Below are 266,188 nucleotides of genomic sequence, written 5' to 3'. Positions count from 1 at the left end.
GAGAATTTGTGCTCCAACAATATTCTATTGCTGGATTCATTATCAGTCCAATGTACATAATAATGTTAAAAAAATTACAAACTTCACAATTAGTTTAACACTTCATCTGTACAATTTTACATACATATTTCCTATTTATTTCAAAACTCTACACCACATCTATTGGTCTCAGTCACAATCAAGTTAACTACTTTCTCATCAAAACATGAGTTGAAAACTTGGCATAGTTTCAAACGATTCCTACCTATAGAATAAGAACATAAGAAGATAAATCTGCAAAAAACAAAATTAAAAGCATTCATCAAGATACTGTTTTTTATTTCCTGTACACAGGCATCAACTCAGTGACAAACTACAAATTAATGAAAGTACAATAAGACACATGCTGCAAACACCACTATAAGAAGCCACAGCTGCGACCAAGGATAAACTGCTAATACATATATGCATATGCTTATGCATATGGAGACCAGTTTTGTTTTAGTGTATATGTTTCATCAACTCACCTTCAGGCTGTAGGACAACTTTTTGGTAGAAACTGTACTGAAAATAAGCTCTCTCTCTATACTGTGCCTATATTCTCTACATTTAAAAAAAAAGAAAAAAAATTGTACGTATATACATTTCACAACAATTGGATCGATTTCTATCAAGCTTGGTAGACATATCACTTACTCTCTGGAAAGAAAAACAGTGGTGGGGAGGGGAGGGGACTCAGAAATGTGACATAACTCAGGAACAGGTCGAGCAATTTTGACAATTGCCCGTCACAGTTAGTTCCGGGCATTCCGTATGTGGACAGCTCCAACTAGAAGAATCCTAAGACCTTCTGTCTTTGGTCCAGTGCTCCAGATTGCGATCTGGGGTTTTGTTCTCAGTACATGGAGCTGGCAGTCTGTCTGGGGTTCGCTCCCCATGTCGTGCCCACATTCTCAATTCTTCCTTATGTTGAGGTCTGCTGCAGCTCTTCCCCCCACTCCCCACTGAGTTGGTACCCAAAGTCAAAATTCAAGAGATTTTCCACCACCTTTATCTCCATTGACTCTCTTATAACATTGTCCAATATCTGGGGGTCTGTGCCAGAACCCTCGATTCTTCACAGTTCACATCTCGATTAAGATACTGACAATGCTCGGCAATGGCTGATTAAGTTGACTGTCTCAGCCGGGTGTGCCACTGATGTTCTGGTATCTGATGTCCACTGTCCTAATTATTTGGCCAACATATAACCTGCCAAAATGGCAAGATATATCAAAAATTCATGGTTTTCCTAAGCCCACACTGTCTTTCCCATTTTGCAGTATTGCTCTAATGGTCAGTTTTGATATTGTCTCCCTGTCTACCAAGGTACCACTCAAAGACTCACAGGAACTGATTACAGACAAATGTGATGATATGATGGATTTTTTCAGGCATATACTGATTCACCATATATTCTGCATTCGCCCGATATTACGAGCACACGAAGAGTGGCTGTGGGCCACCCCTTGTCTCCAGTTGCTGCCATCTGGGAGAAATTTGAGGAGCAAGTATCAGAGAAGGCTAGACACAAACTTACATATTTCTTCACGTATGTGGTTGATATATTTGTGATCTGGCCTCATGGCAGTGAGAGGCTGAAGGAGGTTTTGGAATATTTTAACTCACACCACCTAAAAACAAATTTATCAACGGGACTGGAGAAAGATGGTCAGTTTCATTTGTAGATGTACATGTCACAAGCAGAGCACATGGGTCTTTTGGTGATACTGTGTATTGCTAACCAGTGCACACTGATTTATACCTGCAAGCTAGCAGCTGTCATCACACAGCACAGGAGAATGGAGTACTGAAGACATTGTTCCACGGGGCACACACCTTATCACACCAAGATCGTTTCACGTCAGAAATATGTATTTATGCTGTCTTCTGTAAAAATGGATACAGAGGCAAACAGACTCAGAAGGCCTTCCAGCCAGCTACTCTTTCACACGTCAGAGAAAAGAGCAACATCAGCATAACATCGAGTGTGTTCTGTCCACCTACCAAAATAACAGTACTACTGGGACAAGTTAAAGATGACCTGGGCTTATGAAAACCAGGAATGTATGATATACTTTGCCAATGTGGCATGTTGTACATCAGCCAAACAACTGAGACACTGAGCATTAGAGGCACATTCATCTGGGGCAGAAAACTAAACTGGCCATCACTGAGCACTATCCGGAACTTAATTGTGTGGCAGTATATGATAAAACATGGGTTCTAGCACAGGTTCCCAGTTAGTGTTACAGTGTTTCAAGAAAGCTGAGAGATAAAGGTGGCAGGAAACCTCACGAATTGAGACACTCAGCAGAACCGGGGATCCTGCACTGCAGTTGCTAGAAAGGCAATGGCAGTGGGAGCGGCATTAGAACTTGACAAAAATAAGAACTGAGACTGTGTATGTGGGGAACAAACCCCAGACAGTGCATGTGCCTATATCAGAACCCCAGATTGCTGTCAAGCACACTGAACTGAAAACAGAATGCCAATTTGTGGCGAGGTGCACCAGACTGAGGATGGAATGTCTCAACACATTTGTGAGAGTGCCCCACAGACAGAGTGGGAGGCAACAGGCACCAACACTTGATCCATTCCACTCAAGTAGCAGTCTCAGATAGCACCCGGTGAAGACAATGAATGAGATTGTCAAATACTGTGCACAGATGCGGTGATATCTGGCTAAATGCCAGACATGTTAACATGCCTTCATGAAAACTACTTACAAGGAATCAGGGAGCATGCCATCATATTGCAGGCTGGTGAATCTGAGGTACGGCATGAATGTTTCCAGGAGAGCTCCTGTCAAGTTTGGAAGGTAGGAGACGAGGTACTGGCAGAAGTAAAACTGTGAGGACAGGGCGTGAGTCGTGCTTGGGTAGATCAGTTGGTAGAACATTTGCCCGCGAAAGGCAAAGGTCCTGAGTTCGAGTCTCGGTCCGGCACACAGTTTTAATCTCCCACGAAGGTTTGGCATGAATGTTACTTACAAGGAATAAGGAAATGAATTATGAAATGAGGATCATTATAACACTTTTATCCATTATGGATAGGGAGCACTGCAATTGTGCCAAATAAAAGTTTCTTGAAATTATTGCAACCAGTTACCTGGATCATTATGATCCAAGCACATATTACAGCAAAAATAAAAGAAGAGTGACAGGTGAAGTGGATCAAGTATGTAAGCGCTGTCTATTAAGGTGAGGTTTTGGTTGTGTGGAGGAAGAGGAGGATGAAGGGGAGATTAGTGTTTAACGTCCCGTCGACAATGAAGCCGTTAGAGACGGAGCGTGAGCTCGGATTACGGAAACATTGGGAAGGAAATCGGCCGTGCCCTTTCAAAGGGACCATTCCAACATTTGCCTGAAACGATTTAGGGGAATCACGGAAAACCTAAATTGGGATGGCTGGAGACGGGTATGAACTGTCGTCCTCCCGAATGAGAGTCCAGAGTGCTAACGACTGCGCCACCTCGCTCATTCGGCTGTGTGCTACTCCCCTGTGGACACCAGTCTGCCACCACTCTCAACACCTTCAGGGCCATTAGTCTCTCATTTGTACATGGTTTCCTCAGTATCAAAGCATTTTCTCAACAATGTTCAAAGCTCATAACAACTGTAAAATGTGTATCTTCCATTTTGACACATAAACCTTTATCTAAAACTTTTTGTACACTTCTTACCCAGGAAGAATTAGAAGTTTCGTCATGGTTGAGATGGAACTGCAGGGCTAAATTTGCTACAAATACATACACTATATATATGGCTGAAAAGGTAGTGTTAGTTAAATGTAGCCTAGTAAACTAGAAGCACAGCTACTATTTTTCAAAATACTGCTACATCCTGAATAATAGTAAATAACTGTTGTTTGTCTCTGTTGGTAGCTTAACATTTACTTTGTTATTTTTCATATAGAATAGTCACCCGTACTGCAATGGCAGGGAGCTGCTTACAGCATGACACTACTAGTCGTTCCGCTTCACATTGCCCACTACTACTTGCCACACTCTTAATCGTTAAATCCAGATTTTTAGGGGTGGCTATTGAGGTACATCTTTATTTCAAATGGGGATAAACTGTGCGAAGTATTTGCAGAATGTAGTGGCCAGATGCTATATCCAGGTTACCTACCATTAGGTGTGAATTTAATGACCTGAATTGAAAGTCCCAGGGTTAGATTCACAATTAATTTTCTGTCAATAGTCACCCTAGCAGGAAAAATTAAAGAAAGAATGAAGACAGATAATTAATTTCAAACATATTTACCTCATGTGAACAAGATACATTATCTGAGAAGGAAAGAACAAATTGAAACTTCCTGGCAGATTAAAACTGTGTGCCTTAAGGCAAAGGTCCCGAGTTCGAGTCTTGGTCTGGCACACAGTTTTAATGTGCCAGGAAGTTCCATTTCAGTGCACACTCCGCTGCAGAGTGAAAATCTCATTCTAAAGAACAAATTGTTAATATATATTAAGGTGTCTTGTTATGATGACTGAGATCTGGATTTACAGTATTGAAAACTACAAGGGCATACTGAAAAGCAAATTGTTATTGTAAGAAATTTTGAAGATTTTTAACTAAAACAGACTTCATTAACATTCTACATCTTTGTTTTTCATGTCTATATATTCATTTCTCAACATTGTCACCCACACAGTTCTCCCAATGGAGGCATGGAGGCCAGTTTGTTGATATTGTCACTGTAGAAATGACCACAACCTCACCTCTGCTTGCACCATTTCATCAGTATCAAAGTGAGGTCCTCGACAGTGTTTTTTAAGATTTGGAAACAAATGAAAGCTGGATGGGGCCTAGTCGGGACTGTGTGGAGGATCATCACTCACAGTCAACCCGAGGCATCAGATTGTTGCAGGTGTGCAGTGCTTTTGTGTGGTCAGAAGGAGAGGGTGTTCTATGTACAAACAAACTCTGTTGCACTTAGAAACTTGAATATGGGATGCTGTTGCACATTCATCAACACAGTTATGCTACACACCACCATGTTACATGCTACAATCCAGAGCCCTCTAGTGGCAGAGAGTTGCAGCTTTTATCAGCAAAGTGAGAAAGTTGACTGAGTAATACGCATGAAATGTAACACATCAACTGATATTGGGAAGAGAATAAAAATTTGGGAGGAATTACTTTTCAGCACACCCTCAGATGCATTCCACAGACTGTTGTGGAAGACCTAATCTGGATCCTACATAAGAGGTATGGATACTCCTATATACAGAAGTGCATTAAAGACATTATTAAGGCTTATTACTGGTGGCTGTAAAGCTGTAAGGAAGGGTCACAAGCTGTGCTCGGGTAGCTCAATCGGTAAAGGGATTGCCCACAGAAGGCAAATGCCCTGAGTCTCAGTCTTGGTCTGGCACAAACTTTTAATCTGCCAAGAAGTTTCATATCAGCACACACTCTGTTGCAAAGTGAAAATTTCAGTCTGGGATCATTAAAACATTATTTGAAAAGCTTAGGTTTTGTTGGTAAGAAAATTTTGCTAACATATGGCTTGCCAGAAAGACACAATAGCCATTTAACATGTATGTTGCACCCTGTTATACCTAAAGCACTGCACGATTTAATAGCTGCAGAATGTTATGGCCATCTGCCAAAAGATAGAGCTGGTGTTATCTGTAATCTGGAGTTATTAGAATGCTGGTTAAAAAATGTATATTTTATTGAATAAAGTCAGTAACCACTTAAATCATCATCTGTTACTTAAAAGAATATTTTGAGGCTGTGGGAAAAACAAATTGGTTACTTACTGACAAAGGATCACAAATTATAAGAAATGACTTTCAAGAATTTTTAACATGTAGGTTGGAAAACCAAATTGGTTACTTACTGACAATGGGGTCTCAATTTAGAAGTCATAACTTTAAAGAATTTTTAACGTGGCAAGGTGTAACGTGTGTCACTATTTGAAAATATCACTCACACTCCAGCCCCTCCGATATGGTAATGGAAGAGATTGATAGGTTATGTAGAACATATAGTTCTAGCAGACATACCACCAGTGCTCATTTAATGCCAAAATTTCAAGTTATATTAAATGAATTACCACATGGAAGTATTAGTTAAAAAGTTTATTGGTGAACCCTTGTTAAAATTTTCCCATTGTCTGGTAGGAGAAAGAGTAGATGTGGGCAATGTGAAGCAGTATGTCAACAAACAATTGAGAAAGCAAGCCACATGCAGAGTGCAAGAACATAATGAAAAAGGAACAGCATTGAATTTTCACCTAGAGGAATGAGCATACCATCTACATTCAGATATAAAAGCCAAAGACTAGTAAATTCTTTCATTGATGTGAGGGACTGTATAAAATAGCTAGTATACCACATCTGAAAGTAGTCTTTCTGATGGACCCAGTTGATGGAAAAGAAAAGGGACTGAAAATGTAGAGCTCATAAGATAATGTGATAAATGAACAAATTTTTTTTGTAAAGTCTGCTCTCTTTTTTCCAGCCAGATGAATAAACAACAGTAAAAATCCGATTTATTGGTTAAGTTTCTCATAAGTTATGCATACCTAGAGCACATTAATTTGCAGAGACCAATCCATTGTCTTAAGTGAGGACCTGAAACTTAGGGACAATTATTTTTTACAAATGTAAGTTTAGTGCCTATAGTGTGGGGATTACGGTAGAGGCAGCAGTATGCACACAAGATAGTATATTCCAAGTGTATGAATAATATAGATTTAAGTCCAGTGAAGGCAGAGGAGAAAAATAACTATTATTATATTAGCAATATTATGAGAAGGAAAGTTGCTACTCACCGTGTCGTGGAGATGCTGAGTCGCAGATAGGCACAACAAAAAGATTTTCACACTTAAAGCTTTTGGCGAATGGCCTTTGTCAACAATAGACACACACATGCACACACACACTCTCACATAAACACAACTCTCACACACGACTGCAGTCTCAGGCAACCACGGAGACCGCAGTCGTGTGTGTGAGTTGTGTTTGTGTGAGGGTGTGTGTGTGTGCGTATGTGTGCCTATTGTTGACAAAGGCCATTGGCCAAAAGCTTTACGTGTGAAAATCTTTTTGTTGTGGCGATCTGTGACTCAGCATCTCCACTATATGGTGAGTAGCAACTTTCCTTCTCATAATATTGTTACATTCCATCCTGGATTTTCCATTGTTTTATTATTATATTAGCATATACAATAAAGCTACCGAACAAAAGAAGATAGAGAAAGACAGATGAGATAGATAGAGGGGGGGAGGGGTGTTACTGTTGAACCTGACTTATTACTGATATGAATGCTTCCTCACTACTGAATTTTATGAACAAAATATACAAATAAAATTCTAACCACAACCTGCTTAGAATAGGAAACACACTAAAAAAAAGATTTACAATTGGAGACATTAACTTTTCTTGTTTCACTAGCCAAAAGTAGGGGATACATTGTCACGTTTGATGGGGGAAGATATTGTCGGAAACCCAAATTCAGGGTGATTCCTCGATGATGTTACAAACTTTCTGGGATGATAAAAAAGGGTAAATGTGTTAATCTGAGATCAGGGACTCTGGTCTGGAAATGACAGAGTCGAAAGTTATATGGGGAAATTGTTCTGATACTTCTGACAATGGAATACATGCACTGCTACCATTATTTGCTAAGACTGTAGGGTAGGCAACTTTCAGAGTTGGTAGTACAGACCAAAACAAGTGAAAAAAAATCTGGTAAACATGGGCTCTAAAATGCAATGTCATAAGAGGTATGGGCATGTCTTCAGTAGCAGGGATGTGTTTCACAGTAGTAAAGATGAATAAGTGCTCATAGCTCTTAAGCTATGCAATTTAGAACCCATATTTACTGGGTAATTTTTTTTATTTTGGTCTGTATTACTGCCTCTAAAAGCTGCCTGTCCTACAATCTTAGCAACACCGTAACTGGTGAATGTATTCCACTATCAGTGATATGAGAATGTTTTACGTGTATAACTTTCAACTCAAGACATTTCCGGATCAGGATATTTACCCTTCCCCATCAACCGTGAAAGTTTTTAACTCATCATCGAATCACCCACTACAGATATGAGCAATGACACACTAACATGCAGCCTACATCTGGTGCTACGATATATAGGGACATTTGCAGCAAACACATTGTATGTAAACTAATAATAGTCAGAATTCAGGTACAGTTTTAAGTATTAAAAAGAGTGAACCGCCTCACAAAAGTAGGTGTTTGGAAGAAGAACATAAAAACATGCCTCATCTTGACCAAGATTCATAACTCATATAAAGGGTGAATCCCATAAAACATGCTCCACAAATATTGCAGAAATGGAAACTGCTATTGATGTGTGGTTCCACAGAATAAATTGGTAGTCAGGAGATCATATTGTTAGCTGGTAAACAGATTGTAATAATACTTAGAAAAATTAAAAATAGGATAAATTAGAATGTCAGCAGTGTTTGTTTTCTGTTGCAAGTCATTTGCAAGATATCGTATTTTGAGAAGTTTCCACACTGACACTGGTTTGTGCCATTCAACCTGTGTAGTTTCCAGATATGATGTTCTTATGTTTGCTTAGAGTGTGCTTGTGTGTTCCTTGAGTGTATTGCAACTTGCAGTGTGTGACAGTCCAAGTAGTAATTTGTGAGTGGACAATGGGATCTACTAATGCAGAAAAGCCAAAATGCTCATGGTGTACAGAGAGTGTAAGAAGAATGCCGTTCATTCTTGTACAGTGTATGCGGCAAGATATCCCGATAGATGACAACCGTCTTGGCAATTATTTATCAATCTCTTCAACCAGTTATGTGAAAGTGGCAGTATAACACCTGGACAATATAACAGAAGGAAACAAAAGAGATGACAGAAGAAGGAGAAATTAATATTCTTGTTGCTGTTGCAGTTGATCCGCATGTTAGCTCTTGCGCAATTGCATGAGGAATAAATGAATTGGGCAAGATTCGTACACATTCTACAACAACATAGATTCCATCCCTTTCACATCTCACTCTATCAAGAGCTGCCTGGAAACAATTATGAGAATCATGTTACCTTCTGTACATGGACATTAGGACAGGATACTCCAGAGGCTTGTTTAGTAATGAAGCACATTTATCGATCATGGCCAGATAAACTGCCAGAATATGCACTATTGCTCTGTTGAAAATACCTGTTGGCATTGTCAGGTAAAATGTCAGCATCCTTGGAGTGTATATGTATGGTGTGATATACTGAAGCATCAGCTCATAGACTCCTTTTGCACAGATGGAACACAGAATTTGCACAAGTATCGCGGCCTCCTAACAGACCGTCTTCCACAGATGCTGGAAGTCATTCCTCTGCAGGCTAGGAGGGACCTGTGGTATCAACATGATGGCTGTCAAACCCATAATGCACGAAGAACTATAGGACAACTTTGTGGATTGATGTATCACTGCAGCTTGCTCGGACATCTAAACTGAAATGCTAGTACCTGTGCAGCGGTCGTTCCACACCAGACCGGACGCGTGTACTGCCACTGCTGGTGGTCATTTTGAACACAACCTGTGATGGTCAATTGTTTTGTTACTGGTCAGAATCCACATTACTAGTATATGCACAGATTAGGTTAGATTAGATTTACTTTCATTCCAATTGATTCGTCCTCCAGGATGTAGAACATGTCAGAAAAACAACAATACATGACAAATATTTACAACTAAAAACAAATAAGCTAACGTACCATTCCACAGGTCCCAAGTGGAATGATCATTTCTTAATGAACACTATATGAAAGAGTCATTTTGCAAATACTAATGCACTGAATTAAAATAAAAAAGTGTTTTATTTATTTATAAGGTAATAAATGTGTAATACAACTACTATAATGCTTATTTACAATGAACACATTACTGCACTCTAATGGTGCAGAAGTTAGATTGTACTTACACACACACACACACACACACACACACACACACATTTTTGTTCATTAGTGTGTGATGCCAGAGCTATTGTAGAAGTGTCAGTGTGTGTACTTCTCAAAATACATCGTAAACCACTTGCACTAGAATCCTGCAGCAAACTTCACTGTCATTTAAATTTACCCTACTTCTGCGCATCAATAGCACTTTTCATTTCTGCAATATCTGCAATGCAAATTTTTAGTGATTCACACTGTGTGTGTGTGTGTGTGTGTGTGTGTGTGTGTATTGGAAGGATACCATTGAATTTGAGGCTTACTCCCAAGTTGTAAGACATGTCATGTCTTAAAGAGTATAGAGGATAGACAGGGAGTTTGAAGTCAGCCTGCAATTTCCAAGCAGTGAGGAGCAAATGGAGAAAGACAAATTCCCAGTGAAGGCAGATTGATGACCTGGATCAGTGCCACAGGGCACATACGAGAGGTGCAGATTTTGTGACTCGACAGGATTTTTGTAGCAGGAGACTCTTGGAATTCAGGAGTCTGATTTACTAGTGATTAGACTAACCACTACACTAAGGCTAATTCTCAACATTAGAAAAAGCAAAGGAGGCAACTGGTTGCACAAAAGAAGTCAGTATATGAATCCAAGGGGGTGGGCACTAACAGAAGTAGTGGACACTAGCAGCATGTTAAGCCAAACTTGAGAGCAGCACTCCAAGTGGGAAAAACAGACATTTTAGAGCTTACCAAGGCTGGACACGAGTGACACTGAATCGGTGTCCCATCGATCTGACTAAGAACTGTCTCTGGATACACAGACACTGTATCTCCCTTCATAGAGTTGACATAACAATCTGCCAGCACTTAACAACCTTTAGCCAATCTGACAAGGCGCTCTGCACCTCCAGCGCACCTCTGGCCGAGCAGATTTAGATTCCTCCCCTTCTCCTACTTGGTAGGTAGGTAGGGATGCTTCTGGACTTTACATTAATGGACTCCATGTTAATGTCCAGCTGGAAGCTAAACGCCACTGCCCCTCCTGTTATTGGCAGCAACAACTGCACTTGGCCCTGCCCTTAGTCTTTTTCTGAGCTGTAGTAGTACTGTAATCTGTGTAAACCCACTGAGGTTGCAGCTCTCTGAAGCAAGTATCAAACATGCTATCGCTACTGAGATGTGCATTTTCATGGCCATCTTCTACTGTGACACCTCACAACAGGTCTAGATGGTGGATGGCGTTACCAGTTAATTCTCCAAAGCAAAACTTCTTCCCTGGGACCTCTGCCCATAGCGTCTCAATTCGCAGGGCTCTCTTGTTACTATTTAGCTCAGATAACCTAAGCGCTACAACTTTTGCCAGATCTCTGCACTATATCTCTGATCTTGTAGTGTCCTCGATGGCTCCCAACAGCATAACATCGTACAAGTGATTATGTTGTCAATATATGACAGGTAGAGAAAACTTGCCTGAATTTGTAGATAATTTTGATGATTGAATACTAAGGTCAAGTATCTGTGAGCTGTAAGAAAACCATGGTGCAAGTAATGTTAGATAAATAATGAAAAGTCTTTCATCAACAAAACCACTGCAAGTTGTGCCCAGCATGAGACTCCTCTAGATAATGGCTAGATAATGGCTTCGTGGTAAAGTGCAAGACTAAAAACCCAAAGGTCTTTGGTTTGATCCCCAGTCATTCCTTGCCTTCTTGACTGTATTTCCTGATAACTAGCTGAAAAATTTGGGTTCCATGACCAGACAGTAACCAGTTCTTTGAGCTTGGCTGTGGAAGGTTCTTTCACTATTTTGTAGAGAGTGCAATGAATAAGAAGTCTATTTGTTAAGTGTTTGATACAGGAAAAGTTTGTATCTTCTGTGGATACGTGGAAGTACGTTGTTGGATTTATAAGTATTTTAGGGGCCATTTGGCTGATTTAGTCTATTTAACTGTTTTCGTTTTAATTGTTTAGTTTACCAATAAAATGGGCAATACTGTGTCATGTTACTACCATCACCACTAGGCACTGATAGTAGACGTTTGAACCACTTTTCGGTGCCAGGTGAAGGGGAGTTGATTGAGTTCATTTTGTAGAATCAGTGGACATCTTCATTCTCAGATCCATTGGTGACGAACCTCCCAGCAGCAATCTGTGTGGTGGCAGGTGCAACAGGTATCTTCTTTCTTGGTTTCCTAGGCTCTTACGTTCCTACTCCATCTTTTCCTTTCTTTCTTCTCCACCAAGACTGCCATCCCTATCCTTCCACTTTCTGTAATCAATATTTTCTATCAAGGAAGCACTTCTCCTAAGATGTATATCGAAGCCTCTGTTCACAGGATTGCCAGAGGTGTAGCGGATGCTCCTATAATTACCAAAGGAGGTTGACATAACATGAATGTTAATGACACACCAATGATGCTGGAAAAGCAACTGGTTTGCACATTTTCTGTATACTTAGTTCAAACATATATCAAAATATATAAATGGTATACAACTGATGCATGCTGAAATCATTGTTACAACTATAATTGAAGTAAAAAATTGAAATAATAAAAACCTAATATAAACGGCTGACACAGTTACTGATACTGATTGTGACCAAAGTGTTCAATGAGAATTGTACAGCAACTTTTAATGAATACAGTGTATAAACAATATAATTAGACTCGGTTAACCTTAAATGTTAGCATTTGCTGTCTGAAATACCAGGAAAATATTTATAATGAACTTACCTGAATGATTACATCATACAGATGGCTAATGTTGATGATTTAAAGTTTACAGAAATGTATATTGAGTAGAAATAAGGGATTAATGTTTAACTTGTGATTTTATGAAGAGCTTTGGGCAAGTGTATTTGTATTCTGTTGTGAACTTTACATTTTAGAGCTACATATTATCTAAGGAGAGGGACATGAGGTGCAACATACCCTTCCAGTAACATGATGTGCTGCACAATGTTTATTGCCTCAACAATGTGCAATTAGTTTTTATTAGTTTGTTCAGTAAGTTTGGACACATACAAAGTGTGGAGATTTTGTATTATCTGTACGTGTAACAGAGTGCACAAGGATGCAGAGTTCTTTTCAGACGAGATGACACTGGACGTTTGGTCACACTTTGTGGCAACTGCCGGATTGGTGAATACTCTGTGCAACTGTACCCCAGCTTCAGAGATGTGCTGCCCTCCGTGGAATGATAATGGACTATGTTGTGAAAGGAACATAAGAGAATTAGTCTGCTCAGAAGTTTGATAGAGAGTTGGCACTGAATGGTCTATCAGTTTGCATTAATTGATGTAATGATCAAATCATAATGGCAGACATTTATTGTACAGGATGTTGTGTGAGCTGGAAGAATATATGTAAGTCTTCAAAGAGTGATTTCTGGTATTTAGTAGCTTATAAAGAGGGAAAATATACTTGAGATAATTAAATCAGTAATTTCATATCAGTACTCATCAGCATCAGAAGTAATACACAAAATTCCCCTCCGAGCACCTGTCTAATGCAGCAGGGATCATCCCAGCAGATGAATTATCAGTTGATGGGACTACACTTATTTTAGTTGGTGGCGCATTAGGGATATTGCTCAAGAGGAGAGGGAGAAATCAAGTGTGCACACTGCGTGGATATCAGGGGAGTCATCTCAAATGTGGAATAGGGTCTTCCAGGCACCATGAAGAGCACAGGGCGCAGTCCAGTGCAGGTGGTATCTCATGTTGTTACTAATGATGTGTGTTGCTCTGAAACAGAAGGCAAACTCTCTGGTTTTGGGTGGCTATCTGAAGTGGTAAAGACTACCCCTCTTGATTGCAAGATGAAGCCTGAGCTCACCACCTGTACCATCATTGACAGTAACGATTGTGGACCTGTGGTACAGAGCTGAATGAAAGGTCTGAGTCAGAGGCTCAGTTGGTTCTGCAGCCATATAGTCTGCAGATTCCTGACTTGAACAATAGAGTGGTGGCATAAGGGAAAAGAAATAAAAACTTTGATTTTGTCAATGACATTGTAATTCTCTCAGACATAGCAAAGGTCTTGGAAGAGCAGTTGAACAGAATAGACAGCATCTTGAAAGGTAGATACAAGATGAATGTGAACAAAAGCAAAAAAAGAACAGTGTAATGTAGTTGAATTAAATTAGGTAATGTTGAGGGAATTAGATTAGGAAATGAGATACTCAAAGTAGCAGACAAGTTTTGCTGTATGGGCAGCAAAATAACTGATGGTGGTCAAAATAGAGAGGATATAAAGTGTATACTGGCAATGGGAATTAAAGTGTTTCTGAAGAGGGGAAATCTGTTAACCTAAAATATAGATCTAAGTGTCTGGACGTATTTTCTGAAGGTATTTGTCTGGTGAGTAATCGTGTATGGAAATGAAACATGGATGATAAGCAGTTTAGACAAGGAGAGAATAGAAGCTTTTGAAAAGTGGTCACACAGGAGAATGCTGAAGATTAGACGGGTAGATCCTGTAACTAATGAGTAGCTGAATAGAACTGGTGAGACAAGAAATTTGTGACACAACTTGACTAAGTGAAGGGACTGGTTGATAGGACACTTTCTGAGAGATTAGGAAATCACCAATTTAGTATTGGAGGGAAGTAGGGAGAGTAAAAATTGTAGAGGGGGACAAAAAAAAAAAAAAAAAAAAAAAAAAAAAAAAAGGCTCTAAGCACTATGGGACTTAACAACTGATGTCATCAGTCCTCTAGACTTAGAATTACTTAAACCTAACTTACCTAAGGAGACCACACACATCCATGCCCGAGGCAGCATTCGAACCTGTGACTGTAGCAGCAACACGGTTCTGGACTGAAGTGCCTAGAACTGCTCGGTGACAGCTGCTGGTAATACTGCAAGCAAATTCAGAAGTATGTAGATTACAATAGCTATTCAGAAATAAAGCAGCTTGCACAGGATGCAGTAGCATGGAGAGATGCATCAAACTAATCTTCAGAATGAAGACCACAACAACAGCATCTGTATGGTACAAAAAGTCATCTAGGGATAACAATTATGAACACTTTAATCTGGAACAATCACACAGATAATGTTGTGGGAAAGGCAAAGCAAAGACTGCATTTTATTGGCACTATAGAGATTGCTTGCACTATACTTGTCCATCCTCTGCTAGAGCACTGAGAACAGCTGAGCAGTTTGGGATCCTTACCAGATAGGATTCACGGAGACCATCAAAAAATTCAGGGAAGTGCAGCTCATTATGTACTACTGAAAAATAGATGAGAGAGTGTCACAGATATTATATGTGAGTTGAGATGGCAAAGATTTAAACAAATGAAATGTGCTTTTGAACATGGTAAGATATTTTCACAAAATTTTAGTCTCAATTTTTCCGCTCTGAATACAAAAATATTTTGTTGATATGACAGGAAAAATGATTAGAGCTCACACAAAGTGATTTCATTTTTCCCGCACACTGTTTGAGGGTGGAACAGCAGAGATATATTGAAAAAGTGGTTGTTAAACCCTCTGCCTAGTGATGTAGATGTAGATATAGGTGAATGGAAGGGACTGCATTCATCTGTAGAAAAAAGTAGGCTGCAGTTGAATATTAATACTAATTTAAAGAGATAAATTGGAAACTGAGTTGAGCAGAAAAGTGACATGGAAAAAATAGGTGCAGACAACATTACACACAAGTGGGGCTTTATCGAGATTCTGCAGCAGCAAGATTGACACTGGACGAACAAAGCAGTCAGGTGAGTTAACTAGGAACTGAGCACCAGTGTTCTATGCCAGCTGCTGAAATCGAGAGATGGGAATGTGCAAGACATGGCCTATACTATAATAGGAAGGGGTAAGAATTTTTTCAGCTTTCACATGAGCTAACCTATGATTAGAGAGGGGGAACTGTCACCAATGGTAAAATTCTTGTGACTACACATGCGACAGGTTAGCTGTTTTTAGATTCAATACCTCACTCAGACCGCTTTAAAAAGAAGTCCCGATAAATGAAGTATTACACATTAAAAACAAACATATTTGCACTAGCTTACCATTATGCATCAGAATATCAGAGGGCTAAAAAGCAATGGTAATTAACTACTGAGCACCGGCCAGGGTGGCCGAGTGGTTCTAGGTGCTACAGTCTGGAACCGCATGACCGCTATGGTCGCAGGTTCGAATCCTGCCTCGGGCATGGATGTGTGTGATATCCTTAGGTTAGTTAGGTTTAAGTAGTTCTAAGTTCTAGGGGACTGATGACCTTAGAAGTTAAGTCCCATATTGCTCAGAGCCATTTTTGAACTACTGAGCTACTTACATGGCTCAGAACGCCAAATGGAAGTTCACGTACTATGTCTGTCTGAGCACCAAGTGAATACAGAAAACTCATGTTAAACCAGAGAACTGTAAGTTAGCAGCCCAGTTCTGTTGGTTAAGATTGAGAAAGAAGCAGTTGATATTATATAATAAAATAAAATGAAGTTCAGACCTTGTGATATCAGGTGCTTAGGTCAGTTGGAAGCCTGTGTTTTATGTTGCTGCTACCAGAAAATCTGAATCATTATTATGCTGTGCAAGAGGCAAAAGAAAGTGAATGATAGTCTGCGAGGATTTTGATATTGTTTTTGCTGAAAGACCAAGATAAAAGGAACAATTTGTAAATGTTACTTAACATTTATTAGATGTATTATGTTGATAACAGTGACTGTCAATCCTGTCAATTGTTGAGATGCAAAATCTTTGGTAGTGTGGTGGTTGCGTAATTTCACAGGATATAATTTCTCCCATGTATAAAAATAAAATCATGTATATTGACAGGAATGATTGGTCTTCTCTTTGTTGCGAGGAACATAAGTTTCTGAAACAGACAACAGTAGTGGCAGCTGTTTGTTCTGCACATAAGAAAATAAAGACATGGCTTCACATTTTTGTAGGATGTTGAAGCATTTAGTTAATTGGTGCAAGATTTTGTAGACAATGATAGTACAGATGATAATATTGATTATGATACTGTCTTTGTACAAGAAGAATTGGCTGGCCGGTGTGGCCGAGCGATTCTAGTCGCTTCAGTCTGGAATCGCGCAACCACTACGGTCGCAGGTTCAAATCCTGCCTCGGGAATGGATGTGTGTGTGTCCTTCGGTTAGTTAGGTTTAAGTAGTTCTAAGTTCTAGGGGACTGATGACCTTAGATGTTAAAGTCCCATAGTGCTCAGAGCCATTTGAACCAAGAAGAATTGCGTCAAACTGTTGTTGCTGTTGTTGTGGTCTTCAGTCCTGAGACTGGTATGATGCAGCTCTCCATGCTACTCTATCCTGTGCAAGCTCCTTCATCTCCCAGTACCTACTGCACCCTACATACTTCTGAATCTGCTTAATTTATTCATCTCTTGGTCTCTCTCTACGATTTTTACCCTCCATGTTCCCCTCCAATACTAAATTGGTGATCCCTTGATGCCTCAGAACATGTCCTACCAACCGATCTTCTAGTCAAGTTATGCCACAAATTCCTCTTCTCCCCAATTCTATTCGGTACCTTCTCATAAGTTACATGATCTACCCATCTAATATTCAGCATTCTTTTGTAGCACCACAATCTGAAAGCTTCTGTTCTCTTCTTGTCTAAACTATTTATCATCCATGCTTCACTTCCATACATGGCTACACTCCTAACAAATACTTTCAGAAACGACTTCCTGACACTTAAATCTATACTCGATGTTAACAAATTTCTCTTCTTCAGAAACTCTTTCCTTGTCATTGCCAGTCTGTATTTCATATCCTCTCTACTTTGACCATCATCAGTTATTTTGCTCCCCAAATAGTAAAACTCATCTACTACTTGAAGTGTCTCATTTCCCAATCTGATTCCCACAGCATTGCCTGACTTTATTCTACTACATTCCACTATCCTCATTATGTTTCTGTTGATGTTCATCTTATATCCTCCTTTCAAGACACTGTCCACTCCATTTAACTGCTCTTTCAGGCCCTTTGCTGTCTCTGACAGAATTACATCACTGGGAAACCTCAAAGTTTTAATTTCTTCTCCATGGATTTTAATTCCTACTCCAAATTTTTCTTTTGTTTCCTTTACTGCTTGCTCAATATACAGATTGAACAACGTCGGGGAGAGGCTACAAACCTGTCTCACTCCCTTCCCAACCACTGCTTCCCTTTCATGCCCCAGACTCTTATAACTGCTCTCTGGTTTCTGTAAAAATTGTATATAGTCTTCCTCTCCTTGTATATGACACCTGCCACCTTCAGAATTAGAAAGAGAGTATTCCAGTTAACATTGTCAAAAGCTTTCTCTAAGCCTACAAATGCTAGAAATGTATATTTGCCTTTCTTTAATCTATCTTCTAAGATAGGTCATAGGGTCAGTACTGCCTCATGTGTTCCTACATTTCTACGGAATCCAAACTGGACTTCCCCAAGGTTGGCTTCGTCTATAAGGAATTTGTGTTAATATTTTAAAGCCGTGACTTATTAAACTGATAGTTCATTAATTTTCACACGTCTGCACTTGCTTTCTTTGTGATTGGAATGATTATCTTCTTCTTGAAGTCTGAAGGTATTTCGCCTATCTCCTACATCTTGCTCACCAGATGGAGGAGTTTTGTCATGGCTGGCTCTCCCAAGGCTGTCAGCAGCTCTAATGGAATGCTGTCTAGTCCTGGGCCTTTGTTTCGACTTAGGTCGTTCAGTGCTCTGTCAAACTCTTTATGCAATATCATATCTCCCATTTCATCTTCATCTATGTCTTCTTCCATTTCCATAACATTGCCCTGCTCAGAACTGGTTTTCTGTCTGAGCTCTTGATATTCATACAAGTGGTTGTCTTTTCTCCAAAAGTCTCTAATTTTCCTGTAGGCAGTACCTATCTTATCCCTAGTGATATGCGCCTCTACATCCTTACATTTGTCCACCAGCCCTCCCTGCTTCGCCATTTTGCTCTTCCTGTTGATTTCATTTCTGAGATGTTTATATTTCTTTTTGCCTGCTTCATTTGTTGCATTTTTATATTTTCTTCTTCTGTCAATTAAATTCAGTATCTCTTCTGTTACCCAAGGATTTCTATTAGCCCTCATCCATTTTCCTACATGATCCTCCGCTGCCTTCACTATTTCATCTTGCAAAGCCACCCATTCTTCTTCTACTGTATTTCTTTCCCCCATATTTGTCAATCGTTCCCTAATGCCCTCTCTGAAACTCTCTACAATATCTGTTTCTTCCAGTTTATCCAGGTCTTATCTCCTTAAATTCCACCTTTTTGCAGTTTCTTCAGTTTTAATCTACCTGGAAATATCTTACAATTTAAAACCTGGTTCCTAAACTTCTCTTTTACCATTATATAATCTATCTGAAACCTTCCAGTGTCTCCATGCCTCTTCCACGTATATAACGTTCTTACATTGTTCTCAAACCAAGTGTTAGCTATGATTAAGTTATGTTCTGTGCAAAATTCTACCAGGCGGCTTCCTCTTTCTTACCTTACCCCTATTCCATATTCAGCTACTACTTTCCCTTCTATTTCTTTTCCTACTGTCAAATTCCAGTCCTCCATGACTATTAAATTTTTATCTCCCTTCACTATCTGAATAATTTCTTTTATCATACATTTTTTCAATCTCTTTATTATCTGCAGGGGTAGTTGGCATATATACTTGTACTACTGTGGTAGGTGTGGGCTTTGTTCCTATCTTGGCTACAATAATGTGTTCACTATGCTCTTTAATAGTAGCTTACCGACATTCTTATTTTCTTATTCATTATTAAACCTACTCCTGCATTACCCCCCCCCCCCCACCCCCTCCTTTTGATTTTGTATTTATAACCCTGTATTCACCTGACCAGAAGTCTTGTTCCTCCCGCCACCGAACTTCACAAATTTGCACTATATGCAACTTTAGCATATCCATTACCCTTTTTAAATTTTCTAACCTATCTGCGCGATTCAGGAATCTGACATTCCATGCTCCGATCCATAGAACACCAGTTTTCTTTCTCCTGATAATGACATCCTCCTGAGTAGCCCTGCCTGGGGATCTCAATGGGGAATTATTTTACCTCCAGAATATTTTACTCAAGAGGACGTAAGCATCATTTAACGATACAGTAAAGCTGCATGCCCTCAAGAAAAATTATGGCTGCAGTTTCCCCTTGCTTTCAAACGTTCACAGTACCAGCACAGCAAGGCCGTATTGGTTAATGTTACGAGGCTAGATCAGTCAATCATCCAGACTGTTGCCTCTGCAACTACTGAAAAGACTGCTGCCCCTCTTCAGGAAACACACATTTGTCTGGCCTCTGAACAGATACCCATCCATTGTGGTTGCACCTACGGTACGGCTATCTGTATCGCTGAGGCACGCAAGCCTCCCTACCGATGGCAAGGTCCACGGTTCGTGGGTGGGAGTGTGTCAAACTAGAATGGGTATTTCTCAGTTTGAGATAGGAAAATGTTTGTGGAAACAATTGTTTGTGTTTTTTTCTGGCACTTCTTCCCTTTGTGAACCATGAAGCATTTCTTTTATTTGCTATATATTTAGAAAATGACATCAGTTATTCTGTGATGAATGTAGGACAACAAAATATCCCTCTTGACAACACTGAAAGGAGGTCAGGACAAAGAGGAATCACCCAAAAAAGCTAAACTATGTGTAAAAAGTGTAATAATGTTAATTACAGTTTTAGGTAGTAAGTTTTCAGTTACTGAAAGTAGAATAGATGACTAGATGGCAAATAAAATTGGTAAAATTCTACATTTTCTGCAAAACCTGCCATCATTAAAAGAACAAGGAAAAAAACTAAACAATCAAAGAAGCTGGAAATAAGTAATCCAGGTGTTGTTTCAGCCTTTCATAAAAGGTTAATATCATGATTAAATGTGACTGGTCTCCTTAATAGAAAATACAAAAAATTGATAAATATGGAAGTCAGTGGTGGTGGCCAAGGTTCGGAGGCCACAGCAGGTTCAGTTGCAGGAGGGGACATGACCATGGGTGGAGCCAGTGACGTCCCAGTTGCTTGTTTACTGCTTCCCGGAGCAAGCGGAACGGTCGGCACAGTATGTACCCGGCCGCAGGACGATGAGCCTGAACTTGAGACTTGTCAGGTAGTCAGTGGCTGGCGAAATAGAGCAGTGATGCATCGTGTAGCTTGTCAGCAATTGTCATTCTTTGCTCGCCATGTTCGGAAGACATTTGAGCCAGAGCAAAGCTGATGTGAGGAGATAGTTTATCTGACCAGGTGGCGAGGAGAGCTGTGTCAGAGAGTAGATCGGAGTTGACCAGGGCACATAGCTGTCTCCAGAGCTGGGAAAGTTTGTCATTGCCTAGTTGCTTGACATGGAGCACTTGCCGTATTGCTGCCTCAGCTGAGCGTGCAAGCCGACGTAGAACTGTCTTTTTGGTTAGAGTGTACCAGGTAGATGAGTCCGGGGTGTCGACCAGGTCAGCAATCAAGTCCTCCTGGTCGTGCAGGTGGGTAATGAGGCACAGAAGCCTGGTTGACTTGTCGATTTTGTAATGGTCGAATACTTCATCCTCAATTTTGAACCAGGTTGTAGCTCTGTCAGGATTAAATGGCGGCAGTGTCGGTAAGCATTGTGGAATGTTTAGAAGAACAAGTTGAGTTGCGTTCGTCGTGACACTGCCTGAATCGAGCTGTTGTTGCTGTAGTATTCCAGGAGAGTGTGCCTCCAGGGGATGTGGCAACGACGGCTGTTCGGGTGGTAGCGTGAAGGTGACACATTGTGGTTGAGCGCAATCTATTGTGACGCGGGTGAGACACCTTAATGTGTCGACTGCGGTTGCGGAAGATCAACATGTTGTGGGTGTGTAGTATTCCAGGAAAGTGTGCCTCCAGGGGATGTGGCAACGATGGCTGTTCGGGTGGTAGTGTGAAGGTGACACATTGCGGTTGAGCACAATTCATTGTGATGTGGGTGGGACACCGTAATGTGTCGACTGCGGTTGCGGAAGATCAACATGTTGTGGGTGTGTTCGGATTGACGCATTGCCGAAGACCGATGCGAATGAGGCACTGAGATGTGCCGAGAACAGTAGCGGAAGCTCAACTGGAGTCGGCGTGGGGGCGACAGGTGAGAAAAAGTTCAAAGTTTGAGAACGCATGTTAGTAAAGCTCAATGTATGACCAGAGCCGGGGCCACTTGTGTTGCAGGAAGGCTGCGGAGGTGCGGGCTGTCCAGAAGCAAAGTGTGTGAAATGATGTCAAATGTGGGATGGAATGTGTGAATGTTCACTGTTCATAGTCACTTCACTCAAAACAGTGTGTGGATAAGGTGAATGTCGTGGCACAAAACACTGAGGCGTAGCAGTGGGGCAGAGGTGGGAGTCAGGCACAGATAACAAGTAATTGTTCCCGTTGCAGGATGAGGTATCAAAGTAGGAAGGCATGTGTTGATGCTGAACCCAGGCAGGCACGGGCGTGGTCAGATGTTGAGGAGGTTGACCTGTGGACAAAGCAGTTCCGGCCACGTGGCAGGTATTCGCATGGTACTGCACAGATTTTGGTGTGGCGGTAGTAGGTTGTCCAACGAAGCATTTGCAGAAACCGGCATTGGTCCCGCACTGCAGAGATCCGTAAGAGGTAACTGCATAGTTGATGAGGGAGGTCACATGTGGCGGGAACAAAGGCATTTGATAGCCGGAGGCATGCGCACTCCTAAACTCACTTATTGTTGCAGGCTCAAAAACTGCTGGCAAAATCGGTGGAATCATCGAGTGAGAGGCATTGTGTTGCAGTCTTGGCGGGTGTACATTGCCCGCAAGACGATGCACGCCGATCACAAAATCTAGCGTTAGGCACTGAGCCGAAGTTATTGTTCGAATGCTGTGTCGATGTAATACACGCGAAAATAACCGACGCAGAGGTTGCGGACACAGTAAAACGGCGAAAACGGAAGACGCTACAAGTCAGGGTCACCAGTGAGGGAAAAGTTTGGGTTGGTTACACGAAACAACACCCACTTAGCAGTAGTTCATTTATTCACCTAAATACATGCAAGGCTCGCAATGAACTGCTCATGGCAGAACAGCCCAAAGACAATGCTCAGAGTCCAAAGACGATGCTCAGAGTTCAAAGACGAATGCATATCGATGCTGGTCTCGACCTCATCAGCGCCACAAATGTTTTCCAGGTGTTACTGTGGTTTTTATTATTTGTTTTTTCTTTTAGTTTTTGGCCTACTGTGGCAAAATAGTCATTGAAGAGATTTATGATTTTATTCTGTTCAGGAATAGTTTTTTTGATGATCATGAACTGTATTTTGCTGTGTTCCTATGATCTGGAGGGTTTGCAATTTGTATTTATAATAGACCAGCAAGCCTTGCTTTTATTAGCAGCATTATTTGTGTACTTTTTTGCTTCTAGTCGTTTGGCTGCTTGCAGTACTTTAGCATTCATTCTTTTATATTTTCTGTAGTACTCTTTAAAGTTTTCATCAATGCTAGTTTTATATATTCTGTGCATCATTTTTATCTTGTTCCTAGAGACCAAAATGCCTTTTGTTATTCATTTTTTTGTGGTTTTGGCTTTAGTTTTTATTACTGGGCATGTAATATTGAGATGGCAGGAAAGTGTGTCAATAAAATGAGTCACTTTATGATCCACTGATGAAGAGTCTTTTTCCAGTATTTCCCATTCTTCTTTTTCAAGTTTTATCCTAAGGGGTGTTAAGTTTTGTTCATTTAAGCTTCTTTATTCCCATAATTTTTGTGTGTTTTCATTTGAGGTGATATGATTTAGACATATTTTTACTGCATCATGGTCTGACAGGGCTGTTTCTATAACTTCACTTTTGTACTGAAAGTCCCTTAAATTTTTGAAGATGTGATCTACTTGATACAGGAGTTTGCAGTATCCAACCTCTTATGTAGGAACCAGATAATAGCCTGTGGAATGCATCTGAGGGTGTGCTGAAAAGTAATTCCTCCCAAATTTTTATTCTCTTCTCAATATCAGCTGACATGTTACATTTCATGCATATTACTAAGTCGACTATCTGACTTTGCTGACAAAAGCTGCAACTCTCTGCCGCTAGAGGGCTCTGGATTGTAGCATGTAACACGGCGAGCGACAGCTTCCCATGTTCAAGTTTCTAAGTGCAAAGAGTTTGTTCATACATAGAATACCCTCTCCTTCTGACCACACACAAGCACTGCAACAGCTGCAACAATTTGATGCCTTGGGTTGACTGTGAATGATTGTCCTCCACACAGTCCCAACTAGGCCCCATCCAGCTTTCATTTGTTTCCAAAACTTAAAAAACACTGTCGAGGATCTCAATTTGATAGTGATGAAGTGGTGCAAGCAGAGGTGAGGTTGTGGTCATTCCTATGGTGACAATATCAACAAACTGGCCTCTATGCCTCCATTGGGAGAAATGTGTGGGTGACTATGTTGAGAAATGAATATGTAGACATGAAAAACAAAGATGTAGAATGTTAATGAAGCTTGTTTTAGTTAAAAATCCTCAAGATTTCTTACAATAACAATTTGCTTTCAGTATGCCCTTGTAGTTTTCAATATTGTAAATCCACATCTCAGTCTCCATAACCAGACACCTTAATATATATATTAACTATGTGTTCTTTCCTTCTCAGATAATGTATCTTGTTCACATGAGGTAAATATGTTTTAAATTAATTATCTGTCTTCATTCTTTTTTTAATTTTTCCTGCTAAGATACATACTGCATTACTAGTGTGACTGCTGACAGAAAATTAATTGTGAATCTAACCCTGGGACCTACTATTCTGGTCATGAAATTCATATCTAACAGTAATCTGGATAAAGCATCTGACCGCTACATTTTGCAAATACTTCACATAGTTTATCACTATTTGAAATTCCTCAATGAAAAAGAGAATCCGCCAGATTAACCTGCTATGTAGAAATCTGTTTTCCATCAGGAAACCTAATGATTGGTGATCTGTGTACACTCAGATTTATGATCTCCAGATACGTGTTTGAAACTTTTGCAAATTTCACAATAGTGCTCATAAATTTTTTTCTGTAGCTGTATAATTTTGCTCATACTTATTGGTACTCCTGCTGGCAAATGCTATGATAATATGTCTCTCTTTTCCAGGGTCTCACTCCCATTGGTAAATTTCTGCCCCTGATACTATATATGGATGCATCTGATGCCAATTTGAACAGCTGATGTATCCTGGGATGACATAAAAATTTTCATTTACTAGACCTTGAGTGTTATTAAAGCTACTGCTCATCCATCATGCCAGCCCCTTTGGACTGGTGCTTCAACAAGGGACGGGTCATTCACTGAATGTCGAATCCCACTAAGCCTGAGAATGGACGTTAACTGTTTTGTATTGTGTCATTCGGGACATTCTTTGATCACTTCAGAGTGGACTGACTCTGCTGTCTATCTTCCCCGACGTAGTCCCCTGTTACGATGTGTGCTACTCCATGGAATGCAGTGTGTCTCTGTGGCAGGGGTGCAGTTGTGTGGAGTATTTGCCAAATCACAGAGTATTTGCCACATCTGACAGTATCGTAAAGCATGGCAAAACTGCCAGCATTGCCCCATCTTGCAGAATGCTACATCCATTTGCATAGTTAGCTAGTTAGTTACACGTCCCACAGATTACTCGAATGATTTTTTTATCGAAATTATGCGGAATGAGTCAGTTTACAGGACACATATACACAACTAGTGCAAACATTGTTGAACACTTTAATATTTTAAATTAGATTTAAAACTTGCTTTGCTACGTGTCAGACATTTTATGTTATTGGGCAAATGATCAAAATATTTTAGTGCTGCATGTTGAACTCCTCTCCAAGTCTCTCAGCTGCACAATGGGTAACAAAGGTCACTTTTCAGACTAGTGTTGAAGGTATGTATGTCACTGTTCTTCTGAAATTGTGACAAATTATTTATCACTAATTTCATTAGTGAAAATGCCTAGCTGCTCCTTGAGTCAACATATAGATGAAATGATCAAGAAGCTCAGTTCAGGTTGTTTTGCTCTTAGAAATCTCTCTCATTATGTTGACCCAAAGACAGGATGTTGGCTTATTTTGCATATTGTCTTACGGCATTATCATCTGGGGGAGTACACATAAACTAAATGTGTTTACTCAGCAGAAGTGAGTGGTGATAATACTGTGTAAAGTTGATAACCGCACATCTCATTGTGGATGGTGGTACCTTAAACTCATTACTCCTTCATGGTTTTCACTGCTGAGAATTAAATATAAATTTCATGTGAATCGTCATGTACACAATTGCTACACACTGTGATTTACATGTAGTCTTGCCCTGCTTGTCTGGTGTTCAGAATGGGTGTATGTTCTCTGGTGGGAAAATAATCAATGATCTCCTGTATAAATGATGCTGGAAATTAGTGATTGTGACAATTACAAAAGAAAATTAAAGATGTACTTCATTAGCCACCCCTAAAAATCTGGATTTAAGGATTAAGAATCACTGGTAGCTGTATGGCAAGTAGTAGTGGGCAATGTGAAGCGGAACGACTAGTAGTGTCATGCTGTAAGCAGCTCCCTGCCATTGCAGTATGGGTGCCTATTCTATATGAAAAATAACAAAGTAAATGTTAAGCTACCAACAGAGACAAACAACAGTTATTTACTATTATTCAGGATGTAGCAGTATTTTGAAAAATAGCAGCTGTGCTTCTAGTTTACTAGGCTACATTTAACTAACACTACCTTTTCAGCCATATATATAGTGTATGTATTTGTAGCAAATTTAGCCCTGCAGTTCCATCTCAACCATGACGAAACTTCTAATTCTTCCTGGGTAAGAAGTGTACAAAAAGTTTTAGATAAAGGTTTATGTGTCAAAATGGAAGATACACATTTTACAGTTGTTATGAGCTTTGAACATTGTTGAGAAAATGCTTTGATACTGAGGAAACCATGTACAAATGAGAGACTAATGGCCCTGAAGGTGTTGAGAGTGGTGGCAGACTGGTGTCCACAGGGGAGTAGCACACAGCCGAATGAGCGAGGTGGCGCAGTGGTTAGCACTCTGGACTCTCATTCGGGAGGATGATAGTTCATACCCGTCTCCAGCCATCCCAATTTAGGATTTCCGTGATTCCCCTAAATCGTTTCGGGCAAATGTTGGAATGGTCCCTTTGAAAGGGCACGGCCAATTTCCTTCCCAAAGTTTCCGTAATCCGAGCTCATGCTCTGTCTCTAATGGCTTCATTGTCGACGGGACGTTAAACACTAATCTCCCCTTCATCCTCCTCTTCCTCCACACAACCAAAACCTCACCTTAATAGACAGCGCTTACATACTTGATCCACTTCACCTGTCACTCTTCTTTTATTTTTGCTGTAATATGTGCTTGGATCATAAAGATCCTCTTGAAATTACTGCAACCAGGTAACTGGTTGCAATAATTTCAAGAAACTTTTATTTGGCACAATTGCAGTGCTCCCTATCCATAATGGATAAAAGTGTTATAATGATCCTCATTTCATAATTCATTTCCTTATTCCTTGTAAGTAACATTCATGCCGAAACTTCGTGGGAGATTAAAACTGTGTGCCGGACCGAGACTCGAACTCGGGACCTTTGCCTTTCGCGGGCAAGTGTTCTACCAACTGAGCTACCCAAGCACGACTCATGCCCTGTCCTCACAGCTTTACTTCTGCCAGTACCTCGTCTCCTACCTTCCAAACTTAACAGGAACTCTCCTGGAAACATTCATGCCGTACCTCAGATTCACCAGCCTGCAATATGATGGCATGCTCCCTGATTCCTTGTAAGTAGTTTTCATGAAGGCATGTTAACGTGTCTGGCATTTAGCCAGATATCACCACATCTGTGCACAGTATTTGACAATCTCATTCATTGTCTTCACCAGGTGCTATCTGAGACTGCTACTTGAGTGGAATGGGTCAAGTGTTGGTGCCTGTTGCCTCCCACTCTGTCTGTGGGGCACTCTCACAAATGTGTTGAGACATTCCATCCTCAGTCTGCACCTGGCCACAAATTGGCATTCTGTTTTCAGTTCAGTGTGCTTGACAGCAATCTGGGGTTCTGATATAGGCACATGCACTGTCTGGGGTTTGTTCCCCACATACACAGTCTCAGTTCTTATTTTTGTCAAGTTCTAATGCCGCTCCCACTGCCATTGCCTTTCTAGCAACTGCAGTGCAGGATCCCCGGTTCTGCTGAGTGTCACAATTCGTGAGGTTTCCTGCCACCTTTATCTCTCAGCTTTCTTGAAACACTGTAACATTAACTGGGAACCTGTGCTAGAACCCATGTTTTATCATATACTGCCACACAATTAAGTTCCGGATAGTGCTCAGTGATGGCCAGTTTAGTTTTCTGCCCCAGATGAATGTGCCTCTAATGCTCAGTGTCTGATGCTTATGTCTCAGTTGTTTGGCTGATGTACAATATGCCACATTGGCAAAGTATATTATACATTCCTGGTTTTCATAAGCCCAGGTCATCTTTAACTTGTCCCAGTAGTACTGTTATTTTGGTAGGTGGACAGAACACACTCGATGTTATGCTGATGTTGCTCTTTTCTCTGACGTGTAAAAGAGTAGCTGGCTGGAAGGCCTTCTGAGTCTGTCTGCCTCTGTATCCATTTTTACAGAAGACAGCATAAATACATATTTCTGCCGTGAAACGATCTTGGTGTGATAAGGTGTGTGCCCTGTGGAACAATGTCTTCAGTACTCCATTCTCCTGTGTTGTGTGATGACAGCTGCTAGCTTGCAGGTATAAATCAGTGTGCACTGGTTAGCAATACACAGTATCACCAAAAGAACCATGTGCTCTGCTTGTGACATGTACATCCACAAATGGAAACTGACCATCCCTCTCCAGTCCCGTTGATAAATTTGTTTTTAGGTGGTGTGAGCTAAAATATTCCAAAACCTCCTTCAGCCTCTCACTGCCATGAGGCCAGATCACAAATATATCAACCACATACGTGAAGAAACATGTAAGTTTGTGTCTAACCATCTCTGATACTTGCTCCTCAAATTTATCCCAGATGGCAGCCACTGGAGACAAGGGTGCTCGTGTGCTCGTAATATCGGGCGAATGCAGAATATATGGTGAATCAGTATATGCCTGAAAAAATCCATCATATCATCACATTTGTCTGTAATCAGTTCCTGTGAGTCTTTGAGTGGTACCTTGGTAGACAGGGAGACAATATCAAAACTGACCATTAGAGCAATACTGCAAAACGGGAAAGACAGTGTGGGCTTAGGAAAACCATGAATTTTTGATATATCTTGCCATTTTGGCAGGTTATATGTTGGCCAAATAATTAGGACAGTGGACATCAGATACCAGAACATCAGTGGCACACCCGGCTGAGACAGTCAACTTAATCAGCCATTGCTGAGCATTGTCAGTGTCTTAATCGATATGTGAACTGTGAAGAATCGAAGGTTCTGGCACAGACCCCCAGATATTGGACAATGTTATAAGAGAGTCAATGGAGATAAAGGTGGTGGAAAATCTCTTGAATTTTGACTGTGGGTACCAATTCAGTGGGGAGTGGGGGGAAGAGCTGCAGCAGACCTCAACATAAGGAAGAATTGAGAATGTGGGCACGACATGGGGAGCGAACCCCAATGTCTCCTACATCTTGCTCACCAGATGGAGGAGTTTTGTCAAGGCTGACTCTCCCAAGGCTGTCAGCAGCTCTAATGGAATGTTCATCTACATCTACATCTACATTTATACTCCGCAAGCCACCCAACGGTGTGTGGCGGAGGGCGCTTTACGTGCCACTGTCATTACCTCCCTTTGCTGTTCCAGTCGCATATGGTTCGCGGGAAGAACGACTGTCTGAAAGCCTCCGTGCACGCTCTAATCTCTCTAATTTTACTTTCGTGATCTCCTCGGGAGGTATAAGAAGGGGGAAGCAATATATTCCATACCTCATCCAGCAATATATTCGATACCTCATCCAGAAACGCACCCTCTCGAAACCTGACGAGCAAGCTACACCGCGATGCAGAGCGCCTCTCTTGCAGAGTCTGCCACTTGAGTTTATTAAACATCTCCGTAACGCTATTACGGTTACCAAATAACCCTGTGACGAAACGCGCCGCTCTTCTTTGGATCTTCTCTGTCTCCTCCGTCAACCCGATCTGGTACGGATCCCACATTGATGAGCAATACTCAAGCATAGGTCGAACGAGTGTTTTATAAGCCACCTCCTTTGTTGATGGACTACATTTTCTAAGGACTCTCCCAATGAATCTCAACCTGGTACCCGCCTTACCAACAATTAATTTTATATGATCATTCCACTTCAAATCGTTCCGCACGCATACTCCCAGATATTTTACAGAAGTAACTGCTACCAGTGTTTGTTCCACTATCATATAATCATACAATAAGGGATCCTTCTTTCTATGTATTCACAATATGTTACATTTGTCTATGTTAAGGGTCAGTTGCCACTCCCTGCACCAAGTGCCTATCCGCTGCAGATCTTCCTGCATTTCGCTACAATTTTCTAATACTGCAACTTCTCTGTATACTACAGCATCATCTGTGAAAAGCCGCATGGGACTTCCGACACTATCTACTAGGTCATTTATATATATTGTGAAAAACAATGGTCCCATAACACTCCCCTGTGGCACGCCAGAGGTTACTTTAATGTCTGCAGACGTCTCTTCATTGATAACAACATGCTGTGTTCTGTTTGCTAAAAACTCTTCAATCCAGCCACACAGCTGGTCTGATATTCGATAGGCTCTTACTTTGTTTATCAGGCGACAGTGCAGAACTGTATCGAACGCCTTCCGGAAGTCAAGAAAAATAGCATCTACCTGGGAGCCTGTATCTAATATTTTCTGGGTCTCATGAACAAATAAAGCGAGTTGGGTCTCACAAGATCGCTGTTTCCGGAATCCATGTTGATTCCTACATAGTAGATTCTGGGTTTCCAAAAATGACATGATACTCGTGCAAAAAACATGTTCTAAAATTCTACAACAGATCGATGTCAGAGATATAGGTCTATAGTTTTGCGCATCTGCTCGACGTCCCTTCTTGAAGACTGGGACTACCTGTGCTCTTTTCCAATCATTAGGAACCTTCCGTTCCTCTAGAGACTTGCGGTACACGGCTGTTAGAATGAGGGCAAGTTCTTTCGCGTACTCTGTGTAGAATCGAATTGGTATCCCGTCAGGTCCAGTGGACTTTCCTCTGTTGAGTGATTCCAGTTGATTTTCTATTCCTTGGACACTTATTTCGATGTCAGCCATTTTCTCGTTTGTGCGAGGATTTAGAGAAGGAACTGCAGTGCGGTCTTCCTCTGTGAAACAGCTTTGGGAAAAGGTGTTTAGTATTTCAGCTTTACGCGTGTCATCCTCTGTTTCAATGCCATCATCATCCTGGAGTGTCTGGATATGCTGTTTCGAGCCACTTACTGATTTAACGTAAGACCAGAACTTCCTAGGATTTTCTGTCAAGTCGGTACATAGAATTTTACTTTCGAATTCACTGAACGCTTCACGCATAGCGCTCCTTACACTAACTTTGACATCGTTTAGCTTCTGTTTGTCTGAGAGGTTCTGGCTGCATTTAAACTTAGAGTGAAGCTCTCTTTGCTATCGCAGTAGTTTCCTAACTTTGTTGTTGTACCATGGTGGGTTTTTCCCGTCCCTCACAATTTTACTCGGCACGTACCTGTCTAAAACGCATTTTACGATTGCCTTGAACTTTTTCCATAAACACTCAACATTGTCAGTGTCAGAACAGAAATTTTCGTTTTGATCTGTTAGGTAGTCTGAAATCTGCCTTCTATTACTCTTGCTAAACAGATAAACCTTCCTCCCTTTTTTTATATTCCTACTAACTTCCATATTCAGAGATGCTGCAACGGCCTTATGATCACTGATTCCCTGTTCTGTACATACAGAGTCGAAAAGTTTGGGTCTGTTTGTTATCAGTAGGTCCAAGATGTTATCTCCACGAGTCGGTTCTCTGTTTAATTGCTCAAGGTAATTTTCGGATAGTGCACTCAGTATAATGTCACTCGATGCTCTGTCCCTACCACCTGTCCTAAACATCTGAGTGTCCCAGTCTATATCTGGTAAATTGAAATCTCCACCTAAGACTATAACATGCTGAGAAAATTTATGTGAAATGTATCCCAAATTTTCTCTCAGTTGTTCTGCCACTAATGCTGCTGAGTCGGGAGGTCGGTAAAAGGAGCCAATTATTAACCTAGCTCGGTTGTTGAGTGTAACCTCCACCCATAATAATTCACAGGAACTATCCACTTCTATTTCACTACAGGATAAACTACTACTAACAGCGACGAACACTCCACCACCGGTTGCATGCAATCTATCCTTTCTAAACACCGTCTGTACCTTTGTAAAAATTTAGGCAGAATTTATCTCTGGCTTCAACCAGCTTTCTGTACCTATAACGATTTCGGCTTCGGTGCTTTCTATCAGCGCATGAAGTTCCGGTACTTTACCAACGCAGCTTCGACAGTTTACAATTACAATACCGATTGCTGCTTGGTCCCCGCATGTCCTGACTTTGCCCTGCACCCATTGAGGCTGTTGCCCTTTCTGTACTTGCCCAAGGCCATCTAACGTAAAAAACCGCCCAGCCCATGCCACTCAACCCCTGCTACCTGTGTAGCCGCTTGTTGCGTGTAGTGGACTCCTGACCTATTCAGCGGAACCCGAAACCCCACGACCCTATGGCGCAAGTCGAGGAATCTGCAGCCCACACGGTCGCAGAACCGTCTCAGCCTCTGATTCAGACCCTCCACTCGGCTCTGTACCAGAGGTCCGCAGTCAGTCCTGTCGACGATGCTGCAGATGATGAGCTCTGCTTTCATCCCGCTAGCGAGACCGGCAGTCTTCACCAAATCAGATAGCCACCGGAAGCCAGAGAGGATTTCCTCGGATCCATAGCAACACACATCATTGGTGCCGACATGAGCGACCATCTGCAGATGGGTGCACCCTGTACCCTTCATGGCATCCGGAAGGACCCTTTCCACATCTGGAATGACTCCCCCCGGTATGCACACGGAGTGCACATTCGTTTTCTTCCCCTCTCTTGCTGCCATATCCCTAAGGGGCCCCATTACGCGCCTGATGTTGGAGCTCCCAACTACCAGTAAGCCCACCCTCTGCGACCGCCCGGACTGAGGGGCAACCTCTGGAACAGGACAAGCAGCCATGTCAGGCCGAAGATCAGTATCAGCCTGAGACAGAGCCTGAAACCGGTTCGTCAGACAAACTGGAGAGGCCTTCCGTTCAGCCCTCCGGAATGTCTTTCGCCCCCTGCCACACCTTGAGACGATCTCCCACTCTACCACAGGTGAGGGATCAGCCTCAATGCGGGCAGTATCCCGGGCAACCACAGTCGTAATCCGATCGGGGGATGCGTGGGACAAGCTGACCGTCCCTGAAAAACCCGATCCCGGAACCCCACAGTGATGCTAATTGGCAACAGCCTCAAGCTGTGTGACAGAAGCCAACACTGCCTGAAGCTGGGAGCGAAGGGATGCCAACTCAGCCTGCATCCAAACACAGCAGTTGCAGTCCCTATCCATGCTAAAAACTGTTGTGCAAAGAACGTCTGAACTAATCTACAGAGAGCGCAAACAAATCGACACAAAATTTAAACAGTTATTAAAATACAAGATTGCCTAGTAAACGCAGTAATGCTGCTACTTACGCACTGCTGACACACTGCTCGGCGGCGGAAGGAGACTACGCGATTTTACACTATTCAGGTACTAAAACGCAGTGCTACAACTCTCAAATACTATAATAAGCCAGAAATTTATGAATTAGACAATTCAAGTACCAAAAACACGCAAAGAAATTAAGAATTAAACTATGTAGCAAATGAGTGAGCTAGGAGGATACGACTTGCTGCTGCAGCTGCTTATCCAACGACGGCAGGGAGCACACTGTTGTCTAGTCCTGGGGCCTTGTTTTGACTTAGGTCTTTCAGTGCTCTGCCAAACTCTTTACGCAATATCATATCACTCATTTCATCTTCGTCTATGTCTTCTTCCATTTCCATAACGTTGCCCTGCTTAGAACTGGTTTTCTATCTGAGCTCTTGATATTCATACAAGTGGTTGTCTTTTCTCCACAAGTCTCTCTAATTTTCCTGTAGGCAGTATCTATCTTACCCCTAGTGATAATATGTCTCTACATCCTTACATTTTTCCTCTAGCCATCCCTGCTTAGCCATTTTGCTCTTCCTGTTGATTTCATTTTTGAGATGTTTATATTCTTTTTTGCCTTCTTCATTTGCTGCAATTTTATATATATTCTTCTGTCAGTTAAATTCAGTATCTCTTCTTTTACCCAAGTATTTCTACTAGCTCTCATCCATTTACCTACTGATCCTCCACTGCCTTCACTATTTCATCTTGCAAAGCCACCCATTCTTCTTCTACTGTATTTCTTTCCCCCAAATTCGTCAATCGTTCCCTAATGCCCTCTCTGAAACTCTGGTTCTTCCAGTTTATCAAGGTCCAATCTCCTTAAATTCCACCTTTTTGCAGTTTCTTCAGTTTTAATCTATAGTTCATAACCAACGGATTGTAGGCAGGGCCCACGTCTGTCCCTGGACATGTCTTACAACTTAAAACCTGGTTCCTAAACCTCTCTCTTACCATTATATAATCTATCTGAAACCTTCCAGTGTCTCCATGCCCCTTCCACGTATATAACATTCTTTGATTGTTCTTAAACCAAGTGTTAGCTATGATTAAGTTATGCTCTGTGCAAAATTCTACCAGGCAGCTTGCTCTTTCTCTCCTTACCCCTATTCCATATTCACCTATTACTTTTCCTTCTCTTTCTTTTCCTACTGTCGGATTCCAGTCCCCTATGACTATTAAATTTTTGTCTCCCCTTACTATCTAAATAATTTCTTTTATCTCATCATACATTTCTTCAATCTCTTTGTATCTGCAGGGGTAGTTGGCATATATACTTGTACTACTGTGGTAGGTGTGGGATTTGTTTCCAACTTGGCTAGTATAATGTGTTGACTATGCTGCTCATAGTAGCTTACCGACATTCTTATTTTCTTATTCATTATTTAACATACTCCTGCATTACCCCCATTTGATTTTGTATTTATAACCCTGTATTCACCTGACCAGAAGTCTTGTTCCTCCTGCCACTGAACTTCACAAACTTTCGCTATATGTAATTTTAACATATCCATTTCCCTTTTTAAATTTTTTAACCTACCTGCCTGATTTAGGAATTTGACATTCCACACTCTGATCCATAGAACACCAGTCCTGATAATGACATCCTCTTGAGTAGCTCACCTGGAGATCTGAATCGGGAACTATATTACATCCAGAATATTTTACCCAAGAGGACGTAAGCATCATTTAACGATACAGTAATGCTGCATGCCCTCAAGAAAAATCATGTCTGTAGTTTCCCCTAGCTTTCAGACTTTCACCGTAGCAGAACAGCAAGGCCGTTTTGGTTAATGTTACAAGGCCAGATCAATCATCCAGACTGTTGCCCCTGCAACTACTGAAAAGACTGAAACTTCCTGGCAGATTAAAACTGTGTGCTCGACCGAGACTCGAACTCGGGACCTTTGCCATTCGCGGGCTAGTGCTCTACCAACTGAGCTACCGAAGCACGACTCACGCCCGGTACTCACAGCTTTACTTCTGCCAGTACCTCATCTCCTACCTTCCAAACTTTACAGAAGCTCTCCTGCGAAGCCTTACAGAACTAGCACTCCTGAAAGAAAGGATATTGCGGAGACATGGCTTAGCCACAGCCTGGGGGATGTTTCCAGAATGAGATTTTCACTCTGCAGCGGAGTGTGCGCTGATATGAAACTTCCTGGCAGATTAAAACCGTGTGCCCGACAGAGACTCGAACTCGGGACCTTTGCCTTTCGCGGGCAAGTGCTCTACCAACTGAGCTACCGAAGCACGACTCACGCCCGGTACTCACAGCTTTACTTCTGCCAGTACCTCGTCCCCTACCTTCCAAACTTTACAGAAACTCTCCTGCAAACCTTGCAGAACTAGCACTCCTGAAAAAAGGATATTGCGGAGACGTGGCTTAGCCAGAGCCTAGGGGATGTTTCCAGAATGAGATTTTCACTCTGCAGCGGAGTGTGCGCTGATATGAAACTTCCTGGCAGATTAAAACTGTGTGCCCGACCGAGACTCGAACTCGGGACCTTTGCCTTTCGCGGGCAAGTGCTCTACCAACTGAGCTACCGAAGCACGACTCACACCCGGTACTCACAGCTTTACTTCTGCCAGTACCTCGTCTCCTACCTTCCAAACTTGACAGAAGCTCTCCTGCAAACCTTGCAGAACTAGCACTCCTGAAAGAAAGGATATTGCGGAGACATGGCTTAGCCATAGCCTGGGGGATGTTTCCAGAATGAAATTTTCACTCTGGCGCGAAGTGTGCGCTGGTATGAAACTTCCTGGCAGATTAAAACTGTGTGCCCGACCGAGGCTTGAACTCGGGACCTTTGCCTTTCGCGGGCAAGTGATCTACCAACTGAGCTACCGAAGCACGACTCACGCCCGGTACTCACAGCTTTACTTCTGCCAGTACCTCGTCCCCTACCTTCCAAACTTTACAAAAGCTCTCCTGCGAACCTTGCAGAACTAGCACTCCTGAAAGAAAGGATATTGCGGAGACATGGCTTAGCCATAGCCTGGGGGATGTTTCCATTATGAAATTTTCACTCTGGCGCGAAGTGTGTGCTGGTATGAAACTTCCTGGCAGATTAAAACTGTGTGCCCGACCGAGGCTTGAACTCGGGACCTTTGCCTTTCGCGGGCAAGTGCTCTACCAACTGAGCTACCGAAGCACGACTCACGCCCGGTACTCACAGCTTTACTTCTGCCAGTACCTCGTCCCCTACCTTCCAAACTTTACAAAAGCTCTCCTGCGAACCTTGCAGAACTAGCACTCCTGAAAGAAAGGATATTGCGGAGACATGGCTTAGCCACAGCTTGGGGGATGTTTCCAGAATGAGATTTTCACTCTGCAGCGGAGTGTGCGCTGATATGAAACTTGCAGAAGGTAGGAGACGAGGTACTGGCAGAAGTAAAGCTGTGAGTACCGGGCGTGAGTCGTGCTTCGGTAGCTCAGTTGGTAGAGCACTTGCCCGCGAAAGGCAAAGGTCCCGAGTTCCAGTCTCGGTCGGGCACACAGTTTTAATCTGCCAGGAAGTTTCATATCAGCGCACACTCCGCTGCAGAGTGAAAATCTCATTCTAGAAACATCCCCCAGGCTGTGGCTAAGCCATGTCTCTGCAATATCCTTTTTTCAGGGGTGCTAGTTCTGCAAGGTTCGCAGGAGAGCTTCTGTAAAGTTTGGAAGGTAGGAGACGAGATACTGGCAGAAGTAAAGCTGTGGGTACCGGGCGTGAGTCATGTTTCGGTAGCTCAGTTGGTAGAGCACTTGCCCGCGAAAGGCAAAGGTCCCGAGTTTGAGTCTCGGTCGGGCACACAGTTTTAATCTGCCAGGAAGTTTCATATCAGCGCACACTCCGCTGCAGAGTGAAAATCTCATTCTGGAAACATCCCCCAGGCTGTGGCTAAGCCATGTCTCCGCAATATCCTTTCTTTCAGGAGTGCTAGTTCTGCAAGGTTCGCAGGAGAGCTTCTGTGAAGTTTGGAAGGTAGGAGACGAGGTACTGGCAGAAGTAAAACTGTGAGTACCGGGCGTGAGTCGTGCTTTGGTAGCTCAGTTGGTAGAGCACTTGCCCGCGAAAGACAAAGGTCCCAAGTTCGAGTCTCGGTCGGGCACACAGTTTTAATCTGCCAGGAAGTTTCATATCAGCGCACACTCCGCTGCAGAGTGAAAATCTCATACTGAAAAAACTGCTGCCCTCTTCAGGAAACACACGTTTGTCTGGCCTCTCAACAGATACCCATCCATTGTGGTTGCACCTACCATACGGCTATCTGTATCACTGACGCACACAACCCTCTCCATCGATGGCAAGGTCCACGGTTCATGGGTGGGTGTGTGTCAAACTAGAATAGGTATTTCTCAATTTGAGATAGGAAATGTTTGTGGAAACAATTGTTTGTGTTTTTTTCTGGCACTTCTTCTCTTTGTGAACCATGAAGCATTTCTTTTATTTGCTATATATTTAGAAAATGAAATCAGTTATCTTGTGATGAATGTAGGACGACAAAATATCCCTCTTGAAAACACTGAAAGGAGGTCAGGACAAAGAGGAACCACCCAAAAAAGCTAAACTATGTGTAAAAAGTGTAATAATGTTAATTACAGTTTTAGGTAGAAAGTTTTCAGGTACTGAAAGTAGAATACTTGACTAGATCAAATAAAATTGGTAAAATTCTACATTTTCTGCAAAACCTGCCATCATTAAAAGAACAAGGAAAAAAACTAAACAATCAAAGAAGCTGGAAATAAGTAATCCAGGTGTTGTTTCAGCCTTTCATAAAAGGTTAATATCATGATTAAATGTGACTGGTCTCCTTAATAGAAAATACAAAAAATTGATAAATATGGAAGTCAGTCTAAGATATGACAAGGCTTATGGGGCTCTCAGTCAAAGTGTAAATTTTTCCACCAGAATTATCAGGAAAGCAGCACACTACTAGACAACTAGTTGTAAGTCAACACTTAACCAGTGAATGACCTTTATGACTGCACACTCAGCTGTCAGAAATATTCTGGAATGGGCATAATCACTCCCACCCAGTATCACATCAAATGAATTTGCAATTGCGAATAAGGACTACTGTCCGCAGTAGAATGGAATGACGACAATGAAAATTTGTGCTGGACCGAGACTCAAAACCAGATTTCCCCCTCATCACAAGTAGTTGCCTTACCGTTTAATTATCCGTGCATGACTTGCGGCCAGACCCCCACTTCCATATGTCATCAACTGTGCATCTGGCTGTGAGTTGCGCTCAGACAGCTAAATGGTGACTGCTCACCATAAGCAGAAAATACATGTCTGAGTCCCAGTCCTACAAAAATTTTCATTGTCTTTATTCCATTCTACAGCTGATGCTAGTCATTCGGTACTGCGAATTCATTTGATGTGTTTCGTAGGGGCTGTGGTCACCACAATGCCTTTATATCGTAATCAGAATAACAGAGGCAGAGCAATATCGCTCCCATACAATATGGTCACCCATGGCTGGCTTATCTGAAGTAATAAGAATTCTCTTGCCTCGTATGCTGAAGCTCTTGCTGAGACGTTTACAGATAGGCACTATCCCCTAAACCTAATCCATGAACAGATTTCCTGCATCATATTCTAATATTCCCCTACTACTCCCATCACCCGCAAGGACCAGCTGCAAAGGAAAAGGAGCACCGCACTCATTGCCAAATATCATCCTGGAGTGGAGCAATTGAACCGTGCGCTTCAGCAGGGTTGTGATCATCTATCACTGTGCACAGAAATGAGGGACAGTCTACGCACAATCCTCCCCACTCTTCCAAAGGTGGTATTCTGCCTCTCGGTCAATCTGTGTAATATTCCGGTGACTTCCTAGGCCACTCTCAGTAAAAACTCCTTGCCATGTTAGCCATATCCACACAATTCACCCACCTAACAGAAGCTACTGTAGTCCCATCACTGGCTTATTGTGTTCCATCAGAAGCATCTCATCTCATATACCAGTCCTGCCACAATTTCTTCAGAGTATTGTAAACACACATGACCATCAACCAGCTATTCACATTGCCTTGCCAAGACAATTTATGAAGACAAAAAATTTTAAAAATCACAAAAAATAATTTTTTTAACTTTACTGCTATTTATACAAGTGTCTTACAGTTCAATATTTGGATAAAAACTAGCATAAATGCAGATAACATCATGTCTCAGAGTAACACGAACCCAGTGCCATTAAAATGTTGGCAGCTGCAGGTTACTTATCTCACAATGTGAATTAGAAACAAGAACTAATGTAAACAACAGGTAAACTATCAACAAAAAGAAAGTAAACGATCTTGGATACAATATATTATTTATTGAGTAGGAGAGCAGAATTGAGGATGCATATACATAGTGATAGTGCATCTCTGAATAACAAGTTGGACAGAGCCATTTGTTGCAGATTTCACTCATTTCATACCATCAGATTTTCCACAAGTTTTGGAATTTTTAAGTAACAGACTATTCCTTTCACACTTTTCTGTTTGATTATATTTTTCTTGTGCAGCTCCCTAGCAGAGGTTGTTTCTGTTTCCAGATATTGAATTATGAGTGTTGGTGATCTTTGTTGTCTCCAAGAGCCTTGCAAAAATGCTTGCTTCATTGAAATTCAAAATAAATGTATATTTCCATCCTGATGTTCATATTTGCATCATGCTTCCAGTTAGCTTCCTATACAACGATTCATTTACCACTGAGGTACTGAAGAGAAATTCAAGGAGAAGTTTGTAGTACCATTGACTGGTTTTCTTGTAAGGGTAAAAAGTAACCACCCATTTGGTCTGACATGTCTACTCCTTGTTTTTCTTTGTTACATTTCACAATGGCTGTTTGTTTAATTTTTCATTTCCAGATTGTTTTTTGACTGAGGGTACAATATCTAACATGTGTTTTATTGAAAGAAAGAACTCTTCCTTTCATCCTTCCATTTTCCAATTCCAGTGCTATAGGATGACTACCAACCACTTAAACATTTTTATGTTATTTTTTCATAATTGATGGTACATGCCCTCTGTTATTTCTCAGTGTTTCCAACAAATTTCTCTGATTTGCGAGAGGCACAGATGTGCAATAGTTATATGTACAACTTGCCAACCCTCTCCAAAAATAATCACCATATGCTTCTGCCACATTTTCAGACTCAACATTTATTCATCATAAGTTACCATGCATAGAGTATACCCAGCAATATTGCATAGCTTGAAAATCTTAACAACATATTCATGACTTTTTCTTGGTTGTTGTTGTGGTCTTCAGTCCAGAGACTGGGTCGATGCAGTTCTACATACTACTCTATCCTGTGCAAGTTTCTTCATCTCCAAGTACCTACTACACCCTACATCCTCCTGAATCTGCTTAATTTATTCATCTCTTGGTCTCTCTCTACGATTTTTACCCTCCTATACTAAATTGGTGACCCTGTGACAGCTCAGAATATGTCCTACCAACCAATCCATTCTTCTAGTCAAGTTGTGCCACAACATCTCTCCAATTCTGTACAGTACCTCCACATTATTTACAAGATCTACCCATCTAATCTTCAGCATTTTTCTGTAGCACCACATTTTGGAACCTTGTATCCTCTTCGTGTCTAAACTATTTATCGTCCATGTTTCACTTCCACACAAATACTTTCGGAAATGACTTCCTGACACTTAGCATCACTTGATTTAATTCGACTACATTCCATTATCTTCATTTTTCTTTTGCTGATGTTCATCTTATATCTTCGTTTCAAGACACTTTCCATTTCGTTCAACTGCTCTTCCAGGACCCTTGCTGTCTCTGACAGAATTATAACACCGTTGCAAACCTCAAAGTTTTTATTTCTACTCCATGGATTTTAATTCCTAGTCCAAATGTTTCTTTTGTTTCCTTTACTGCTTGCTCAATATACAGATTGAATAACATCGGTGACAGGCTACAACCCTGTCTCACTCCCTTCCCAACCACTGCTTCCCTTTCATGTCTCTCAACTCTTTAACTGCTATCTGGTTTCTGTACAAATTGTAAATAGCCTTTCGCTCCCTGGCTTTGATCCCTGAGAACTTCAGAATTTGAAAGAGAGTATTCCACTTAACATTGTCAAAAGCTTTCTCAAAGTCTACAAATGCTAGAAACACAGGTTTGACTTTCTTAATCTATCTTCTAAGACAAGTCGTAGAGTCAGTATTGCCTTACGTGTTCCTACATTTCTAAGGAATCCAAACTGATCTTCCCAAAGGTCAGCTTCTACCAGTTTTTCCATTCATCTACAAAGAATTTGTGTTAGGATTTTGCAGCCATGACTTACTAACTGATAGTTCGGTAATTTTCACACCTTTCAGCAATTGCTTTCTTTGGGATTGGAATTATTATATCCTTCTTGAAGTCTGAGTGTATTTTGCCTTTCTCATATATTAGTATCTGGACACCCCCAAAAACATACTTTTTTTTCACATTAGGTGCATTGTGCTGCCACCACTGCCAGTTACTCCATGTCAGCGACCTCAGTAGTCATTAGACATAGTGAGAACGCAGAATGGGGTGCTCTGCGGAACTCACAGACTTCGAACGTGGTCAGGTGATTGGGTGTCACTTGCATCATACATCTGTACACGATATTTCCATACTCCTAAAAATCCCTAGGTTCACTGTTTCCGATGTGACACTGAAGTGGAAACGTGAAGGGACACGTACAACACAAAAGCGTACAAGCTGATCTCGTCTTGTTGACTGACAGGGACCACCGACAGTTGAAGAGGGTCGTAATGTGTAATAGGCAGACATCTATCCAGACCATCACACAGGAATTCCAAACTGCATCAGGGTCCACTTCAAGTACTATGACAGTTAGGTGGGAGGAGAGAAAACTTGGATTTCATGGTCGAGCGACTGCTCATAAACCACATATCACGCCGGTAAATGCCACATGATGCCTTGCCTTGTGTAAAGAGCGTAAACACTGGACAATTGAACAGTGGAGAACGTTGTGTGGGGTGAAGAATCATGGTACACAATGCAGTGATCTGATGGCAGGGTGTGGGTATGGCGAATGCCTGGTGAATGTCATCTACCAGCGTGTGTAGTGCCAACAGTAAAATTTGGAGGCGGTGCTGTTACGGTGTGGTCATGTTTTTCATGGAGGGGGCTTGCGCATTTGTTGTTTTGCATGGCACTATCACAGCACAGGCCTACATTGATAATTTAAGCACCTTTTTGCTTCCTACTGTTGAAGAGCAATTTGGGAATGGTGATTGCATCGTTCAATACGATCGAGTACCTGGTCATAATCCACAGCGTGTGGCAGAGTGGTTACACAACAACAACATCCCAGTAATGGACTGGCCTGCACAGAGTTCTGACCTGAATGCTATACCACAGCTTTGGGATGTTTCGGAATGCTGACTTCGTGCCAGGCCTCACCAACTGACATCGATACCTCTCCTCAGTGCAACACTCCGTGAAGAATGGGCTGCCGTTCTGCAAGAAACCTTCCAGTACCTGGTTGAACATATGCCTGCGAGAGTGGAAGCTGTCATCAAGGCTAAGCGTAGGCCAACACCATACTGAATTCCAGCATTACCTATTGAGGGCGCTACAAACTTGTGAGTCATTTTCAGGCAGATGTCCAGATGCTTTTGATCACATAGTGTACATGTTGCTCACAAGATGGTAGAGTTTTGTCATGGCCGGCTCTTTCAAGGCTATCAGTAGTTCCATAGATCTAATGGAATGTTGTCTACTCCCGGGGCTTAGGTTTTTCAATGCTCTGTCAAACGCTTCACGCAGTATAATATCTCCCCTTTCACCTTCATTTACATGCTCTTCCATCTCCATAATATTGCCCTCAAGTGCATCGTCCTTGTATAGACTCTCTATGTACTCCTTCCATCTTTCTGCCTTCCCATCTTTGCTTAGAACTGGTTTTACAACTGAGCTCTTGATGTTCATACAAGTGGTTCTCTTTTCTCCAATGGTTTCTTTAATTTTCCTGTACGCAGTACCTATCTTACCCCTGGTGATATATGCCTCTACATCCTTATTTTTGTCCTCTAGCCATTCCTGCTTAGCCATTTTGCACTTCCTCCGATCTCATTTTTGAAATGTTTGTACTTCTTTTTGCCTGCTTCATTTACTGCATTTTTATATTTTCTCCTTTCATCAATTAAATTCTGTTACCCAAGGATTTGTACTAGCCCTCGTCTTTTTATCTACTTGACCCTCTGCTGCCTTCACTATTTCATCTCTTGAAGCTACCCATTATTCTTCTACTGTATTTCTTTCCCCATTCTTGTCAATTGTTCCCTAATGCTCTCTATGAAACTCTTTACATCCTCTGGTTCTTTCAGTGTATCCAGGTCCCATCTCCTTACATTTCCGCCTTTTTGCAGTTTCTTCAGTTTTAATCTACCGTTCATAACCAACAGATTGTGGGCAGAGCCCATATCTGTCCCTGGAAATGTCTTACAGTTTAAAACCTGGTTCCTAAATATCTGTCTTACCATTATATAATCTATCTGATATCTTCTAGTATCTCCAGGGTTCTTCCATGTACACAACCTTCTTTCATGATTCTTAAACCAAGTGTTAGGTACGATTAAGTTATGCTCTGTGCAAAATTCTACCAGGCGGCTTCCTCTTTCATTCCTTGCCCCAGGTACTACTACTACTTTTTGTTCTCTTCCTTTTCCTACTATCGAATTCATGTTCCCCGTGACTATTAAATTTTCGTCTTCCTTTTACTTGGTGCATACTGTTAAAATGATAGTCGTCCTGTGGATGGTACCACGGTTTTATCTATTGCAAAAGTTTCACCTGGTACTGATTCTGTACAAAACTTTTCCCTGCAGCATATCTGACATTTGCTTGACCTACGGGGTTTTATCATCCTCTTTAACTGATTTATTGGCTACAAAATTAATGTGATCACACCACATTATTTTAGGCAAACTGTTACCTCTGAACAGAGCATTTATGTTCCTATAATCTTTTCGTACACAATAATGACAAAAAATTTACAGATTTCTTCGTTGCTTGTTTCTTTCCAGGATTTTATCTGTGCCCTTTTACTTAAATACACTGCCTCGTGAAAAGCATGTGGAAACCCTTATACTGAAATAGGTCTAACAACAGGTAGACCGGCCATTATAAGAGGAGGCCAGGAACATTGTATTGTCAGTAGAAAAGCAGCAACAGCAGAATGGGTCGGTGAAGAGAGCCTAGTGACTTTGGATGTGAATGGGTCAGTGGGTGTTACATGAGTAACATATTAATAAGCAACATTTCAACACTTCTAAAGCTGTTCAAGTCTAGTATTGGTGAAGTGGAAATGCAAACAAAAAAACCACAGCTAAACTAAGATGGAGGGGGACCAATGAGCACTGCGGGGAGTGGTTGTAAAAACTCACATAAAATCAGACATAATCAGGGAGAACAGGGAGTTAAAAAGAATGGGGTACGACAATTGAACAGCTCCTCGTAAGCCACACATCTGTAGTCAATTGTACGTGATGTAAGGAGCAACACCTCTGGACAGTGGGTGGTTGGAAATGATCACTTTGGAGTGACGAATCACACTCTACTCAATGGCGCTCTACTGGAAGGGTTTGGGACTGGAGAATGTCACCTACCGTCACGAGTAGTGCCAACAGTGAAGAACGGGGGAGGTGGTGTTACAGTACCAGGGTGTTTTTCCGGTTCAGAATGTGGTTTTCTTATAGTGCTCAACACTCTGAAAGTGAAGACAATGATCTGTCATTACCCATACCAATGACAGTTCTGTCAGAAGGGCAATTTGTCAGTACTCTGTTTACTTTTGCTCAGTTTACAAAATTCACCACTCAGTGTCGATGCTCGACCTTTCGATTCACACTTATGTTGACAGTTTTCGACTTTTGAGTGTAGTTGCAGTGAAATATCAATGACTGATAACTACTACTGTGTTGTTCTCTTGTTGATATCATGCTCTGTAATACTTCGTAACACTTTGGTACCTCATTCAACTTTTTTGCGGTATTGTTACTTAATACAGTTTCTGTGCTTTTTTTTCTTTAAGTTAATGTTTTCAATTTGTTTATTTCATTTGTTTTTGCGATTTATTTTTTTTTAAATGTATTCAACAGTGAAATTTGGAAATTATTTGAAAATGGAGTGATACGGAGTATTTTAGCGAAAGCAGCAGTAGTTCAGAAAGTAGCAGTGGTGTCTGTCCTGGTATACAGACTGAAAGTGCTGACAGAATGGAAAATACATAGTACACTGAAGTGATTGCACCCAAGATGCTGCAGCTGCTACCATGCCCATTTCACAAAGTGCTTAGACCAAAGGACGAGGGAGATCTTCTGAAACTATTCTTTGACTTGGAAGAGCACTAGAACGGAATGGACAGTGTGTTGAAAACAATAAATAGTTTAGACAAGAAGAGAATAGAAGCTTTCGAAATGTGGTGCTACAGAAGAATGCTGAAGATTAGATGGGTAGATCACATAACTAATGAGGAGGTATTGAACAGAATTGGGGAGAAGAGGAGTTTGTGGCACAATTTGACTAGAAGAAGGGATCGTTTGGAAGGACATGTTCTGAGACATCGAGGGATTACCAATTTAGTATTGGAGGGCAGTGTGTAGGGTAAAAATCGTAGAGGAAGACCAAGAGATGAATACACTAAGCAGATTCAGAAGGATGTAGGCTGCAGTAGGTACTGGGAGATGAAGAAGCTTGCACAGGATAGAGTAGCATGGAGAGCTGCATCAAACCAGTCTCAGGACTGAAGACCACAACAACAACAACATCAATTCTTTGAATGATTTCTTGAAGCCTTCAGCTGCCATTCTCTTCATTTCCTGTATGATTGTACAATTGTGGCCTTAGACCATTTTCAAGTATTTTATGGATGAGTTTTCAGTAACACATCATGCCACATACATCATTGCTCTTATGATATCATGCTATTCTCATAAATTAGTTCAAGGTGTTCACGCTATTTTAGGAGCACGTTACTTTCGAGCAGTTGTTGCAAATTCAAAAAATTCATCTCAGCTGCAGACCCTATTGCACTGAAAATTGCATCAGTTCATTGGCACTGAAAAAGATCGACAAGTTAATCAATTTACAGGGTGGCCAAGCTAGAGGTACACAAAAACATTTGATATATTCCTGTACCTTTTAAGGCCTAGATTTAAAATTTCCAACATTGTACACAGAAGCTCAAACATTTTTATGTACGTCAGTACAGTTCAATTGTGGGCACTGTATGTAGCTTGACAGATATTGCGACGGTACTCTGCTTCTCACCACGTGTTTGTGAGCATCACAGTCAGACTGGGAGACCTAGGGGGCCACGCAACAGACCTCCCCCCCTCCCCACTTTGTTCTGATCTAATGCTCGGGAAAACTTTAGTGGAGAAATGTGATAACATCCCCATGACAGTGGGGGTGGGACACTGATCATAACATGTTTCTGTAATTCCAACCACACATCCAGTTTTTGTGTGACCCTTTTATACTCAATAACTTCTCCTGGAGTCTCACTTCCTCATATTCGACAGTTATGTCAATTAACTTTCCTGCAGACTCATCATTTTTGTCTACACGGTGCAACATTTCAACAGGAGAAACACATAGTCTGTGGTGATCCTCAGGCTTAGTGTCATGCAAAAATTGGAGTTAGTAAGCAGGAAACCAGACGTTTCTAGCAAAAAAATCGCTCATACATTCTGGAGCCTCTCCATTCACAAGCATTTTACAATGTTTTCCGGCATTTTAAATCAAACTCCCTGTTCCTCAAAGAGTTCTGTTGCACTGATAAATAGATTTACACGTGGGAGGATCCGTGTCCCATTCTCTTCTCGCACGCCGCTGTACGTATGTTACAGATTTTAACTCTACTAACCGTAGCACACACTGCACCTCCGATGTGGCATTCATGTGTCGGCTGTCGGGAGTACATCTGCCTGCCAGACAGTATAAGTTTGTACACACACACCACACGACTCGGCACTGTTCACGAAACGGGGAGGATCAGATCTCGGACTGTCTCTATCGACTGGATGTTTACCCGAGAATGTAAAATGTCAAGGTTTTTCATTATAAGTATTTATTTGGGTATACCTATGACATGGCCACCCCGTATACATAAACAAAGTGCTACATTGTCCGGATCTTATACCGAATGGAAGAATGTGGCAACAGCTGAGGTAAGATGTTTTATAGCACACTTACTAATCATGGGACTTTACAAAAGAGCTGCATTGTTTCCACACCAGAGCACAAAACCGGCTAAGGCATTTCCACGGTTCAGTAAAATGTATTCTGCTGCAAAATACAAATGTCGTACAATACGCAATTGCATACATCGGGGAGACTGTGAACTACTGTCCTGTTATTAATTCTGTAAATAATATAAAAAAATTTCATTTTTATATGTTATTTTATTCAGAAATTCATTGAGACATTTTACGGATGCTAGTGAGCTTTGTTTGAATTAAGTGTGGTGTTAATTATTTGGAAACAAAATCAAATTTGTTTTTTGTTTAAATACTTCTTATTTTGACAATTATTTAAAGTGAGGAAGTATGATACTCTTGGTATACCATAATAAACTACACACTTTAGTGGCTAAGTGGTATGTTTCTCATATTTTTATATCGAATGCAAAATGATATGTGGCTATTTAAACTGAATACTGCAGGACAGTCTACAAACATATGACATTTTTAGCATTCACCACTCAAAATGGCTGACTGCAAGCTTGAAAATGCACCCTGTCATAAAGCAACACCTGAAAGGCAAAGGTTTGAGGACAGTAACATTCCTGAAATGGACTGACACAACCAGAGTTCCAGTGGGAGGAGTCGGTACATGAACTTTGCTCCAGACCCCAGCGTTCAACATCAATACCTTCTCTGGTTTTGGCTCTTCAGCTACATCTACAAGAATGTTTCACAAAAGCACCTGATGGTGAGTTATGGAGGGTTCTTCTTGTACCACTAACTGATTGCCCCTTTCCTGTTTCATTCACGAAAGGTGCATGGAAAGACTGACTCTATATTAGGCCTAGTTTGTTGAATTTTCTTGTTGTGATCATTTTCTAAGACAGATGTAGGAGTAAGTGATATTATGTCAGATTCTCTCCAGAAGGTACTCTCTCGGAATTCGACGGTAAACTACTATGTGATGCAGAATGTCTCTCTCGTAGCATCTGCCTCTGGAGTTTGCAGAGTATTTCTGTAATGTTCTTGAATTGACTAAATGTCCCACTGACAAAAATAGTGCACTTTGTTGGATCTTCTCTACATCTTCTATTAGCCTACCTGGTAAGGGTCCCAGAGTGAATCTCAGTCTCACATCTGTTTTTGCTGCTATTTGTTTTACGTGGCCATTCAACATACAGTTGCTCCACACAGTTATTCCTACATATGTTGTAGTACATACTGTTTCCAGCACTTTGCCGTCAATGGTGTACTTGCACAGTAGTGGATTACTTCACCTACGTATGTGAAATACGTTAGATTTACTTACGTTCTGGGGCAACTGCCAATGCCTGCACTATTCGTCAATGCTCTGCAAGTCCTTTCCAAGTCACTACAGTCTTCTCCCATCACTTCGTTTTTGTAGACAACTGCATCTTCTGTGAATAGCCTTAAGGAACGTCCAGTATTTTATATTAGAGCATTTACGTACATTGTAAACAATACGATTCTTTAAAGCTTCATTAGGGACTCCTGAAATTAATTTTACACCTGTCGGTTTTGTTCCATTAAGAGTGACGTGTCAAGTTCTCTCTGCAAGGAAGTCTCGAATCCGGTCACAATATGTGCTCCACTACCCGGGGTGAGCTCATATTTTCCCCATCGAATGGCAGGGCAGGATGGTGTCGAACACCTCTTTGAAGTCTAGAAACGTGGCATCTACCTGAGCACTGATGTCCACAGCACTGTGGATCTCACAGGAGAACAGAATAACACAAGCTTTTCAAGGTCTCTATTTGCAGAATGTGTGCTGATTTTTCTGGTGGCAATTTTTGCTCCCCAAAAATGTCGTGATACGTGGGTATAAAACATGGCACACTGACATCACTGATACAGGTCCTTGAGGAAGAATGAGCTACCATTCCTCCACAGGCATTCAAAGTGTCCTCAGGAGGGTTAAGACCACCATAAAGCTGAAGAGTAGACGCATTCCTGTAAAAGGTGTCTGGTTACATTTGAACAAATAATGTAGACGCTATCTAAAAGCTGCAAAGCGTACGTATTAGTCTCAATTTCAATCAAATAAAGCACTTCCTGATTTTTTTTTAAACTTAGTAAGGTTTCAAAGCATCCCCATCCATAGGATAAAAGGAATTATAATTGTATTTTTTTAGCTGTAAATAGAATCCTTTACAAATGGGTACCATTGACATTATACCACAGTGATTGTAGATTGAGTGCAACAGGACCACCAAAGTCCTCACCGTTACTGACACAATCACTGTCGCCATCATTGCTGTCACTTTCACTTGCGTCCACATACATACCTTCTTTGTTGTACAAATCCAATAATGCTAGCTCTCCGACCTCAAAATCTTATTCTCCCAACATCCTCAATAATTTTTCATCAGTGAAACCCTTCGTTTTTTAATGTTTAAAATGTCCCACTGATTGACATTATGGGACCTATCTGAGCTAAAACCATTTCTGCTTGTATTATAGACTGACAGAAAAAAATGCAGCATCAAAAAATAATTACTGTAGTGAACTGAAACTTCAGGAATACAATTGTCTAGATAACAGGTTAATACAAACCAGAGATTAACCATTGCACATGTGCACGCATCAAGTTGTGCAGGTGCCGGTTGTAAGTTTTTGCGATGGAGTTCCACGCCTGTTACACTCGGTCAGTCAGTCCAGGAGAGGTTAATGCTGTTTGTGGATGGCGCTGGAGTTATCATCCGATGACACTCAGTATGTGCACAATTGGAAGTGGATCTGGTAATCGAGCAGGTCGAGGCAACGTGTTGACATTCTCTAGAGCGTGTCGGTTTACAACAATAATACGTAGGCAATCGTTATCGTGTTGGAAAACACCTCCTGGAATGCTGTTCACAAATGGCAGCACAGCAGGTCGAAACACTGGACTGATGCACAGATTTGCAGTAAGGATGTGTGGGATAACCGTGAGAGTGTTCTTGCTCCCATACAAAATTGTACCCCAGACCGTAACTCCAGGTGGAGGTATAGTGTATCTAGCATGCAGACAGGCTGGTTGCAGACCCCTACTGGCCTTACTCTAACAAACACATGGCCATTATTGGCACTCAGGCCAAATCAGCTTTCATCAGAAAACTGAGTTTGGGGTCAGTGGAATGCACGTTACAGGCCACCTGGCTTGGAGCTGTCCTCGAAGTCACCAGTAATAGTTTGTTGTATGATTGTGGTGCCAACTGCTGCTACAGATGCAGTATGATCCACAAGAGCCGTACATCGAACACAACGGCATCCGTCTCAGTAGTGCCACACGGCTGCCCAGAGCCTGGTCTTCTTGTGACTGTCGATTCTCGTGACCACTGCTGCCAGCAGACGTGTGCAGTCGCTATTTGCCTGCCAGGTCTCTCTGCAGTATCTCACAGCCCTATTATGTGGCCTCGTTCAAACTCAATGAGGTGTTGATAATGGCACCTTAAAGGTGCCCTTAAGGCACTGACAGAAACTCATCGCATCCAGTCTCAAAGATAACTAATGCTCATGACCTTTATAGAGTGTATTTAAAGCAAACCTGATTTTAATCTTCATAGTAGTGCTACTAGCACATTTCTTATATGACTATGGTGATATCTTAACAAACATCATCTTTCAGATGTTGAAACATTGCCTACTAACTTTGGTTAATGTCGCCCAAATTGTTCATGGAATTGCATTTTCTTCCATCAGTGTATGAGAAAGCAAAATCACAGTTTGATGCTACAAATAAATTAGCAGTCAACTTCAAAATATATGTAAAGTGATGTTGAAATCTTGTAGTACTTAGAAGCAAAATCTCTGCTGAAGGCAAAGCTGCAAAAAACAAAATTAAAAACATTGAACAGGATACTGGACCTGATGTCATGTACATGGGCTTCAACTCAATCAAGAAATACACATTACTACACAGTACTGTAAAAAAAAAAAAGCTACAGGAAGTAGAACTGTTTGAAGCCACAATTGAGACCACTACTACACAAATACTGACTTGCCAACTCAAGATCACATTTACAGCATATGTTTGATCAAAAAGTTGCATGTGACTGTGATTGTATTACAAACACATCATCCAAAGATATATTACTCAAAACAGAGTGGAGCTTGGAGCTACCGGCAGGCACATGGTGTCAGGTATGCTGTGGACAGCAGAAGTCTTGTGACAGTCAGTGTTACAGTTAACATTCTTTGGATGCTCCAAAGTCTTCTTTTTCCTTTATATTTAGATTTAATAATTGGCAAAGTGTCTCTGCCAATCACCAAATGCCTGACAAAATTATGCAAGTAACTTGTATTTCATTGTTTAAATAACAAAGATTCAAAAAGTTTGATTGTTTTACAAATATTACATTTGATTATGAATTCAGCACCAAGTTACTTAATAAATTTATGAGTACAAGTATTGAAGCTGGACAGTAGTGGAATAATTAATGCCACTCCACAAAAGAATAATCGAACTGTCAAATATAGCAATGGAAAGTCTAGGAAAGGATAGATTGCTACTCCCCAAAAGGCACGATGAAAAGACTGTTAAAATATTTAAGCTTTCAGACAAAGTCTTTCTTCTGAAGTAGAAAACACACACTCATATTCACACACACACATCTGCAGTCAGGCCCCAGTGCCCACAGACAGCAGCCATGTGGGTGCGAGTTGTGCTTGTGTAAATGTGTGTGTGTTTTTTACTTTGGAAGAAGGACTTTGTCTGAGAGCTTAAATATTTAAGCAGTGTTTTTCACTGTGCCTGTCTGCAACTCAATGCCTCCACGATATGGTGAGTTGCAATCTATTGTTGTAGTATAACGCGTAAAGTACAAAATTTGAATTTTAAGCAGTATTACTACAATTTATAGCAGAAAATCTTATTTTTCAAAGGCAAATGACAGATCAATTAATGCACAAAGTTTTAAACGATGTAAAATTATTAAATTATTGTGCATGAGCTATCCAACAATGTATAACGTAATGCTAATTGTTATACCTTTATAATTAAAAATTTAACATAGGTCAGCTCCCATCTTTTTTCCTTTCTTTTTTACTAATTTGGTGCAGACTGACTGGACTGTATCATTTTCATCTCATACAGTAAAAATGAATAGTGCAAGAAGTAGTGTCTCACTAATCAATCAAAACCCAAAACTCCAGACAAACACACTGCACACCCAAAATTGAAGACTGCAACTTCATATTTAACAATGCTGTATCTATCACTAGCATGTGGTGTTACGATGTAATATTGTGTTCCATAAAAATCATCCTACTGAGTTCATACATCTTTTAATTGCTAATTTTGAATGTTTGTGATATAAGAGACATCACAAAAACGTTTATTTCCATTCTTACTGTAGAAAGGTGCTTAGTTTTCAGGTGTTATCATCATTTTTTGTCAGGAAGGGGGAATTTATTTGTCACAAAATCTATCCCAAAATTGTTCAGTGGGGATATGGTTGGGACATGGGGCAACAGGTCAGCAACACCACTATTTTCTTCAACAAAAATCATTTTAATACTAATTTTGATCCAACTGATGAGTATGTTTTCTACAGTTTTTTCGTAAACATATGCACTAATAATCCACGACTAATCATACAAGGCCAAACAAAAATGGGTGCAGGACAGGGGAAGGGGGGCACCTTAATCCCCCCCCCCCCTCCCCCACATCCAATTTCAATTGTTTACGGGATAGCACTTGGTGTTAGCACAAATTTATTTTTATGATATTTGGTTTCTGTGGAACACCATACAATAAATAACAACTGACTCGTTCTACCTCCTTATAGGTTCTTCTTCTGTCACTGGCCTCTGGACTCGACTTACAATGGAAGTGCTTCATAAGAACAGTCAATGTCAATGTGTTACACAACAGTGCAATCATGAAAGACTTCTACAATTTTCAAGGCGATACGGTCTGCAGCTGTGATGAATTTCTTGAATGATTTTGTGATCCCTTCAGCAGCCATTCTCTTTATTTCATGGATGATTATACAATTTCAGCCTTAGACCATATTCAAGCTTCTTAAATGGGAGCTTTATACATTGGATAGATTAGTGACACTCATGATTTTGACACAGGAACAAGTAGATATGCTAGGCACATTATAATATACTTTACGAATGATTCGTTAGTAGTATATTATGCCATGTATGTCCTTGCTCCTACAACTGCATGTAATGGCTGTCAGGAGAGCAATGCCTGAAGCCTTCAATGACTAACATAGCAGAATATTGTCAAGTGATCTTTCAAATAACCCAAATAAATTCTGGTCGTTTGTAAAGGTTGTTAGTGGCACCAAAACTAGTTAGTGTCCAGTCCCTACTGAATGAGAGAGAAACTGAAATTGGAGGTAGCAAAGCAAAAGATGAAATGCTTAACTCCATTTTCAAATGTTCCTTTACAAAGGAAAACCCAGCAGAACTGCCCCAATTTTATACTCGTACCACTGAAAAGATGTATGAAATAAATATTGGTGTCAGTAGTGTTGAGAAACAGCTGAACCATTAAAGCTGAACAAAGCTCCAATGCCTGATGGAATACTGGTCAGATTCTATACTGAATTTCCAGTTGGGTAATCCCCTCTTCTAACTATAATCTATCAGAGATCCCTTAAACAAGAAACAGTGCCCAGTTCTTGGGAAAAGGTACAGCTCACACCAGTCTACAAGAAGGGTAGTAAAAGTGATCAGCAAACCTACCGGCCAATATTCTTGACATCAATTTGTTGTAGAATCTTAGAACATATTCTGAGCTCAAACATAATGAGGTATCTTGAACAGAATGACCTCCTCAATGCCAACCACCACGGATTTCAAAAACATTGATCATGTGAAACCCAACTTGCACTTTTCTCACAGCACATACTGAAAGCTTTGGATCAAGGCAATTAGGTAGATGCTGGATTTCTTGATTTCCAAAAAGTATTTGTCTCAGTACCAAAAGTATGATCATATAAGGTACCAAGTGAAATTTATAACTGGACTGAGGGCTTTTTGATAGGGAGCATGCAACATGTTATCTCGGATGGAGAGTCATCTTCAGGTGTGCCCCAGGGAAGTATGTTGGGACCCTTGCTGTTCATGTGTATTAATGACCTTTCAGGAAATATTAATTGTAAAATCAGACTTTTGCAGATGATGCAGTTATCTATAATGATGTACTATCTGAAAGAAGCTGCATGAATATTCAGTCAGCTCTTGATATTTCAATGTGGTGAAAAGATTGGCAACTTGCTTTAAATGTTCATAAACGTAAAATTTTGCACTTTAGAAAATGAAAAAAAAAAAAAAACAAACAACATAGTATCCTATGACTATAATATCAACGAGTCACTGTCTTACTCAGCCAACTCAAACAAATACCTGGGTGTACCACTTTGTAGGGACATGAACTGGAATGATCACATAGATTCAGTCGTGGTTAAAGTAGGTGGTGGACTTCAGTTTATTGGTAGAATACTGGGGAGTGCAATCACTCTACAAAGGAGATTGCTTACAAATCATTCGTGTGACCTGTTCTAGAACACTGTGTCTTAATCAGCCAACTCAAACAAATACCTGGGTGTACCACTTTGTAGGGACATGAACTGGAATGATCACATAGATTCAGTCGTGGTTAAAGTAGGTGGTGGACTTCAGTTTATTGGTAGAATACTGGGGAGTGCAATCACTCTACAAAGGAGATTGCTTACAAATCATTCGTGTGACCTGTTCTAGAACACTGATCAAGTGTGAGGGACCCATACCGATAGTACACTCAGAGGATATTGAACATATGCAGAGAAGGGGAGCACAAATGGTCACAGGTTTGTTTAATCCATGGGAGAATGTCACGGAAATACTGTACTGGAAGACTCTTGAAGATAGATGTAAAACTATCCTGAGAAAGTCTATTAACGAAGTTTCAAGAACCAGCTTTACATGGTGACTCTAGGATTATATCACAGTCCCCTACATATTGCTCATGTAGGGATACTGAAGATAAGATTAGAATAATTACTGTATGCACAAGGATTCAAACAAGCATTCTTCCCGCACGTCATATGTGAATGGAATAGGAAGAAACCCTAATAACTGGTACAATGGGACATACCTTCTGCCATGCACCTCACAGTGGTTTGCACAGTATAGATGTAGATGTACATGCAGAAATTATCATAAAATAAATTAGAAAGGTTTTCCACTATTTTAAGAACATATGACTTTCAAGCAGTTGTTGTAAAACTTTTTATGCATAACGTCGATGATTTAATTGTTAATTATTCTACACTTCTACACATGCCTTTGTTCTCAGTTTTTTATATATATATATACATACATACACACACACATATATATATATAAATAATTATCGTTCATCATTGGTGTAAATATGACTGTACGTAATTTATTTAAATTAACTTGTGAATAATTATTCAGTTATTGTGGGAGCATATCATTTTTTACTAGTTGTTACAAAGACCTTATGTATAAAATCGGTCACAGCACTTTAATGAAACAGTACTAAAAACTATGAGAATCAAGTAAAAACTGCTTTATACTTGCACGATCTCTTGCATTACAGTCATATTTATTCTCATACAAGAGTCAAGATGTCTGACAATTTGTTCATGGAGTACTATTCACGACGTGGAAGCTCCAAATAGTTAAATTTTTAAGTTTTCAACAATAGTAATTCTGTTTAGGACTTATGTCACTCCCGATCCCCAACATCACTAACACACACATGGTGATGCAATTACTGTGATGGAATATTTGGTATTATGTGCTCTCACATTATGCAATTCCCCCTGTTGATACATTCATAGTCCAGCTGTCAGGTAATCAACATGGAAAGTGTCTTACAAAAGGTCCAAATTCTCTGAATTTCTTTCAGTGTGCTGTATGTGGGTGGCCTGTAATGCACAAATATGTTTTTGATCTAAAGTACCCTGTACTGACTAGAACAGAACTGAAAAACTGAGAAATTTTGACACTTGTTTATTTTTTCTGTATAATTTTATTCCCTTTCATCCTATAACAAAAAGCACTTAAACCTGAGGTTTAAATTTTCTACTATTTACAGTGGGTAAATGTCTCCTTTCACCAGACACAGAGCTTCAGGGGAATGGCAGATTTCTCAAATCATCAACAAAATTAAAAAAGTGATATATGTGACGTGCCATAATGAGAATAAGCATCGTGTAAGAAAGGTGTCCCACTACAGTATGTACAGGTACATGTTAGGCTGGATGCCAGTGATACTTTTGTTTAAATTACATGGATAGTTGTATTATTATATATTCATCATCATCATCATTCACACTTTAACCTTTACAGATGATGTGATGTACAACATGAGGCATATTCAGAATTTCTTTTTAGCTTTCCTTTGTGCCCTATTACGAGGGTTTTTGGAAAGTAAGGCCCGATATCTTACAAAACATAAAGCTTCATAGATTTTTTCAAAAAACTTTTTATTTTATTTCCTTATATGTTCCTCTATTTCTATCCGCACTTTCCATATTTGTTTGGACAATTGTCATAACATTTTACAAGCTTTTGGTTCCCTAAGCTGTGGATGTCTGCAACTGTGAGGATAACCAGTCCATAACTGCTACCTCCACCTTGTCATCTGTCGGAAAACCGTAGCTGCCAAAAAGCTTCTTTATGCAGCAGAACAAGTGAAAATCACTTGGCACGAAGTCTGGACTCAATGTTGCATGGACAATCTTTACTAATCTAAAAGATCTGATCATATTTTGGTTGTGAATAAGGTATGGCACTGTCACGCAGCAACAAAAACAGAGGTGTCAGAAGGCCATGTTGCTCATTCTGTGTTACATATTGAAGATTAGTCAGGGGAGCGTAGTACGCGGCTGCATTTATTGTTACACCTTGCTGCACAAACTTGACTCTCGTGGTGATATGTAGCCTCAGCCTCAGCTCTGACTGGTGATGTCATCCCATTGACTGATGTTTAGACTCTGGGGTCAAGTGAGAAAGTACGACAACGTTCTCTAAAAATTGATCACCTTACTTCTGATATTGGTTCAAAAATCAAAAGCACAAGCCGTTACTTCCACTTTGTGCTGGTCAGTAAGCAACCTGGGAGCCCAATTGTAGTGCCCCCCGAATTTTACGAAAGTCTGGAGACACGTGTGTTCCAGCCGTTTTGAACACGCGTTATTTTAAAGCAGGTTGTAAGGATGAGCATGGGATACTGCACCCATTTATTGTTTGTGCAGACGAAACTGGAAGGCAGGTAATTCGTCAGCACTGGCAAGTGTTCAGCGCAACCTGCCAAGAATAAGCAAATACGGCCCGGAAGCTCCGTGGCTGGCTGCAAAGAGTAATGTAGCATTGTATTGTTAAAAAACGAATGGAGAGACTCGAAATAGTGACTGTTTATTAGACGTTGAACTGCTGTTGAGAGCACGTGGACAGGACGTGGATAGTCAGCGATGATAAAAGCTTACGTATTGTGTTCAAAAATGTGTAATTAACTGATTCTGGGTGCCCGGTAACGTGTGGGCTTACGTCATAAACTTTAGTTGTTTTTTTTTGTACAAAGTGAAAATAAATATGTTCCCGTATTTCACTTTTAGACTCTTGATGCCAGGTAGTTGCTGTCTCTTTTTCCACTGTTTCTTTAAATATCTATTTGTTTTTTCCTGTTTGCATGTCCTCACATATAATAGCTGGATTGCCCACAAAAGCTAAGTATACTATCAAAATGTTTGTTCAAGATTTTCCACCAATCTCCGATTACTTTTTCTGCAAGGAGTTGAAAAGAAATTGTGACATTTCATCACTCTGTCTTGCACCCATTTTAATTTCAAAATGGTATTATACCATGCCTCCCTGAAATTTATCTTAGATTTTGTACCATTTAGTGCTTCGCTAATAATTGCCGCTGTTTTGTGATCCAGACCTTCATCTTTCAGAATTTAGAAGAGATACTTATAGTCCACAAAGTCAAGCATGTTTTGAATCTATGACGATACAAACTACTTTCTTACTATAGATTCATACTCGGGATCAAAATGTTTTTTTTAAGGCAAGTTGAGTTTTAGGTTTCGAGTAGGCTGTGTGTTTGGTATAGAACGGTCATTTGAATTAGGTGAATCAGGTACACCTTGCACTCTTCAGTATCCTAGTTCCATTTAATGTCATTTTCAATGTTTTGGTTTCTCCAACTTCTGGAGAGAAGAGGCAAAATCTTTACTTATTACAGTAATATTTAACCTGGTAAATGGAATATTATGTTGGGGAGAAATAGTGATCATTAGTTGTTAAAAAAAAAAAAAAAAAGGGAGTTCTGAAAGGGTTTGGAGTTGGCCACTTTCTCTCTCTTTATTTATTTATTTATTTTTTAATGTGGTAGCATCTGGGGAGAATTAAGCTATTTGCTGCCCCAAGGCAGAGGAAAGTACTTCCACCCCCTCATATCGACACACATGTAGCAGCAAGTAACTTACATCTGTATGTAACTGAATACTAAGACTGCTGCCACTTCTAATAATAACAAATATTATTAAATTCATGCATATTTAACGCACCACTCTCCAAGTCATGCATAGCTGTTTACTGTGTGCTTCTTTCGTAGGAAATTCATCTATCAGACTCTGTCTACTTGCTGCGATATGTCAGAATTCATGGGGAGAACGACAAGACTGTTTACTCGATTCTGTGACTTGGATGACTGCAAATAATTTTTGAGTCTTTTGGAAAGTGAGACAGCACTCAGCGAACAACTGGTTGCAGCAGTTGAAAAATACATTCATAGTGTAACCTCAAAATCAGGAAACAATTCTTGAACATAGCTTTCACGCAGCACTCTATACAAAGTAGTGTTATGACATATTTATTCCATTGCTCTTGAGATTTGCCTTAAAATGAATCACCTCATCACTCAAAAATTCTTCGAAGTTATCTTTGTAAAACTGTTGCAGTTTCCAGCACATTTCCATAGTTCAGTTGTCTCATCCAGCAAAATTACTTAGTAATTCAAAATTGTTCTAAAACTCCAATGATATTCTCTCTCTTCCCCACCCCCCAATTAAAAAATCAGTCTCCATATAACAACTTGAAATGTTTATGTTTTCACATAAATATCTTCATTCCCTCAAAAGTAATATGAAGCTCGGCTATTTTGCCCACTTTCAGTTTTCTCGACTTTCCTTTTTGAGGCTATTTTGGACATATTTAATGTACTCTCTTTAATGCCAGTAGTTTCAAATGTGTTGCACATAGAACAATTCTGTCGAACAGTGTGAAGTAAAGAACTGTACAACTTTATTACAGTCATAATATTGGTACCAACAATTTGCAACAATTTATTTGTGGCATTGAATCTCCACAATATTGCTGACCAAAAAGTTGGCATTACAGCAGTTTCCTCACACTGCAGACTGCTCAGCATTCCCGTCACCTCAAATCTTAGTGAAGTCTTCTGAATATCATCATCTCAAATAACTTTTGAAGTCGATATATGTTTTACCCATTTAACATTGAGATTATAGCAGGCATCATGATGCCCTGACCTGTGTGTTTCTGAAAATCATTTTAAGGACACAGAACTAATTAATTTTGACTGCAAAATTTTCTAGTGGCTCATCGAAGCAGAGAAGGAAGTGTAAATCTTTTGCAGCAAACAGAAAAACAAAGCTGCTTGAGAACAACACTCTGCTGCACACGATCCTACTAAATTAAGGAAGTGTGCTGCACACCGTATACACACAGCAAGAGGACTGACTGATTGTTTCATTTTTGCTGGGATAAAGTACATGCCATGACTGAATCCTGCATAAGTGACTGCCCAAACCATATTTACATAATTAATTTAGTAATGAATCGGCTGATTCTTTTGATTTGTGCCTGTAATTTGGGATAAAACAGAGACATTTTTCCAATGGGAATTACATCTTTTGATAAATACCTCATAAATTACAACAAAAAGACATCTGATCCACATGTATACTGGGGGTTGGAGTCTAATATTGAGGAAAAATATTTAATTTCCTTCACTTCATCTATTATACTCCACCACTCTTTCTGCCAGAATTGATATAAATTCTGCACACATTTGGAAACAAAATTATAATGTCCTCCCTTTTCCTTTGTTCCCACAAACTTCTATATGTTTAGCCAGAAAAAGGTCAAATTCTGCTGTAGTGCCATCTCTAAATTTGACCCAAGCCTGTAGTTGTAACCCGTGCAAGACGGCCGTTATATGGAAAGTTTTTGACCAAAGCAACTTACATTTGCTTTAAGCTGAAATGTTTGCTACCTAATCTCCCAGTGATTTGTCCTCTAACTAGTTATCCCGCATTTCTTATGTTCAGTTGACTTGTCACGGGGCTGACCGTTTTTCCAGTTATTAATTCCCTCATTAGGTTTTGTAAACTGCAATGTTCCATTAAACAATAAGCATGGGGGGCAAATTACACCAACCGTGCTTTAAGAGTATACTAAAAGTAGTCTATGTTACTTCTCACCATTCCTTTGAAAAAGACAATCTTTATTTAAGTACCTCAGAAAGTCAGCATATAGCCTTGCATGAATTACATTCTGTGTGACGAGATCTTGATCACGAAGAAATTAATTTATTATCTGGTTTGTGTTATCATCAGAAACTGAATCACTACTGTCATTTGTATCAACTGAAATGATAGTTTCTGTACTATTATCAGTGTTCCTAATATCAGAAATATAATGAAATAATAAGCGATGAGTTGCATAAACGAAATGTAATTACTGTACCGGTTTCAGGCACTTTGTACCCTTCTTCAGAAGGTTATACCTATCGCATTATTTGTTAGTGCCAACAATAAGTTGCACACAACAAAATGTCATGGTCATATGCTTCATGGCATCTCTAAAATACTGCTATAGGTACAACCTTCTGAAGAAGAGCACTAAGTGCCCAAAACTTATAAAGAAATTAAATTTCTTTTACACAACTGGTTGTTTATTATTTCACTATATATGACTACAGCTGCAGAGGATGGATAAAATACTAAATATCCGAAATGTCTTACTTAGATACATCACATGCTACACTGTTTTCAATACTGCTCATAAAATTCTTAACTCCACATTATTAAACTCTAACTAGAGCTAGCTGGGTGTGTGCGATTTAACACATTGATTTTTGAACTCTTCTCAGAATTTTATTCTTCTTTATTGCATTATCTTTTAAGAGTTTCTGGTACCGAGAACCACTTACCCTTCCCCCAATGCACTCATTATAATCAATACTAAAATATACATCAAAAACACTAAACTGTGCTTGAAAGAGCAAAAGCAAATTAAACTGAACAGCCAGCTCAGTAACCAGCTGTTAGAATGACTGGTGGCATTTTCTTTGAATTTGAATGGACATTGTCAAGGGCTGACACTCCTATGACTGTGTTAGTGGCATCTCCCATCACAAAGATTAATTACAATCAATGAGATTAGCCTTCCTAATGTATACAACATGAGAAAGCAGGACACTGAATACATCTACATCTACATTGATACTCCGCAAGCCACCCAACGGTGTGTGGCGGAGGGCACTTTACGTGCCACTGTCATTACCTCCCTTTCCTGTTCCAGTCGCGTATGGTTCGCGGGAAGAACGACTGTCTGAAAGCCTCCGTGCGCGCTCTAATCTCTCTAATTTTACATTCGTGATCTCCTCGGGAAGTATAAGTAGGGGGAAGCAATATATTCGATACCTCATCCAGAAACGCACCCTCTCGAAACCTGGCGAGCAAGCTACACCGCGATGCAGAGCGCCTCTCTTGCAGAGTCTGCCACTTGAGTTTATTAAACATCTCCGTAACGCTATCACGGTTACCAAATAACCCAGTGACGAAACGCGCCGCTCTTCTTTGGATCTTCTCTATCTCCTCCGTCAACCCGACCTGGTACGGATCCCACACTGATGAGCAATACTCAAGTATAGGTCGAACGAGTGTTTTGTAAGCCACCTCCTTTGTTGATGGACTACATTTTCTAAGCACTCTCCCAATGAATCTCAACCTGGTACCCGCCTTACCAACAATTAGTTTTATATGATCATTCCACTTCAAATCGTTCCGTACGCATACTCCCAGATATTTTACAGAAGTAACTGCTACCAGTGTTTGTTCCGCTATCATATAATCATACAATAAAGGATCCTTCTTTCTATAATAAAGTGAATAATGGTCATATTGTCATGACGTGATGTCATTATTAAAACAAAACCTGTCCTTTTTCTGTGCCTGACAAGACCGTTCATGAAATTTGAGCCGATTGCTGCCAAAGCTATTAATATCCATTTCATCGTGAGTAAAGTTCACATTCTCTTTCCAGGAGTTGTGAATAAAATGTTTTTAAAAATCGGTAACACATTATAAGCAACTGCTTAAAATCCACAGCCCTAAGCAGCTGCCTAGTCTGCCTAACTTAAACAGCAAGGAAGCAAGAAATAGCATTATTTGATACCTAAAGATAGAGCTGTTCTGAGTATATAGCACATTTTGTAATCTGTTTATTGGGCACATCTCGAAAGAAATGAGTCACGCAGCACACAAATGAAGAGAAAGCTGTCAAGAGATTATGATGAAGGGAAAACCTTAACCAATGACATCGCCGGGGGAGGGAGGGAGGGAGGGAATGCCAACATCTCACTGTGGTTCAGTTGCCTCAAGGTTAGTACAGAGTACTTAAGGGGAGGTGGGGGAATCTTTCACTCTATACAATGCTCCACCTACATACAAGTACTGAAAGTTCACAATATTTGGATATTTGGTAAGAAAGCTGGGATAATTGTAATTCCCCTCTTTTGTCATCTGCCTCCTTAAAATTCATTTTTTTAAAATTTGACTTTATTAACATCAACATATGTGAGTATAAGCTGTATTTTTACAAAAGAGAAAGATTGGCCTCAGTTTTACAGAATATAACACCAGATCTAATTGTGTGTGTACTTTTATGTATGTAATTGACTTTTCCAATTTATTTTTACTATTCCTACTTAGTATTGTTTGTTATAGGGTGAAATCAGTGATTTTTTCGTAACTTAAATTCTATTGTCGAAATACAAACAAATATAAATTCTGTACTAATTGTAAACATTTGGAAGATCTATTTAGCACTATTCAAAAACATGTTAGCAAGTCCAGCCCTTCATTAATACCAAAGTAATTAAACGGTTTTGTCAAAAGTATTGTTTGTGTAACTATGTGTTGATTTCAAGATTTAAACAAATAATCTGGCCTAACTCTTGTGGTACAAGAAACTGTCGAAAGGATGTAATTTTTCAATGTATTCAGTTAATATAATGAGTTAAATTTCAAGAAATTACAATTAAAACTTAACTTTGAACAATGTGCAGTTTCAGTACCTATTATTGTCATGATATGTAAGGGCCCAAATTTTGGTCACGAGACAATCAGTCCACGGCCGAGTTTCAGACGAGTCACCTGTGCTGGTAAGGACAACAACAATGCTTCAAATTAACTGTGGAACAAGTGTTAAACAATTAGGCCATGTGTAAAAACAATGACAATGTCTGCTCCATACGTACCTGATTATTCTTCAAGCGTAGGTGTCCAACAAGAAACTATTGTAGCAGTGTGTGGAGTTTCGCCTGCTAACTATTAATGAGGCTTACCAAAGGTGCACTAGCCATATAACTGTATAATTGGGGGGATGGGGGGGGGGGGGGGGGGCTGCAAAGTGAAATTGAAGTATGGTGAAATGCACACCTGTAGGCTACATTATTTACAGTAGTCAGTGTCTGAATCCAAACTCATTTTTCAGTCACTGGAGCAACACAGTACGTCGACACCGAGGACATACGTCAATCGACAAAGAAATAAAAGCAGGCAGAACCACCACAGTGTACCTGCCAACTGGACTACCTGTCATATTTATTTGTTCTTAAAGGACTACACCTGCATTCACACTTGTAGGTTCATGGGAAGGATAAAAATATTTACAAAAGGGATGTCCAATTGTAAATTATTAATTAAGTATTAGTGGTACAATTACACTTCAGATGTATTTGCTCAAAGGCGCAAAACAAGAATATCGATCAGCGATGTCAGAAGCAACAATAAATTTGTTTAGCACTATCAATTAAAAAAACCATACAAGTATTAAAACTAATTTGCCTTAATAACTGATGACTTAAGTGTGAACTGTAAAATTATGAGATCACTTTGTGTTTTAATTGTATAAAATTACACTGTAAATAAATAAGCATTAATTGGCTGTAACAAAGTTTAAATCCATTTTATTTATGATGTTGCAACTTGTTTCAGTGGTCCATCCAAGTACTTTGCAAGTGCCTGTGCTTTTTCTTTTAGAAGCCCAAATCCAACACCTTCTTTTGCATACAGACAGAGGAGCAGATTAGCAACCTGTGTCACTGCCACTTTTCCTTCCTGTGAAAAAACAAGGAAGTAAATAAATAAATGCCAAACTGTAGAAGTATTATTATAAATTTGCAACAGTTTTTAAGCTAATAAAGGAGTGAAGTGAAATCTGGAGCTAGGTTTTGTACAGCTAAATATAAAGGTTATCAAATGGGGGCGAAATTTTACTAAACAACCTGTACATATGAAGATCTCGTTTTCGTTCCACAACTGTTTTTTGCTTCAAAAGATGGTACTAATGTCTTAACTAGAACAAGGTGCCATTTGTATGAGAATGGGAGTGTAGACACAGTGTTTCGGTTTAAAAATTGCACAGGGTAATTATGAAGCCCACGAATAAAATACACATTTTCCTGGGTGAAAATACACATTTTCTGTGTTAAATAACAGTATGCTTTTCCTCGGAACTGTAAAACTTATCAATCCTCCAAATGGTAAATGTTTTGTATAGTGGCACCTTGGGGATGGGGCAAGAGGAAGGTTTTGGAAAGATCTTTCGACGCACAGCAACATATATGCTGCGCACTTTGCTATTACAAAAATATAAATACTAATTCCACCAAACACAGCATGTTAGTTTCAGAAGCACTGAAATTGAGATTGAGATGCACTTTTATTAGCCAATCGTCACTCCCATCATGTGATCTCACCAGCCAAATTCAGAATATAGGACACACGATGTCAGCCAAGAGCAACATCACGGTTTAACAGTGTGAACATACAAATAGGAAAAGTTCGTGGTTTAAATTATTATAAATATAGCACAGTGTCAGGAAGTCGTTTCTGAAAGTATTTGTATGGAGTGTAGCCATGTATGGAAGTGAAACATGGACGATAACTAGTTTGGACAAGAAGAGAATAGAAGCTTTCGAAATGTGGTGCTACAGAAGAATGCTGAAGATAAGATGGATAGATCACGTAACTAATGAGGAGGTATTGAATAGGATTGGGGAGACGAGAAGTTTGTGGCACAACTTGACTAGAAGAAGGGATCGGTTGGTAGGACATGTTTTGAGGCATCAAGGGATCACAAATTTAGCATTGGAGGGCAGCGTGGAGGGTAAAAATCGTAGAGGGATACCAAGAGATGAATACACTAAGCAGATTCAGAAGGATGTAGGTTGCAGTAGGTACTGGGAGATGAAGCTTGCACAGGATAGAGTAGCATGGAGAGCTGCATCAAACCAGTCTCAGGACTGAAGACCACAACAACAACAACAACAACAACAACAGCACAGCTACAAGGAAAGCTACACTTTCACATGTAATATTGTGTCTTCTTTGCATGTGTTACCCTTTAAGACATATAAAACATAAGTGTCCCAATAAAATTTTAAATAATGACATACATGTCTGGTCTTATGGGCTTGAAATTTTTCTAAGTGGTTAAGTCCTGAAATTATTAAGAGTCAAAGGAAGAAATTCATCACACATTCTCACATGTAACATAATTCACCTTCCATAAAAGGAAAATGCAGTTTGCAATAATTTCCCATGAAGTGGGTTCGTTTGAGCAGTTGCAAGAGAGCACTAAAAATCTAGCATTACTGCACATGTGCTGATACAATGACGAAGGATGCCCGTGCTTTGTGTTTGCTCTGTTCATACATCTTACATCGCATTTCTGTTTGAAATTCCATCTGTAGTAGGGCATCACGTGACCATGTACAGCACTGCGGCATGTTGTTCGGAGTGGACATATAGGGTTATTGTACTTAGGGCGATTGTTTTACAATATCCTTCCCAGATAAGGAATGCAAAATTAGAAAGCGGTCCTTCGCACAATATTTATTTTGAAACTAGACTTTACATTTCAAAGCACCCTAATACTTTGTTATGTGGTGACTTTAAAATAATTTGTTTTTCATTTGTGTTCTGTAATACAATTTACAATCAAGTTTATATCCACACAGCACTGCAAAAAGCTAGCGGGGAAAAAAAGAACTGTTGTTTGTACACACCAGAACTAAGAACAATAAGCTTTTCATGAATTTTTCAAACTATGTAAAAAAGCTAACAATGTTATTTGTGGAGCCAAGAAATTTTATAACTGGCAGTTTATAATTACTCCTGGAATAGAATATGAAGTCCTGTGGTGAGTTACTATGATAAAACATGGAGTGTTGCAAGTCTATAATTTACTGAAGAATGGTGTTCTGCAAATATAAGATGCAGACAACACTATTTAAGAAATAACTGCAAGCCTAGAGGAGATACTAGACAAGTGTTTAAACGTATAGTAGCTGCTCACTACTCTCCGAAATACCTGGATTAATAGGTTCATGTCTAACCCAAAAAACCAAATCTTTATTACTACTCTGATAAACACTAAGCTATGATAACCAGTTAACCACAAAGAATAAAGTCACCATAGTAGGCCCCCTTTTCCAATGTGGGGCATGCAGATACCATTGTGTGACGATTGTCTGGAGACTGTGGCTGCTGTTTCTTCTCTTCTGACCATAAAAATCTTCTGAAACCCTGGTGCACCTGGAACCTCTGGTCATGTATGATAAAGGCGGTGTCCAGCTTGGGAGAACACTTCTCTGCACTGTCCTGTTGTTTATCGAGGTGTCTCTCACAAGGTACCACAGCAGGTGCCCACGGTTTTTTTTTTTTTGCTGTTCCTGTGGCTGCGAGGGATTGGCTGCAGAGGCGTCTGGAGTGTAGGGACACCGAGGTATGACTGTTCTTCCTGCCCACATTCTATATTCCGCCTGGACTGCGTACTCAACTGGCTGCTTGTCCTCTTTCTTCTCACATGCCTGTGAACTACTTTTCCTCTCATTTGTAAAGCCCGCTGCATAGTCAGGTGTTTTAGGCTGCACTGTGTCCTCCTCCTCCTCCTCTGCCATATATGCTAGTTTTCATCCCACTATAGAGATTGTTGTGGCCCTGCCTTCTTGCTCTATAACAAAAGTATGTGTCTTACACTTCACAACTTGGTATGTTCCCACACATGTCTGGCAACGGTGGTTTGACTGCATCTACTCATAACCACACATGTGAACACTGATGGATATTTTTACGACTAAATACAGGTATTGTAGCGTGATGCAGAGGAGCCTGCGGATAAAGTTTTTGCACTGAACACCACAGTTTTTGTAAAGCCCTTGCAGCACGCTAGCTGAGGGTATCTTTGTATTTTGTTTCTCAATTAAACTGGCAGCAATACGAATCTGCTGACCAACAACCGATTAACTTGGTGCTAGGTTGATATCCGTTTTAACAGCTGTTCGCAACCCAAGCAGCACTATCCCCAAAGCTTCGGTCCATGTCTCATAGTGACACGTGAGCGCAGCTTTAAGAGTTCTATGGAGACTTACTACCATGTCACTGCTGGCAGGATGATAGCTTGTAGTTCTGCAAATGGGAAATTCCACATAGTCTCTTAAGCTCTGAAAAAAGTTCATACTTAACTGACATCCCTGGCTGGTTGCCACTGTGGTTGGGACATCAAATCTGGTGATCCACACACTGGAAAGTTCCTAGCCACTGTCCCTGCTGAGATGTTCATTTCTAGTCCACATGTAGAGTGGTTAATTGTAAGTAGGTACCTATATCATTTAGACAAGGTTAATGATTCTGCGATGTCTACATGTATATGGATAAATCTTTTTGCTGAAGTACTGATGCTACCAATGGGTGCAAATGCATACCGTCCAACCTTACATTGTTGACACCGTAAACATTCTCTTGCCAGTTGTCAACAATCACTGTCGGCGTTCGGTAAAGTAAAACGCTGAGTAACTGCACGTGCCAATGGGTGGATTCCTCGATGTGAAAGGCCGTGAACTGTGTGAAATATGATCTTAAGGTATTGTTCAGGAATGTAGGGGCTAATCTGACTGCATGCTGTGTCACTTTACAATGTTGCCTGCATGGCAGGTATGTAAATTTCTTTTAATTCATAACGAATTTTTGTCTTCCTTTAATCTCTGCAGTTCTTCAACACAATGTGGCAACGCAATAGCTAGCCATGAAATTACTTGAATTACTGTACATGTTCTTGACAGAGAGTCCACCACAATGTTGCCATAACCATTGATGTGACTTCAGTCCATTGGTTAAGTTGTCCTATGAATTACAAATGTCTGAAGCAACATGGGGAACACTCTTGATGGATCTTCTCAAAGGTGTTGACTACTCGGCGGTGGTCTGCACAAATAGAGAAGGTCTTTTCTCTAAATCTGTGCAGAAATTTTATCACTTTTACATTGCCAATAACGCAATATCAATAGCTGACCACAAAGTCTGAGCTGGCTTGAGCTTTCCTGAAAGGAATGCCAATGGCTGATATATCCCTGCTAACTACTGCTGCATTGTTCACCTATGGAGCTCTGGCTTGCATCAACCATTAGAGTCAGTCTTGCACTATGACTTTGACGACAACAGAGTAGCTGACACCAATTAAGCCCTCGAGTTTAGAGAAAGCTCCTGTCATCTGCTGTGGCCACAGCACCTGATGTTTACCATTTTGTACGTTTCCCTGCTAACACTGCATTAATGGGCTCTTCAATCTCAGCAACATTTGGTAAGTGACATCTGTAAAAATTTATCAATCCCAAGAAATGATGCAGCTCTTCGTATGTTTCTGGTTGAGGCATATTTACTGTTGCTTGTATACGTTCTGGAAGGATTCTTATACCTTCTGCTGTTACCTCGTACCCAGGAATTTGATCTTGCTTTATCCTAATGTACATTTGTCAGAGTTTAAAAGGACATCAAATTTCTGTAAACGACAGAACAATTGTTGTAAACATCTCTTGTGTTCTTCCTCGTCTCGTGAAAACATGAAAATATCCTCTACATAGGTGAAAAAGTTTAATCCACGTAAGACCTCATCCATGAATTGCAGCCATGTTTGCACAGCATTCTATAACCCAAATGGCTTAAATTGGAATTCAAATAGCCCAGAAGATGTTATAATCATTGTTTTTGGAATATAACAGGGAGCCATCAGGATCTGGGAGTACGCCTTATCACAACCTATGGCACTGCCCTGTAGAATACCCGAAAAGTCTCAAATGTTTGGGACTGAGAAACGGTCTGGCACTGTCGTGGCATTTAATGCCCTGAAATCACCAGGTCATGGGTACCATATTTGACTGATTGTTGATTAATTAATGGAGAGGGTTTACGTGACCATATGGCGAGGACATCAGTCCCGTGGTTCTGAAGTTACTCACAGAAGAAACAGGGGGTCTGCTAAAAATGGATGGATCCAGTCAGGGGAGTCAAATTATAAAATAATGAAGTAAAACACACACAGTAAAAGGCATAAAAGGTGAGACCAAATCTAAAAACCGGAAGAAAAATGAGCAGCCTTTCCATGGGGGAGTGGCCGTGGGGTCCCAGGCTGAGAAGACATGAAGATAGGTCCCAACCACAATCACCCTGCCCCTGTTCCAGGAGGAAAGGGGAACCTTATACCTGGAAATAAAAACCACCTCCACAGAGGAAACTGAGGACCAGTTCAACCATCTCTGAATCGTCTGCTGATATTAAAATTAAGTAATCTGGAATACTATACTTAGCATGAAGGGCCAAAAGAAGGGGACATTCCACCAATGTAGGATTCTGTCAGTCTGGCTCCAAAATCAAATCGTGGTGGAGGTTCATTACACAGGAGGAAACAATGGGTGAGCCTTGTATGACCAATCTGTAGACGGCATAAAACAGTCGACTCCTTCTGAGAGGAGCAGAAGGAAGACCGCCAAACTGCAGTAGACTCCTTGATTGTGCCGAGTTTATTACTGTGAGCAGTAGCGCACAAGTTGTCGTTCCACTTTTGGGCAAAGAGAGATTTGACAGAGATCAGCATATACGCAGCTGGAATCATGAAAGGGAATGGGGGGTAAGATCTGCTTCTCTAGCCAAACAGTCAGCCAGTTCATTCCTTGGGATGCCCACGACTTGGGACCCAGAGGAAGACAACTGAGCACGTGGCACGGCCAAGGGCAGAGAGATTGCCATGGACATCAGAGACCAAAGAATGACAAGAGTAGCATCGGTTGATAGCCTGCAGGCTGCTCATTGAGTCAGTACAAATTAAAACACTGTGAAGGGAGGCCTGAGAAACAAAATGGAGGGCTCTGTGAATGGCTAGGAGTTCTGCGGTGAACACACTACATAATCCCAGAAATAAATGGTGTTCTCAGCCAGTAGGAGATGTGAAAGCGTATTCCACTTTATTATCTTAGAACCATTTGTGCAGAAGACGATGGCACCCTGGAACTCTCTAAGGATGACACGTACAAGACCACTGGAATACCACAGTGACAACAGAGATCTTAGGACCCTGAAATAGGTTAGCCCTAAACTGTGGTCTAAGCACCATACAAACAGGGATATGGGAGGAAATACACGGGCCGCATTCCGGCAAATGGAGATGGAGATCCCGACAGCGGGAAGTGAGATGCATTCCAACCAGGAATCCAACTTGAGGGCAGTTGTCAGGAGGGAGACATCCCTCATTTGCAAGGAGAACAGAGTACATGGGATGGTTGGATAGGGAAACTGGCAAATGATGACTGCATAAGAAACCAGGAGTTGGCTCTGTCGTATTTGCAGAGGGAGAAGCCACGCTTCTGCAGGGAGACTGTCAATGGGACTAGTGAAAAAGGTACCAACAGCCAGACGCACCCGCCCTGTGATGAACAGGGGCAAGTATTTGTAGAGTGGAAGGAGCCACTGAGTCGTAAACTTGACTACCATAATCTAGTCTGGACAAGACCAGAACACGGTAAAGATGGAGAACAGTGGTATGGTCTGCACCCAAAAATGTGTTGGCCAGGAGGCAGAGAGCATTATGCTTCTGTAAGCATGTAGTCTTTAGGTGGTGAACATCGGGCAGCCACATCAACTTTTTATCAGAAATAAGGCACAAGAAACAGGGCAGTGCTACAACATCAAGGAGCTAGTCGCCTAAATTAAGTTCTGAATCGGGGTGTACTGCGGGTCAAGAACAAAATTGCATAACCTGCATTTTGGAGAGAGAAAACGAAGTCGCGGGAGATGGCCAATGCAGAGGCAGAGGGAGCTGCACCAGATGCAAAAATTGTCGAGGTACAACACTGGGCTAACGACAGGCCCAACACAGTTAAAAGCCCATTGATGGCTATGAGGAAGAGTTTGACGGGTAACAGAGAATCCTGTAGGATACCGTTCTCCTGAATCCGATGGGCACTAGGTGCAGTGCCAACAAAAACCCAGACGAGCCATTGAGATAAAAACTCGGGGATAAGTCTGAAGGGAGCTACAGAAGGCCCAGTCATGGAAGGTAACTAAAATGTACTGGTCCTTCCCAGAAACCACTCTGATACGGGGACAAAAGGCCCCAAGATTTGATTACCCACATAAGCTGAAGCTAACCATCCTCTTCAGCAATTTACAAGGTACATTTGTCAGGCTAATCAGGCAGTAGCTATTGAGAGAAGTTGGGTTCTTCCCGGGCTTAAGGATGGAGATAACAATACTGTTGTCATTCTGATGGGAACGCATCCACGAACCAAATGCGGAGAACATCCAAGTGTCGGAGCTTCTGGTTGTGGATGTTATGCGGTCCTGTGGCCATATCACACGAAGGGGTAAGAGCCTGCAAGAATTCCCATTTTGTGACGGGTTCAGCACGGTGCGGCATGAAACAGAGAGGGGTCTGTTCAACTCTGCGTTTCTGCCAGAGAAAGGCAGGAGGTTAGGAAGGGGACTCCAAGGCTGTCACGAAGCGTGTTGCGAGGTGTTCTTCCAGGACCAATGGATCAGTGCACAGACCATCTTGGAGGTTAAGACCCTGGACAGCTGACTGATGCTATGGCCCCAGGGAGGAAACATAGTGCTCCCAGCATTCATTTTTATTCCGCTTAATAAGGTAACAAGGCTTAGCACTGAGACACTTGAAAGTGAGGAGGCTGGCCTATGAAGGATGTCATTTAAATCACTGCAGTGACCGTCAGCGGTCCTGGGCAGTGACTGCTACATCCCCGGGTCCACCACAGTACCGGTTGACGACGACGAGGACCTGTGGATAGGGGGACAGGAGTGCCAGTAGCACGAAGAACAGCAGCACAGACGTCTCGCACAACCACGTCAATGCAATTCGAGAGGGATGTGTCGAAGTGCACAGCAGACATATATAAAAGCCAATTAGCTCTGTGGAATGCCCAACGTGGGGGCCTGTCTGCCTGGCAGCAGCAGGGAAATGATAGAATCACTGTAAAATGGGCACTGTCACAAAGATCACCGTGGTATTACCAATATGGGGAAGCCACGAGAGCAGGAGAGGTGAGTGTGGATCAACAGCAGTAAAGGTGCATTGAGCTGCACTAAAGTGGGTAGGGGAACCATCATTGAGGAGACACGAATCAAAGCCTTTAATAAGTCGGTCAATTAGGAGGCCCTACCTGTTGAAGTAGCACTCCCTCACAGAGGGTAGTGGGCATTTAAGTGCCCAAGGAGGAAAAGGTTGTATTTCCCGCAGGTGACCATAGCATCCACTGCAATTCCACTGGACGATCGTGTGGCAAGAGTCCAAGTTAGACATAAAGACGCCAAGAGGAGGTTGTGTCACTCTGTCAGTGCATCAAGGGGGCCTTGTCTTCAGACTTAAGTTTCTCCTTCTCTTTCGGAGGTGGAGGAGGGCAGCACACAGAGGGAGTGCAGGCGTCTGTAAGATCTGGAACCGAAAGATACCGGGCTACCTCGGGGCGCACAGATTGTGCGTTTCATGGCTGAGTTGTGGTAGGAGGCTTCTGGTCAGAGATACTGGAGAGAGGGATCCTGTTGGGGACCCCCATCACTGGCACGTGCCAAAGAACGAAGGAGGGGGCACTTCTCCAGATGGGAAGAGGGAGTGGCTCCTGGACTGGAGGTCTTTGGAACTGCAGGGGAGCGGGAGTGGAGAGGGGGGGGGGGGGCAGAATTGGGATAAGGAAGAGGTAGGAGGGGAAAGGATGTCATGGAGTAACAGTTGAGGAATGTGACACTGGGTGGAATCTCTCTATTTTTGGTGAGCCTCAGTATAAGACAGGTGATACAGTGACTTGTACTTTTGCAGTTAATTTCTCTGTTGTAAGCTGGGCAATCCAGTGAGCGAAGGGAGTAGCGGTCGTGACAATTGACACACACGTGTGGCAGAACACAGGGGCTTCCCTCACGGACTGGTTGTCCACAGTCACCATACCGAAGGTCCACCGTACAGCTGGAAGACGTATGTCCAAAATGTAAGCACAGAGAGCTCCTCGTGGGTGGTAGTATGTACGGCTTCACGTCACATCTGTAGCACATAACCTTGACCTTCTCTGGGAGGGTATCCCCCTCAAAGTCGGAATGAAGGTGCTGGTATCAGTGTAGCTGTCTTTGTGACCCTTCTGCATATGTCGAACAAAATGAATACTGCAGTGCTCCAGATTAGCCCGGAGTTCTTCATCAGATTGCAGGATGAATTCCTTATGAAAAAAAATCACACCTGGACCGTATTCACAGATTGGTGAGGGGTAATAGCCACAGGGACATTGCTGAGACGATTACAAGCACGAAGAGAAGCAGGTTGGGTGGCAGAAGCAGCTTTGATCAACAGGGAGCCTTACCACATCTTAGCAAGAGACTCCACTTCACCAAACTTATCCTCTATATTCTTCACAAAAAACAATGGCTTTGTGGCAGTGAATGTCCTCATCTGTCCTAGTACAGATCAGGTAGCGGGGAAAGTTTCATCTCGAGATGAAGAGCCTGGCCTTAATCCCGTGGCGTAGCCAGAGAAGAGAAGGCTGCCCGGGTCATACGCAGCAGCATTCAATGATTTTTCATCATTCAAAGAGACGGCTGTTTGATTGTTGGCTGGTTGATTGGTAGGTTGGTTTAGAGGTGGGAGAAGGGACCAAACTATGAGGTCATCGGTCCCTTGTTCCTAATAAAACAATGCCACAAGTGTGAGAATAAAACAGACGAAACATATAACACAAACCAGAAATAAGGAAAAGCCACAAGAACGAAGGGAAGGCAGCGAACACTGAAAGGAACAAAAGAGGACAAGAAAACAACAGAGAGATGCTACAAACAGAAGAGAGTAAAACATGAAAGCAGAATACAGTGGCTGGCCAACCACGTGAATAAAAAGGGAAAGCCAGCCACTTGGCAATACATCAAAGCCACCACCCTAAAAGCACTAGAGTGGAGCACACAGAAGGAAAAAGGACACATGCTAAAACCTAGATAAAAGTATAAAACCCACTCTCACGAATAAAACATAAAACTAAAGCTGCTGTGGAGGCATTGTCACCCAACACCGAGGGCAGGGTGCTGGGAAAGTTAAAAGCCTGCCACAGAGTGGCTAAAAGTGGGAGCTGCAGCAACACTGAGGTGGCTCCTCGCGCCGTAGTAGGTAACCATGCGTTCGCACCGTAGTAGGTAACCATGCGTTAGCCATGTATGGTCAATGCCGGGATGGCAGAGGAAAACTGATTCCCTGTGAGAGGCCTGCATGGAAGACTTCCACACATTCATAGTCTCCTTGATGACACGCAGTTTGTTCGGCATGCTGTTATGGCATTACGTCTCCCAAAGCCAGAAAACCCTGCAGTGTAAGACAGAACGCCGGTCAGCTTCGGAGATGCCTATCTCCTGAAGCGGCTTCCGTGTTGCCTGTTCGGCCAGCCTGTCGGCAAGTTGGTTGCCGGGGATTCCAACGTGTCCTGGGGTCCACACAAACACCACGGAATGGCGGGACTGTTCCAGGGCATATATGGACTCCTGAATATATGCTACCACAGGTTGATAGCTTGTAGGCTGCTCAATGAGTCAGTACACAGGAGAAATGACTCACCAGGGCATGAGCAGATGTACTCGAGAGCATGAGATGTGGCCGCCAGCTCTGCAGGGAAAACACTGCAGCCAACTGGCAAAGAGTGCTGCTCAATATGTCCTCCATGAACATATGCAAAGCCTACACGACCATCAGCCATTCAGCCATTGATGTAAACCACTCTAGAGCCCTGGAACACGTCAGGAATTGAAAGGAAGTGACAGCGGAGAGCGGTGGGGTTAACGGTGTCCTTAGGGCCATGCAAAAGGTCCAGACGAAGCTGTGGCCGAGGCATACACCATGGAGGCATATGTGAACGGACCAGCAAGTAGAGATGGTAAAGGGAAGGACTCCAGTTCGGAGAGAAGGGACCGCACGCAAACCGCAATCTTTAGCCCCGATCTGGGCCGCCGACGCGGGAGGTGGACTGCCGCGGGCAGGAAAAGGAGACGGTAATTCGGATGCTCAGGGGAATTATGAATGTGTGCTGCTTAACTGGTGAGCAGTTGCGCACGTCTCATCTGCAGTGGAGGGACACCAGCCTCCACCAGTACGCTGGTCACCAGACTCGTCCTAAAAGTTCCTGTTGCTAATCAATCCCCATAGTGGTGCACAGAATCGAATAAATGCAATGCTGAAGGCACTGCTGAACCATAAACCACACTCCCATAGTCAATTCGGGATTGGTACAAGGGTTCTGCAGAGCTGCAGCAGTGTAGAGTGATCTGTACTGCAATTGGTGTTGCTCAGGCAACAGAGGAAATTGAGGTGCTGCCAGAACTTCTGCTTAAGCTGACGCAGATGAGGGAGCCAAGTCAATTGAGCGTCGAAAACCAGTCCTAGGAATTGATATGTCTCCACTACAGTGAGTGGATCGTAATTAAGGTAAAGTGCGGGTTCCGGATGAACAGTATGACGCCGACAGAAGTGCACGAGACACGACTTTGTGGCTGAAAACTGGAAGCTGTGGGCTAGAGCCCATGACTGCGCCTTGTGGATGGCTCCCTGGAGGCATCGCTCAGCAACAACAGCACTGGAGCAGTAGTACGAAATGCAGAAGTCATTTGCATGCAGAGAAGGTGAGACGGAGGGCCCGACAGCTGCTGCTAGACTGTTAATGGCCACTAAAAATAGAGAGACACACAAAGTACAGAGCCCTGCAGGACTCCATTCTCCTGGATATGGATGGAACTATGGGAGTCACCAACTTGGACATGGAAAGTATGGAGCGACAGGAAGTTTTGGATAAAAATCGGGAGTGGTCCCTGGAGACGCCATTCATACAATGTGGCAAGGATCGATGTCACCAAGTTGTGTCGTGTGCTTTACGTACGTCAAAAAAGACAGCAATCAGGTGTTGCCATCTGGAAAAGGCTGTTTGAATGGCAGACTCGATGGACACAAGATTATGAGTGGCAGAGCAACTCTGGCGGAAGCCACCCTCACATGGAGCCAACAAGCCGAGTGACTCCAGGACCCAACCCAACCACCGACATACCATATGTTCCAGCAGCTTACAAAGAATGTTGGTGAGGCTGATGGACCAATAGCTATTCGCATCATGTGGGTTTTTACCGGGTTTTAGCACTGGAATGATGGCGCTCTTCCGCAATTGCGATGGAACGACGCCATCGCACCAGATCTGGTTAAGGATGACGAGAAAATGTTGCTTGTAGTCAGATGAGAGATGTTTAATCATCTGGCTGTGGATGCAATCAGACTCAGGAGCTGCGTCGAGGCAATGTGCAAGGGCACTGAAGAGCTCCCACTCTGTAAATGTGGCATTGTAGGATTCACTGCAGTGTGTAGTGAATGAGAGGACGTTTCCTTCTAGCCGCCGTTTGAGTGTGCGAAAGGCTGAGGGGGTAATTCTTCAACGCAGAGGGTCGAGCAAAGTGCTCGGTAATCACGTTTGTGTCAGTATATAACTCGCCATTTATGGTAACACCAGGGACAGCTGTCGGGGCGTGGTACCCGAAAAGACGTTTGATCTTTGCCCAGACTTGGGAAGGTGACATGTGGCACCCAATGGTGGAGACGTATCTCTCCCAACACTCTTTCAGTTGTTTGATAAGGTAGTGAACAAGGGCACAGAGCCGTTTAAAGGCTATGAGGTGCTCCGGGGAAAGGTGCCACTTATGCCACTGTAGAGCTCGCCGATGTTTCCTAATTGCTTCAGCGACTTCCAACGACCACCAAGGGACTGCCTTACGCTTCAGGCATCCTAAAGAGCAAGGGATCCTGTTTTCTGCCGCAGAAACAATTGTGCTAGTCACCTGCTCAACCATTGCATCGATGTTACCGTGTGGGGGAGATTCAGCTGTGACAGCAGAGGTGAAAGTTCTCCAGTCCACCTCGTTCAAAGCCCATGCGGCTGATGCTGGGGCAGTGACAAGAAGATGGGGAAGTGGTCACTACTACACAGGTCGTCATGTGCTCTCCAGTGGATAGATGGGAGAAGTCCTGGGCTACAAATTGATAAATCAATGGCTGAGTAACTACCATGAGCCACACTGAAATGTGTGGCGGCCCCCGTATTTAAGAGGCAGAGGTCAAATTGTGTCAGTAAAGTTTCGACACCTCTGCCCTGGCCAGTAAGCATGGTACTACCCCACAAGGGGTTACGGGCATTAAAATCTGCCAGAAGTAGGAAAGGTTTAGGGAGTTGATCAATCAGCGCAGCTAACACATTCAGGGGTACTGCACCATCTGGAGGAAGATATACATTACAGTTATTTCCTGCGTCATCCTTATTCTGACAGCCACAGATTCAAGAGGTGTTTGAAGGGGCACATGTTCACTACAGACCGACTTTAGGACATAAACGCAAACTCCACCTGACACTCGATTATAGTCGCTACGGTTCCTGTAATATCACTTATAGCCGCGGAGGGCATTGCTGGGAACCAAGTTTCCTTGAGGGCAATGCAGATAGCAGGTGTAAAGCTTAAAGTTGTTGTAGCTTAGCCAGGCGGTGGAAAAAACTGCCGCAATTCCACTGGAGGATGATATCATCATGCGAGAGTGGGAAGGCATGGAACATTGAATGATGCAGTTTACACCTCAGTCACCTGCTGCCACTGACTTATTGCCTGAGCAGATTATCCAGCTTAGAAGTGGGGACAGACGTCTCCGATGGATGGGAGAGGGTGGGGGTGTTGTTCCCAAAGTAGGTGGTGCAGGAGCAACAGGGAGGGAAATGCCCCCCACCATCAAGGGGGCAGGTGTCGTCTTCCGGCTCAGAGAGGTGACCCGAGTTGGCGGAGCTGATGGCACCAGAACTGTTGTAGCAGCGGCGTACGACGATTTCATATGCACAGGATGCAGGCGTTCAAATTTTCTCTTAGCCTCAGTGTAGGTCAGTCGGTCCAGGGCCTTTTACTCTATGATTTTCCTTTCTTTCTGGAGAATCCTGCTGTCAGGCGAGCAAAGCGAATGGTGCTCTCCGCAGTTGACATAGATGAGAGGCGGGGCACATGGAGTATCGGTATGTGATGGGCGTACGCAGTCTCAGCACGTGACGCTGGAAGTATAGCGGGAAGACATATGGCCAAACTTCCAGCACTTAAAGCACCGCTTCGGGGGAGGGATATAGAGCTTTACATCACACCGTTAGACCATCACCTTGACCTTCTCGGGCAACGTTTCACCCTCAAAGGCCAAGATGAAGGCACCGGTGGCAACCTGATTATCCTTCGGACCCTGGTGGACACGCTGGAAGAAATGTACACCTCGCCGCTCTACATTGGCGCGCAGCTCATTATCAGACTGCAAAAGAAGGTCTCTATGGAATATGATACCCTGGACCATATTTAAGCTCTTATGGGCCGTGATGGTTACAGAAACCTCTCCCAGCTTGTCACAAGTGAGTAACTCCCGTGACTGGGCAGAGGATGCTGTTCAGCCAAGACTGACCCAGATCTCATTTTGGACAAGCCCTCCACCTCTCCGAACTTGTCATCTAAATGCTCAACAAAAAACTGACGCTTCATTGTCACGAAAGAATCCTGATCAGCTCTCGAACATACAAGGTACCGGGGCAAATAAGATCTGCAGCCATCCTTAGCCTGACGTTCATCCCATGGTGTGGCCAGGGAGGGGAACGATTTGGGGTTGTACTGCTGTGCGTTGAATTGAGCTTGTAATCATTTAGAGACTGCTGGCGTTTTCACCACCAGCAAAACATGATCGACTACACTTCATCGTGTGTCATCCACCCTGATGCCACCCACTCTGACCAGGGCACCTCCCCACGGGTGCCACCTAGCCGCAGCAATGGGCGCCTGGCAGGATGGCCATTGCCAGGAGTCCCGATGCCCCAGGGGGGATGGACATCTACCCCTTGGCATACGTGGGGAGTTAACAGTGCAGGCATAAGCAGAGCGATCCCTATGTGGTCAGGGGGCTACAACCAACAGGGTACATGGCAGCCCCGCCGCAACGGACTGGCTACTGTGCTGGATATAAGGTGCAAAGAAGTCCACGGTTATCGTCGACGCAGAAATCGACACTGCATAGTACATGATGGAAAACGCACCCAGGAAAGTGTCCTCGCCCAAGAGATGGAGAATGGGCAGGATTGCAATGCGACGATGAGAAAGTGGCCTAAAGATCTCAATGCACTACGGACACGATGCACCTTGTTAGGTGCCCTTCCCCAAGTGGCTCGCTCTTCAGGAAAATTTTGGAGAATGGAGGTCAAACCCTACAGGGGACCATCACATAAAGGTGGAAATGTGTGAAACTCTTTTTAGTTACCTCGTATGACAGGCAGTAATACCTTGGTCCTATTCTATCCCCCGGACCCGCAGAGGGAGGTGGCGATTTGAGAACAACCAGATTTTTGCAAGCATCTGCCCTGATACCACCCACTCCGATCAGGGTCTCTCCCCACGGGGCTCCACCCAGCCACAGCTAGGGCCGCATGGCTTGGGGGCCACTGCTGGGAGTTCCGATGCTCCAGGAAGGCAAGCAACCACTCCTTGGCATACATGGGGAGGGAACAGCTCAGGTATCAGTAATGTGATCCCTGCGTTGTCAGAGAGCTCCGCCAGATACGTACATAACAGCCCTACCACATGAACTGGCTACACGTGCTGCAGGGTGGCTACTACGGGGAAGGAAGGGGGGGGGGGGGGGGGGGGGGGGGGGGGGGAAGGAATCCACACCATTGACGCTAGGAAGAAAGTTCTTGCCCAAAAGGTTCACACTAAAAATGGAAAATTTAGAAGTGGAGGTCAAACCTCACACAGGGACCTAAATGCCAGAAAGGATGAAAGAGCACAGGCAGAAGGAAAAGAATTGCTAGCAAAACAGACAACCAGGTCGATATAAATTAGAACACCGAGAAAGTGGAAAGAGGGGTTTGTTTTTATGAAACAAATCTGATGATGGTCATTCAAGACCAAAACCGGTAATCTGTTAACAAAAAGTTTGTGACCACAGACGTAAATTAAAGGAAACTTATTACATATACAGGTCACTTCGCGATGATGTTGCAGCTTGTGTATCTAAGTGTTGTTTGGCTGCTGTGTACTTCACTGGTGCTAGGCAGCTGGCCTAGCCATAGACCAACAGACCAAGTAGACAGGGATTTACATGGATCACACTACTGGTACCTGAGCTGTTCCCTCTCCATGTACGCCTAGGAGTGGTTGCTTGCCTTGCTGGAGAAAGCTGACTGCTTCCCTCGTGTTCTCTGAGGGACGAACTCCGGGTAGTCATGCAGTATCTGTCAAAGTGGGTCATCAGTCTTAGCTGTGATTGTTGATGTTTCAAATTCCACCAGTGTGGTGTCAGGAATTGTGTGTGAGAGATTGGTAGGTGATGTCAGGAATCTTGTGTGACAAATTGTTGTTAATTAGTTGTTGATTATTTATATCAATTATCAAGTTAAAAGTTCAAGAAAGTCCATCCCAAGATAGGATGGACAACTGCAGCCACAACAAAATTCCATTTTCCCTGAATCTCTGAAATTAGTGTCACTGACATTCAAGTTGTACCAAATGTCCATATCATTGAGTCAATTGCTGCTTTCAGCGTAACCATTTGCTTGTGATGCATCATCGCAATGCATTGTTGTGGCAGTATGATAATGTCCGATCTGCTGTTGACAAGATATTCTTTCCCATTCATAGTGTTCTTGACAAAAAATATGCCTATCTTTGGTACTGCTGATTTGTTGATTATCACTTTGTATTACAGTTACATTGTATTGCTCACGTCTTTTGAAGCGGTTTATGGGATGATAAAATAACAGTTGGCAGTCATTAACGCCCCTTATCGGCCCCTCTTGCCATTTGAGTACCCGCTTGGTTGTTCACACTTCTTAGCTCGTAAACCGAACCTGCTGTGATACAAGCACCACACTACCAAATTTTCCCTTCTTGAACGTGGCCTGTGGTTGTATTGTCTCCCTCGGATGCCGACTAGCGATGAGTTGTTCTCCCGATATCAAAGTGGCAATGTAGGTCTCTCGAGGCTCCACATTCCTCTTTTCTGTTCTGTCCTCTTGAGGTCTATCCTCCAATTCCCCTTTAACAGCAGCAGATTTCCTTGATGTTGTAGTCACTGGTGAGAACTGGGAGATTGCATCAGCTTTTTCCGCCAATTCTGATAGTGACAAGTTATCATAGGCTGCCATTACTAATCCGACATTCGTTGGAAGATGGTTGAGCCAAATACGTGAAATGTTTTGTCCAAAAATAGACTATATCCTGCCAAGTTGCATAAATGTTGCAGTAATTCTGAAGGAGTATGATCTCTGATTGTTTCCTCAAACAAAACACAATACATGTGTTGTACCTCGAACAATACTGAGCATTTTATGACTGTCTTTACAGGCTTGATACAACTGTTCATGAAATGGCTTCATGGTGATATTTGTGCTGCCTTAGTCCATACTCCCGAAAATAGAGCTTAGTTTGTCGCTGTCACTGTTCACATTATATTGCTGGGAAATGCTTTCTTGTCTTATAAACCACTCTCCTGGTAATGCAGTCCAAAATTTCGGCAAACGTACTGTTGTAGTCATATTTCTGGTTGCTGCAGTGGACTTGCTTATGTGTGCCAAAGACGACTGTACACTCATATCTTCCCTTTGCTCTGCCATCATTCTGCTACACTGCTTTTTATTTGTGATTTTCTCTGTATTCTTTTTTCATTCAGGATCACCAATGTAGCCGCTATATTCTCCAAAATAACTGGATTAATACACTGAAGAGCTAAAGAAACTGGTACGACTGCCTAATATCGTGTAGGATCCCACAAGCACACAGAAGTGCCGCAGCTTGACGTGGCATTGACTCGACTGATGTCTGAAGTAGTGCTGGAGGGAACTGACACCATGAATCCTGCAGGGCTGTTCATAAATCCATAAGAATATGAGGGGGTGATCTCTTCTGAACAGTACATTGCAAGGCATCCCAGATATGCTCAATAATGTTCATGCCTGGGGAGTTAGGTGGCAAGCGGAAGTGTTTAAACTCAGAAGAGTGTTCCTGGAGCCACTCTGTAGCAATTCTGGATGTGTGGGGTGTCGCATTGTGCTGCTGACGATGAGCTAGGATGCTCACATAAGTATCATCTATCAGAGTCTCATCTAGATTATAAGGAGTCCCATATCACTCCAACTCCACATGCCCCACACGATTACAGAGCCTCCACCAGCTGGAACAGTCTCCTGCTGACATGCAGGGTCCCTGGATTCATGAGGTTGTCTCCATACCTGTGCTCGTACATTCACTCGGTTACAGTCTGAAATGAGACTCGTCCAACCAGGTAACGTGTTTCCAGTCATTAACAGTCCAACGTCAGTGCAGATGGGCCCAGGTGAGGCAAAAGCTGTGTGTTGTGCAGTTGTCAAAGGTACACAAGTGGGCCTTTAGCTCCGAAAGCCCATATGGATTATAAATGGTTTTCATGCCGACACTTGCTGATGGCCCAGCACTGAAATCCGCAGCCATTTGCAGAAGAGTTGCACGATTCTCTTCAGTTGTCGTCGGTTTGCAGGATCTTTTTTCCGGTCACAGCTATGTTGGAGATTCCTGATATTCACAGCACACTCCTAAAACGGTCGTACGAGAAAATTCCCGTTTCATCGCTACCTTGGAGGTGCTGTGTCCCATCATTCGTGCACCGACTATAACATCACGTTCAAACTTACCTACATCTTGACAACCTGCCACTGTAACAGCAGTAACCAATCTAAGGACTGTGCCAGACACTTCTCTTATGTAGGTGTTGTCGATCGCAGCAGCATATTCTGCCTGTTTACACATCTCTGTATTTGAATACGCATGCCTATACAAGTTCCTTTGGCGCTTCAGTCTAGATTTGTGTCGAACACAAAAACCAAACGTTTATTATTACTCTGATAAATGCTAAACTATGACAACCAGTAAATTGCAAAGAATAGACAGTGTCGATTAACTTCTCAACTATTGTATCTGGACTACTGTCACTGTAATACGTCGCCATAATATCTTGTGATTGAAAAATACTGTGTTTCACAAAAGGTAGCTATGTAAAATTTGCTACAGCTTTTCAGTGTGGTTCTCAGGCAGTCAATTTTCTTGGAGTACCAGTACTGTATTATCTCATGTTTGATTCTTCATTATAACATAAGATGCCAGGAGATGAAAACAGCTGAAACAAGTATAGAATGAAACTCTTTGTTTCCACTAAATTGACTGCCTCTGCGGAAAATAAATTTCTTTAGCAAACTGACAAAAATAACTTCACTGTTACACAAGGCAATTAACGCTCAACTGCCAGTAACAAGAAAACAAAAATCAGAAAACTGAAACTAATAAAATATTTTAGTCTTCCATAATTATGTGAATGTATTTTAATTCACTTGATAGCTCCTAGCCAAAGTAATCCATTTTGTTTTCATTTGGCACGAGGCTGTAAGCGAGCAGAGGACAACAAAATCGTGAAACGTAAACACGGGTCAGGTGGAGACTACTCGCCACTACAACTCTGACTGCTCAGCTCAAGCGCAAGTCTGGCAGCTTGGGAAATTTTTCTGTGTAGCATCTGGCTGCTTGCAGCTACTGCTAAAACAGCTAAGCTGTAGTCACCTCGACTCTGATATCGGTGGATCTGGCCGACAACTGGGGACTGCTGATCTTTTCAAATCAGTACACATCACTGTGTGTGCGGTCATACTGTAGCTGATCTTATATCCCAAATGTACAGACTTCTGATGACAGGTGAAATTCAAATCAAGTTTTGGTCAAATCAACTGACGTGTTCACACACAAAATATGGAGCGTGAGAAACTGATAAGTTTAGTCCAAGAAAGAATGCATTTGTGGCATCCTGAGGATGAAAATATCATAATTCGGATATGGTCTGGAATCTATGGGCTAAAATTGTAGGTTTATTCAAAGCCTCAAATAGACACATATTATAAACTCAAAAATAATTTGTTCAAGTGAAAAGTGTGGTGTAACTTCTATACTTGTAGCTATTGTACTGGATTTTCTTTAGTAGGTTGTCATTAACTGTCTAAAAATTATTACTGCTTACTGTCTTTTTATGCCAGTAGGGTAGTGATTCTGTTACTATGAAGTTGTTTGCAACTTTAGGTTTCCTGGATGTCTTATGCTACACTTTATGCTTGTCTTTTACTCGTGTGCTAAATGACAGTCATTTAAAGTTAACTGGCATATCTGCACAGCTTTAAATAAATACAGCGAAACAAATCATTCGTAACTTTGTTTTTATGGTCACCACAAGTTATCTCGTATATGAGACAACAGTTCTCCCGTCATCTCATGTATTCTTAAAACTTGTCTGCTTATTTTGATAACTGAGGACAGAATGTATAATGCTCGCCACATTCTTTACATGACAGGAAAGCTCATTCACATGCACTTGGCATCTCGCTAATAGCATAAGCCGCTGTGCAGCACAGAGGCACTGTGGTATTCACCCTACCCTACGAGGTTAAAATATAACCTACTTCATACGCAGAATAGATTCTAGCCTGACCTAATCTCCTTGACCCAGCCAAAAACTGGCCAAGGAAAGCTAACACACTACGACTACACCGTCGGCCGATGTTATCGGGGACCCTCTGCGATAGTCTCTGATGACTGTTTTTGGTGTCACTGAATGCAGACTAACTTCAAAGTGCTAAAATGAACATCATTCAAACAGTTGTGACGTCACGCTCGTCGAAAACAGTTTCTCGTAACGAAGTATTGCATAGTCTTCATCCTATAACCTTTGACACATTTTGCAGTCAAATTGCTTGTGTGCACAGTGTGTTTTGTTGTTGAAAATTGTGCACTTTCTTTGCAACTCACATTTTATATTGGCGTTTTTCTCTTGCCCCGCATTACTCTGCAGTATCAGCTAAAGCAAAATTCTTTGTTAGAGAAGCAGGCAAAATTACAGAAATTGAAATGAAAACCGAAACCATGAAAAACTCCCAGGATTCCAAAAAAAGCAAAAAGCCAGCCTTTTCCACCATTGAGGGAAGCTGTTATCCTTTGTAGGCATTTTGAAACACACACTTCATTTTCTGCTGTTGTGCTTATTTAATTTCATCCACTTTGGCATTTTCAAGCTACCTGTTTCACAGTGAAAAATCTTAGTCACACCTTTCTCACATGATAGTGTGGATGAAGCACCATGTAGTAGTATCCCCAATAAAAGTTACTTACGAACACAGTGGTAACAGACAAAACTTCCACAGATGCGAGTTCCATAAGCAAAAATGATAAAATTGTATCCCTGTTGTCACTCTGCCTGCATAAACCACATTGAAATACACTCCTGGAAATGGAAAAAAGAACACATTGACACCGGTGTGTCAGACCCACCATACTTGCTCCGGACACTGCGAGAGGGCTGTACAAGCAATGATCACACGCACGGCACAGCGGACACACCAGGAACCGCGGTGTTGGCCGTCGAATGGCGCTAGCTGCGCAGCATTTGTGCACCGCCGCCGTCAGTGTCAGCCAGTTTGCCGTGGCATACGGAGCTCCATCGCAGTCTTTAACACTTGTAGCATGCCGCGACAGCGTGGACGTGAACCGTATGTGCAGTTGACGGACTTTGAGCGAGGGCGTATAGTGGGCATGCGGGAGGCCGGGTGGACGTACCGCCGAACTGCTCAACACGTGGGGCGTGAGGTCTCCACAGTACATAGATGTTGTCGCCAGTGGTCGGCGGAAGGTGCACGTGCCCGTCGACCTGGGACCGGACCGCAGCGACGCACGGATGCACGCCAAGACCGTAGGATCCTACGCAGTGCCGTAGGGGACCGCACCGCCACTTCCCAGCAAATTAGGGACACTGTTGCTCCTGGGGTATCGGCGAGGACCATTCGCAACCGTCTCCATGAAGCTGGGCTACGGTCTCGCACACCGTTAGGCCATCTTCCGCTCACGCCCCAACATCGTGCAGCCCGCCTCCAGTGGTGTCGCGACAGGCGTGAATGGAGGGACGAATGGAGACGTGTCGTCTTCAGCGATGAGAGTCGCTTCTGCCTTGGTGCCAATGATGGTCGTATGCGTGTTTGGCGCCGTGCAGGTGAGCGCCACAGTCAGGACTGCATACGACCGAGGCACACAGGGCCAACACCCGGCATCATGGTGTGGGGAGCGATCTCCTACACTGGCCGTACACCACTGGTGATCGTCGAGGGGACACTGAATAGTGCACGGTACATCCAAACCGTCATCGAACCCATCGTTCTACCATTCCTAGACCGGCAAGGGAACTTGCTGTTCCAACAGGACAATGCACGTCCGCATGTATCCCGTGCCACCCAACGTGCTCTAGAAGGTGTAAGTCAACTACCCTGGCCAGCAAGATCTCCGGATCTGTACTCCATTGAGCACGTTTGGGACTGGATAAAGCGTCGTCTCACGCGGTCTGCACGTCCAGCACGAACGCTGGTCCAACTGAGACGCCAGGTGGAAATGGCATGGCAAGCCGTTCCACAGGACTACATCCAGCATCTCTACGATCGTCTCCATGGGAGAATAGCAGCCTGCATTGCTGCGAAAGGTGGATATACACTGTACTAGTGCCGACATTGTGCATGCTCTGTTGCCTGTGTCTATGTGCCTGTGGTTCCGTCAGTGTGATCATGTGATGTATCTGACCCCAGGAATGAGTCAATAAAGTTTCCCCTTCCTGGGACAATGAATTCACGGTGTTCTTATTTCAATTTCCAGGAGTGTATGTTAGTTAACACTTCCGTAAAGCTACACGATATGGCCAGCGCCTAAAAATCAAATTTATTTTTAAACTTTGTAGCCACTGAACACCTCATGAGTAGCTTTACTTAAAATATGAACCAATGGATTTTAATGTGATTTACACTGGCGCAGTAACAAATACCTGCACATGGGTTGGATTTTATCATTTTACATACGGTGTTCACATGTGTGAAAATTGTGCCCCCTTTCTGCCAAGTTCATTTTAACCTTTATTAGAAATACTATTGGATGATGCTTCATCAACAATTACGGGCGGAAAATAGGATATACGAGTACAGTTTTTCCACTGAGGCCGAGGTAACTTGAAAATGCCCATGGGGGAAAACTAGCTAAAAGTAGCAGCATTAAATAGAGTTTTTATTTCATAAATAAAAACAGCATACACAGGCAATGGCTTCCTCAATAAATTTGCAGCAGCTGTGGACCAATATGTACAAATGGGCATTTCCACCATCACTACATTTAGATTTACTTTTAAATGTCTCCTACAAGGAAGGCAAATAATGTCAGACATGTGGGGGGGGGGGGGGGGGGTTGTCACCAAATGATACACTGTTTGTGTGTAAGATTTTTCTCAAATCAGGCCCGTGCAAGAGATTACCAAAATGAGATTCTGCAATGATGCCGGACAGGTTGAGACGTGGCTGCTGACCAGGCACTGCTCCAGTGTTCGCCACAGCTGTCAGACTCACCTTGCAACTTTCTCTTATGGGGTTACTTTGAGGATAGTGTTGATGTTCCACCACTACCACTAAACATCAAACACTTGTGACAGTGCATTACAGCAGCTCCTCTTACTGGCACAGTTGATATGCTGGGCAGGGTACAGGGAGAAATGGACTACTGTTGTGTCTTTCAAATATTGTAGCATTTGTCATGCTGTTATAGATCATTTATCTGCTCCCCCTCCCTCCCAAAAAGAGGGGGGTGCAGAATTTAACATCCTCATCTGGATGGAAATATCACCATCAAGCACAAAAGTGTCGCAGAGATTTTCAGCTAACTTGAGTGGCAGACACTGCAAATGAGACATTCTACATCAGTGTGGTTTGGTGTTAAAATTTCAATAGAGCTTGCTTCTAAATATATCCCCCAGCACGAACACAAACGTAAAACAGAGATTCCAGCTGACTTTGAGGCCTGCCGACAAAAAATTCCTAACGAATGGGAACAGGCAAAACTGACAGCGATACACCGAGAACCTTCCACCAAACCATAAGAGGGCTTGCAGAGTGTAGATGTACGACACTTGTGACAAGCTCTTACTCCATCAGATAGCGGAAAAATTAATAATTTCAACCACAGCATTTTCACTAGGTCTCTTGGTGATCAAATATGTGCAGAGTAAAAGAATTTCTTCATTAGGATTCACAACCATAAATACAGTGCACTAATAACCGTACCATCTACCTCAGTTTGACAGCAATGACCACTTATGAGACTTCACAGATGTACATGAAATGTCTAAGTATTTATGAAGCAAATGAATTAGCTTGTTCGTTATCTGCCATTATGCTTTTTTCACTACTGTTAAGAATATTCCACGAATTATGCTTTAAATAAACGACAAATCAATTTTCATGTGTTGCCACTATTATCTGAGTAATGAGTCATGTTATAGTAGTGCACGCTTTATATGACAAACCTGAAGGACTTGACAATATTTTTCTTAAGCAACCTCTGTACCTGGCTGGTTACTTCTTTGAACTAGACAGGAGTCTATCTGTCACACACACAATACCTTGATTCCAGATGTCAAGGATTCCTTCCATGCTCTTGACACTTCCCCTTTCAGCTTATATTCAATCCCTTGAGAAAATAAGAGGGGCAAACAAATAGAAATTAAACCCTATGCTTAGAATTTCTGCTTCCAGAACTGTTTCCATTGTTTCACCTGTAAAGTTTACCTGAATATTCCTAGCCAGTCCTTGTTTGCAATTCCATTGTGTTTTTCCTTTTCCACAAAAATCAAAACCGCAAATGTTTCCCATCTCCCATTACACCATCAAGTGTTCCCTCTTTTCTCCTTTCTCGATATGTGGAGATTCTAGCTACATGTCCTGCCCATCTCCATTTCCTTTCAAATACAATAATAATTACTTATTCCATTCCAGTGTATCTTTGATCCATTTCTTTAGTCTCAAAAAAATGAAATGACTGTATGGCATTCATTGGCCGGGATATCCCCTTCGAGGTATGGCCGCCGTATTGTCTTTAGTCTCTTGTCACTCCCAGTAACTACCAACTTTTTCCTTTCCACTGTTCTCCATACTCATAACACAATTTCTGGGCTGTTTGCAAATGTGCTCTGTTAAAAGTTCTTCCATTTCTTGTTCGAGTGTATCTGCACCACAGGCAGACACTACAATGCTATCAGAATGTGTGTCAAGTTCATGTATGTATGGTAATCCGCAGTCATTGCCACATCTGTAATTTCTTTACGACTTCCAAATAATTCAGAGCACTGCATCCGTTTCTAAAGCTTCTTTGTTCTTCTGTTTGATTAAAATCTATTCTTTTAAATGTGGTGGGTGACAGATATACAGGGTGTATGTAAAGTCCGGTAACGCTTTCAATTAGTTAATGCCCAAGAATGAAACATTCTACAGAGGTCATACATAATGCATTTTGAAGAGAACTTCAAGTATTTTTTACAAACATTTGATATGCAAACCACGAATGACCCGGCAGCCGTCAATACGGTAATCGAATTCTAGCTATACCTGTCCCAACATGGCATCGTCGACTGTGGCAGTCTATTCCTGTGTTCTCTCCCGGAGCTCTGCTACATAACATGGTAGAGGCAGTACACAGACCAAATCTTTAATGTGACACCACATAAAACTCACACAGAGTGAGATCTGGTGATCGGCGAGGCCATTTCATGAAACAGCATCTATACGGCAGCTCCGTGTTCACGTACCCACGAACTTCATAATGAAAAATGGGATGGAGCCCCATTCTGCTGAACTTTCAGGGTTTCTCTTCAAAATGGTGTATGATATTTTTACGATGTTTTGTTCTTGTGGAATAAATAATCGCAGGTGTTTCCGGACTTTATGTACACCCTGTATAGTTGTTATATCGTGTCTGGCTCCTTTCTTGTGTTGTTGGATGAATGTAAATCTCCTAGTTTTTGGGAATAACTTTTTTCACAATCATTACACAATTTGAAAAATTGTTTATAGAATATCTCTGAAAATTTCGAATCATTTCATTCAACTCAGAACATTGTTGGCATGAGCCAAACCAGCAAATGACTGACAAGATCACTACAGGTACAATGGAAACTGCTGAGCTCTGAATACAACCTTATACATGAAAGCTCTTTAAACAATTTTTTTTTTTTTTTTTTTTTTTTTTTTTTTTTTTTTTTTTTTTTTGCCAATGGAAGAAGGAACAGCAACCAATCACAAAATCCATTGTTTTGCTACAGCAGATCTAAATTTCAGCTATTGCATAGTCATCTTCAGTGCTACAAATTACAAAACAGGAGAATCAGGAACAAATACACTCCTGGAAATGGAAAAAAGAACACATTGACACCGGTGTGTCAGACCCACCATACTTGCTCCGGACACTGCGAGAGGGCTGTAGAGGGCAATGATCACACGCACGGCACAGCGGACACACCAGGAACCGCGGTGTTGGCCGTCGAATGGCGCTAGCTGCGCAGCATTTGTGCACCGCCGCCGTCAGTGTCAGCCAGTTTGCCGTGGCATACGGAGCTCCATCGCAGTCTTTAACACTGGTAGCATGCCGCGACAGCGTGGACGTGAACCGTACGTGCAGTTGACGGTCTTTGAGCGAGGGCGTATAGTGGGCATGCGGGAGGCCGGGTGGACGTACCGCCGAATTGCTCAACACGTGGGGCGTGAGGTCTCCACAGTATATCGATGTTGTCGCCAGTGGTCGGCGGAAGGTGCACGTGCCCGTCGACCTGGGACCGGACCGCAGCGACGCACGGATGCACGCCAAGACCGTAGGATCCTACGCAGTGCCGTAGGGGACCGCACCGCCACTTCCCAGCAAATTAGGGACACTGTTGCTCCTGGGGTATCGGCGAGGACCATTCGCAACCGTCTCCATGAAGCTGGGCTACGGTCCCGCACACCGTTAGGCCGTCTTCCGCTCACGCCCCAACATCATGCAGCCCGCCTCCAGTGGTGTCGCGACAGGCGTGAATGGAGGGACGAATGGAGACGTGTCGTCTTCAGCGATGAGAGTCGCTTCTGCCTTGGTGCCAATGATGGTCGTATGCGTGTTTGGCGCCGTGCAGGTGAGCGCCACAATCAGGACTGCATACGACCGAGGCACACAGGGCCAACACCCGGCATCATGGTGTGGGGAGCGATCTCCTACACTGGCCGTACACCACTGGTGATCGTCGAGGGGACACTGAATAGTGCACGGTACATCCAAACCGTCATCGAACCCATCGTTCTACCATTCCTAGACCGGCAAGGGAACTTGCTGTTCTAACAGGACAATGCACGTCCGCATGTATCCCGTGCCACCCAACGTGCTCTAGAAGGTGTAAGTCAACTAGCCTGGCCAGCAAGATCTCCGGATCTGTCCCCCCATTGAGCATGTTTGGGACTGGATGAAGCGTCGTCTCACGCGGTCTGCACGTCCAGCACGAACGCTGGTCCTACTGAGGCGCCAGGTGGAAATGGCATGGCAAGCCGTTCCACAGGACTACATTCAGCATCTCTACGATCGTCTCCATGGGAGAATAGCAGCCTGCATTGCTGCGAAAGGTGGATATATACTGTACTAGTGCCGTCATTGTGCATGCTCTGTTGCCTGTGTCTATGTGCCTGTGGTTCTGTCAGTGTGATCATGTGATGTATCTGACCCCAGGAATGTGTCAATAAAGTTTCCCCTTCCTGGGACAATGAATTCACGGTGTTCTTATTTCAATTTCCAGGAGTGTATAAGACAGCTGACAACATAAGAACCACACACTTACATACCTTATAACAATAGGAGACAGTCTAAAATGTCACACAATAACCAAAATATTGGCTAGTGTACAGCAGAGCATGTAAGGCTCAAACATGAACTGATACTGCTACAACATGGTTAAACAGGAAAAACGCATGTCAGAGCCACGTGGTCTCTCCATAGAGGTGCAGGTGAGTAGTCAAATCATAGTAAAGGCATGTGATTTTTAATTTTTTTTTTTAATATACTGAACAATAAACTACAAGTAACAGTAAAATCATGGAAAGCAAATCACATGTATTAAGCCATAAGTGTAGACTGCTTGTCGACAACAAGTACAGGATAGTACGTCTTGTGTTTTTGTGTTACAGGCTAATGGAAAAAGATTCATTTACAATTACATACAACATGAAAATTACAATGTTAAAATAATATAATCTAAATTTAAAGGAATGAAAGTAGTAGAACAAAACATGGCATGCCATCTCTGGCCATAAACTAAAATCGTATAACTCAAAAATACCTTAGTGTCATTGCTGGGCTTACAGTATAAACATGTGGACTAATGTAGCATTATAATAGCAAAAGGTCAGTGATGCATAAAAATAAGAAAATAAAGGAGTGAAATGTTACAATCCAACACTGTGTGCCCTCTTTGGATGTAAACAAAAATCTTTTCTTGTTAGTTATCAGTCTTCTGACTGGTCTCATGTGGCCCGCCATGAATTCCTCTCCTGTGCCCACCTCCTCATCTCAGAGTAGCTCTTGCAACCTATGTCCTCAATTATTTGCAGGATATATTCTAATCTCTCTCTTCCTCAACAGTTTTTGCCCTCTACAGCTCTCTCTAGTATCATGGACGTCAGGCCCTGTCTTAACTGATGTCCTATCATCCTGTCCCTTCTCCTTTTCAGTGTTTTCCACATATTTCTGCCTCTCTGATTCTGTGCAGAACCTCCTCATTCCTTACCTTATCAGTCCGCCTAATTTTCAACATTCATCTGTAGCACCATATTTCAAATGCTTTGATTCTCTTCTGTTCCAGACCATGTTTTACTACTATACAATTCTGTGCTCCAAATTTCCATTCTCAGAAATTCCTTCCTCAAATTAAGGCTTATGTTTGATACTAGCAGACTTCTCTTGGCCAGCAATGCACTTTTTTCCAGCGCTATTCTGCTTTTGATGTCCTCCTAGCGCTCAGTCTATGACTGGTTATTTTGCTTCCACGGTACCAAAACTCCTTGACTCCATCTACTTTCTGACTATCAACCCTGATGTCAAAGTTTCTCATTCTCATTTCTGCTACTTCTCGTTACTTTCATCTTCCACCAATTTACTCTCAGTTCATACTCTGTATCCATTGTCAATTTCGTTCAGCAGCTCATGTAATTCTTCTTCACTTTCTTTCAGGATAGCAAAGTCATCAGCAAATTGTATCATTGATATTCTTTCACCCTGAATTTTATTCACTCCTGAACCTTTCTTTTATTTCCATCACTGCTTCTTCAATGTACAGAATGAACATTAGGGGTGAAAAACATCCCTGTCTTATATTCCTTTCAATTCGAGGACTTCGTACTTGGTCGTCCAGTCTAATTATTCTCTCTTGCCTCTTGTACATATTATACATTATCCATCTCTCCCTATAACTTACCCCTATTTTTCTCAGAACTTCGAATATCTTGCACCATTTCACATTGTCGAATGCTCTTCCAGATTGACATATCCTATAAACGTGTTGATTTTTCTTTTGTCTAATTTCCATTATCAACTGCAATATCAGAATTGTTTTCCTAAATCCATACTGATCATCATCTAACATTTTCAGTTTTCTTTTCCATTCTTCTGTATTTTGCCAGCAACTTGGATGCATGAGCTGTTAAGCAGATTGTGTGATAATTCTTGCACTTGTCAGCTCTTTCAGTCTTCGGAATTGTGCAGATAATATTTTTCTGAACGTCACCAGGCTCATACATTCTATACACCAACGTGAATGGTCATTTTGTCGTCACTTCCCCACAATGATTTTAGAAATTCTGATGGAATGTTATCTATCCTTTCTGCCTTATTTGATCTTAAGTCCTCCATAGCTCTCTTAATTTTTGATTCTAATACTGGATCCCCATCTCTTCCCTGTTGACTCATGCGTCTTCTATTAAATCAGATAGGTCTTCCCCCTTACAGAGGCCTTAAATGTTTCCATTCCACCTATCTGCTCTCTCCTCTGCATTTAACCGTAGAATTCCCATTGGATCCTTAATGTTACCACTCTTGCTTTTAATTTCACCAAAGGTTATTTTCACTTACTCCTTGTACTACAACTGCATTCCAGCCCCCATGACTATTAGATTTTCATCTCCTTTTACAGCATCTGTGATTATTAGATAATAATAATTGCATTAAGTGGAAATGTTGTACCTGTAAGATTAATTAAAATCATTTTTCCCATCTGACAGACCACATGTGAGGTCCCTGTAAGTACCTTTAACACTTCCCAGAATAATGGCTTGCCAACAAACAATTAGCAGCCATTTTCTACACGTAGATCACTACCAAGGGTAGCAAACTTCTATAGAGCCTTCAGTCATTCCATTACACAGTCTAATATGAATAAAACTGGCATGTCTGCAATAATATTCACACAGTCACGAATTAGGTATTGCGAGCATGTCATTCTAGTAACGGAGTACTAGTCTACTCTCATTCTAAAAAATATAAATAGTTTTCTCTATGTAATCCTCCCCCTCGGTCACCGAGGGAGAGTTATACACTGTACCTGTTTTATTCCACATGTTTTTACTATAAGCCCACAGATAGCACCAATATATTTTTACAATCGGTATGATTTTAGTTTATGCTCAAAGAGGATACACAATTTTTTTATTGTAATACTTCATTCCTTTATTTGTTCATTTTTTATGTGACAATGGCTAGATTCATACCTTTTGACATTTTAATGCTGCTTTATTCCACTTGTTTAGACTGTAAACCAAGAGATGACATTAATGTATTTATACGAGTCGTATATTTTTTGTTTGTGACCAAAGAGGGTACACCAAGTTTTACTGTCTTAGTTTCATTTCTTTACATTTTAATTATGTTAGTACATTATTTTGACATTGCACTTTTGGTCTTGTAAGAAATTTTAAATGGATCTTCTTCCATTAGTTTGTAATGCAAAAATACATGACACACTATCATGTACCTACTATCACTAGCTGGGCTACACTTATGGCTCCACACGCGATTTGCTTTCCACGATTTTACCATTACTTGTGGTTTATGTTCAGTGTCATCTAAAAAAAAACTAATTTTTCAAAATTATATAGCTTTATTATTATTATTGAACTATCCATTGGCACCTTGATAGAGTGGCTCTGACTTCACAATTCTTCCTGTTCAACTATTTAAGCAATGGCTTCAATTCATGTTAGACCCTTGTATGGTCTACATCAACCAATATTGTAACAATACGGGAGAAGGAAAGTTGCTACTCACCATATAGCGGAGATACAGAGTCGCGATAGACACAATAAAAAGATTCACACAATCTAAGCTTTCAGCCATGAAGGCCTTTGTCAGCAGTACACACAACACACAACCACACACACACACACACACACACACACACACACACACACACACACACACACACACACACACACACACACTATCCTCAGAATCACAAAAGTCCTATCTGAAAGGAGGATGCAGCTGAACTTTAATAAAGATCATCCAAGGGGTGTGTTTATGTGCAATATAAAGCAGATGTTGCCAATGCACCTCACTGCCAAGGTGGAAACAGCTAATGGGACAACAGTATAAGACAGCCTATGTTCAGCTGAGCTGTGAACCAGATGATGCTCTTATGCCAGAAAATACCAAATACTTTCACCGCATAGGGTGCCCTTCCTTCACATTCTGCTGTTGCCACATATTACATTTCACAAACTTCATTGTCAAATCTATCAAGACCAAACATTTCTTAATGCCTCATGTAAACAAAATGGTGGACGTAAATAACAAGTCAAAATCAAATTCATGTAAAATACACGGCATAACGAGAATAATTCTTATTCTCGTAACCTCTGTGTCACATCACAAGCAAATCTTGTGATCTAACCTCGACCTCTGCTGGAGACCAGTCTGTCAGCCCAACCTAAAAATCAAAGAACAAATATTGTCTTTGTTTTGTCTACTTCTGTTTGTGGATGCATGATGTCCTGTCCCACATCATTACATCACAAGTCAAAGCTGACATCTGGTATTGGGATCTTCAAATGACTACACTGTTAATGTCAAAATGGTTATTAACAAATTCTGAAATGGTTATTAACGAATTCATTTCAAATGCTGTTATACAGACTGATCTTTAGCAATGCATGAGATTCAGGTTGAATCAGCGGGTTATAGTCTCGTTGAGAGTTGGTGAAGCCAATGAATGTGAATATAGATTCAAACATGAATGTGAAGTTTTCATTATCTTTATACAAATCACCTGTTCCACCACCTAGATTTGCTATGATCACCTGTGACAGACATTCCAAACATACACTTCAAGTCAAAAGGAATTAATGGATACCAAAAGTTTTACACTGTATTCTATAGTACCATACAATATAGAAATTAGAAAGTAATATTAAATTAAAGATATTAAGTAGCAATAAACTTTCAGAAGTTTAAAGAATATCAGATATGAAAAGAATGAAACACGAACTGTGCATTCCATTAACACCAGCTGGAGATTGTCTTCCTTGAACGCATTCCTTCCATTCTTCTCATATGCTGACCAAATGTTGCTCGCAATTGCCGCTGTCACTCTTGCATCCCTGTCTCCATAGCCACTGTAGGCCAGAAGAGCACCTTCATGGTTCAACAGCCTGAAACACAGTGCAGTGTTGGAGAAGAAATAAAAAGCAATGGTAAACAGCTTTTGTATTTAAAAAAAAAAAAGAGAGAGAAGAAGAAGGGGAGAGAGAGAGAGAGAGAGAGAGAGAGAGAGAGAGAGAGAAGGAAGGAAGCTGTTACCCAGAACTATACATGAAAATACATCTAACTGTAAAAATAAGATCATTTATAATGTGCTTGCCACTTACTGACAAGACATTCAGTTTTTTTTCCCCTTTCTTTGTGGTTGGTACTGCTGACATTGCTGTAAATGTACTACGTGGAACCGAGCGAGGTGGCGCAGTGGTTAGCACACTGGACGCTCATTCGGGAGGACGACGGTTCAATCCCGTCTCCGGCCATCCTGATTTAGGTTTTCCGTGATTTCCCTAAATCGCTTCAGGCAAATGCCGGGGTGGTTCCTTTGAAAGGGCACGGCCAATTTCCTTCCCCATCCTTCCCTCACCCGAGCTTGCGCTCCGTCTCTAATGAGCTCGTTGTCGACGAGGCGTTAAACACTAATCTCCTCCTCCTACTACGTGGATGTATAGTAGCTGATGAGGTGAACACCAATACACCACAACAAAAGCCATAGCAAAACGATCAATACTATACTATCAGTCACCTTCAATACGGAAAACTGAGTTACCTGCTACTTGCACCTGTGACACCACCAGCCACACTGTGCCATGCTGTACTTTCTGCATACAGCCTAAGCATGAATCTTTAGAACAAGTAATTCAATGTGAGTGAAACCAAGTAATAATTGGATTCATTTTGTCTGCTGCACGCAATGCTTTAAATTCTATTTTTTGTTTCTTTTTTTTTTTCTCTAACCATCTCAGAAAGAATCAAGATAATGATTTCTTTCTTTCTTACTTTTTAATTGTTTCTGTTAGCTTTTAACCTTCTCTTCAATCTTTTCTGGTGGTAGTAATTTCGCATTTACTGTCAGTACCTGATGAACTGAAGTACTCCTTGAAAATAAATAAATATCCCAAATATAATAGTGGAGATAGCCGTACCGTAGGTGCAACCACAACGGAGGAGTATCTGTGAGAGGCCAGACAAACGTGTGGTTCCTGAAGAGGGGCAGCAGCCTTTTCAGTAGTTGCAGGGCCAACAGTCTGGATGATTGACTGATCTGGCCTTGCAACACTAACCAAAACTGCCTAGCTGTGCTGGTACTGTGAACGGTTGAAAGCAAGGGGGAACTACAGCCGTAATTTTTCCTGAGGGGATGCAGCTTTACCGTATGGTTAAATGATGATGGCGTCCTCTTGGGTAAAATATTGCAGAGGTAAAATAGTCCCCCATTCGGATCTCTGGGTGGGGACTACTTAAGAGGACGTCGTTATCAGGATAAAGAAAACTGGCGTTCTATGGATCAGAGTGTGGAATGTCAGATCCCTTAATCGGGCAGGTAGGTTAGAAAATTTGAAAAGGGAAATGGATAGGTTAAAGTTAGATATAGTGGGAATTAGTGAAGTTCGGTGGCAGGAGTAACAAGACTTTTTTGTCAGCTGAATACAGGGTTATAAATACAAAATCAAATAGCGGTAATACAGGAGTAGGTTTAATAATGAATAAAAAAATAGGAATGCGGGTAGCTACTACATACAGCATAGTGAATGCATTATTGTGGCCAAGATAGACACGAAGCCCATGCCTACTACAGTAGTACAAGTTTATATGGCAACTAGCTCTGCTGATGACGAAGAAATTGAAGAAATGTATGATGAAATAAAAGAAATTATTCAGATAGTGAAAGAAGATGAAAATTTATTAGTAATGGGTGACTGGAATTCGGTAGTAGGAAAAGGGAAAAAAGGAAACGTAGTAGGTGAATGTGGATTGGGGGTAAGAAATGAAAGAGGAAGCCGCCTGGTAGAATTTTGCACAGAGCACAACTTAATCATAGCTAACACTTGGTTCAAGAATCATAAAAGAAGGTTGTATACATGGAAGAATCCTGGAGATACTAGAAGGTATCAGATAGATTATATAATGGTAAGACAGATATTTAGGAACCAGGTTTTAAACTGTAAGACATTTCCAGAGGCAGACGTGAACTCTGACCACAATATATTGGTTATGAACTGTAGATTAAAACTGAAGAAACTGCAAAAAAAAAAAAAGGGGGGAATTTAAGGAGATGGGACCTAGATAAACTGACTAAAAACCAGAGGTTGTAGAGAGTTCCAGGGAGAGCATAAGGGAACAATTGACAGGAATGGAGGAAAGAAATACAGTAGAAGATGAATGGGAAGCTTTGAGGGATGAAATAGTGAAGGCAGCAGACGATCAAGTAGGTAAAAAGACGAGGGCTAATAGAAATCGTTGGGTAACAGAAGATATATTGAATTTAATTGATGAAAGGAGAAAATATAAAAATGCAGTAAATGAAGCAGGCAAAAAGGAATATATATGTCTCAAAAATGGGATCAACAGGAAGTGCAAAATGGCTAAGCAGGCATGGCCAGAGGAGAGATGTAGAGGCTTATCTCACTAGGGGAAAATTAAAGAGACCTTTGGAGAAAAGAGAACAACTTGCATGAATATCAAAAGCTCAGATGGAAACCCTGTTCTAAGGAAAGAAGTGAAAGCAGAAAGGTGGAAGGAGTATATGGAGGGTCTATACAAGGGCGAGGTACTTGAGGGGAATATCATGGAAATGGAACAGGACGTAGATGAAGATGGAATGGGAGATATGATACTGCGTGAAGAGTTTGACAGAGCACCGAAAGACCTCAGTCGAAACAAGGCCGTGGGAGTAGACAACATTCCATTAGAACTACAGACAGCCTTGGGAGAGCCAGTCCTGACAAAACTCTACCATCTGGTGAGCAAAATGTACGAGACAGGCGAAATACCCTCAGACATCAAGAAGAATATAATAATTCCAATCCCAAAGAAAGCAGGTGCTGACAGATGCGAAAATTACCGAACTATCAATTTAATTAGTCTCGGCTGCAAAATACTAACGTGATTTCTTTACAGACGAATGGTAGAAGCCGACCTCAGGGAAGAGCAGTTTGGATTCTGTAGAAATGTTGGATCACGTGAGGCAATACTGACCCTACGGCTTATCTTAGAAAATAGATTAAGGAAAGGCAAACCTATGTTTCTGGCATTTGTAGACTTAGAGAAAGCTTTTGACAATGTTGACTAGAATACTCTCTTTCAAATTCTGAAGATGGCAGGGGTAAAATACAGGGAGCAAAAAGCTATTTACAATTTGTACAGAACCAGACGGCAGTTATAAGAGTCAAGGGACATGAAAGGGAAGTAGTGGTTGGGAAGGAAGTGAGGCAGGCTTGTAGCCTCTCCCCAATGTTATTCAATCTGTATATTGAGTAAGCAATGAAGGAAACAAAGGAAAAATTCGGAGTAGGTATTAAAATCCATGGCGAGGAAATGGAAACTTTGAGGTTTGCCGATGACATTGTAATTCTGTCAGAGACAGCAAAAGACTTGGAAGAACAGTTGAACGGAATGGACAGTGTCTTGAAAGGAGGATATAAGATGAACATCAACAAAAGCAAAATGAGGATAATGGAATGAAGCCGAATTAAGTCTAGGAAATGAGACACTTAAAGTAGTAAAGGAGTTTTGCTATTTGGGGAGCACAATAACTGATGATGGTAGAAGTAGAGCGGATATAAAATGTAGACTGGCAATGGCAAGGAAAGAGTTTCTGAAGAAGAGAAATTTGTTAACATCAAGTATAGATTTAATTGTCAGGAAGTCGTTTCTGAAAGTATTTGTATGGAGTGTAGCCATGTATGGAAGAGAAACATGGACGATAAATAGTTTGGACAAGAAGAGAATAGAAGCTTTTGAAACGTGGTGCTACAGAAGAATGCTGAAGATTAGATGGGTAGATCATATAACTAATGAGGAAGTACTGAATAGGATTGGGGAGAAGAGAAGTTTGTGGCACAACTTGACTAGAAGAGGGGATCGGTTGGTAGGACATGTTCCGAGGCATCAGGGGATCAACAATTTAGCATTGGAGGGCAGCATGGAGTGTAAAAACTTAGAGGGAGACCAAGAGATGAATACACTAAGCAGATTCAGAAAGATGTAGGCTGCAGTACGTATTGGGAGATGAAGCAGCTTGCACAGGATAGAGTAGCATGGAGAGCTGCATCACACCAGTCTCAGGACTGAAGACCAGAACTACAACAACAATAGTGGAGACGAATTTGTAGTGTGACACTATCTCATACTTACGAGTTTCTCACCATAGTGATGTAAGTTGCAATGATGGGAGAAATTTCACCATGGGAGTATTCTAAGGTGCCAATTGATAAATGAAAGAAGTCAGTTTTAAAATACTTGTCTGACCAATTCTTGGTTACTGTTTGTCAGCTTGGGATCCTTAACGAGTCAGATTGACTGAAGACAGAAACGATTCAAAGGAGCTGTACATTGTGTCAAAAGTCAATTTAGTCACTATGAGCTTATCACAGAAATGGTTAATGAACAGCATCAGAAGTCATTTCAAGAAACCTGCTGTGCCTTATACTCCAATTAAAAATACACTGTGATTAATAAAGTGCAGTGGGTTGGGGGAGGAGGGAGGGGACAGACAGCCATGGAAGTCAACACTCTACAAGTTTCTACGAAACTGGCAGCACAGTAAGCAGGTGGCACTTGAGAAAGAACTAAAGTTGCCTGGCAGCTGGCTCCTACCACACGACTTACTGGAACGTCACTAAGAAAGTAATTTTAGTTGGAACTTATTTTCTAAAATGCATTCAGAAACATATTACTTTCTCCTCACATTATGAGCACAGTGCCAAAACTAAGATGTTCAGGCTCTTAGAGGAGTACTCTTAGAGGGTACTAAGAGTTTTCTTTCATGTCTGCCATCTGTGAATGGAACAGGAGTTGGGAAAAGAGTGGGGACTGTGGGTGGGGGGCGGGGAATGATATGTTTATCCTATGATGCTCCCTCTGACACTGAATGTATGGTGGTGGGTGGGATACAGATATGGGTGTAGACTGTTTGTGGACTAGAATGTCAGTCCTAATCCTCACACAGCCATAATGGACACTAGTAATAAGCATTAGTGAGAAGGCAGCTTATGTAGATGCAGCTGTCAAAATCATGTAATCGGCAGCAATTTTAAGTATATGGCTACTAAATGGAGTACACGTGACTTACAGATATCACAAGACTGCACTAAAACTGCGGATTAGTTTTAAACTTATCTGTAATGCGCCTTGGAGGCACTAACGCAAGTGCTCTTCGTTACATCTGCACCTACTTTCCACAAGTCACCATACAGTATGTATTGACAGTAATCCAACAACTGGACATTAAATTCTGTGAATCCCTCAGTACTACCTGACAGGATTAGGTTATGTACTGCCCTATCCATTCCTTCCTTGCGATAATCATCATCAATAACAGCAGAGACACAATTGTGTACTAGCCCTCCAAACAGTTACAAATGTAGCACAGATTTATGCTTTGTGCATTACACTGAAGAAGAGTCTACACGTAAAAGGCAATGGCACACTGTCATATTTCGTTTTACAACACATGCAGGCAGTCTGCTATCACTTACTTCCTACACAGTGACAACAAATTCTGACAGTGGCCAAATTTGACAAAATATGTTATCGACATGTTACACTTGCTGGGAGTTTATGAGGTAAACTGAAGGGTTGGTTGCAATGGCAAGACAGGGTAACCTGTTCACACATCCAAAACAAAGCATAAGCATCACCTACAGCCAAGACAATGAAACAAATCAGCAGTGGCATGGTAATGAGTTCAACAGGAGTAAATCAACTGGGCATGATAGTACTCTTGCCAAGCAGCCAGTCACAATCAACAGGAAAATACACAAGACAATTTAAACAGTTTCCTTCACAAGAACAACAATCACTGGTAAAGCCTCCATTAACTTGGCAGTCTGCAGCAGCGGTCGCACAGGTCAACAGTGTTCACATGCTCGCCTGTGCTCATGGATGGCTGTAAATCGAAATACTGAATCATTCGTGTGCGATGTCAGTTTTGATCCACGATATCATCAAAATAGTGGACACAAGCACCTCATTTTAATAAAACACAGCAAGTACGATTGCAATTGTGGCTCGTTGCTATTGCAGTCATACAATACTACTTTCCCGTACATTAAAAAAACAAGATGCTAATCTTTACACCACTTTGAAGTCCTGTAGCGGTCTGTTTGAATAGTTGTACAGCTTTTGCATATGCTACATCAGTGACTAATATCTGCAAATGTCTGATGTTACTACTAATACAGTTTGCCATCCGAGAGTACATGTACGGCCTCACTATGAAGAAATACCCAGCAAAGTCACATTTTGTTTGACGTCACGTATAATGAGGTGCCTTAAACAGAATTACCAACATACCAACCAGAATGGATTCCAAAAACATCAATCAAGTGAAACCGAAACTGTGCTTCCTCACATGACATGCTGAAACCCATGGTCGATGTATTTTCTGACACCTGAGAAACATTTTACTCAGTACTGCTACAAGATTTCTTAACACAAGTATTGTCATACATAGTGCTACTTAAATTTGACCAGAGTGAGTGTTTTTCTGGAGGAGACTGTGTTATCTAGGATGGAGAGACATCGACAGAAGTGAATGTAATATCAGATGTACCCCAGAAAAGTGTGTTGTGGCCCTTGTTGTTAATGTATTGCATTAATTATCTGACAGAAAATATTAATGAGATACTCAGACTTCTTGTAGTTTCCTACCGCGATGCACTATTTGAATAGCATTGCATTGATATTAAAATTATATCTTTTTCAAACAGCTCCGTTTATGGAATCAATATACTAAAAATAAGAATAATCTTCACGAAGATTTTTTTTAAAAAAAAAAAAAAAAAAAAAAAAAAAGTGTCATTATTCAGGACACACTTTTCAATAACTTATACTGTGCTATAAAAATACTACATAAAACTACTAAAATTTTTAAGTTCGGTTTCAGAGGATCCTAAAGGATTTACTGGTATTGCTTCAGTACTGTGTATGTAGTCACAGGATGTAGAATGATGCTTCCAGCACTTTTACCATTTGACAGATTGTACAGGCCTTATCCTGCATTGTATTCACTAGTCCACATTATGCACCCCAGCAAGATTATTAGATGTTATGATTTTAATACACGATGGGAGCATGTATTTGCCTTGACTATTTTTCTTGCATATGACGAGAGCAATTTATTTCTGCAGATGTTTTATCATCATCAATACTTGTAACCTGCTTATCTTTTATCGGCCAATCTGAAGATGCCTTGAATAAGCCGAAATACCTGTTACTGATGAATAAATAAACAGTAATTTCAACATCACAACTGAGACTGTTCCATTCTCCTCACAGCGTGTGAAGTAACTTAATGCAAGATCTGTCCCATACGTCCTGCCACCACCACATACAGTCACAAACACCGCCTACTTGTGAAACCAATCATGTGATCTACAAGCTAAGCTGCAACCACTGTGTTGCATTATATGTGGGCAAGACAACCAACAGGCTGTCTGTCCACACGAGTGGCCACCGACAAACTGTAGTCAAGAAACAAGTGGACCAAACTATTGCTGAGCATGCTGCCAGACATGAAACCCTTCATTTCAATCACTGCTATACAGACTGTGCCGTATGGATCCTTTCCACCTACACCAGCTTTTGTGAATTGCGCAGGTGAAAACTTTCCCTGCAATACATCCTACATTCCCATAAGCCTCAACCTTTGTTAGTCACTGTTCTCACCCGTCCCTGTTTCCATTCCAGCACCACACAGACGTCATTACACTGCCACACCAGTCTTTATTTCTCTCCTTTTCCGTTATTTCCCCCATCCCCTCTCCACCTCTCCCCAGCCCTCAGTCTAACCCGCAGCACTTCACCGCCACTCCCACCATATTATCCCTCCCTCTCCACACTCCAGCCTCCTCCTTACCCCCACCCAGTTGCCACTCCCATCATGCACTGGTGCTGCTGTTCACAATGCGGTTTTAGTTGCCTGAGACTACAGTTGTGTATGAGAGTTGCATCTGAATGTGCACACGTGCATGTGTGTATTGTTGACAAAGGCCTTAACGGCCAATAGCTATAATTGAGAGTCTTGTTGCGCCTATCTGCGACTCAGCATCCCCGCTGTATGGCGAGTAGCAGCTTTTCTTCTCACAATGTTGTTACATTCCGTCCTGCATTTTTCACTGATTTAATTAGAGTACATTATACAGATTTCTGTACAACAACGAGTAATGCCAAAAATTAACACAGCACATGAAGGAGAGGGAAAGACGAAAGGATGTGGGTTTTAAGTCTCATCCTTTCGTCTTCCCCCTCTCCTTCCCTCTTTCCTGACGAAGCAACCATTGGTTGCGAAAGCTAGAATTTTGTGTGTATGCATGTGTTTGTGTTTCTATCGACCTGCCAGCGCTTTCGTATGGTAAGTCACATCATCTTTGTTTTTTTATATATATATATATATATATATATATATATACAAATGTCTGCTTGTGTCTGTGTATATATATATATATCCACACAGACACAGACACACATATGTGTGTGTGTGCAAGTGTATACCTGTCCTTTTTTCCCCCTAAGGTAAGTCTTTCCGCTCCCGGGATTGGAATGACTCCTTACCCTCTCCCTTAAAACCCATATCCTTTTGTCTTTCCTTCTCCTTCCCTCTTTCCTGACGAGGCAACCATTGGTTGCGAAAGCTAGAATTTTGTGTGTATGTTTGTGTTTTTTTGTGTGTCTATCGACCTGCCAGCGCTTTTGTTTGGTAAGTTTCATCATCTTTCTTTTTTTTATATATATATATATATATATATATATATATATATATATATATATATATATATATATATATGGCTGGTTGCTTCTCTCTATTACCAATATTCTGTATAATACTGTACTTTTCAAACAGCAACTTTTTCTATTGGCATAATTCCTAGTTTTGGAAGCAATTATATCAATACGATTCTTCAGTTTCTCCTGGCGTATTTGTTGCTCGAACAGTCCACGGGTATACTGTCTGTTCATAGTGTCCAAAGGGCACAATATTTCGGCGATCAGACATGTTGCCATCGTCAGGTGCGCTGACTAACTGTTCATCAGCGCACCTGACAATGGCAACATGTCTGATCGCCGAAATATTGTGCTCGTTGGACGCTATGAACAGACAGTATACCCGTGGACTGTTCGAGCAATTATATCAATATTATAACATACTTCCACTCAAAAGTATGACGACATTGCCTTCCGAGATAAGCATTAGTTAACAGCTAATGACTGTACATAATCAAGTTGTACTAACTATGGCATTCACTTAGTCTTCTGTAAATATCTCTGAGGTCTAAGGCATTAAGAGCAGTTTCACATTAAATAATCTGCTAATGAAATGTATCATAAATAATCCATTACAATTTGGAAACAATAGTAACTATACTATAGGGGCAAAAATTTATGATACTCATTATTTAAGCTGTCAGTGTCTCAGACAGTTCAACGTGCAGCCTAAAAATGTCTGACCACTTGCCCAATAATAAAACAGTTAGCAGAGCAAATTTTAAAAATTATTTCACACAGGGAAGGTCTGTTCTGTTGTTTTCAGTTCGATTATGGCTTGATGCAATTCGCCACGCTACTCTATCCTGTGCAAGCCTCTTCATCTCCACATAACTACTGTTACCTAGATGGTGGTTATAATTAAACTTTCAGAAATTGAGCCAGTGTATACACAGAACTGTTTACCATATGTGTACCCAACTTTGTAGGAATGATGTTCAGACCGTGCACTGTGGGATACGCATTGCTAGTAGGTTAGTGTCATGACCTGCTGTTAGATCAGTGATGCAGCATTGAAGTAAGCATCAGTTGTGGAGAGTCAACACAGGTCTGGACAAGGCAAACACGACTGTATTCATAGAGCTGTTTTGCTAAAACAGTAGCAATAATCCTGCTGCTCTTCACGAGTATCGATGCATGGAATGAATACACTGACATCCTCTTTCTACACTCCAACTGAAGAACATTATTTGAAAGTTCGAATTAACTGGTGATTTGGGAACTGCTCTTTGGAATGGCTGATGGCCAATTGTGCCATAAATTGTTGAAGACGTGGCTAAGAATGCTGGACACAACACAGAATTTCCAAGCAGTGCACGAGCTGTGTCATGAAAGCTTAACATTCTATTATCCACTGTTCAAAAAGTGCTCTGAAGAATTGTGAAATAGTATCTAGTGCGGTTTCAGGCTTCAGTAGGTGCAGGTGGTTGTAACATTGAGCAATATTTGTAACCTATAATGCAAACATGGTACACACACAACAAATGTTACCCTCTCATCGGGAAACTGATTTTTTTTCTTTTTTCAATGGTTTATTCATTATTTCCTGTTCTATATGTCCTTAACAAGTATTTCCATGAAGTTTCATTGTTCTAAGATCACTCTTCTTTCATGGGAGTTCTTTCAAATTGCATAAGATTAATTATAGGCTTTGGAATCCAGTTTTGTATCCACCTCTGTCTCCCTTGTGGCATGGTGTACTGTCATCCATAAAAGTTCCATGAAGTCCAAAAATGAATACAGTTCTCCAAGTAGCTGAACATAATCATTTTAAATCAATGGTCAGTTTAATTGGACCAGAGGACCTGTCCATTCCACATAAACCTGGCCCACAACATTAAGGAAGTACCACAAGCCTGCACAGTGCCTTGTTGACAACTTCGGGGGGCCTGCTGCACTACAATCGAACCCTAACATCAGCTCTAACCAACTGAAAACAGGACTCATCTGACCATGTCACAGTTCTCCAATCGTCTACAATCAACTGATACTGTCACGAAGCCTGAAGAAGCACTGTAGGCGACATGCTGTACGCAAAGGCATTCACACTGGTCATCCGACGCCACAGCCCATTAACGTCAAATTTCACTGCACTGTCCCAATTGATACACTCAGTGTACGTCCCGTGTTGATTTCTGCTGTTATCTCATCCATTGTTGCTTGTGTTTTAGCACTGAGAACTATATGCAAATGCTGCTGCCCTCAGTTGTTAAGTAAAGACTGTCAGACACTGTGCTGACCATGGTGAGAGGTAATGCTTGAAGTTTGTATTCTCAACATTGTGAGTCTCAGATTATTGAATTCTCAAATGATTTCTGAAATAGGATATCCCAAGAGTAACTCCAACTACCATTCTGCAGTCAAAGTCTGACAATTCCCCTTGTCCAACCATGACCACAGCATAAATCTTTTCACGTGAAACACCTACGTACAAATAACAGGTCCACCAATGCACTGTCCATTCATATCTTGTGTACGCAATACTACCACCATCTGGATTTGTGCATATGATTCGCACCAGCTCTATGTATATTCTTGTGTTTAAGTTCTGTCATCAGACCTACTCCTGCTTTAAATTTATTTGATTCTGTATTTATAATCCTGTTCTCACCCGATGAGAAGTTCTATCCATCTTGTCACCAAACTTCATTAATCTCCATTATATCTATCTTCAATATATCCATTTCCCTTTTTAAATTTTCTTACCTATCTGCCTGATTAAGGGATCTAACCTTCCCCACTGTAATCCACGGATTTGCAGTTTTGTTTTTCAAAATGTTTTCATCCTCCTAAGTACTCCCTACCTGAATATCCAAATGGGGAGCTATATTACCTCCAGACTATTTCACCGAAGTGAATGCCACATTATTTAACCACACAGTAGAGTGACATCTTCTGGAAAAATATCAGCTCCCAGCTGTTTGCAATGCCAGCTCAGCAAGGCCACATTGGTTGATGTTACAAAGCCAGATCACTTAAACCATCCAGACTGTTGCCCCTCCAACTACTGAAAAAGCAGCTGACTTTTTAGTAACCACTTAGTTGTTGAGCCGTTCAATAAATACCCTTCCACTGCAGTTACACGTATGGTATCATTGACATACCCAAGTCACACCACCATGACATAGTTCGTTGTTCATGGAGGTGGTGACCTACACCATAAATGTACAATCTACTGCAGGTAATGCACACAATATAGCAGGCAAACATGTTCTATTAAATTCGCTCTTCACTATTAACATGAGAAGTACAAAGACTGAAATGTAAATTGATATTGAAATTTATAGCACTGTGTTATATGGTGACCTGTGAATGGCCAGCACACAGCACTGCACTGCAATACAAATATACCAGTAGGACCTACATAACACGTGTCAATTTGTTTCACACCATTGCAACAGATATTGTACATATTCTTCATGCAACATTTAATTAAGTTACCAAACAATATGCCGGCACGTATTACTGGATAATGTAAAAGCTGTGGAACCTCTTGGCCACTAGATCCGGAAAAAAAAGAGAGAGAGAGAGAGAGAGAGAGAGAGAGAGAGAGAGAGAGAGAGAGAGAGAAGAAGAATGTGGAAAAGTTTTCTATACCATATAGGATCAAGATGTACAGGTAACACAGCATCTCTTCCTAATAAACTCTTTAACTGGTCAGTCACTTGCAGATTACTGGTGTGATAGCACTTAGCAGGTTACCTACGGTACGTTCTACTACTCTAGAAGAATGTGGTTAGAATTAGCGTGCCAAATACGAAAACCAGAAACCATTTAGCATGAAATTTACAACTTAAATAATGGAGTGCTAACGAGTTCTATTACAGCACAGCTCTAGCCAAGGGTCATTCCCTGTAGCTCACATGACTTACATACCATTTGTATTTTGCAACAAAGGTAGTCAAACGTGTTACGTTACTAACAACAGCACAATTAGTACATTCTGGTCTCTTTCCTAAAATAATTATAATAGGAGAACCTGTAGAACTTTTGGATCTTCTTCGCGATAAGGTTAAAATAAGAAGTGTTCTCTATCCTTGTAAAAAGAGATCTACAGATGAATAAAGCTGCTTCTGCTACTACTACAACTACTACTAACTAACTAACTTACAGCATATTCTCCACTACTACTAACTAACAAAGTTTCAACGTATTCTCCACTACTACTACTACTAACTAACTAACTTACAGCGTATTCTCCACTCCGCCGGTATTTGCCTGGCTTAAAACCTGCGTTAAAGCTTTAGGTTTCAGCATTTTTGTATACCACTATCACATCTCATACACAACCGGATTCGTCAATCACCAAACATAACCGCGTGACTTTTATCTCGCTGCCGATGTCAAAGATATCACAATACTTAGTTTTTAATAGCATCTTTGTTCGACGCACTCAGTTGCTGAAGGAATGTTAACGACGAAGCTACTGAATTGCTTTCCACATGGCACCGTTGATGGCGCTACTGTGCTGCTGTGGCGTTAGTCATGTGTTAATTATTATTTTTATAGAGACAATTTACAGTAAAGTACGTTCCTTTCAATTAAGGATAACCCATATTAACACTTTTCGTGAGCACACATTTAAGAACATTTTCAGATACCTTACATATATGTGTAACTGATTTTTGTCTTGATACTTCACTACCGTAAAGTTGTAAACTATCGCTGAAATTCAAACGGCTGTTCATCACTAAGGTACGCTGTTTAAAGACTGAATGAAACTACTTGTAATGGTGTGTTGTCAGTTCTGTAGTGCCTGATAAACCGCACAGGTGTTGATTTGTACGTGCTTCTGTTTCTTTTTATCCGCACTTGCTACTCTTCAACGGAAAATATCTGTCGTGAATACCACAGCATTCGCATCATGATGATGGATGATGACATTCAAAGTGTGGACTCACCAATGACGCCAAGTGCAGCGGCAACAATGATGCTTCCAGCTGATCTTATGTCATCTCCAGGAGCATTTCCCACAGCTCTTGGAAGCGGAGCCAACGTTCTCAGACAGCATCCAGCGATTCCTCCAGCGCCTCCCGGGCAGTCGAAGTATGCCCAGTTGCTTGCAGTTATTGAAGAAATGGGAAAGGATATCAGGCCAACTTACGCCGGGAGTAAGAGTTCCGCAGAGCGACTGAAAAGAGGAATAGTCCACGCACGAATCCTCGTACGTGAATGCCTGATGGAGACCGAAAGGAGTGCGAGACAATGACCCACGGGAATGCCGGACGTTTCATTTGATGCTGTGTTACACAATTTACTTGAAGAATACATGCACAAAAAGTAACGTGCCGAGGGATTACAATTACCAATATAAAATTATTTTGAAGTGGAAACTTTCCTGTATTTGTTACTGCTTTCAACGATCACACTCGAGCGATATTACTTTGCGCACTGTTACTTAGTACATATTTAGTTTTCTCATCAGAAAGCGACAATGTTTCAATGACTGGTTTTACGCGGAGTAGAAAAAAAAAAAAGAGGACGAATAGTTGTGTGTTGCCCTCCGAAGGAAACTGTTTTACATAAAGGAAGCAATGTGTGATTTGCGAAATCTGTTCCTAATGCGAAAGTAGCATTAAATTTCCTAGCCACGAAGGTAGTAAATATATTGGACTTACATAATTTGATATCATAATGCAATGCATGCTATAACATATCGGTGGAAGTTCGTTACAGAAATAACATTATTTTAAGGAATCTCAGATGTGCAGCTGTCTTGTTATTGTCTGACAGTTTGAGTCCTATGATGATGATTATAACAATTGCAGTCTGTGCATTTGTATCATATAATATAAATGTATGTATATGCTTCACAGAATTAGGGAAATAGTAAAGTTGATACCGCATAATGTAGTATTTTATTTTTGTGCTGAAGTTTCATATGATTCAGTCAGCAAACAGTATGTAGGCGGGTATCAAATGTGTGTGTTTGTGCCACTTAAGTGTATTTTGTAAATAGATCTCTTCTTCAGGACTATGTGGTTTAAGTTTACTTCCTGTGCTGCATAAGGGATTTGGGTAGTTGTTGGATCCAGAAAATGTAAAACTACTTTATAAGGAGAATTTTAAAATGATATTAAAAGATGAGAGATTTACTGACAGTTGGTGCAACACTTATCAGTCCTTACTAAGAAAGACTTAATAGGGTAATGTTATGATTATTTACATATATTAATGTATTTAATTGTATTGGTGTTTTCTGCAAGCAAGCAAAGCAGAGACTGTTCACAAAAATGACTTCATCACAGTGCAGGCTTTTAGTAAACAGAAAAGCAAGTTGTTTTATTAATGGAACAGTTCGTCTTAGATGTCAGTCATTTAACTGCTGAGAATAAAATTGTTCCATTACCAGTTTGTATTTTTATGGAATACTGCCAAGGATCAGGCAAAATATGCAGATACTAGGAGCTCTGTTATGCAGCCAAACTGGTAATGTGCACAGCTTGAATTTAAATGTGACTGAGCTCATTCTTATTTTTTCCTATTTTAATATTAAATATTGTCTGCCGTGTGGCATTGTTCATCATTTAAGACAAAACTCAACCATATCAGTGGTAAGTGGTAGATATTACTAGTTTTTGTCCAAGACTTAAGCTATGTAAGTTGACACAAATGTACTATTGATTCTTACGCTGTAAAATTTGTGTCTACTTATAATTACACAAGAATGAAGTCCTGCATTATCCAGATATCTGAGTGAATCTTTTACATTTTTATTTATAATTAATGAAATATTGTTTTTTGGGTTGCTTTATGCAGTATGCAATTTAGTTGCCACATTCATATGTTAATTCACATTCCTTCAACTCATACGTTAGAGCAACAAGGTGGGTAGAATAGCCATGGTACTGTGAACTTAGGACTCTGCTGCTCATTAATTTTCCAGATAAAAAAAAAATCATTGCTGGTACTGGTTAACCTCTTGGATTTATTTATATTTTAAGTATTAAACAGTATTATGTTCATTTTTCTTCAGCAAAAAACCTGAGAGTGGTGTAGGCTGCTGAAACTATCTTGCTTGTGCATTCTCTTAACTCGACTTACCATATGATTAGTGGTGTGTGGAGCACCCATATCAGTCCTGCAACTTCTTCGTAGTATTTAAAGAGTAGTACAACTATTTATATTTGGCACTAGTGTGCTATGTGTTGTGTCTTAGTGATCACATAACCCATCTCTGCACAGTTTCACATCTACCAGTTACCTGTGGTTCACCCAAACATTTGCCATTGATTACTTTCTTAAGAGCCAGTTTAAAGACAATAAATAAGATTTCATGGTTTAACTATAGCATATAAGGGATTCTTTAAATCTACTACCTTGCACAATGAACTAAAATTAAGTAGACAGTGAAACATTATGAAAAATAAGCATGTTACATGTGGAGTTGCTTTTGTTTCAAAGCCTGATAAGAGTAAAAACACCCTAACTAGAGAGTTGAGAGATAATAACTCTTCTGCAATTTTGTATCAGGAGAAATTTGTGAGAACCTTGCAAGAAGGAAGAAGGTTGGCTAGGTAAATAAATGTCACTAATGTAGAAATAGTTGTGACAGCTGTGGATGTGAATTCACTTGTGATGGTGCTATTGAGAGGACAACACTTGGGAATCTTTTGGTATCTCATAGGAATTGATGAGATTTTGTATTAGTATAAGTAACTTGTCAGTTTAGGACTATATTTAAGAATAGCGGAGAGGACAATAGAGGCAAAAAGAGAACCATACGTATTCTAGTTTACAGGTTAATCATACAAGGAAAATAAAAGCAGCAACCAACCCCTCTTAATAATGCTACTTGTTAAGCAGTGATATCGCTTTTAACCTGATAGGAGAGCTGTGCACGTGTAGCATTTCCTTCATCTTGTGCTGAGAATTAGATCTGGTTGTGGCAAAAGTTCCTTGGTGTGGAGGATTTTCCCTAGATGATTGTGCCATAAAAATCCACATCCCTAAGAAACTCTTGCTACAGTGAAAAACAATCAACGTCTCTTGTGCAGTATAAGACGCTTGAAGTAAGGAATGTGAATTGTTGTCTGATGCTGAGCTTGTTGGTTTGAAACTGGTAGTAGTATTATTTGCTGTGAATAAATGACATTATTAACAATGATTAGTTGCTGCTTTTACTTTGTAGTAAGAATAAACTTGTATCTTTACCTGCCCACTGCCTCACTATATCATTTTTTGCATTAGTAATTTATTTACTCTTATTACTGCTGTTGCTGCAACAGATTCTGTACTTTCTATATGACTCTGCCTTTTATGTGATAAGATTTCATTTCTTTTTTTAATCTGCTTACAGTGCAACACATCACTTCATCATATTTTTCTTTTTTTCTTTCCACTCATCCCTGCCTGCCATGTAATGTTGACTAGTTTCACTGGCCACTCTGGATAATTTAATATTGTTTCTCTGAGTAAGAATGATTCAACTTGAAAGCTAAATTTAAACCATTTGTTGTGTATAGTTTGTTTTGTACATAAACTATAGCATTTCCTGCCTTATGCTTACATGCAGCTTTCAACAGAAATTTCTGTTTTGCAGCCATTGTTTCCTTTATGAAACAATTAAAAATGGATTGTTAGAAAATTTGATTTCTGTTTTTCAGGTTATTACAGTCTTTCTGTAAATGAAAAATTCTTACGCAGAATTGTCGGTGAGTGCTTATTGTTTAATTGTTTACGTTATACATTTTTCCCCGAAAAAACTATGCTAAAATGGAATTAATGGTTTTCCCAAAACAAAATATGAAATTGGATTGCCTTGTTGTAGGAGCAAATGCGTATCCTGGTAGGATTTCATTCTAGTTAACAACCATATGCATGTTAGTTGCATTGTGGTAATTGCATAAAGTTTTCGAGAAAGGGCACTTCAAATACTGGGATAGGGTGCATCCAATCCCCATTTTTCTTGTCCATGTGCACACAGATACTTGTCTATGATCTTCAGCGTCCTTTAATATCACTTTTAAGGAGGTGCCTCATTTCTAATATATGTGAAAATTGAATGTGATTCTTTGCATCTAATGAAACTGTAAGCTTTTCAGTGCATAATTTTATTTGGCCTCCTAGTTAGGGTAACTAAAACATGCTTGTACCACAGTATCCACTTCAAATCCTGGTGGTGCAAGACATCCTGACCAGCTACATTTCACCATTTTGGGGAGTAGTATTGTTGACATAAAATTTCTGATCACCAAACTTTGTGGCAATGCACTGGATTGAATTCCAAACCTTTTGACATACCACCAAGTGAGGGCACATGACACTGTTGATGGTGATCTGTCGTTTGGATGGGGACGTTGTGTGGTGGCCCCATTGGTCCCTTGAGAGCGGTTGGTTATGCTGGCGTTGAGTTTCACTATCTCCATCCTCTTCATCCACAACAAAAATCAGCAGCACACTGTGCAGTTGCTCATCAGTCAAGTTATACGCTTGACACATCTACATGTCAGACGACTTTATGACAAGTTGAAGGAAGTAAGTGGAAAACCACCTGCACTAAAACCTTTCCAAAGATGGATTGCCACGTCAGAACTGATCACTAATTTTCTTAGTATGCAACTGACTTTTAAATGTTTTGTTCTTCTGTAGCAGATGTTGTGTGGTTAATCTATTTCTAAGAAGAAGGGAAAAATGGATGAGAGAACCATGAGTGTCATAATGATGACATTGTTATGAGCATCCTAGCAGTTTATAATGTCACTGCTAAAATAGGAGTGAATGGAATTGGGAGGGTTGGCATTTAGTATTTACTTGCATTGAGAACAATTCATGGTGCAAAGCAGAATCCATTTGCACTGGTTGGAAATGTTTTCAGTCTGTGCTACGTGAACCTTTTGTAACATGAAATGAGAATATCCTTTAATCATCTCGACATTTTTTACTTATTAAAGAGTTTCTGATACAGCGGATGAGAAGTTTCAAGAGCAGAAATGTAATAGTGTCTTTTTAGAATAAAATTGGTTAGTCTAGGCTACCTCATGAGATATGCCAAACATTAATGCCTTAAAAGTTCAATTTGTCTCTTAGAAATAAAAAAGGAAGCGGGTGAAGGAAGCAAAAGGCAAGTTGTAGTTTATTCCTGAAGAGAATTTTATATATTTTGTGTGCAGTTTTTTGTGGATTGTTCTGTAGGTTGCTTTCAGAAACCCGCGTATATGAAAAGTCTTTTTCCACATTGTGATAATATTTTTCTAGGTTTTATGTCTTAATAGGTATTGGTAAATCGATGAAAGCTACAAAACAAATACTGTTTGTTCTTAGAGCATGAGTGGAGTACTGTTTTTCTAAAATCAAATGTGACCATTTAAATGCTTTGTGCTACTAGTTCCTTTAAAAACTTGAAGATTTTTTGCAAATTAAAATTAAATGGAAAAAAGCATTCAGAATCCACCGGTTACAGCTGCAATGTTTAAGAGGAAGGGAAGTCTTCGGCTGAATTCGAAAGACTTGAAATTTTTGTGTATTTAGTATGTGGAAAAGCATCAGCAAGTCCTGTTAGAAGGATGTGTGGAAGTTAATATAGCACTATTTTTCCATCATATTATCAGGGACAGACATTTTAATCACCCTTGGCAGATCTACTCATTGCAGAAATTTGTTTTGATAGCAGTTTGTGAATCATTTCATGGTAAAGGTGCTTAAGTCATAAAAGAGGGCATTTACTGTAATTTAATTTACTTATGTAGATGAGAAAAGCACTTCATTTACACGAATGTATGTGTAACTTGTTCAGATCCCATTTTTTGTAACTTAATGTGAAGTATCTAGTTCTTCTATGTATACATAATATGTTTGCTTCCATTATGAGCTTTATTGTGTATATATGCTCATAATTCTACTATTAATCTATGCAGAAAGCTATAAAAATGAAACTATGACCAAATATGATAGAAAACGTGCCTGCTTACCTGTGACGGTAGACACATGAAAAAAGTTTATGCAGATACAGGAAGAAAGATAGTAAATGGTGGCAAGAAATGGGACTAATTGGAATAAAACAAAAATCTTCCAAAATTATGGCACAGCAGGTGAGTGAGAGAGAGTGAACATACTTTCTATGTTGGTGTCTCTTCCTAGGTTGGGTGAATTAACTGTACAGTTACTTAACAGCCTTGTCATCCCTGACACCAGAATGTGTGTGTGTGTCTCTCACCACTTTGCTGGTTGCAGGTCTATAAGTGTTTTGGAAGTGCTGAAACTTTGTCTGAAAAACTGAAGCTCTGGACAATACTTTGCAGGGAGGTGATGATTTCTGTGAACAAATTAAAACAGGAGTAAGCAATTTCCAGTTGCTCAGTGTTAAATCTTAATAACTTGGAAGTAATGTACAACAAAATATATGCTCACTCTCAAGCTTGAATCACCATTTGAAGGACATTATTGTTTTTGTGCTTTAAGTAAATTTGTATGCAGGCAAACCTATCATTTGAACAACCATAATGGAAATTAAGCTAAGTTCCATGCTTGCAGAAAATAATAATGTATTAAAGGGGTTGACTTATTTGCAAAAATGTAATTTTTTTATTTCCCAATATGTTTCACTACATTTGTGGCATATTTAGTGGATTTTTCTTTTATTGCTTCTTGTGTTACATTGTATATGTCCTGTGGCTGTCAAACAAAATCAGCCACAAGTACATATTAATACAGCATTTTCATTGCTATAGTTGATTTGTTCTGAGCTGTACTTGGTTAGTGCTCAGCTGATAACTGTGTAGAAGTTGGTATTTTCTGTTTCATACTCAGTCGAAAATTCATGTTGTAACTTCATTACTGTGGCTTACACAAGTTTTGCTGCACATTTACTCCTCAACCACAATGTCATTGCACTTGGCCGACATAGGAAACACAAAGTGAAATTACAGTAGACAAGTACGGTGGTGAATAAGGAGAACGCATCACACTGTCAATGCTGACAGATCAGTTGTGCATAAGCTATTGATGCCAGTTCCGCAGCGACTCGTGATAGCCCTCGCTCCAAGGTGCAGTAATATTGTTATCAAGTAATACCTCATCTGCAACTTAACAACTGGAATTCATCAATTGGTACAAGAAAATGTCACTTTAAATGTAAATGTAACAACACATCTAGCAGCTACATACCAGTTGATTCCAGATCAACTGCTGTAGTGATGAGATGTATTAATATAAGCCTGTGGCTGATTTTTGTTTAACAGCCACAGGGTACATACAATATTAAAAAAAGTAATAAAAAGAAAAATCCACTGAAGATGCCACAACTGTGGTGAAACTATTTGGAAAATATGGCATAGTTGTGTTCTTGCAAGAAGGCAGATGCTTTTAATTTTTTTATTGTGCCCTTTGAAGCACATTATTGGGGTTAAGTTTGTGGAGTACTCCAAATATGGCACCTAAGCACACAGGTTATTTTAAACTTCAGTTAATGAACTATATTAATTGATTGATTTTGTTTTGAAATGTTCTGCCAAGAGTTATCTTCTGGATCCAACATAACATTTTATCATGTAACTCGTGTAGACCATTGACATATGGAATATAGTACAAATACAGTTAGTGATACTGATTTGTATACTGAACAGTTCAACAACATTCAAGAACAGTTTCTTTCATAGATGAAACTGTGCTGTAAATGTGTCCTTTGACAAATCATATGTAGTACAGTAGATTGTTTATAGTTACTATTTATGATTGAAAGTATATGAAGTAATTAATAATCAAATCACTAGAGTATAAAGTAACCATTTGTACTTCTGTTAACAAAACTTAAGATTTTTTTTTCTGTCACAAAAATCCAAAAGAGCTTATGGATAGTCATAGAAACTACCATCACTAAATGGATGTTAAGTACCTTTTATTAATTTTCAGGCGGACTTATAACTAAATACACCTTTGACCAAAATATGGTATTTAATAAATGTATTATAGCGTAACAATGTAGGAAAAGATTGCTACTTACCATAAAGAAGACACATTAAGTTGCAGACAGGCAAATTTAAAATACTCTTACACAAAGCTTTTGGCCACAGCCTTCATCAGCAAAAGAGAAACACACACCATTCGTTCACACGGGCAGGCACACTTCTGGCCCGAGATGCCAGAGTTGGCAGTCATGTGTGCATGAGGTATGATTTCTAGTATGTGTGAATGGCGTGTGCTTCTCTTTTGCTGCTGAAGGCTGTGGCCGAAAGCTTCGTGTAAGTATCTTTTAATTGTGCCTGTCCGCAACTTAATGTGTCTTCATAATGGTAAGTACCAATCTGTCTTTCCCTACATTGTTGATATTCCTATGTGGAGTTTCCATTGCTATATTATAGCTTAAATACACAGGAAGTGTGAAATATGATCTCAAAACAATCTTAAATAATTACTACAGTAGTTTTTGTGAAGACTGTGAAACTTTTAGTTTGCAGTTTCGTGTTAATTCTGTAAACTTATCCATACCATTGTACTGACTGCTAAATACAAAAGACTGAAATTAGCTTCACAAAATATTTAACTTTACATCTGTCAGATAGTGCAAAGTAACACAAAGGGAATTTTACAGTCATGTCTTAACAACACAATGTGTATGTAACAGCATTGTTGTATACAGCATCAGCACGTTCTAATACACAGGTATTTCTTATTTTATTGTTTAATAATATCACAGATCATAGTTTTTACATCACTTTAGTTTTTATTAGAATCTGAATGAACAACTATTGCAATCATGTTATTGCGATCAATATTGCCAGGACTTCGTACTTTCTATCTACACCTAACTTTGTTAACGTAATTATTGTTACAAAATCCTGAAGTTAAGCAAAGAAATGTTAAAATTGATTCCTTTTCCCACTAAATAATAGAGGTTTCTGTTACTGAAGAATACAAACATAATTTTAGTTGAAAAATAAAATCTCAATTTTTCTTCTCCCCGCATCAGGCATAACATGAATAAGGATTCAGTCCCAGCCATACAAATTCTTATTTATCCACCCACTTTTTTTTTTCTTCCTCTACTATCATGTTGCTATCACACAGAAATAGTGAAATATGTAATCGGAACTAAGACTTTTTTAATTTTCTGCCAAGGTGTAACACACATAATCTGAAATAGAATTATTTCAGTCACCAGAAAAATTTCGAGAGCTGTGTCAGAATTGTACATCTTTGCTATTCACGGGCAAAACAGTCCTAGGTGTGTTTTTATATTGCAAATGTAGGAAGATTTAGTGAGCAGGGTGCAGTTAACGAATAACATACATAAGTTCAAAATGCTGTAGATGCTCTTGCTAAATTATACGGTATTAGATCCAACAAATTTTAGTTACTAGCTGTTATCTATAATAAGACTGTGAGAATGTTTTTGTTTGACATCCATCGGCTGCTTTATATGTATCCTTTTTTTGAATAGATACAACTGGTTAATTTTTTATTGTTGAGAAAACTTCTTTAAAAATTCAAACACTTCGTATGTGTTCTTAATTAGCATGAACATTATTGTCTCTGTAGTGACACCAAAAACAGACCACTGAACACCCCTGTAAAATATCTCTTGCGCCTGCAAAATGCTCACTCTGATGTGTTCTCGGAGAGCAATCTGATTGTACTTTTATAAAATCCACTAAGAGCTAAATATCAACTTAGTGGAGATTCAGCCTAACAAAGGGTGGAAGGTTGAGAAGCAACATTTATAAAACAAAAAAATAAATATGAGTTAATTAATGGTGTAAAACATATTGGTTGGAGTGAGGGGGAGGGGTGGACTCAGTGACCAGTCAGTTTTGTACAGCTTGGCTACACCACAAAATAAAAACTTAATCTGTTTGCTCTCTCTCTGTCTGCCCCCCTCCCTTTTTGTGTGTGTCCTTCACACACACACACACACACACACACACACACACACACACACACACACACACACACACACACACACACACACACACTCACCTACCTGCACACCCGTCCTCGGAACTCTTCTGTGTTCTTAGTGCCAGCAGCTACTTGCTTTTCTTGTTTTTCTATCCATACTCCCTCATTATACAAAAAAAAAAAAAAAAAAAAAAAAAAATATTTTCATAATCTCTCTTCAGTAACAGAAACATGCAATACGTTGTATTGTCATAGTTACACACTTCTTTCCCACTCACTGAATGTAGATACACTAAGTTGGCAATGCTGACACATAGCCAACGGTCGTATTTTTCAATTCTAGCTATGGATGTAATAAGTGAAGTGAAGTGAAATAGCACTCTAATGTGTTTATGCTGATTAACAAACAATGTATACTCTCGGTCTGGGACAATAATAACTTTTTTGATGCATAAATTTACACATACAATATCAGTTATGTATTCCTACTAGTATAAGGTATATTTGTGTAAGTGGTAAGAGGCAAATGCAAATCAAACAAATTGCGTATATTATTTATGTATGATAAATTATTACTTTGTATACTTTCAGTGTAACCACTGATTCTATGCTACTATATTGTACTCAGGAATGTAAAAAACAAAAACATTTATCAGATTGCATCATATCAGAGGTTGTGTGAAATGTAGTATTATAGTGAAATCAGTGTAATAGTACCAGAAATAGTTATTCCATGTGAATGATGTGTAATCAAATGAGTAAGTATTTATGTGGAATTAGACTGCAGTGAGCTGTGTGTCTGTAGGTGGTAACATTTATATGCAGTCTTTGAACGGCGTCATAGTGAAAATCTAAAATTTCTTATTGGGTTATTGCTGGTGTTTTGTCCATACTTACCAAAATAGTTCTAGTCATCAAATGATTGAGCATGCTTTGAAAAGATGCAGTTCCTGTCTTTAAAGATATGAATGGCACTGATATATCAGAAAAATGGAATCACTAAACAGATAACATTTTTAAATTTCTGCATTATGCACAGTAACATGTCTCTCCAAAGTTTGACTGCTTCCCTGTTACCCAACTGAAAATCAAGATGATGTATTTAGTGCCTCATGTCCTCAGGTAATCTCATTAACAAACTTCAGTACAAAAATTTGTTAGTCGTATAATGTTGCTGGAAACACTTTTTCTCTTATTTTTCTCTTATATGAAGGTATCATCCATACATCTTGTGAGCATATATTGGCACCACTTTATTTGTACACAATATGCTTTGTTGAGTATAGTCTACATTTTGCAGCTAATGCGAGTTATGTGCTATTATTTGTGAATGTCGACAGTTTTGAGAATGTTAGCTACCATAGTCTATTGTTCCTATGGTAAATGGTATCATGCCTTAACTATCATATGATCTAAAAAATCCTATTTTCTTATGATTTTTGTAGCAGAATTAAGCAGCAGACATGAGGCAATCTTAGACACATTTTTGGTGTTATGTTTTGAAGTGATTAAAGCTGAACAATACAAACTTATTTGTGGAAATTTTTATTGTAAATTACCTGCTAACTGTGTAATGGAAATGTTAACATATACAGACAGTATACACACACACAATGCATCTGTTAACTGACTGATTATTCACGAAATATGTTCCTTAAAAGTATCGTGATATTGAGAATAATCAGTTTAATTTATAATTTTGTAGTAGAGATACTCAAATTGTATTTGTAAATGGTTTTGTGATGAAATCTAATGCCAATGTTTGTAGTTTTGCTGAAAGCTATATTATACTATAGTTGAATGAAATGTTTGTAGTGAGAATAAATATTAATATAAGAATATCTCCTGTCCTGACTGTAGATTCTAAATGCTGTATACTGTATTTCAATATCTCAGAATGAAATAGTATTTTGCTAGTATTATTGTATTGTATAGTATCTGGGATGAGTTTAATATTTACCCCCGACAAAGAGATATATGTTAACCTTGTTTCTGACATATAATTATTGTCACTGTGCTTGTCTGTAGGTGATTACTCTGAAATAAACAGTGTTTAAGTAGCACTTTTTGTTGTTGTTGTTGGTGGTGGTGGTGGTGGTGATGGTGGTGGTGGTGGTTGTCTTCAGTCTGAAGACTGATTTGAAGCAACTCTCCATAGTAGTCTACTCTGTGATATATGTAAAACTACTGCAAGCCACATCCATTTGGGCCTACCTGTTATGCTCATACCTTGGTCTCACTGTCATTTTTACCCAACACACTTCCTTCCAAAACCACACACACAATTACTTGATGCTGTAGAATGTGTCCCACAAACCAGTCCCTCCTTTTTGTTAAGTTGCGCTGTAAATTTCATGTTCCAACATTTCTACGGAATCCAAACTGATCTTCCCTGAGCTCGGCTTCTACCAGTTTTTCCATTCGTCTGTAAAGAATTCGTGTTAGTATTTTGCAGCCATGGCTTATTAAACTGATAGTTCGGTAATTTTCACATCTGCGAACACCTGCTTTCTTTGGGATTGGAATTATTATATTCTTCTTGAAGTCTGAGGGTATTTCCCCTATCTCATACATCTTGCTCACCAGATGGTAGAGTTTTTGTCAGGACTGGCTCTCCCAAGGCCGTCAGTAGTTCTAATGGAATGTTGTCTACTCCTGGGGCCTTGTTTCGACTCAGGTCTTTCAGTGCTCTGTCAAACTCTTCACGCAGTATCATATCTCCTGTTTCATCTTCATCTACATCGTCTTCCATTTCCATAATATTCCCCTCAAGTACCTCGCCCTTGTATAGCCCCTCTATATACTCCTTCCACCTTTCTGCTTTCCCTTCTTTGCTTAGAACTGGGTTTCCATCTGAACTCTTGATATTCATAGAAGTGGTTCTCGTTTCTCCAAAGGTCTCTGTAGGCAGTATCTATTTTACCCCTGGTGAGATAAGCCTCTACATCCCTACATTTGTCCTCTAGCCATGCCTGCTTAGCCATTTTGCACTTCCTGTCGATCTCATTTTTGAGACGTTTGTATTCCTTTTTGCCTGCTTCATTTACTGCAATTTTATATTTCCTCCTTTCATCAATTAAATTCAGTATCTCTTCTGTTACCCAAAGATTTCTATTAGCCCTCGTCTTTTTACCTACTTCATCCTCTGCTGCCCTCGCTATTTCATCTCTCAAAGCTACCCATTCTTCTTCTACTGTATTTCTTTCCCCCATTCTTGTCAATCGTTCCCTAATGCTCTCCGTGTAACTCTGCAGAACCTCTGGTTCTGTCAGTTAATCCAGGTCCCATCTCCTTAAATTCCCCCCTTTTTGCAGTTTCTTCAGTTTTGATCTACAGTTCATAACCAATAGGGTGTGGTCAGAGTCCACATCTGCCCCTGGAAATGTCTTACAATTTAAAACCCGATTCCTAAATCTCTGTCTTACCATTATACAATCTATCTGAAACCTGTCAGTATCTCCAGACTTCTTCCATGTATACGATCTTCTTTTATGATTCTTGAACAAAGTGTTAGCTATGATTAAGTTATGCTCTGTGCAAATTCTACCAGGCGGCTTCCTCTTTCATTCTTTACCCCCATTCCATAGTCACCTACTACGTTTCCTTCTCTTCCTTTTCCTACTCCAGTCACCCATGACTATTAAATTTTCGTCTCCCTTCAATTATCTTAAAAATTTCTCTTACCTCATCATACATTTCATCAATCTCTTCATCATCTGTGGAGCTAGTCAGCATTTAAACTTGTACTATTGTGGTAGGCATGGGCTTTGTATCTACCTTGGCCACAATAATGCGCTCACTATGCTGTTTGTAGTAGTTTACCTGCACTCCTATTTTTTTATTCATTATTAAACCTACTCCTGTATTACCCCTATTTGATTTTGTATTTGTAACCCTGTATTCACCTGACCAGAAGTCTTGTTCCTCCTGCCACCGAACTTCACTAATTCCAATTATATCTAACTTTAACTTATCCATTTCCCTTTTTAAATTTTCTAACCTTCCTGCCCGATTAAGGGATCTGACATTCCATGCTCCAACCCGTAGAATGCCAGTTGTCTTTCTCCTGATAACAACGTCCTCCTGAGTAGTCCCTGCCCAGAGATCCGAATGGGGGATTATTTTACCTCCAGAATATTTTACCCAAGAGGACGCCATTATCATTTATTTAACCATACAGTAATGGTGCATGCCCTCGGGGAAAAATTATGGCTGTAGTTTCCCCTTGCTTTCAGCCATTCGCAGTACCAGCACAGCAAGGCCGTTTTGGTTAGTGTCACAAGGCCAGATCAGTTAATCATCCAGACTGTTGCCCCTGCAACTACTGAAAAGGCTGCTGCCCCTCTTCAGGAACCATACGTTTGTCTGGACTCTCAACAGATACCCCTTCGTTGTGGTTGCACTTACAGTGCGGCTGTCTGTATCGTTGAGGCACGCAAGCACCAATGGCAAGGTCCGTGCTTCATGGGGGGGCAATTCAGTTGAGTACCTCTTTATTAGTTACACGCTCTAGCCCTCCAATATTTAGCATTCTTATATAATGCCACATTTCAATAATTTCTGTTCTCATCTCGAGGTGCGCGTTACTCGCATTTCACTTCCCTGCAAGGCTACACTCCATACAGATAACTTCAGAAGACTTCCATCACCTAAATTTATATTCAGTGTTAACAAATCCCTCTTTTTTTCAGAAATTTTCCTTTTCATAAGCAGTCCGCATTTCATATACTTTTTACTTCGTTATCATTATCTATTTTGCAGTCCAATTACCAAAGCTCATCTACTGATTTTAGTGTATCTTTTTATAATCTAATTTCCTCTGCAACACCTGATTTCACTCAACTAAGTTCTATTATCCTCATTTTGCTTTTCTTTTTTTTTTTTTTCTCATCCTAAACCGCTTTTCAGGACACCCTCTATTGTTGTTCAGCTGTTCTTCCAAGTCTGTGTCTGACAGAATAACAGTGTCATCAGCAAACCTCAAAGTTTTTATTTCTTCTTTCTGAACTTTAATTACTATGCCAAATTCTTGTTTTCCTTTATTGCTTGTTCAGTATATAGGTTGAATAACACTTCGGATAGGATGCAATCCTGTCTCACTCTCCTCTCAACTACCGCATTTCTTAGGTGCCCTTTGAGTGTTAAAACTGTAACATGGTTTTTGTACAGACTGTGTATAACTTTTTACTGCCAGTAATTTATCCATACTACCGCCAGAATTTCGGAGCATATTCCACTTAGTGTCGTCAAAAGCTTTCTCTAAGTTTGAAAAATCGTGTAAATATAGTTTTGCCTTGCTTCAGTCTGTCTTGTAAGGTAAGTCATAGGGTCTGTATTGCTTCAATTATTTCTACATTTCTTTGGAGCTCCAACTAATCTCCAAGAAAAACAGCTTGGGAATATTTACACCTGTCAGAAAGATACCCCAAGGTCAGCTTCTACCATTTTTCTCTAGTCTTTTGTAAGTAAATTGGGTCAATATTTTGCACCTGTGACACATTAAATTGATAGTTTGGTAATGTTTGCACCTGTCAGTGCCTACTTTGGTTGGAACTGGTCCTGTTAACTTCTTCTTGAAGTCTTAGGGGATTTCATCTGCCTCGTATATCTTGTGCAGCCGAAAAAATAGTTTTGTTACGATTGGCTCTCTCGAGGATCACAGTAATTAAGAGAATGTCGTCTACTCTAGGGGCTTGTTTTTATTAATATCTTTCAGCACTCTATCAAATTCTTTTTGGAGTATCGTATCTCCCATCTCATTTTCATCTACTTCCTCTTTCGTTTCTATAATACTGTCTTCAAGTTGATTTCCCTTGTAGAGTCCCTCTATTCCTTCCACTCTTCAGACTTCTGTTCTTTACTTAGTATGGGCTTGCTGCCTGAGCTCTTGATATTCACACAGCTGCTTTCTTTTTCTTTAAAGGTTTCTTTAATCCTCATGTAGCAGTATTTATCTTTCCTCTAGTTCTATATTCCTTTACAGCCCTGCATTTGCACTCGAGCCATTCCTGGTTAGCCATCTTGCCCCTTCTACCAATCTCATTTGTTAGATGACTGTATTCCCTTTAGCCTGTCGCATTTTTAAACTTCGTCATTTTTTCAATTAAATTCAATATCTCTTTTGTTATCCAAGAATTTCTGCTATGCCTTGTCTTCTTACCTACCTATTTCGTACTCAGTCTTCACTATTTCATCCTTCATAATTGCCTATTCACCTTCTTCTGTGTTCTGTTTCCCCATTTCAGTCAAACATTGTCAAGTGCTCCTTTGAAACACTGTATAATGTCTGATTCTTTCAACCCATACAAATCCCATTAAGCAAATACTATTGGTCTAAATATGTCACTACTACGAAACAAAGTGTATTTCTTTTTTCATGGCTGAGACAATATATGTCACTTGAGTTTCTTGCCATTAATGCCAGAATGGTGCATTTGCAGGAAACAAATATGCTGCCATATGGTATTTGAGTGTGTATGCACCCTGGGAAATCCAGGAAAAACTCGTGTTTTTTATCATCTTTAAATTTGTTAGAATTCCGGAAAATTTTCATTGTTTTAGTTTTCAGTTAAATTTTTGTAATTATGGCTGGTAAGAACTTTAACAAAGAATTTACTTTTGCCCACCACTACAGAATAATACCACAGCAATAAAACATAAATGAAAGAATAACTTCAAAATATAACTGCAGTTGCAAAGAAAGTGCACCATTTATAACCACAAAACACGAGTGCACTCACAATCGTCTGCCAAGTCCAAAATGTGTCAAAGGTTTTAGGGTGGGGATGAACAACAAACTGCTTTCGATGAGCCTGATGTCACGACTGTTTATATTTCTAATAGACTGCGAGAAAATATTGCGAACGGTGATTTGGGAAGCATTGCGTTTCAGAGTCAGTGAATTATGTTGCATGTGAGAATGGGTGATGAATTTCTTAAATCATAGAACTTTTGACTCTCATTCAAAACTTAAACACTTTGAGGACCAGCAACTTAGTAAAATTTCAGGCCTTAGGAGACCAGTCATTTAAGCCATTATTTACTATTTTACTGACACTTTTGTGTTTGGTATGTCTTAAAGGGCAACATATGCTAAAAAGACCAAGTTTCAAGCTTAGTTTTTTGTATTTATTGTAGTTCTTTCATAGATTACAAATTCATAATCATGCTTGTCAGAAATATTCAGGTACTGCAATTTAAGCTGTGCTCCTGGGATCCTAACTAACCATATACTTGGAAGAAGAAAACAAATTTTTTTTGACCAGTGTTATATGTGAAAGCCTAGCTTTTCTTGTAGCTATAATGTATGTATATAAATCTAAACCATTAACTTTTCCTATTTGTGAGTTTGCACTAAACAGTTTGTTTCATACCCAGTTTGCCTGACTTTGTTATCATGTGGAATGAAATAGAGAAAGTACAAGATTGTGGGTATGAAAGAATTTTATTTGCAGGAACCGTTGCACCTTGCATGCTCCCATCTTAAACCATGAACAAACTGTGTGATTAATGCAACAGGCTGAGAGTCGTCATATTTTAGCCAACTAAAGCTGATCTCCAGAGATACAATGAAGTGGTCAGGCAATAACTTGTTTCCTTAAGCTCGAACACCAATCAACTGAAAAATGTAAGTCAGTACCAAGAATACTAATAAAAATCAAAGCATAAAGCAGATTGTTCATGTGCACATTGCCACGGAATAATGCTGTGTTTCGCTGTGCATTCGCAGATGTTCTTCTGGTGACTCACATACAGCTGTCCCTCCAGCCGCTTGCCCTTCCCCAGTAGAGCAGAGCTCTGGGAGTGTAAGGGTATTTATATTTCACCCAACGTCCACCTCTTGTATGTACTGAAGGCACTGCTTGAACTTCTTCAGCCTCTGGGTGCTGGCAGCGAGGGTGCTACTTCCTTTTGTGGCAGCGAGATAGTATCGTCCGTGTCCAGTAGTGTGGAAGGTGACACTTCGTATTCAGTGTGTACACCGTCTTCGGTCAGTAACGGTGTAGATTTGACCCATTCCAACGATACCATTTGGGTCTTCCCACTTTGATCTATATGAATGGCATGTTATCCCGGGAGAGAACTCTGTAGGGTCCAGAATATGGGGGCTGCTGTGGTGACTGGAAAGCGTGTGTGTCTGTAGCATCACATGTGTACGTGACCATACATCTTTGTGCATGAACATTAGTACTGCCCCATGTCTCGAGACAGCGGATGGGCAAAGTCTGGTCATATGCTTGAGCACCATTTGGAGTACATAAAGCAATTTGGTATGTCATGCACCAGTTTGATCAGTGAAGAATTCTGCAGGCAGTCTTAAGGGTTCACCACAAACCAGTTGTGCAGTGGATGCTCCTAAATCTGCTTTCAATGCTGTACAAAGACCCAACAAAACCAATGACAAAGCTGACGACCAAGACTGTGCGTAGCAGATAAATGCGGCTTTTATTCTATGCCAATTTTTTTCTGTGCCAATGTTTCACCATTCCATTGCTTTTTGGGTGGTAAGCTGTGGTATGATGATTGTGTAAATGGTAGAGGTTGGCCAATTCTGAGAATGGTGTTGATTAGAATTGACGTCCCTGGTCTGTGGTGATGTGTAAAGGGCAACCGAAATGTGCGATACATGATGAAAGAAATACCCATGCCACCATTTCCGTGGAAATGTCTCATAACTAAATCGCCTGTGCCCATTTGGTGAAGTGGTCCACTGCTGTGAGGGGGTGACGGTGTCCTTCCAATGGCAATAGAGGTCCCACAATGTCCAGGTGCACATGTGTGAAACGTTGTATCGTAAGTGGGAAGCCTCCTACTGCTTTGTGCACATGTTGTCCAACCTCGGCCCTCTAACAAAGTAAGCACGTTTTTGCCCTACTACGGCAGTCCTTTATATTGGGCCACATGAATTTGTCCGTCATCAGTTTGGCACTGGCGTTTATTCCTGGATAAGCCATCCCGTGGATGCTGTCAAATAATTGTGGTCGCAGTTTCTTAAGTACAATAGGTCTCGGTTTTTGGTGTGATACGTCTCACCAAACTAACAAACGTTCACCTGTAGGTTGTATTTGCTGCAGATGTAACCCGGATGTACTGTCGCAATGGAATTTTGCGACTTGTTGGTGTGTCTCTTGCTCAGCAGCAAACTCCTTGTAGTCAATAGCTTGAGAGATTGATTCCAACTGAGGCAGGAAATCCACCACGACATTCTCAGCTCCTTTTATATGCTGCAGGTCTGTCGTGAATTGGGCGATGAATTCAAGTTGTCTAAATTGTCGTGGTGAGCAGCCATCCTTGATCATTCTGAAGGCGAAAGTAATTGGCTTGTGATCTATGATAAACTGTGAATGGCCTGGCTTCCATTTGTGGCCAGAAATCTCTAACAGCTTCATAAATTACCAGCAACTCCCTCTTGGAAGTGCTCCATTGTTATGACATAAGCTTATGAAACAAGAAGCCAGTGGCCTTCGACACGCTGGTGTAGAGCTGCGCCAGTGGCTTACTGTCTAATGCCCACAACAATTGTGAGTTGCGCCTGAGGAACTGGGTGTGCCTACATGATTGCCTGACATAGATGTGCCTTGGTCTTATCAAATGTCATCAACATCTCTGGTGTCCACTGCATACGCTGTTTGCCCACTGTGTCCTTGCCAGCTATTGCTGATGTCAAAGGTGCCTGGATGGCCACTGCATTAGGCAGATGATGTCTGTAGAATTTAACTGCTCCAAGGAACCTGTGTAGGTGGTGATAATCTTCAATAGTCAACGAGTATCCTAAGGATGGCACCTCACGCCGCTGACGTAAACACTTTGATTCATTGACTGAAATGGCATGTGCATCAATATGAAATAATTTGGGTGAAGGTCACGGTTAAAGCAGGCTCAGACATGGTAATTGGATGTCTCTATAGGCCCCCTGTCTCAGCAGCTGTTGTGGCTGAGCACCTGAAGGATAATTTGGAAAATGTTTCGAGTAGATTTCCCCCAACATGTTATAGTTCTTGGTGGAGATTTTAATTTGCCGGATATAGACTGGGAGACTCAAACGTTCATAACGGGTGGCAGAAACAAAGAATCCAGTGAAATTTTTTTTAAGTGCTTTATCTGAAAACTACCTTGAGCAGTTAAACAGAGAACCGACTCGTGGCAATAACATATTAGACCTTCTGGTGGCAAACAGACCCGAACTATTTGAAACAGCTAATGCAGAACAGGGAATCAGCGATCATAAAGCGGTTACTGCATTGATGATTTCAGCCGTAAATAGAAATATTAAAAAAGGTAGGAAGATTTTTCTGTTTAGCAAAAGTGACAAAAAGCAGATTTCAGAGTACCTGACGGCTCAACGCAAGAGTTTTGTTTCAAGTACAGATAGTGTTGAGGATCAGGGGACAAAGTTCAAAACCATCTTACAATATGCGTTAGATGAGTATGCGCCAAGCAAGATCGTAAGAGTTGAAAAAGAGCCACCGTGGTACAACAACCGAGTTAGAAAACTGCTGTGGAAGCAAAGGGAACTTCACAGCAAACATAAACATAGCCAAAGCCTTGCAGACAAACAAAAATTAAGCGAAGCGAAATGTAGTGTGAGGAGGGCTATGCGAGAGGCGTTCAATGAATTCGAAAGTAAAGTTCTGTGTACTGACTTGGCAGAAAGTCCTAAGAAATTGTGGTCTTATGTCAAAGCGGTAGGTGGATCAAAACAAAATGTCCAGACACTCTGTGACCAAAATGGTACTGAAATAGAGGATGACAGACTAAAGGCCACAATACTAAATGTCTTTTTCCAAAGCTGTTTCACAGAGGAAGACTGCACTGTAGTTCCTGCTCTAGATTGTTGCACAGATGACAAAATGGTAAATATTGAAATAGACAACAGAGGAATAGAGAAACAATTAAAAGCACTCAAAAGATGAAAGACCGCTGGACCTGATGGGATACCAGTTTGATTTTACACAGAGTACATGAAGGAACTTGCCCCCCTTCTTGCAGCGGTGTACCATAGGTCTCTACAAGAGCGTAGCGTTCCAAAGGATTGGAATAGGGCGCAGGTCATCCCCGTTTTCAAGAAGGGACATTGAACAGATGTGCAGAACTATAGATCTATATCTCTAATGTCGATCAGTTGTAGAATTTTAGTACACGTATTATGCTAGAGTATAATGACTTTTCTGGAGACTAGGAATGTACTCTGTAGTAATCAACATGGGTTATGAAAAAGATGATCGTGTGAAATCCAGCTCGCGCTGTTCGTCCACGAGAGTCAGAGGGCCATAGACACGGGTTCCCAGGTAGATGCTGTGTTTCTTGACTTCCGCAAGGCATTCGATACAGTTCCCCACAGTCGTTTAATGAACAAAGTGAGAGCATATGGACTATCAGACCAGTTGTGTGATTGAATTGAAGAGTTCCTAGATAACAGAACACAGCATGTCATTCTCAAAGGAGAGAAGTCTTCCAAAGTAAGAGTGATTTCAGGTGTGCCGCAGTTGAGTGTCGTAGAACCATTGCTATTCACAATATATGTAAATGATCTTGTGGATAATATCGGAAGTTCAGTGAGGCTTTTTGTGGATGATGCTGTGGTATATCGAGAGGTTGTAACAATGGAAAATTGTACTCAAATGCAGGAGGATCTGCAGCGAATTGACGCATGGTGCAGGGAATGGCAATTAAATCTCTATGTAGACAAGTGTAATGTGCTGTGGATACATAGAAAGAAAGATCCCTTATCATTTAGCTACAATATAGCAGGTCAGCAACTGGAAGCAGTTAATTCCATAAATTATCTGGGAGTACGCATTAGGAGTGATTTAAAATGGAATGATCATATGAAGTTGATCGTTGGTAAAGCAGATGCCAGACTGAGATTCATTGGAAGAATCCTAAGGAAATGCAATCTGAAAACAAAGGAAGTAGGATACAGTGCACTTGTTCGCCCACTGCTTGAATACTGCTCACCGGTGTGGGATCCATACCAGGTAGGGTTGATAGAAGAGATAGAGGAGATCCAATAGAGAGCAGTGCGCTTCGTTACAGAATCATTTAGTAATCGCGAAAGCGTTACGGAAATGATAGATAAACTCCAGTGGAAGAGTCTCAAAGAGAGATGCTCCGTAGCTTGTTATTGGCTTTTGTTGAAGTTTCAAGAACATACCTTCACTGAGTAGTCAGGCAGTGTATTGCCCCCTCCTACGTATATCTTGCAAAGAGACCATGAGGATAAAATCAGAGAGATTAGAGCCCACACAGAGTCATACCGACAACCATTCTTTACACGAACAATACGAGACTGGAATAAGAGGAGAACTGATAAGAGGTACTCAGGGTACCCTCCGCCACACACTGTCAGGTGGCTTGCGGAGTATGGATGTAGATGTAGAGATGTAGAATGTTTTGGTCTTTAGATACATGTCGTGCAATTTCTTGGACACCGTAAAGACCAGGACATCATCAAGGTAAGCGAAGCATTATGATAAACCTCTTAGTACTTCGTAGACAAACCTTTACCAAGTTTGTGCAACATTTTTCAAACCAAACGGCATACAGAGGTATTTGAATTACCCAAATGGTGTTGGGGCAGCCGTCTTAAATATATCAGAAGGTGCTACCAGTATACGGTGATATGCTCTCTGACAATCGGTGACAAGAAAATGGTTGCGCCTGCCAACGCATACGTAAAATCCCTAATATGTGGTATTGGATAGCTATCAGGAATAGTACTGGTACTGAATGCCCGGTAGTCTCCAGAACCTGTCTTTCTTCTCTACTAGATGAAGTGGTGACGGCCAAGGGCTGTTGGACCTACAGAGTACTCCCGAGTGCAATTGTTCTTAGAATTCAGCCTTCACTGCAGCGAAATGATCAGGAGCTAACAGGCATGGGTGCTGAGATACTGGTTGACTGGGTGTAGTCCTGATGTGATGGACAATGTTGCGCTTACCTGTCTGCGCACACGGCACGGATTCGCACTTTGCAATGTGTGGTGTCACTCCCTGTCTGCCATCGTATGTAGGCAGAGAACCTCGTCCTAGGGTGGCTTTAATGCACCACTTACCCTGGCGGATACTCAACGTGCCAATATCTACTTCAACTGTATAATGAAACAAGAAATCCGCACTCAATATTGCATCTGACACATCGGCAAACACGAAAGACCATGGTGAATTACCTTGAATACCAAGGTCTACGTCTGTCTGGCATTTTCCATAAGTCATTACTGAAGTCTGGTTTGCCGCTATGATCTTTGATTGAGATGGAGGAAGCTGCACATCACAAATTCTAACTGGCAATGTACTGACGTCTGAGCCTGAGTCGATTAGCCAAGTGCGGTTGGATTTAACATCTGTGACAAAAAGTCAGTGGGACAGCAAGGGTAAAGAAGAAAGCTTACTAACTAGTAGGTGTCTGTCAACACTCTCACCTCGCAGTGGTAGGCGCTGGTGCTTGAACTCGCAACTGGCGGCTCCTATCAGCAGCCATTGTTGCCATTTGGGTGAATGCAGGGTGATGTGCATCACGTCGCCTTGTTTCTGAAACGATGGTGGTACTAGTGGATACGTTGCTTAGGCACATTGCCATCTTCCTTGATCTTCTTGTATGCGGTTACATTGCCTCCAAGCAATGTCGATATCTATCACCGCAAGTCGTCAGTGTGATTTTGTAGCTCATCCAGTTGTTGAGTAACACCCATTCGTTGGCATTGTTGAATCCGTGCAGCTTCATGAATGTCTGTACTGGTACATTTGAATGTCACAGATGACGTATGCCCTGCATCTAATGAAGCAAAGACCTTGTCGGCTAGTGAGAGCAACGGTGAAATATCTCGTGTGTCAGAAAGCACCACAGCCATTTTAACTGCCTCTGACAACTATACATATCATACGGGTTGCAGCATCGTATCTGGCAACTCAGTGTCGTCGGCTAAGCTACACAGGTGCTGTCAAAATTCCAAAGGCAACTTGTCTCCTCTCTTTCCACCATGTAGTGCTTCTTGGATACATTGTTCCACTGGCTGACATAGCTGCTCAAGGAGTTACTGTTTAAAGTGCATACACTTAAGCGTGGCGGGTGGGCTGAGTATTATATCTGTACTGTTTGTTGCTGTTTTATTGTCGAGCGCATGAACAGCGATCATAAATTTGGTATCTTCGTTTACAGTGCTGTGATGCTGAAAAGTCAGATCGAGCATTGCAAACCGTAATTCAGGATTATCAGGAATGAACTGCGGTGGACGTATCTTCATCTTGCTAGCGCAATCCGATGCACTAGAAAAGTTCAGCACTGCATTTTCCTGTTTTTCAATGTCACGTCGTAAATCTTCGATGTACTTCAACAAAGCATCGCGCCAATCTGTAGTACTCTGTGTGCCACACGGACAACACCAAATGGTGCTGCATTTGCTTGTGTAAAACGGAATTCAGTATGTGGGGTCAACACTTATAGCCAACTACAGCTTATCTCTGTCTCCTAAAGAGATACAACAAAGTGGTCAGGCAATAACTTTTTATTTCCATAACCTTGATCATCAGTCAACTGAAAAATCTAAGTCAGTACCAAGAATACTAATAAAAATCAAAGAGTAAAGCAGATTGGCTGTGCAGTTGTCACCACAGAATATTGCTGTGTTTCACTGTGCATTCAAAGATGTTCCTGTGGTGACTCCCATAATATTATAAGCAAGACCCATTTGCATTTAGTCCATAGTAGGATTGTTGTGTTAGCAACAATGTGTACTTCAGCAAAACAACATTCACTATTGCACTTCTTTTTTTTTTTTTTTACTTATAAACTTTTCTGTTTGTGGACTCTCTTCTTAATATTTAAAAAAAAGTTCAATCACTTATTTTTATTACTATTATTGTGTGCAACAGTTAAAATAACAACACTGTTTTACATATATTGCATGTGTGCTGCTATTTACTCTATACATTCCCAGAAGCAATGGTGAATATTCAGGGATATGACAGGAACAATCATTTGAAGCAAAAAACTTCATATTGACATACGCCTTATTCCAAATGGTTTGCAAGATAGAACACATATAATGTATATTGTTATTTATTTTCTGTATTTTTCAGTATATTGACAGGTTTACACATATAAAACAAATTGTAAAATGCGTGTTGTAAAGTTTACTAAGTATCGGTTACAGAATATGTTATTTTAATACATTCGTCCCTAAGCATTATCATACACATCAAATAATATGTGGCGAAAGTTGCTGTGTGCTGATAGTGGGACTATGCTGCACTGTTTAACAATGTGCTGCTATTTGTGCACACATTCAGGAGAAAAATGTGAACTTAGAAGAATAACTGTTTCATGTAACATCCCGAAAACTCTGTGTGGTAAACCATATTTTTCATTATTGTAGATTTGTAATATTTTAGCCAGCATGTGTACAAACATGGTTAACTGCTGCTTCTCTCGAATACATTCTCAGTCCGTTGCACTACTTTACGCACAACACACTGTGGACAACTGTGTGTTCAATGGGATTGTTTAGTGGTAGGAAGGTGAACAGAGCGAACAGGTTGAAAGTAACAAGGTAGGTTGAGCTAGAAGAAAACATCAAAAAGGTTGGGTGATAGATCACTTACGTGTGCACCACTAGCCCAAAACCAAATGCACATTAAATGTGCTCTAACTGGAAAACCATTTGGAATAAGGCCTAAATACGTATAAAGCAGTCTCTTTTTTATGTGAACATTCCTGTCATATCCCACCATTCCTCCTTCAACACTCTGTATAACCATTCGACAGTGCAGACTATATGCAAATGTCAGAAGACTCAATCCAACGGAGTGCCTCATCAAATGCTTCATGCAGGCTCTTGATACCACCAGAGAGCATCTGTTGGGGCACTCATTTACAATGTGACTCACTGAACATCACGACAGTCACACATTGCTGTTGGTGTATGGGGTGCTACCCAAAATTTTTGGGACTGGTGCTGCCATCTGTTGAAAACCTTACCTTTGGACTAATGGTCACCATCACCCTTGAAGTAGTTTGAATCCACTTTATTGTGTCAAACTGGTAGCCTTTCAACTTGAATTTCAGTTTTGGGAATAGCGCAAATCACACGGTGCCAGATCTGGTGAGTACAGTGGGTGGGGTACAACTGCCATGTTGTTTTTTGCCAAAAAGGTCCTGGTGAGCAAGGACATGTGACAGGGCGCGTTGTTGTGATGCAGCAGCCAGTTCCACGACGCCAAAGTTCGGGCCGCCGTTGCCACACATTTTCACGGAGCTGTCGCAAAACGTCACAGTAGTATGTGGAATTCACTGTTTGGTTGGGTGGGAAGAATTCTTTATGCACAATTCTCATGGTATCAAAGAAATCGATGATCATGCTCTTCACTTTGCTCTTCACCTGTCTCGCTTTTTTAGGTCTTGGAGAGCCCGAGCTCTTCCACTGGGACGATTGTTGCTTTGTCTCTGGGTCATTACCGTAAATCCAGCTCTCGTCGCTGATGATAACCCGTGACAAAGTTAGATCATCAGATGCGGTCTGATGAAGGTCCGTGGACACTTCAACACACTGTGCCTTCTGATCTGGCAGTCAAGATCCTTGGGACAAATTTTGCGGCGACACGATGCATACCGAATTCATCACTCAACATCTGTTGACATGTCCCATAACCAAATACCCGCTTCATCCTCAAGGTCTCAAATGGTTCGACGTCGATCCACACGAACCAATTGTTGAAGTTTGGCAACATTGTCTGGAGTGTCTGGTGTTGTGCGGCTAACAGGCCTTCCAGTGTGAGCATAGTCTTTGATGTCTGTATGGCTGGCCCTGAAATACTCTGTGTTTGGTGTGTGGCAATTTTATGATGGATCCGCGAACAGAACAGTGCGAGTGTATGAAATTCTGTGTGAATCGTGGGAAAAGTGCTACAGAGACCCTTGCAATGTTTCAACACGTGTTTGGGGGACAGAGCGTGAGCTGTACGCAAGTTGAAAGGTCTTTATAGGCACAACAAAAAGAAGCATCAACACCCATCTGGGTGAACATAAAAGGAAGTGTCACCTTGGGCATATTGATAATTCGGCTGTAGCAGAACATATGTTTCAGGAAGGTGATCATGAAATAAAGTTTAGTGAGACGACCGTCTGACTTTAACCTATCTATTTCCCTTTTTACATTTTCTAACCTACCTGCCCGATTAAGGGATCTGGCATGCCACACTCCGATCTGTAGAACGCCAGTTTTCTTTCTCGTGATAACGACGTCCTCTTGAGTAGTCCCCGCCCGGAGATCCGAATGGGGGACTATTTTACCTCCGGAATATTTTGCCAAAGAGGACGCCATCATCATTTAACCCTCGGGAAAAATAACGGCTGTAGTTTGCCCTTGCTTTCAACCGTTCGCAGTACCAGCACAGCGAGGCTGTTTTCGTTAGTGTTACAAGGCCAGATCAGTCAATCATCCAGACTATTGCCCCTGCAACTACTGAAAAGGCTGCTGCCCCTCTTCAGGAACCACACGTTTGTCTGGCCTCTCAACAGATACCCCTCCGTTGTGATTGTACCTACGGTACGGCTATGCGTATCGCTGAGGCACGCAAGCCTCCCCACCAATGGCAAGGTCTATTCTTCTAATAGGTTTATTTTGTAGTCCTTGTCAACTGCATGCAAAATTTTCATGTGAAGCAAGGATGGAGGAGGAAGAGTGTGAGTCTCAATTCTGAGGTGTTACACAAAAGTTGACTTATATGAATTTTCACTGTCTTTGTTGAACAAGAGCTCATTGAAGAGGATCTTAAATATCCTCCCTGTCAATTTTATCTGAAAAGTTGGACTTATGTGATTCATTTACTGTAAATTATCAACCTTTCTTTGTAATTATCACATACCTTATTTACATTTTTGGACATGTAAGGCATGCTTCTGTGAAGACTGATAGTAAGTTAGTTTTATGATACACTTCTGATACTTCACAGAAATGTATAGCCAATATCTGATGATTTATGTTGTTTGTTGTTGTTGTCTTCAGTCCTGAGACTGGTTTGATGCAGCTCTCCAAGCTACTCTATCCTGTGCAAGCTTCTTCATCTCCCAGTACCTACTGCAACCTACATCCTTCTGAATCTGCTTAGTGTATTCATCTCTTGGTCTCCCTCTACAATTTTTACCCTCCATGCTGCCCTCCAATGCTAAATTTGTGATCACTTGATGCCCCAGAACATGTCCTACCAACCGGTCTCTTCTTCTTGTCAAGTTGTGCCACAAACTCCTCTTATCCCCAATCCTATTCAATACCTCCTCATTAGTTATGTGATCTACCCGTCTAATCTTCAGCATTCTTCTGTAGCACCACATTTCGATAGCTTCTATTCTCTTCTTGTCCAAACTATTTATTGTCCATGTTTCACTTCCGTACATGGCTACACTCCATACAAATACTTTCAGAAACGTCTTCCTGACACTTAAATCTATACTCGATGTTAACAAATTTCTCTTCCTCAGAAATGATTTCCTTGCCATTGCCAGTCTACATTTTATATCCGCTCTACTTTGACCATCATCAGTTATTTTGCTCCCCAAATACCAAAACTCCTTTACTACTTTAAGTTTCTCATTTCCTAATCTAATTCCCTCAGCATCACCCTATTTAATTTCACTACATTTCATTATCCTCGTTTTGCTTTTGTTGATGTTCATCTTATGTCCTCCTTTCAAGACACAGTCCATTCAGTTCAACTGCTCTTCCAAGTCCTTTGCTGTCTCTGACAGAATTACAATGTCATCAGCGAACCTCAACGTTTTTATTTCTTCTCCACGGACTTTAATACCTACTCCGAATTTTTCTTTTGTTTCCTTTACTACTTGCTCAATATACAGATTGAATAACATCGGGGACAGGCTACAACCCTGTCTCACTCCCTTCCCAACCACTGCTTCCCTTTCATGCCCCTCGACTCTTACAACTGCCATCTGGTTTCTGTAAAAATTGTAAATAGCCTTTCTCTCCCTGTATTTTACTCCTGCCACCTTTTGAATTTGAAAGAGAATGTTCCAGTCAACATTGTCAAAAGCTTTCTCTAAGTCTACAAATGCTAGAAATGTAGATTTGCCTTTCCTTAATCTATTTTCTAAGATAAGTCATAGGGTCAGTATTGCCTCACGTGTTCCAACATTTCTGCGGAATCCAAACTGATCTTCGCCGAGGTCGGCTTCTACCAGTTTTTCCATTCGTCCATAAGGAATTCGCGTTAGTATTTTGCAGCAGTGACTTATTAAACTGATAGTTCGGTAATTTTCACATCTGTCAACACCTGCTTTCTTTGAGATTGGAATTATTATATTCTTCTTGAAGTCTGAGGATATTTCGCCTGTCTCATACATCTTGCTCACCAGATGGTAAGAGTTTGTCAGGACTGGCTCTCCCAAGGCCGTCAGTAGTTCCAATGGAATGTTGTCTACTCCTGGGGCCTTGTTTTGACTCAGGTCTTTCAGTGCTCTGTCAAACTCTTCATATCTCCCATTTCATCTTCATCTATATCCTCTTCCATTCCATAACATTGTCCTCAAGTACACCGCCCTTGTATAGACCCTCTATATACTCCTTCCACCTTTCTGCTACCCCTTCTTTGCTTAGAACTAGGTTTCCATCTGAGCTCTTGATATTCATACAAGTTGTTCTCTTATCTCCAAAGGTCTCTTTAATTTTCCTGTACGCAGTATCTATCTTACCCCTAGTGAGATAAGCCTCTACATCCTTACATTTGTCCTCTAGCCATCCCTGCTTAGCCACTTTGCACTTCCTGTTGATCTCATTTTTGAGATGTTTGTATTGCTGTTTGCTTGCTTCCTTTACTGCATTTTTATATTTTCTCCTTTCATCAATTAAATTCAATATTTCTTCTGTTATCCAATGATTTCTACTAGCCCTCATCTTTTTACCTACTTGGTCCTCTGCTGTCTTCACTACTTCATCCCTCAGAGCTACCCATTCTTCTTCTACTGTATTTCTTTCCCCCATTCCTGTCAATTGTTCCCATATGCTCTCCCTGAAACTCTCTACAACCTCTGGTTTAGTCAGTTTATCCAGGTCCCATCTCTTTAAATTCCCACCTTTTAGCAGTTTCTTCAGTTTTAATCTACAGGTCATAACCAATAGATTGTGGTCAGAGTCCACATTTGCCCCTGGAAATGTCTTACAATTTAAAACCTGGTTCCTAAATCTCTGTCTTGCCATTATATAATGTATCTGATACCTTCTAGTATGTCCAGGATTCTTCCATGTATACAACCTTCTTTTATGATTCTTGAACCAAGTGTTAGCTATGATGAAGTTATGCTCTGTGCAAAATTCTACCAGACAGCGTCCTCTTTCATTTCTCTTCCCCAATCCATATTCACCCACTATGTTTCCTTCTCTCCCTTTTCCTTCTCTCTAATTCCGGTCACTCATGAGTATTAAATTTTCATCTCCCTTCACTACCTGAATAATATCTTTTATCTCATCATACATTTCATCAATTTCTTCATCTGCAGAGCTAGTTGGCATATAAACTTGTACTACTGTAGTAGGCATGGGCTTCGTGTCTATCTTGGCCACAATAATGCGTTCATTATGCTGTTGGTAGTAGCTTACCCGCACTCCTATTTTTTTTTATTCATTATTAAACCTACTCCTGCATTACCCCTATTTGATTTTGTTTTTATAACCCTGTATTCACCTGACCAAAAGTCTCGTTCCTCCTGCCACCGAACTTCACTAATTCCCACTATATCCAACTTCAACCTATCCGTTTCCCTTTTTAAATTTTCTAACCTACCTGCCTGATTAAGGGATCTGACATTGCACGCTCCGATCCTTAGAACGCTAGTTTTCTTTCTCCTGATAACGACGTCCTCTTGAGTAGTCCCTGCCGGGAGATCCGAATGGGGGACTATTTTACCTCCGGAATATTTTACCCAAGAGGACGCGATCATCATTTAACCATACAGTAAAGCTGCATGCCCTCGGGAAAAATTACGGCTGTAGTTTCCCCTTGCTTTCAACCGTTCGCAGTACCAGCACAGCAATGCCCTTTTGGTTAGAGTTGTAAGGCCAGATCAGTCAATCATCCAGACTGTTGCCCCTGCAACTACTGAAAAGGCTGCTGCCCCTCTTCAGGAACCCCACGTTTGTCTGGCCTCTCAACAGATGCCCCTCCGTTGTGGTTGCACCTACGGTACGGCCATGTGTCTCGCTGAGGCACACAAGACTCGCCACCAACGGCAACGTCCATGGTTCATGGGGGTAGGCTAATGATTTATAATAAATTTATAATAAGTTTTGTTTGTTTCTGAAGATGACAGATTAAATTGTTGAAACCATTAAAGCAAAATAAAGTTAATTGAGACATTCTCTGGGATCACGACTGACCTGCAATGTATTGAAATAAAGATACAGAGCATCAAACATTTGACGTAAGGTTTTCATTCCTTGCAAAACCCCATACATGGACAAAATTTCAGTCAAATGGAAATGACATATTGATGTTTCAGAATAAATGACATGATATTTTAATGTGTATGACTTACTTACTGATTTAAACACACAATACATTTCCACACTTAAGGTGTTTTCTCCATAGATCAGTGTGTTACATAAAAAAGAAAACGTTTTCCATATTTGGCTATTAAACAGTCATTAAAGCTAAAAAGTAGCATCCTCAGACTGTAAAGTAAAGCAACAAAAACTATACGTTTATTCAACAAACACCTGCCTCATTAGCTGAGTGGTCAGCATGTCCAATTGCCACGCAGTAGGCCTGGGTTCGATTCCCAGCCGAGTCAGAGATTTTCTCCAATCAAGTACAGAGAGTTGTGTTATCCCTATCATCGTCGATACATGAGTCGCTCAATGTGGTTGTCAATCAGAAAGACTTGCAGCGCGGCAGCCGAAGATCACCAGGCGGGGACTCCCGGCCATCAATGCCGTACGAGTGTCATTGGAATTCGAAAAACATAACTAGTTTTCTAAGTAACAGCACATTGTAAAGATGTTCCTGAAGGCATTATACATACCCATGAATATCTCCTTAAAAATCTAGTACTAAAATAATCAACCATAAAGTGAAAGCAATACATTTATTCAATTAGAGACATACACTGCCTTCCACAACAATTATCTGCAACAGTTTTTGCACGGTTATTACCGATCATGTTTCTCTTTCACATCCTGAGCAGTCATTGTGTGTCACAGGTGCATAACTGTTGACAATCGCCTCTAGCATTTCTGCTTTGTTGTCTTGAAGGAACTTGAGTAGTGTGAACATATCCTTCAACATTGCATCCATAGTCCCAGGATGCATGTCGTCTTCCTTACTGGCAATGTACATTCTTGTTTCTTTATTTGATGAGGACTAAATATGTCTGCTGAGACTAAATATATCTGGTGAGACTGAAAATGTATTTCCACTGTAATACAAAGTAACATATATTTGTGTTCCACCAATAGTGTCTTTTCTTTGGTTTTTGTGACATGGTATGGTGATAAAGTTGATGCCCAGTCCTCCTCCACCTCAAAGGGCGATTGAAGCGTCAAAGTATATTGGCACACATTCTCAATGTTTTCAGTGTCTCGTAGCATTTTTCCATATAGGCTGAAGTTACATATTTTTATTTTGAACCCCTACCCAAATCCAATAGAAGTATAATGGTCTTAATATTGTTTTACTTCTGGAATTTCATACTTACGAAGTCATGCATTTAGTAACAAACAGAATTTGAACCTTTTTTAAATCAATCTTTGAGAAATCAATAAAATGTACTTGACTGGTCATTGCGACAATTAACATTAAATAAATACAACCACAGTAGCCTCTCATGAAATTGCACAGTAATGCTCATTTTAGGCACAGGCAGGTTCTGTGTGTAATCAAACTCGAGCAATAAGGTATCTGTGTTGTCAACTTTGGCCAACCTCAAATACTTGTCTTTGAGTGTACTGTACTTCACAATCTTTAGTTTGTGTTCTTCATACACATCTCTATGAGAATAATTTGCATCAATACTCAACATGACTGCACATTCCTGACAGAAATCACAGGTATTAGTTCTCGGTTTTTGGAATAAATATGGACTATTCTCCTTAAAGAACTTATGATAAGTTTAACACTTCGTCTAGAGTTCTGTATTTGTTTCACGGAGAAAATGTTATTGAAATGATGTGAATAATTTTGCAACACTAAGGTCAGTGTTTTCAAAATGCTTCTTTTCAGATTTGGCCCCAACAATAATGTGTTGGTTTGGAAGGAAACTGACCGCAGTTAGATCCGGCCATTTCCCGTATTTCTGTTGCTATTTTCTGCCATCTGTTACTATGTTTTCTTCTTTTGTCTCCCACTGTAAGAGCACCAGCATTTAACACCTTTAAAACTGTTTTGAAATGACTCTTGGTAACTTGCAACATTCTTTGGAACATGGATTTGCAGTTTAGAATCTTATTATTGTTGCATTTGGTAATTGTAGGTGGAGCTATGACTCCAACTAGATATGGTTGCATTAGATATTCTAGATGATATTTTCTTTTCAATTAAACATAACATTAATGTATCTTGTGTGTTCTTGTCATTTACAGCCGCAAATCATTCATGGATCCCTTCTTCATTTGTTGGGCGTGTTTTTTTAGAAAACATTTCTTTGTGCAATGAAGTTTAGTTGCCTTCCAGTCAGTTAGTTCTCGTACTCACACTCGGACCGCCACAATGGCTTCAAATATTTTGTTTGCAGTCACTTTTTACTTCCTATGTGACGTGGGCAAGTAAATTCCATAATACAGATACTCTGCCACTGATAAATATGTCAAAGTTGTTTGTGTACTGGCTGCAGCAGTCTATTGAATGACCACTTGGAGCAACACAGCTGTCAGATGTTTCTAGAGGGCATTGCAGAGTAAGAATATTTTGTCAGCACGAAGACTGGTTTGCAGAGGTACAATTACTGCAAGGAATGGAAAAACAACTTAATGGGTGTTAAGGGAACACTTCAATCGCGCAACTGACAACTGAATTTTATTCTGAAATATATACTAAAGTTGCTGAGATAATAATATCTGTGAATAAAGTCATACTATTTATAGCATTTGTAGCTTTAGAGGAAGTTTTTGACAATGTTGCCTAGACTACACTCTCTCAGATTTTGAATCAGAGGGGGCAAAGTACAGGGAGCAAAAGATTATTTGCATCTTCTACAAACATTAGTTGTCTCTCTGTGGAAACAAGCTCAGGGAGATTAAACCTCTCCCTACAGCTTGGGTGACTTTATGTGATCACTCTGTTTGGTTAACACACATCTGGTCTTGTACACATTGTCAGGAACTCTGCACCAAAAAGGAAGTGCAAATTTCGCATGTTTACTACTGCGTGCATAAGAAATTTTTCAAGAATTTGGTATGATTTTGATACTGATCAGGATATGAAGTCTAGTGCAGGTTTGACTTAGGTGACTGTTAACTTAGGGGAGTTATGTACGAACTTTACGAAAGAGGATCAGGTAGCGATTGTGCGTGGCGCTGTATGCTCTTTTCTCCGTGAGGTACTAGATGGATTAAACAAAAGGTTTCGAACACTAGGCATCTTTTATTTAATTTAACAAAGGCATTTGATTGTGTTGATCACAAAATATTGCTCCAGAAGTGGGCCATTGTGCAATATGGGGAGGACCTCGCAGTTGGTTTACCTCTTACTTTAAGAACAAACAGAAAAATGTCGTTCTCTGTGGTATGGGGTTCAGTTAAATGGGGGGAGGGGAGGGGAGGAGCCCCCCACAGATCAGTGCTGGGGCCACTCCTGTTCCTTATTTATATAAATGATATCCCTTCTAGTGTTACAGGTGATTCTAAAATCTTTCTGTTTGCTGATGATACTTGCTCGGTAGTAAAGGATGTTAGGTGCAATGTTGGCACTGTTTCAAATAGTGCAGTTCAAGACATAAGTTCGTGGCTTGTAGAAAATAAACTAACACTAAGTCACATTAAGACTCAGTTTTTAGAGTTTATAACACACAATTAAAAAAAAAAAAAATACAAAAAAAAAAAAAAACTGACATTCTCATTACACAGAAAGGGCATTTTATTAGTGAGACTGAACAGTTCAAATTTCTAGGTGCCCAGATACATAGTAAACTGTCATGGAAAGCTCATGTTCAGGATCTTGTTCATAGACTTTATGCTGCCATTTTTACTATTAGAACATTGTCTGAAGCAAGTGATAGTTCGACATGAAAAGTAGTCTACTTTGCATATTTTTATTTACTTATGATGTATGGCATTATATTTTGGAGTAACTCTTCCCATCTCAGAGGGTATTTTCTGCTCAGAAACAGGCTGATGTAAATTTGCAACTTCTTTTCGACCTCTGTTCATTAGTTTGGATACATTGACATTGGCCTTATGGGAACAGGATATGATAATCGGTTGAGTGCAATAACTATCCCCATTAAAATTCCACGTAGAGATATATTTCATAGTTGGCCATAAACGTGTACACAGCTTGAGATACAGAACAGAACTAAAAACTAACACGGAGGCTTGGAAGAGCAATAAGAGTTATGGTGTTAATCGTGGTCAATACGACCTCTCGATGCCCACAGCCCCCCTCCCCACAGTACGGAGTACCACCTGTGAGGCTAGAGTGGAGGTCGTGTGGGCGTCGGTGTCGGTAGTAGTTGTGTGAAATGGCAGGCGCACGACCGGGATTTCCATCTCGGTCGAGGCGGAGTGGTTGGCGGCAGGTCCACCTCGTAATCAATCGACCGGCAGGGTCGGACGATGCGTCGGCCGGCCTGAGAGCAGGCGTGTGGAATGGCCTGCGGTGTGGTGCTGGAGTGCCTGCCCCGAATGCAGATCGAGCTGTCCGAGGAGATGAACGCGCGAATTTCTGATGGGCCGCACTCGTGGGAGAGGGACAGGATATGCACTACACTGACATTTAACTGCCTGTTGTTGGGCGGGGCCGCGGTGTCTGTTAAGAGCACGTGCACACGGTCATCAAAGGTGACGATCGACACTTCGTCCGTGCGGTGTGGTGGCACATCGGAGCACAGGTTAAACGTGGGAGAGTGAGTCTCTGCAGTCGGTGAAGTGGCGGCGAAACCCGCACAATGGGTGGATGGCGACGTGCCTAGAAAACCTGTGAATGGCGACAACAAATCATTGCTTGGAGAAAACAGTGCCATGGGATGAGACAAAGTATTTTCAGGCTCTGCAGTGGAAAAGTCTTCAGGAGGGTCTGATTGAGATGGCAGAGGGGCGTCAGAGCCTACGAAACCCTGTTTGATCCTGTGCAATGAAACAGTTTGAGGACGATCTTTAACCATAATGTCTAACATTGTCTCACCCCACCGGAGTACTTTAAAGGGGCCAAGGTAGGGTGATTCCAGGGATTATCTAATGGAATCATCCCTGAGCATAACTTGGGAGCAAGTGTTGAGTGCGGTTTGCACGTAAGTGTCTGGCGGGGAATGGCTGATAGGTGGGTGTAGCCGTACATGTTTGAAGTGAGTGCGCATGCGACTAATTAAATCTGGGGAGGGGGGGAAATCCTCAGGTGCTTGAGGCAGAATAAGTTCCCCTGATAGGACTGTGTTCCCCCAAAAATGAATTCGGAGATGGTTCCCTGTAAGTCTGGTTTAAAGGTCGAACGGAGACCGAGTAACAACCATGGAAGCGCCTCCGACCAGAGGCAGTCATGGCACCTGAGGGCAGTTTTGAGGGTGCAGTGCCACCATTCAACTAACCCGTTGCGTTGCGGGTGGTAGGCTGTTGTATGAATTTTTTTTAATGCCGCAGATGTTACATAAAATGGTGAACAGGTCAGACTCAAACTGCCGACCTTGGTCGGCGGTGATGGTGGTTGGGCAGCCGAACGTGGCAGCCCGTGAGGAGACATAACCCTTGGCCACAGTTTCAGTGGTGATGTTGGGTAAAGGAACAGCTTCTACCCAGCGAGACATGCAGTCAAGTGTGGAGAGAATACATCTGTGGCCCTCCAATGGTGGTAGTTGGACTGATAACGTCGATATGTACATGATGAAATCTTCCTTGCGGAATGTTGAACTTGCCCAGTGGAGGGGAGATGAAGTGGCCGATTTTGTTGCGTTGACAGGAGACACAGCTGCATGCCCAGGTCTGACAGTTCCTTTTACTATTTTTCCAAAAGAAACACTCGGATACGAACCATGTGGTGGTGCGGACGCCAGGGTGAGTGAGGTTATGCAAGGCGTGGAAGGCTTGCTGGCGCAATGTGGGCGGGAGCAATGGCCGCAGGGAGCTGATAGAATAATCACACCACACCTCGTCCAAAATGCAGCGGAACTAGGCTTTGATAAACACAAGAAATGTTTGAGGATCTGCAAGGAGAGCTTGAGATTCCTCGTCGGAGGCCTGGAGAGGGGCCAGGTTGGATAAGTCGATAATGCGTGAGACAGTACTTACCTGCGAGAAGAAATCAGCTGGGATGTTTTCTGTGCCTTTGATGTAGCGAACATCTGTTGTGAATTGAGAAACTAAATCAAAGTGGTGGAAACGCCGAGGGGGCAGGTGCTCGGGAGGGTTGCAGAAAGCGTCCGCTAGTGGTTTGTGATCAGTAAGGACAAAGAAAGAACGGCCCTCGACGTAGGGGTGAAAGTGTTTGACAGCTTCATAGACTGCCTGAAGTTCCCTATCAAAAGCGGGATATTTCTTCTGAGCTGTAGAAAGTTTTTTAGAGAAGAAATGAAGGGGAGAAACCATGTTGCCTTTGCGTTGCTGTAGTACTGCCCCCACTGCAATGTCGCTGCCGTCCGTAGTGATGCACAACTCGGCCGACGGGTCGGGCTGGGCGAGTGTCACAGCGTGAGCTAAGGAACCTTTTAGAGCCTTGAAGGCCTCCAGCACAGGTTCGGTCCAGCGAACTGGTTTAAGACCTGAAGTCTGCTTGCCTGACAGCGAGTCTGGGAGCGGGGCCTGCACGGTGGCGGCAGAAGGCAGATGCCGACGGTAGTAATGTATTGTACCCAAGAAACGTCGGAGTTCTTTGTAAGTAGCTGGGGGCGGCAGTGACGTGATGGCCTGCACGTGGGATTTGGGCAGCCGAGTTGCTGAAAATGAGTATGTCGGCCAGATATGCACAGCAAAACTCGAACTGTCGTAAGATTGAGTCAATGAAATGTTGCCATGTTTGTGCCGCATTTTTCAGACCAAAAGGCATGAAGTTGTATTGGAACAAACCAAGTGGTATTATAATATCTGTCTTTGGAATGTCTTCCGTTGCTGCGGGAATCTGGTGATAGTCATGTTTACAGTCAGTAGCACTGAAGATTGTGGCGCCGTATAACATATGAGTGAAATCGTTTATGTTCAGCACTGGGTAATTGTCCGTGACAGTACGATCGTTTAAGTGTCTGTAGTGACCGCCATTTCGGAAAGAACCTTCGTGCTTGGTGATGAGGTGAATCGGTGAAGACCAGTTGCTGTCCGATGGTTGCGGGATACCTGCCTCCAAAAGTTCGTTAATTTGCTGCCGCGCTCTGTGGAACTTAATGGGGTTGAGGCGTCTAACCTTGTGCCTAATAGGAGGGCTGGTAACTATCTTATGTGTCGTTCCGTCAGTGACGGAATAAACTGAGAACTGCACATGAGACTGAGCAACGTCCTGACATGAAGTTTTTGGATGAGTGGGGCACGACAAGGCATAACTGTTACCGCGAGTGGGAAAAGGCAGCACGAAAGTCAGATGCCTATTACATGAGCGCGGCGTGCACTTGTTTGGAGAGGTCGGTAACGCACACAGCGCGGAGCGGGTCAGGATGCACAGCGACTGTCTATTGTCAGCCTTCCCTTGGGTAACCAGCACAGACAAGAGAGCCGTTGGCATCATGCGGGGAACACTGATGGCCGCCGAGTCACACGGCTGGCTCGCAAGAGAGGGGGAATGTTTATCAACACACGGGGCGGCTGCCTGTGTGGTGGGCGTGGTTGTATCGCATGCACCACTGCCATTAGCAGCACTGTTTGAAACATGTGGCACTGAATGTGGCGAGCGTGTCAGGGGTACGGTGTCTACCGGATGCGAATTGTCACACACAATGTTTTTGGAATAACCTGCTGAGTATCCAAGCTGGTGTCTGCTGGAGAAACAATTAGGTGGCGGCACTGTGGACTGCAGTTTCAGGAGCGAGGTACGAGCTCGTTGTAAGTGTGTGCTATTCGTTATCTCAGCTCGTCGTTTTCCCGGCAGAGTTGTGCCACCGAGTCGTATTCTGATACTAGGTTAGTGACGCAGGTTACAGTGTTGCCCGCGAGGGTGGAGCACTCGCATACTAACTCACATATCGCAAGAGAAACGGAACGTGGAACATAAGTGCGGGACCACAGTATCTGAGTGTTAGTGGGATGATGGAGCACTGAGCTCTGAACCACGTTCGGGGAGAGTTTGTAATGTGACAAAAAATCCATACCAGTGTCAGCAATGTAGAAAGTCCACGGAAAACACAGAGAAGGAGATAGGTACACCGTAACTTTGACAGAGCCCAAGGTTTGTAACGTCGATCCGTTGTCAGCTCGCAGAAGTGACTTCGTCGGTGAAAAGGCAGGAAGGGCCAACAGTGTGCGTGCAGTAGACACGTCAGCTCCTGTGTCGACTAGGAAGACGAAGAGTGACGAAATGTCAGTCACGTATAAACGACTGCTCGGCCAGGCGGATGACTGGACGGAGTGCAATGTGTGAGGATGCCTGTGAGGTTCCCCGCAGGACTCGGCGTCTTCTAGATCCTGCGGTCGGCGTTTGGGTGCTGGCAAGGTAATCGACACTTCTCGGCACCACATCGAAAATCTTGTGGTACCGACAATACGAATGAGCCAGGTGTGGTGACGGTGGTGACTGCGGCAGTGGAGGAGGCTCGTCCTCATCGATTTGTTACGGGACGTGTACTGGCACGCACGGTGCTCGGGCAATTCTCGAGTGCTCGGACGGAGGAGAGGGCGAGTGCATACTGCCAGGTGATGTAGACGGTGCGGAGGTGAAGCGAGCTCTGCCTCTGCCCAGTAAACGGGAGCAGTTGTGCCAACCAGTGGTGAGTTGTGTGCTGGTTGGTGTTGTCGTAGCAGTGCATACAGCTGTTCTGTGATGCAAATACGAGAGCTGATTGACTCGAAGGAGTGCGGTTAGCAGGTGAATCTGTAGTTCAGTAGGTAACGTGGCAGACCATACCACCCACAGAGTAATGTCCGGTGTTGTATGTTCCCTCACAAGGTTAGCGCCAGAGTTGTGATGGAGTTTGGTCCCCCAGGTGCTCCTCGTACAAGATCTTGAAGAATTCTTGTGGTGAGCAGGCGAGTCGAACTAGTATTGTTGTCTTTGCAAACCGTGACACAGGGTTGTTGTCGTATAAAGGGGGCAGCTTCGGCAGACGGCCAAGAAGGGGGGGGGGGGGCCCATACTGCAGCTCGGCACCATAAGTGTAGATGTGTTATTGGCAAGCACGTCCAAAGCAATGGCAGGTTGCATTGTCCTCGACGTGTCATGAAAACACGACGCGCCTGGCACGGTCGGTACTGTGGGAACGAGCAGTTGTGCAACACAAGTGGTGGTTCTGTAAACTGGACCGGAGGTTAGAGGTACATATTTGAAATTGTCCACCTCGGAAATGACATGGAAGGACAGCGCGACAGACACAGGCGGAGCTGTGGGAGAGGCGAGTGGGTGCTGAGCGGTCGGAGTCGGGGCCCCCCGCCCCCCGTGCATGTGGGGGGGGGTTTGGTACTTTGTGCCACAACAGTGTGAGTTTTCTGTGCACATTGGGAACACATGCCACGTGGTCGGACTGTAAATTACCGGTGAAACTTGCTGATGATTGCATTGTTGTGGTAAAACGTTCCTGGAAGGAAAAGCGCTGTAAGATGTGCTCGAGCCCACGTGGTCGAAAAACTGAGCAACAGGTCTGGCGGGTGAGCGAGGGGAATTTGGTGCATGAAAATATTTATCGTTACTTTGTGAGTGAGGCAAAACCGGAATAGGTTGATAGTGGTTGATATCATGTGCATTTTGCACAAATGGTGGTGTTGCACATGACGGTGACTGTAACCTACGTTGTGGCCCTTTGAGAGTCGACGTATGTGCGCGAATGTAAATCACGTTGATCATTACACATTTCTGAAAAGTATCTACTTCACATTTCACATGTTGGCGAGCACAGTCCGGCGACACGAAACCTGAGTCCATTGTCTGAGTTAACGCTGTAGCACTCGACCGTTGTAGAACAACAAAGTTTGAGGTTAACTTGGTTTGAGATCGCGAATCACTGTCGATTAGTGGATAGCCGGCCATTGGTGAAAGATTGGAGTGGCTCGGTTGTCGTAGTTGGGCCTCCAAATTTTCGAACAAAGCATCGGGTGAGGTAGCCATGGCGTCATGCGCATAACCTGTCGATTTACAACACCCGGTGTGGAAGTCACGGAAGACGTAGAAACTTTGGGGTCACCAATATAGGAACGGGATACAATTATTGGTCAAACGCAATAACTATCACCATTAAATTCCACATAGAGATATATTTCAGAGTTAGTCATAAACGTGTACACAGATTGAGATACAGAACAGAACTAAAAACTAACACGGAGGCTCGGCAGAGCAATAAGAGTCCGAAGATGGTGTTAATCGTGGTCGATACGATGTATCGATGCCACAGCCTCTCAATATGCATATTCTTTACTGTCATTTCTTGTTAACAGTATCAACTTATTCCCAATAATTAGAAGCTTTCATTCAGTTAATACTAGGTAGAAATCCAATCTGCGCTTGGATCGCACTTCCTTGCTTATTGTGCAGAAAGGCACGCAGTATTCTGCTGCATCCATTTTCAATAAACTACCACAAGAATTAAAAAATCTTAGCAGTAATCCACACGCTTTCAAATCTAAACTGAAGAGTATCCTCATGTGTCAGTCCTTCTACTCTGTCGAGGCATTCCTTTTTCGATTGTGTTTACGTAAAGTTTTAGCTTGACATCTTTTTAGGATTCTTAAACATTTTGTTTTATCTATTATTACTTTTCTGTTGTGAGTTCATGTACTGACACATTTCATATAAAAAGAAAGTTGAATTGGGCTCATTTTCTTTTAATCTTGCATGTGGTTATAAATTTCTACACAATACCATCCTCAGCTAGCAAATTGTCTGTCTCTGAGTTTTATAACCAATTTAATAACAAAGACAGCTCTTTATTAGCGGTGGCAGTGAAAATATATATATAGAAGATATGGGATGGTCTGTCCACCCGTAAAAAAAGAACAACAATTAGAAATATGTCTGCTCTTGTTGCAGCACCATTCCAAATATGCTATAAAAATGATGGTAGTGCCGATCTTAAAGCAGAGAGAGGCTGTACAGACTGTACAAGGTTTATAAAAAATACCCAAACATTTTTGTGACAATGTGTCCTAGTGAAGGGCTGTTGGCAGCAGTAAATATGTCACAGCATTTCAAGTAAATACAGTGTTTTACATTATTTTTATCTCATTTTGTTTCCAAGTTAGTGTTATTTAAGTTAGAGGTTTGCAAAGTGTTCCAAATTATTTTTATAATGGCTGATTTATATGACCAAAAATACAACATGGAATTCTGTGCGAAAGCGGGGAAGAACTTCAGATATTATACTTTAGTATTAAATCCAAATGTTAATATAGTTCTCCTTATTCGAAAGTGATTCTCAATCAGCTGAAGATTACTCTCTAGCAGGAAGATTCTAGATGTTAAAGGTGACCCTCACATTTCGAAAATCGACATCCGTGTGAGTGCCAACTGTCAGAGAACGTGTAGAACAAAGTGAAAACTCAACTGGATCCTATCATGATATTTAAAAGAAAAATAATAAATTTGCATCAAACTGTGGGAAATTAAGTTCCTCATATTGAAGACTGGAGAGGAAGAGGAACAGTGAGTGAGTGATTGCAATGAACTCCTTGAACAAGCTGACTACAAGGAAGTACTCAGGCAAAGGATCATCACAAAAAACGTGTTTTTGGATTGTCAGACATTCTCCAAGTCAAGAGAAAGCACAAGTCTCAACCCAATTGCAAGACGATGATCTATGTTTGAAACAGACTGTGTGTCAATAACAGCCTACATGATGAGCAGGTGGAACCTAGTTCCTGATGCCACCATAAGTTAAGTGTAAGTTTACAGGAAAATGGGAGCATCTATAGAAAAGTCCCAGAACTGCATTCATTAATAAAAGGTCACAATGCCCACATAGTCCCTAGGACGGAAAGTTGGCAGAAACCAGATGTAAACAGTAATGAAATTCTGAACTCGGATTGGAATGTATACCACGGAGATAGGCTGGACAGTGAAGGGGTAGGTGTGTTTATAGGGATAAAAAAGTGCAATAGTATCAAAGGAAACTGACAGAGATCTGAAATGTGAAATAATTTGGGTGAAGGTCATGGTTAAAGCAGGCTCAAACATGGTAATTGGATGTCTCCATAGGCCCCTGGCTCAACAGTAGTTGTGGCAGAACACCTGAAGGAAAATTTGGGAAATATTTCAAGTAGATTCCCCAACCATGTTATAGTTTTGGGTGGAGATTTTAATTTACCAGATATAGAATGGCAGCCTCAAACATTTATAACAGGGACAAAGAATCCAGTGAAATTTTTTTAAGTGCATTATCTGAAAACTACCTTGAGCAGTTAAACAGAGAACGGACTTGTGGTGATAACGTATTAGGCCTTCTACTGACAAACAGACCTGAACGATTTGAAACAGTTAACACACAAGAGGGAATCAGCAATCATAAAGTGGTTACAGCGTCGGTGATATCAGCCGTAAATAGAAATATTACAAAAGGTAGGAAGATTTTTCTGTTTAGCAAAAGTGACAAAAAGCAGATTTCAGTGTAGTTGACGGCTCAACACAAAAGTTTTATCTCAAGTACAGATAGTGTTGAGGATCAGTGGACAAAGTTCAAAACCATCATACAATATGCAGTAGATGAGTATGTGCCAAGCAAGATCGTAAGAGATTGAAAAGAGCCACCGTGGTACAACAACCGAGTTAGAAAACTGCTACTGAAGCAAAGGGAACATCACAGCAAACATAAATATAGCCAAAGCCTTGCAGACAAACAAAAATTGCACGAAGCGAAATGTAGAGTGAGGAGGGCTATGTGAGAGGCATTCAACAAATTCGAAAATAAAGTTCTGTGTACTGACTTGGCAGAAAATCCTAAGAAATTTTGGTCTCATGCGAAAGTGGTAGGTGGATCAAAACAAAATGTCCAGACACTCTGTGACCAAAATGATACTGAAACAGAGGATGACAGACTAAAGGCCTAAATACTAAATGTCTTTTTCCAAAGCTGTTTCACAGAAGAAGACTGCACTGTAGTTCCTTCTCTAGATTGTCGCACAGATGACAAAATGGTAGATATCAAAATAGATGACAGAGGGATAGAAAAACAATTAAAATTGCTCAAAAGAGGGAAGGTCGCTGCACCAGATGGGATACCAGTTTGATTTTACACAGAGACTGCGAAGGAACTTCGCCCCCTTCTTGCAGCGGTGTACCGTAGGTCTCTAGAAGAGTGTAGCGTTCCAAAAGATTGGAAAAAGGCACATGTCATCCCCGTTTTCAAGAAGGGACATCGAACTGATGTGCAGAACTATAGACCTATATCTCTAACATCGATCGGTTGTAGAATTTTCAAACACATATTGTGTTCGAGTATAATGACTTTTCTGGAGACTAGAAATCTACTCTGTAGGAATCAGCATGGGTTTTGAAAAAGATGATCATGTGAAACCCAGCTCATGCTAACTGTCCACAAGACTCAGAGGGCCATAGATAACAGAATGCAGCATGTCATTCTCAATGGAGAGAAGTCTTCCGAAGTAAGAGTGATTTCAGGTGTGCCGCAGGGGAGTGTCGTAGGACCGTTGCTATTCACAATATACATAAATGACCTTGTGGATAACATCGGAAGTTCACTGAGGCTTTTTGCGTATGATGCTGTAGTATATCGAGAGGTTGTAACAATGAAAAATTGTACTCAAATGCAGGAGGATCTGCAGCAAATCGACACATGGTGTAGGGAATGGCAATTAAATCTCAATGTGGACAAGTGTAATGTGCTGCGAATACATAGAAAGAAAGATCCCTTATCATTTAGCTACAATATAGCAGGCCAGCAACTGGAAGCAGTTAATTCCATAAATTATCAGAGAATAGGCATTAAGAGTGGTTTAAAATGGAATGACCATATAAAATTAATTCTCAGTAAAGCAGATGCCAGACTGAGATTCATTGGAAGAATCCTAAGGAAATGCAGTCCGAAAACAAAGGAAGTAGGTTACAGTACACTTGTTCGCCCACTGCTTGAATACTGCTCACCGGTGTGGGATCCATACCAGATAGGGTTGATAGAAGAGATAGAGGAGATCCAATAGAGAGCAGCGCACTTCGTTACAGAATCATTTAGTAATCGCGAAAGCGTTACGGAAGTGATAGATAAACTCCAGTGGAAGAGTCTCCAAGAGAAATGCTCCGTGGCTTGGTATTGGCTTTTGTTGAAGTTTCGGGAACATACCTTCACCGAGGAGTCAGGCAGTGTATTGCTCCCTCCTACGTATATCTTGCAAAGAGACCATGAGGATAAAATCAGAGAGATTAGAGCCCACACAGAGTCATACCGACAACCATTCTTTACACGAACAATACGAGACTGGAATAGAAGGGAGAACTGATAGAGGTACTCAAGATACCCTCCGCCACACACTGTCAGGTGGCTTGAGGAGTATGGATGTAGATGTAGATGTTGAAAGACCTATTTGGTAATTGGCATGCAGGATTCCGTTATGTATTCAGAGTTTGGTTTGACTATCCCTACATCAAGATGAAGCAGACAAGAGAGCACTTGTTACGTGAGCAATGTCACAAGGGAGTAGGCACAGTCAAGGAGCAACAGGTGATCTTGCTTGTTGGGGAGGATGACATACTGTAAGCCACCACGAAACTGAAGGTGGTGGTCTGCCGGGTAGGGACTGAAACAAATTTTCTATCAACATACATTCATACATACATAGTCTGTAAACAATTGTGAAGTGTTTGTTGTTGTTGTTGTTGTTGTGGTCTTCAGTCCTGAGACTGGTTTGATGCATCTCTCCATGCTACTCTATCCTCTGCGAGCTTTGTCATCTCCCAGTACTTACTGCAACCGACATCCTTCTGAATCTGCTTAGTGTATTCATCTCTTGGTCTCCCTCTACGATTTTTACCCTCCACGCTGCCCTCCAATGCTAAATTTGTGATCACTTGATGCCTCAGAACATGTCCTACCAACCGGTCCCTTCTTCTTGTCAAGTTGTGCGACAAGCTCCTCTTCTCCCCAATTCTGTTCAATACCTCCTCATTAGTTATGTGATCTACCCATCTAATCTTCAGCATTCTTCTGTACCACCACATTTCAAAAGCTTCTCTTCTCTTCTTCTCCAAACTATTTATCGTCCATGTTTCACTTCCATACATGGCTACACTTCATAAAAATACTTTCAGAAACGACTTCCTGACACTTAAATCTATATTTGATGTTAACAAATTTCTCTTCTTCAGAAATGATTTCCTTGCCATTGCCAGTCTACATTTTATATCCTCTCTACTTCGACCATCATCAGTTATTTTGCTCCCCAAATAGCAAAACTCCTTTACCACTTTAAGTGTCTCATTTCCTAATCTAATTCCCTCAGCATCACCTGACTTAATTCGACTACATTCCATTATCCTTGTTTTGCTTTTGATGATGTTCATCTTGTACCCTCCTTTCAAGACACGGTCCATTCCATTCCATTCCGCTGCTCTTCCATGTCCTTTGCTGTTTCTGACAGAATTACAATGTCATCGGCGCACCTCAAAGTTTTTATTTATTCTCCATGGATTTTAATACCTACTCCAAATTTTTCTTCTGTTTCCTTTACATCTTGCTCGATATACAGATTGAATAACATCGGGGAGAGGCTACAACCCTGTCTCACTGCTTCCCTTTCATGCCCCTCGGCTCTTAAAACTGCCATCTGGTTTCTGTATACATTGTAAATAGCCTTTCACTCCCTGTATTTTACCCCTGCCACCTTCAGAATTTGAAAGAGCGTATTCCACTCAGCATTGTCAAAAGCTTTCTCTAAGTCTATAAATGCTAGAAACATAGGTTTGCCTTTCCTTAATCTTTCTTCTAAGATAAGTCGTAAGATCAATATTGCTTCACTTGTTCCAGTATTTCTACGGAATCCAAACTGATCTTCCCCGAGGTTGGCTTCTATCAGTTTTCCCATTCGTCTGTAAAGAATTCGCTTTAGTATTTTGCAGCTGTGACTTACTAACCTATTTGTTCAGTAATTTTCACACCTGTCAACACCTGCTTTCTTTGAGATTGGAATTATTATATTCTTCTTGAAGTCTGAGGGTATTTCGCCTGTCTCATACATCTTGCTCACCAGATGGTAGAGTTTTTGTCAGGACTGGCTCTCCCAAGGCTGTCAGTAGTTCTAATGGAATGTTGTCTACTCCTGGGGCCTTGTTTGGACTCAGGTCTTTCAGTGCTCTGTCAAACTCTACACGCAGTATCGTATCTTTGTCTTCCATTTCCATAATACTGTCCTCAAGTACATTGCCCTTGTATAGACCCTCTACATACTCCTTCCACATTTCTGTGTTCCCTTCTTTGCTTAGAACTGGGTTTCCATCTGAGCTCTTGATATTCATACAAGTGGCTCTCTTTTCTCCAAAGGTCTCTTTAATTTTCCTGTACGCAGTATCTATCTTACCCCTAGTGAGATAAGCCTCTACATCCTTACATTTGTCCTCTAGCCATCCCTGCTTAACCACTTTGCACTTCCTGTTGATCTCATTTTTGAGGCGTTTGTATTGCTTTTTTCTTGCTTCCTTTACTGCATTTTTATATTTTCTCCTTTCATCAATTAAATTCAATATTTCTTCTGTTACTCAACGATTTCTACTAGCCCTCGTCTTTTTACCTACTTGATCCTATGCTGTCTTCACTACTTCATCCCTCAGAGCTACCCATTCTTCTTCTACTGTATTTCTTTCCCCTATTCCTGTCAATTGTTCCCATATGCTCTCCCTGAAACTCTCTACAACCTCTGGTTTAGTCAGTTTATCCAGGTCCCATCTCCTTAAATTCCCACCTTTTAGCAGTTTCTTCAGTTTTAATCTACATTTCATAACCAATAGATTGTGGTCAGAGTCCACATCTGCCCCTGGAAATGTCTTACAATTTAAAACCTGGTTCCTAAATCTCTGTCTTACCATTATATAATCTATCTGATACCTTCTAGTATCTCCAGGATTCTTCCATGTATACAACTTTCTTTTATGATTCTTGAACCAAGTGTTAGCTATGATTAAGTTGTGCTCAATGCAGAATTCTACCAGACGGATTCCTCTTTCATTTCTTACCCCCAATCCATATTCACCTACTATATTTCCTTCTCTTCCTTTTCTTACTCTCGAATTCCAGTCTCCCATGACTATTAAATTTTCATCTCCCTTCACTATCTGAATAGTTTCTTTTGTCTGTCCTAAATAATTTGTGAATTTAGGTTTTTCAACACTTCCGTGATACCCTCCAGTGAACCAAACAAACCTGTGACCATTGGTAATGCCCTTTGTTCAGTGTCCACAGCTAATCCTGTCTGGTGTTTGTCCACATACATCATTAATATTCTAAGATGAAATGCACTAGCCTTTGTAGTCTGGCTACACTTCCCCAGTATCCTGCCAATGAGTCAATGTCTACCATCTCCTTGCCTACTACTGAACCTATGTGATCATTCTACTGTTTTTCTTATCCCAAAAAATTGTTACCCTAAGGTACCTGTGTTAGTCAGCTGATCCCAGTTGTTACTCTTTGATGTTGTAGTTATAGCATACTACTTTTCTGTGTTTTGTTAAGTACACAGTTTTACATGTCTGTACATGAAAGCAAGTTGCCAATATTTGCACCACTTTGAAATATGTTGAAGATGTGACTGCATATTTATGTAGCCTTCTAGTCTAGTACTTAATTAAAGATAACTGTACCATCTGCTAAAAGTCTGAGCTTATTGCTAGTATTGTCTGTCTGGTTGTTAGTATACACTATGAACAACAAGGATCCCAACACATTTCCGTGGGGCACTTCTGAAGTCACCTGTACTTTTGCTGATAACTCTCCATTCTGAAAAGGGTAAACCAATCACAAATCATGTCCGATATCTTAAATAATCGTACTTTTGCTAATAATCATCTGTCCAGTACTGAGCAAAATACTTTCTGTCATGAAATAATGCAACCATCTGATTTGGTATGATTCAGACTGCAGCACAGATTTATCCTAAATCACCATTTTTGCAACGTATCTAAGATTAAAACAATTGGTATTGAGGCAGGGTATTGTACCGTGTAACCCAAACTGGTGATGACCACCACATAACAGTTGAATCGTGTCTTACCATTCTGCTAAATTGCTATTTCTCCTGCCATGCAGCCCATTCACAGTCTCCACAGCATAAAAATGTGTCACTGATTGACAGTGAACTAAGTTTCTTATTACTCCACATCTTACAGACAGTAATGTTTTTATAGGTGTTTTTTCAACAGACATGCACTATGACAATGATGGAGTCAGTGTTTGTTATGAACCACCCTGCCTCCCATACTCTTGCAAGTACTAAGCTTAAATTTGGTAAAATCAGCTACTAATACAGAACACTTAAAGACTGTACGGTAGGAAGTGATACTACGTTTTCCTAGAGACGTAGATTCTTTGTGTACACTGTTATTCAAATTTTCAGTTATTTGATAGTAGCTGATTGTTACAGAGTGTTTGTGGCTCCTGCACTGGACCGCTTGCATTCAGTATGATGTGCCCGAGTCTGTTCCACAGCTGTTAACTCATTCCACAGTTTGGAAGCTTGATAAAGATTTTAATGTATTTGTACAAACTATCTCGCAATAAGAGCTGAATTAGAATCACTCTATAAGGCTGACAGATGTATGAATGGCTGTTGCGTAATGTACGTGATTCTTTTCTTGGGGGAGGTCCTCACTGAAAGTAGGGTTACTAGAGGTGGAGCATGAGCTACCAGGGAAAGACATCAGAGGAATCGTCCTGGCATTTAGTGAATCCACAGAAAACCTAAATCTGGATGGCTGAACAAGTATTAGAACTAGCATATCCTGAATGCGAGTCCAGTCTCTTACCACCGTGCTGTGTTGCTCATTGGGATATAAGTCGTATAAGAACCAGCTTACAAGACTCTGTGGTCTGTGAAGGGTTTTGCTGTTGTGTAGTAGCATATGTAATTGTTATTTAGTGTAGTTTAAATATGTTAGTAACCAGTAATATGCTGTTATGTCCATCTAAAAAGAATTGTGATGACTCAGTGTTTTGCTGAGTTGTTCAGTAATTGGACACTTAATTATAAATACGAGCCGTGCGGGGTAGCCATGCAGTCTGAGACACCTCGCCACGGTTCCCATGGCTCCCTTCCTGTCAGAGGTTCGAGTCTTCCCTCAGGCACGGATGTGTGTGTTGCCCTTAGTGCAAGTTAGTTTAAGTTAGGTTAAGTAGTGTGTAAGCTTTGGGACTGATGACCTGAGCAGTTTGGTCACATAGAACTTACCACAAATTTCCTTTATAACTACGATATTAAATGTTTAATGTTAGATGTGTAGAATCGTGTATATTATGTATGAAAACTGTGTGGAGTTGTGCCAAGTGAGACTTACTGTTCCACACAAACCTGAGATCTACTCATAATATAGAATAAACAGTATGTATAGGGGCAATATCAGCAGGAAATGCCCAGGAGTCTTCCGACTGGTTTGATGCATCCTGCCACAAATGCCTCTTCTGTGTCAACATCCTCCTCTCAGAGTAGCCTTTGCACCCAATTTCCTCTATTATTTGGTGGATGTATTCCAATCACTGTCATTATCTACAGCTTTTACCCTCTACAGCTATGGAAGTTTTCCCTGATGACTTAACACACATGATATCCAACAGTCCCTCTTTTTTGTTGGTTTTTTCATACATGTTCTTTTCTATACCGATTCTGCAGAGAACCACCTCATTCCTTACCTTATCAGTCCACCCAGTTTTCAACATTCTTCCATAGCACCTAATCTCAAATGCCTCATTTCTCTTCTGTTTCGATTTTCCCACAATTCGTGATTCACAGCTGTACAATGCTGTGCTCCAAACGTACACTCTCAGATGAATTTTATCCGTGGTGAATGCTGTTGAACTCTCAGAAATTTCTTCCTCATATTATGGCATGTATTTGATACTGACAGACTTCTTTTGGCCAGGAATACCACTTTGCATTTGCTAGTCTGCTTTTTATGTCCTCCTCGCATCGCCTGTCACAGGTTATTTTCTTCCGAGGTAGAGTGGTCCTCAGCTTCTACTACTTTGTGATCACTAATTACAATGTTAATCTTCTCGCTTTTCTCATTTCTGCTATTTCTCATTGTTTTTATCTTTTTTTTTCATGTTACTTTCAATCCATGTTCTCTGCTCATTGAACTGTCTGCCGCCATTCAACAGATTCTGTAATTCTTCTTCACCTTCACTGAGTGTAATGATGTCTTAAGCAAATCTTATTGTTGATTTTATTTCACTTTGAACTCTAATCCCTCTCTGGAACCTTTCTTTCACCTCTATCATTGCCTTCTTCTATCTATAGATTGAAGGGTGCAAAACTGCACCTCTGTCGTATGCAGTTTTTTATTTGAGCACTTTATTCTCGGTGTTCCAAGCGTATTGCCCCTTCTTGTTTCTTGTAAGAATTGTATGTTACCCATCGTTCCCTATAGCTTACTTCTATTTTTATTGTAATTTCAAATACGTTACACCATTTTACCTTGTCAAATGCTTTTTCCAGGATGATGAATCCTATGTAGATATCTCGAGTTTTCTTGTCTTGCTTCCAATGTTAGGATCATCTCTCTGGTGCCTTTACCTTCCCTAAAGCAAACAAACTGATTGTGATCTAACAGATCCTTAATTTTTATTTTGTCAGGTTATATTGTTTAAATTGGTGTCTTTATTATTGAACCTTAGAGTTAACTTTTTAAAAAAGTAGGCTATTATGTTGTGGAGAATTTAGAATGTTATGAATGTTTTGTACAAACTGCTTTGGAGACAGAGAAGGGAAAGTTTTCAGAATGCAATTACTAAATAAGTCATAGGAGAGTTATCGGGTGGCCGACACGGTTCAGGATGTATAAACCGCGGAAGAGCCTTCCGTCAGTGGTATACAAAATGTAGTTGTTCACCGCCGAGTCCTCGTGTAAGACAGTCTACTAGGTTCTTCTTTTCCAGATAATATCTCCGTTAACTGGGAACTGTATACAGTTGGCAGCACCTCGCTGTAAGACAAGTTCGTTATTCTAAATCTATCGCATTATCTGCACCGTAGCTTTATCGCAATCTCTACGATGCCGAGCTCGACTCTCTGTAGTTCATCATTGAGAGAAACTCCACTGGTCTGCTGAGAAGACATGTCAAAGAATATTCTCTATAGGGTGTGACAAAATTTCTCCTCCTCCTCAGCTTGATGGTAAAGATGTGTCAGGGAGCTCTGGGCAGGAGCCTGTAGAGGGACTGTGGCTCAAGTTTAAAAGAATGATTGACCGTGCACTTAACAGATAGAACAGTTGAAGATGGAAGGAAACCTCGATGGTATACAGCCGCTGTAAAGAAACTTCAAAAGAAATAGATATTACTGCATAATAAGTGTAGGACATTCTATAGGGCCATAGAGAGGAGGGGGGGGGGGGGGGGGTGGAGAGAGAGAGAGAGAGACTGAATTAAATGCATTCGGCTGTCAAGAGGCCATTGCACGAAGCCTTCAGTGACATCCGGTATCAGAATATTATAAAAAGATTTCGCACAAAACACTAAGAAATAGTGGTCGTATGTAAGGGCACTCACGGATTAGGCAGGAACTGAAGTTGAATGTAGCAAATCAAAACCAGAAATTCTGAACGCCATTTGAAAATTTTCGTTGCAAAGGAAAGTCTAGAAGTTTTGCCTCAACTTAATTCTCCCACCACTTTCCTTTGCAAAGGAAAGTGTAAGAGTATTGCCCCAATTTAATTCTCCCACCACTCAAAGACGAGTGAAATAGGTATATCGACGGAGTCGAGAAACAGTCAGAGTCGTTAAATTCGAACAGAGCTCGACGGAGTCCCTGTCAGAGTCTGTACTGTATTTTTGACTGAGTTAGCTCCTCTTTTAACCGTAAAATACTTTAGATCCCTTGAGCAAAAAATGGTACCCAGTTGTTGGAGGAAACAAAGGCAACACCCTCACCACAAGAGCAGCTGTAGATGTGAGCCACAGAACTACTCACAAGTAGTTGTTGTAGAACCTTAGAATATATTTTGAATTCAAAGATAATGATCTTCTCCTTGCCAGTCAGCACGGATTTCCACAATATCGGTCGAGTGAAGCTGGATGCACTCTTTTCTAATACAGCGTAGTAAAAGCTGTGGACCGAGGCAGTCGAGTGTGTGCGACATTTTTTGACTTCCGAGAAACATTTGTCTCGGTATCACATTAACGTGTACTGGCAAAGGTATGATTTTATGGTGTACCGACTGAAATGTGTCTCGGTAGGGAGGTTACGGCACGGTAACTCGAATGGAGAATCGTCGACAGGTGTGGAATTGACTTCAGATGTGCCCCGGGGAGGTCTGTCTGGATCCCTGCTGTTCGTGTCGTATGTACGGGGTGACTGAGCGGCCCCTACCAATATCCTTTTATACTACCTGAAATTTTATATCTGGCCTTCAAAAACCACATGTGAGATTTTTGTATTCCTTTGCTCGCTACGTGCGTAGTATTAGTTCTACAGAAAAAATGGACGGGGTCCTTTTGCAGGAAATTTAGTGCAGCTAAATTTTGTACTGGGATACGTTTTCACTGAATGTGACCATTTTTGATTTACTAGAGAAAAACACACAAAAGTGATCTTCAGATACACTGGCAACCCGAGATTCGTCGCTACCAGTCAGGATTTTTAGTACGATGTTCGTGGGACTCCCTCCTTACCACTGTACAAAAATTTCCAACTGACACGAACTGTACCTCATATTTGACCATTTTTAGTCTCATTTGATTGGGCTGTTCTGCCACCACCATATTTGGCTATTTCATTAACGTTGTTAATTTAAATGCACTTGTTAGGGTAATGAAAGAAAAGTGACTTTTGTAAACATTACACTAAAACTAATTATGTTGACAGTTCTATCCAAAATTAACCCTTACAAGCACTCTAGTTTCATAGTCAGAAAGCCTGATGAATACAATGATATAATTGTTTATTTTATGCTGTTAAAAGTCACAAAAGTGTTAAGTAAAATTTACACAAATGTCAGTTTTACAATTTGCAAATGCTCAATTAAGCTGCTGGCGTAATAAGACGAGTCAGTGGACACCAAAAAAGGTCAAATGTGGGAAATAATTTGTATAGTCACAAACTTTTGGACTGTGGTAGGAAGGAGTGCCGCGAACAATATACTAGAAATCCTGACTCGCTGGGGCTGAATGTGGGAGTGGGGATGCATTTAATGATCAATTTTGTATGTTTTTTTTTTCTTTTTTTTTTAGTAACTCAAAAACTATGGCCACTAGGGAAAATGTATCCCTAGGGAAATTTATCTATGTTACATTTTCTAAAAAAGTCCTGTACATTTTTTCTGTTGAGGTAATAGCTAGTGAATAGTGAATGAGAGAATGTGAAAATCGTCAGTACTTCTGTCCGTATCAAACCTACTAGCCACCAGCAATTCCTCCACTTTGACAGCTGCCACCCATTTCATACCGAGAAGTCCCTTCCGCACAGCCTAGCCACCCACGGTCATCACATCTGCAGTGACGAGCAGTCCCCCTCGAAATATACCGAGGGTCTCACTGAAGCCTTGACAGACCACAATTATCCTCGCAACCTTGTACAAAAATAAATTTCCAGTGCCTTATCTTTCCAGTCTCCCACCACCTCCCAAAGTCCCACTGTCCGGTCACAGAGGAGTTCCCCTCGTAATTCAGTACCGCCCAGGACAGAAGCAACTGAATTACATTCTCCACCAGGGTTTCAACTGTCTCTCATCATGTCCTGAAATGAGAAATGTCCTACCCACTATCCTTCTCACCCCTCCCACAGTAGTATTCTGCTGTCCACTGAACCTACACAATATACTCTCCATTCCTACACAACCTCTGCTCCCAACCCTTTACGTCATGGCTCATACCCCTGTAAAAGACCTAGATGTGGATGCAAGACCTGTCCCATACATCCTCCCACCACCACGTACAGTAACAAACATCGCCTATCACATCAAAGGCAGGACTACCTGTGAAACCAGTCACGTGGTGTACGAGCTAAGCTGCAACCACTGTGCTGACATGACAACCCACAAGCTGTCTCTCTGGACGAATGGCCAGCGACAAACTTTAGCCAAGAAACGAGTGGACCACCCTGTTGCTGAGCATGCTGCCAAACGTGACATCCTTCATTTTGGTGACTGTTTCACAGCCTCTGCCATGTGGATCCTTCCCACCGACACCATCTTTTTCTGAATTGAACAAGTGGGAACTTGCCCTGCAATATATCCTACCTATCCATAATCCTCGTGGCCTCGACCTTTGTTAGTCAGTGTCCTCTCCCATCCAGCCTCTTCTCTTTTTCTGTTCCAACACTTCACAGCCCCCATTCCACCATTGCACCCATATTTTGTATTTCTCTCCTTTTCCACTAACCCCTCCGTCCCCACCTCTCCGCTGCCCTCCATCTTACGTCCCGACTGCACAAAGCTGCCCTACCCTCTCTCCACCTAGTCCCCGCATGCTCCCCAGCTGTGAGCCGACGTCTGCCACCGCTCCCCCTCCCTGTCCCAGCCTCCCGGCACCCAGCCTCCATTCCCATCGTGCACTGGTACTGCTGCTCTCAGTTGCTGATAGTGCAATCATTCCAGAAATCCAACAAGATCTCCATTCCCTCCTCAGATCCTTAGGCTAATCCCAGAACCTCTCCTCTGAGTCTCTCTCTCTGTCTCTCTCTCTCTCTCTCTCTCCCCCTCCCTCTCCCTCTATACCTCTCCTTCTCCCCCTCCCCCTCCCCCTCCCCCTCCCTCCTCCTCTCCCTCCTCCTCTCCCTCCGTGTCCCCCTCCCCGTCTCCCTCTCCCCCTCCCCCTCCCCTCATGCCCACCATCGTCTGAACTCCTACCGCCTACATACTTCCTAAAGTACTTAAACCCAATGACCAAAGATGCCCTATTGTGGCCAGTTACCGTGCCCTCACAGAATCTCTGCTCTCATGCAGACTGCTGGTAACCTACACTCCTGTATAAAAGATACCAATCACTTTCTCCACCAGCTCTCCACAATTCCTGTTCTTTACCACCTAGTGCCCTACTCATCATTGTTAATGCCATCTCCCTCTACACTAATATCCCCAGTGCCCTTGATCTTGCCACTACTGAACACTATGTTTTCCAATGGCTGACTGACTCCAAACCTACAACCTCTCTCGTCACCAATAATGAATTCTCCTTTTAATGAATCACCTACAAACAAACCAACGGCACAGCAACGGGCACCTGCATGCTGCCATCCTATGCCGGCCTAGTCGTTGGCCATCTAGAGGAACCGTTCCTAACCACCCAGAATCCCAAACGTCTCTCCTAGTTCAGATTCATTGGTGACATCTTTGTGGTCTGGACTGAGGGGGAGGACACCTTGTCCACATTCTTACAGAACCTAAACACCATCTCCCTCATTCACTTCAGGTAGTCCTCCTCTACCAATCGAGCCACCGTCCTCAATGTTGATCTCTACATCGATGATGGCTACTTCAGTACCTCCAACCACTGAGGACACCTCTACTGTGACATCTGTCACCCATACCACACCGGGAAGTCCCTTCCATACAGCCTGGACACCCGTGGTTGTCGCCTCTTTAGTGCCGTGCAGTCTCTTTCCAAATATACCGATGGTCCCACTGAGGCCTTCACTGATCAAATTGTTCAGAAACAGATCTCTTGTGCCTTGTCTCTCCAATCACCCATCACCTGTCATCTATCCACCATCTGGCACAGAGGAACACTACTCTCTTCACTCACTACCATCCAGGACTGGAACAACTGAATCACATTCTCCACCAGGGTTCTGACTATCTCTCATCATGTCCTGAAATGAGGAACATCTTACCCACTATCCTCCCCATCCATTCTATAGTGGCATTCCACTGCTCACTGAACCTACACAGTATCATTGCCCATCTGTAATCCCCCCTCTTCTCAGCCCCTTGCCTCATGGCACATATCCTTGCAATAAACCTATATGCAAGACCTGTTCCGTACATCCTCCCAGTACCAACTCCTCCAATCCTGTAACAGGCATGTCCTATTCCATCAGAGGCAGGGCTACAAAATAAGCTGCACCCAACGTGCTATGTTCTTCGTGGGTTTGACAACGAACGAGCTGTCTGTCCACACGAATGGCCACTGACAAACTGTGGCCAGTAAATAGCTGGACCACCCAGTTGCTGAGCACACTGTCTGACACGAAGTCCTTCATTTCGGCAACTGCTTCACAGCCTGCGCCATGTAGATCCTTCCCTCCGACACCAACTTTTCTGAATTGTGCAGGTGGGAACTCTGCCTACAATGTACTCTTTGCTCTCCAACCCTCCTTGCACTCAACCTACATTAGTTCTAGTCCACCACCTACACATCCCCTTCACTGCTCCCATTCTAGCAACACACGCCTTCTATTCTGCCAACACGCGCACTACCATAGTCGTTTTTCCCTTCTCTGCTTCTCCCCTCTCACATTTCTGCCCCACCTACAGCACAGTGTCTCAACTCTGCACCTAGCAGCCCTATCCTGTCCCCACCATGTACCTGCATGCACTTGCAGGCTGCACAACACTTTTCCCCACCATTCCTCCTCTCCCTTCCCCATGCCGCCTCCTTACTGCTACTACTTACCCCCAAATCTGCTCACTTCAAACAAGTTGCAGTCCACAGTTGGGCTACAGTGGCTGGAGAAAGTGACCGTGTGTGGGTGAGTTGTGCTTCTATTTCTGAAGAAGGCCTTTTGACTGAAAGCTTAGAGGTTTATTAGTCTTTGACATGGTGCCTGTCTGCAACTCAACACCCCCTCTACGTGGTGAATAGCAGTCTACCCTTTTATAATTTTAAATGACTCTGTTATGGAAACTTCAGATTCTTCTATCAGCAGTATTAGGAAAAGGACAGATTGCTTCTGTCCATAAAGACGACCCGTTGAATAGCAGACAGGCACAACGAAATGACTTTACACATTATAGCTTTCAGCCAAAACCTTCTTCAGAAAACGTAAAAAAAAAAAAAACACACACACACACACACACACACACACACACACACACACACACACACGCACGCATGACCGCTACTACAGCTCTAGCTGGAATGTGACTGTCATGTGAATAGCAATCTGTAGTGGGGTGGGGAAGGGGGAGAGATGTCAGGGTACTAGGGGGTGGAGAGAGAGAAAAGTGGTGTCTGGTGGGGCTTGCAGGGAATAGAGACTGCCGGGTGCAGTGTCCAGAGTGTAGGGGGAAAAGTGGGGAGCAGAAAAGGAGAGGAGAAGCGAAGAAGTAAGGACAAGGGTGTACATTGTCAGAGTGCGGAACACAAGAAGGTGAGGGAGCCACTCCCAGTTCCAACCCCTTGTCACAGGGATATGACCCAGGTGCAAGACCTGTCCAATGCATCTGCCCATCACTTCCTATTCCAGTCCTGTCACAGGCTTGTTGTACAACTGAAGAGGCCAGGTCACCTGTGAAAGCAACCATGTTGTATACTAGCTCTGCTACAACCATTCTACAACTTTTTATTTTGGTGTGACTACCAACCAGTTGTCCACTTTGAATATATAACTGTTTTTTCATTGTGCCTGTCTGCAACGCAATGGATCATCTTTACCATAAGTAGCTATCTCTCCTTTTCATAATATTGTTGAATAACTCATTTAGCTAGAAGTAAATGTACTGGTTGCAAAAAAATTGGTCATATACTGAAAATTGTATCAGCATTAATTTGAAATTGATGTACCAGAATGACAACCGAGAGAGAAGTGAGAGATATCTGGATGCAACAAGCATGTTAAGATTATTCTGAATAAAGCTAGTAAAAAGATAGTGGAGTAAGTATAATGATCAACTAAAACAAAGAACAGATGATGATGATGATGATGATGATATTGATGGGTGATCACATTACCTTTTTCTCTCTAGCAAACAGGTTGAGACACCTATGCACTTGAAAATAAATGATATTCACTAATGATTCACTAAAGCTCATTGTCACACAAATAGAAGTTACTTCTGAAATGCCTAGTATTGTTGTATTTATTTATTTTTTATTTAAACGTCCAGTTCCATAGGACCAAATTGAGGAGCAAATCTCCAAGGTCATAGAACATGTCAGTACATGAAATTAAAACATAAAAGTAATAACAGAAAAAAATAAATGTTTATGAAGCTGAAAAAAGTCAGTCCATAAGTTTAAGTAAATGCAATGAACAATACAACAAGAATCAGCTTAATTTTTCAAGGAACTCCTCGACAACATAGAAGGAGTGACCCATGAGGAAACTCTTCAGTTCTGATTTGAAAGCGTATAGATTACTGCTAAGATTTTTGAATTCGAGTGGTAGCTTATTGAAAATGGATGTAGCAGTATAATGCACACCTTTCTGCACATGAGTTAAGGAAGTCCGATCCAAATGCAGGTTTGATTTCTGCTGAGTATTAAATGAGTGAATGCTGCTTATTCTTGGGAATAAGCTGATATTGTTAACAAGAAATGACAGTAAAGAATACATGTATTGAGAGGCTAGTGTCAAAATACCCAGACTAATGAACAGGGGTCAACAAGAGGTTCACAAACTTACACAACTTATTGCCCGAACCTCCTATTTCTGAGCCAAAAATATCCTTTTATAATGGGAAGAGTTACCCCAAAATATAATACCATATGACATAAGTGAATGAAAATAATCAACGTAGACTAATTTTCGTGTCGAACAATCACTTACTTCGGATACCATTCGAATAGTAAAAATGGCAGCACTAAGTCTCTGAACAAGATCCTGAATGTGGGCTTTCCATGACAGTTCACTATCTATATGAACACCTATAAATTAGAGATGTTCGATGTTCAGTTTCACTGATCATATGCCCATTCTATGAAATTAAAACATCAGATTTTGTTGAATTGTCTGTTAGAAACTGTAAAAACAGAGGATTTAGTATTAGTTTATTTTCTACAAGCCATGAACTTAGGTCGTGAACTGCAGTATTTGAAACCAATCCAATGTTGCACACAACATCCTTTACTACCAAGCTAGTGTCATCAGCAAACAGAAATATTTTAGAGTTACCCGTAATACTAGAGGGCAAATCATTTATATAAATGAGGAACAGGAGTGGCCCCAACACTCATCCCTGGGGCACTCCCCACTTGACTGTACCCCACTCAGACCCCCACATCACAACCATTCTCAACATTGTGAATAATGACCTTTTGCTGTCTGTTGCTAAAGTGAGAGGTGACCAATTGTGAGCTATTTCCTGTATTCTATAATGGTCCAACTTCTGGAGCAATATTTTGTGATCAACGCAATGAGATGCCTTATTTAAATCAAAAAATATGCCTAGTATTCAAAACCTTTTGTTTAACCAACCCAGTACCACACAGAGAAAAGAGAATATAGCATTTTCAGTTGTTAAATGACTACTAAAGCTGAACTGTACATTTGATAGAAAACCGTGTGATATAAAATGATCAGTTATCCTTACATATACAGCCTTTTCAATAACTTTAGCAAACACTGATGGCATAGAAATAGGTCTAAAATTATCTACATTATCCCTTTCTCCCTTTTTATAAAGAGGCTTTATTACTGAGTACTTTAATCATTCAGGAAACTGACCATTCCTAAAGGAAAAATTACAAATATGGCTAAATACAGGGCTAAAATGTGCAGCACAGTACTTTAATATACTGCTAGACACTCCATCATAACCATGAGAGTCCTTAGTCCTCAGTGATTTAATTATTGACTCAATCTACCTCTTGTCTGTATCACAGAGGAGTATTTCAGACATCAATCTCAGAAAGGCATTTGCCAAGAATGTTACATGATTCCCTGTAGAAACTAAATTTTTATTTAATTCACCAGCAATATTCAAAAAATGAGTGTTAAATACTGTACACACATCTGATTTATCACTAACAGAAATATTTTTACTGCGAACTGACTTTATATCGTCGACCTTGTGCTGCTGACCAGACACTTCCTTCACAACTGACCATATGGTTTTAATTTTATCCTGTGAATTAGCTATTCTATTTGCATACCACATACTCTTTGCCTTCCTAATAACATTTTAAGCACCTTACAATAATGTTTGTAATGGGCTACAGTAGCTTGATTGTGACTGCTTCTAACATTTTGATGTAATTCCCGCTTTGGTCTACATGATATCCTTATCCCACTAGTCAGCCACCCTGGGTGACTATTACTGCTATAACATTCTAATGGAAAGCAACTCTCAAGGAACATGAGAAGTGTTTTAAGGAAAGCATTATATTTGTCATCTATGTTATCGGCACTATAAACATCCTTCCATTCTTGTGCCTTGACGTGTTTTAAAAAACTCTCTATTGCCACTGGATTAACTTTCCCACAGACTTGGTAATTATATGTGACATTTGTTCAAGTACAAAAGCCTTTTAGTGTTAAAATTTGTGTATCATGGTCTGAAAGCCCATTCACCCTTTTACTAACAGAATGCCCAACTAGTAAATAGGAATGAATAAAGATATTGTCTATGGCGATGATACTGTTCCCCTGCACCCTGCATCAGATTGTATGAATTTATGAGATCTACCAACATCCTTTTTCTTGCACCATCATATACAAAATTTATATTGAAGTCACCACATATAACTAATTTCTGGTACTTGCCACAAAGTGATTCAAGAATCCTCTCTAGCTTGAACAGAACTGCTCTGAAGTCAGAGTTAGGGGACCTATAAACAACAACAATTAGAAGTTTAGTTTCGCTAAATTCAACTGCCCCTGCACAACATTCAAATATGTGATACGTCTATGGACTCAAATGGAATACTATTTTTTGTGTATATTGCCACTTCCCCACCCTGCAAAGACCGCCTTGAAAAACAGCCAGCTAATCTGAATCCTGGTAAAGGAAGCCTCTGAATTGTCAAATTATTTAAGTGGTGCTCTGATACCAATAATTTCAGTCAATATCTATTTCTTTCTTCTTGTACTGAAAAATGAGAGCTTGTTCCTTATGTGGGACATTGATGTTAATTTTTCAGTGTAATGTGGCTGTATGTGGATTTTAATGAAGATCCTTATATTATTATTTGACTACTCTTCTCCATCGTTGGCAGTTATCCATTTTACATGTTTAAAAATGATTTACAGTGTACTGCTCATTAAATTTTCATCATTTGTTTCATTTCAGATGAAATGGTGTCTATAACAACTGTCTCATCGTGGGATACCGAACTCAGTGCAGACTCTGTCGAGTGGTGTCCATTGCCTCCATGCCAGGATTATTTTGTATGTGGAACCTACCAGCTAGAAGTAACACAAAACACAGGAACAGAGACAAATCCTGAAAGTAACCCAGAACAAAAAAAATATGGCCGTTTATATTTGCTGAGATTTAACTCTGAAAATAAAATTGAAGTTTTACAAGTCCTTGCAATGCCTGCTGTACTAGATAGCAAGTGGTGTCATAAGGAAATACAAGGGAAGATTTTACTGTGTGTTGCAAATGAAGCTGGCTACGTGGTTTTATATGAACTGAAAAACGTGAAACTCAGTGACGGATTGCCCGAATGTAAACCAGAGAGTGACGGGCGCCAGCTTTATAAGCTTACAGAACTGAGCATCTGTGCACCTGACACAAAAGGTGTTTTGGCACTTTCACTCGATTGGTCTACTGGTCGAAGTACTGATAATCCTCATGTTTGTGTTAGCGATTCCAGAGGAATTATCACTCTCGCGCAGCTTAAAGATGACACACTCGAAATTGTACAACAGTGGAAAGCACATAATGCTGAAGCTTGGATAACAGCATTTGATTACTGGAATAGTAATGTGATTTACACAGGTAAGCTTATTAAAAATTGCTCCAAATATCCCTTAGTTTGACTGTTCATGTGTTGACTACAAAGATGGAACATAAAAGTATATTATAGAGCATGTATGCCCTACTAATAGAAAGTGTCAGCAAATGATAAACACCATGTTTGTTCCCTGTATTTCTAGACTTCGAGCACTTTTCATTCAAAAGTCTTCATATTATTGTGCCAATCTTTGTATTAGATGTTGTAGCTGTTCCTAGTCCAAATTAGCAATATCCAAAGGACATATGGCCTGGCCAGTACTCATTCTACCTCAGTACAGCCAGTAGTCATGCAAAACTGATGAAAGTAAATGAAACATAGCTTTGTTCCTTCACCAGTGAGAGGAGAGGAGGGAAGGAAAAAAGGAGAAAGAAGGAAAAGTGGATGCAAGTTACACCTAACTTAGGCTATGAATTGACAACAGGAAGGTAAGAGAAGATGGAGTAAAGCATGTCAAAGATAGTGCATCATAAATACTGTGCCATCTTCAAACCAAAGAAGATAGATTGAAAAGTAGAGGTGTATGTGAGGCATGTAATACACATAACGTAGCCACATACATCTATACATTAGATGTGGACACACACACACACACACACACAGACACACACACACACACACACACACACACACACACACACACGGGGGGAGAGAGAGAGAGAGAGAGAGAGAGAGAGAGAGAGAGAGAGAGAAGGGGGGAGTGTGTAAAAATAAAATTAATGTATAACAATAATATAAAGAAGCGATAGGTTGCTACTCCATAAAGGAGACGTGTTCAGTTTGCAGACAGGTGCAACAGAAAGAGACTTATACATAGCTTTTGGCCAAAGCCAACTTCAGTTTAGAAAACACACATCCATTCATTCACATGAGCAAGCACACATCGTGCACACATGACAGCATCTCCGGCACCTCGGAACAGAATTGAGCTGTCAGGTAGCACAGAAGCAGTCATCTGGAGGGAGCAGGGAAGGGGAAGGGGCAGCATGACACAGGTGGGGTGGGGGGGGGGGGAGAGAGAGAGAGAGAGAGAGAGAGAGAGAGAGAGAGAGAGAGAGAGAGAGGAGAGAAGAGCACTTTCGGCTGTGGGGCAGGAGGATGAGGAGGGGGGAAGGAAATGGGGAGCAAAAAAGGAGAGGAGCAGAGAAAGGGATAGACGAGCAGATGAGTTGGTGGAGGGTGACACACAAAGAGGGTGGGAGAAGAGAGTAGGATGGTGGCAGGGGGGAGGGGGGATGGGAGCTGTTGGGTGGAGGGGAGGGGGACAGTTTGTTACCATAGGTTGGGGCTGGGATAATATCAGGAGTGGAAAATGTGTTGTAACTCCTATCTGTGCAGTTCAGAAAAGATGGTGGTGGTGGTGGTGGTGGTGGTGGTGGATTGGGGTACCCAGGCGGCCCAGGTTATTAGGCAACCACTGAAATCAAGCATGTTATGTTCAGCTGCATGTTGTATCTCAGGGTGGTCTACTTTGCTGTTGGCCACAGTTTGGCAATGGCCATTGAGCCTGGTGGACAGCTGGTTGGTGGTCATACCAATGTTTGCAGCAGAGCTAGTATATGACATGGCTGGTTCCACAAGTGGCCCATCCTCTGACAGGGTAGAATAAACTTGTGACAGGACTGGAATAGGAAGTGCTGGGTGGTTGGATTGGGCAGGTCTTGCACCTCGGTCTTCCACAAGAATATGATCCATGTGGCAAGGGGTTGGGGAGAGGTTCTGGGAAGGTCTAAGGCTTTAAGTAGGGATGGAGGTTATGTCAGAGTGGCATAGGGATGGACTAGGATGTTGAGGAGGTTGGGTGGGTGACCACTTTAGGAGGATGGGACAGATCTTGGGTAGGATGTACCTTCATTCCAAGGCACGACAATATCTAGTAAAAGCCCTGATGAATGATGTGGTTCAGTTGTTCTGACAGTATTGGGTGACAACAGGGACATTCCTTTGTAGCTGATTCCTGGGTGTGATGGGTGTACTGGGCAGGGGAGTTCTTGTCACTACAGATTTGGCATTCTCAGGTGGCCAGACGGTGTGGGAGGGATTATTCAGTCTGGAAGGTATGACAGCCGAGTTTAATATGGACAGAAGTGTGGACTGAGCCATCGGAGAAGAGGAGGTTAATGTCTAGGAAGGTAGTGCGCTGGATTGAGGAGGACCAGGTGAACCAGGTGGGAGAGACGGTGTTGAGGTTGAGAAGGAATGAGGGTAGAGTGTCTTTCCCCTGAGACCAGATCATGAAGATATCACCAATAAACCTAAACCAGACTAAGAGCTTGGCATCTTGGAAGTTCTCTAGATGTCCCATAAAAAGTTTGGATTGGAGGGTGGCATGCAAGTGCCCATGGCTGTGCCACAGATTTGTTTGTATATCTTACCTTCATAGGAGAGGTAGTTGTGGGTTAGGATAAAGTTAGCAAGGTGTACGAGGAATGAGGTAGTGGGTTTGGAGTGTGAAGGGCATTGGGAAAGGTAGTGCTTAGGAGCAGTAAGACTAAGGGCTTGAGGGCTGTTGGTGAGTCAACAGTGATGAGCAGGGATCCATGAAGTAATGGGGTGAGGATGGTCGAGAGTCAGTGAAGGAAGTGGTTGTTATCATTGATATGGGAGGCTAGATTATGGGCAATTGGTTGGAGGTGTTGGTCAAAAAGAGCCGAAATTCTTCTAGTGGGGGCACAATAACTGGCTACAGTGGGGCTTCCAGGATTGTTGGGTTTGCAGATATTGTGGAGCATGAAGAAGGTGGGTGTGCAGGGCGTCACAGGGATGATGAAGGAACAGGATTCATAAGAGAGGTTCTGGGAAGGTCTAAGGATTTAAGTAGGGATGGAGGTTATGTCAGACTTCTAGGCTGTGATCACTCTAGCAGAGTTTATAAATGTAGGCGTAAGATAATTGATGGAGGCCTTCTGCCATGTACTCACTGCGATTCATGGTGACGATGGTGGATGATTAGGTCAGGATTTGTTTTGAGATGATGTATGGCTGTACTTTCTTCTGGTGAAAGGTTGATTCTTCTTGGCATCTGTAAATACAATCTTCCAAATTAAATTTCATACGGTCCTATTCTGAATCCCATGCCACTCTTGACGTTTATCTCATCCTCACTGAATGTCAACTACACTTTTCTGTTCACATTAAATCTACTAACAAACAACAATACTTATATTTTGTCAGTTGCAATCCTTTTCATGTCAAACGGTCCTTCCCATATATCCTTGGTATTCAAGGCAAATGTATTTTGCTGATGCATACACTTTACAGCAAATACACCACCATTCTTACCTCAGCCTTCACTGGACATAACTTACCCCTCCAGCCTAGTTCAGAAGCAGATACCCAGGCCATCACATCCAATCCCTCCAAAAGACAGCATAGGAGTACAGCACTTGTCACTCAGTATTGTCCTAATCTTGAATGTATTAATCAGCTACTTCAACAATGTTATGACTTCCTACATTCATTCACTGAAATGAAGTCCACTCTGCCTGACATTTTGCACACCACCCTTGGGGACTCTATACTTCTGCATTCATTTTCTACCTTATGGCACCCACCCCTGTGACTCCCCACTGTAAGATTTACCCTATGCATCCTTCCTCATACCACCACCTATATCAGCCCTGCAACTGGAAAAATATATACCATCAATGGGACAGGCACTTGTGAAACAACACATGTTTTATACTATCTGTTATGGAAACACTGTTCAGCCTTTTACATCGGCGTGACTACCACCGAGTCATCGGTGATGATTAATAGGTGTAAGTAGAGAGTGTATAATGGCAACACAAAATATCCTGCACCAGAGCATGCTCTGCAACATGACAGTTGTGACCTCAGTGCCTGTTTCACCACATGTGCCATCTGGATTCTTCCCCCAGACACCATTTTCTCAGAACCCTGCAGGTGGGAACTGGCACTACAACATGTCCTTTGTTCTCGCCACCCATCTGGCCTTATTTACGTGAATTTCTTTGGTCACAGTATTTTTTTGGAGTCACTATTCCTTTCTTCATTCTCTGTTAGTTTTCTATATCTGTCATTTTCTGATGTATATATTTTTCAACCCCCCCCCCCCCCTTTTCCACCTCTATCACATGAAGTGCATTTAGCTTTCCACTCGTATTAACTCGTGCAAGACTCTTTGGCAGTAATCTTGGTCTTGCATATTACCCTATCTTTCACCTTTAAGCTCTCAGGGTTTCAAATCTCGCCCATTGCAGTCCCCAACTATCAGTCTTTCCTTTTCATCTCATCCGGTAAGTCTCCTCTGACATGGGGTTCTTTACGACTTTTCCAATCTCGACCTCTTTTCCTAAGCCTCACTAGTCCTCTTTCTTCACCCCCTGCCCTTCCTCTTCAACACATCCACCAGAAGAAGGAGCCACTTGCTCTGAAAGGTTGCAGACTTTAATACCTTTATATGCATGTTGTCCTGCTGCCACTTGTTGAGTAGATTTTTTATCTATAAAATTATGTTATATTTTCAAAAACTGGTTATTTTCATTGATATATTACCTCTGGCTTGGCTTTACCATCCTTCCGCAGGTCCATTCCTCAGAACACCAGCCTTTCAGCAGAAGGAACGACAGCCGAACACAACCTCAAACCAGATTCTGATCTTATCATCCTACCTGCAGACAAAGGTTCCACCACTGTCATTAGGAATCGCAGTGACTACTTGGCGGAAGGCCTCCACCAGCTGTCGTACACCTACGCCTATAAACTCTGCCAGAGTGATCCCATAATTGAAGTCCAACATAATGTTCAATCCCTTATTAAAGCCTTAGGCTCTTCCCAGAATCTCTCTTCTGAATCCACTACCCTCCTCATCCCTTTGACATTCTGCACACCTACCTTTTACATGCTCCTCAATATCCGCAAACCCAACAGTCCTGGAAGCCCCATTGTAGCCAGTTTTATGCCCCCACTAGAAGAATTTTGGCTCTTTTTGACCAACACCTCCAACCAATTGCCCATAATCTAGCCTCCCATATCAAAGATAACAATCACTTCCTTCTCTCGACCGTCCCCAACCCATTACTACATGGATCTCTGCTCGTCACTGTTGACCCTACCTCCCTATACATCAAGATGTGCCCTTAGTCTTACCACTATTGAGCACTACCTTTCCCAACATCCTTCACACTCCAAACCCACTGCCTCATTCCTCGTACACCTTGCTAACTTTATCCTAACCCACAACTTCTCCTGTGAAGGTAAGATATACTAACAAAACCGTGGCACAGCCACCCTCCATTCCAACCTGTGTATGGGCCATCTAGAGAACTTCCAAGCCTTCCAAAATGCCAAACTATTAGTCTGCTTCAGGTTTATTGGTGATACCTTCATGATCTGGACTCAGGGGCAAGACACCCTATCCTCATTCCTTCTCAACCTCAACACCTTCTCTGCCACCTGGTTCACCTGGTCCTCATAGTTTTTCACAGATAGACACTATTCCCTAGACCCAGTCTGCAAACAGCGCTGCAGTGCCATTTCTCCTGACACCCCCAGTCCTCCCACCATCCCCAAGAAACTGTCACAAAGGAGTGCCCTTTCATCCCAGTACCATCCCGGACTACAGAAACTGAACCATACCCTTTGTCAAGCCCTGAAATGAGGGACATCATACCCAAGATCCTTTCCACCCCTCCTGAAGTGGTGTTCCATCCTCCACAACATCCTAGTCCATAGCTAAGCCATTCCCAACCCCCAACTCCTTGCCCAAGGATCATATACCCATAGAAACCCAGGTGCAAGACCTGCCCAATCCACCCACCCAGCACTTCCTATTCTAGTCCTGTCACAGGCTTATCCGACCCCATCAGAGAATCGGCCACCTGTGAAAGTAGCCACATCGTATACCAGCTCTGCTGGAATCATTTTACAATTTTTTATATTAGTGTGACTACCAACCAGTTGTCCACCAGGATGAATGGCCAAGAGCATAGTAGACCACGCCATAGGTGCTGACTCTGTGGGGCCTGCCCGAGCGAGGTGCCGCAGTAGGTAGCACACTGGACTCGCATTCGGGAGGACGATGGTTCAATCCCACATGTAGCCATTCTGATTTAGGTTTTCTGTGATTTCCCTAAATCGCCTCAGGCAAATGCCGGGATGGTTCCTTTGAAAGGGCATGGCCGACTTCCTTCCCCATCCTTCCCTAATCCGATGAGACCAATGACCTCGCAGTTTGGTCTCCTTCCCGCAAATTAACCCTCAACCCTCTATGGGGCCCAAGGGGGCCCGAACCCCCTCAAAAATTCATTTGTGGGAGCGGAGCCCCCCCCCCCCCCCCAAAATTTAAGAAAATTATTAGTTATATTATTCTTTGTAAAATCACAAAATTAAGTTGGAAATTTTTATTTTCCTTGTTTGCCAATAGTTACCTTTTAAAATACATTCAGTAATGAGTTAAAACAAATAATTATTATGGTAGTAAGCAGGTTAACTGAAAATGAGTGGTGTGAATCATGATAATGTTATGGTTCTGCGGGCACACTTATAATCTGTCCCGGTGTGCGACCCTTCGGGTAAAGTCTGGTGCCAATGGGCCAGTGCTGCAGCCGCGGCGACATCAAAAGGACTGGAGCAGAAGTGCCTGAAACCCTCCACCTTACATCACCTTAACGCTTCGAGACATTACAATGCTGCAGCTATATAAAGCCCACCCTGCTGTCGCAGTCATTCCGTGTGGATAGTTTCATTCAGTGCATGCTGCCGACGTGTTTAGTTTTCCGACTTTAGTGTCTAGTGGACTATTTTATATGAGTATATTTTATTCATTTACTTTAGTCTCTTAGTGTACTGTGAATTAAATTTGCAATGGATAAATTTGTTACCAAAAGGGCACACTTGGAAGTTGATGATACTGCAAGTCAACCTCCAACAATTATTGTGTCATCAATTGCTTCATTATCTTCAGGCGAGAACCATTCGCAGCTGAAACCTGGACAATCCGGTAAGGGAAGACCATTTCAGAAGTCTTGATTCATCAAATATACATGACTAGAATATGAAGCATCTACCGAAGAAGTTTTTTGCAAAACCTGCAAAGAGGGAGATGCTAAAAGTCTATTACAATTTTCTTCCAAAAAAGAAGACGCATTTACTTCTGTAGGGTTTTCTAACTGGAAAAAGGCTTTTGAAAAATTCTGTCTTCATGAAAATACATTTACACATAAAGAAGGTGTTCTGAAACTAAATTCTATCACTAACTGAAGTGTGGCCTCCCAATTTAATGAACATTGAGATAGTGATATGAAGAAAGGCCGTTTAGCTCTTGAGACAATTTTTACTATCATGCAGTTTCTATGCTGACAAGGACTAGCAATTAGAGGGCATGAAGATGTAAATTCAATTTTTTTTCAATTGTTGGAAATCTGAAAGAATGACATACCTGAGTTTAAAGATTGGTTATGGCATTTGGGGTATAAGTGGGCGTCCCACGATATTCAAAACCAGATCATTGATCTCCTAGGAAAGTCTGCATTGAGAAAGGTATTGGCTTCAATCAAGAAGACTGGACATTTTTGTATTATGGTTGACCAAGCAAGTGATTCTTCGATTCATGAACAAGTTTCATTTTGTATTTGTACTGTTGATTATTCCTTAATCATCATCAAAGACTTTATTGGCTTATACCAGAACCCCAACACTGAATCACAAACTCTGTTTAGTATCGTAAAAGACGTTTTTGCTCATCTTGATTTGTCAATGGATAACTTAAGAGGACAGTGCTATGATGGTGCCTCGAATATGAGAGGCAAGAGGGAAGTTCAAAGGACTAAAAAAGTTAGTGTTGGATATACAGCTGAAAGCACGTTATGTGCACGGCACTGCTCACAGTTTAAACTTGGCAGTTGTAGACAGTCTCCGCCATCTTACGTCTATGAGGGATATTAACGCTTTAGCCAAGGGCTTAATAAACACCGTAAGGGAATCCAACAAAAGGATGGGACTTTTCAGGAGCATACGCTGTGAGAGCGCCAATGACCAATCTGGTCTACGACCCCTTTGCCCGACTTGATGGACTATGTAAGCTAGTATCTTGAGAATATTGAAAAATGTTGAAGAACTTCTAGAGTTTTTTTGAAACGTTTTCTGAAGAGGGCAATACAGAGGCAAGTTACAAATGTGCGGCTACCTTGAGTCAATGTTACAATTCAAGAATTATTTCTTTTTATGTCTTTATGGCCATGCAGTGAACCCAGTAGAGGATGTCAATGACAAAATTCAGTACCCTCATGTAAGTGTTGCTGATATGGAAAAAATATATGAGGGCTTGATTTGTATATTGAATGGAAGGCGTGATAGTTTTGAACACTTTTGGGAATTGTGTTCAAAAGAAAAACCATCACAAGTTGATGATCCTTTGCTTCCTTGGAATCAAAGTATGCCAAAGAAGGATGAAAACAATGAAGCCAGCTCACTGCACACTTTCAAAACCCTAAAGGAATACTACAAAGCTATTTACATTGAAGTTTTTGAAATGGTGCAATCTTGCATTACTGAGCGGTTTGCTTCAACTGGACTCACACAGGTCATTGCAGTTAAACAAGAGTGCTTGCTTTTAGTAAACAGAGGTGAAACAAATTTGGAAAAATCAACTGAGTTTTTCAAAAATGACCTAGACATTGGGGGATTGCACTTACACTTGAATATGTTAGCTGATATCGCTAATAAAAAACAACTGATCTTAAAAAACATGTGTGATGTAAGAAAGTACATTACACAAGAGCCTGCAGTTGGAGAAATGTTATGTGAAGTGGTGAAGTGCATTAAGCTTCTCCAATCATGATAGCAACATCAAAATGGTCATTCCTAAGCTCTTAGACATCTGAAGTCATGTCTCCGATCAACAATAGGACAGAAGCGATTGAACAACTTGGCTGTTCTTCATGCCCACCGAGATGTTTTGGTTGAATTGGATATGTGGCAGTCATCAACGACTTCATATTCAGTAATCCAGTCAGATGGTCAACATTTGCACCTTTCTAAAGACACTCTAACCCTAATAATGACATTTAGAGTAATATTAAAACTCTTTATAAAATAGAAAATTGAATACATACATAATGTTAAATTTTTAGTTTCAAAATATTAGTACTAGTTTAGTACTGTATTACTATAGTACTGCGTTAGTTATTTTCAAATACTTAAATATTTTTAAGGTGTAAGACCTTTTTAAAACCCGCTATTTACATACTTTTTGACTGAAAGTATTAGGCATACTGTATTAACTTTATTAACTGTATTAAAGCATTAACTTTGAGATATTGTTTTTATTTAATGAACCCCAAGCCTTATTCAAAGTAAGCTTAAATTAGCTATTTCACTTATTAAACAAAGTGCCGTTACTGTGTGGCAGCAATATTTTATGTTTTATTCTTTAAATGATAGTTGAGGGTTTATTTAAATATAATTTCAGTCTTTTCAGAGCTGTGTATTCACAGCTCTGTAATAGTCTATAAGCATGATTATTACTGTCAATTAAATTAGTTTTTTACAAAAATACTGTGTGTGTTTGTTTTGTTTCTTTTTTCAAAGCCAAAAAATGTGTCATCAGGCTTTTCGAGTTCCCCGGAGTGTTGAGTTATTGAGAGTCCAGTTTTCAGGGTTCTAGTGTTGATCATATGACTCTAAAATGCTTAAAAATACTTTAAAACTCACTATTTTTCATTTAAAATTTAGAAAATTTCCCAGGGCAAGACCCGCAGTATACTCCCCCCTCCCCCCCCCCCCTTTCCCACAATATTTATTATAAGTTGGCACCCCTGGACCATGCTGTGACACGACATACAGCTGGACATAACATCTTGATCTCAGTGGCTGCTTCATAACGTGGACCATCTGGATCCTCACCTCCACCTCAACCACCACCAACTTTTCTGAACTGTGCAGATGAAAGCTATCCTTACATTCTCTGTTTCTGCCACTATCCCACCCTCCACCAAATAGCTTTGACCACCAGTGTCCTATCGGCTCCTCCGTATTCCCATCTCTTATTCTCTTTGTGTGTCACCCTCTGCCAGTACACCTGCCCATCTTTTCCCTTCCCCACTCCTCTACTTTCTTGCTCTCCATTTCCCTCCCCCTCCCCCTTCCCATCTTCCTGCCCCACAGCCTCCCAATGCTGTGTCTGCTGGCAGTCTAGTCCCTGCACACTTCACCCAAAAGTACTCTTCCCTTCCCCCCACCTGTGCACTGCTATCCTTTCCCCTTCCCCACCCCATCCAGACTGCTGCTTCTACACTACACGACAACTGAATTCCTGTTCAAGCTGCCAGAGATGGTGGTGATGAGTGCATGACGTGTGCTTGCATGTGTGAATGAATGTGGGTGTGTTTCCTAAATTGAAGGTGGCTGTGGCAGAAAGCTGTGTGTCAGTGTCTTTTCATTCTGCTCGCCTGCAACTCAGTGTGACATCTTTACAGTGAATAGCATTCTACCTTTTCCTTATATTGTTGATATTCCAACCTGGAGTTCCCATTGTTTGAAATAAATGAGTAACAGAGACAGGAGCAGGGGTTAATGTGTGTCGAGTTCAGGGGGTGGCAGGATGAAAGGATGTCTCGGAGCCAAGTTATGCCAACACTTTGTCATCACACTCATGTGGCAATATAAACTACAGACATCGTAGAGAGACAGTAGATTGTAGAGAGAGAATAGATCGTAAAGAGAAAATAGATCATATAGAGTCAGTAGATCCCATCGAGGAGGAGGTCCTTCCGTGATGTGGAACAAGTTAAGGTATAAATTGACAAAAGAAAAGCAAATACTGAAAGCAGTGAAGTTAATAATTCATCTAGTAGAATGAAATTTTCACTCTGCAGTAAGGTGTGTGCTCACATGAAACTTTCCGGCACATTAAAAGTTTGTGCCGGACCGAGACTCAAACTCGGGACCTTTGCCTTTGTCTGGCAAGTGCTCTACTGACTGAGCTACCTGAGCGTGACCCACGACCCATCCTCACAGCTTCAATTCTGCCAGTAGCGTATCTCCTGTCTTCCAAACTTCACAGAAACTCTCCTGCGAACCTCACAGAACGGGATCTCCTGGAAGAAATGATATTGCGGAGACATTGCTTTGCCATAGCCTGGGGTATGTTTCCAGAATGAAATTATAAATTATTATTTTGCAGCCCTATCTTGAGGATGAATTTACCCTAAAAAGGCATAGGAAACATACTGGAAATAATTGGGATAGGATCGCTACTGCTGTAGTTGGACTGATACATTACTTTTACACGATCTGGCCCAATGGACCGTGCACTGCTACAAGTTTTCTTCTCCATTGTCTTCTGTACGTTGCCGCCGTCCACCATCCATCTACATGTATCACTGACTGTTGCAGCTCTTTGTGGAGGCCACCCTTCCACTTCTTCCTCGGTCTTCCCAGAGGTTTTGTATCTGTGGGGATGATACTCAGGAGCTTCCGTGGCCACCCATCATCCTCAATTTGAGCCACTTGTACAGCTCACTGTAGTCACTTGTGCCTCATAATTCATGGTGTATTGGCACCTCAGTACAGTTTATTTAGCTCATTGTTGTGTGTGATCCTCCATAGACCCTTGTTTGCATCCACCACCCAACCTAAACTCTTCTGCAGCAAGAAGTTGATGAAAGAACTGCTCTCAGGTACTCTGTCTCACAGCTATATAGTGATGCAGGTCAGATAAGGGTTTTCTTTAGCTGAATCTTGAGCTGTCTCAAGAGACATCTGGACTGAAGCAGTTGTGTTAGGCTGTAGAATGATCACTTTCTTACCTGGATCCCGGCATTGGTCTCTAATTTGGTTAATGAGTTCTCCAGGTAATTAAATTCACAGACTCTCTTGAAGGACCATTCTCCCATCTGCAGTAACTGTAGTTGTTCAGTATCTTGACAATGTTGATAAGTCAGAACTAGATAATCCTTCTTGGCTTCATTTGTGTGTTGCCAAAATTAGCTAGTAGCCATCTCCAATGCCCCGGTCATTTGTTTCAGTTCCTCTTCACAGCTGCTGATTAAGATGATATCGTGTGCACAGGCGAAATATGCCAGGTTCTTTCCTTTCACTCGGATCCCTGCAAAGTTCTTTTTAAGCATCTCATGTGTGGACTTCTCGAAGACAAAATTGGACAGACCCATCACAATTTCAGAGTTACGTGTTGCACAGTTTTCCAATTTCACCTTACTGTGTGCTTCACTTGTGCAGATATTTACACAGTTGATGAGTTCTGTTGCTTTCTGAACTCTCTCAGACAGCTAAACAGGCTCTTACAGTGTATGGAATTGTAGGACTTCTGGAAATCGACAAACGAAATGTATAGGTCTTAATCACATTCTTTCAGTTTATTTGGAGGCTATCAGAAAATGAAGATGTGATTTACTGTCGACTGTCCTTCCTAACAGTCTGTCAAGGGTTAAGTTACGTGTGTACGGCAGTTGAACAGGACCGTGTAGTTTACATTAAGCAGGGCAATTCCTCGATAAGTGTCAAATTTCAGTTTGTCACCTATCTTACGAACTGGATAGGTCAGAGCCATTTTCCATTCTGTTGTTAGTTATTATTTGTGTAGCGATGTAGCCTTTCTGTAAGTTTCTCACCTCGTGCTCTGATCATCTCGGCCTGTATTCTGTCTTCATTTGGGTCAGCTGTGGTCGAATACTGGCAATCAAACAATACTTCGGGTTCCTCACAGTTGAGAAGCTGGGTGAAGTACTCCTTTCACCTTTCAGTGATTTCTCTATCATTGGGCAGGCTTATATCACCTGAGTCATTGATAAACATCTGTTTGGCCTGATGATACCTTAACATATTTTCTCTTTGTTCTTCTCAAATACTGCTTTACCCTGCACCTGCCACCTGCAGCCACTTTCTCCTAGTTTCCAGAGCATCAGTGCATTCCCTCCCAGAACAGATTGTCTTGCCAACTGGGTCTCCCTTGTTCATTTCCTTTGCTGTGTCAATCACAGATCCCTGGCTGTCTCAACATATTTGTTCAGTGTCCTCATTGCTGTCCCATTCACTGAGTGCTTTGAAATGGTTGTTAAGTTGTAGCTGATATTGAATCTTTATTGCCTCATCTTTTAGCCTTTCCACATTGTATCTGACAGCCTTGTGTAGCTTATCTCTGGTCCTTCCTGTACACTGTACTTCTAACATGCCTCTGACCAGAAAATAGTCACTTCCACACCCTGCAACCCATGCTGTATTAACATCTGACTCCCATCTTTTGGCTGTTATGTCTGTGGGGATGTGGTCTGTTTGGCTTACTGTCCTCCCATCTGGTGGCACCCAGATTGTCTTATGTATATCATTATGCTGGGAGTTTATGCTGAAGATGAACAGAGCTGTTGATATGGTGAAGCTAATGAACATCTCAAACAATGGAAAATCGAGGATGGAATGTAACAATATTTGAGAAGGAATGTTGCTATTCACCATATAGCGGAGATGCTGAGTTGCAGATGCACACAGCAAAAAGACTGTCACAATTAAAGCTTTCGGCCATTAAGGCCTTCATCAACAATAGACACACACACACACACACACACACACACACACACACACACACACACACACACACACATATATATATATATATGCAAATGCACTTGAAACAAGCGGCTCAGTGGTCAGCGTCTGTCCACCAGTGGTGCAGCTGAAAACCATTCCTCGGAGCTAATAACCTCAAGTAGAATCCTTAGGGGACTTGTTCCCCTAACCCAACAAACAATCAACAATGGATACGCATCTTGTAAGAGATTTTACCCCAGGGAGTAACCAATCTCCAATTTCTAAGGAAATTAAAAGTAGGCGTTCGGATTCTGGGGGCCTACGGCAATGTGCGAAGGATGAGTCGGAGCATCCTGAAACCTGCCTTAAGCGAGCAACAAATAAAATTAAACACAAAAATATAAACTACTTGGCAACGTTCAATGTAAACTCACATCTAAAAACAGGAAAACTTGAAACGTTAATAAATTTTATAAAACAGAAAAATATAATGATAACTGCACTCCGAGAAACAAGGTATACTGATGAACATTCATTTGATTCAGAGGGATTCAGAATCTTCAAAGGGAAGCCAGGAAAAAGAGTTATGAAGAATATACCCCAATTTGGAACAGGATTCATTGTAAACCAAAATATATTAAACTCGATAGTAGAATTTAAATCTGTCAATGAAAGGCTTTCAACATTAACCTTCAAATCAGTAAACAAACTGTATACCATTGTAAACTCACATGTACCAACAAATGAGAAAAACAGAACACAAAAAGAACAAACAGAAATTTTTTGGCAGGAACTGTCAAACACCTTAGACCAGATTTCATCCAAAAACACAATAATATTGTTGGGAGACTTTAATGCTTAAATCGGCAAAGAACGTCATCACCAATCCGTAGTAGGCAAATTCCCTGCACATAAAAGAACCAATGCAAATGGAGAAAGACTTATTAGTTTATGCAGAGAACATGACATAGTTCTAAAGTCTACATATTTCAAAAAACTCCCTAGAAAACAAACTACATGGGTATCCCCGAATCCAGTCTGTGGGGAGAAACAACTTGACCATATTGCTATAAGCAGACTGTCTGCATCAGAGCTACTCAATCTAAAAGCTGCTAAGAGTGCAAGTTTAGATTCAGATCACTATCTATCTGTCGTTAAATTCAAAATTAGACCAATATATAAAAGAAAGAGCAAATATCAACCTAAAAAGTTTGACACTCAGAAATAACCGAGGAACACAATTTCAGGACACTTTTGGAAAAGAAAACACCTAAAACATGGGAACAACTTCAAAAAGATATAGTACAGACAGCAGAAGAAACCATTCTCCTTACCAAAAAATGGAAACATTCCTGGTGGAATGATGAGTGTGACAAACTAATCCTAACAAGACAACGAGCTTGGAACATTTGGAATGCCAACAAAAATGATAAAAATAGGAACTCCCTAAAAGAAGCCCGGAAGCAAGCTTCAAAAGGCCTTAAAAAGATCCAAGTTCAATACATAAAAGACCAACTGGCATCAATAGACTCCAACTTCAAACAGAACAATGCTAGGGACTTTTACAAAACCTTCAAAAGTAACTTAAAGAAATACTCTCCTCCTAGTCTATTTTTCACGGCCCCAAAAATGCAGAAAACTGCATACAATAGCATAGAGAACTGTAGAATACTTGCTGAATATTTTGAAGAACTACATAACTGTTTTCCACCAAAAGAAAAATTTAATTTCAATATTGTAAACCCAACACCACCAGACTCCAAGCCGCCAACCACAGAAGAAATAAAAGAAATCATAAAAGAGTTTAAAAATAATAAAGCCCCTGGAGAGGATAATATAGTTGCTGAACTATGGAAGTACTCTAGTGACAACATGGTACAGTGTCTATCAGAAATACTAAAAGAAATCTGGACAACACACAGATTACCACCAGACTGGACATCTGCATTAATACATCCACTACATAAAAAAGGGAAGAAAACAGATCCTAGCAATTATAGGGGAATCTCCCTCTTACCAGTGACCTATAAGATCTTGTCTAAGGCGCTTTTAAAAAGAGCAGAAGAGTTACTTAACAAACAGCTAGGAGAGTATCAGGCTGGATTTAGGAAGGGAAGGTCATGTGCAGAACAAATACTAAATTTAAAGAACATAATAGAAATGAGGAAAATCAGGAACTTAAAATATGTAATTACTTTTGTGGATTTAAAAAAAGCCTATGATTCAATTGACAGAAATACACTGCTTGATATCTTAAAAGAATTGGGACTCGATGCTAAAACAACTGCAATAATTAAAGGTACTTTGACAAATACAAAATCGAAAGTAAAATTTTAGGGGAGAGCTCTCAAAATCGTTTGAGATAAAGTCAGGTGTTCGACAGGGAGATGGTCTGTCACCTCTGCTTTTCAATTGTGTCTTGGAGAAGGTAGTTCGAGAATGGAGGAAGGCCATCAATACTAAAGGGATTCAACTAGGGAGAAGTCCAAACAAGATCACTGTCGACTGTTTAGCCTTCGCAGATGACATGGCATTGATTACAGATTCACTAGACAATGCCCAAGAACGAATAAGAGAACTACAAAAACAAGCAGCCAAAGTAGGACTACAAATATCCTATGAAAAAACAAAGTTTATGACAAACATCTGTGATGCTCCTCAAAATATTGCAGTTGACAACAACACAATACACAAAACAGATTCCTTTAAATACCTAGGAGAGTGGATTACATACAATGCCAAAGAAAAGATAGCTATAGAAACTAGAGTGCACAAAATGGAAAGAGTGTTTCATATGACCAAAAACGTTTATAATAAAAAATCCTTGTCCTGGAACACGAAATTAAGACACTACCAAACAGTGGCCAGACCTGAAGCTCTCTGTGCGGCAGAAACACTTAAACTAACAAGAAATGGAGATCTTGAGAAACTAGAGAAGGTCGAAAGAAGAATTTTAAGGAAAATACTGGGAGCTAAAAGAAACGATAATGCTGAATACAGGTTAAGACCAAACAGAGAGCTATATCTGAAAACGGAGAAACTAACTGATGTAATGAGGAAGAGGAGACTACAGTTTTTTGGACATATATTCAGAATGGATAACAACAGACTAACCAAGCAGATATTCACATTACTCAATAGCTACAAATCCAAGCCAGCATGGTTCATAGAGACTGAAAAGGACATTGAAAATGCTGGAGTTACAATAGACGCAATAGAAAACAGAACACATTTCAGAAAGGCAGTTCAAAAGGCAGAATTTCAGGAGAGAAAGAAAATAACTAGACGAAAGTGGACTCAAGAAGAAAGGGAACAAAACACTAAAAGGATGAAGGAAATTTGGAAACTGAAGAAATCTAATACAACGAAGAGTAGCCAAAGTTGATTCATCGTACCCTCCAAATGGGTTATTCGAAAGAAAAAAAAAAAAATGCAAATGCAACTCTCACAAGACTGCAGTCTCAGGAAACTGAAAGCAGCAGCACCAGTGTGTGATGGGAGTGGTGACTGGGTTGGAGTAAGGAGGAGGCAGGGGTGGTGAGGGGGAGGGATAGTATCATGGGGCTGGTGGACAGTGAAGTGCTGCAGCCTAGACGGAGGGGAGGGCAGTGGTGGGGGGAAGAAGTGGAAAAGGAGAGAAATAAAAAGACTAGGTGTGGTGGACCCAGAATCCTAAACCCCTCACCTGGTTCAGATTCACTGATGACATCTTTGGTGTGTGGATCGAAGGTGAGGATGCCCTATCCACATTCCACCAGAACCTCAACAACTTCTCCCCCATTTGCTTCATGTGGTCCTACTCAAACCGACCAGCCGTCTTCCCAGATGTTGACCTCCACTTCAAAGATGGCTACATCAGTACCTTCATCCATATCAAATCTATTTACTACCAGCAATACCTCCACTTCAATGGCTACCACCCGTTATATACCAAGAAATGCCTTCTGCACAGCCTACCCACCTGTGGTCGTCGCATCTGCAGAGACGAGTAGTCCCTCTTGAAATATACCAAGGGTCTCACTGCAGCCTTAACTGACTGTAATTGTCCTCCCATCCTTGTACAAAAACAGATCTCCCGTGCCGTATCTTACCAGTCTCCCACCACCTCCTAAAATCGCACTGTCTGGCCACAGAGGAACATTCCCCTCATAACTCAGTACCCCCAGGACTGGAGCAACTGAATTACATTCTCCGCCAGGGTTTCGAATACCTCTCATCGTGCCCTGAAATGAGAAATGTCCTGCCCACTATCCTTCTCACCCATCCCACAGTAGTATTCCGCCATCCACTGAACCTACCCAATATACTCATCCATCCTTACAACCCCTTACATCGTGGCTCATACTCTTGTAATATACTAAGATGCAGGACCTGTCCCATACATCCTCCCGCCACCACCTACATTCACAAACATCGCCTGTCACATCAAAGGCAAGTCTACCTGAGAAACCACTCATGGGGTCTACAAGCTAAGCTGCAACCACTGTGCTGCGTTCTATGTAGGCATGACAACCAACAAGCTGTCTGTCCACATGAATGGCCACCAACAAACTGTGGCCAAGATACAGGTGGACCACACTGTTGCTGAAAACGCTGCCAAACATGATATCCTTCAGTTCAATGACTGCTTCACAGCCTGTGCCATATGGATCCTTCCCACCAACACCAGCTTTTTTGAATTGCACAGGTGGGAACTTTCCCTGCAATACATCCTATGTTCCCATAACCCTCCCGGCCTCAACCTTCATTAGTCACTGTCCTCACCCATCCAGCCCCTTCCCTGTTTCCATTCAAGCACTGTACAGCCGTCATTCCACCGCCACACCCAGTCTTTTCCGCCTGATTTATACCATTTGTATAACTACATTTGTGGTCCAGACTGTTTCTTGCACTCCCTACTATTAACTTATTACCTTCTGTTGCAAGATCCTTCTCCAAATACCCTAACTTACAGATGACACTGCTGAACCTGTAAGATATCCCCCCCCCCCCCCCCTCTTTTTCACTAAACCTCCAGAAGAAGTGTCTCTGCTTAGTTAGGAAGAACATAGAACATGGCATATGGGATGTAAAGTTTGACTGGCCGTGCTTTCCCATCTGAGTCTTACAGAGATTAAGAAAACCCATCTTCGGATTATCTTATCGTGAGTCGTTGCATAGGTCTTCTTCCTACCTATTTTGCTGCAAAACTCTTGTAGTTGATATCACTCACAGAAACAGTATCAGTGCTATCAGATTCTCTGGAAACTGCAATTCCGTATCCATATCCTGTAATTTCCAGGTGATGAAGTGGGAAGCTATATTAGTTGAAACAGTGTTTATGGATGCCTTTAAGATGTGTGTATTTACAAAAATACTGTAACCTGATGATAAATGAAACAATATGTTACTTATTAACTCAAAAGTAGCAGTTTCTTTAGAGCATGGTTTTGCAGCAGATCTAGTTTGAAGAGAATCCTATTGGTGACTGGCAACTATGGCACACTCTAGATCTTGTACGTACAATTGTGAAACATCATAGTTATTTGTACAAGTTCGTTATCTTAAACATTATTCCTCTGTTTGCTGAAATGACTGCTTTCTCACATCATAATATTCCTGTAAGAAAGTGTTTTTGACCAGTGAGTTTCTCCAATACCTGTTGTGAAAAAAGTGACTTTTATTACTAAATATTTATTTAACAAAATTATTGTCCTCATGCCAGAATGGCTGTTGTATATGTATGTATCGTGCTGTCTTTCTCACAGCTAACCTCAGCACCTCACCCCACTGTGTACCGGCAATGCCAGGTGATCCAGCATCTACTTCAGCTGGCATGGCAACTGCAGTCTTATTCCCTGCTCTGTGACCCATATTGCTGCCTCGGCTTATTGAATGCTGCTTGTATCTGCAACCCTGATGTAAAATGTAAATCATGAAAATAAGGAATAAAACGTAAACCAAAAATAAGGGGTACTGTACAAATCCCACTTTGCTAATTTCTTTTTAAAATTGAGGAGGTTTACAAACAAAAATTGCAATTTTGGGAACACTAGGATTGTGTCTTACCATTTTTAGGAGCAGCCTGTACAATTTAGGTCATTTTATGTCTCTCTTCATTATCATCATCATCATCATCATCGTCGTCGTCATTGGTCTTTTTTCCATCATCTAATTATTTACAGTATTTTGAAAGTTTCAAACACACAATTTGATTGCTCAATTTTGTGGCTACTAAACAGATTTCCTTAAATTATGGTTAACTGCATTAACAGAATCTTTGAATTAATACCATAGGAAACATAACACTTCAAACACTATATCTAAGCCAACAAATATCAGTTTCTGAGTACTGATTAGGTATACAAAATGTGCTAATATCATTAGCAAAATATTATTTGATTTTACAAAATTTTATGAAAAACGGGAGAATATTTTGCTCACATTTTCCACTGGGTGGTTGAGCATCCCAAAGAAATCTGTCAGAGGATTTTTCCACAATTTACACTATAGAGATACAAAATTGACTGAATACACAAACCATTATACACAATACACATGGGAAATTTATCTCTCTTCACCCTACTGTGGTGCATTGCCTTTCACCATAATATTTTTTAACACCACTTACAACTCAAAGTCATTCTTTGAGAACTCGTGACACAGAGGCATTAACTTTGCTCGAAACACTGTTACTCGCTGACCAAAGTTGCTCCGTGTTCCCTTATGACAATAATTACATGAGAAAACGTGAACCACATCTCTTGTGTGACTGCTCATCTGGTTTGGTTCTTAATGCATATCATCTAGTTATCTTCTTCTTTTTCTTTAGCATTTGTCCTGCCCGATGTAGAGTCTGCTGAGTGGATTCACTGTCTCAATTTTGTTCGATCGTGGGCCCTGTCTGGATGAAGATTTACACCATTCGAGCCATTGTGCAGAGTGTCAGCCCGTCACTAAGTTGTCCCTCCGGTCTCTTTCCCACAGCTTGCACTGTGTATGCTGCCTTTGCAGTGGTATCGTCCTCTGCACGCAACACGAATTCAAACTGTCACAGAGGCTCTCTCGCATTTTCTTCTGCATTGGCGCTATTTCAAAATGTATCCCAATTGTTTCATTTCAAACACGATCCAGCTGAGTGATGCCACTTGTCTGTCTAAGCGTCATAATCTGCTTGACCCCCAGTCATCATTCTGCCTCTGTTGCAATTGGCCAACACCAGGTGCCATATACAGCAACAGTATAGGTGACAGTCCGGTAAATCTTTTACTTCAGATTATTCTCAATCCGGCAATCGTAGGTGACACCTGTTGTCATTCACCACTTTATCTGGGCTGCCTGTGTCCTCGCGTTTACCTCGGTTGTGAGTTGACCACCTCTAGAGATTGTAGAACCGAGATACTTAAATTCCGCTACTCTCGGTAGATCTTCTCCGTCGACATTGACGGTCCCGACTTCTTGCACATCTGATGTCACATTCTTAGTTGTCTTTTTGTTGATACAAAGATCTTATTGCGTGAGTCGGTCATTCCACACTTGTGTTTGGTGCTGGAGATCAAACTTGTTTTCTCCAGCCAACACAATATCATCAGCATAAGAACTGTCTGTGGTAATGGCATGTGCAGGTCCGATGTGACAGTCAGTGTCAATTACAAGAGTGAACAGCAATGGTGATAAGGTCAAGCCTTGGTAGGCTCCTAAGTGTTGGGAAGGCAGGAGAAAGGTGTAGGTTATAAGAAAGATTCCCAACAATTAGTAATAAAATGATATTTCTTAAATATAAAGAAACACTCAACCTAAACAATTGTTATTGTTGTGAAATTTCCAGCACAGTTAGATGGCGAAATTACTGCAAGTCCTCCAAAATAATAAATTCCTGTCCCTGTGCCTGTGGATGATGCCTGCGTAGAGTCCAGAGCTGGTCTACGATGCCTACGGAACTCGAGTCTCAGATACAACAGACAAACACTTCAGCTTGTGGACTGAAGATTGTACACGACTTGATGCACTGCAGAGAGTGGTCTGCCATAGCTTAGTACTCCAGTATTTAAAGAGACATCAACCAATGGCTGTCCACACACGTGATTCCCATGGGTTGGCAGCTGCAGCCTCTTACAAACCTCAGGATAGTTCATACTGCCAACCCGTACAGCTGCTGTGCTACGAATGTTTCGAACACGGCTTATCGTTTGTGGTGCAGTACTCTCTGGAGTAGTAACTACCGTCACCGCACCTCTCCCTCTCTGAGTTGATGCACCGTCATTGGGCAGCTGTGTGGAGAACATTGGCTGTGGGGGTGGGGAGGAGCACTGCTGCTGGACGTAGATGAGGGGACTGGTAGCAGAACTGTGGCAGACGACACCTGCTGGCCCGCACCTCGAATCTGTCTTGTGAAAGTGATTAAACGTACACTGGAAACTGTCGGGTGTCCTCGATGGTAGTTGGTGACAGAGAAGCTGATGCGATGTTGCCTGACCACGAACAGCAACCACGCTGCCCAGCTCCCGGGTCTGTTGCTGATTGTATACATGGAAGTATACTTTGTCAGATACTGCGAAATTTGTGCGCGTACTGCTGAAGAGATGCACAGTTTGGGGATGCAATAAGCTCAAGCTCAAAATAGTACTGTGAGGATGTCCGTGTAGAAGCTCTGCTGGAGACTTGCTAGTAGAAGGCAGAGATTAACAAGAACTGAGGAATTAGGGAAGAGTGTTCTCTCTGAAATGTCCTCAGCAGAGCTTCTGCATTAAATGATCATACAAAGCATTTGGCTTCCCCATTGTTTTCTGGTGAAAAAGGCACCATAGTCAAATGTTGATACCACTGAGGAAACAAAACTGGCCAAATTCTGCAGAAACAAATGGAGGTGTATTGTCGGAAACAATCACTTTCGATAATCCCTCTAAACAGAAAATAGTCTTCAATGTGCAATTGGTGCTCATTGATGTTGTAAAGTGAATAGGGATGCAGAATGGAAATCTACTGTATGCGTCCATTACAATCACCCATCTTGTATTCCAGAATGGTCCACAAAAATCAGTAAGAATACATTCCCATGGAACAGTAGAACAAAGTCAAATGAAATACTCTTGCTGAGGTCCTGCAGAATGCTCAGAACATGTGTGACAGTGTGCAGTGATGCGTCAAGTCCGATTATTGAGTCCAAATTGAGTACAATATCGACGAGCAAGCTATCTGGTCTTAACTGGACCCTAATGTCCAGTGTAGATCTGGCTCAAAACAGAAGCTCGACACTCGTGAGGAACTAGGACTTGAGTATATCCGTTTGGTGAGTGAACCAGAATAAAACCTTACTGTAATGGCAATGCCTGATGTTGTGGAAATTAATGGCAAATCACAGTATCCGTGATCTCCAGTCTGTTAGTCACCCATCTGTGTCAAATGAATTGAGAAAGTCCTTTCAGTTGCAGATCACTAGCGGCAGCCGGAGCAGTGATCCACATGTAGATCAGGGGGATTACAGTGTTTCAAGTTCAGACTGATCCAGTTGACAATGAGGATCTTCCAAAGAATCGAAAGCTGTGTGTTCACTCACTGGCAGACGTGAAAATGTATCTGCATTTGCATGCTTAGTGGTGGGCCTATAGACAATATCATAATTATAATTGGAAAGAATCAATACCCAACCTTGAAGTTTCTCAGCTGATTGATCTGTTGCCGGCTGGTGTGGCCAAACGGTTCTAGGCGCTTCAGTCTGGAACTGCGCGACCGCTACGGTCGCAGGTTTGAATCCTGCCTTGGGGACGGATGTGTGTGATGTCCTTAGGTTAGTTAGGTTTATGTAGTTCTAAGTTCTAGGGGACTGATGACCTCAGATGTTAAGTCCCATAGTGCTCAGAGCCATTTGAACCATTTTTGATTGATCTGTTATGTTCTTGGATGGGTGAAACAAAGAAATCAATATCTTGTGGTCAGTGATTAATGTAAACCGCATTCCATGGAGATACTGGTGAAACTTAGAGACATCAAAGACGATGCCCAAAGCCGCCTCCTCTATACGGCTGTGATTATGTGGGGTCTCGGCAAGCAACTCGGATGCGAATGCAGTGGGTCGTTTTGAGGAGCCGACTTTATGTGACAAAGAGGGAGTCTGTTGCAAGGACAAGTGGCTTCACTGGATCAAAAGGCACGAGGTGAGAGTCATTGAGAAGTGGATTCTTAAGTTTTTGATAAGCACGTCGACATTGCCTCGTCCATTGAAAAGACACGCGCTTTTGCCGAAGGCGATCAAACAGAGCAGCGATCTGAGCTGTGTCGGGGGTTTCCCCGAAACAGTGTTTAGTTTGTACAAATTCTTTGGTGCCAGTAGCCAGCAAATAGCATCCAAATGCTTTTCAGCTGCTTTATCAATCAAATGGCTAAATATTCCAACTCGAGAACAAAAAGTTCACACTTGTCACGATCAGTTCATTTAAGACCAGCTGAAACTAAAACAGTAAAAACGTTTCTGAAGTTGTTCAAGTGATCTTCAGGCAATGATCCCTAAACTAAAATATCATCCAGATATGTGGCACAACATGGGACATTACTCAATAGTTGTTCTAATTACTTTTGAAATAATGCAGAAACAGACGAACTGCTGAGCAGTAAGTGTTGAAAGCAGAAGAGGTCAGTGTCAGTATTGATCGTCGTGAACTGTTGGGTTTCTTCATCCAGTGGTATTTGGAGGTAGGCATACTGGGAAATATGTGCCAGATTGAAGTTTATCAATAAGATCTTCAGGGCGAGGCAGAGGAAGAGTGTCAACTATGGTCTGGGCATTTACAGCAATTTGAAATCCACACAAATTATAATGTCTTCATTAGGTTTGGTGATGTCCTTTGACTTGCTGTAATAGGCTGTAAAACACCAGTGCTCTGCAAGCGGCATAGCTCCGTTGCAACTTTGTCACGAAGTGTCCTACAAAACTTTGGAATTGTGTCTGGGTGAAGAGTAATATGTGCAGCATAATCTTTTGTGCACCCCAGAGATCCATCAAATAAAATTTGAAATTCACCACATAAGGCATTAACATCGGTAAAAGAAGTTTAAAGAAGCCAGGTGCAGCACATTTTCAGTCCAAAGAGATCAGCTGCATCTGAAACAAACATGTTATGACTCGAAGCGGCACTGAATTTGTGGTTTACTTATAAGTAGCATTTAAGACACATGTTCCTGAAGTGTCAAGTTTAGCGCCATCTGAAGTCATCACACATATATTTGAAGGGAGCAATGATGAGTTGCCAAGCAATTTGTAAGTATATTGATTCAGTAATGTAAGAGATGCATCTGTATCCAGTTCAAATTGCACTTCACACTGATCAATTTTCAGAGGTATAAACAATTTCTTTGAACTACTAGTGACTTTTGCTCAGCTCTGGACAAGTTTTCCTTTATTAGCAGTACCAGATGTCTGCGTGACTTGACATTTTTGTGGCATTAATAACATTTACGTCCATGTGTTCTCCTTGCTGTCTGTGTGCGTAAAGCTTTTGTAAACATAACTTTTAAGAGCAGACTTGTTGTACATGACAGGTATGTTACAGAAAAAACGTGCAGCATCTTTATGAGGACAGAGTTTACATTTTTGATGGACAAAGCATTGTGGGCACGATTTTAACTTCTTTCCGGCAGATGCACGTAATGTAGGTTTGTGAGAATGCATCTCTCGTTTCTGAGAATGTTGTGCCTGTGCCGACCCGCAGAAGAGTAACTGGCCTCGCTTGCTGTCAGCTGTTTGCTGTGACACTTTCTCAACAGCAGCGATTCCACAAAATGACGTGAAAGTGTTTGCTAAATCACAAGTCTCCCATGATTCGAGAACATCTGGCATGATACATCCTGAGCAATTGCGCCACAGAGCATTTCATTGGCAAATGATTTCCCACATCACAAGTCAGATTTGCAATTTCTAATAAGACCACTTAGCCATTCCTTGTGGGTTTTCTGTGGTCATTTGGTACAATGAAAAGATTTGAATCGAGAGACAGCAGCGTGGATTTTGTTGTCGTAATAATCTGTCAGAGATGTAAAAATCTGCTCATAAGTGCACTTCTCCAGGTCAGACTTGTGAAAAAGTTTGACGAGGAGACTGAAAGTCTCCTTGCCAACTCAGCTTAGAAAAAATGATCGACGATCCTCACCTTTGATACTGTAGGCTGCAAAGTGCTGCTGTAGCTGTGGAAGGTAAATCTACCAGTCTTCTACCTTCTCATCATAACAACAAAAAAGTGAGACAACGATTTTATCGCTTTGTCCCTCTTGTCTAAGTGACAATGTTTGATGAGCAGCCACGACCTGCATGATCTGGTGTGACTGAGACAAAAATGCTTCGTGTAACTTCACATACGCATTAGGCATCATGGTAAATAATGGATCACACAGATGTGAGATAAATGAGAAATACTGTTAAATTAAGTTCTGCTGTCCATCTTTCTGTAACAGAAAATTACCTACATGCACAGTAAAGTATTATGCACAAGCACTACACTATTTTTCCACCATCTGATGATCACTGTCGAGAAAACGGTATATCAAGCAGAAATTTCCAATTTTGCCAATTTGTTGGGAATGCAGGAGGACAGCATAGGTTATCTTCTACATCTACATCTGCATCCACACCTACTTCTACATCCATACTCCGCAAGCCGCCTGACGGTGTGTGGCGGAGGGTACCTTGAGTACCTCTATCAGTTCTCGCTTCTATTCCAGTTTCGTATTGTTTGTGGAAAGAAAGATTGCCGGTATGCCTCTGTGTGGGCTCTAATCTCTCTGATTTTATCCTCGTGGTCTCTTTGCGAGATATACATAGGGGGGAGCAATATACTGCCCGACACCTTGGTGAAGGTATGTTCTCGAAACTTCAACAAAAGCCTGTACCGAGCTACTGAACGTCTCTCTTGCAGAGTCCTCCACTGGTGTTTATCTGTCATCTCCGTAACGCTTTCATGATTACTAAATGATCCTGTAATGAAGTGCGCTGCTCTCCGTTGGATCTGCTCTCTCTCTTCTATCAACCCTATCCGGTACGAATCCCACACCAGTGAGCAGTATTCAAGCAGTGGGCCAACAAGTGTACTGTAACCTACTTCCTTTGTTTTAGGACTGCATTTCCTTAGGATTCTTCCAATAAATCTCAGTCTGGCATCTGCTTTACCAACAATTAATTTTATATGGTCATTCCATTGTAAATCACTCCTAATGCCTACTCCCAGATAATTTATGGAATGAACTACTTAGAGTTGCTGACCTGTTATATTGTAGCTAAATGCTAAACAATCTTTCTTTCTATGTATTTGCAGCACATTACACTTGTCTACATTGAGATTCAGTTGCCATTCGCTGCACCATGCATCAATTCATTGCAGATCCTCCTGCATTTCAGTAGAATTTTCCATTGTTACATCCTTTTGATATACTACAGCATCATCCGCAAAATGCCTCAGTGAACTTCCGATGTTATCCACAAGGTCATTTATATATTCCGTGAATAGCAATGGTCCTACGACACTCCCCTGCGGTGCATCTGAAATCACTCTTACTTCGGAAGACTTCTCTCCATTGAGAACGACATGCTGCATTCTGTTATCTAGGAACTCTTCAATCCAATCACACAACTGGTCTGATAGTCCATATGCTCTTACTTTGTTCATTAAATGACTGTGGGGAACTGTATGAAACGCCTTGCGGAAGTCAAGAAACACGGCATCTACCTGGGAACCCGTGTCAATGGCCCTCTGAGTCTCATGGGTAAATAGCGCGAGCTGGGTTTCACACAATCGTCTACAAAAATAAATAAATCGTGTTCAAAAATTCTACAACTGATTGTTAGAGATATAGGTCTATAGTTCTGCACATCAGTTTGACATCCCTTCTTGAAAACGGGGATGACCTGTGCCCTTTTACAATCTTTTGGAATGCTACGCTCTTCTAGAGACCTATGGTACACCGCTGCAAGAAGGGGCACACATTCCTTTGTGTACTCTGTGTAAAATCAAACTGGTATCCCATCAGGTCCAGTGGCCTTTCCTCTTTTGAGCGATTTTAATTGTTTTTCTATGCCTCCGTCACTTATTTTGATATCTACCATTTTGTCATCTGTGCGACAATCTAGAGCAGGAACTACAGCGCAGTCTTCCTCTGTGAAACAGCTTTGGAAAAAGATATTTAGTATTTTTGACTTTAGTCTGTCATCCTATGTTTCTGTACCTTTTTGGTCACAGAGTGTCTGGACATTTTGTTTTGATCCACATACCACTTTTACATAAGACCAAAATTTCTTAGGATTTTCTGCCTAGTCAGTACATAGAACTTTACTTTCGAATTCATTGAACGCCTCTCACATAGCCCTCCTCACACTATATTTCGCTTCATGTAATTTTTGTTTGTGTGCAAGACTTTGGCTATGTTTATGTTTGCTGTGAAGTTCCCTTTGCTTCCGTAGCAGTTTTCTACTTTGGTTGTTGTACCACGGTGGCTCTTTTCCATGTCTTATGATCTAGGTTGGCACATACTCATCTACTGCATATTGTACGATGGTTTTGAACTTTGTCCACTGATCCTCAACACTATCTGTACTTGAGATAAAACTTTTGTGTTGAGCCTTCAAGTACTCTGAAATCTGCTTTTTGTCACTTTTGCTAAACAGAAAAATCTTCCTACCTTTTTTAATATTATATTATTATTTTTTAATATTTCTATTTACGGCTGATACCACCAATGCTGTAACTGCTTTCTGATTGCTGATCCCCTGTTCTGCGTTAACTGTTTCAAATAGTTCAGGTCTGTTTGTCAGCAGAAGGTCTAATATGTTAGTCAGTTCTCTGTTTAACTGCTCAAGGTAGTTTTCAGATAATGCACTTAAAAAAATTTCACTGGATTTTTGTCCCTGTTATAAACGTTTGAGTCTCCCAGTCTATATCTGGTAAATTAAAATCTCCACCAAAACTATAACATGGTTGGGAAATCTACTTGAAATATTTTCCAAATTTTTCTTCAGGTGTTCTGCCACAACAACTGTTGCACCAGGGGACCTATAGACACATCCAATTACCATGTTTGAGCCTGCTTTAACCATGACCTTCACCCAAATTATTTCACATTTCGGATCTCCGTCAGTTTCCTTCAATACCATTGCACTTTTTATCGCTATTAACACACCTCCCCTTTCACTGTCCAGCCTGTCTCTGTGGTATACATTCCAATCTGAGTTTAGAATTTCATTACTGTTTAAATCTGGTTTCAGCCAACTTTCCGTCCATGTGGGCATTGTGACCATTTATCAATGAGAGCAGTTCTGGGACCTTTCTATAGATGCTCCTGCAGTTTACTATTACCACATTAATATTGTCATTTCCTGTTGCGTTTTGCCTACTGCTACCTTGTTGCGTCACAGCAGGCGTCTTGTCGGGCCTAGGGAGGGAATTCTATAACCTAAAAAACCCAAAAAGGTTGAATCAAAAGGTACCCAACAATTAATAATAAAATATTATTTATTAAATACATAGAAATACTCAACTTAAATGATACTTCTTGTGAAATGTCCACATCATTTGATGTTGAAATTATTACACCTGGGTACAGTTCATACTGCCAACCCGTACGGCAGCTGTGTTACGAGTGCTTCGAGCACGGCTTATCGATTCTTCTGTGGCACTCTCTGGAATAGTGAGAACCATCACCAGAGAAAGTCATTTGATGCCCCTGCAGCCATTTGTCATAGGTCCTCAGTTTTGCTTACAGAAGTTGTACCCAGTTAACAAGTCACTCCAAACGCAAAACATGTAAGGTCACATGATTCAGATGATAGCCTATGGAAAGCCATTTCAAGATGCTGTGGGTCATTCTTTTTAACCAGAAGCTATGGAGCATGGATTGCATCAGTTCTGCCACAATTTTTCACAAATATAGCACGGTTCCTTGTGTTTTGAGCTAGTTCACAAATCCTTTTGCTAAGAATGAGTTCAAAGTTGTTAATTTTGTGACTCAGTAATCCAACTGGTCGGTAATTGGGACACTCAGAGGGGTTTCTTTACTTCTTAAAGACTAGTACATTGGTGCTCTGTTGCCACTCTGTTGGTATTCTACCTTCTGATTAAAAGGATCTGTCAGCCAGTCTGGCGAATTCCGCTGTTGAGAACACCGTAGCTCTGCTGGGAGGTCAGCAGGGCCAGTGGCTTCCCGCCTCTTGGTCTCCTTCAGAGAAGCCTCGACTTTAGCAATTTTAATTTCCATGACTGGTCCTTTGTTTGCTGATGTTGTCGGTATTGGTGGATTGAAAAATTCCTCTGCCGAAATTCTCGCAAAGTAGCTCGCTGTCTTCCGGTCGACTGGTAGCTCACCTGTTTCATCATTGATGCCGTGAAAGTGTTAGATTTCTGCCGTTTTCTGAGGTTTTGATTTGACTAGTTAATAAATGTTATGTTCTCCTCTGTGTGTATCTTGTTTCACGTAGAGATCTGAATACTTGTCTGCTTTTTTGATTGGAACGACCTCCTTCATCTCTCTACTGACTTGTTGGTTGGCATTCAATGAGATAGTGTTTTGTCTGCAAGAAACTCGTGGTAAAATTTGTTCTTCTTGCATACAGCATTCTTAACATTGTCATTCCAAAATGACATGTCTCTGTTGATCCTCTGTCATCCTAGTTTTGATGTTTCGAGAATATAGTACACGATTTCGCGAATGCGTACCTTCAATTTAGTAGACCTATCTTCAACTGTGGTAATTGGTGGCACTGTAATTTCTGTTTTAATGTCAGCCTTTTTTTCCTCTATGTACCACCATTTGATTCTTGGTGGTCTGTTTTTGATACAGTACCTAGATCTCGGTGGGTTAAATCTAATGTTACAGATGACTGTTCAGTGTTGCTTTCCGACAGTTTCACACGGAACAACTTTTGCGTCTGACACATCTTTGAGGTTCTGACATTGAACTAGGATGTAGTCAATCTTAGTTGGGTTTGATCCACTATAGAATGTGATTGGGTGAGTTTATAATATTTGAACCAAGTGTTTGGGATGGCCGGATTGTGAGTTCTGCATAATTGAGAATTTGCTTGTCATCATCGTTCTTCTCTCCTATCCATGTCCACTGTGGGCCTCGTGATCTTCTTTTCTTTGTCCAGCATGTGTCCATTAAGGTCACTAGTGACAATGAGGTAATTTTCTGCTGGGACGTCAGCAGCCTTCTTGTCAAGCAGTGCCCAGAAGGCACGGTTTTTACACCTGGTCCAGTTTGTGGGGCATAGGCATGTCATCTGGTTATTTTTGCTCCAAAATTTCCTGTGTTTCCATCCACCATTAAGCTTAGTATGAGTAGCCTACATGAAAAAAAAACATACATTTTAGAAACAAGATAATAACAAATGTTTACATTTTCCATATGCTGAATACTTTGATAATAATGATCTTTATTTGACCCAAGTGGCAAATTCGAAAGAGCCTCCAAGTGACAATTTTATTAACTAATGAATGTATGTTTTTAAATCCACTATGAGTTCCTTCCAAACAACTGACGAATTATGTGATACACTAATATTTTCATTGTCTCATTCAAACATTTTTTTCAACTTGTGTGTCTGTTAACTAATTATTTTATTAAATTATTCTTTAATTGACTGCTAAATCATAAATAATAATCCCCTATAATAGTATTGCTTTATCATTTCTCTGTAAGAAACATCAATATTTGCAAATTTCATTGTGGTCTCCGTACTACATGCCTTACCCTTGTTCTGCCCTTCTAAAAACTTGAGACATAAGCACGGTGTACTGAGAGATTCTTTCCCGCAATAGGATTGATACCTTGATCTAATATCACTGTAACAATATTTCTCACTGTTTTGTCTCTGTATCTCATTTTCATTAAAACTTGTTTCTTTACTCCATTGACACATATGAACTGAAATCCCTGCACTGGTAATACTAGTTACTCTCTACCTCTTATTTGCTCTTACTACGACACGTAATGTGCTAGCTATTATGATTGCTTCCATTGTCCTTCATGACAGTGCGCAACCACATACTGTGAATCGAACTACGGCAAAAGTCAGGGTGTTTGATTGTCACCAGAGTTGTGCCAAGTGCCACAGATCCATAAAATGCAAGGTTACTTGCAGAACACATCATTTTGAAGCACAGGCACTGAGTTTGATGACCTCTAATCATGGTAAAGTTTTCGGTAAGATGCTCGTAACTTCATGTTGTGACAGCCTTTACCAGAAGAGCTTGGTACATACCTTCTGTGACTCCTTTCGCAAAGTGTGAGAGTTTGTCACCTTCCGTCATTTTGAGATTCACAGTATTGCATAGGCCCAAAACATTCTGTGTGTAAGGCTGTGTGATTTCAGTGTGACAGTGGGCCCTGTCCTTAAATTATTCTTCTGTAAAGTGGACTAAAACATCAGGTCATCCAACCTGTTGTATTTACAAACTATATAAAATCCTTTCAGCCATTTCATCATGTCCTGACCAGCATCTCCAAAAAAGCAATTACAGATGCCTAACTTACTGCTGTTTTGGAATCCATTGGTCTCTTGACTGTATGGACCTAGGGCACAACAAACTGTTTGTATTCTGGTTGCTGTACACATAGGTGGTGAGTTTTACATTGGAGCCACGATGATGCGTATGTTTTGAGGGTGTCTCCACCAAACAGTAAACAGTGCCACATTGTAACCACAGTTGAGTTCAGGTCTGAAGGAGGGATCATCAGTGAAATACAACACTTTACTGAAAGAATATTTATTTTGGACAACAGTGTACAAACAGAGCAGAATTGGCTTCTGGATGGAGAGTGCTGATATTTATAAAAACATAGAATATTTCAGCCAACCTTACAAACATAAGACCTTTTGAGAACCTTCTAGAAATGATAAATGCTAAATAACAAATGTTCACTGGTCTTACCAGGCAAGTACATTTACTCAGGGTGTAAAATGTTTTCACTCAATATTTACTGCACGTAACTGTCCATCTGCATGCTGAGCTGACTGGGACTTTTTATAACCAGAAAACTAACACAAGAAAGAAACAAAACACTATATACAAGTGTGTGTAATAAGTATTTTGTACTGTCATGGGACACTGGTAATTAATTTTAGCAAAATAACAAAAATAAAATAGAAAAGTTCTATAAAGTTCAGCAATTGTAGTTTCCCAGCTCTCCTGTCACTAAGTAGATGTTTGTTACAACCCAAAAGTTTTAAAAAATCAAAACTTGGTGCATTATTTTAAGAACATGTTTGCTTTGACCTATAGATATGACATTTTTCACACCACTTACTTGTCCTTTTCTATCAAAACTGAACCCAGAAACTTAAAAATTATAATAAAAGTGACCATTGAGTTCCAGTGGCTATTAGCATTATTTTAAGCAGTATTTACAAGATAATGTGCTTCACAGATGCTCTGGTGTCGAAAGATGTGAGAAGAAATTCGCAATTCCCAACGGGCAAGAAAACCTGAGAACATAATTTTTCCATCTGTCATATAGTTCAGAATCTCTAATAGCCATAGTCTTGCAGGACTAGACTTTGAAGTATGTGTTTTTGATGTTATCTCCTGTTGAACTATTCACATACTGAAAGTAGAATAGATTTTGAACAATGAACATGTTACATTTTATACGTCCATCAGTACACTGCGTGCTTGTTTAGTTTGATGGGGGGATAACAAAAATTCGGCAATGGCCTCACTTCGCTACAATGAAAGTGGTTGTTGTTGTTGATTTTCCCTACAATGGCTAGGCAGCCTTATGTCTCCCCTTGTGTATGCGTTCTTCTCATCCTGAGGTCAATTCAAGGCCTATAGATCTACAAATATTGTTTGTGGAAGCAGGCAGCTAGCAAGGATTTTATCTTTTGAAAATAAAGTGAAATTTGAAAAAGGATTAATTATAAAAAATATAGGTAAAATATGCATGATAATTTTAAATTAATATCACGTGAGTGTAAACACTATTTATTCACATATTTTGTATTGATACGCATGTGAATATGATGTGTCAGGCAAGTCTTTTTACCAATCTCTTGTAGGTGGCTTTTAGAGAAGATATTTAATGTGCTGGGGTGCTATTCCAATGCTGGAGAGCCCTGGCAATAGTGACAACGTAAGGGGTAAATAAGCTGAAAATATGAATTGAAGTTTGTGTTGGGGAGAGCATTCTACTTGGGTATTTAATACTGTTTCATGGGATAGCTTGTCTAATTATCACAGTTAGTTGCTGAAAATTTAAAACTCCTCCAGTGATAACAATATCACTGGAAAATATTCCTACTGGTGTACTGAGTTTTTGCTTGTATCCAGACCAGTCTGCTGGTTAATAGAAAGTTCCTAATGTACCTCTATACCTTCACTTGATTCTGATTCTTGCCCAAAGTCTCTTATGCAGCTTCATTTTATATCTCGATAGGTCTGAGCTTCGTGGCTACAGTGACAAATAATCCACCTGCATTTCTCATTAACCTGTCCATTCGATGTACACTTATATGTATGTAGGCTACTCCAACAATATAACTGTTATCAAATTTGAGTTCTATACAGCTTTCAGTACCAAGTGTCATGGGAACTGTACTGATTTTTAGAAGTGCTTCAGATGATGGTACTTCATTGCAAATGCTTCAGTAGCTCATCAAAGGGTGCTGATAATTTTATTTTACTTTCAAGTTTTTTGCTGCACTATTTATGTAATTGATAGTAGCGATACAAGTTACACACTGAGCTTGTTTGAGCATTTTGCTGTTATCGAGTTTACCTGTGAATATGGTATAATAGATATAATAGTGTTCCTTATATCTATGTTAGTCGATGTCTATATATGGCAACTTATGTTTATGTCTCAGCTGGCATGACGTGGTCCATATGGCATATTGCGGAGCACAAATGTCAGTTGTCTTTTTGTTATGGTATGATCATGTTATTTATATGTTTACTTTCTATTTTCGTGCTCTTGTAAAGTTATTTCTGACAGTCTTTGACAACTTTGGCTCCAACGAAACTATATGTTTACAAAGGAATTTCTGTTTTACAGAAAGTCATTGATTACATTTAATTGAGGAGAAATAGTATTCTTGTGGTTTTTACATAAATGATTAGTGTTGTATTGCTCTGTGTTTGTTGCAATAATTTACCTTTTCTATTTTATAATGCCAATAAAATTTTTAAGGTATTTTTATGTTTAAAATCTGTTTGTTTATTGAGGTTGTGTTCTGCATATTTTTCTGTATGAGTGAAAATTTCCGTTTCCTCCAAATTGTTCATTGTACGTCCTTCTAGTACTTTATGTAGAATTTTTGGGGGTTTTCAATATTCATGCAGCAGGGGTTCCCAGACATGTCACTGTGTACCATTTGAAATCTGTAGAAATTTTGATGTACGATTACAGCTAGTTTGCTTTTTATCAAATCCTGTGGTGGAGGGGGGAACACGTCAGCTTTTGGTTAAAAGGCCTTCTTCTAATGCAGACAAAATGACAAAACACACACACACACACACACACACACACACACACACACACACACACACACCTATATTCATTCACACATGCACATGCACCACATGTTGGGAAAAGCAATCCGAGTGGTGGGCATAAGGAGGATTCTGGGACAGGGATGGGAAGAGATAAAAGGGTGGGGGTGGAGGTGGAGGAAGCTCATGGGACCATACAGGGATGAGGTGGGTACAAGGTAGAGCAGCTAGATGCAGTCAGATGGTTATATTGGCGGGGGGAGCAGAAAAGGAGAGAAGTAAATCACTGCACAACAAATTAGTTAAAGTCCAGAAACTCTACCTTATTGTGTCCGCAGCTCGTGGTCTCCCGGTCGTGTTCTCCCTTCCCGAGCACAGGGTCCCGGGTTTGATTCCCAGTGGAGTCAGGGATTTTCACCTGTCTCGAGATGACTGTGTGTTTGTGTTATCCTCATCATTTCATCATCATTCATGGAAGTGGCGCGATTGAACTGAGCAAAGGTCAGGAATTTGTACGGGCGCTGATAACCACACAGTTGAGTGCCCCACAAACCAAATATTGTCATCGTCGTCGTCATCATCATCATCATCATCATCATCTACTTTATTGTAACTTACAAATACCTTGGTGAGAACTCTGAATACTTCCAGTAGTCCATTCTATACTTGATACATAGTCCTAATAGCATTACATTATTTAAATGTGCTGCTACAATAAATAGTTCACCACTGCTGTGGTGTATTCAGAGATAGCATCCAAATTAATTCACTTTGACAGAACAACTGCCAGTTGTAACTCAACATTATATCTCAGGGATGTGACTCAACAATGCAACTATCTGTGCAACCGTCAGTCACAGATTATAACACCACACAGATGTATACAGAGGATTCATGTGATTGACTGCCGCTGTCAGAGGTAGCGAGCTTATCACCGGTCAGCTTTCCTGGGCCGGTGATTGTATTGTAGTCTCGGACTGGTGCCTAAGGGATGCACAGAAAAGTAGTTCCTCAGCTCGAGATGACCTCTGTTGAGCAGCTGTCGGACTGGTACTGCTCTCTGTGTTGCCTGCAACCCAGAACACAGTGATGTGGGAAGGAGTGTATCTGGCAGGGTAGCAGTAGTATCCGACATTCCTCCCTCCCCGCAGGAGGAAGAGGAGAAACCTCTTTGTCGTCAGCTGCTACCACGAGTTGTGGACGGCATCCGTCTGCGACCTGACCTCCAGGTGCATCTGGCAATGCATATCTCTGTATCTAATCGACACCAGTGACGATCTGGCACCGGCGACAGTGGGCCACAGCCCTGTCGAAACTCCCTTGTGGCATTTCAGTGTGTGTTGCAGTGTTGTCCTGTCAGATTCCCCCTCTCGGACATCACGGCCTGGACTGTAAGTGGCTAGCAATGCCCGCAGTCCCAGCAATGGAATGCTGACCGGAACTGGAACGTCCACATCGGACACCTGTGCAACTTTCTGTTGTGACACACTGTGGTGGTGGTGGTGGTGGTGGTGGTGGTGGTGGGGGTGGGGAGGCATTTCTGTAAGCAGAAAGAAAAATAAGGAAGATGTCCTTAAGAGGGAAGTCAACTACCGGCTGTCGCATCTGCGTGTTAAATGTGCGGGTGAAACAGTCACACGGTCGATGTGTCAGGTGCTGTGAGCTGTGCAGTGGGAGAGGAAGTTATGAATCACTGAGGAGGCTTTGCGATCCATTAGGATGACTCGAGGATCGTCCACGACGAATGCTCGGACCTTGGGGTTGTGGCCCGGTCGTCCACCTGTAGCACATAAGGGAAGCCCGTGAGGGTCCCTGACACGATGAAGCCACGTGTAACCGGAAAAAAAACCTACGGAACGTAGGTGGAGCTGACTTCACAGCTGCGATAACTGTAGTCTGGGCAGAGGAGGAGGTAGTTATGTCCTGTGGTCTGCCGCATTCGTGAGATGAATGCAGCCATTGGAACTGGGGACCTGGAATACAGATGCAGGGAGAGACCGAGGTCCGAGATATTGACTGCTGTGTGAGGGAAACTGAGCTGGCAATGTAGTCGGTTTATAATGAACACGTGAATCATGACAACCTTTAGTTGGTACTACATGTCAACTGCAACTTTTAAGAGTGCCAGTCAATTTCAGTAACTTCGAAGATTCAGTTAAGGCATAAGTAGTGACATTGATAAGAGACTTAGGTGCACCAGTGTCTGTTTGAAAATGAATCACTTGTGCATTAATATTGATATCCACAAACACAGCAGCATCAGTATGTGAAAAAACACAGTCTGCAGTATCCGATTTAACAACACTAGAGTCCAACTTGCTATGCGAGAGAAGACTGTATGCGTGTGTGTTGTGCTTTTCGTCAGTAGTAACCTCATCTGGCCTAACAGTATATACTGCATGCACAAAACCATTAAGATTAACTAAACGAACAAAATTGCCTGTGGAACTGATGGAAGTGAAGTACTTGTCAGTACAACATAATTTTGTGAGACAAACTTCAGCCTTATGGCTGAACTGATGGCAAAATAAAGATTTTCTGTGCATGTAGAACAAGACTGTCTGTCGACAGTCACAAAATGTTGAAAGAAAGGTTTGGTTGAAGATGAGTGCGGGGTAGTCTGAGGTGTAGGTGCTTGTTGTCGGTGACCATTCTGTGTATCAGAGGGAATCACAGAACACTGAAAAGTCATCTGAAAGATTTGAGGCTCCTTGCAGTGAAGCATCCGATCTGAGATTTCGGCTTGTTCAAAAGTTTTCAGAGGTGTTAAGCTCCCCCGTCATGTGCAGTTATCCAAATGAATGCGGTTGTTGCATTGACCAGCATCTGAGTTGTGAATAATTAACATATTCCTCACTGCATTGTCCACATATGAAAGAAAACAGTCTTTGTTTTCACATTTGAACTGAAATTCTTGAGTAAGATCCTGCGAGGTGGTCACCCAGTTAGATGCCTTATACGTACGATAGAATTTTTGATGTGCCACTGCAACCAGAAGAGTATTTTGAAAATAGGTACCCAGCTTGCCCCTAATGTTGGAATAACTCAAGTCATCAAGATCTTTATGAGGGAAAAGCTTGTGAACCAGTTCAAACAGTGGCTAGAGACAGTATCATGAGTGTGTGAGTTGTGCTTGTGTAAATGTGTCTGTGGTTTCTACTTCATAAGAAGACTTTTTGGCTGAAAGCTAAAATGTATAGCTGTCTTTTCATGTACTGACTGTTGTGGTCTTTGGTCTGAAGACTGGTTTAATGCAGCTGTCTATGCTACTGTATCCTGTGCAGGCCTCTTGATCTCTGAATAACTACTGCAACCTATGGTCTTCTGAACCTGCTTACTGTATTCATCCCTTAGTCTCCCCCTATAACTTTCACACCTCACACTTTCCTCCAGAACTTAGTTGGTAATTCCTCGATCTCTGAGAATTTGTGCTATCAACTAGCAGTCATGTCAGACCGCAAATTTCCTGACTCTCCAATTTCATTCAATATTCCCTCATTAGTTACGCAATCCATCCATTTAATCTTCAACATTTCAAAAGCCTCTATTATTTTCTTGTCTAAACTGTTTATCATCCATCTTTCACTTCCATACATGGCTACACTTCAGACAAATACCTTGAGGAAAGATATCCTAATACTTAAATCTCTGATAGATGCTGACAAATTTCTCTTCTTCAGAAACACTATTCTGGTCATTGCCAGTCTGTATATGTGGAATTTATCAAAATCCCTGGTGCTGCTGTGCTTCAGCGTTCTTGACACCAGGTGTAACACCACCTTCCCTGTAAGTGGTTGAATGTTATGTTAACACGAGACTGATGGTTGCTTTTAATAATATGAGGGTGGTTTGAAAAGTTCTCGTAAATACCACGAGAGATTAGCGCTAGTGCAACGAATTGTCCACATGATATTCATTGGACTGTTGCCTGTAAACACATGCCACATCAGTGATCTCGTAAGAGAACTGTGGCGGTGACATGGCTCTGTTGTTGTTCCCACATAGTGATTTGTTAGTGATTTGTGAAAATGGAAAAAATTAAGATCTGAGCAGTGATTAAGTTCTTCATAAAGGAAGGTGTGAAAGCAAAGGACATTCATGCCGATTTCCAGAATATACTGGGATACTCTGCGCCTTCCTGTTCAACTGTTGCCAAGTGGACAAATGAATTTAAATTTGGTCGGGAGAGATTAGATGTGATCTGGTGCAGCAGTTGGCCGAGATGTGTCACTACTCCAGAAATCATTGCAAAAATACATAAAATAGTCATGGAGGATTGCCAATTGAAAGTGTGTGAAATTGCCCATGCTTGCCAGATGTCATCCAAAGGGTATATCACATTTTAACTGAAGAAATGGAAATGAAGAAAATTATCTGCCAGATGTGTGCTGTGACTTGACGTGTGCCATCGCCGTGGCAAAATTACACAAACTAAAGTATGAACTGTTGCCACACCAGCCTTACTCACCTGATATTGCTCTGTCAGACTTCCATATTTTCCAAAAACTGGAAATTTTTCTTGCTGGATGAAGATTCAGCTCAAATGAAGAATTGATAGCCAGAGTTGACAACTATTTTGCAGGCCTGGAGGAAACTCATTTTTGAGATGGGATCGAGGCACTGGAACATTGTTGGACCGAGTGCATTAATCTACATTGAAAAATAAGAAAAAAAGTTTCAGTAAGTACTTTATTTCTATTCTGTTCCGAGAACTTTTTAAACCGCCTTCGTAGTCATCAGCTAGACCTGCTAGTCAGTTTCAACTTGACTTCTTGCCACGCTCGGTAACTTCTTTTCCGAAGTGCGACTGCCTCCCTGAAAGAGAGCAGGGTTTCTGCCGTCTTTACCTACGTAAATTATTTTCGACAGTGACTTTGCTTTAAACACTGTATTTTCCTCCATAAACTTATGCAATTACAATTTGCAACCATATAATCAGTGACTTTTGATCTGGAGCTTCACCCAAAATCAACCAGTCTCTTTTGTGTCTTTACTATCATTGACAGTCTTGGGGTGCTCTGCTACCATATTCTATGGCAGCCCTTCCAATGCACCATCAACTGGTGGCAGCATGGAATGGTGCACTCTATCAGCAAGTGTACGCTCCTGCTCACTGCTCAGGCTGCACGCATGTACACACACACACACACACACACACACACACACACACACACACACACACACACCGCCTTATCTCACTGGATTCTGCACACTGCACAAAGACACCCCTCTCATCAGTGTACTATTTTTACAAACTCCATCTAAGCTGCTTTTAGTATTTCATTCACACACCTATCCTCCATACTTTAAAAAGCCTAATGTTGTACCATGGTTTTTCCCATTGAAATGTTATGTGGCACCACGTACTCCCCAACTTCAAATGGAGGATATCACACTAATGATCCTTGTACTTCTTTATATCACTGAAGCATACATTTCATAGTCTTGGACACTACTACAAACTCACCACTGAACATTTTCTGTAACCTTTAATAACACTCGGCATTTGTTTTCTTGAAGTATTTCCTTAACATTTTCAAATTTATGTTACATGAAGATTCATCAAGTCCACATTCTTTCTTTTTCTTTTTAATTACAATTATTCACTAAATTATAATCTATTGGCCAAAGGGAACTCTTGGTTCCAGAACTGATAAGAGTCTAAATGTGTTTATATTTCTCATATAAAAAAAACTGTGATCAGTGAAACTTTGCTTGCATTGCAACTTAAATTTGATAGATTCAGAGATGTGCCAGCACTTCAGTCTTATTTTGTTGGACCAAATGCCAGAACATGGTACAGCCACTACAGTGAAGCTCAGAAATAGGTAAGTCTCATAATTCCCTTATTAATGTTACATCATTCTTTCTTCAATCTGGAGGGAAACTAATTTCAAATAAAACATTTGCCCTTTGCTAAGTTTTCTACACTCTGCCAAATTTACAGGATAGTTCAAATGGTTCAAACGACTCTGAGCACTATGGGACATAACTGCTGAGGTCATCAGTCCCCTAGAACTTAGAATTATTTAAACCCAACTAACCTAAGGACATCAGACACGTCCATCCCTGAGGTAGGATTCAAACCTGCGACTGTAGCGGTCATGCGGTTCCGGACTGTAGCGCCTAGAACCGCTCTGCCACTCCGGCTGGCTACAGGGTAGTTACCCTTTCCCCATCATACTCGAGCTTGATGTGATGCACACCCCTCACCTCCTCCTCCCATCACTTCAAAAAATGTGGTCAGGCCATTCCTCTTTCAAGTCCACCCTAATCTGACATAGGTTCCCATCTGTAGGATGACCTGCTGTATAAACTTCCATTCTCTCTCTCTTCAGGAGGTGCATCACATTACACAACTTTGACTTTGTGTACTCAAGTATCTTAGTTTCTTCCACCTTGTACTGGTAGAGATGGCAGGCTCGAAACACGACACAGCCCGGGCACTCAGACAGTTCTTATCGGTCAGTCAGACAGTTCAGTTTGGTGTCTTTGACCAGCATAGCACTGCTCTTCGAGACTACATTCCAACTTAGCAGTCACTATTTATGGAATGGAGGGTCAATCACATGTGTCTGCAATATTTCTTTTAGTCACAGTGACAATATTGTAGACTGCCTAGAGATGGCAACATTATTTAGATTTCATTGTATTAGATTCAGAGTGTGAAGTACTGTGCATCAAACTGTACTGAAGTTGAGTGCAATTTTGTAATATACTCTTAATAAATAAATGTAAGTCAAACATGGACGATAAATAGTTTAGACAAGAGGAGAATAGAAGCTTTTGAAATGTGGTGCTACAGAAGAATGCTGAAGATTAGATGGGTAGATCACATAACTAATGAGGAGGTGTTGAATACGATTGGGGAGAAGAGAAGTTTGTGGCACAACTTGACTAGAAGAAGGGATCGGTTGGTAGGACATGTTCTGAGGCATCAAGGGATCACCAATTTAGTATTGGAGGGCAGCGTGGAGGGTAAAAATTGTAGAGGGAGACCAAGAGATGAATGCACCAAGCAGATTCAGAAGGATGTAGGTTGCAGTAGGTACTGGGAGATGAAGAAGCTTGCACAGGATAGAGTAGCATGGAGAGCTGCATCAAACCAGTCTCAGGACTGAAGACCACAACAACAACAACAACAACAACAACAACAACAACTCTTAATAAATGTTACTGGTTATTTCTTAGGTGTTGCCACATTTCTGTTCTAGTGGCACAATGTCAAGCAGGTCTAAAAGTTGAGAGCTGTAGTGTGCAATCTGCCATCTTTAAAGAACTATAGCAGTATACACTTTTCTGGTACTGTGGATGTTTGGACTGAATTAATAGTATCACTCAGTTACAGGGTGCAGCCAACTGCAGATGGTTGCTCACATCGGTAACAATGGTGTGTGTCACTTTGTTTCAGAAGAGATTCTCTCTGGTTTCGAGCAGCTAACAGAAGTGGTAAAGGCTGTCAGTCTTTCTTGTGAGATGAAAGCAGAGCTGACCATTTGCAGCACATACTCAACAGGACCGATTGCAGACCTCTGGTACATGGCTGGGTGGAGGGTCTGCATCAGAGGCTCAGACGGTTTTGCAACCATGTAGACTGCAGATTCCTCGACTTCACCAAAGGGTGGTCGGGTTTCGGGTTCCTCTGGATAGGTCAGGTGTCCACTAACACGGGAGGTAGCTACACGGGTAGTGGGGGCTGTGTGGTGTGGACTGGGTGGTTTTTTAGGTTAGAGGGTCTCGGGAAAATGCAAGAAGGGTTTCAGTCACAAAGTGTGCAGGATGAACACAGGAGGAACATAGATACAGGAACCATCGGTATAACAGTTGTAAATGGCCATAGCTGTATTGGGCAAGTACCAGAGCTCCGAACACTAATAGAAAGCACTGATGCTCACATCGTTATAGGCACTGAAAGCTGGCTAAAGCCGGAGATAAGCTCGGCCGAAATTTTTGAGAAGAACCTATTGGTATTCCTGAAACCTAACAGTGTTCCGAAAGGATAGGCTAAACACAGTTGGCAGTGGCTGTTTGTTGCTGTTAGGAGTAGTTTATCTTAGTGCAAAATTGAAGTAGATAGTTCCTGTGAGATAGTATGTGCAGAGGTCACTGTTGGTAACCGGAATAAAATAATAATTGGATCCTTTTACCAACCTCCCAATTCAGATGATACAGTTTCTGAAAAGTTCAAAGAAAACCTCAGTTTGATTTCAAACACGTACCCAACTCATACGATTATAGTTGGTGATGACTTTAATTTACCCTTGATATGTTGGCAAAAATACATGTTTAATTCTGGAGGTATGCATAAAACATCTGAAATTGTGCTAAACGCATTCCCTGAAAATTATTTCGATCAGTTAGTTTGTGAGCCCATGTGAATAGTAAATGGTTGTGAAAACACACTTGACCTGTTAGCAACAAATAATCCTGGGTTAAAAATGAGAAACAAAACCGCTACAGGGATTAGTGCACACAGGATTGTCATAGCGAGATTGAATATTGTAACCTCCAAACCCTCCAAAAATAAACGAAAAATATACCTATTCAAAAAAATCAGATAAAAATTTACTTGATGCCTTCCTGAGAGACAACCTCCACTCCTTCCAAATAAATGATATAAGTGTAGACAGATTTGTTGTTGTTGTGGTGTTCAGTCCTGAGACTGGTTTGATGCAGCTCTCCATGCTACTCTATCCTGTGCAAGCTTCTTCATCTCCCAGTACTTACTGCAACCTACATCCTTCTGAATCTGCTTAGTGTATTCATCTCTTGGTCTGCCTCTACGATTTTTACCCTCCACGCTGCCCTCCAATACTAAATTGGTGATCACTTGATGCCTCAGAACATGTCCTACCAACCGATCCCTTCTTCTTGTCAAGTTGTGCCACAAACTCCTCTTCTCCCCTATTCTATTCAATACCTCCTCATTAGTTACGTTATCTACCCATCTAATCTTCAGCATTCTTCTGTAGCACCACATTTCAAAAGCTTCTATTCTCTTCTTGTCCAAACTATTTATCGTCCATGTTTCACTTCCATACGTGGCTACACTCCATACAAATACTTTCAGAAACGACTTCCTGACAGTTAAATCTATCCTCGATGTTAACAAATTTCTCTTCTTCAGAAATGATTTCCTTGCCATTGCCAGTCTACATTTTATATCCTCCCTACTTTGACCATCATCAGTTATTTTGCTCCCCAAATAGCAAAACTCCTTTACTACTTTAAGTGTCTCATTTCCTAATCTAATTCCCTCAGCATCACCCGACTTAATTCGACTACATTCCATTATCCTCGTTTCGCTTTTGTTGATGTTCATCTTATATCCTCCTTTCACGACACTGTCCATTCTGTTCAACTGCTCTTCCAAGTCCTTTGCTGTCTCTGACAGAATTACAATGTCATCGGCGAACCTCAAAGTAGACAGATATGTGGCTTAAATTCAGAGAAACAGTTTCAGCAGCAATTGAGAGATTTATACCAAATAAATTGACAAATGACAGAGCTGATCCTCCTTGGTACACAAAACAGGGCAGCACACTGTGTCAGAGACAATGAAACAAACACGCCAAATTTAAACATATGCAAAATCACCAAGATTAGCAATCTTTTACAGAAGCTTGAAATATAGTGCAGACTTCAATGCGAGATGCTTATAACAGTTTCCACAATGAAACTTGGTCTCAAAACTTGGCAGAAAATACAAAGAGATTCTGGTCATATGTGGAGTATGTTAGTAACAAGAAACAATCAATGCTTTCTCTGCGCAATAGCAATGGAGATACTATCAAAGACACTGCTGCCAAAGCAGAGTTACTAAACACAGCCTTCTGAAATGCCTTCACAAAAGAAGACAAAGTAATTATTCCAGAATTTGAATCAAGAACAGCTGCCAACATGAGTAACATAGAAGTAAATATCCTCAGAATAATGAGGCAACTTAAATCACTTAATAAAACAAGTCTTCTGTATACCAATTAGGTTACTTTCAGAGTATGCTGGTGCATTAGCTCCATCCATAACAATCATATAAAACTGTTCGCTCGACATAAGATCCATACCCAAAGACTGGAAAGTTGCACAGGTCACACGAATATTCAAGGAAGGTAATAGGAGTAATCCACTTAATTACAGGCCCATATTGTTAACGTTGATATGCAGTAGGATTCTGGAACATATATTGTGTTCAAACATTATGAATTACCTCGAAGAAAACGGTCTATTGACACACACTCAACATGGGTTTAGGATACATTGTTCTTGTGAAACACAACTAGCTCTTTATTCGCATGAAGTGTTGACACTATTGACAAGGGATTTCAGGTCGATTCTGTATTTATGGATTTCCAGAGGACTTTTGACACTGTACCCCACAAGTTGTTTGTAGTGAAATTGCGTGCTTATGGAATATCATCTCAATTATGTGACTGGATTTGTGACTTCGTGTCAGAGAGGTCACAGTTCGTAGTAACTAATACAAAGTCATCAAGTAAAACAGTAGTGTTATTGGCCCTTAGCTGTTCCATATCTATATAAACAATTTGGAAGACAATCTGAGCAGCCATTCTAGGTTGTTTGCAGATGACGCTGTCATTTATCGACTAATAAAGTCATCAGAAGATCAAAACAAACTGCAAAATGATTTAGAAAAGATATCTGAATGGTGTGAAAATTGACAGCTGACGCTAAATAATGAAAAGTGTGAAGTCATCCACATGAGTGCTAAAAAAGAATCTATTAAACTTCAGTTACACGATAACTCAGCCAAATATAAAGGCCACAAGTGCAACTAAATACCTAGGATTACAATTACGAACAACTTAAATTGGAAGGAACACACAGAAAATGTTGTGGAGGAGGCTAGCCAAAGACTGCATTTTATTGGCAGGACACTTAGAAAATGTAACTAAGGAGACTGCCTACACTATGCTTGTCTGCCTTCTTTTAGAATACTGCTGCATGGTGTGGGATCCGTACCAGATAGGACTGGCGGAGCACATCGAAAAAGTTCAACGAAAGGCAGCACGTTTTGTATTATTGCGAAATATGGGAGAGAGTGTCACTGAAATGATACAGGATTTGGGCTGGACATCATTAAAAGATAGCCATTTTACACTGTGACAGAATCTTCTCACAAAATTCCAATTACCAACATTCTCCTCCGAATGCGAAAATATGTTGTTGAGAGCGACCTAGATAGGGAGAAATTATCACCGCGATAAAATAAGGGAAAGAAGAGCGCGGACGGAAAGATATAGGTGTTTGTTCTTTTCACACGCTATACGAGATTACATCATCTTACAACTCAGAATATGGTCTGGGAATCTATCTTGGATGGATCTCAATGAGATTGGGTGGTAGTTGTGGGGATCATGTCTGTTAGCCTTCTTTCAGACAGGTGTGATCTGTTCTTTCTTCCAGCCTATGGACGTAGCATTTAATTCAAAGAATCTACAGAACATTATGGTTAAAATGACAGCTAATACAACTCCAGATTCTATATAATTAAGCCCTAGGGTGTTTTTAATTTTAGCTGTTTCTGACTTGTGGCAATAACATATTAGACCTTCTGCTGACAAACGGACCCGAACTGTTTGAAACAGTTAACGCAGAACAGGGCATCAGCAATCATAAAGCGGTTACAGCATCAGTGATATCAGCCGTAAATAGAAATATTAAAAAAGGAAGGAAGATTTTTCTGTTTAGCAAAAGTGACAAAAAGCAGATTTCAGAGTACTTGACGGCTCAACACAAAAGTTTTATCTCAAGTACAGATAGTGTTGAGAATCAGTGGAAAAAGTTCAAAACCATCGTACAATATGCATTAGATGAGTATGTGCCAAGCAAGATTGTAAGAGTGGAAAAGAGCCACCGTGGTACAACAACCAAGTTAGAAAACTGCTACGGAAGCGAAGGGAACTTCACGGCAAACATAAACATAGCCAAAGCCTTACGAATTCGAAAGTAAACTTCTATGTACTGTCTTGGCAGAAAATCATAAGAAATTTTGGTCTTATGTCAAAGCGGTATGTGGAACAAAACAAAATGTCCAGACACTCTGTGACCAAAATGGTACTGAAACATAGGATGACAGACTAAAGTCAAAAATACTAAATATCTTTTTCCAAATCTGTTTCACAGAGGAAGACTGCACAGTAGTTCCTTCTCTAGATTGTCGCACAGATGACAAAATGGTAGATATTGAAATAGATGACAGAGGGATAGAAAAACAATGAAAATCGCTCAAAAGAGGAAAGGCCGCTGGACCTGATGGGATACCAGTTCGATTTTACACAGAGTACACGAAGGAACTTGCCCCCCCCCTTCTTGCAGTGGTGTACCGTAGGTCTCGAGAAGAGTGTAGCATTCCAAAAGATTGTAAAAGGGCACAGGTCATCCCCGTTTTCAAGAAGGGATGTCAAACTGATGTGCAGAACTATAGACCTATATCTCTAACAATCAGTTGTAGAATTTTCGAACACGATTGATTTATTTTTGAAGACAATTGTGTGAAACCCAGCTCGCACTATTTACCCACGAGATTCAGAGGGCCATTGACATGGGTTCCCAGGTAGATGCCGTGTTTCTTGACTTCCGCAAGGCGTTTCATACAGTTCCCCACAGTTGTTTATTGAACAAAGTAAGAGCATATGGACTATCAGACCAATTGTGTGATTGGATTGAAGAGTTCCTAGATAACAGAACGCAGCATGTCATCCTCAATGGAGAGAAGTCTTCCGAAGTAAGAGTGATTTCAGGTGCACCGCAGGGGAGTGTCGTAGGACCATTGCTATTCACAAAATATATAAATGACCTTGTGGATAACATTGGAAGTTCACTGAGGCTTTTTGCAGATGGTGCTGTAGTATATCAAGAGGATGTAACAATGGAAAATTCTACTGAAATGCAGGAGGATCTGCAACGAATTGATACATGGTGCAGGGAATGGCAACTGAATCTCAATGTAGACAAGTGTAATGTGCTGCAAATACATAGAAAGAAAGATCGTTTATCATTTAGCTACAATATAACAGGTCAGCAACTCGAAGCGGTTAATTCCATAAATTATCTGGGAGTAGGCATTAGGAGTGATTTAAAATGGAATCTTCTTCTTCTTCTTCTTTCTTCTTCTTCTTCTTCTTCTTCTTTATCGTCGCCTTGTCCCACAGCACGTAGGGTCGGCGTTGCTCCTCTGGATCCTTCTCGTCCATAGTACTCAATCCAATCTTCCTTCTTCCATCCTTTCTCCCTTAGGTCCCCGAATATCTTAATCTTCTACCTCATCTTCGGTCTTTATATCTTCAACTCTGTCTCTGATATACTCTTCCCCTTTTCTCTGTAAGTGTCCGTACCACCTTAGTCTGCTATCTTGTATCTTTTTCCCCACGGGTCCCACTTTCACAGCTCCTCTAACGAATTCATTTCTGATTCTGTCCTTCCTTGCTACCCCACACATCCACCTCAGCATCCTCATTTCCGCCACTTCCATCTTCCCTTTCCTGGGCTACTGTGATTGGCCATGTCTCTGCCCCGTATATCATAGCAGGTCTTACCACCGACTTGTACACTTTCCCTTTCAACCCAGTGCTCACCTTCTTGTCACACAACACTCTACTCATTTTCCTCCAGTTGTTCCAACCGCAATTTATTCATTGTTGTACCTCGCTTTCCAGTCCTCCATCCCTCTGTATGCACAACCCCAGGTGTTTAAATTTGCAGACCGATTTCAGCTCATCATCATCATCTGCAAATCCTTCAGTGCTAAATATTCTTACTTTCCCCTACCAATTTTCATCCCTCTTTCTTCTAGTGCCTTCCTCCAATCCTCCAGCTTTTCCTCAAGTCTGTCGATGCTCTGTTCACAAAGAACCACATCATCCGCAAACATCATATTCCACGGTGCTTCCTTCTTCACATCTTTCACCAGCATATCCATAATCAGGTCAAAGAGAGTGGGACTAAGTGCAGACCCTTGATGTAACCCTACTTTTACTGGAAACTCCTTTGTCATGCCCACACTACTTCTCACCTGTGTCATTGCTCCTCTGTACGTTTCCTTCACTACCCTCACATACTTCTCTGGCACGCACTGCTCTCTCATGCTTCTCCATGTTTTGTCCCTTGGGACCCTGTCATATGCTTTCTCCAAATCAATGAGAGCCTTATGTATATCGGCTTGTAGCTCACCATGTCTCTCCACTATTCACCTTAAGGCATATATTGCATCAGGTGTTCCTCTCCCAGGCATGGACCCAAACTATTCTTCACACACCACAGTCTCCTTGCGTAATCTTGGCTCTATAACTCTTTCCCAAATTTTCGTTGTGTGTGCCATCAGTTTAATACCTCTGTAGTTACTGCAGTCCTGCACATCATCTTTCCCCGTAAATATTGGGATCATTACACTAGTTCTTCACTCATCTGGCATCTCCTCCTGTCGCCAAATCTTCTTCATTAAATCCCAAAGGAACTCTTCCCTTTTTACCGAGACACTTCCATACCTCAATGTGGATCTGGTCTGGGCCAACTACCTTCCCATTTTTCATCTTTTAAACTGCCCGTTCGACTTCATCTCTACTTCTATCCATCGTTAATCCTTCGTTTGCCCCTACTTCCTCAGTTCTCACTCTTACATTTTCTTCATTCAGCAATTTCTCAAAATAATTCAACCACCTTTGGATTATTTTTCCATGTTCATGCAGAATTATTCCCGTTTCATCTTTAATTTGTTTTATTGCTGTTAGATCCTTAGAAGCTTTATCTCTTGAGTTGCCTATCCATATCAATTGTCTCATATCCTGATTTTTCTGTAGTTGTTCGTATGCCTCCCTTACTGATTCAGCTTTAGCTTTAGCCACGGCTCGTTTTGCCTCCTTCTTTGCACTTTTGTATGCTTGCCCATCCTCAGCACTTCCGGACATATCCCACTTCCTCTTAAAATGGAATGACCATATAAAATTAATCGTCAGTAAAGCAGATTCCAGACTGAGATTCACTGGAAGAATCCTAAGGAAATGCAGTCCGAAAACAAAGGAAGTAGGTTACAATACACTTGTTCACCCACTGCTTGAATACTGCTCTCTGGCATGGGATCCATACCAGATAGGGTTGATAGAAGAGATAGAGAAGATCGAAGCAAGAGCAGCGCACTTCAGTACAGGATCATTTACTAATCGCAAAAGCATTACAGAGATGATAGATAAACTCCAGTAGAAGGCTCTGCAAGAGAGACGGTCAGTAGCTCGGTACAGGCTTTTGATGAAGTTTCGAGAACATTCCTTCACCGAGGAGTCAAGCAGTATGTTCCTCCCTCCTACGTATATCTCACAAAGAGACCATGAGGATAAAATCAGAGAGATTAGAACCCACACAGAGGCATACCGACAATCTTTCTTTCCATGAACAATACGAGACTGGAATTGAAGGGAGAACCGATAGAGGTACTCAAGGTACCCTCCACCACACACCGTCAGGTGTCTTGCAGAGTATGGATGCAGATGTAGATGTAGATGTAGAACTAGATAGGTTGAGGAGGGTGAAGTGTGCTGGGGAATGGGAACTTGCAGTTGGCAAGAAGGCAGCTAGGAGGAGGAGGTATTCAAACAGTTGTACTTTACGTATATACAACAGATTTGACCAACTGTCAGAGTTGAGTGGAGAGGAGCCTCTTGTAGCTGTAGGTGTAGGAAACATGTAGCAGTCCTCAGCAATTAAGAAGCCTAGGTCAGTTGCAAAGTCTAACAGAAAGAAGGAGGTTCTGTTGCTAGGTAGTTTGCACAGTAGAGATGTGGACCAGCAGTTGCAGGAAGTGTTGGGGAGTGAGTACCAGGTCACCAGCATTCTGAAGCCTAGTGCAGGGTTGGCTCAAATGACTGACAGCATAGGGGAGTTAGTAGGAATTTTATGGAGGAGGATCAGGTAGTGATAGTGGGTGGAGCAGGGAACAGTCTTGATAGAGACAGGGAATATGATGTAGGTGGTGACCTGATAAAGATAGCTACTCAAACTGGTGGCACTAATGTGCATTTCGTGCAACTGTTTCAGCATTATCATCGGCCTCACCTTAATTCGGCTGTTAGTCACGGTAACATGGGGCTGGGGAGGGCACTGATAGCAGAGGGCGTGGGTCACATTTCAGTGGTGCCAGTAGGGTCTATCAGTAGATCGGATTTCAGTAGGCATGGCCTGCACCTCAATAGGTATGGGAAGAGGGGGCTGGCAAAGGTTGTAGGTGACAGTGTAGTGGGTGGTGGTGGGGTCACTCATGGAAAATTCCTGTGGTAGTTGGTGTTAGAGCTGCACATTTTTTTAGATTGAAGTCAGCTGATAGGCATACCTGCTTAAAAGAAGTCCCACTAACTAAGAGATCACCTTCAGAGGATGTCATTTACCAAATAGAGAAGGAATTAGCATATTTCATCAAAATATAAGAGGTATTAGAGATAAAGTTAGTGAACTGCTTATGGTATAGATGTTGACTCTGAAATTATTGGTATATCGGAGCACCACTTAAATAATTTGACAATTCAGAAGCTGCCTTTACCAGGATACAGATTAGCTGGTCATTTTTCAAGGAGTTCCTTGTGGAGTGAGTCCATAAATGTATCACGGCAGTGCGTTGAACAGTAGTTGGATGTTGTGCAGGGGCAGTTGAATTTAGTGAAACTAAACTTCTAATTGTTGTTGTTTATAGGTCCCCTAACACTGACTGCAGAGCATTTCTGTTCAAGCTAGAGAGGGTACTTGATTCACTTTATAGCAAGCACTAGAAATTAGTTATATGTGGTGACTTCAATATTAATTGAGTATATGATGGTGCAAGAAAAAGGATGTTGGTAGATCTCCTAAATTCTTATGATCTGATGCAGATTGTGTTTTTTCCAACTAGGGTGCAGGGGAACAGTATCACAGCCATAGACAATATTTTTATTCATTCTTCTTTACTAGATGGGCATTCTGTTAGTAAAAGGGTGAATGGGCTTTCAGACCATGATACACAAATTTTAACACTAAAAGGCTTTTGTACTTGAACAAATGTCACATACAATTACCAAGTATGTAGGAAAGTTAATCCAGCGGAAGTAGAGAGTTTTTTAAAACTCATCAAAGAACAAGAGTGGCAGGATGTTTATAATGCCGATAACAGATGACAAATACAATGCTTTCCTTAACACATTTCTCATGTTCTTTTAGAGTTGCTTTCCATTAGAATGTTCTAGCAGTAATAGGCAGCCAGGGTTGCTGACGAGTGGGATAAGGATATAAGGTAGAACGAAGTGGGAATTATATCAAAATGTTAGAAGTAGTCACAATCAAGCTACTGTAGCCCATTACAAACGGTATTGTTTAGGTGCTTAAAAATGTTATTAGGAAGGCAAAGAGTATGTGGTATGCAAATAGAATAGCTAATTCACAGGATAAAATTAAAACCATATGGTCAGTTGTGAAGGAAGTGTCTGGTCAGCAGCACAAGGTCGACGATATAAAGTCAGTTCGCAGTAAAAATATTTCTGTTACTGATAAATCAGATATGTGTGCAGTATTTAACACTCATTTTCTGAATATTGCTGGTGAATTAAACAAAAATTTAGTTTCTTCAGGGAATCGTATAACATTCTTGGCAAATGCCTCTCCGAGACTGATGTCTGAAAGACTCATCTGTGATACAGACAAGGGGGAGATTGAGTCAATAATTAAATCACTGAAGACTAAGGACTCTCATGGTTATGATGGAGTGTCTAGCAGATTATTAAAGTACTGTGCTGCACATTTTAGCCCTGTATTTAGCCATATTTGTAATTTTTCCTTTAGGAATGGTCGGTTTCCTGAACGATTAAAGTACTCAGTAATAAAGCCTCTTTATAAAAAGGGAGAAAGGGATAATGTAGATAATTTTAGACCTATATCTATGTCATCAGCGTTTACAAAAGTTATTGAAAAGACTGTGTATGTATGGATAATTGATCATTTTATATCACACGATTTCCTATCAAATGTACAGTTCAGCTTTAGAAGTCGTTTAACAACTGAAAATGCTATATTCTCTTTTCTCTGTGAGGTGCTGGGTTGGTTAAACAAAAGGTTTCGAATGCAAGGAATATTTTTTGATTTAAATAAGGCATCTGATTGTATTGATCACAAAATATTGCTCCAGAAGTTGGACCATTACGGAATACGGGGAGTAGCTCACAATTCTTTCACCTCTTACTTTAGCAGCAGACTGCATTGAATTCACAGTGCTCAGAATGGCTGTGATGTGGGGTGTGAGTGAGGTACAGTCAAATGGGGGATGCCCCAGGGATCAGTGTTGGTACCACTTCTGTTCCTTATTTATACAAATGATTTGCCCTCTAGTATTACGGGTAACTCTAAAATATTTCTGTTTGCTGATGACACTAACTTGGTAGTAAAGGATGTTGTGTGCAACATTGGCTCAGTTTCAAATAGTGTAGTACATGACCCTATTTCCTGGCTTGTAGAAAATAAACTAATGCTAAATCACAGTAAGACTCAGTTTTTACAGTTTCTAACAGACAATTTTTCCTCCCCCCATGAGCCATGGACCTTGCCGTTGGTGGGGAGGCTTGCGTGCCTCAGCGATACAGATGGCCGTACCGTAGGTGCAACCACAACGGAGGGGTATCTGTTGAGAGGCCAGACAAACATGTGGTTCCTGAAGAGGGGCAGCAGCCTTTTCAGTAGTTGCAGGGGCAACAGTCTGGATGATTGACTGATCTGGCCTTGTAACATTAACCAAAACGGCCTTGCTGTGCTGGTACTGCGAACGGCTGAAAGCAAGGGGAAACTACAGCCATAATTTTTCCCGAGGACATGCAGCTTTACTGTATGATTAAATGATGATGGCGTCCTCTTGGGTAAAATATTCCGGAGGTAAAATAGTCCCCCATTCGGATCTCCGGGCGGGGACTACTCAGGAGGACGTCATTATCAGGAGAAAGAAAACTGGCGTTCTACGGATCGGAGCGTGGAATGTCAGATCCCTTAATCGGGCAGGTAGGTTAGAAAATTTAAAAAGGGAAATGGATAGGTTAAAGTTAGATATAGTGGGAATTAGTGAAGTTCGATGGCAGGAGGAACAAGACTTTTGGTCAGGTGATTACAGGGTTATAAATACAAAATCAAATAGGGGTAATGCAGGAGTAGGTTCAATATTGAATAAAAAAAAATAGGAGTGCGGGTTAGCTACTACAAACAGCATAGTGAACGCATTATTGTGGCCAAGATAGACACAAAGCCCATGCCTACTACAGTAGTACAAGTTTATATGCCAACCAGCTCTGCAGATGATGAAGAAATTGATGAAATGTATGACGAGAAAAGAAATTATACAGGTAGTGAAGGGAGACGAAAATTTAATAGTCATGGGTGACTGGAATTCGTCAGTAGGAAAAGGGAGAGAAGGAAACATAGTAGGTGAATATGGATTGGGGGGAAGGAATGAAAGAGGAAGCTGCCTTGTAGAATTTTGCACAGAGCATAACTTAATCATAGCTAACACTTGGTTCAAGAATCATAAAAGAAGGTTGTATACATGGAAGAACCCTGGAGATACTAAAAGGTATCAGATAGATTATATAATGGTAAGACAGAGATTTAGGAACCAGGTTTTAAATTGTAAGACATTTCCTGGGGCAGATGTGGATTCTGACCACAATCTATTGGTTATGAACTGCAGATTGAAACTAAAGAAACTGCAAAAAGGTGGGAATTTAAGGAGATGGGACCTGGATAAACTGAAAGACCCAAAGTTTGTTGAGAGTTTCAGGGAGAGCATAAGGGAACAATTGACAGGAATGGGGGAAAGAAATACAGTAGAAGAAGAATGGGTAGCTCTGAGGGATGAAGTAGTGAAGGCAGCAGACGATCAAGTAGGTAGAAAGACGAGGGCTAATAGAAATCCTTGGGTAACAGAAGAAATATTGAATTTAATTGATGAAAGGAGAAAATATAAAAATGCAGTAAATGAAGCAGGCAAAAAGGAATACAAATGTCTCAAAAATGATATCGACAGGAAGTGCAAAATGGCTAAGCAGGGATGGCTAGAGGACAAATGTAAACATGTAGAGGCTTGTCTCACTAGGGGTAAGATAGATACTGCCTACAGGAAAATTAAAGAGACCTTTGGAGAGAAGAGAACCACTTGTATGAATATCAAGAGCTCAGATGGCAACCCAGTTCTAAGCAAAGAAGGGAAGGCAGAAAGGTGGAAGGAGTATATAGAGGGTTTATACAAGGTCGGTGTATTTGAGGACAATATTATGGAAATGGAAGAGGATGTAGATGAAGACGAAATGGGAGATAAGATACTGCGTGAAGAGTTTGACAGAGCACTGAAAGACCTGAGTCGAAACAAGGCCCCGGGAGTAGACAACATTCCATTAGAACTACTGATGGCCTCGGGAGAGTCAGTCATGACAAAGCTTTACCATCTGGTGAGCACGATGTATGAGACAGGCTAAATACCCCCAGACTTCAAGAAGAATATAATAATTCCAATCCCAAAGAAAGCAGGTGTTGACAGATGTGAAAATTACCGAACTATCAGTTTAATAAGTCACAGCTGCAAAATACTAACGCGAATTCTTTACAGACGAATGGAAAAACTGGTAGAAGCCGACCTCAGGGAAGATCAGTTTGGATTCCGTAAAAATGTTGGAACACGTGAGGCAATACTGACCCTACGACTTATCTTATAAGAAAGATTAAGAAAAGGCAAACCTACGTTTCTAGCATTTGTAGACTTAGAGAAAGCTTTTGACAATGTTAACTGGAATACTCTCTTTCAAATTCTAAAGGTGACAGGGGTAAAATACAGGGAGCGAAAGGCTATTTACAATTTGTACAGAAACCAGATGGCAGTTATAAGAGTCGAGGGGCATGAAAGGGAAGCAGTGGTTGGGAAAGGAGTGAGACAGGGTTGTAGCCTCTCCCCGATGTTATTCAATCTGTATATTGAGCAAGCAGTAAAGGAAACAAAAGAAAAATTCGGAGTAGGTATTAAAATTCATGGAGAAGAATTAAAAACTTTGAGGTTCGCCGATGACATTGTAATTCTGTCAGAGACAGCAAAGGACTTGGAAGAGCAGTTGAACGGAATGGACAGTGTCTTGAAAGGAGGATATAAGATGAACATCAACAAAAGCAAAACGAGGATAATGGAATGTAGTCAAATTAAGTCGGGTGATGCTGAGGGAATTAGATTAGGAAATGAGACACTTAAAGTAGTAAAGGAGTTTTGCTATTTGGGAAGCAAAGTAACTGATGATGGTCGAAGTAGAGAGGATATAAAATGTAGACTGGCAATGGCAAGGAAAGCGTTTCTGAAGAAGAGAAATTTGTTAACATCGAGTATAGATTTAAGTGTCAGGAAGTCGTTTCTGAAAGTATTTGTATGGAGTGTAGCCATGTATGGAAGTGAAACATGGACAAGAAGAGAATAGAAGCTTTCAAAATGTGGTGCTACAGAAGAACGCTGAAGATAAGGTGGGTAGATCACGTAACTAATGAGGAGGTATTGAATAGGATTGGGGAGAAGAGAAGTTTGTGGCACAACCTGACTAGAAGAAGGGATCGGTTGGTAGGACATGTTTTGAGGCATCAAGGGATCACAAATTTAGCATTGGAGGGCACCGTGGAGGGTAAAAATCGTAGAGGGAGACCAAGAGATGAATACACTAAGCAGATTCAGAAGGATGTAGGTTGCAGTAGATACTGGGAGATGAAGAAGCTTGCACAGGATAGAGTAGCATGGAGAGCTGCATCAAACCAGTCTCAGGATTGAAGACAACAACAACAACAGACAATTCAACAAAACCTGCCATTTTAATTTCATAGAATGGGCATATGAAACTGAACAGTTCAGATTTCTAGGTGTTCAGATAGATAGTGAACTTTCATGGAAAGCCCACGTTCAGGATCTTGTTCAGAGACTTACTGCTGCCATTTTTACTATTCGAATGGTATCTGATGTAAGTGAGCGTTCGGCACGAAAATTAGTCTACTTTTATTATTTTCATTCACTTATGTCATATGGCATTATATTTTTGGGTAACTCTTTCCATTATAAAAGGATATTTTTGGCTCAGAAATGGGTGGTTCGGGCAATAAGTTGTGTAAGTTTGTGAACCTCTTGTTGACTCCTGTTCATAATTTGGGTATTTTCACATAGGCCTCTCAATACATATATTCTTTACTGTCATTTCTTGTTAACAATATCAGCTTATTCCCAAGATTAAGCAGCTTTCACTCATTTAATACTCAGCAGAAATCAAACCTGCATTTGGATCGGACTTCTTTAACTCATGTGCAGAAAGATGTGCATTATACTACTGCATCCATTTTCTATAAGCTAGCACAAGAATTCAAAACTCTTCTCAGTAATCCACACACTTTTGAATTGAATCTGAATAGTTTCCTCATGGGTCACTCGTTCTATGTTGTCGAGAAGTTCCTTTAAAAATGAAGCTGGTTCCTGTTGTATTGTTGAGTGCATGAACTTAAACTGATGGCTTGACTTATTTTTATCTGGTATTACTTTTACATTGAAATATTATGTACTGACACGTTCCATCACCTTGTAGATTTGGTCCTCAATGTGATCCTACGGAACTTGACGTGTAAATAAAAGATAAAAATAACGCTTTTGCTACATTAAGTCGATGGTCATCTTCATGAACGCCTTCATCAAGGTGAATGGCAGCTCGAAAGGTGCAATGTGCCATGGACGCAGGTTTGTGGTAGCAGTATTATGCTATGAGAGATATTCTCCTGCACTTGCCTGGGACATTTGGTAGTAATTGATAACTGTGAACCACCTACATTGCTTCGTGCTCAGTGTCTTCCCCGACGGCAGTGTCATCTTTCAGCAATATAATTGTCTGTGCGACAGTGGTTTGAGGAGCATTATAGTGCACTCTCATTGGTGTATCGGCGACCAAATTCACATGACGAAAATCCTACAGAACCCATCTGGGTCACTATCGGGCACCATCACCGCATATGCAGATCAGCGGCTTGTTATTTATGTGAATTACATGACTTGTGAGTAGAGATGAAATGCCACATACCTCCACAAACCTTACCGATTCTGGATATGCAGAATCAGTGACGTATTTTGTTCCAAAGATGGACAAACAAGCTGTTTAGCTGGTAGTCATAATGTTTCGGCTCATCGGTGTATATGACCTGTGAACATGTTGGCATAGGGCAGTCATATTTGAATGACAATGGCAGTGTTGTGGATTTATTTGTAGACAGTATCTTTAATATGGAAATAGTTACAAGTGAGAGTATGGTTAGTCCCATTTACCAGGGTGGAAGAGGTACATTTCGATTCAGCCAGTTGTCAGAGATGGTAGCGTTTGACATCGGCAACATTGTGAGGATTGGGGATACTGATATAAATGGAAGTGGCATCGGCATTGATAAACAGGGAGACAGGTGGTGAAGTGCCAGGAATTGTTGAGAGCCAGTGGTAAGAGTGATTAGCACCTTTTAGTCACAGGATAGGCTATGAACAGTAGGTTGAAGATGTTGGTCTAAAAAGGCAGGGAGCTTCTCAGTGAGAGTAAAGTAAAAAGCCACAGTTAGATGTCCTGAGTGGTTTGACCAATGTATCTTAGATAATCTTCTAGGGGCCAAGGGAGGTGTGGGAGGGATGATGGAGAGGGATTGTGAAAAGACAATTATGAAATTGACCTAATGATTTAAGTAGTGATAGGAAGTCATACAGGTGTACAGGTGCAGAGAGGACTCGATCTGAAGATGTGAGCATCTGAAGGGAATTTTTCCGATGAAAGATCTTTCCCTAGTATTCTACTGGTAAACCAAAGTGTGCAACATGCTTTACCTACTACTGAGCTAATGCGATCATTCCATTTCATATCCCTACCGTGTCGCATCAGGTATTTGTACGAGCTGACGAATTTGAATTGTGCATCACTGATACTGTAGTTGTGGGACACTTCAATTTTTATTCATGTTGTGAAGCATGCAGTTTTACATTTCTGAACATTTAAAGCAAGTTACCAATCATTGCACCACTCTAAAATTTTTTCGAGATTCGACTGAATATTTGTACAGCTTTCTGCAGGCAGTACTAACATAATCTACAGGACGGGTCGGAAGTCACTGTACACCCTATTATGTCAAAAACCTTACAGGAATGGGGAAACTCTAATATTCCAGTTGGATACTGGTGAGTTGATCTATATTTTACGGTATGTACTGAACATGGGTGCCATCTTAAAATTGGCCATCCTGAAGCTAAACAATGTAGGAAAAGACAGATTGCTACTTACTGTATAGATGACATGTCCAGCTGCAGACAGGCACAATTAAGACACTCACATATAGCTGTCAGCCACCACCTTCACCAGTAAAACTAAAATACACACACACACACACACACACACACACACACACACACACACACACACACACACACACACACCATTCACACATACACACCTCAAGCACACATGACCACCAACTCGAGCATTTTGGGCTGCAATGCAACATCACATGGGATGCAAGCAGCAATCTGTAGAGGGTGGGGAAGGGGAAGGGAAGGTACTGTATGGGTGGGGAGAGAGGCGAAAGCTGTTTGGTGGAGTGTGCAGGGACTGGAATGCCAACAGGTGCAGCACCAGGAGGTTGTGGGGTAAGGAGGTGGGAAAAAACGAACAAAAAATGAGAGGAGCAGGGAAAGATGAGCAGATACCTTGGCAGGGGGCAACAAATAAACAGGGTGGAAGATGAGAGTGGGGAGGAGACGATAGGACAGAGGGAGTGGAAACTGTTGGATGGAGGGCACGGGAACAGTATGTTACTGTAGGGTGAGGCAGAGTTAGTTACGGGAGTAGAGAATGTGTTGTTAGGATAACTCCCATCTGCATACTCCAGAAAAGCTGTTGGTGGAGGGAAGGACCCAGACGGCTCAAGTAGTGCAGCAGCCATTGTTGTGTTCAGCTGTGTGTTGTGCCACAGGGTGGTCTACTTTGGTAGCCGTTAACCCATGTGGGCAATTAGTTGGTATTCGTACCAATATAAAAAGCTGTGCAATGTTTGCAGCAGATCTGGTAAATGACTGGTGGCCTCTTATGGGGTAAATAAATGTGTGAAAGGACTAGACTAGGAAGTGCTGGGTTGATGTATTCTGCTTTACTACCTGAGCCATCTGGATCCTTCCCTCCACAAGCAGCTTTTCTTAACTGTGGAGGTGAGAGCTACCCTTACAACACATTCTCCGCTCCTGTAAATATCCCGGCCTCGACCTACGGTAACGTACTGTCCAAATGCCCTCCACCCGACAGTTTCCATCCCGTCCGCCCTATTGTCTCCTCCCCATTCTCATTTCCCATCCCGTTTATTTGCAGCCCCCTGCCAACGCATCTGCCCATCTTTCCTCACTTCTCTCCTTTTTTGTTCCTTTTTTCCCCCAACTCCTTGCCCCACAACCTTCCAATGCTGCACCTGGTGATAATCGAGTCCCTGGAACTCCGCCAGACAGTGTTCGTCTCTCTCTCCCCACCCATAAACTACTATCCCTTCCATTTCCCCACACCGTGCAGATTCCTGCTTGCATCCCACGTGATGTTGCATTCCGGCCCCAGATTCTGGAGTTGACAGTCGTGTGCACGAGGTGTGCGTACTTCTCAACAATTCCTACATAGAGTTTCCATTGTTTCATCTTGAATCTAAACCAGTTTCCTTAAATCGGAAGGGAGTCGTGTGATACATCGTATGACATCAGCATTTCCTGACAAGGGCATTCCTGTAAACATGTTTGAAATAGCAGTTATGGTTCAGGTAACTGAAGATGGCTTTGACCAAAGAAGAGAAAACTGAGGTTATTTTAATGTCTGTAGAATGGAGTGTCCATGTTGTAGTGGGAGATTTTAACAACCAGCTCCCAGACAGACCTCCAATTTCACAGGACACTGACAGATGCTTAATTTCCTAATTCAGAGAAAGTGGGACTGTAGCTAAGGGACAGAGTGGCCGTCCAAAAAATGCTACTGATGATACAACCCCGACAGTGGTTTTGGCATTCTTTGTGAAGAGCCCACACTGCAGCACATAATGTTTGTCATACAATGTGGAATTAGCCAGGCATCTATCCTACGAATCCTTCGTGCTTACTGATAGCATCCGTTCGAGATTCGACTACTCCGGCACCTAGCAGGGGGTGACACAGACAGACGTATGCAGTTTTGCATATGTGGGCCCCAGAGCAAGTTCAACAAGATCGCTCTTTTGCACAGGGTATCGTGTTCAGTGATGAAACAAACTTTTTTGTCAGTGGTGAAGTCAACCATCACAACCACAGATACTGGAGAGACCAGAATTCACATTGGATGGAACTGTCTGAGGTAGCTGGTGACATAAAGATTATGGTGTGGTGTGGAAGTTGACCCATTTTCATGGACCAGAACCTAAATGCTCAATGCTATCTGGAAATGCTGCAAGAAGTGGTGTTTCTGTTAGTTCTTAATGAAGATGGCAGCTTTCCCTCTTAGTTTCAACAGGATGGGACTCCACCTCATAACAGAGCAGTTGTTACTCAGTGGTTAGATGGTCAGTTTTGTGGACATTGGTTTGGCTGATGTGGTTCCATGGAGTGGCCACCCAGATCACCTGATCTTGCTCCACTTTTATCTGTTGGGTGATTTAAAGCAACCCGTATATGTGGAGACAATAAGGAACAGACACCATCTCGAGAAATGCATTGAAGAAGCATTAGCTGGCATTTCTGTGGAAAACCTTTGTGAATGCAAGACAGTTGGATTCAGTGCCTTCAAATGTGCATTGACCGAGAGGGACACAGTGTTGAACATATTAAATGACTGTCCTTTATGAAGAACAGTTCAATCTGTAATTTCTACCAAAATGTGTTGTAACTTTTGAACTATACCTGCTACTTCAAATCTGACTGCAGGAATGAACATGTCAGAAAATGCTGATGTTATTTGATATGTCACATGACCCCCCCCCCCCCCCTTTACATAAAAAAAAGCTTAGATTCAAGATGGCCGATTTCAAGATGGCACCCATGTTCAGTGCATAGCATAAAAGTTGGACCACCTCACCCATACCTTGCTGGAAAATTTTGGTTTCCCCATTCCTGCGGCGTTTTGGAAGTAGCGGGGGTGTACTGCGACTTCCGACTCACCCGGTATATATAACTGCATCATCTGAGGTTATTATTAATATTGTGTGCAAGATCATTAACGTACAACATGAAAACCTAAGGGCCCAACACATTTTGCTGAAAGCATACCCAAAGTTACTTCTATACCTGTAGAGCAGTCTCCATCCCAGATACAGTGCTGTGCCTTCCCTACCAAGAAATTGTTTTTCCAATTACAAATTGCAATTTATACCCCATACAAATATAACAAATTGCCTGTTGTCTTCTGTCTCGTGATCTTTGTCTCTTAATTGTTCGATGTTTTTTCTGACATTTAGCCGTCAAGAGTGGCTCACCCTCCACTGCTGTTGGTGGACTGGAATCGAGCTTGCAGCTGCAGATTATATGTAGCTGTTGCACCGACATTTGAGTGCAGAAGCCATCAGGCAATTTATCCAAATGGTCAAGAAAGCATCAACATGTTTGTGCTGCATATATCTTCAGCAGTACTCACATTAGCGGCCATCCCTCATTGCTGGTTGCACTGTATTCTGTATATGATGCTGTACTTCTTATTCTGGTCTACACTGGCACTACTTATAATTCCCACATCAACTTGTTCTGTGGTGCTTCACCGTCTCCCAGAACAGTTGGTCGTGCACTTTTTTCCTACTTGTTTGCTAATTCTATAGTTGGTCTTCTCTGTCACCAAAGGTTTCTCTTTGTTGATTTATATCCAAAGCAGTTTTCAAACCTCTGTGGGAACACAGTTGAATAATATACATATTGACATGTCTTTAGAGTCTACCCTCATATTCCAGTTTTAAATGTGGGTTCAGTTTCAGACCATGGTTGTAAGCACACAGCTTCTAATAATTTCAGTGCTATTCTACCTATTTTTCTCAGAGTACCACTGTAAAATTGACCATCTCCAACACTTGCTAACCCCCCGATGCTAGAAATTAGGTGGATTAGACCCTATCATTATTAATGAAAAGATAACTCAAGCAGGCCACCTATGACGACATAAAGGCAAAATTACTGGAAAATTATCAAGTTGTGTACAGGAATCTTCCTGACACTATTTGGGAATAACCACGGGTACTCCTGTACATTATTTGCACAAGTGGAGTTGTTTCAAGTGTCACCCTCACTGAATTTGTTTGCACCATCTCTTTAAAATGTGAATTAAGGAATGCAGTAAGAGGTGCTCACATCAGTTATGTGTTAACTGCTCATTGCACATGGCAGCAACTTTTAGCGACATTCAGTATGGCTACAAGGAAAAAAGTTTCAACACAACACTGTAATACATATAGTGTAATAATTTTCTGCTTTTCACCAAATAGTAGAAGCACTGAGTCATCAACAGGCACACAAAAAAAAAACAATTAAAACGTTTTTAGCTTTCAGACAAATGTAGCTGCACTGTGTGTGTGTGTGTGTGTGTGTGTGTGTGTGTGTGTGTGTTTTGTTAAAGAATTTGTCCAAAAGCTAGATAAGCTCTAATCCCTTTTTGTGTGCCTCTAAATGACTCAGAATGTAACTATGTAACTATTTGGTTGTGGTCTCCTAAACTCCTAGATTATTTGCATTCTACCAAAACGTACCTTGCCATGCTTATTTTTCTACTTCATGTGACCTGCATGAGGGGCATTCAATAAGTAATCCAATACATTTTTTTCTCAACCAGTTTCATTTGAAAAAATGCAGAATTTATTGTGGAACATTGTGGAATATTCCTGCTTCAACCCCTGTAGTTTCATAAAGTTCCAATAGGTGGCAGCACTATACGTAGCCTTCAAAGTGGCATATGTAACAGAGATGTGGAGTTCTCACTGAATTCATTTTGGTGGAAAACCAGAGCATCAAAAATATTCATAGATGCTCCCAGAATGTCTACGGCAACCTGGCAGTGAAAAGAAGCAGGGCGAGTCGTCGGGCGAGGTACCTGTCAACGTCGCAACGAGGTGCAAACCTGTCCGATCTCCCGTGTGCCAGCTGGCCGTACACGGCTGTGACTCCTGCAATGTTGGAACATTGAGGTGATCGTTGAATCACAGTTGAACAACTTACTGCTCAGCTGGACACCTCTGTTGATAGTTCTGACACACTTGTCCACAAGTGGGGATACTCAAAGATGTTTGCGTTCTGGGTTTCTCATTTCCTAGCAGAAGCCCATAAAGAGCTTCTGTCTGTTTGGTTCAGTGAAGGATGCACTCTGCAGGAATCAGTATACGAATGATGAAAAGGGTATCAGTGCAGCAAGACATTGACTCTGATATCGATCAGTAGAGTGCTACCATGTGGGCGTACAGGCCCTCTCAGTGTGGTGGTATAAGGCCATCACATTGATTGGAGATTGTTGAAAAATAGGGTTAAAAAAAGTGTTTCATTACTTATTGAACGCCCCTGGTATTTTGTAATCTATATTTTTATTGTAATTATATTATCATGAATACCCTTATAGATTTGAATGGAAAGTGATAGCAGATTCTTGGTCTTAAAAAGTTTTATCATGACATCATGATCAGTTAAAACTTGCCAATTCTTTCTCAAAAAGAACACAGGTGAATGTTATTACACATAGAAACCATTTTTTCTGTTGTGAAAGGTGGAGATGACTGCAAGTTTCACACCTTCGATTTGAGATGTGGCGTTAGTCAACCAACAGTAACAAATAAGAGTCACGAAACAGGTGTGACGAGCCTACACTGCAATGCAATGCATCCCAATACATTGGCTTCAGGAAGGTATGTTCTGTGACATAAATCATATGACATTATATGTAAAAATTTGGCCGGCAATTTCTTTTTTCTTGTGCAGTTATGTGTAAATTTGATATTCCCAATGTCTTCCATCACAAACATATATATTTTTTATTTTATATCTGTTGATCAAGGATTTATTAGTCTAGTAAACAAAACACACACACACACACACACACACACACACACACACACACACACACAAATCTGGCACTGGAGATGCGTCTATTGCAGCTGCTAGTGTGTGTGTGTGTGTGTGTGTGTGTGTGTGTGTGTTTTTCAGAGAGAGAGAGAGAGAGAGAGAGAGAGAGAGTGAGAGCGAGAGAGAGAGTGTGAGAGTGGTGAGTCTCTCTCTCTCTCTCTCTCTCTCTCTCTCTCTCTCTCTCTCTATTGACATGCAAGCACAGCCTTGGCTGAGGGTTGGGGTACAATACTTATACAATCCTCAATGTGTATAATCCTCACTTCCATACCAATATTGTTAAATGCAGAATTAACTCTGTTGGTTATATTTCCGGGCAACTAAACCATTGAACCAATTTTGACGAAATGTGCTATGGAGATAGCTTGAACCATGAGCAGAACCACTAAGAGGATGAAGGAAAGAATGGAATATCTTTTTCTCATCTCAGTGAACATAAACCGAGTTAAAAAATTATTAAATTTGTAGCAAACTTTATATGCCGTACAATGTACAGATGCCAATGCCCCTCCGCAGGCACCACTCAGCAGCAGTGCTGTGTGTTGCCGTGTGTTGCGTCAGGGCCCACTGTGAGCTGTGCTTACAAGAAGAGGCAGACACGTGAATGCAGTTGACGTTATTGCGTGTACAATAGCTTACTGGGGTACCATCACACATCATAACTCAACTATCGATTTGCGAGCATAGCCGTGGGTAACAGGCGGTATTTAATAATTGTTAAACTTAAATAAAATGTCTCTGATGTCTTAAACTAAATTTAACATAGGACCATTAATATGAATGCTTCTACTTTGTAAAAAGCTTTTGACATTTGTTTTTAATCATCTAGGATATAGTAATAATAATTTTGATTCATTGTGGTTTAACAAATTTTGTTATTTTTCTACGTTGTATGTTGTTATGACCAGAAATGCTCAATCGCATTACCATTTTATAGGTCACATAGATCTACCAAATTTAGGCTGACTTTTTTTGTTATTGTTTTATTCGCACAAATTTTTATCGACAAACCTGCAGTTAACATTCATGTTTATTCAATATGCTGGCTACAAGCTGCCTTCAGTGAATGTTTGGTGTCTGGTATCACCATCATGAGAACATTCAAAGAACTCACATTTTCATTTAACATGACATTTTTACAATTATGATTACATTTTGTATGCTCACCTGTGGATAACATTATGCTGCACCCTTTGCCCTCCCTCCACTGTGAGTGCAACAGCTGTCAGAGGTGGTTTGCTATCTACTGGTCACATTACATTTCTCCCTCTTCCACCTCTGACACATTGTCAACTGCTAATTGCTATTCTGCCATTCACAAGAACCTCAAGCAATATATATAAAAATGTAAATGGCACAGTAACAGTTTATATATGAGCCAACACTTCCTCCTCCATGCAAGCCCTTTAAATCTCAGTGTTCGACCCCATATTAGGACATACGTGCATTCTACTGCACCACAAGCTCTTGCTTTCTCAGTTGTATTAAATATCTAGAGTTTGTCACATATTGCTAGCTAACTATCTGTATTAACACTTCAATATCTGTCATAGAACATTGACTAGCAACATTCTTTGCAACTAGACGTCAGTTTACTACTTGTCATTCAGCTGTCATGAATCTTCAAATACTGATTCTAGACAACCCGATAATTTATAGACTGAGTAGTCAATAAGGTATGTGTGTTTTTTTTAATCTATGGAGATTCCCTATTTCATGCATTATATCAGATGGAAACTAAATGAAGACCTTCACACTGTAGCAAAGACCCTTACATTGACCTGTACGTAAAGAGAGAAAATCTACATGGAAATTATTGTTCTGTCTTGCATTGCTGTAGTGTAACACAGTTTCTCAGAAACAGATTGTTAGTATTAGCAGTAAACCCATTAGAGTGTACATATTGTAGCAGTTCACCTGTTTTTATTTCTTCATTTGTTATCCTCAGTGTTGACTACTGCCTTGCTACACTGGCTGAAAATTGGGGTTTGTAATTTGGAAACAGGCTACAGTAAATAACATAGCCGACAGATACACAGTTGCATTTAACAGTACTTTAATTTCACTTTTCACAACCCCCTAATAATACACAGTCATATGGCCAGTGCACTGTTTTATAACTTCCAATAACCCTCATTAAAAGTTAGCAGGCGAACCTCCACATACCGCTACAATAGTTTACTGTTGAACATCTACGAGCAGTAAAAACCTAACCACAAAGTTCACAGTTCTTGAAGAATGATCAGGTACATATGGAGCAGACTCTTATTCCACAGTTAATTTGAAGCATTGTTGTTGTTCTAACCAGCACAGGTTACTCTTGTGAAACTCAGCCATGAACTGACTATCCTGCGACCAAAAATCGGGCTCTTATATATCGTCACAATAATAGGTCCTGAAACTAAATATTGTTTAAAGTTAAATTTACAGAAATTACAATTAAAACTTACTTACTTATCAATGGCTCGGGCCTTACTGACCATATCCTGCTCCACACTCCTCCATCGCTCCTGATTGCGAGCCTCCTGCCACCACTCACCCGCTCCTAGTCCCATGTCCTCAGTGTTCTTGTCAATACTGTCCTTCCATCTTGTCCGCGGCCATCCTCGATATCTCCTTCCAGCTACAGCTCCCAGAAACACATCGTGGGGTATCCTCCCTTCATTCATCCTTGCTACATGTCCAGCCCAGGTCAACCATCTTCCTATTATTCATTTTATGTCAGGCTGATGCGTAAAGCTCTTTTAATTCTTGGTTTTGTCAAATTCTCCATTCCCCTGTTTGTGAATCTATCACAGGACCATATATTTTTCTGAGGATTTTTCATTCGAAAACAAGTAGTTTCTCTTCGTCTGTTCTCCTAAAGGTCAGGCTTTCACAACTGTACATACCCACTGGCATAATCATACTTTGGTACAGCCTGATCTTAAAACTTCTTGACTGGGATCTTTTCTTCAGCACATCCTGAAGGCTAACGTATGCTCTGTTGCCTCCAACAATTCTTGCATTTATTTTGATTTCACAGATGTTCTGATCATTGCAGAAACTACCAGGGTATTTGAAAGTATTTGACATTTTGAATCGGAGACTGCCCACAGTGAGCGGGTCCCCATCTGTTGCTGACTTGCTCAGGACCATGTATTCTGTCTTATCTTCACTGACTTGCAGGCCTGCCCTACTGGCAATCTTGCATTACGAGCCTGCCATTCTTCTGAGCTCTTCTCTACTACCGCTGATTAGCATTATATCATCCACGTATGCCAGTCGGGTCATTGACATGTTGTCTAAGGGTATTCCAATGAGGTCAGTTTTCATAAATTCCCAGTCTATTTTTTCCAGCACAAGGTTCAATAATATAGGGGAGAGGGTGTCTCCCTGTCTGAGGCCAGTTCGAACTTTGAACTGTTCTGATAGTCCGGTACTTGTCTGCACTTTACAGAGTGTTTGTTTTAGACACAATGCCACCAAGCGAATTATTTTCGATGGAAACTCAAATTCTTTTAGTGCTCTGATTATAGTACCCACATGTACACTGTCATAGACTTTTTTGAAGTCAATGAAGAGCATGTGCATGTCTGTATTATATTCCCAGCATTTCTCAGTTGTTTGACGTAGGGTAAATAGTTGGTCCACTGTTGATCTGCTGCATCTAAACCCTCACATCTCCCAGTACGTACTGCAGCCTACATCCTTCTGAATCTGTTTAGTGTATTCATCTCTTGGTCTCCCTCTATGATTTTTACCCTCCACGCTGCCCTCCAATACTAAATTGGTGATCCCTTGATGCCTCAGAACATATCCTACCAACCGATCCCTTCTTCTTGTCAAGTTGTGCCACAAACTCCTCTTCTCCCCAATCCTATTCAATACTTCCTCATCAGTTACGTGATCTACCCATCTAATCTTCAGCATTCTTCTGTAGCACCACATTTCAAAGGCTTCTATTCTCTTCTTGTCCAAACTATTTATCGTCCATGTTTCACTTCCATACATGGCTACACTCCATACAAATACTTTCAGAAACAACTTCCTGACATATAAATCTATACTCGATTTTAACAAATTTCTCTTCTTCAGAAATGATTTCCTTGCCATTGCCAGTCTACATTTTATATCCTCTCTACTTCGACCATCATCAGTTACTTTGCTCCCCAAATAGCAAAACTCCTTTACTACTTTAAGTGTCTCATCTCCTAATCTAATTCTCTCAGCATCACCCGACTTAATTCGACTACATTCCATTATCCTTGTTTTGCATTTGTTGATGTTCATCTTATATCCTCCTTTCAAGACACTGTCCATTCTGTTCAACTGCTCTTCCAAGTCCTTTGCCGTCTCTGGCAGAATTACAATGTCATCGGCGAACCTTAAAAGTTTTTATTTCTTCTCCATGAATTTTAATACCTACTCCAAATTTTTCTTTTGTTTCCTTTACTGCTTGCTCAATATACAGATTGAATAACATCGGGGAGAGGCTACAACCCTGTCTCACTCCCTTCCCAACCACTGCTTCCCTTTGATGTCCCTCAACTCTTATAACTGCCATCTGGTTTCTGTACAAATTGTAAATAGCCTTTCGCTCCCTGTATTTTACCCCTGCCACCTTCAGAATTTGAAAGAGATTATTCCAGTCAACATTGTCAAAAGCTTTCTCCAAGTCTACAAATGCTAGAAACGTAGGTTTGCTGTTTCTTAATCTAGCTTCTAAGATAAGTCGTAGGGTCAGTATTGCCTCACATGTTCCCATATTTCTACGGAATCCAAACTGATCTTCTTTGAGGTCGGCTTCTACCAGTTTTTCCATTCCTCTGTACAGTATTCGCATTAGTATTTTGCAGCCGTGACTTATTAAACTGATAGTTCGGTAATTTTCACATCTGTCAATGCCTGCTTTCTTTGAGATTGGAATTATTATATTCTTCTTGAAGTCTGAGGGTATTTTGCCTGTCTCATACATTTTGCTCACCAGATGGTAGAGTTTTGTCAGGACTGGCTCTCCCAAGGCTGTCAGTTGTTCTAATGCAATGTTGTCTACTCCCGGGGCCTTGTTTCGACTTAGGTCTTTCAGTGCTCTATCAAATTCTTCACGCAGTATCATATCTCCCATTTCATCTTCATCTACATCCTCTTTCATTTCCATAATATTCCCCTCAAGTAGATTTCCCTTGTATAGTCCCACTATATACTCCTTCCACCTTTCTGCTTTCCCTTCTTTGCTTAGAACTGGGTTTCCATCTGAGCCCTTGATAATCATACAAGTGGTTCTCTTTTCTCCAAAGGTCTCCTTACTTTTTCTGTAGGCAGTATCTATCTTACCCTTAGTGAGGTAAGCCTCTAAATCCTTACATTTGTCCTCTAGCCATGCCTGCTTAGCCATTTTGTAATTCCTGTCAATCTCATTTTTGAGACGTTTGTATTCCTTTTTGCCTGCTTCCTTTACTGCCTTTTTTATATTTTCTCCTTTCATCAATTAAATTCAGTATTTCGTCTGTCACCCAAGGATTTCTACTAACCCTCGTCTTTTTACCTACTTGATCCTCTGCTGCCGTCACTGTTTCATCTCTCAAAGCTATCCATTCTTCTTCTACTGTATTTCTTTCCCCCATTCTTGTCAATTGCTCCTTTATGCTCTTCCTGAAACTCTCTACAACCTCTGGTTCTTTCAGTTTATCCAGGTCCCATCCCCTCAATTTCCCACCATTTTGCAGTTTCTTCAGTTTTAATCTACAGTTCATAACCAATAGATTGTGGTCAGAGTCCACATCTGCCCCTGGAAATGTCTTACAATTTAAAACCTGGTTCCTAAATCTCTGTCTTACCATTATATAATTTACCTGAAACCTGTCAGTATCTCCAGACTTCTTCCATGTATACAACCTCCTTTTATGATTCTTGAACCAAGTGTTAGCTATGATTAAGTTGTGCTCTACCAGGCGTCTTCCTCTTTCATTTCTTACCCACAATCCATATTCACCTACTACATTTCCTTCTCTTCCTTTTCCTACTATCGAATTCCAGTCACCCATGACTATTACATTTTTGTCTCTCTTCACTATCTGAATAATTTCTTTTATCTCATCATACATTTCTTCAATTTCTTCGTCATCTGCAGAGCTAGTTGGCATATAGACTTGTACTACTGTTGTAGGCGTGGGCTTCGTGTCTATCTTGGCCACAATAATGCGTTCATTATGCTGTTTGTAGTAGCTTACCCGAACACCTATTTTTTTATTCATTATTAAACCTACTCCTGCATTACCCCTATTTGATTTTGTATTTATAACCCTGTATTCACCTGACCAAAAGTCTTGTTCCTCCTGCCACCAAACTTCGCTAATTCCCACTATATCTAACTTTAACGTATCCATTTCCCTTTTTAAATTTTCTAATCTACCTGCCCGATTAAGGGATCTGACATTCCACGCCCCAATTCGTAGAACACCAGTTTTCTTTCTCCTGATAATGACGTCCTCCTGAGTAGTCCCTGCCCGGAGATCTGAATGGGGGACTATTTTACCTCCGGAATATTTTACCCAAGAGGACGCCATCATCATTTATCCATACAGTAAAGCTGCATGCCCTCAGGAAAAATTACGGCCGTAGTTTCCCCTTGCTTTCAGCCGTTCACAGTACCAACACAGCAAGGCCGTTTTGGTTAATGTTACAAGGCCAGATCAGTCAATCATCCAGACTGTTGCCCCTGCAACTACTGAAAAGGCTGCTGCTCCTTTTCAGGAACCATACGTTTGTGTGGCCTCACAACAGATTCCCCTCCGTTGTGGTTGCACCTACGGTACGGCTACCTGTGTCGCTGAGGCACGCAAGCCTCCCCACCAACGGCAAGGTCTATGGTTCATGGGGAGGGGGGGGGGGGGGGATGGCTACATTAAGATCTGAATATTTCACGCTCAAACAGTTTCCTTGCCCTACAGCAGCCACTGGCCATATGCCACCCGCCACCTAATGCCAGGTGCCATCTGACTGGGCAAACACGGCATGTCGCTACGAGTCCATTATCGACTATCATTTTCTTATTTGCAGTTGTAACATTTATCTTGCTGTTACATATTGGGTTTTGAATGCTTGGAACATTGTTCGAGACTTTGTAAAATAGAGAGATGGGTGAAGGCAACAGACTTGGCACAGAACCTTTGTACTGCATGTGGGGTGAGTACTTCTGGGAGAATGTGTCAGAAATTTGGTAAAAAAAAAAAAAAGCTCAAAGCTCATTGTGCAGAAATACGCAATATCCACATGTACCTATATAAGAATCTGTGAGTGGTTGTAATGCTGAAAGGAAATAGCCTGTCAGATGAAAGAATGGAGAAATTTCAGGTGTTTTCAATGTTTCTGATTGTGATTACAATAACAAACTCGTGTCAATCTTGTGCCGTTTGCTTATTTCATATTGAAACAAGTGTTTTGAATTGAGAGGAGGAATCAAAGTATGTGCTTCTGAGAAAAATAGTTTACTTGTGTACTACTACCAAGTGCAAAAAAAGCTCCTTAATTCCTTTTTGGGTGATGTGTAAATTTTGGTGTCACCCCATCTTACTTTTTCTTCAGACCACAAGCCAGTGGACAGTATTCTGATTACTGATGACATCCTACTGGTTCCACTTGCTCCGTCAAATCTGTGAATAGTTTGATGTTGGCTACTTGACAAGTATATCTGCACACTGCACTCAAAGCCAAGTTGATGTCTTTCTATTTATATCGTAGGATCAGTCAGTCAGCAAATATAAACAAACTGCATACTGTTTATTGTTGCAGTTAATGTAACATGCAGGGCACAGGTTTAGTAAACATTAATTTTGTAATGTGCCATTGCATTACAATACTTCACAGGGATATTTTATGCAATTTTTATTGTTGCTTGTCTTTCATATCTTAATGGGGATGACAACATAAGATTTGTTGAAGATACTGTGGCAGTTATTCCACTAATTGTGTGATTGTGTATCTCCCAGCATGCATTTTCTATATTTGTTTGAATGTCACTTGCATTTGTAGTTTGCACAGCAGTGACACTGATACCTTGTCCCACGGATTGAGGTCCTGTGATCGTGGAACAAATGCCGTTAGCTTTATGCTGTCATGGCCCTAAACCGATACTGAACAGATCTGCTTTGTGGTACTGCAAATAAATTGTTATCTACTCATTTCATCTAATTCTACTTAAGAAATATATTGTCACTGGCAGTATGTATTAGTATATTCTACAGCAGTTAAGAACTGAGGTCCTGTCATAGCTGAGAGATGTAGATTAAACAATCCGGTTACGAACACAGTTTACCGAGCACAACATATGATGAGAGTCATAGCTGGCTAGTTGGCTGAGAACCATAATAATGCCAGTTGGCTGAGTCAGATGCAAATGGTGCTGTATTGAAATGAGATGTACAAAAAAATTAGACAATTTTAACTTCTACATGGCAACAGTGTTGCACAAAAACTTCCCTCAATGGAGTAACAAATAACAACTGTACAAGAAAATTTGAGGAATATGACATAGCAGTAGTTGCAGATCTAGAAAATAAACATGACAATGAAGATGCTATCCATGCTTTACATAAGAGGAAGTTTGAAGTAACTTAAAAAACCAGATGGTTAAATTAATATCAGTGGAGAAAATCACTAGGGAGTTCAACAAACATGTAAAAACTTTGGGTACTAAAACTAATCAAGTCAGGCTGTTCAACTATCTCAGAAGTAATGATACAGTCATGATAGATGCTTAGCACATGTGAATATATAAATAATAACAATAAAACAAGCATTTACCGTTAAATCATTCTAACATATCGGAGAAAATTCATAGCTACAATGCAAAATCAGCTGTGTGCGATTTATGTCCCTATGAACCCTCAGGAATCGAACAGAGAACTGACTGGAAGCAACAGTAATTTACATGCAGAGGACAAAGAACAGAACAATTTAGCTGTAAACAATAAAAAATCTGAAAGAACTACAAGGAATAAAGAAGGCAAATCTACAAAATAAAAAAGGGAAGATGCAATTCATTTGATACACCTTTTGACACATTATCTTCCTCACCAATGTATTTAGGGAAAACGTATGAGTGTCAAAGAGGACTTACTTTAAGGACCCAATGACCAGAACAAAATGCAATATCAGTACTGGGGTTCCCCAGGGGCTCACAGTTCTTTCGTAAGTCACGTGTGGTACACACGGGACCCCAAGCTATTGCAGCTCGTTCTTCCTTCCCGGGTTGCATTATCTTCACCGTGTACCTCCCTCCCTATCCTCACTCCTTCCCCTCCGCCCCCTCCTCCCCCTTTCTCGCTGTTCTGATTTATGTCGAGCCGGCTATTGACCTCATTCCCTATATTCCTCGCGACTTTGTTCCTCTTTCATTCTTTCTGGCATTTTGGTTCCCCCTTGGTGTTTGATCTCCAGTTCTAAATTTTTTGTCTTTAGTGTGAGCCTGTGGTGTGGATTCCTCTCCCCCCATTCCTTTCTCTCATCCTTCTCCACTGTAGCCCCCTTCCCCCCACTAGGTGACCGGCACGTGTAGGCAGTCCGTGTGGTAGGGCTGTTATGTACCTATTTGGCTGAGCCCCCTGACGACACAGGGATCACACTACTGATTCCTGAGCTGTCGTCTCCCTATGTATGCCATATAGTTGTTGCTTGTCATCCCTGAGCATCGGAATGCCAGCAACGGCCGCTGTGCCAGATGGCCCTAGTTGTGGCACATATGGCGTGTGCAGCTATCAGAGTGCAAAAATCTGGCCATTCTCAAACGGCCATCTCTTCGAATGGTAGCACGTCATTGAACGCTGCTTCATGTGACCCCGCAGCCGTTCCTTTCCTGGCCACACCTTGCAGGAGGGCCAGGTTCACCATCTCGGGATAAAACACTTTCCCTGCTATCCGGTCTGTACTACGATGGATGGAGACATAATCACTACCGTAAAGCAATTGTTCTTTGTGGAGAACATTGAGGGCAAATATGGTGAAGTGGCGTCTCTCAGTAAGATGCGGTCAGGCTCCCTGTCGATCAAAACTGCTTCAGCCGCACAGTTTGCAGCTCTTCACACTTGTGATCGTCTCGGTGACATCCCGACGTCTGTTACCTCACACTGGTCTCCGAATATGGTCCAGGGGGTGCTTTTTCGTAGGAATCTCATCCTTCAAACTGATGAGGAACTCTGGGCTATCCTGGAGAATCACAGCATTCATTTTGTTCGAAGTGTGCAGGAGGGTCATAAAGACAACTGCACCTATACCGGCGCCTTTATTCTGGCTTTCAAGGGAGAAGGTCAAGGTTATATATTACCAATGTGATGTGAAGCTGTACATGCCACCAAACAGGAGGTGCTTTTGGTGCTTGTTTTTTGGGCATACGTGTTTCCATTGTATAGCGGGGCCCTCTTTGTGGTGACGCAGATACACTCTCTGTGACGGAAGCTACTGTGTTCCACCACCTTTGTGTGTAATTTGTCGTGACTGCCAGAGTCCGTGCTCACCAGATTGCCCAGCTTACAATAAAGAAAAGAAGATACAGGGGTATAAGTCCCTGGATCAGCTATCTTGTACTTAGGCTTGTCAAAAATATGACCGACTCCACCCTGTGTCAAAGTCTTCTACGTTTGCCTCTGTTACATCCTTTCCCCTTCCTACCACTTCCTTACCCAAGTCCTGTCCCCCTCTCTTCTCCCCCCTCTCCTCCGGGTCCCGTGCCCTCCACTCAGGGTGCCACTCCCCCTCCCCAGCTGAGGAAATGCCCCCCTCCTTCGGCGTCTGCCTGTGATGGGGCTCCACGTCTACCACAAGTCGGCCACGGGACACACTGTCTGTGCACCCCGAGGTCACCTGCTATGTTTTGGTTCTCGATCTTGCAGAAGCCTGCTCTCCCTTTGTGCCCTTTGCTCCTCAACCTCCAAAAGAGAAGAAGAAGAAACAGAAGACTCCACCCCGGTGCCCACGGAGGTACCATCTCCCCCATCGTAACCTGAGTCTGACATCTGATTTACGGACGTGACCCCATCGTCGGCGGTGATCTGGTGACGTGATTGGCTCCAACCTATGCACCACCCGTTTGGATACACACTTCGAGATCATTCAATGGCACTGTAATGACTATTACCGTCACCTCCCACAGCTGCAATCCCTTATTGCCTTTTACTCGGCAGCGTGTGTCGATCTCTGGGAAACTCATTTTAATGATGCTCACTCACTGTGCCTTCGTGGGTTTCGTGCTTTCTGTCAGAACCAGGTCGGCCCTTTGAGGGCTACTGGTGGTGTCTACACGTTGGTCTGTACGGATATTCTTAGTACGTGGATCCCACTTCGTACCACATTGGAAGCTGTTACTGTTTGACTTTTGCCTTCTTAATAATGGTTCCCCTATTCATTTTAGTGCTGCATAGAGCACTTTCTTTGCCATTGCTCTTTCCCTCTCTTCCGCTCCTCCTCTTCCATCTGTACACTGGTCGCCACACGACGGTCTCTATGTTTGTGACCACTTCCCGTCGATTCTCTCGTTCCCTTTTCACCCCCTGATGACCAGGTTACCCGCCCGGCTTTCCGTCGTGCTGATTGGCCTCTGTATAACACACATGTTGTGTTTCCACCGTCTTTGTCAGGTTGCATTAATGAACTCATCTGTGATCTGATAATCCGTGCTGGCTGCATTGCCATTCCCCACTGTCCAAGCCCCGTTCGGTGTCAGCCAGTTTTGCGGTGGAGCACGGCTATTGCCATTCCTGTCTGTGATCGTCGTTGCGTCATGCAACATCTTAAGTGACACCTGTCCTCTGCCAGTCATATTACCTTCAAACGTTTTCACATCAAAGCCCCTGTTATTTAATCCAGAAGAGCAAATGGATGTGTTTGGAACACTTTGTCTCCTCTCTAGATTCTTCTGCCCCTTCATCAAGGGTGTGGGTTACACTCCGCACCCTGCAAGGTTGTCAGCAGCAGTCATCTGTTCCAGGCCTTGCCCTTCCAAGTGACATTTGTACTGATCCATCAGTTCTCACGGAACATTTCGCGACCCATTTTGTGATGTTATCGGCATCGTCCTCCTATCCATCTGAAGCTTCCTGCTTCTGTTTTATCCCTTAACAGGCAGAATCCTATAATGAACCTTTTACTGAATGGGAACTACTTCTGGCAAACTCTTCCCACATTTCAGCTCCTGGCCCTGATTCCATCCCTAACCAATTGCTTCAACACCTCAGTCCTCCTAAATAATAAATAAATCTTCTCAAGACATTTTACCATATTTGGCTCCAATGCCTTTTCCCCTCTCAGTGGAGAGACAGTATTGTTGTTCCTGCTCTTAAGCATGACAAGGATCCATTGTCCCTTGATAGTTACCAGCCCTTCAGCCTGACCAATGTTTCCTGTAAGTTATTCAAACAGATGGTAGCTCGTTTGCTCACATCGGTCCTTGAATTTCGGGACCTTTTACCCCCTTACCAGAGCGACTTTTGGGAGGTATGATCTACAGTTGATCATCTGCTTCAATTTGAAACTGCAGTTCAACAGGCCTCTTCTCAGTGGCACGATCTCGTCACTGTTTTCTGCGATCTTTGTAAGGCCTACAACACAGCTTGATGCCAACATATCCTTCTTATGCTCCACAAGTGGGGTCTTCGTGGCCCCATCAATTTTTATTTGCCAGTTCCTGTCCCACCGATCATTCAAAGTCCAGTCGGCAATGTTTTCAGATAACGGGGGATCCAGGAGAATGGCATTCCACAGGGCTCTGTGTTATGTGTCCTTTTTCTAATTGCTATTAATGGACTTGTGGCCTCTGTCATACTGTTGGTCACCTGTGCTTCCTATGTGGATGATTTCTGTGTTTGGACTACCTCCCACTCAGTGGCCTCTGCAGAACGACAGCTCCAGGGTGTCATCTGGTGCGCTTCCACATGGACACTCCCGCATGTTTTTCAGTTCTTTCCCTTTAAATTGAGGCTGGTGCACTTCTGTCACTGGATTTGGAGCTGTACCTCGATTCCCAAATCTGACTGTGGTCCCCCAGTTCTGTTTCTTGGGTCTTCTTTTTGACAACAAACTTACCTGGTTGGCCCATATCCACCATCTGAAGGTTGGCTGTTTTCATAAACTCTGTGTCCTTCACTTCCTTGTGGATTGTTCAACCCTTCTCTGCCTTTACTGGCATTGGTTCTGTTCCATATGAACTATGGCTGTAAGGTTTATGGATCAGGTGCCCCTTTCACATTGTTCCTCTCGGACCTGGTTCACCATCGTGATACCCATTTAGCCACCGGTGCCTTTTGCACCAGCCCTGTCAATAGTTTTCTGGTTGACACTAGGATCCTTCTTTCCATTTGGCAGTCCCAGCTCCTGGTTTCCTATGCCATCACTATCCACTCTTCTCCTGCTCACCTTTCCTATTCTATTCTTTTCTTAGCTCTGGGTCATTGCCCACCTACTGCTCACCCATGGGTGGGTTTATCGATTGTGCTCTGCCTCACTTCTCTCCTTCTCTCCACCATGCCTTCTGTCTCCCCTCCTTATCCTCTTCCCCCCATTCTCCCGGCTGCCCCCCCCCCCCTATCTGTTAGTACCTCTGTCACGGATTCCAATGGATCCTTTCCAAAGACTGAAAGCCCCCATCACACCAATGGTGTCCCATTGTGCATTCTGAATGCTTTTACAGGAGTTTCAGCATGCCATTGATTTTTACATCAGTGGCTGTAAATCCATTGCTCATGTAGGGTATGCCTTCATCTCCTCTGCTGGCATGGAGCACCATCTCTTGCCTGCCACATGTGGGGTGTTTACTGAGGAACTGATGACCATCATTGGGCCCTGTGTTTTGCTAAACAGTCCTTCCTCACCCAAGTTTTATTATGAACAGACTCAGTGAGTGGCCTTATGACTATCACCCGATAGTTTTCCTGCCACCCCTCAGTCTTGGCCACCCACAACCTTGTCGCTGATCTCGGTGATGCTGCTTGTTTGGTTGATTTCCTTTGGGTTCCTGGCCCTGTAGATATCCCAGTCACTGAAATTGCCGATCTGACCACCTCTCTCCCATTCTCCACGAACCCTCTGGGGCCAGATTTAAGGCTTTACATCAAATCCCTTTTTGCTCACTCATGGACTGACTGTTGGGAGGTTACCTCTCTGTCTAATAAACTTCGTGCCATCAAGGAGACTCCCGTCATGTTGGCTTTCTTACCTCTGCCTCTCCTGATGGTAATCTACCATCCTCTGCCATCTTTGTATTGGCCATACTAGATTTACCCATGGTCTTTTTACTGTGCAATGAACCAACCTTCACCCCCTCCCCTGCCCACTCTTTGTAGTTGTGGGGCTGCACTCACAGTAATCCAAATTTTGTTGGACTACCCGTGGCTTTTGGCCCTTTGCACTAAATATGCCCTCCCATCCTTCTTGTCTCAGTTGTTAGTGGATGAGCCCTGCACGGTTACGTCTGTTCTCAATTTTCTTCATGAAAGTGTTTTGTACTCTCAGGTATAAGTCCTCGAATCTTCCTCTGAAATTAGTTCCTCAGTTAGCATAGGCGTTGGTTACGGAGACATTAACCTTGCCTCCACACCAGTCAGGTCCTCCCCCCTTTTCCCTACAGGTCAGTGGTGGTGCCGGTGCCCCCCCCCCCCCCCCTCTGTATGTAGCATTTCTGGAGCACCCATGCTCTCCCTGTTTCCACTTCACCCCCCTCCCCCCCCCCCCCTCAATCTCCTGTTCTTTCCTCTACCATCCATGATCATGGGACTAATGACTTCGCTGTTCGGTCCTATCCCCCAAGTCAACCAACCGACCAACTATAAATACTGGGGACATCAGGAAAATACCAGATAACACAGTAGGATGGTTACTTCAACAAATTGTAGTACTTAGGAAATGGATGGATGAATATTTGAAAATCATAAAAAACTTTATGCTTTTTGCTATTGGTCTGCAGGAAATGGATGTGTTGTTGAAGATACATCAACTCAACACTTGCCTTCAATATGTATTCTGGGATATTAACATAGACTTTTCCATTCAGGTTTCCCTGAATTTTCCACAGCCACCCTGCTCACCAAGCTGAGATGTAACCCCAAATACCAACAGGAAAACGTCCACTTATCTCACTTTCCGTGAGATAATTCAGATTGAAGCGCTCTCTCCATGGTTGATACACCTAGTAATATTAAAACCAGTTAGCTGTTAAGAAACCCACTCACAAATTCATTTATTTGACAAATGCAAAATGAAACAGGTTAACTATAAAACAGGGGAAACAGATTTTATAATGAGTGTTCTGCACCACAATAATGTACAGACAGTTTTATCTGAAACATTTGCATTTACAGTACTCTATACAATCAATTTATTGATATCTTAGCTAGACAGGGGCATCAGTAATGACAGCAAATATTTTCTAGTTGGAAAATATGACTCTGCTCCAGTCAGAGTGAATATCCCCTTCCACAGAAGCCGTACGGTGAATCATCTGATACACAGTTGAGCATTACTCATTAGCAGCTCTTTGACATAAAAGCCTCCTCTTCACACTTCTTGCACTTCCAGGAAACAGAGAAATTTATCTTATTTGACAGCAGCTAACAAACAGATAGGCACTACGTCGTCGAACAGACATCAGTCGTCTCTCTCACTGGACGCAGAGGGTCCACCATTGCCACTTTTCCACCCAATGTGAACCACTTCAACATCGGTATTCCCCCAACTTGTAGCTGTCGTTGTCGGTCTGCCACATCTCACATTATCTTTGGATGGACTGTATCAGCTTCAGCGTATGCAATTTTATGACTGTACATTGCCATGTATGAGGCTGTTTCCTTTTGTGCATTACTACCACTCGCAGATTCTTATTTAAGGACTTGTCTTACAGCAAAATGAGCTTTTTGATATTTTACTAATTACATTAAGGGAAACATGGAGCAAATATCACATGACGTTGAAATGGTCACAGTTCATCATATAGGCTATGTCTGTTACCAACACTTCCTGAATGTCAGAATGATCTTTCTTGAAACAAGAAAATCCTTTTCTGAGGTGTTTTCCCAAAAGCACTTACCTCACAGGTTCTGAGCTGCCTTTGTTGCCTTCACCCCTCTATTAACCTGATACCAAATAAAACATCTAAATGTGAGGAATTTTTTCACTTGTGAGTCTATTTTACAACACTTGAACAATGTTCATAAATTTCAGTCATGCATGACACATTATGGAACTGCAAGATAGATGCAACAACTGCAAATAAGAAAATAACAGATAATACACCCATAGTGCCGCATCACTTTCACCTGATCAGACGGCACTTGGAGTTAGGCGATGGGTCATGTGTGGACAATGGCTGCTGTAGGGCAAGGAAACTCTCGAGCATGAAGTGTTCTAATTTTGACACAACCACAAGCTGTTTGGCAGAATTGTTTCTGAAAGTCTGGTGGTTTAGACAGTGAATCAAATTATCTTTGAGGTTCCAACAGACATAACTTTAACAGACATCTGAAATTCAATTAAAAAACGGGGAGTGGGGAGGCACAGAGGGGTTTCAAATTTGTGAATTTTTATCTACTTTTTTTTCTCATTTTGTTTATTTTTGCTTTTGTCAGTAGGTCTGAGAGGATGCTACATGACACTTGTACAAGTTCAGAGTTTTTTTTCACTGAGGACACCTAGCCCTCCGATCGAACATACTTGACCTACCATGTTGGCACCATTAGACCGTGAGTGGGTACAGCTCTGTAATGGCTCACAAAGAAAGACAGCACTTCCTTTGTACACTTCCACATCCTACAGTGTTGCTAGATTGTGCATATGCTTAAACTTAGATTCTGAGGGATGGCCAGTTATATTGGCCACCTTACATGAATGAGTGTGACATGGTCTCTGTGGCAGCCAAGTTTTATGTCTGAGATTCTGCATGAGAGCAACACAAGGACAAAATATAACTAATTCCAGAAAAGAACAACATTAAAAAATAGCAGATAGGATCACTTACAGAAGTGGTTTGATTTTGTTTAACAAACTACTAAACTCTCTAAGAAACTATATGTGGAATGATTTTACACAAAATAAAAATATTTTCTGATGGAAAGAAGTTTATATTCATTAAACGAATTTTATGACACTGGTTGTAACATAAATCAGTTGTGTATCAGCTTTAATGTAATAAAATTATAAAATAGTTACAAGATGCAACAATTACAGTATATAACATGTTTTCTAAGCGTGATTATTGTCATACTGTTATTTCTGACATTGCAGAAGCCATCATTGTGATGGCTCCATGCAAAGAAAATGTAAATAAATGTTCAAATGGTTCAAATGGCTCTAAGCACTATGGGACTTAACATCTGAGGTCATAAGTCCCCTAGACTTAGAACTACTTAAACCTAACTAACCTAAGGACATCCATGCACGAGGCACAATTCGAACCTGTGACTGTAGCAGCAGCACGGTCCTGGACTGAAGCACCTAGAACCACTCGGCCACAGCGGCCAGCATAAATAAATGTAAATAGGACATGTGTTGTCCCTCAGAATCAGTCACCACATGCAAATAAAACTAACTGTACCAGAAAATATCTGTGCTCTTACTTGGAACATCTTATTTTATAGTTTTCATTCATGAGTATGATTCAATGGCAAAAAGGATGTTTGGTTACTTCTCACTTCTCTGGGGAGCTACGTATCACCACAAATAAAGTGAATGAATGGAAGTCTGTTAAAGTTACTCTTTGCTTTCTGATGTGAAGGTGAAACTTCATTGATACAAGAAGGGAGCCAATAGTACCGTAATATTTTATTTTTCCAAGTAGAATTTTAAGGTCCACACAGAGGCCTTGGGAAGTTCACATAATGTACCAACAACAACAGTATCACAATTTGCCTGAAACTGATTTTTTGTATTAGCAACAAAATCATTAAGGAGTATATCTCGTTTTAAATTTTTTAAAGCAGCTGCAAGTCGCACTTTGTATTTTTTATTTACTAGTTTCACTCTTCAAATGAACAAGAGCATAATTGAAATATACAGTTTAAATTTGGCTGACAGCATTAAAGATGCCTTTAAGCTTGGCTGACAGCTCTAAAGATTAAACTGACTGTACTATAGGACTTAAGTTTACATTTAAAGTACAGTAGTGAATGGTGACATTGACAGTGCCAAAGGGGAAATTGTTTTGTTGTTTGGATCTGCCATGCTTTCATTTATGAGACCATATGGGGCTCCTTTATAGAAAGTGTTCTAAAAAAGCCAGAGTGAGTTGATAACAGTTGCTGTGGTGAGTTTTCAGATAATCAGATCTAAAGATAGCCTGTACTGCCTGGAACTGGTCATTAAAAATCTAGACTTAGTAAGCCAAATTTGCAGTTAGAAATTTATGCTATGGAAAATGACTCAGTAGTGTATTGAAGTCCTTATTTTCAACAAAAGTGAAATTCATAATTCTGGAAGGGGTGAATTTCTTATCCCAGTTTTTGTATGTGAATTCACTACCACATATGTTAAATCATTCAGGAAATATCCCTTGAGTCACTGACAAATTACAAAGTTAATTGTCAAGCTAGCCCTATCACGTCAGCGCAACATTTTAATATTCGATGATTAACTGAAACCCTCAGCTGCCGACAGGTGTTGTTGATTTACCTCGATGTGGACAGCTGAAAATGTGTGCCCTGACCGGGACTCGAACCCAGGATCTCCTGCTTACATGGCAGACACTCTGTCCATCTGAGCCACGGAGGACACAGATGAATAGCGCGACTTCAGGGACTTATCCCTTGCACGCTTCCCATGAGACCCACATTCCCAACTGTTCACAATTCTACATATGTAATGCACTTTATAGATATTTGCCCATCCACTCATTACTTGCGCACACTTTGGCGATTCCCATAAGAGTTTGGGCAACCTGTGCACATTCGCACAGACGAAGGTCAATGGCTGGGTAGCCTTTAACTGTATATATGGAAACAGTAACTGTTCTCGAAACAACAGATACTGTGGATGACCGTGCAGCTTTTCCCTGGAATAAATGATGATTAACTGAAACCCTCAGCTGCCGACAGGTGTTGTTGATGTACCTCGATGTGGGCAGCTGAAAATGTGTGCCCCGACCGGGACTCGAACGCGGGGTCTCCTTCTTACATGGCAGATACTCTATCCATATGAGCCACCGAGGACACAGATGAATAGCACGACTGCAGGGACTTATCCCTTGCACGCTTCCCGTGAGACCCACATTCCCAACTGTCCACAATTCTACATATGTAATGCACTTTATAGATATTCGCCCATCCACTCATTACAGATGGATAGAGCATCTGCCATGTAAGCAGGAGATCCCAGGTTCGAGTCCCGGTCGGGGCACACATTTTCAGCTGTCCACATCGAGGTAAATCAACGACACCTGTCGGCAGCTGAGGGTTTCAGTTAATCATCATTTATTCCAGGGAAAAGCTGCATGGTCATCAACTGTATCTGTTCTTTCAAGAACAGTTACTGTTTCCATATATACATTTGAATATTCTGCTGCAAACAGCATCATAACCAGATGAACTATTATGTCATATTAACATAGTGGTTTTTGAAATCTACTTAAGTGTTGTGTTTCTCAAACTAATGTCTGTTGGTGGTGTAAACAGCATCTCCTAGAATAAAACCAAAGTACACGTCACATCGGAAAGGCCAGATCACATCTAAAATGAGCTACCTCACAGGTCAACAGCTGTGTTAGATGTGATCTGACTCCTGTAATCCTATATACTGTTATGACAACTTATGTCTGGCTTCAACAAGCATGAGAACTTGATAAAGTGGCTTAAATCTTGAAATAAGTTGTGACAAAGGAATAAAAATATGAAGTGTATCTGTGGAAAAGTTATTTCCTGGAGCATCATCTTCATTCTGACATGAGGTGCATTCACTGTGATGTGCTGGCTGTCAACCTTAATGGTATAATGTAGGATATGACCCAAACAGTTACCTACACTCCATACTCTAGACACACATCATCCTTTCCAAAATATCTCCCAAAAAATGCCTAAATTGTAGCTGAAATCAGTGGCTACACATGACTTAAAGCCTGTTAGTCAGCAAGAACCATAAGAATTCTCGTTCCTCCCTCCCCCTCTCCCCCCCCCCCCCCCTCCTTGCTCTCTAACTACAGTATAGTAATACAGTTTGTTGCTTTTATTAACAATGTTCCTTAAAACCTTGGGTTGCTTGTAAAACTGTTTCTGAACTTGTTAGCTTGTGCATGCTATTGTCCACAGTCTTCGGAGCAATAAAGCTGGTGGAGATACTTGGACTAAAGCTAAAACACTTACTGAATCTGATGGCTCTTCTCACAAATTTGAGACACATGACTATAAACCAACATTCTAATCTGATCCTAACATCACCACCGCAAATTACGTCTGGCATTTAACAGTAATCATTGCTGTGCAATTACCAAATCAGCTGGAAGCTTCAATATGATGTCCTGTGAGTGGCAATAGTGTCAGTCAGTGCAATGCTAAAAATTACCAGCATCAGTCATCACAAAGGCTGTAGTACAACCCAACACATGGAAACAATATTCACATTCCTTTCACAAATTCATGTTTGTGACAACTCTGCAGCTGTTTTACACTTCATCTACATCTACATACATATTCTCCAAACCTCTTTGAAGTGAACAGAAGATGGCACTCAACATTGCACTGCATGTTAGTGTTTCTTCCTGTTTCAGTCTCTTGGGTATATATGAACAATATATATTTTTATGTGAAAGTGTGTGCGCCAAAATGTACTGCACAGAATGCCGTAGATCTCTTGTATAGTCTGTGGCATTACCTTAACGACATAGTGTAATGCACTGTTAACGTTAAAATTCAGCTTGACTTGTTCCTGCATTTTTCATATTCAGAATTACTTATTTCACTGTGTTTGTTCCGACACAGTCACACATGGAGCGTGGGAAGAATGATTCTTTAAATGCCTCAGTGTGCAATGTAATCAGTATAGTCTTGTCACTGTAATCGAACAGTATAAGCTTAAGTACATTTCTAGATTCTTTGCTTAATACTGTGTGTAGATATAGAACTGTAACAGCTCTAATATCTCCCTCCCTACAATGTAGGAGTAAGAAGTTCTTTAACATGCATTGCAAGCTGGTTTTTAATAGTTTTCTGAAAAAACTGTAGGTTGAACCTTGTCAGGCTGCTTCTGAGCTCATTACTACACTTTTACACTTCATTTCAAAATTAAAATTTTTGCATTGATTATTGAATTGAAGAAGAGTACTCAGTGAAAGTTAATCATTACAGGATTAATAAATTGACTATTTTGATAAAATAATCCAGAACTGAAAATTTTTCAGTGGCAAAAGCATGATGTAATTTTTAAATAATAGAGCTGTTGTAGTTCTCATTTCTGGGTCTGCTAAGAAAAACTGGAGAGGAATTCTTTATTATGCAAGATGTTGTTTTATTGTTTTGTTTTCATCCAAACAGGTTTTATCACTTTTTGTGCTATCTTCATTAGTTTTAGGCCTATTTGTGCATTTTCTTTCTCACATGAAGCTATTAATTGAATATGAAGTGTCAAGTTAACATGCTCAATTCTCTTGCTGTTGTTGTTACATGTAGATTTGTATGATTTGTTAGCCAAGCACAGTTTCTGCCACCACTTCACATGTTGTTCTTATAACAACTCTGTGCTTGGCTAACAAATTATACAAAATGCATGTGTAATGACAACAGCAAAAGAAACAATTGAATTAAGGGGGGTAGGACGTCAAACGGGCCGATTTGGACCAGGAGAGGCACCATAGGACATTTTAATTTCCACTGTCTATACTTTTACATATGAAGTCATAAAACTTTGTCAGCAACACTAGGAAGGATTCAGAATTCGCACTCATAGTGTTGGAAGTTCAAAACCATAACAAAATATGTGAAATTTCATCATTTTTTTCACTTACTATTGGCTGCATTTGTTACTATAGGTACATATTTTTTCATAAGTAAGAGAGATTCTTCGATGAATTTTACACAGCATACAAACTGTACTTACCAGGGTATGAAACTCTAGAATTTAGTTAATTTATGAAAAAATGAATGAGATGTTACATTTTAAACTTCATGTTGGAAAAAATCTCAAATTTTATTGCTAATTATCTAAATTTTTACTACAATTTTTAATAATTCTAGAGTTTCATACACCTGTAAGTATATTTTGTATGCTGTGCAAAATTCATAGAAACATCTCACTTCCTTATGAAGAAAAGTGTACCTACAGCAACAAATGCAGCTGATAGTAAGTGAAAAAATGATGAAATTTCACAAGTAAAAATATTTATTTTGTTATGTTTTTGAACTTCCACTGCTATGGGTGTGAATCCTGGATCCTTTCTGGTCGTGCTGACATAATTGTATGGATTTATTTGTAAAAGTATAGACAGTGGATATTAAAATGTCCCGTAGTGCCTCTCCTGCTCCAAGTCAGCCCGTTTGACGTCCTACCCCCTTAACTTTACACAAGCAATAGAAGAAACACTAAAACAAACACAACGACAAACAGTAGACTGAATAGTGCATTTGAAACAACCAGTATATACAAGTAGTAGCTTGACATGAGGAAGAAAATAGACAAATAAACATACTGAAAGTAGCACAAAAGTGCTGAAATATGTCTGGGTGAAACTAAAACTGTAAAACTGTGTCTTGCATATGGCACAATTCCTCTCCAGTTTTTAATTGATGGTTTTTTATACTCAAAGAGTTTGAGAAATAAAATTTATTAATGAAAATTAATTAATGTAGTTTTCATACATTAAAAGGATTTGTAAATAATTTGATTTGGAGGATGTTTTAATATATGTTATCTTAGAATACACTTAAATAACTATATTTTCATCCTTTGAATTGCTCTGGCCGTTAGTTGTTTTTCTTTTATATCAGTCCAGTATACCGGAGCTATTATCTATTGTATGTATCAAATTACAGTTTTTGAGTGTCAGACAGACACAATGAAACTAATATTATAAATATTTAAGCTTACAGGCAACAACAACAGTAGCCATGTGTGTTAGTTGTACCTCTGAGGAAGGACTTTTTTCTGAAAGCTTAAATATTTCTATTATTCTTTTCATTGTGACTGTTTTTGACTCAGCGCCTCCTTATTCTGTTGTTGTTGTTATCTCATCATGGACTTTCCACCAGTTGAAATCTCGACTTCTTTTGTATGCATAGCTACGATGAGACACTGAGGCTGTGGGACACACGTAACACACGGCAACCTATCTCATCACTTCCACTGGGTGGTGGAATCTGGCGTGTCAAATGGGATCCCTATACAGGGGAGCACATCGTTGCTGCTTGTATCTATGGCGGTTTTCGGTTAGTTCAGTCTAAACGGGGCTGCCTGCAACTGCTCGGCGAGTACGAGGGGGAGCACACTAGCATTGCCTACGGAGCTGACTGGTGCCATGCACCATCTCCAAAGCAGGATGACTCATTCCTCATCAGCACATGTTCCTTCTATGACCACATGTTGTGTGTTTCTGCTGTTAGATTTTACAAAGATGACTGTGTAAGCTAAAACTGCTGATAGCTGTAGCTGAGTGAAATGAGAGATACACTTTATTGTGCAATGAAACAAAAATACATATAACAATAAATAAATAATTTAGCATGTAATGAAATGATGATTAATAATATAATTTGGTGGATATTGATAATAAAGTTGGTATCTCCCTAACAGTGTATGCACTGCACGAGTTTTTCTAACAGTGCAAGTTATTCTGCGTGAAAAAAATTTCATTCGTGTGACTTACTTAAACTCCACAGTTTTTTGTCAAAAAAGTGTCATGAGAATGCCACATCCAATCTCTTCTTTCAGGTGCTAAACACGATATTACACATACAATATAATATATAATAGTAGTGTTCATATGACATCATTTGTTCTACAGGCTACACCATGGCTTTACACAATAAATGAGGAGTGATGTGACAAGTGCATGTAGTTATAGTATACATAGCTGAATAACTAAATGTGGGAATATTCATCGGTATTCATTCAGCCACCACATACTTGTAATATGACCATACAAATAACAGGGCAGTTGGGTTGGTATTATGCTTTCATATGAAACTCATGTTCAATTTTGATCCGTGTGTTAAGATACCGTTACATGATTCCGAGAACAGATTCAAATTTTGTTTTTACAGTTTTTTGATCTCTCTCATTCAAATTAGAGATTACATTCTGATTTTCTCAGGTCGCCTGCATTTGATGGGTTGCCTAGTAACAGGAACATCAGATTCAACAGCTGAGTGGTGTATAGCAAGATTGTGACCCAGCTTCCAGCCAGCAGACAAGCAGTATACCATGCATGAAACAGGAAAATTGTACAACAGAATTTTCTTTATAAAAAATACAGATCTTCCTGGGAGGAAGTATTCATAACTGCAGTGGTACAGGGGAGAGTGGGGGGGGGGGGGGGGGGGGGGTGAGAGAAAAGAGAGATATTTCAATTCTCAATTATAGTACGAATGTTCTAGTAGAGTGTGTGTGTGTATGTGTGTTTAATTATCTCCATATTCAGAGGGGAGAATATGTGTGTCATTCATAAAAGCAAACTCGTTGAATACATCTTTTGGTCCTCAGCTCTCACTCAAGACATAGGAAAAGTTGAAGACAAAACAGCAATGTGTGGATTATTAAGAAGTACAACGCAGTGTTCCTTCAGACCTGCATGCATGTCTGAAAGAACAGGCACTGTAGTTGACTACAGCCATCAACAAATACAGGAAATGAATCTGCAGTTGCAAATATGAGCCTGCTAAGGCTGTATATCAGAATGAGCACAATTAAAATTTGAGCCAGGCATAGACTTGGACCCAATTTTTCTCCTTTACACCAACAGTCACCTTAACTGTTTCAAATGTCTGTCCACAGATCACAGCCAGACCGAAACTTACGTATGTCACCACCCCCGTGTCACAACCTAAACTTGTAGATTACGGATATTCCTGCCAAGTAAGTAAATGTTTATTGAGAGGCAAGTGCCCGGTAGTGGCAAGTAAAGATGAAATAGCAGTGCCTTTGTTGCAAATATGCAGGCATGCGTGGGTGCATGCGTATCTGAATGATCATTGTGTCGTACTACTTAATTACACGGGCACTGCTATTTTATCTTTATTTGACAATACCGTGCTCTCAACTCTCAATAAATTATGTCCTTCACGAACAGGAATATACATAAATGTAAGAGCGCATGTCGTGATATGAGGATGATGACGTATGGAAGTTTTGAGTCCGGTCACGATTGGTGCACAGATAGCCGAAGCAGTTAAGGCGACTACTTGCATAAAGCAGTCAATTCGGGTTTGGACCTCAGTCCACCACAAATTTTTGTAGTCATCATTTTAACATACAGCTGGAGGTGGTTCATATTCGCAACTGTGAATACGTGTACTGTGGACAAAGAAACGTGTCAGTAGCTGTCTGACGTCAGTGCACCTTCAGATACGTTACGCTGCAGCTCTCACGGTAGTGCTGTGTGTTATCTGCATCCAAAACTACTAGTGCACATACTGTCCAGTTGCCTACATGGCACTTGGCAGCACACCAAATTCTAATTCTGACAGTCAGACAGAGTAACAGTCGAATTATTTCACTACCCACTCGGCACACAGTACCTAGTGTTCCTTCGAGTGACTGACTGACACCTCAAGACAGGAGAGTGTTCTTCTGGGACGATCACACCTACACGGATTTCACTCAGTCCTCTTTGTACTGTGAAATGTTGGAGCTTGCTGGTCTTCCATTAGTGAAGCAGTTTTATCCACTTAGTCACATTGTTCACACCACACTATGGAAATGAGTTGTAATACACTATTTTTTTAACCATCAGTCCTCTGACTGGTTTGATGCGGCCTGCCACGAATTCGTCTCCTGTGCCAATTTCTTCATCTCAGAATAGCACTTGCGACCTACGTCCTCAATTATCTGCTGGATGTATTCCAGTCTCTGTCATCCTCTGTAGTTTTTGCCCTCTATAGCTCCCTCTAATACCGTGAAAGTCATTTCCTGGTGTCTTAACAGGTGTC

General features: G+C 41.3%; 2 protein-coding genes across 4 annotated transcripts; one reads left to right on the top strand and one right to left on the bottom strand.

The window, feature by feature from the left end:
• Positions 1–64,963: 64,963 nt before the first annotated feature.
• LOC124773595 (ragulator complex protein LAMTOR2) lies at positions 64,964–111,298 on the bottom strand. Its single transcript, XM_047249415.1, has 3 exons — positions 111,130–111,298; positions 97,906–98,068; positions 64,964–65,201 (listed from the first exon to the last, which is right to left on the bottom strand). The coding sequence occupies exons 1-3, from the start codon at positions 111,195–111,197 to the stop codon at positions 65,055–65,057; spliced, it is 378 nt and encodes a 125-aa protein (XP_047105371.1). The 5' UTR covers positions 111,198–111,298; the 3' UTR covers positions 64,964–65,054.
• Positions 111,299–111,372: 74 nt separating this feature from the next.
• Positions 111,373–263,770, top strand: LOC124773559 (diphthine methyltransferase). Of its 3 annotated transcripts, none has more exons than XM_047249413.1 (5): positions 111,373–111,466; positions 115,547–115,594; positions 174,362–175,015; positions 239,752–239,890; positions 263,324–263,770. In XM_047249413.1, the coding sequence occupies exons 3-5, from the start codon at positions 174,367–174,369 to the stop codon at positions 263,670–263,672; spliced, it is 1,137 nt and encodes a 378-aa protein (XP_047105369.1). In that variant the 5' UTR covers positions 111,373–111,466; positions 115,547–115,594; positions 174,362–174,366; the 3' UTR covers positions 263,673–263,770. The 3 variants fall into 3 exon arrangements, with proteins under 3 accessions (XP_047105369.1, XP_047105368.1, XP_047105370.1); XM_047249412.1 differs by lacking the exon at positions 111,373–111,466 and adding an exon at positions 111,479–111,635; XM_047249414.1 differs by lacking the exons at positions 111,373–111,466; positions 115,547–115,594 and adding an exon at positions 111,479–111,635.
• Positions 263,771–266,188: the final 2,418 nt, after the last annotated feature.

The sequence above is a fragment of the Schistocerca piceifrons genome, chromosome 2 (assembly GCF_021461385.2).
Source record: "Schistocerca piceifrons isolate TAMUIC-IGC-003096 chromosome 2, iqSchPice1.1, whole genome shotgun sequence".
In the NCBI taxonomy this organism is placed as follows: domain Eukaryota; kingdom Metazoa; phylum Arthropoda; class Insecta; order Orthoptera; family Acrididae; genus Schistocerca; species Schistocerca piceifrons.
This window is presented reverse-complemented; position numbering and strand designations above follow the sequence as displayed.

What these genes read in the sequence shown, in the direction of transcription:
- LOC124773595 (XM_047249415.1), bottom strand. Translation starts at nt 111,197, where the DNA reads ATGCTGAAACCTAAAGCTTTAACGCAGGTTTTAAGCCAGGCAAATACC. An exon ending in GGCGGAGTGGAGAATACGCT is followed by an intron (nt 98,069 to 111,129) that starts GTAAGTTAGTTA and finishes ACTGTGTTTCAG; the next exon opens with GCTGTTGAACCATGAAGGTG. An exon ending in TGGTGTTAATGGAATGCACA is followed by an intron (nt 65,202 to 97,905) that starts GTTCGTGTTTCA and finishes GTTTTTTCACAG; the next exon opens with GAAGGAAAAGTGGCAGTGAC.
- LOC124773559 (XM_047249413.1), top strand. Translation starts at nt 174,367, where the DNA reads ATGGTGTCTATAACAACTGTCTCATCGTGGGATACCGAACTCAGTGCA. An exon ending in TAGTAATGTGATTTACACAG is followed by an intron (nt 175,016 to 239,751) that starts GTAAGCTTATTA and finishes CTGTTGTGAAAG; the next exon opens with GTGGAGATGACTGCAAGTTT. An exon ending in AATACATTGGCTTCAGGAAG is followed by an intron (nt 239,891 to 263,323) that starts GTATGTTCTGTG and finishes TTGTATGCATAG; the next exon opens with CTACGATGAGACACTGAGGC.